General features: G+C 35.6%; 1 protein-coding gene, 2 long non-coding RNA genes and 1 pseudogene across 3 annotated transcripts; all 4 read left to right on the top strand.

The window, feature by feature from the left end:
- Positions 1-30,306: 30,306 nt before the first annotated feature.
- Positions 30,307-110,585, top strand: LOC123544213 (kinesin-like protein KIF13A; annotated as a pseudogene).
- On the top strand, positions 72,173-72,852 carry LOC128558534 (uncharacterized). Its single transcript, XR_008371690.1, has 2 exons — positions 72,173-72,464; positions 72,608-72,852. It is a non-coding gene; the product is annotated as an uncharacterized LOC128558534 (long non-coding RNA).
- Positions 110,586-127,193: 16,608 nt separating the features above from the next.
- On the top strand, positions 127,194-154,851 carry LOC123554408 (uncharacterized). Its single transcript, XM_053547116.1, has 15 exons — positions 127,194-127,242; positions 128,946-129,037; positions 129,603-129,740; positions 130,560-130,717; positions 132,858-132,957; positions 133,706-133,781; positions 134,247-134,320; positions 135,007-135,129; positions 142,411-142,501; positions 147,008-147,132; positions 147,952-148,126; positions 148,968-149,080; positions 151,696-151,781; positions 152,686-152,902; positions 153,515-154,851. The coding sequence occupies exons 1-15, from the start codon at positions 127,194-127,196 to the stop codon at positions 153,617-153,619; spliced, it is 1,722 nt and encodes a 573-aa protein (XP_053403091.1). The 3' UTR covers positions 153,620-154,851.
- A 65,304-nt stretch (positions 154,852-220,155) lies between these two features.
- On the top strand, positions 220,156-233,939 carry LOC123555485 (uncharacterized). Its single transcript, XR_008371691.1, has 4 exons — positions 220,156-220,370; positions 220,855-221,146; positions 227,014-227,252; positions 233,157-233,939. It is a non-coding gene; the product is annotated as an uncharacterized LOC123555485 (long non-coding RNA).
- The last annotated feature ends 23,610 nt before the right edge of the window (positions 233,940-257,549 follow it).

The raw sequence follows: 257,549 nt of genomic DNA on the forward strand, positions 1-257,549 counted from the left end.
TCTACAGTCAGAACATTCTCTTTTGTTTAGGTGTCAAGACTTAAAAGGTAAAGGGTCACTGACCTTGAGATGGAAATGATTTAGGAAATGTATAGCAGGGGAAAAATGACATATGGTCAGCAAATGTCTATGGTCAGTAGATGACCCATATTGTTTTGGGGTCATTCAGTCAATGGTCAGATTACAGCATACTTGAGAGTAAGAATTACAAACACATTTCCCTTCAACAGGTCATGGGGAACATATCACAAAGAGGGAACATTTATGTCCTACTGAGACCTAGAATGATCTATAATAAAGCAGCTTGAGGCTGTATGGTTAGAAAAAAGCACTATTAGAAATATCACTGTGTAAGTGCAAATTGCTTTCCAATATGTCTAAGATCTACATAACAAGAGCTGTCGGAGGACAGCAACGCTCGACTATTCAACAGCCTTGTCAATTGAATGAATACAAAAGTTGAAAAAGGGGCATAACTTTGTAAAATGCAAAGTAGAGGTATTGAACCTCTGTACTGCATGTCATATCATGACAGTGAACAAGTGTGTGAAGTTTCAATCCTTTCCAATTTGTGGATACTGAGATCCCAGCTTACATACAAAAACTTAACAAAAAACTGCTAAGTCAAAGGGGCATAATTTTGTAAAAATGCCAAGTAGAGTTATGGGACTTCACAGTGCATGTTAGATCATGACAGTGAACAAGTTTTGTGAAGTTTCAATCCATTCCAATTAGTGGATACTGAGATATCAGATTACATACAAAAATTAACCAAAAACTGCTAAGTCGAAAAAGGGGCATAATTTTGAAAAAAAAGAGAGTAGAGTTAGGGGACTTGCTTGTGCATGTCAGATCATGATAGTGAACAAGTATGTGAAGTTTCAATCCATTCCATTAGTAAGTACTGAGATACCAGCTTACATAAAAAACCCTTTAAACCCAAAAAATTTCAAATTCGAAAAAGGGGCATAATTTTTTTAAAAAGCAAAATAGAGTTATGGAACCTGTGCAATGTAGATCAGTTCATCACAGTGAATAGTGTGTGAAGTTTCAATCCATTCCCACAAGTGGTTACTGAGTTACCAGCTTACATACAAACCTTAACCAAAAAATTTTTCTAAGTCGAAAAAGGGGCATAATTTTGTAAAAAAGCAAAATAGAGTTAGGGAACCTGTGCAATGTAAGTCAGTTTGTCACAGTGAATAAGTGTGTGAAGTTTCAATCCATTCCCCAAGTGGTTACTGAGATACCAGCTTACATACAAAACCTTAACCAAAATCGGGACGCGGACGCAGACCCGACGCCGACGCATGGGCGAGTGCAATAGCTCACTATTTCATGAATAGTCGAGCTAAAATGATTAAAAAATTTGAAAAAAAGGAAAATGAAGCTATTATATTATGTATAACAATCCACGAAATAAGCCCCCCACGAATATTAATAATTTCACAGTAAATGTGTTTTTTTTTTTTTTGCTTTAGCCCTCAGGCTTCCCTTTCCCCCACAAACGTCGTCAAATATTCAGGCAAGAATTCTTCCCACCAATGAGAAAAAGTCAGTTAAATGTTTTTTTTTTCTGTTTTAGCCCTGGCTCCCCTTTCCCCACAAATGCAGTAAAGTATTCCAGCATGTTTTCTTCTCACCAAAACGTGTGAAGATCCACAAATCAATACATGAGAAATAGTAAGTTAAACGTTTTTTTCTGCTTTTACCCCTCGTTTCCCCCCATAAATGCAGTAAAGTAAACCATTTCAAAAAGCATAAGAAAGGGGTCTAAGATGCTACAAACCACAAGTTCCATCAAATGTTTCATGCAGAAATGCTTTTACATGTTTTTGTACATTAAATTCTAGCGGCCATTAAGTGCAATGAAGCATAAGCATCTGAACAAACTTGAGACAGGTCCGTCAAGATGCTTCTGATCAGGTTTAATGAAAATTTACCCCAAGTATTCCAGGAGAAAAAAAAAATCGTTTGAAGGTTTTCCTTTTTTAACTCTTGCAGTCCCTAGATGTAGTTAAGCACATCCTTTTGAACAGATTTGATTAAGTTCCACACAATCATGCTTTAAAACAAGTTTTGTGAACATCCATAGGCCTATAGGCCTATAGCTGTTCACAAACTGTTTTTCTTTTTTTCTAACTCAAAGTGAACTTAAGCAGAACTATACAAACAAACATTAGCACTGAGACAAGAGTACACAAGATGCTTTGACCAAGTTTGGTGGAGATCAATACAGATTTTATGAGGAGGTTATGCAGGTTCTTTTCTGTTTTGCTCTGGCAGCCCCAAATGATGTTTAAAGTGGATATTTGAATGATTTGAAAAAAGTCCATGAAAAAAAGAAGGTAAATATGGATGCTTTTTAAGTTCGTCAACATCCACCAAGCTGTTTATGGCAAGTTGTTTAAATATTTTCTGAACAAACTCTGAGAATATCCATCAAGGGGTTTATGAGAAGAATGCTTTCAGAAGTCTTTACCTGTTCATATCTCTAGCATCCTTAAGTGCTGCTCACAATGAAAGAAATGTGAAAATTGCTCAATCCCCATATATATTACAGTCTTAACTGATGACAGCACGATCTGCTACAACCTGCTTTTTTTAAATATCATTGTTGAAGTTTTAATTATAACTAAGCAGGCAGTAAAACACTGCTCTAAAAGTTCATACCTATTCTAAAACTGAGCAGATGTTTACTGTTACATGTGAAGTTGCAGGAGTGAAGTTCTTTTATTTTTAAAATGACTATTTATTGAAGTACACACTCCTTCCAAAGTTTTAAATGTTGAGCAATGTAACTTTTGTCACATAAAGGTACCTGGTTGTAAAATGCTTTTCTGATAAGAAGTATTCAGGGTATTAAGTAGCATTGTTTGAAGTATAATTTTTTGTAATGTAGATCTAGTGTGTGACACTAATGGTAAGGTGTTCAATCATTACCAGTATTGTAGATAGGAACTTTTTAACTTTCTGAAATCCCCGGTATCAAATGTAAACTGCTTTGAAAATTTTATTGAAATAAAAGCTGTGAAGCGTCACAGTGTTTAGTTACTCTATAGATGTTATTAAGTGCTTCTTTAATCTGCAAAGATATACCTACACGAAACTACAGTGCTGATTCCTAGTACACAAGCTGCAACTGCCCCATAGATTTCTGAATGTCATATAAAATTTTTAAATGTCACAAAACTAAATTTGTGTATGATGGGCCATTGTCCAATAGACATAAATTCTTTCCCAGTCACTGAAAAGGAGGTGAAAGTTTTACAGCTTAATACCAGAAAGGGGTTTTCTGCCCTGGCTTTGAGCGGAAGGAGGTGAAAGTTCAGCTAAAATATGCAGAAAATGTTGAGGTGAAATAATGCTGAAATATGATATATTTTTTGCCCATCAATGAGCATGACTGTGGTGGAGGTACTGTACATAAAAAATATGCATGACTTTTCTTGGTGGATGCCCCTAAACACATGAAAGGGGGGTTTAGGATCCATTTCCATACTCTTTGTCAGTGCATATACCCCATCAATCTACAAAACGTCCCTGACACTATGACAGAAAGCTTGTCAGTCAAAACAGTAGAGGGGAAAAATTTAAATGCTTATATAATTATAGCATCTTGTAACCAGACATTATATTCACCTTCAGGGATCCCTGTAAAATTTCCTTACTGTTATTTTTCTGGGAAGATTATCCTTTAAATGTGGAAGATCCCCATCTGAACAATATTTTATGACATTTTCAGTTATCACATATTCTGTTGTAGATTTATTCAAGGAACAAAACGACCCATGAAATTACATAGAGTTAGATCCATACTCAAAATGTATATTTCATGAAAGTTTGTAATTTTCTTCACCGTTTATATAATGTATCTAAAAGGGGTCTTTTTCCCTTTAAATTTTCAATACAATTTCTAGTTTTACATTTGTATTTGATAAATACAGGAATTTTTTCAATTTACCTAAAACAAATGGCAAGAATTTAAAACAGCATGTAGTTTGGGGATTCAGCTATTTTAAATCTTATCTTGGTTGTGCAACTAATATAGGAAAAGGAAGGCAAAAAAAATCATATAAACTTGCAATTCTAATGAATTTTAGCAAACAAGATTCTTTTTGATTAAATCTTTGACAAATTTAAAATTTTGGGTACTTATTTCATATATCTTTTCCCTAAGGCAAAATATATATTTATTAAATTTATACTTATGCTAAAATAATATTATCTTGGTTGGGCAACCACTGGATAGGAAAATCAAATTTTAACAAGAGCACCGCCTTGCGGGTGCTGACGCTCATCTGATTTTTTTGTAGAAATATTGTCATACCCATGATTTTCTAAGTCTAAAAGGGCCATCATTCTTGCAAAAGCAGGATAGAGTTATGTTTCTTGAAGTACGCATCAGCTTATGATGGTGAAAAACTGTTGCAAGTTTTAAAGCAATAGCTTTGGTAGTTTATGAGAAAAGCTGACTTGAACATAATACTCAACCAAGAAAACTGATTTTCTAAGTCCAAAAGGGGCAATAATTATTACCAAAAACAGGATGGAGTTATGTGTCTTGATGTACAGGGTCAGCTTATGATGATGAACAAGTTTTAGCAAGTTTCAAAGCAATAGCTTTGATAGTTTAAAAGAAAAAGTTGACCTAACATAAAAACTTAAACCCAAAAAATCTGATATTTTCTAAGTAAAAGGGGCCATAAATCTTGCAAAAAGCAGGATGGAGTTATGTTTCTTGATGTACAGGGTCAGCTTATGATGGTGAACAAGTGTTGCAAGTTTTAAAGCAATAGCTTTGATAGTTTAGGAGAAAAGCTGACCTAAACATAAAACTTAACCAAGAAATCTGATTTTCTAAGTCCCCAAAAAGGGGGAACAATTCTTGAAAAAGCAGGATTGGGGTTCAATTCTTTTATGTACAGGGTCAGCTATGACGGTGAACAAGTGTTGAAAGTTTCAAAGCAATACCTTTGATTTGTTTAGGGGGAAAAGTTGACCTAAAAAATAAAACTTAACAAAAGAAATCTGATATTTTCTAAGTCCAAAAGGGGTCATAATTCTTGCAAAATGCAGGATGGAGTTTGTATCTAGCTGTACAGGGTCGCTATTGATGGTGAACAAGTGTTCCAAGTTTCAAAGCAATACCTTTGATAGTTTAGGAGAAAAGCTGACCTAAACATAAAATGTAACCAGGCAACGCTGACGCCGACACCGACACCGATCAAGTGATGACAATAACTCATTTTTTTTTCAAAAAATCAAATAGCTAACAAGAGCTTGTAGAACACGACATGCCCCCCTTTTATACATTCAGTAATTGTCACGAAATAGAACTATTTGGTCACTGTACACAAGTTCTACTGGGTTTGGGGTAATTGTGACCTTTACCCTTTTACCTACTGACCTTAAATCAATAGCGGTCATCTGCTGGTCATGGGCCAAACTCCCTATCAACTTTCTTTATCCCAGGCCCAAGCATTCTCAAGTAATTGTCTGGGAAAACCCTTTAACAGTTCCAGGTCAGTGTGACCCTTTATCTTTGACCTTACTGACCTTAAAATCAATAGGGGTCAAACTGCTAGTCATGACCAACCTCCATATTAACTTCTGATCCTAGCACAAGTGTTCTTGAGTATCATCCCGAAACGGATTGGTCTATACAGAACCGACCCACATCTGCAAAACAATATACCCTCCTTCTTCAAAGGAGGGCATAAAATACCTCCAGTGAAAATTTAATACCTATTGAGAATTCAGTGAACACAAGTAAAAGTAAATGATTAATTATTTTAAATTTAAAGCAAATCCATAAGTTAAACAAAGTTTGATTAATACCTTTAAACTGTATGAGATTCATTAAATTTATAAATGGGTAGAATCATACAGCATGGCTTAGACAACTTTTGGGGACAGGTACCCATACCCTCAGGAAAGGGGAATTTTTCGTCATTTTAAGCAAAAAGGGAAGTTTTTTAGCCATATAAATGATATGTTACTATATTCACACTTATAAATACAGTTTTCATTTCAGTTTTAACAAATTAACTATATTGCAGCGTAACCTTCCTTAGAGGGACTATAATAACTTGAAAGGAGTTCATAATCTAGTTGTGTCAAACAACCTATTCAGGGGAAATTTCTTCTGAGAAAGGGGGAAAAAACATTATTTTATGAAGGGGATGGGGCCCCTATTCGGCCCAAAAAATGGCGAAACTAGTGCCCTGCTGGGAAATACGTTCCCTTAAAAGTCAATTGCAAAAAGTTTTTATTGTATTGGTGGGGCCTTTTTTATGGCTCCCCGTCACCAATAAAAAAAATCATGACCCTATGACCCAAAAATTTATGAAGAACTCTTTTAAAAACCCTCCTGTACTTATTAGGCAATAATGCACTTTCTCAATATCTTGTTCTGCAAAACAAAGTTTGACAGTAATCTGCTAAAGCATTCTCCCCTTATTGATCAGAAATTGTTTTCATTGGACTTTGACCTTTGCCCCACTGACCAAAACAGCAGGGGTCATCTAGTGACTATAAGTATTATAATAAATACTGGACTTTTCCAAATTGGCAGCAAGATTTTAATGTTTTATCAGAAACAAAGCCTTTTCACCCAAAAAACAGCCTCTAAAAAAATGTCATTATTATATTATTTTGGTCACTTCTGTCTTTATGGAAAAGCACAAAGGTTAATGAGATTAGTTCATCACTGGCAAGGTTTTAAAAAGTGAATGGGATTGATATGGTTTCATTCTTTATAAGTAAAGCACTGTTTTGCTATAATGTGAAAATGTTTCAAAAACATTTTGTGAATAAAAAAATGAATAGGTCACACAAATGGCAGAAATGCAACGAGTACTAAAATTACTTTGAGGCAATAAAACTAAATTGATCAGTGGTGTCCTCACCAATATCATCAGATGTATAAAATTTGAATGTCATCTCAAAAAATAACCCTACACAAGTTGCTTAGATGTATTTTATGCTCAGAAATGAAATCCCCTTTTTGAAGGGTACCTTCTTTTCCAAAATAAAGATTTACAAGTCATTTTTCCCTATATACCATTACCAGAAAAAACAATAACAATACAAATCTATACGCCTCTAACTCTAGTTTTTGTGTCAATTTTGTAGTTGCAAATTTTTAATATGTATTTAAAAGTTGTAACCTTTCAGATACTGGTCTGAGTTTTCCTTGCTCTGTACAAAAAAGGGCCTTAGCAGACTTTTTGAGATGACTGATCTTTTCAAATTTATTTATGACCTCTGCATGGAATTCCAGTCAATGATTTTCACTGTAACAACATATAAGAATCTTTTACTGGCTAAAGGTGCTGATGGAAATATCTTGCTTGAGGGTAACCCTTTAGTCAGTAACAAGGCTCTGCCCAGTTACCTCGAAAGAGCCGAGTTACCATGAAACACTTACTGAAAACCAGAATATTTCTATCCCCCCCTTCAACTAGTAATAGATTCTTTTTTTGCATGCCATACTCTTCAATTAATAGAACAAATAAATGAATGTTTTTCTTTTTGATGCAAAATCTTACTAAAGTAATAAATTACAGCAACGAGACAATTACATCTTTGGGGGTAAGAAAGGTTTTAATACTAAAGAAAAAACAATGGAAAAATCCTGTTAGGATTAGGCATGCAAAAAGGTTACCTTATCTTTTCTAAACATTTGAGTGCATGTTTCATGAAATCCTTCAAGGTTTAGGAGATACAGAGCAGACAAAAAAAAGGGGGCTCAAAAACCCTTGACCTTGAGTTGTGACCTTGACCTTGAGACAACATGGCTGACTCACAAGCTCTACACATCGTTTTTGATGAGGTGATCATTGACCCGGTTTTATGAAAATCCTTCAAGGGTTAAGGAGAAACAGAGCGGACACAAAATGAAAGACTCAAACCTTTGACCTTGAGTTATGACCTTGGGCCTTGAACCAACATGGCTGACACATTGTCTTGTTGAGGTGATCATTTGACCCAAGTTTCATGAAAAACCTTTAAGTGGTTGGACGGAAGGATGGCGGATTGAGGCCCTCTTTATAACCGCCCCCCACTCTTTACGGGAATTTAATATTAGCCACTCCAAGTCTCATCCCAAGCTCTTGGCAAATATTGCCCCCACTGGGAGGTTATTCCCTACCCTCCAATTGATGTTCATGTTTTAAGAAGCCAAGTTATTTTGGGCATGATAGCAATTTCTCTGCCTGACTGTCTGTCTGTCCATCAATCTGTCCGTCTGTCGTCAGTCTGGTTACTGACTTATGACTGGCATTTATAAGTGCAATATCTTCAATTTTGTTGGAGAAAGTTCCAGGATGTCAACTTAGAACACTATCATAACTACTGTCAGTAAGCTTGTTAAGTCTGTCTTATATGTTGATGCTAACTACTCTTTGATAAAATTGAAAGTTATTTTTCTGACATGTTAGAATTTTGTTCCCACAGTAGATGTGTACATTATTGATTTAAAAGCAAAATAGCTTCTGTAGCTCATCATTCATTTATGATAAGGTAAATTTTGAATTTATTCCCAGTAAGTTGCTGGTACCCTTACAGCTAAGTGGACTGCAATCATGAAAAGTGCTTGCCTAAGGTTACACTGCAATGGGAGTAGCAAGGAATCACACCTGGAGCCTTCGCTCCAAATGAAAGCGACCTACTCTCTTTTACCAATGCATTGTGTTTGTCATGCACATGTCAATGGTCATTTATGAATAACTTAACATCAAAAGCACAGTCAAACTCTTCAGCAAGACAGACTTTTGAACAACTCAAATTGGAAGCTGTTTAAAACCCTTTTAGCAAGACAGGCTTACAAAACTGAGTCAGACAGTGACCAGAATGAAAACCATCCTGTTCTCACACTTTAACTGCTTCTAATGGGCATGTTTATGCCTCCCAACTCTTATGTGAGCTACAAAATGACAATTTGCTTTATAAATCATAAATTTAACACATCACCCGTGGATTATAAACTGTATTATAAATATTCAAAAATGCTTTAGTATCATTATGAACATGGAGCAGTTAGCATCAAAACATAACAGGTTTTTGGCAATTTAAGTTTTCTGCACCTTTATAAGCAGGAATTAGTGAAGATATATTTGGAAATCACAAATAGTTGATTATACAACCCGAAAAAGCCTAAATTTATCATTAAATATTGAATGCTTCAGAAAAAAAATAATATCAAAGGGAACCAAAAAATTTGATTCTTCTGAAAAGTCAAGTACTGGTGGGTCTGTCATTGTCACCATGCATAACTATGTGCTGAATAACAGTAACTTTTTCACAGATATGAAACCTTGTAACTCTATGTAATAGTACATATATAAACTTTTATGAAATTTTTACCCTACCCTTCATCAACCTCAATTTTTGACCAATCAACATGGCTTCAGAAACCCTGAAAAATCTGTGTAAATATTAGAACAAGATGATTTTTATGTTCTGTCTTTTCATGTCCAAGTTTATTAAAAGAAAAAGTTACATGTGAATTCAGTTAAATCATTCTTAGCAGAGGATCACCCAAGGAAATGCAGCATCAGGATCTTTTTCATCATTTTGGGAATCATACAGTCACCAAAACAAATAGCATTGGGAAAGCAGCATTGTAAATTATTTGAATTTGGAAAACATGATTTTAACACATAATCTAACAAGAGGGCCATGATGGCCCTATATCGCTCACCTGTTATCATTGCACTTAAGGACAAATCTTCAAGGGCAAAAGATCATAATAGAAATCAATCAAAAGAATTATGAGAAAATATAGTTGAAATTTTTTTTAAGTAACTTTAAAAAAAAAGATTTGAAAACTTTTTGTGAGGTCCACTAGGCAATGCTACATGTTCAAAAATCTAAGCTCTTCTGGTTTTATTTTTAGAAAATTTTGAAGATTTTTTTTATGTACAATCAGTAACCCATGGGGCAGGGTCAATTTGACCCCCGGGGTCATGATTTGAATAAACTTTGTAAAAGTCTAATAGGCAATGCTACTGTCAAATTCTAAGATCTAGGCCTTCTGGGGTTTTTTTTTAGAATTTTTTTTTAAGATTTTCCTAAAGTAAAATCAAGTGACCCCTAGGGCGGAGTCATTTTGACCCGGGGGACAAGGTTTGAACAAATTTTGTAGAGGGTCCACTAGGCAATGCTACATGTCAAATATCTAGTCTTAGCCTTCTAGTTTATTTTTAGAAAATTTTTGAAGATTTTCCTATGTAAAATCAAGTGACCTCTGGGGCGGGGTCAATTTTGACCCAGGGGGTCATGATATGAACAAAATTTTTAGGGTCCACTAGGTAATGCTACATGTGAAATATCTAAGCTCTAGGCCTTCTGGTTTGTTTTTAGAAACTTTTGAAGATTTTCCGTTTTTATAGTCAAGTGACCCTAGGGCGGGGTCAATTTTGACCCCGGGTCTAATTTGAACAACTTTAGTAGAGGTCAACTAGGCAATGCTACATGTCAATATCTAAGCTCTAGGGCTTCTGGTTTTTGAGAAGAGATTTTTAAATATTTTCTTATTTTAAAATCAAGTGACCCCTGGGGCGGGGTCAATTTTGACCCGGGGGCCATGATTTGAACAAATTTTGTTTGAGGTTTCCCCTAGGCAATGTACATGTGAAAAATCTAGCTTTAGGCCTTCTGGTTTATTTTAGAAATTTTTTTGAAGATTTTCTATGTAAAATCAAGTGCCCCCCGGGGGAGAGTCAAAATTTTGGGCCCCGGGGTCATGATTTGAACAATTTTAGTAGAGGTCCACTAGGCAATGCTACATGTCAAATATCTAAGCTCTAAGGCTTCTGGTTTTTTAGAAGAAGATTTTTTAAGATTTTCTTATGTAAAATCAAGTGACCCCTGGGGCGGGGTCAATTTTGACCCCGGGGTCATGATTTGAACAAATTTGGTAGAGGTCCACTAGGCAATGCTTCACACCAAATATCTAAGCTCTAGGTCTTCTGGTTTCTGAGAAGAAGATTTTTAAAGTTTTTCCTTTCGGTTGCCATGGCAACCAGTGTTCTGCATAGAATTCAATTCTTTGAACAATTTTGAAAGGGGGCCATCCAAGGAACATCCCTGTGAAGTTTCATCAAAATTGGCCTGTTGGTTTAGGAGGAGATGTTGTTTAAAGGAAAGTGTGGACGGACGACGGACGGACGGACAGACGGACGGACGGACGGACGGACGGACGGACGCCGGACGGTGAGCGATCACAATACCTCACCCTGAGCACTTTGTGCTCAGGTGAGCTAAAAACATTAACTTTTCTTTTTAAAGCATTTTCAGTGCAAACATAAATCTATACAGACATTAAATTATATCCACTTAAAGACCCTGCCAGTGTGTAAGAAATTAAATCCATGCCACACTGAGTCCACTTAAAAACCTTGCCACTGTCATGTGTCGGTGTGACGTTAAATCCAACAAAATAAATAATAAATAAATAAATTGCCACTGTGTGTTAGAAAATAAATCTGTGTTTTGAAACCCATTTAACTGAACAATGCCAGACTGTTTTACAATATAACTGAATTAAGTGTCCATCCATTGCATTAAAAAAAAAAACAATTTCATTAAGATACATTTTAAAATTTTATATTCATTCACGCACTGTGTTTTATAAACATTGATTCACTTTTTACAAAATAATTCATTCAACATTCATTCACTGTGTTTTACAGAATAATTCATTTTAATACAATCATTCATTGTGTTTTACATAGACTTCATTGAACACCTCTGGGTTATACAAGATAATTTAATCAATCTAGTGAAATCTTTTCATTTAAAAAGAGAAAAAATCAGTTAAAATTTATCTCAGAATAAAACTTTAGACATAAATCTCAAATTCATATTTTCAATTATATCAAAAATATTCAATAGCTGATCTTTATTCTCTGTATCATCCTTTTTTCTTGAAATTCATCCAAAAATACATGCATAGGGACATCCTTATTTTTTTACTTTCTGTACTCGAAATTCTTTTATGGCAAAGTAACTTTTCCTTAAATGCTTTTTCTTCTTTCTGTTCTAACCAAACACAGGTAAATCCAGTTTCTAGGCATTTTTCACACATTTGGCTCCCTGGCATTTGACTTGCCATGGGATAATTTTGATGGGCTGGTCAGAGCACAGAAAATATACTGCAATTTAAAGCATTATTTGATCTTTGGCTCCAGTAAACTTACAATCGGAACAAATTTGAAAAAGATCCACACAAGGAGTGCTACAGACCAAGTTTGGTTAATATCCATCAGGTAGGGCAAGCAAAGAAGTTTTTCTATTTTTAGCTCAAGTGGTCACTGTAACCATTTAAAGAATTTTGAAAGAGGACTATACAAGAACACTACAGACCAAGTTCTTTGAAGATCCATCAAGTGGTTTGCTGTTTTTAAAGGTGGTTAATCTGACCTAGGTCAACTAATGGATTTGTTCAAAACTTAACCAACTAATAATTTACTCCTATTTATGTTCACTGAGTTCTTCATACATGTCAGATTTTCACTGGAAATGATTTTAGAATTTGAATCTCCTATCCTGGTTACCAAGATAGCTTTATTTTAGCGTAAGTATAAATTCAATAAATAAAGTCTGCCTATGGAATAATACAAATATAAGAACTAGAAAATGCTTTTGTAAAAATGCGCATGTCTCCCCCAATGCAAAGTCCTATAGGCAAGAAGTCAATAGGGGTCAGGAGCGAAAGTCAAAGAGACACTGATGGTTGGCTGCAATAGGGATCATCTACTTGGCATGTCCAGTCATCCTGCTAAATTTCAACACTCTTGGCCTAGTGGTTCTCAAGTCACTGTTCAGGCTCCTGTGACCTTGACCTTTGATCAAGTGACCTCAAAATAAATAGGGGTCATCTACTCTGCATGTCCAATCATCCTATTAAGTTTCAACATTGTAGGTCAAGTGGTTCTCAAGTTATTTCCAAAAAATGATTTTACATGAACAGGCCACTGTGACCTTGACCTTTAATTGACTGACCCCAAAATCAATAGGAGTCATCTACTCTGCATGTTCAATCATCCTATGAAGTTTCAACATTCTGGGTCAAGTGGTTCTCAAGTTACTGATCGGAACTGGTAATCAATGTTCAGGCCTCTGTGACCTTCACCTTTAACAGAGTGACCCCAAAAACAATAGGGGTCATTTACTCTGCATGAACAATCATCCTATGAAGTTTCAACATTCTGGGTCAAGAGGTTCTCAAGTTATTGATTGGAAATGGTTTTCCATGTTCAGGCCCCTGTGGCCTTGACCTTTAACAGAGTGACCCCAAAATCGTTAGGGGTCATCTACTCTGCATGACCAATCATCCTATTAAGTTTCAACATTCTGGGTCAAGTGGTTCTCAAGTTACTGACCGGAAATGGTTTTCAATGTTCAGGCCCCTGTGACCTTGACCTTTAATGGAGTGACCCCAAAATCTATAGGGGTCATGTACTTTGCATGTACAATCATCCTATGAAGTTTCAACATTCTGGGTCAAGTGGTTCTCTAGTTATTGATCGGAAATGGTTTTCCATGTTCAGGCCCCTGTGACCTTGACCTTTGATGCAGTGACCCCAAAATCAATAGGGGTCATCTACTCTTTATGACCAATCATCCTATGAAGTTTCTGGGTCAAGTGGTTCTCTAGTTATTGATCGGAAATGGTTTTCAATGTTCAGGCCCCTGTGACCTTGACCTTTGACGAAGTGACCCCAAAATCAAAAGGGGTCATCTACTCTTCATGACCAATCATCTTATGAAGTTTCATCATTCTGGGTCAAGTGGTTCTCTAGTTATTGATCGGAAATGGTTTTCAATGTTCAGGCCCCTGTGACCTTGACCTTTGACGGAGTGACCCCAAAATCAATAGGGGTCATCTACTCTTCATGACCAATCATCCTATGAAGTTTCATCATTCTGGGTCAAGTGGTTCTCTAGTTATTGATCGGAAATGGTTTTCAATGTTCAGGCCCCTGTGACCTTGACCTTTGACAGTGACCCCAAAAACAATAGGGGTCGTCTACTCCAGCAGCCCTACAACCCTATAAAGTTTGAAGGTTCTAGGTCAAATGGTTCTCCAGTTATTGCTCGGAAATGAAGTGTGACGGACGGACGGACAGGGCAAAAACAATATGTCTCCTGGGGAAGACATAATTATTGCATTAAAGTAGTCAAAAATATGCACTGACAAGTACATCTTTTGCCAAAATTAATTATAAATGCAAATTTATAAAATTATTATTACTTCCCTTTGTCTATCTTGGTTGTGCTTCCAAGATAAGATTGAAAATAGATGAATGCTGAAGCTAAACGCTGTTTTAAAACTTATCTTTTGTTTCAAGAATTTGAAATATCCCAATATTTATCAAATGCAAATGTAAAATAAGAAATGATATTTAAATCAAAACAAACAGTCCCTTTCTTAAATACTTTTATATTAAAGGAAGGCAAAACACAAAATTTCATAAAAAGTAGTAAGATATACTTGTTAAATAAATCTCAGAATACATGTAAAACTGAAAAATGTCACGAACTGTTGCTCAAATATGACTGACCACCTTTAGTATGATGATCTACTGACTTCTAAAATCTTGACCAGAGTGCACTATTTGAAATCAATATTTGTGTGTTTGTTCTTTTTTTTTTGGTGGTAGGGGGGGGGGGGGGGGGGGGGGGGGGATGGAGGGGAAAGGCCCTCACATACTTTTATCACCTAGAAGAGGATATCAGCTCCCACACTGCCCATCCCCCCTGCAACATGTGTTATACCCTTTAAAAAAACATTCAGAAGTGCTTTTTAAACTCCAGATTTAATGTGCTAAGTGATAACAATGATGAAAGTGATGATAGTGTCAATGCTGAGGCAAGTGAGCCTGAGATCAGCATCAGCGGCTCACTTGTTGAACAGGACGACACCTGCCCTCTGTCTGTGCACATAAAGACACGGCAACTCTTTGACTGCAATTTCATGGATTCACTCAAAATTGACAGTGATTTCACGATATGTGATACGGACATGAGCAAATGGGTCAAAACTGCACAAGAAATTCTTGAGGATGACACTGAGGATGTCAGTGACAGTGAAGAGGTTCAGGAACCGATCTGTGTGCCTATTAGCCTCATTGAGGCCATTGACTGTATGCCAGGTTAAAAGAATTTGCTATTGAAAAGGGACAGCAAGAAATGTAAAGACTGTGTAATGAACTACGAAGGCATTCACTGGTTTTCGGCTTCAGACTGGTGTAAAACAGAACAAAATCAGTAATTTCTTTTGGTCGACTGAACCTGTGTTGAAAACATGAATGACACTGTGTTGAGATGTGAACAGTTTATCAATACAAAATGTACATTTATAGATGTGACACTACTGTTGTACCATGAAGTCTATAAAAATACAACACATTTATACAATATACATAAAAGATAAACCTGTTTGTATTGTTAATTCCTTATTAATTTATTTGATTGCTTAAATTACATGCACACTTGTACTGAACTTGACTGCATTGTAACCAATTGTTTTGCATACATGTATACTTCACTGCCTGCATGGGAATCTTAATACTTTACAGCATTTGAATCAAATGTATTGGACACATACATTTAAATGTACAGGCATCTTATGGTATGCATTGGATTAATGTACTTGACTGCACTGGAATTGAAAGTATCAGATAAATATACTTGAATGCATTAGAATCTTTAGCACTGGATACCTTTTCTCGACATCTGAATCTAATGTACCTGACTGCATTAAAGCTTCAGTATTGGTGACACAAACTTGACCATGCTGAAATTCTAAGTACTGGCTACATATATACTTGACTGTATTCACAACTAATGTATATTACCGGTATGATACTTGACTACACCTGAATCTAATGAATTTGGTACCTGACTACATTTGAATCTAATGTATTTGGTACCTGACTACATTTGAATCTAATTTATTTGGCACCTGACTACATTTGAATCTAATGTATTTGGTACCTGACTACAATTGATTCTAATGTATCTGACACATCTGAATCTACTGTATTTGGTACCTGACTGCATTTGAATCTCATGTATTTGGTACCTGACTACATTTGAATCTAATGTATTTGGTTCCTGACTGCATTTGAATCTAATGTATTTGGTACCTGACTGCATTTGAATCTCATGTATTTGGTACCTGACAGCATTTGAATCTCATGTATTTGGTACCCGACTACATTTGAATCTAATGTATTTGGTTCCTGACTGCATTTGGATCTAATGCATTGAGTACCAGACTGCATTTGAACCTAATGGATATTGGATATTTGCTTTGCAATGTTCAAAGCTTATTTAAATAATGCCCTAGTCTGCTTCCTTTAGAAAATCAGAAATGATTCACTGATAAGTGATGCAATGGTGCCCTGTCATGATCCCAATAGCTTTAGAATCTACCAACTTGCACTTCATTTTGAATGCAATAACTAAAGCAAAACTACCGTGTTTTTTTTTTCATTTAAGATTCCATTTAAACATGATGAAATCACTCAGTTGCATATAAGATAATAACTTTCAATTCCTTTTCATTACTTCATAGTTTATTACTTCAATGTATATCTTAGATGTATTGGAATGCACTGTGCACTTCCTAATAAAAAAACCCATAAGCTGCAATATCATAGACCATTCTAAAGATGTCTTTTCAGGACAAAAATGTTTCCTCTTTGTGATACACTCTCCATGATGGCCTGTTGGAGGGAAATGTATTTGCAATTCCCATCCTCAAGCATACTGTGACCTTCACCTTTGACTGAATGACAAAAAAACAGTAATGGGTCATCTACTTACCACATGGACATCTGTTGATCATATGACTGTGTTTCCAAGCTATACGTCTTGAATCATTTTTCATCTCGACGTCATTGTGACCTTGACACTTTGGCCTCCCAACACCAAAACAATAGAGGTTATGTTCTGACCATAGACAATCAATGGCTGAACCATTCTCCAGCTATTGATAAGAAACCATGGATAGTCCCGATGTCACTGTGACCTTTACCCTTGCCCTACTGACCCTCAAAACAGAAGGGTTATCTACTTACCATTTGCAGTAACCATTTGAAGATTATTAATGCTAAGCTTACGCTTTCTCCAGTTTTTGACAGTAAATCATTTTCAGTTCGAAGGTCACTGACTTTAACCATCACTTCCAGATCACCCAGATCAACAGGGGTCATCTACTGACATCAGGTAATCACTCTAAAAAATCTCATGGATGTAAGCAAAAGCATTCCCTGGTTATAAAAATAAAATTTTCAGTCTTGTGGTTCACTGTGACACAGACCTTTTACCTACTGACTTAAAGGGTCCTATGGTAACCACATTCAATCATCTTACTAAGTCTGATATCTGCAGGCCTAGCCATTCTCCAGTTATGGATACAAATTTAAATTGTGTAGTCTCAATATCACTCTGATGTTTGACCTTCTCTCAAAACAAGAGGGGGCATCAACTGACCACATACAACTACCCTTTGTACTTTTGACCAATGAAGTGTAATTTTCTGCAGTTTTCATTCAAAATGAATTTTGACTGTCAAAGTTACCCGATGAGCGTATCAGAAAAGGAAAGAGCACCTGTCATATGACGTCATATAAATTACCTAAGAAGAATTATTCTAGAACATTATGGGTTTTTCCACACGGATATTAATTCAAGGTGTCGAATATACACGACTGTCGAATTTATCCGAAGTTACTCTAGTCTAAATAATGAGACCTCGAGTAGGCCGATTTTACATTTTGATATTTTACGTTGTCTACCTCGGAGGTGGATATCGACAAGTCAAAAAAATATGAACGATATTCAACTCTCGAGTACAGTGCTTTAGGGTATAGCGGATAGCTAACTAATTTTTCCTACATTCCAATTCAAAGAAATGAAAATAGGTTTTTCTTTCAGTATATCAGGCAGAAAACATCTATTCTTCTTAAAACATTCAGCTTTTCATAGAAATACATGTGTTTTTTCTCTCCAAGCCATTGTTTACATATGAGCTGATTTAGGGTGTACAGGATAGTTTTGGTCATTTTTTCCATTATTAGCTTAAAATCCACATCTTATTCTTAACAAACTTTCCAAGATTCTTTACTATAGATCAGAATAATAATTAAATGTATTCTCGCTTCAAAAACATTCAGCTTTTTAAATTACTATTAAATACTTTTCATTCACCGACGTTTTTTACACATACACTGATTTAGTCTATAGGGGATAGCTTTATTTTACATTTGATGACATATGAAAAATAACACAACAAGCAAATATTTAAAATGTATGTCAGAATGTCTGTTTGCATGCCAGTAAAAGAATGATATGAAAATTTATACAATAATTCAAGTCTAAATATAAAATTTATCAATCTATCCTCTATACCCTAAAATCCGCTATACCCTAAAGCACTGTACAATTATTTGGACTACATTTCATACCTGAATTTCAAAATTTTCCAGGGGGGAGAGCCCCCTGACCACCCAATCAAGATGGGAGTAACTTATCCCTAACAGATCTATACTTAAAAATTTAGACCTATAAATGCACCAGACTGTCCAGAGGCCACCATTTTTGCAATATTCTATCAATGCTCCATAAAAATGTTCAAAAAAATCTCCACCTAGCACGTGCTAAGCTGTCTAAATTAAAATGGTATATATATACATATTTACTAACCTGGCGCTTCGAATCATCTCCAGCTAAACCTTTGTACATTTTATTTTCTCTTTCTTTTTTTTTCAACAACAACAAACTCGCTATTATGGCGGCAACAGGGTGAACACATCTCTCAATGTCACGTGATCATGTATATGTCTAAATATGGGCCACACTCGTTAACCGGTTGCGAGCTAAAAACAGTTCGTGGCGGGCAAAACAGTTCTCCGATTTTTTTGCTGGCATCTATATTTGGGTAAGTAGATCTATTTCGATCCAAAAGAAGCATTAACAAAGAACACGTCTGTGTTTCCCGTTTAAAAGTAATGTATATTCAATAAGTTATGGTGAGTTAAAAGTGTCATTTTGTTGAAAAAATGCGAAAACAAAAGTCACTTTTCAACTTAGGGCTATAGTAACAACATCAATCTTTAAAATAATATTTGCTCTGAATATTATCCAACTTTTAATCGACAAAGCGCAATATTCAAATTTCAAATAGATCTAAATTCAGTCTATCTGAAAATATGCCATGTAGATCTATCAATTGTTGCTGGCGCTTTCTACACCTAGATGCAGTTACTGAAAAAGTGATTGCGAAAAAAAAATGCAAAAAACTACCATGATATGGTCTCGAGATCATAATATTATTGCAGAACAAATGTTGGTGTATTGTTTTTCTTTCCCTTTTTTTCAGTAGATGTATCTTGGGCAAATTTGCGTCTGGTCCGATGATGGCTCCAAAGTTCGAAACTTGACTTCGATACCATTCGGGTGGTGTCTCAGTTTTAGCCATACAACGTACAGTCAAGCTTGTCGGAGACACCACGTATACGAACAGACCACTTGCATGAAGAGACCACTTTTTTCAGTTCTTTTTCTGTTTGTTATGAAAGAATACAGGGACTCATCAGTGTTAATGGAATCTCTTACGTAATTGTTTAACAGTCGATGTTGGCATTGGAAAGAAAATACCATTTGATGGGAACAGGCAAAGATCGTACGTCTGCCGAAGTATTGCTGCATGTTTTAAAGTCTCTGGTTTGTTGCATAAAATCTAGCTGTACATACTGGAACAATTTTTTTCTGGAATTTCAAGTAATTTGTGCTTCTACATTCAACATTGAATTAATGCGCGGATGGAATAATTCTACCCTGATGTCTTCAAGTAAATGTGATGTGCATATTCATAAAACAAAGAGCCACAGAGAGCATTTATTAATTCTTTCGCTTTTAAAGTAGTGGACTTCAGCCTCTCTGGAATCAATTCAATGCTGGGAATCTGCAGAGCATTTAGACACCAACTTAATATGCCATGGGTAAAGAAATGACAAGAAGGGTGAAAATCTACGGTACGGTACCTGGTGGAGGCTGCAAAGTCCGCAGGCAGTCAGTTATAGCGGGATCTTTCAGTGCATAAAATACGTACTATGGTGGCTGACTTCTGCCATTTCGTTATAGTGTGTTGGCGCGTTTGTGGAGCGCCAGCACGCCAGGACAACCTTTGCGAAACTAAACTTGTCGTATCGATGGGCATATTTGTCGTTCTGGTGTGTAATGTGCCAGCGCCAAATTCCAAATTTTATTTTGGCACCCGCATACTCGTATCTGCGCACTAAATCAATCATTTTGGCGTATTGACGCTTTCGGAGGGGGGGCGGAAACAGCATGCCGCATGCCAGAACGAGAATAAGCACGCCGATCTGGAAAAAAATGGGTTACAAACCAAAACACCAAAACGAAATGGTTCAAGTCAACCACCACAGTAGTGGTTCTGGACTGGAGAAGCTTCATTATAATTGATATGATACGAGGTACACGATTGAACCAATTTATACTAAACACTCCTCATTGTATACATGAATATTTCAACACAACTGTTTTTAGACAATATTGTGTGAAAATTTGTCATCTGTACAGGGACGTGTCGTACTTAGAACAAAGTTTTAATTTAGGAATAAGGTGTTTCATGAACATTGTTACATTCTTAGAATATTTTATTTTAAACCAAACAAGAATAAGATAGATTTGTGCTTAAATTGAATTAAGGATACTTTTTAAAAAGATACAAGACGTATGAAATTAATGTGTTTTAAGATAGAACTAAATAAGGGGAAACAACACGTACAATTCAAATACTTGGAATCACATAGAATTACCCCCCTTATACAGTGTAGCTGAGAAATTTTGTTGCCTGTTTAGTTGTTTTGCTCGAACAAGCTAAATATTTGTTAGCGATGAAGTTTAATATGATTATGAACTTCGCCTGTGTACTTTGAAATATTCGTAATAAACAAGTTATTGGGTCATAAACAATTTGTTATATTAAGATCAAATTATTATATCTGTTGTTGTTGTTTCAAAGTTGTATAGCTAAATTATGTGTCTGTATGAAAAATCAAACTAATTCCACTGAAACTGTGTACATTATGGTTCATGTATATACATACATACCATTACGCATGCATGTGGTTTTGCAAGGTAAGCAGGGGATATTCTCTGACCCTGTCTTTGCCGGAGACAATAACTGAATGGGGTTACGCCAGTAAGGGGGTCTGAAACAAAATAACGCCTTAAATTATCATATGCATTATATAGATTGTATCATGACAAGGCACTTCTAAAGGCCTTGCTATTGAGTTAGCTTTTCACGCGAGTGGTAAAACTGTCTGGAACAGCTTGCAAGCTTAAGCGTTCGAGCCTGGATGGTGTCCCGGAGACGTCGAAGCTCCTGAAAATATCACAGCATGCAAACAATAAATTTTAGATGGAATGCAAAGTTCACAAATGAAAACCTGCCAGTACCATACTTGGGGTTATCTCTATAAACAGGCATAAAATACACAAAAAATGTGAAGAATGTAGTAATCTCGTACCTTTATGCACACCTTGTCGCTGAGCTGAAAAATACATGTACTTAGTTGACCATTTTGCTTTTGCTTGCTACTTTATTAATACAATGTACACGTTTTCATTCTTCTATTGTTTGTTGGATTATTTATTTGCAGATACTGTACAGTGCTGAACTGTCTTATTTCTGAAGCAATAAAATGTGATTCAACTATTTAACAATGAAACGGACTGAGTGGAGGCGTTGTGCACATTTCAATATCTTTCATGAACAGACTCAGCCAAACTAACTTTGTTCATATTTTTTCCATATTTTGCTTGGTTGTATTCAACGCTTCTAAAAAAAGAAGAAAACTTCTTATAGACTGATTATACGAAGGACATCTCAAAATTAAAGTTCTGTTTGAAAAGTTGTGCACAATCAAAATTTGCATATTTTTTTTTTTTATACTTTTCAATCAAACTTTCCATTTGATTATTTTCAGTATCTTATTTCAGAATATCCCGTCTCGCTTGTCAGAGTTACTTTAACAACTAAAAAATACAAAAAGTGGGATGGCAAAGTTGCCAGTACTGGTAAAAACTCCAAAGGCTGTGTGACCCAAACACCAAATACGATTTTAAGAAATTAATTCCCATTGTAGTCTTCAGTAGAATTCTAGCTTTGGCTAAACCGATATAAGAAAATGTACAAGTTGACAGTTATTCTTATTACCTGACAAACTTACACACTAATACTTTCCAGGAGTCTTTGATTAAAGATATCTTATACCCAACTTTCACTTAAATATTTCATCTTTTGATATTTACTTCAGATAACGAGATGTTGAAAATCCCTATCCAATGTGTTAAATTTTTCTACGTTTGTAAAATATTATAAGGAGCTTCATTCATAATTAAATATCATGCAATATCAATCGATTATAAAAAAAAAGACTTCCAGTTTTTTAGTAGCAGTACACAGACATAATCACTTGCTGCCAGCAGGCTAAAGGCTCAGTATGTTTTTGTTTAAAATGTGGCTGCCACACTTTCCATTAAGAACATAAAATACATTAATTTCTTGTTAAATCTTATTTCCAATAATATTTTGCCCTAAAATTTGTCAAAGTTTGAAGTTGAATCTATTGATTTTTATTACCTCCCTTTATGGCTGTAATTGCAAAGGTTCATGTGCAGCATCAAAAATAGCGCCTTTCTACCCATGTAATTATGCATAACATCTATTTCGGTAGCTGTTTCATCTGTTTTTAAAGGTGGTCAATCACATTTAATCAACATTTAATGACATTTTTTACTTTTTATATATTCTGGTAGAGAATTATTTAAGGAACAAAAAGACCGATTACATAGAGTTAGATTCCTATTTGAAATGTATCTTTTATCATTTTTATAAAATTTTGTAATTACTCCCCTTTAATATGAAAGTATATAAAAAGCTGGGTATTTCTTTTTATTTCGATACAATGTCTAGTTTTACATTTGCATTTGATAGACATATCAACTGTTGAACAATCTGAACCAAAATGCAAGTTTTAAAGCTGTGTGTAGCTTCTAAATTCATTTATTTCCAATCTATCTTGGTTGAGCAACCAAAATAGGCAAAGGGAGGTAATAATAATTTTTCAAACTTGCGTTTCTAATAAATTCCATCTAAATACATAATTTTTAATGCAAATATTTTACAAATATTTTACAATATGTCTAATATTTATACATTTACTTAGGCAAAGTATGTTTATCAAATTTATACTTATGATAAAATAACTCTTATCTTGGTTGGGCAACTAGGATAGGAAAATGAAATTTTAAAAATACCTCCAGTGAAAATCTAATTTGTATTAAGTGTTAAGTGAACATAAATGAGTGTAAATGATCAGATGCTAAAGTTTCGAACAAATCCGTTATATGGCCAAAATCTGATTATCCACCTTTAACATAAAACTTAAAAAAAAAAACTAATTAAAACATGCATCTGCTATAAAATAATTGGTTCTTCCAGTCTTGTATGTAAAATACTAGATCAAAATATCCTACACCTTTAACGGTATAATTTTTTGGTTTCTCTATAATTTAAGCAGGTAGATTGGACATCATCAATAGCTCGATTTATTTAAAACAATTACAATTATCATATTAGAATTTTGATTTAATAAACCATGGTTTAGGTCTGTAATATATATCAGTATCAATTCACAACAGTGCCAACATTTAATATAAACTTATTAAATAATTAGTGTACCTTCAGCATGAAAATGTCTATGACCTATAAAAATGAAAACAACAAAATAAAGGACATTTTTTATTTCAAACAAACAATCACACTGAGGTACATGATATATATTTGAGGAAAAAGATAACAGTCACTTGATGGAAAGCAAATTAAAACAATCTAATAATAGTACATACACAACTGACATAAACTTTAAATTTTATTATACATTTCCACAAGAAATAGTTACCAAAATACACCAGAAGATCTACTGCAAACACGGGTTAGTTTTGATACATTGTAGGAACCCAATGGATACTAACATTTTTTGTCCATCTGAACCCCTTGCAGAGTCATAGACAGATGGTATGTCAAACTGATAAGGATGAGAAGAAAAAGAGAATATATAATTATATACATATATATACAGGTAAAAAGAAGAAAACAGGTAGGTTGATAAAAGTAAAAATGGCCCATTATATTTCTGAAGAAAGGTACATCAGAGTTACGGTTCTTGACCTTCATATTAACCTAATGATGATAAACAAGTCTGCAAAGTTTCAAAGCTATTGCTCCTAAAGTATTAAGGTAAAGTGGACATAAAAGTCTAATTATAAAAAGGACCATAATTCTGATAAAATGCATGTGCAAGTTATGGTTCTTGACAAAGGTACTCAACTTATGATTATAAAAATGTTTGCAAAGTTTCAAAGCTATCTTCTCTTGCAGTTTTTGAGAAGAAGTGGATCCAAGCAAAATTTTAACAAAGAAATTCATATTATCTAAGTACAAATAGGGCAATATTTCTGACAACTGCAAGTTAGCATTCTTGGCCTACTTATAAACCTATTTAAAGAATGATAAAAAGGTGTACAAAGTTTCAAAACTATAGCTCTCTTAGTTTGTGAAAAAAGGTAGGTGTGTGTGTGTGTGTGTGTGTGTGTGTGCGTGCGTGCGTGCGTGTTCGGGTTTAACGTCATTTTCAACAATTTTTCAGTGAAAAAAGGTAGTCCTAAAGAAAAATCTTAACTAACATGGATGCTGCAAATCAACTGATGATAATATTATGTAGTTTTTTTTCTCTCTGCAAAATCCGATATGCCAAAAGAGAAAAGCATTCATATTATTCTTTTTCACAAGGCAAATTACAACATTTGAAAAAGCAATAAATATATAGAGGATATTTGTTTGTTTCAATGTAATATTGAAATATCAGTCACAAGTGTGTGCCAGATGCAATATTTTCACAAGTGGCATAGACACAATTTCAGGGGTGTAAAATTCCACTCGCCCGCTCGCATTTGCGAGTTTAAGTCTGGATAGGACGAGTGGATCTCGCTGTGTACTCGACCGATCGGGCGAGTGGTTTTTACGTCGTAGCTTTAATGAATCTTGAAAAACGTTAACAAACTTTGAGATAGTTCAGTTGCTACTTTGATTGACTGGAATTTACCCGCGAATCGTAAAGATATCAAAACGTCATGCCGGTAATTTTCCATTCTGAGAGCACGTGCGACTTATCGTAATATCAAATTTACATCTCCGTTACTTTTGTTTATCGACACGTACACAAAAAACGCGCGTAATGCATTTATTTTTTTAAATTATCGCTTCAGTTTTTCAGCATCGCTTGAGAAGTAATACAATTTGAATTCTACTAAGATTTCAATAAAATATCGACGGAAATGTAAGCATATTTGTATGAAAACGGTCGAGTTTTCATATAATCATCTGTTAAATTTCAAACAGCGCGATCTTAATTACTGATTTCTTTCTAAGAGAAAATAAGTGAAACATACTATGGGCATAAAATTCGGACTTTTGACCAGAAAGAACAGAAAACAGAATTAAAAAATCTTAAATAATGAAAAAGCGGCACTAATTTAAATACATTGAGTAAAACGATTTTTTTTTGTAAAAAGGTTTCTGTTAGTGCTGCGGAATAGGGTACGTGACCTCGTGCACGTAAATAGAAATGTGATTTAAAATAAAACAAAATGATGTTGTTGTGGTTTTTAATAAATTATAAGTTTTAAATGAATCTTTGTACATGTATTTTTTTATATAAAATTCTTCTCAAACGATAATGTAAATTCCTTGAGGACAAATAGGTCACATGGCGCGAAAACTGTAATATGACGTAATGCCATGACAATCTCGTGCAACAATACCGCGTTGATCTCCACTTCAGATGTGATGATACCGACACACTTCTTTTAGCTCGTTGAGAGGATGTTAATTGATATTGAAAACAGGCCAGTTACTAGGTTTATCAACAGAATAATTATCGATGATCGTCGATCAACTTTTTTTTTTCGTTTTCAAGACGGGTAGGTGGATGATGATTATTGTGTCCATATTTTTAGGACACTTTTCAAAATAATTATTTTTCGGGAAATAAGTCTTGAGAAAATGAAAATAACTGATGTTTAATACTTTCCCGACACTTTGGGAAACTAAGGTAGGGGTTAGACTGTGATTATTTTTACTATCGATGCAGTTATTATGGAGAGCAACTTGATGGTGGAGATGACAAAATTAGTGAAAGAAAAATGTCTGGTGTGAAAAGGAAATTTAAGAGTAACAAAAATGAATAATCAAAAAGGAAACGTAGTGTACGAGTTATGTATTATGTTTGAAATTTGCTTGTTGTACATCATACTAGGAAACGTAGTGTACGAGCTATGTGTCATGTTTGAAATTTGCTTTTTGTACATAATACTCCTTCCATAAAACGTGACAGTATTAAAAATGCCAATTATTAGGGCGAGTGACTGTCCACTAAGGGCGAGTAGATTTTATTAGCTACTAGTCCTGCAGGGCGAGTGGTGTGAAAAAGAATTTTACACCCCTGTCACAAATGGAAACGTAAAAATATGGTGTTCATGAGTGAAAAACTGTTTAATCTTACACATAAAACAAACAAATTTTCTTTTAATTTTCATGTTTTGACTAAATTTATCTATTTTGTAGTTTCTTACCACTGAAAAATATATATACTTTCACTGTGAAAATACCAGATATATTTCATTCTAAAATTTCAATAATTCACTGAAAAACGTCATAAAAAGCTGTTCCTGTTCATCAGTCTTTAACAGCTTAAGCCATGAAAATTCAATGAGAAATCCAGAAATTTGTGAAAAACACGATTTGCATTACACTGCACATGTGAACAGAAAAAGAAATTTTTATATGAATATATAAAGCACCATGATGTGAATTTATGAAGCACCACAATATGTTTGTTTTGGTGTTAACACTGCCTTTTTAACAGTATTTCAGTTATGTAATGGCTGGCAGTTAACCTAACCAGTGTTCCTAGATTTTGTACCAGAACAAACCTGTTCTCTGCAATTAACTGCCAACTTTCCCGCACGAATCTGAGGTGGAGGATGAAAAATTTCAGACACAATGTCTTCTATCAAATTGTCATGGAGAACATACGGCACATCCGATGATCGAACTCACGACCCCGCGATCCATAGATCAGTGCTCTCCCTATTAAGCTAAGTGGGCGGGTCTACACCACAATATGATCAAATTTATAAAGCAACAAGACTAACAAAGAGTCTGCTAATAAACATGTAAAATGTCCAGATATTTTGCATGATATTCAAAAACGTTGTATGTCTTGGCGAAGAATTGTTCTTACTTACTTATATACCTGGCAAATAGCAATATTACTTCATCAAATAATCTAGAAATGTGTCACAGACACAGATGCCCCTGCAACATGAGAAAGGTCACAGGCATGTTACTGCTCACAAATGAAAAGAAGGACCCTTGGCCTTATTTATTTACAACAAGAGTGCCAGAATGTCACAATATACGCCCGTCATAGCAAATACACACTAGCACCTGTATTTGCAAATGGAATTTTAATTCTGTGGTTGTGTAGTAATTATTATAATTTTTTTGCTAAAATTTTAAGTCCGCAAGAAAAACTCCTTACCAGGTAAAGATACCTTAAAATACACCAAAAATTTGAAAGTAACATCTATGTTGTACCACAAACAAGAGGGCCAAGACATGATGGCTGTACAACCGAGCCAAGTTACATCAAAATCCCTCCATGCATGAAGAAGAAATGCTCAGGATAAAGTCATTCTTGTATGTGACCTTTGGCCTCTAAGTGTGACCTTGACCTTAAACCAAAGGATCTGGTTTTGTGCATGACACATCGTCTATCCATGCTTATTATTTGTGTCAAATTATTTAGAAATCGGACAATGCAAGTCAATGTTATGGACTGGACACAAAGACCACATTATCAGTATATATGTAAAGTTCAACCAAGGACTGTGACCTTGACCTTTGAGCTAGTGAAATGGTTATTGCCCACGACACATTGTCTATCCATGCTTATAATTTGTGTGAAATTATTCTGAAATCGGAACATGCATGTCAAAGTTATGGCCCGGACATGAACACCACCCTTTCTCGATCACACAAACACACACACACACACAGGAGTAACACTATATGCCCCCGCCCCCATTTTATGGCGCGGGGGCATAAAAATTATATTGAATCTATTACTAAATGAACACCTAAATGAACATATCGTATTGCAGATAGATGTATCATGTTTAGTTAGCACTTACGAGATGTGGGTTTGAGTCTTACAACTGGCACATTTAAAGGAGAAGGTATTTCTCCATAACCAGACAAGGGAACAAACAAGTGTCACGTTTAGCAGAACGTTTTAAAGGTTGATTTACTGAAAGAAATGTTCTTATATGTTTTCAAAGTAAATCTCTGTAAATCAAAGTAGAGAATGTTGACCAAAAAATCTTTAAACTATCTGAGATCTAAACAAACATGACTTACTGTCAGCATATCCAAAAAGTTTCAGCACTAAACAGAAAAACAAGAGGGCCATGATGGCCCTATATATTGCTCACCAGAGTTGATCTCGCCTACTTACCTAGCTTTTGACCCAACATGACCAAGAGTCGAACTTGACCTAAAGATCATCAAGACAAAAGTACTGACTAAATTTCATGAAGATTTGGTTACAACTGTGGCCTCTAGTGTTCACAAGCTTTTCCTTTGGTTTGACCGGGTGACCTAGTTTCTGACCCCACATCACCCAGATTCGAACTTGACCTATAGATTGTCAAAACAAACATTCTGACTAATTCTCATGAGTTTCAAACTTAACTTATGGTCTCTACAGTGTTGAAAAGATTTTCCTTTGATCTGGCCTAGTGACCTGGTTTTTGACCCTACATGACCCAGTTTCTAACTTGACCTAGAAATGATTAGGACAAACATTCTGAACCAGTTTCATAAAGACTGAGTTACAACTGTGGCCTCTAAAGTGTTCACAAGCTTTTCCTTTGATTTGACCAGGTGACCTAGTTTTTGACCCCACATAACCCAGATTCTAACTTGACCTAAAAATCATCAAGACAAGCATTCTGACTAAGTTTTATAAATATCGGGTCACAACTGTGGCCTCGGGATTGTTCACAAGCTTTTCCTTTGATTTGACCAGATGACCTAGTTTTTGACCCAACATGACCCAGTTTCGAACTTGTCCTAGAGATCATCAAGACTAACATTCTGACCAAGTTTCATAAAGATTGGGTCACAAATGTGGCCTTTAGAGTGTTCACAAGCTCTTCCATTGATCTGACCTACTGACCTAGTTTTTGACCCAACATGACCCAGATTCAAACTTGACCTAGAGATCATCAAGACTAACATTCTGACCAAGTTTCATAAAAATTGGGTCACAAATCCTGTCTCTAGAGTGTTCACAAGCTTTTCCTTTGATCTGACCTAGTTTTTGACCCAACATGACCCAGATTCAAACTTGATCTAGAAATTCAAACTTGATCTAGAAATCATTAAGAGTTACATTCTGACCAGTTTTATAAAGATTGGATCACAAATGTTGTCTCTAAAGTGTTCACAAGCTTTTCCATTGATCTGACCTACTGACCTAGTTTTTGACCCAACTTGACCTAGAGATCATCAAGACTAACAGTCTGACCAAGTTTCATTAAGACTGAGTCACAAATGTGGCCTCTAGAGTGTTCACAAGGCAAATGTTGACGGACGATGCACGACAGACAATGACTGGTCACAATAGCTCACCTTGAGCACTTCGTGCTCTGGTGAGCTAAAAACCAACAGCAAACAAAATGTGAATTAATAGTCATAAAATAATGTTACAAAAGAATTAAAATGAGAATAAAAAAATATGGAACTGAACCAGTCCTACGGTTACATGTATGGGAGTCAAATAAAATTATCGCACTACATTACACCAGTGTAAAACTCATTGGTTGACTTTGTTGCTAAATTTAGTTAGTAGAAATATTTTTGATACTTTTTTCATACAAGATTACAAAACTGCTTGACAACTAATGAGTGTTTAGTAAATTATTCTTACCTTATTCATTGGTTATCAGCTTAGCATAAAAAAATATGCTGTGAATTCTGCAGCTGAAATACTGCACAATTTTAGGAGCACAATAATAATTATTGACGCCTCTTATAATGATAATATTTATAATTTCACAGGGTATAAGATGGAAAGAAAAGATAGGAACAAATTTGGAGGGGGGCTTATTACCTATATTAGGGATGATCTTCCATTTAGAAGGATGAAAGACTATGAATGTGAACAAATTGAGTCCATGTGCTTTGAACTGTCAATGGAAAAACGTAAATGGGGTATTCTAGGTGTATATAAACCGCCAAATACAAAAGATAATGTTTTTATGGAGAATATTGCTTCTTCATTAGATAAATTGTTTTTAACCTATGATCATATCATATCATTAGGAGATTTTAATTTTGATTTTAGCAAGCCAGATAAATGCAAACCACTTGTTCAAATATGTGATACTTATAACCTGACAAATGTTGTTAAAGGCCCGACATGTCACATGAAAAATCATGACCCTTCAAATTTGGATGTAATTCTCACGAACAGCACCAGCTTAATTTGTAACACTGTAAATTTTGACTGTGGCTAGAGTGATTGTCATAATTTTATTGCCACTACAATCAGGGAACAGTGTATTACGGCTGAACCTAAATATGTAAATTTCAGATCCTACAAAAATTTCGACCAACAAGTTTTTAATAAAGATTTATCATAATGTACCTTTTCATGTCTCCCATGTTTTTGATGATGTTGATGATATTTATTGCGCAAACAACATGTTATTACAAGAAGTAGTTATTGAGCATGCCCCAGTAAAGCAGACCAAACTCAAGAAGAAATCCCCTCCTTTTATGAACGGAGAACTTAGACGTGCAATATATATTAAAAGAGAGCTTAGGAACTCCTTTTTTAAGTAAAACCAAGGGAAATTGGGAGAAAGTTAGAAAACAAAGAAATTTTGTAACAAAATTAAAAGAACATCAATGCAGATATATTTTTCAGAAAGATGTGGCGGGGGGCCAAAATCCCAAGCATTTCTGGCCGACTATTAAACCTTTTCTGTCAAGTAAAAGTACTTCTAAAAGTGACGCACATATTATACTTAATGAAAATGATAAACTTCTTACAGATCAGAAAACAGTTTGTAATGTTTTAAATGATTTCTATGTTAATATTGCAAAAATATTGGAATATATATTAGTTAATAATAGTCATCCTAGTGTACAAGCAATTTCTACCAATAATCAAAACATCGAAACATTTGAATTTAAACCAGTATCTGTCGTGGATGTGCATAGGCTCCTAAAGGATGTAGATGGAAAGAAGGCCACTGGCATTGATAACATACCACCAAAAATAATTAAAGCCGGAGCAGAATCACTTGCAGAACCCATTAAATGTATTATTAGTAAGTGTTTTGAAAAAAGTAAATTCCCTAATGTTCTGAAATTAGCCCAAGTTTCACCTACTATCTTTAAACAAGAGGGCCAAGATGGCCCTAGATCGCTCACCTGAGAAACACACCATAACACACCATAACAGTGTAAACATGTTTGACCTAGTGATTTCATGGAAAAAAATATTCTGACCAATTATCATTAAAATTGGAGCAAAAATCTTGGGTATAAATAAGTATTTTCTTTGATTTGACCTAGTGACCTAGTTTTTGACCCCAGATGACCCATATTCGAATTTGACCTAGATTTCATCAAGGCTATCATTATGACCAAATTTCATGAAGATCAGTTAAAAACTACAGCCTGTATCGCATACACAAGGTTTTTCTTTGATTTGACCTAGTGACCTACTTTTTGACCCTAGAAGACCCATATTCAAATCTGACCTGGATTTTATCAAGGCAAATCATTCTGACTTAATTTCAGGAAGATCAACTGGAAAATACAGCCTCTATTGCATACACAATGTTTTTCTCTGATTTGACCTAGTGACCTAATTTTTGACCCAAAATGATCCATTTTCAAACTCGGCCTAGATTTCATTAAGGTTATCATTTTGACTTAATTTCAGGAAGATCAATTGAAAAATACAGCCTCTATCGCATATACAAGCTTTTCCTTTGATTTGACCTAGTGACCTACTTTTTGACCCCAGATGACCTATATTCCAACTTGACCTAGATTTATTCAAGGCAATCGTTCTGACCAAAATTCATGAAGATTAATTGAAAAATACAGCCTCTATCACATACACAAAGTCTTTCTTTGATTTAACCTAGTGACCTAGTTTTTGACCCCAGATGACCCGTTTTCGAATTTGGCCTAGATTTCATCAAGATAATCATTCTGACCAAAATTCATGAAAATTAATTGAAAAATACAGCCTCTATCGCATACACAAGGTTTTTCTTTGATTTGACCTAGTGATCTAGTTTTTGACCCCAGATCACCCATTTTCAAACTCGGGCCTAGATTTCATCAAGATAATCATTCTGACCAAAATTCATGAAGATCAATTGAAAAATACAGCCTCTATCGCATACACAAGATTTTTCTTTGAATTGACCTAGTGACCTAGTTTTTGATCCCAGATGACCTGTTTTCAAACTCGGCCTAGATTTCATCAATATAATTATTCTGACCAAAATTCATGAAGATCGATTGAAAAATACAGCCTCTATCGCATACACAAGGTTTTTCTTTGATTTGACCTAGTGACCTAGTTTTTGACCCCAGATAAACCATTTTCAAACTCGGCCTAGATTTCGTCAAGGTTATCATTCTGACCAAATTACATGAAGATCAGTTGAAAAATACAGCCTCTATCGCATATACAAGCTAAATGTTGACAGACGACAGACTGACAGACATCGAGTGATAAGAAAAACTCACCTGAGCATTGCTCAGGTGAGCTAAAAAGAAGACCTTTTCCAGAAGAAAAACTATAGGCCTGTAAGTATTCTGCCAACACTCTCCAAAATCTTTGAACAGTCTATAAATCAACAACTTGTTGTTCATTTTGACACAATTTTTCATAATTTTTTGGCAGCATTTAGATCAAATTTTGGTTGTCAAACTACTCTCTTAAGACTTATTGAAGACTGGAAGAGTGCCTTGGACAGGGGTGAGTATGTAGCAGCCATACTCATGGACCTGTCCAAGGCATTCGACTGCCTTCCTCATGACTTGATTGTGTTAAAACTCAAGGCCTATGGCCTGTCAGATGCAGCTGCGGAGCTGATGCACAACCACTTGACAGACCGCAAACAAAGAGTTAAACTCGGAAAAGCTTGTAGCGATTGGGTGACTATAAATAACGGTGTTCCTCAAGGGTCAATACTAGGTCCTCTTATTTTCAATATTTTTGTAAATGATATATTCTACTTTATTAAGAATGCAACAGTTTACAACTATACTGATGACAATACTCTCTCTCATTGTGATTCGAATGTCTCAACTTTGAAAACTGTACTAGAAAATGAAAGTGGTATTTTAATCAACTGGTTTAAAAACAATTTAATGCAGGCTAATCCTGACAAGTTTCAGGCGGTTTGTGCTGGTAAGTGGACAGCAGACTTAGTAACCTCTTTCAAAATAAATGAAACAGAGATAACCTGTGAAGAAAATGTAAAACTATTAGGAGTTGAAATTGATTCCCTCTTAAATTTTGATTTGCATGTCTCAAACATCTGTAGGAAAACTGCAAGACAAATTAATATTCTAGCAAGATTAAGTAAATTCTTAAGCCAAAGTACTAACTTTTTGATTTATAGAAGTTTTGTTCGTTCAAATTTTAACTACTGTCCACTAGTATGGCATTTTTGTAGCAAACAGAACACTGAAAAGTTAGAAAAATTACAATATAAAGCACTGAAAATTGTTTATGGAGACTACAACTCATCATATGAAATCCTGTTAAATAAAGCAAACATGCCAACACTCCATATAAACAGATTAAGGCAATTAGCGATTGAGGTCTTCAAATGTTTACAAACATTTTCACCCATATATGTACAGGAACTTGTATCTGTAAACTAGTCTTATTATTCTTTCAGGAATGTAAATACGATAGAAGTACCAAGGGTTAGAAGTGAAACATACGGTAAGAAAAGCTTTCGGTTTGAAGCGGCCATGGTCTGGAATAGTCTGCCGAACGAGCTGAGAACAACAATTGATTTTGGTGAGTTCAGACGATTGATTCAGACCTGGAGCGGCTTCAAATGCAAATGTTCAATGTGCTTCTAGTTATTTTTGTAGATCTTTTTTTGCTTGTTTATAGTGGATTTTTTCCCCATGTTTCAGTTGCTTTTTTCCCCTTTTGTGTTGCTGCTTCATGTTTTTTCTGATTTTTCTGATTTCGCTTTTGTTGCTGGAAACTAGCTTGTTATAGCTAATATTTACATGCTTGTGAAAACCGACCAAATAAAGATTATCTTATCTTATTATTTTGTTAAGGAATGAGTGCATATTTCTCAATAAAAATCTTACAGTCTTTTCATTACATACATATCTACACATATATATAGAGATGGTACCTACCCAAATAAATCAAAGGGGGACAACTCTGAATTGATCAATAAACTGAAGCCAACATTAAACATTGATCAAAAGTGAAAGAAAAATCAGACAGGTTCTTTTTCAAACAACTTATCAGGCAGACAAAATGACCTACATTTGTTTAGATCTCTTTGTATTCAATATACAATATGCACGCTTTTCTCATGACTTACACTGACAGTTATTTTGTAAGTTGTAGTGAGGCCCTGATAGAAAGTTTAGTACTACATGAAGGTTATATAGAATAATGCATACATTCCTTTGAAGAAAATTAACGACATTAAGAAACGTTATTAAGTTTTGATCTTTTAACCAAAGTTGTTTATTTATTGTTCTCAATGGTGATACATTGGTTTACATAACATTTATTTATCAAAATGTAAAATGTATATATCCAACAATGAGAAATAACAAAAAAAAAGTTAAATTGGTGTAGCAGTGTGTATATAATGTATATAATTAGTCTACGATATCGATTGTCCGATCAGCTCAGTTGGTAGAGCATCTGACTTGCAAGCAGAAGGTCGCAGATTCGAGTCCTGTATCGGGCTGCACATTTTCCGCTCCTATTACATTGGTGCCGTGAGTGTGGTGACTAGCCTTGGGATCCTAGAGCTAGGGGGAAGCAATGGCTGGGTTAGTCAAAAGAATCTGAGTTTGTCTTTTAAAAAAAGGAGGGAGGAATGTAGCAGTGTGTATATAATGTATATAATTAGTCTACGATATCGATTGTCCGATTAGCTCAGTTGGTAGAGCATCTGACTTGCAAGCAGAAGGTCGCAGGTTCGAGTCCTGTATCGGGCTGCACATTTTCCGCTCCTATTACATTGGTGCCGTGAGTGTGGTGACTGGCCTTGGAATCCTAGAGCTAGGGGGAAGCAATGGCTGGGTTAGTCAAAAGAATCTGAGTTTGTCTTTTAAAAAAAGGAGGGAGGAATGTAGCAGTGTGTATATAATGTACAAGCAGAAGGTCGCAGGTTCGAGTCCTGTATCGGCCTGCACATTTTCCGCTCCTATTACATTGGTAACACAAAAATTTATTGTCATCAAATATAATTACAATGTTTTACGGTAGTGGTTGTAATTACTACATTTTAAGGCAGTTGATAGGTAATGACTCTATGTAATGTATTTTAAGTAATTCTCAGTTTAACCATTCTCTGGAGGGAACTAGCATGATCATTTGCTTTCCTTGAAAAACGAATAAATGCTGAAAAAGCATATGGAGGTTACTTTATTTGATAATTTTCGTTACAGGTCAACTACCCTAAACAAATTAAAAGGTGTTTTATTTATTGTTGAAAACAAAGTAATCGGATAATTTCAGATATCAACATTAATTTAAAACTTATACTGTTTACACAACTTGAAAAAAGGTTTTTATTTGGGCCTCTCATTTACAAATATATCAATAATTATCACCTGAATTGAGTGCATTCAAGAGTGGAAAATATTGATGGTAAAATGGTGTAGGGGTTTGTTTACAATATAAAATCTTTAATAACTTCTTTAAGGTACATTTTTGGTATGGTTTTGGTAAGCTTATAATAAAGAGCATGTCATTCTTTTTCACTCAGAATTTTTTCGAGCGTTTTAGACTCTTGGCTAGTCTTTGAATTTGACTTAATTAAAAGACAAAAGAAAGTTCAGTATAGGCTCTTTCAAAATGTTGAAAGTAGAGTAAACTTACCGTATACTCTATTGAATTTATTTAGCTGTGGGAGCTTTTGATATAGACTATAACTGGGGAAGTCCTAAAATCTTTGAAGAACGGTCAATACAAGAGTTGTCCATTTTGCTTCAGATATTTTGAAAAAGTCATTTTTTAGATATCAAACATTTCTATTTTTGACAAGGAGAAGAGAGAAAGCCATAGATATATTTAGAAAATTGGTGCACTTAGCTATCAATTCACTCTGAAAAAAAACCTATAAAGATGAATTTGAATTTTTTAGATACCATCTCTAATATATACATCAAAGACATATTACAAATCTGTTCTATACCCAGAATAACAAGAGGACCATGATGGTCCTGAATCGCTCACCTGTCCCCACATGACCCAGTTTTAAACCGAGTATGATGTCGTTTTTCTCTATTATTTGACATTGTGACCTAGTTTTTGAGCTCATGTGACCCAGTGTTGAATCTGACCTAGATATCATCAAGATAAAAATTCTAACCAATTTTCATGAAGATCCACTGAAAAATATGGCCTCTAGAGAGGTCACAATATTTTTTATTATTTGACCTACTGACCTAGTTTTTGAAGGCAAGTGACCCAGTTTCGAAACTGACCTAGATATCATCAAGGTGAACATTCTGACCAATTTTCATGAAGATCCATTCAAAAGTATGGCCTCTAGAGGGGTAACACGGTTTTTCTATTTTTAGACCTACTGACCTAGTTTTTGACTGCAGTTGACCCAGTTTCAAACCTGACCTAGATATCATCAAGATGAAAATTCAGACCAATTTTCATATCAATCCCATGAAAAATATAGCCTCTAGAGAGGTCACAAGGTTTATTTGTTATTTGATCTACTGACCTAGTTATTAAAAACACGTGGCCAAGTTTCGAACAAGACCTAGATATCATCAAGGTAAACATTCTGACTTACTTTCATGAAGATCCATTGAAAAGTATGGCCTCTAGAGAGGTCACAAGGTTTTTCTATTTTTAGACCTACTGACCTAGTTTTTGACCGCAGCTGAACCAGTTTCGAACTTGACCTAGATATCATCAAGATAAAAATTCTGACCAATTTTCATATAGATTCCATGAAAAATATGGCCTCTTAAAGAGAGGTCACAAGGTTTATTTGTTATTTGACCTACTGACCTAGTTATTGGTGGCATGTGACCCAGTTTCGAACTTGATCTAGATGTCATCAAGGTAAACATTCTGACCAATTTTCATGAAGATCCATTCAAAAGTATGGCCTCTAGATGGGTAACACGGCTTTCCTATTTTTAGACCTACTGACCTAGTTTTTGACTGCAGTTGACCCAGTTTCAAACCTGACCTAGATATTATCAAGATGAACATTCAGACCAATTTTCATATAAATCCCATGAAAAATATAGCCTCTAGAGAGGTCACAAGGTTTTTTTTGTTATTTGATCTACTGACCTAGTTATTAAAAACACGTGACCAAGTTTCGAACAAGACCTAGATATCATCAAGGTGAACATTCTGACTTACTTTCATGAAGATCCATTGAAAAGTATGGCCTCTAGAGAGGTCACAAGGTTTTTCTATTTTTAGACCTACTGACCTAGTTTTTGACCGCAGCTGAACCAGTTTCGAACTTGACCTAGATATCATCAAGATAAAAATTCTGACCAATTTTCATATAGATCCCATGAAAAATATGGCCTCTTAAAGAGAGGTCATAAGGTTTTTTTGTTATTTGAATTACTGACCTAGTTATTGATGGCATGTGACCAAGTTTCGAACTTGATCTAGATATCATCAAGGTGAACATTCTGACCAATTTTCATGAAGATCCATTCATAAGTATGGCCTCTAGAGAGGTCACAACGTTTTTCTATTTTTAGACCTACTGACCTAGTTTTTGACTGCAGTTGACCCAGTTTCGAACTTGATCTAGATATTATCAAGGTGAACATTCTGACCAATATTCATACAGATCGCATGAAAAATATGGCCTCTAGAGAGGTCACAAGGTTTTTTTCATTATTTGACCTACTGACCTAGTTTTTGATGGCATGTGACCCAGTTTCAAATTTGACCTAGATATCATGAAGGTGAACATTCTGAATAATTTCATGAAGATCCATTGAAAGGTATGGCCTCTAGAGAGGTCACAAGGTTTTTCTATTTTTAGACCTACTGACCTAGTTTTTGACCGCAGCTGAACCAGTTTCGAACTTGACCTAGATATCATCAAGATAAAAATTCTGACCAATTTTCATATAGATCCCATGAAAAATATGGCCTCTTAAAGAGAGGTCATAAGGTTTTTTTGTTATTTGAATTACTGACCTAGTTATTGATGGCATGTGACCAAGTTTCGAACTTGATCTAGATATCATCAAGGTGAACATTCTGACCAATTTTCATGAAGATCCATTCATAAGTATGGCCTCTAGAGAGGTCACAACGTTTTTCTATTTTTAGACCTACTGACCTAGTTTTTGACTGCAGTTGACCCAGTTTCGAACTTGACCTAGATATTATCAAGGTGAACATTCTGACCAATATTCATACAGATCGCATGAAAAATATGGCCTCTAGAGAGGTCACAAGGTTTTTTTCATTATTTGACCTACTGACCTAGTTTTTGATGGCATGTGACCCAGTTTCAAATTTGACCTAGATATCATGAAGGTGAACATTCTGAATAACTTTCATGAAGATCCATTGAAAGGTATGGCCTCTAGAGAGGTCACAAGGTTTTTCTATTTTTAGACCTACTGACCTAGTTTTTGATCGCAGTTGACCCAGTTTCGAACTAGACCTAGATATCATCAAGATAAACGTTCTGACCAACTTTCATAAAGATCCCATGAAAAATGTGACCTCTAGAGTGGTCACAAGTAAAAGTTTACGGACGCACGTACGCACGGACGGACGACGGACGCTGCGTGATCACAAAAGCTCACATTGTCACTTTGTGACATGTGAGCTAAAAATGACAGTACTTATATAAATTAACATGAAAACATGCATTAAAATGACATAATTTCACCCACCTGACATAAAAGTTAGAATATCAGAATGTAACTATTGACATAAAATTCTGACAACAAAATCATTGACATTTCCGGTTCCATGGTAACTTAATGGCAAATAAAAACAAGTATGTGATAAGTACAATTTACACTTATTAAAACTAACTTCTGTTTTTGTTTTGCATATTTTGAGGTATAACAGCAATTGTTAAGCAATAAAGCCTTTTTTAAATTCACTTTTACTATAAAACATAAGCAGGTTTGTTGACATGATGATGTATGGGACAATTACAACACAGTGACTCAACACAAGATTCCAGATATTACTGTAATTTGAAGCATTGTCTGTCTGTCTGTCTGTCAAATAATTTGCTTAATATCAAAATATTTTCGTAAAAGCAAGAAATTGTTCATATTTATTTGTCAATGGCCGCAACTAATTAGCTCATTTCTACGTAACAAACGTTTCTCAAACAGATTGATACTATTTATTATTTGTTATCGTCAGACCCAGGCTAGAGTTTTTTTTATCGTCATTCAAGCTCTGAGATGAAAAATACATTCAGTACAGTATCTAACCTAAGGCCACCTATTTCCTTCAATTTCTAGAAAGGAAATTACATATTTAACATTGATTAGCTATGCTCTTGTCAAATACGTTTATCCCAAATTGGGAAAAGATGTCATCCCGAGGGAATTTATTGTTGTTTTTCTGCAGTATGATAATATTTTCTGCTCCATTTTAAAAGTGCTCTGGTTTTCTTGTGTGATCTGATTTCCAGGACTTAACAGCATTAGGAATCTTGGAATGCAAAATAAGATTCAAAGCATTAAGAATTTAATCAGTCTTTGGAGAAAGGCTGGATCAAATTAATTGGTATTTTGAACAAATCCTAAAAAAAGACATGGCATTTTGTTCTGTTCTTATTATGTCTCCCCCAGGAGACATATTGTTTTTGCCCTGTCCGTTTGTCCGTACGTCACACTTCATTTCCGAGCAATAACTGGAGAACCATTTGACCTAGAACCTTCAAACTTCATAGGGTTGTAGGGCTGCTGGAGTAGACGACCCCTATTGTTTTTGGGGTCACTCTATCAAAGGTCAAGGTCACAGAGGCCTGAACATTGAAAACCATTTCTGATCAATAACTAGAGAACCACTTGACCCAGAATGTTAAAACTTCATAGGGTGATTCGTCATGAAGAGTAGATGAAACCTATTGATTTTGGGGTCACTCCGTCAAAGGTCAAGGTCACAGGGGCCTGAACATTGAAAACCATTTCCGACCAATAAGCTAGAGAACCACTTGACCCAGAATGTTGAAACTTCATAGGATGATTCGTCATGAAGAGTAGATGACTCCTATTGATTTTGGGGTCACTCCGTCAAAGGTTAAGGTCACAGGGGTCTGAACATTGAAAACCATTTCCAATCAATAACTAGAGAACCACCTGACCCAGAATGTTGAAACTTGATAGGATGATTGGTCATAAAGAGTAGATGACCCCTATTGATTATGGGATCAGTCCGTCAAAGGTCAAGGTCACAGGGGCCTGAACATCGAAAACCATTTCTGATCAATAACTAGAGAACCACTTGACCCAGAAAGTTGAAACTTCATAGGATGATTGTACATGCAAAGTAGATGACCCCTATTGATTTTGGGGTCACTCCATTAAAGGTCAAGGTCACAGGGACCTGAACATTGAAAACCATTTCCGGTCAGTAACTTGAGAACCACTTGACCCAGAATGTTGAAACTTAATAGGATGATTGGTCATAAAGAGTGGATGACCCCTAACGATTTTGGGGGCACTCTGTGAAAGGTCAGGGTCACAGAGGCCCAAACATTGAAAACCATTTCCGGTCAGTAACTTGAGAACCACTTGACCCAGAATGATGAAACTTCGTAGGATGATTGGTCATGCAAAGTAGATGAACCCTAAAGATTTTAGGGTCACTCTGTTAAAGGTCAAGGCCATAGGGGCCTGAACATGGAAAACCATTTAAAATCAATAACTTGAGAACCTCTCAACCCAGAATGTTGAAACTTCAAAGGATGATTGTTCATGCAGAGTAAATGACCCCTATTGTTTTTGGGGTCACTCCGTTAAAGGTCAAGGTCACAGGGGCCTGAACATTGATAACCAGTTCCGATCAATAACTTGAGAACTACTTGACCCAGAATGTTGAAACTTCATAGGATGATTGAACATGCAGAGTAGATGACCCCTATTGATTTTGGGGTCAGTCTTTTAAAGGTCAAGGTCACAGTGGCCTGTTTATGTTAATTTTTTTTGGAAATAACTTGAGAACCACTTGACCTACAATGTTGAAACTTAATAGGATGATTGGACATGCAGAGTAGATGACCCCTATTTATTTTGAGGTCACTTGATCAAAGGTCAAGGTCACAGGAGCCTGAACAGTGACTTGAGAACTACTAGGCCACGAGTGTTGAAATTTAGATGGATGACTGGACATGCCAAGTAGATGATCCCTATTGCAGCCAACCATCAGTGTCTGTTTGACTTTCGCTCCTGACCCCTATTGACTTCTTGCCTATAGGACTTTGCATTTGGGGAGACATGCGCTTTTTTACAAAAGCATTTTCTAGTTTCCTGTTTCTGTACATTGACTTGAAGTATGTGACAAGTAAATTTGAAATTCTGTTTGTATTGCTCAGACACTGGTTAGTCATGAAAGGTCCTTTATGTCAATGAAGTATGCACATGGAGAAAAAATTAAGTTCGTGTGAAGAAACTTTTCAGTAGATGTTGGCAAAAACATAGGCAGATGCAGACAAGTAACCAGTCGCCATTCAATGGCATTGTCAATCAAGAAATCAGTAGACCAATAATAGGATTATATTTTGTATATAAATAATTGCTCCTGATTTCATCTGAACACTTTGCTACAAAACCTTGGAAAACCAAAGGTGGAGGATGCCTGCATTGGTGACTTGTCAGTTGGTAGGTAGGGGTGCATTAAGTTGGAATTAGTGATTGGGTAAGTGGGTATAGATAGAATGCTTTAAAGGAATAGAGATTATATATAAGGTTGGCCTTGTAATAAATTTTTGAAGTAGGTATGATGTGGGTAAGTAAAATTTATTGGGTAGGCATAGAGATATTTTTAGAGAAGAATGACCCATTTAGAAGACTTGGAAATACATATTGACAGGTTAGACCCATTTAAAAGACAAAGTTGACAAGATTGACCCATGAAGCAGACATGGAGATATATATCAAGTATATAAGGATGATCTTTTGTGTAGGCATAGATATACTTATTAGGTGGACACCCTTACAGAAGCAAGCCTCTGTGGCGTACATGTTGCATATTTGCTGTGTATATGCCGCGAACACAGTAGTACACCAGAGGAGTACATTTTACATACACCGCATGCCGCGTACATGCTGCGTACTGTTTCGAGGAGTACACAGCATGTACGCAGGAGGTCACTAGTACACTTCAAGTACGCAGCACAGACTCTGAAAATTTAAGAAGTACACTGCATGTACGCAGGAGGGACTTGTACAAGAAAATAGTACACTGCATGTACACCGCAGATACTTTGAAATTTGCGCAGTACACTTCATATACGCGGGAAAGACTTGTACAATTTCTTTTTGCATTTATACTTAGTTTTTTTTTTATAAGTTAAAGTCTGAAGTAAACTTCATATATGCGGGAGGGACTTGTTCATTTTCTTTTGGTGTTGTTAGGATTTGTACATTTTTTTTTTGGAAGCAAGAACTTGATTTCCGAGTAACTTTTATCTTAATAGCATAGAATAGCAGATTACCGGTTAGAATAGTTCAGATTACCGGTATTCTGAACAATGAAAATTTGCCAAACTATTTGCAATGTTCATTTGTGAAGCTTACATCTTAGTGATTTCTGAGCTGCACCTTGCATGCAGTGTAAAAATATATTCTTTTTCATTTTGAATTAATCCTGGGCTTTCTAACTTGGTATTAAAGCTTATTTGAACTTCATTGCATTAATTGTGTATACATGAAATTATTTTAAGATAAGCCTAACAGCACCGAACTTTAAAATAGTCTCACTGTTATTTGAATACTCTTATACAAAACACCATTTATCATGTTTTAAAGGCTTATGCTTATTATGTTACTCATTAGGCCTCATCAAATTAAAAAGTTGTTCATCAATTTGCCGCTCGTATTTTTCGGTTAGATCAGTTAGCACGACATAATAGTGAATTTGGGTAAAATAAAGAGTTTACAGGATTCTAGGCTATCTCATAGGTTTCTTAGGAATACGGAACTTTCCGTAATTCTTAGAACCGGAGTAGGATTTGGTACGTAACGTAGCCATTTGCTAATTGCGTCCATTGGATAAAAATCAATCAAAATTTTTTGGTGCGCTACTTTTTAGGACAGTAAAAGTGTAATGTGCTTATAAATGTAAAATTGGGGTTAATTCTTCAGATGGATTTTATCAAAAGTCTACTACGACATGTCTATAAAATATACACTTATATTTAGTGCATTAAAGTTGTTTCCCCTTGATGCAGTTACGCCATTTTCTTCAAATGGTTACCAAATTACATGCTACAAAAATTGATTTATTTCATTGAAAAGTGGATGAAGAAAAGCATACTAATTTATTTGATAACATCAATCTACATTATTTTGGTAAGGGTAAATACTTATTGATGCATGTCACTTATCTTTTTTCTGTTTTTTTCTGTCCAAATGATCAGCATTTGCATACGAAAGTTGGTGGGGTAAGGAATTTACATTATGATTATCCAGCAGTTTCGCCACAAGAGTACACAGCATGTACAGTGCTTTAGGGTATAGCGGATTTTAGGGTATAGAGGATAGATTGATAAATTTTATATTTAGACTTGAATTATTGTATAAATTTTCATATCTTCTTTTACTGGCATGCAAACAGACATTCTGACATACATTTTAATAAATATTTGCTTATTGTGTTATTTTTCATATGTCATCAAATGTAAAATAAAGCTATCCCCTATAGACTAAATCAGGGTCTATGTAAAAAACGTCAGTGAATGAAAAGTGTTTGATAGATATTTAAAAAGCTGAATGTTTTTGAAAAGAGAATACATTATTATTCTGATTTACAGTAAAGAAATCTTGGAAAATTTGTTAAGATGTGGATTTTAAACTAATAATGGTAAAAATGACCAAAGCTATCCTGTACACCCTAAATCAGCACATATGTAAACAATGGCTTGGAGAGAAAAAACACATGAATTTCTACTAAAAGCTGAATGTTTTAAGAAGAATAGATGATTTCTGTCTGATATACTGAAAAAAAACTACTATTTTCATTTCTTTGAATTGGAATGCAGGAAAAATTAGTTAGCTATCCGCTATACCCTAAAGCACTGTATGCAGCAGGAGTACACAGCATGTACGCCGCAGGACTCGGGCCGGGAGTACACAGCATGTACGCCACAGGAGTACACAGCATGTACGCCGCAGGGGTAGTACACCGCAGGCTCATTTGCATGTGAAAAGTGTATGTGCCGCGTACATGCTGCATACTATTTCCCGCATACTAAATTTCTCCAGCGTACATCCTGTGTACTATGCAGTCCACAGCATGTACGCAGCAAGTAGTACGCGGCAGAGCTCATTTGCATGTCAAAAGTGTACTACAAACGTACTATCGGTGTATGTGCAGTGTATATCCTGCGTACTGTTTAAAGCCCTTGATTTCAGTACACATCATGTACGCATCATATACGCTGTATGTACACAGCAAGAGTACACAGCAGGCCTTTTTCTTCTGTAAGGGCAAAGATGACACATTGTTTAGGCATAGATAAACTTATTAGGTGGACAAAGATGACACAGTGTATAGTTATAGAGATACTTATTAGGTGGACAAAGATGACACATTGTGTGGGCATAGAGATACTTATTAGGTGGACAAAGATGACACATTGTATAGGTATAGAGATACTTATTAGGTGGATAAAGATGACACATTGTGTGGGCATAGAGATACTTATTAGATGGACAAAGATGACACATTGTATAGGCATAGAGATACTTATTAAGTGGACAAAGAAAAAGATTGTGTAAGCATAGAAATATATATTAGGTAGACAAAAATTACACATTTTGTAGACATGGAAATACATATTAGGTAGATAAGAATTACACGTTGTGAAGCAATGGAGGGATGTCCATATTTTTCTGACACGAGTTGGTTCTGTAATGAAAAAAAATGTCAAAAATGATACAAATGTACTGCTGTCAAAATGTACCAGAAGAATGTTAAATTAAATATTAAAGAGACCATTTTAGGAAAGGACATATTCTGTAATTTCAGAGGCTCTAGAACAACAGAGGCAGATGTACGAGTGCCGGATGCAGCAGTTACGGTACCAGCTTATGTCGCCCGGAACACCATCAATGCCCTTCCCACCTGTAATGACCCCCAACAGGAGTTCAAAGTGGAATTCAGCGGAAATATCAACAGTGGGCCCAGGAAAGGTAACTGACATGGACTCTTCAGTCTTGAAATATATATCAAGAAAGCATTTCTTTACATTATAGTGTTTCCAAGATTGTGTTGCAGATAAAAAGATTCTGAAAGGGGTTGTTTACTGTATAGCAATGCTTTCTTCTGGGCTGAATATTGATTAGTGCATTAGGGAAAAATGTTTGAAAATTTCCATATGTAATGCTCGTAAGAATTTTTTGCGAAAGTACATTGGCGCCAAAAGGCTAATTGATGACCTATTAGTATTGTTGGCTACATTGTTGTTCAATGTTCAGTAATTATGTTCAATGGTTTTGCTGTGCTACAAGCATTGTCCATCAGAGTTGAAAATGAAAAATAACAATTGGCACCATAGCATCATCAATTGTATTTAGCAAAACCCAAATTAACACACACAAAAAAGAAAGTAAACTATGTTGTTTAATATAAAATTAATTTTAGGCTTTTAAATATTCTACAGCAAAACAAGCTATTCAAGACATAACAAAAAGGAGAGACATTTTAATGCCATAATATTTTACAAAACTAAGACAGCGATTATCTGAGAACATTTCAGCATTATTGAACTAGAAATATATTGATAGCAACAAAATTTATTATGATTGCTTTATCTGATGTATCTATTAAAGTGAAGGAGAATTTAACTGATTTTGAGCATTCTCTCTTACAATGTTTGTTATGGTTCCCTTCAATGATAGGAAGGATATGATTAAGGTTTCGATGGAGGCCTTGAGAAACAAAAATCAAACAACACCAAATCATAGAAAGAAAGAGTTGTTTGACATGAAAATTGAACAGCATGTAAAACATGTATATTACTTTACGAAACAAGTGTCAGTATACTGATATAAACATTGAATTCCGGAAAAGGGCTGCCTAAAGGGGCTCCACTTCCGGACAGTTAAACGCCTTTAAAAACTCACCATTTTCAAAGAACTGTTACACATGTTTGTTTTGATGCATTTGCAATAGCGTGCGAGTGGTGAAATTTCACGTAACAAGGTGGAACATAGTTTTCAGCAATTGTTGATCTTTTTTTCTTTACAAATGGCATTCATTTTCAAAGGGAGACAACTTTTTCTCAAAGATTACTTAAAATAATCGGAAAAAGTTGTTTCCCTTTGAAAATGAATGCCATTTGTACTTAAAATAATCGGGAACAGTTGTCTCCCTTTGAAAATGAATGCCATTTGTAAAGAAATAAAGATAAACAATTGCTAAAAACTGTGTTCCACCTTGTTATGCGAAATTTCACCACTCGCACGCTATTGCAAATGCATCAAAACGAACATGTGTAACTGTTCTTTGAAAATGGTGAGTTTTTAAAGGCGTTTAACTGTCCGGAAGTGGAGCCCCTTTAGGCAGCCCTTTTCCGGAATTCAATGTTTATATCATTATACTGACACTTGTTTCGTAAAGTAATATACATGTTTTACATGCTGTTCAATTTTCATGTCAAACAACTCTTTCTTTCTTTGATTTGGTGTTGTTTGATTTTTGTTTCTCAAGGCCTCCATCGAAACCTTAATTAGGAAAGATGAACCACATTATTTTGAGAGTTTTATTGTCTCAAAAGGTCAAGGTCATAATGACCTAGAATTTCCTGTAAATAGCTTGACAATGCACAGGTCAGTGGGTGTGAACTGTGTAGGATAATTATTTTTTCAAGAAGATTATGTCTTTTGTTTTTGGTGTCTGAAGGTTGAAGGTCATGGTCACCTTCAGACTGAAAGTAGTTCAAATCAGGAAAGGTTCTAACAGTTGTGACCAATGACTACAGAAGGCTTAAGTCTGAGGCCAACAAACTAAATTTTGATATGTTATTAATATGCATTCTAATATGACTAACAATGCTTTAATCATCACAACGATATTATGTTGACGTCACGTCAACGTGATACTTAGCGCCATGTACGCATCAAGAAATAACGCTTTCAAATTTCATGAAATTTCTTACTTAATAACGTGTTTTAACGAAATGTCACATAGCACAAATGTGTTGATTAATTTACAAACACACTGAGTTAGTTATTCGCTTTGCTGAATAATTTGCAATAATTTTCGCCCGAACTGAATTCTGCCGCAAGACGTATTACCATTTCTGGTCCTGGCATGTATAAACAAAGACCTACTATTGGCGCCATGCTTGCGCTAAGAAACAGTTCCATCATATTTGATATAAATTTTACAATAAAGAACATATTAGAATCGAAATAATTTATAGCAAAACAGTGCTTTATCACTATTTATACACTTGGGTGGTTATACGTCGTCTGAAATAATTTCACTCGGGCTGTGCCCTCTGAAATTATTACACCTGACGTATAACCGCCCATCGTGTATAAATAGTGATAAAGCACTGTTTTGCTATAAATTATTTATTAATTTAGGCATATCTAGGTCAAAGATCAATGTCACAGTGACTTTTTGGTTCTACACAATTTCTAATCTATATAGTTGAATAACACTTGGATCTTCAAATTTATAGACCTGTTTTAGATCCCTATTGTTTGAAGTCATTAGGTCAGAGGTCATGGTCACAGCTTTATTGAAACTAAACATTACTCATGACTAAAACAGGCTACCATGCGGGCATGCATGTTTTCCAAACATTTCATGCTTGTCAGTGGAATCTGTTTTAAAACAAGCTTACTAGAAAGCTTGGTGACTTTATCTGTCTTGATCAAATATTGATGTACCACTGAAATTTTGAGACATTATTCAATTGCCTGTGATTTAAAAGCCCAGGAGGAACCCCATAAAAGCACATCATGTTGCTTGAAGAAAGTATTAAATTGAATTTATGTTTCCCATTCATGCACTTAAGGAGGTAGGTTACCTTGTTACCAGGGTAAATTCAAATTAGTTGAACCGCAGCGATTTTTTGTACTTCGTGTAATTTAATGTTTTAACTGCTACAATCTCAGTACCGTTTATCTCTGTCCCTTCAAGTACAATTTTTATCCAGGTTTGAAGTACATGACCCTCTTCAGGTATTTTATATTGAAAGAAGAAGGAAAATACGGATATTTAACGCTTTTCAGTGTATTTTGGTTTCATTGTTATCCGTAGAAGTCTACATAATTAATAGTTTTATTAGTATCCGCATTAGCTTTCTAATAAAAGTTTAAAATGTATATGTCGCGGGGCTCGTGTTTCCATGGTAACGCATTTTCTCTCATTTTTTCAACAATTATGTATGAAAACGGGTTTTTTGACGGCTTCAGTACCATTCTGTTATTGACCAACATGGAATATTTGGGTAATATGATTAGCAAAATACCAAGACCTTTACATGGTACTATGTTTTTCTTAAAGTTTAGAGTAACCATGGCAACAGAGATGTTTAAAATAGCTTACATGTTGCTTTTAAGCGTAATTTCTTAAAAAAAAATATTATATAAATTTATCTTTCTTGTTAAGGTAGCTTTAAAACATCTTTTTTCTTACGTAAGTAATATTTTCGTTTGAATTGCTTTTATTTAAACAAATTTCACAGCTTAAAATACTTACAGCAGTGCCCGTCGTCTGACATTTTTATTGAAAAATTGTTCTACATGCTGCTATTATTCTCATGGATATTGTTGAAATGAAAATAAAAAGCTGAAGCTGTGTTCCTTAAATAGATCAGTGTCAACGCTTTTGAATTTTACCATTAGACATATAGGTCACGGGCTTCGTTTCCATGGTAACATCAATTCAATTCAAGAAACCACAATTTTCTACTGAAATTTGAACAATTTTAGATCTTAGTTTTAGTATATAAGTAACAAATTATTAACGGAACCTGAAAAATAGGTATTACAAATCAAACTGCTAGATTTTTTTTTTGAAAATGGCCGTAACAAGTAACCTTTCACTCAGCTATATTCCAAATAACATTGGTTATCATCATCCGTTTTCTTACATTCCGCATAGCATTTCAATATAACTACATAAAAGAAGCAAACTATTGATTATTGTTCAGAGCAAAAGACTCATAAAAAATATTTCAGCAAATAATGGTTATTTGAAAATAGTTAAAATAAAGAAAATGCACAGAATTACGTACTTTCAAGATAAAAGCTATTAATTTTGCGCGGTAACTGACACGTAACGTCATGACGTCAATGACGTCATTTTAAGGCAACATTGTTTTGAAGCGTTTCTGCGGCAATTTATTCATTATATCTGCATTATTAAACCATAAAGCATCAGATCGAAGGCAGGTTCATGATTTGTTTTCAGAAGAATGAATATATAAACACATTTAGTTTTGTCGTAAACGTCGTCGTAAATCGTCACGTTAGCTTCCGGTTGGACATGCGCACATACAAATATCAAGGTAACCTACCTCCTTAAAGAATGATTGATTCTGCATAAAATTGAGCAGTATGACATTACTTGTCATTGATGCACTGTTACATAAATTCTTAAATTTCTATATTTCTACCTCTGTGGCTACAACATCATGTTGCTTTCATGGTGATTCTGCCTCTATGTCTGCAACATCATGTTGCTTTCATAGTGCATTCTTATATAGGTTGTGACTTTTTCTAACATTTCCCAATTTATTTTCCTGTTTAAGAAAGAAGAATGAAACTTTTGTGTTATTATACGACAAAAATACTGTAAATAAGTCACATTTATATGTCATTGCATGTAATATCATAGCAGCAGAAGTGGAAAAAAAGTAAAACTTTAGGAAAAGAGTTAAAATATAAATTTCTTGTGTGTTATTTTTTTTTCAGAGATAAAATGTTTAAACATAGCCTGTCTTTGCTACGTGAAGAGGTTGTTAAAGCTAACTCCCTGGTTCGTGAAGCCAATTTTCTGGCCGAGGAGATGGGCAAACAAACAGAATTCCATGTCACTTTGCAAATACCAGCGTCAAATCTAAGTCCTAACAGAAGGGTTAGTAAAATATGACTTTTCTCATGAAATGTTATGAAAGATGGTATAATCACATTACGTGTAATTTTCGGTAGTTATTCTATTGTTTCAGTTCTAAAGAATATATGTATCAACTAGGAATAAACTAGATTTTAATCTTTTAACCCTTAGCCTGCTAAATTTCAAAAATGTAATGGTCCATCATTCAATTTGGACAGTACCATTTATTATTCGAAGGGTGTTCAATGAATATTTGCTGACTGAATAGCGAACAGTGCAGACCATGATCAGACTGCATGGATGTGTAGGCTGATCCTGGTCTGCATTGGTCACAAAAACAGAAATCGCTTGCTGCAAGAAGGCTAAAAATAAAGGAAAGTCAATCCTTTTAACAAACAAAACTGTGACACGCTTTTCACAGATGAATGTGAAGGAATAGGTTATAGTGGCAGTCTATCTTACAACTGAAACCAAATAGAACTGTTCTTAATGCATTTGCATTGGTCTTACTTTGGGGCCAGTTTTAATGGAGACTTAAGTCACAATGGTATTACAGTGCCAGTTTTCTTAGAGCTAACACCATTGGGAATGCTTAAAGGTGTTTGTTGTAAAGAACTTGTAGCTCTGTAGCTTGTTGATATATAAAATATTCTTCTCTAATCAGAATAAAAAATATGGGCTTGTGTATAGAGATGTTTTAACAGGTGTTGCTAACAGAGGTTATTGTAAATATTTTTTTCTTCAGAGAGGAGCTTTTGTCTGTGAACCAGCGTTACTGGTGCGTAGAAAACATCGCGGGAGTCAGGTTTGGTCGATGGAAAAGTTTGAAAACAAGATAATTGACATGCGGGACATGTACGAGGACAGGAAGTCACAAGGAATCCCACTGAGGGTAGATGATTCTGATGAGTCCGAGTCGGTTTGTGTTGTCACGCTTAGCATGACAATTTTTTCTTTTTATTATGTCTCCCACCACACAGTGGTGTGGGAGACATATTGATTTACTCCTGTCTATGTGTCTGTCTGTCACAAATCTTGTCCGCACTCTAAGTCGAATATTTCTCATCTGATCTTCACAAGACTTGTACAAAATGTGTTTGACCATAAGTCCTTGGCCAAGTTCAATAACTAGCGAAATAGGCCCAGGCACTTCGGAATTATGGCCCTTGAATTACCGAAAATCGGCCTTTTTGCTCTTGTCTGCACTCTAAGTCGAACATTTCTCATCTGATCTTCACCAGACTTTAACAACATGTGTTTGACCATAAGTCCTCAGCCAAGTTCGATAACTAGCAAAATCGGCCCAGGTACTTCGGAATTATTGCCCTTGAATTACCGAAAATCGCCTTTTAATCTTGTCCGCACTCAAGGTTGAACATTTCTCTTCGGATCTTCACCAAACTTGAACAAAATGTGTTTGACCATGAGTCCTCAGCCAAGTTCGATAACTAACCAAATCGCCTGAGGCACTTCAGAATTATTGCCCTTGAATTACCCAAAATCAGAGGTATATTTATATTGAGTAATCAGTATATAAAGACTGACTTACTATTTAGATGATTAGGCAGTTGTGGGAGACATGTGCTTTTCTCTAAAGCAGTTCTAGTTTACTTTCTGTTTTTGCAGCTAAAGAACTTGAAAAGAGGGAAAAAATATGACATAAATATTTATTCACATATTTTCCACTATGTTAACCCAAGATGCAATTTTTTCAAAAGTTGGGTAGCTGTGAGTGAAAATGTAAGATCTTGTGTTTATGAGTGAAAGGTATTTTGATCCCATGTGCAAAGCAAACAGGTTATCTTATTATTTCATGTATTCCAAATTTTGTCCATTCTGTAGTGTCCATGCTAGTGAAAAATGTATTTGGCAGTTTTTAATCAGTGAAAAAAATGAATGTTTTCACTAGGAAGTTACATAATTATGTTTTTTCATATACACCATTACTTTGGGTAAACTTACTTGCCTTGAGCCCGCCTGCTGAGCTCAATAGAGAGAGAGCAGATCTACGGATCTCGGGGTTGTGAGTTCGAGCCCTGGGTGAGGCGTATGTTCTCCATGACGATTTGAGAAAAGACATTGTGTCTGAAATCATTCATCCTCCACCTCTGCTTAATGTGGGGAAGTTGGCAGTTACTTGCGGAGAACAGGTTTGTATTTGTACAGAATCCAGGAACACTGGTTAGGTTAACTGCCTGCCGTTGCTTAACTGAAATACTGTTGAAAAGCGGTGTTAAACCCAAAACAAACAAGCTTACCTGCCTTCGGAACAGAAGGTCAAAGGTTCGGCCCCACTGGAAGCAGTTGCTGCTGTTACCTATTAATAAGTTCCCAGCTAATGAAAAAATGAGTTACTGACTCCATTCATGCCTGTTCACTAACTTTCAAGGAAAGGTTCAGGAGGTATTATACATGCTAATGATAAAAGGTTGAAAAACATAATAATAAAGACATTTTTCCAAACATTTTTGTAATTAGAAGGTCTGTTCATACTATTTCCCGTTTTTGAATTTCAGTTACGTATATAAAAAGAAAATAGTTTGTTTAAACTTTAGAAATATCAAGAAAGAAAATGATTCTGGAGAGAAGTTTTTGAACCCAGGCAAAACATTTCTTTGGAATTTCATTAATTAATGAACTTCCTTGTCATACTGTTTTGAAGTCTTTTAGCTGCACTATTACAGCTTGTGATTAATTTAGTTTTTGTTTAGCATTGTTCAACTGTGATGTATTAAGTGAAATGACTTAGAATAGTTTCTTAAATTGCATAGCTTTTTGAATCAGAAATAGATTAAGATTGCTCTTGAGGAAATCTTTATTGCAGTTTTAATTATACGAGTGCACAAGATTGCAGGATTATTCAGTATTGAATTGTTAAAATTCCACATATCACATTTATATAATGATCTTAGCGTCTTCTGATTTCCATAAAGAAAGGGTTGTTTTAAGATACTATTTATGGACATACAGCCTTCTGTAAAGTTGTACTAAACTGCGTATTTAAGGCATTAGTTAGGTAGAATCTTTTTCAAAACCTGGTTATCAAATTGGGAAATACCTTTGGTTAGAAATGTCAGTTTTTCATGTAATTTCTATCTTCTTATAATAGTAATGAGTTTGAGTTGCTGAGTTGTGTTAAAGTGCATGCTAGGTATATTAGCAGTTTTAAGACTTTGTTCCTGAGGCAGATTGACAGGTCCAAGGCCCTTGTTGGACCTCTAGTGCCTAATGGTTAAGATGACTAACTATGAAACTCTTGCCCCTTAGTGCTTCAGGTGTGTGCACTGATTGGGAAGTAGAATTCTTTCATTTGAGGAAGTCACCCAGCTGGGTTCTAGAACGTTCCTTGGTTTCTAGGCTTATCCTTCCAGCAGTCTGGGTTGTTGTCGTATTACCTTACACCAGTTATAGGCAAATGTTTGCTTCAGTGAAAGTTTTCGGTTATTAACAATATCTTTATAACAGAACGACCGGGACTATTTAAAAAGGACTCAAAATTATTCTAGTGTTATGAAATTTTGCATGTCTTTAGCATATTTTTATCAATTATTAAAAGCAGCTGTGCATCGAGAGAAACAGTCAAGGTGAAATGTACAAGAAACTTAATTTCTCCTCAGACATGTTAAATATTTTATCTCTTTCAGGATGACGGACCACCTCAGAAAGGAGATCCATTCTATGAATTGTATGAAAACCACAATCTGATCGGGGTAGCTAATGCGTTTCTGGACTGTCTTTTTTATGATGTTAAACTGGACTATCAAGTACCAATCATCAGTCAGCAGGGAGAGGTAGGCTGTTTTATATTATAATACTCTATTTATTTATTTTTTAAAGTCCGGCAATGGAGTGTCAGATTCAGTGGCTGAAAGTCTGATTTAAAGCCATTAAGGAGCTTAATTGAATTACAGTTTATACTTGATGAATGCACTTTAAGTCAATACAAATGCCTGTTTGAAAATTCAAGAAGGAGTAATGGACCAGGTGTTGATTCTGTTGAAAGCTCGTATGTTTTTGCCTTCCACCACAGTACTCAGCGTTACGTATTTTAAAAAAACACACAACAAAAAATAGGCTGCCTTTGGCTAAATAATGGAGGAAGAAAGTTCTTAGTTCAGAATGCACACATACATGAATATATTTAACATAGTGTGTAAAGGATACCGACATAAAATATAATTGGTAGACCTTAAATACAACCAATTAGTAACGTAAATGTCATTAAAAGTCATATATATATATATATATATATATATATATATATACAGGTTGCCGGCAAACTACATAGAGATATCTAAGCTGGGCAGCGGGATCATGGATCGTTATGCAGACATAAATGATGATAGTGACGATGAGAAAGGCAATGAAGATGATACTGATCAATCAATGTCAGTAGGAGCACCGCTTATAATCAGAGTAAGATAAATGCTTTTTTCTTTTTTGCCAAATTTTTAATAATCTGTGCTAAGTGGTGTGTCATTGAGGTGAAGCAACAGTTTAAACAGCAACAGAACATTTTAATACTCGAAAAGCTATTGTGATTAATTTCAATTTATACACAGAAAGTAATATGATTGATATTTGTCAAACATTTTCTAAGTTTAACTGTTAATGTTTGTTTTAATCTGTCCTATATAGGTAAAGATTTGTGAAGCAAAAGGCCTGCCAAAGGATCTATCAAATTTTGTGTTCTGCCAGTACTCTTTCTGGGGTCATGATGACCCCATCTCTGTCCCACCAGAGATACACCCAGACACTTGTAAAAAGAACACCAAATATATCAAGTTTAACCATGAAAGGGTAAGGACATAGAATGTTTTAAGTTAGCAATGTTAGTGCAAAACGACTGGTCACTAATATATCAAGAACAATCTTTGGGCTAGGGCATTACTGATATTATTGTAGAACCCCACTAAATTGTACCATCTGCAATTGAGATATATCATAAGATTTTCCATTTTTAGCTCGACTATTCGAAGAATAGTCTAGCTATTCTACTCACCCTGGCGTCGGCGTCGGCGTCGGCGTCACACCTTGGTTAAGTTTTTGCATGCAAGTACATACAGCTATCATTTAAAGGCATATAGCTTTGAAACTTATTTATTCTTTTTCTAGGTCAATTACCAACCTCTCTGGGTCAAGTCCCATAACTCTGACATGTATTTTGAGCAAATTATGCCCCCTTTTGGACTTAGAAAATTTTGGTTAAAGTTTTACATGCAAGTTACTATCTCCAAAACTAATGCAGATATTGAATTGAAACTTCACATGTGTCTTTGGGGTTATAAAACTAGTTGATAGCACCAAGTCCCATAACTCTGACCTTCATTTTGGCCAAATTATGCCCCCTTTTGGACTTAGAAAATTCTGGTTAAAGTTTTGCGTGCAATCACATACAGCTATTACTAAAAGGCATATAGATTTGAAACTTATTTTTTCTTTTTCTAGATCAATTACCTACCTCACTGGGTCAAGTCTCATAACTCTGACAAGTATTTTGAGCAAATTATGCCCCCTTTTGGACTTAGAAAATTCTGGTTAAAGTTTTACATGCAAGTACATACAGCTATTACTAAAAGGCATATAGATTTGAAACTTATTTTTTCTTTGTCTAGGTCAATTACCTACCTCACTGGGTCAAGTCCTATAACTCTGACACATATTTTGGGCAAATTATACCCCCTTTTGGACTTAGAAAATTCTGGTTAAAGTTTTACATGCAAGTAACTATCTCCAAAACTACTACAGATATTAAATTGAAACTTCACATGTGTCTTCTGGCTTATAAAACTAGTTGATAGCACCAAGTCCCATAACTCTGACATGTATTTTGGGCAAATTATGCCCCCTTTTGGACTTAGAAAATCCTGGTTAAAGTTTTGCGTGCAAGTACATACAGCTATTACCAAAAGGCATATAGCTTTGAAACTTATTTATTCTTTTTCAAGGTCAATTACCAACCTTACTGGGTCAAGTAACATAACTCTTAACATGTATTTTGAGCAAATTATGCCCCCTTTTGGACTTAGAAAATTCTGGTTAAAGTTTAACATGCAAGTTACTATCCCCAAAACTAATGCAGATATTGAATTGAAACTTAACATGTTTCTTCGGGGTTATAAAACTAGTTGATAACATCAAGTCCCATAATTCTGATATGTATTTTGGTCAAATTATGTCCCCTTTCGAACTTAAAACTCTTTTGATATTTAACATTTTGGGTAATAATTTCCTGCTTCTGTGACAATATTTCGAATAGTCGAGCTTGGCTGTCTTACAGACAGCTCTTGTAAATTTACAACTGCGAAATCATGCATGGAATCCTTGCATATAAATATCAGATATTTTATCATGAAAGTGTAGTTTTCTATTGTAGTTCTACTTTCAACATATTTGCAAAAAATATTCTGAAAATCTAAGACAATTTTTTGCTTTAAAAAAAATATGCTCAAACTTCTTTTGCAGGATTTTAAAGTGTACATGCCAGAAGAGTTCATTGAGCATGCCCAGGAAGGGGCATTATCTATCGAGGTCTGGGGACATAAAGTTGTTGGGTTTGGTCAGCAGAACTCCCAGGCAGACAGTGTGGCTAGATCCAACTCTCTTGTTGACAGGTATAATGATAATAAATACCTTGCTTAAATCACTTACTCATCACTGCCCTGAGTGCACCACTCATCACTGCCCTGAGTGCACCACAAGGATGTTCAGTTATTTCATGTAAGGAATTCCTCCAGCTAGCACACTGATAATTGGTGGTTTTAACAAAGTTCCCACCCATATCTGGAATGATGCTCGTAGGGGAGGGGTCTTCCTCCACCGTTGAAAGCTAAGAGTTGCAGTATGTCATAAATTACACAATCTTACCAATTAAAGTACTTCATACATCATTCTAAAATTGAAAATTTGATGTACTGAAGTGAATAACTACTGCATTAATGATTATATATGACAAGATTTTACCTATTATTTATGCCTTTAAGTTATTACAATATGCATAGATGAAAAAATTAAGCCAGGTATACATGATGTTGCAAGCATGGTGAGTCAATAAACATCTTATAGAACCTGCAAGATACCATTATAAGAAACTCTGACTAATAACTGTAAATAATACCTTAACCCGAGCATGGGAATTCAAATTTGAAAATGGCTGACAATTACTGACAGATACATCTGATGAAAGCATGTTTAGCTTTCAGATGGCATGAAGTAACCAGGAAAATAGAACTGTGGATTGAGATACATGAAGTTAATGACTAAGGTGAATATGCCCCTGTAGAGGTCAAACCTCAGGCTGACGTCCCAGCTGCATAAATATCTGGACAGCCAAATACAGAGTCTTATGAATAAAACTGGTGAGATATGATAGCTTAAACTCAGTGTTTTTGCATAAATATCAGATTTTTTTTATAATTACTGGCTGAAATATAGTTGCTTAAGTGCATAAGTTATGCTTGAAGACACTTACATTTCAAGGGCTAAGTGCAAAACTTCTGTATCTTTTTATGCCCCCAAAGGGAGGCATATTAGTTTTAAACTGTCTGTCCCTTAGTTTGTTCGTTTGTCACAACGTTAACTTTTTGCATGAAGGCACTTTACTCGTGAACCACTGCACCCAGGACCTTCAAACTTCACTTGCTGATAGTACTTATTGAGTACACGACCCCTATTGACTTTGGGGTCACCAGGTCAAAGGTCAAGGTGCTGCGGGGGGCATTTGTCACCATTAGTGACAGCTCTTGTTTCTTTATTTATATACAGTTCAGTTTTGTGCTCAGCCCTCAATTTAAAAGTGTTTATTATCATTTTGGGTTTCATAAGTATAGGTTATAGTTTATCTTGTGAGTGAACAAAGCTTAAAGTTTGTATGCATCATTTTAGAGTCAAAGTCCTTGAAGAAAAAAGCCCTGATATTTGATAAGAGTGGTTATTGTTGTAACATGGGAGTCTGGAAACTGAATTATTATCATATGCAGTTGAAATCCCTTCATAATTGTTGAAATATGATTTTCATCCTTGATAGCAGTCTATTGTCCATATGTGCTTGACTGGTTTTCTGATTACTAAATAGGTTTTTCAGTCTGGCTTTAACTTTTTTTGACTGGTTCACTGATTTATGACCTGGAAAAAACTATGATAGAGAATGTGCGTGCCTGGTATTCAGATTAAATTCTGTTTTGAACTGGTTTATAATTATTCTAGACTAGTTCACTGATTTATACATTTTCAGATAAAACTGAAGCAGACTGTGATAGAGAAAGCGCATTAATAGACCAGTGGGTATCACTGACTGAGGAAAGAAATGCTGTGATGGTTCCCGTAGCAGGCAGTGAAATTCCAGGGGCACCAGCAGACTGGTAATGATTTTTGAGTTAATATCGTAGTGTGAGAAAAGAAGGCTGCTAGTCTAAAGGTCCTGTTTATCCATAGCCAGATAAAATCCTCTAGGGCTGTCACCCCAGATTTTTCCTCTTTGACAGTATCACAGAAAGCAGTACACCTGTAGTCATTTTTTCTTCCTCTCTGATTTATTTTGGGAGGCTTTCTGACAAAATTTGTGCTCTAATTGAACTTTTATTTCTGGTCCTTTTGGGAAAATGGGGTTTCACTATAATGGAGTTACCTCCCATTTACATGTTAACAAAGTGTGCTATCACTTTGCTTGGTTGTGTTTATATCTTCTTACAGAAGAAGCTTGTGTTCAGAATTGTGCAGGAGGTTCACCCTTAAGCCCTCTACAGACGGTAGGTTTTTGTTGTACAACACTAATTTTCTCAAAGATGTACAATTTTGAAATTGTACATTTTTCACATACAGACAGTATTCCATTCCAATATAAATCACAGACATTTACCTAGTAAACATAGTGCATCAGGTACTAAAAAAAATGTAACCATTAATAATAAAAAAATTGATATTCACCTTTTTATGTCCCATGAATTTGATTAGCATGACACAGTTACATAAGCCACACCATGAGAAAACCAACATTGTGGCTTTGCGACCAGCATGGATGCAGACCAGCCTGTGCATCCGCGCAGTCTGGTCAGGATCAATGATGTTTGATTTCAAAGTCTATTGCAATTAGAGAAACTGTTAGCGAACAGCATGGATCAGACTGCGCGGATGCTGGTCGGAAACGCACTATGTTGGTTTTCTCATGGCGCGGCTCAAATCATTTAACTTTTCAGTGTCATCTGTTTTCCATTATGCATTAGAAGCCATTTTATATTCAGATTTGTGTTTATTTTTTGGGCAATTGTTTCTGGAATTTCATTCACTTGCCTCTTATCAACTAATTATTTACCAATTTGTTGCTTGTCAACGTGGGTGGTACGTAAGGCAAAACTTACAAAATAGAATATGTCCTAATCTGTAAGTCAAGACTTAAGATTTACGAAATTAAGGAATAGCATCATACACACGATAATATTCGGCTGTACATCTTGAATTTAATTGGTGTTGTACAACAAAATCCTACCGTCTGTAGAGGGCTTTACCCTGCTAAATTTCTATACGTATATGAACTTGTTGTCTTTCAATTTGGACAGTACCATTAACTGTTTAAAGGGGTGCTTATCAAAACAAAAAGATTTTGACTGAATAGCAAACAGGGCAGATCATGATCAGACTGCACGGATGGGCAGGCGATCGTGATCTACACTGGTCGCAAAGGCCAAGTCAATCGTGTCCATCATGTTAAGTGTTAATTAGGTTTAAGCAGCAATTGAAGCAGAACTGAAATGCTTTTGTGTAACCCCTGTATTAAAAAAAAAAAGATTTTTTTGGGGGGGAAAAATTGATGCTTTTTTTCTGGAGAAATTGGGCTGCATAACAATTAATTGTTAAAGAATACCAATTATTATTATGGAGCTATAATTTCCATTCTATGGCATATCCTCTGATAAGTGATGCACATTCCAAAAAAATAAATCGCCACAAATGAAATTGGTTCCATCAGTTTTGCCTCTCAATTTTCTGCTTTCCTTTATTCAGATAAACCTAGTTGTCCTTAAAATTTGTTCACTGTTTTGTTTTTTATTGCCAGCTAACAGAAATCTTTCCTTTAGATTCAGTCTTGATGTGATGATGCTGTATTTGCAGCGGCCCAGACTCTAGGGACTTGTTCTTACCAGAGCAATATCTGTGTCATTTTCTTTTCTCTGGTTATAATTTCCCTGAACAACGCCAGGAACTATTTTTGTGGCGACCCATTATTGAATTATACATCTAGGATAGGAAGAAATTAAAATCTTCATTTAACAAGAATAAAGTTACATGACACTGAAAGAGTAGATATCTTTTGTGTCACATTCTTGAGATATTTTTATTGGTAAGAATTTGTATATTGAGCAACATACACTCCTTCACAGCTGTTTTAATTGGTTGAGTTTTGCTTGTTGCAGTTATTGGGGAAAATGGATTTTTTTGTAAATATTGGTCAATATATTCAAATTTTAATTTACAGAGTGCTTTGTCAGCTTTTTTAGGGTTGCTGTCTGACTATGAATCTAAGGATTGAATTTTATCTCAGGCATGAGTTATTGAATAAATAACACTCTCCATCTAAATCATTTCTCACCCTCTGTCTAATGTTGAGAAGTTGATCAGGAAAATGAGAGTTTACTTCCTTAGTAGAATTGCTGATAATGGCTAGATCACCTTAGCTTCACATACCTGATATATTATTGGAACTCAGTGTTCAGAAACAACCCAAACAAATGGGTTTTAATATGTGAAATCTGTCATTAGCGCTTTGCAACCTGTAAGGATCCAGACCAGATACAAAATGCATAGATGCGAGGATAAATAAATGAACAGTATGAATGTGTGGATAAACAAACAGTATGGATGTGTGGAAAAATAAGAGTATGGATGTGTGGATAAATGAACAGTATTGATGTGTGGCTAAACAAACAGTATGGATGTGGGGATAAACAAATAGTATGGATGTGTGGATAAACAAACAGTATGGATGTGGGGATAAACAAACAGTATGGATGTGGGGATAAACAAACAGTATGGATGTGTGGATAAATAAACAGTATGGATGTGTGGATAAACAAACAGTATGGATGTGGGGATAAACAAACAGTATGGATGTGTGGATAAACAAACAGTATGGATGTGGGGATAAACAAACAGTATGGATGTGTGGATAAACAAACAGTATGGATGTGGGGATAAACAAACAGTATGGATGTGTGGATAAACAGACAGTATGGATGTGTGGATAAACAAACAGTATGGATGTGTGGATAAATGAACAGTATGGATGTGGGGATAAACAAACAGTATGGATGTGGGGATAAACAAATAGTATGGATGTGTGGGTAAACAAACAGTATGGATGTGTGGGTAAACAAACAGTATGGATATAGGGATAAAAAAACATGTGCACTTAACAAATCCTTGCTGGTCACTAAGCCCTTACATTGGTTTTCACACAGTGGAGCTGAAATTTATACTTTATTTTTCAGGGAAGCTCCGCCTGACATGGAACAACATCGACCAGTGCTCTTTCTGGATTTAAATTGTACGTATTGTCTGATTCAATCTTACAATTTTAATATTTTTCTTTCAACATTATTTTTAAGATTTCAAGGTAATTGTTACTCAGTTCCTATGAGGAGCCAACTAGTTCAATGACATCAGGATCTTGAAAGAAAATTTTAATGGAATCGATAGGCAGAGAAATGTAATATCTAATAAAGCCCTGCATGCTTTGAACTAAAATCCTTATAATCTGTTAAAGCTCTATTTTAATGAGAGCTTAAAGGACCTAGCGTTGGGATTAGTGTCAGAAAATTTTAAGAACATGAAAATCAAGTTGACAGTTATGTAGGACATAGAAAATAAAAAAAAGTGGATAATAATTATCTAGCAAGTCCAAAACCAGTCATTTTAATTAATACACCATTCAATTTACCCAGTGTGTTACGTGTTGTCACCTTGTCTTCCATTGGTTCTGTTTTAGTAGCAGTTTATTTGTTATGGCTTTAAATATGACCATTTTGCATAAAATGTTTTGCTGAAAGGTAACGCTCAATTTTTTGCAACATCAGCTTCTGCAGCTTTTTTGTTTTCTTTACTCCATCTCAAATAAGATTAATGTAGTCATAAAAAGAAAATGCCCTAAAATCTCAGTTATAAACCAGATTTAAAAATAATCTGGTCTCGGAAATATGCCAATGATTCCTGCAGTATTGGTAAAGAAGTCTCCAACATTCAACATGCTCTATAGACAGAATACAAGTGTGTTGGCCTGAAAAAAAAAACAGATGACGTGTGGTCAGTATTATTGTAAAATTTTGTCAAGGTCTGAAATGAAATAGAAAAATAGGGAAACTGCAAAGGTGGCTCTCAACAAAAGTGAAAATGTTGCAGGCTCCTTTTGACTGAGCTTGTTCATGGATGGTTGTGGAAATGCATATGCTACCGTTCATGCCATCAAGCCCCAGGTTGAGCAGAACTTGGTGTTTAAGATCACGTTTTGTCTTCTCTTCAGTGGCTGAAGCTTAAAAGTGGCTGTGACCAAGAATATTTTTCCAAAACCTTTTATCTTGATAAATAACTTACACTAAGCTGATTTTGTTTCCTTATACTGATAATAGTACATCAAAGTAAGCCGACAAATCCTTGTAAAAAGTTGAAATAGGCCACACTTACCAGGATTCTGTGGTATGATAAAATATCTGAATTTAGGAATATGTAACCAGATGATCCCTTTTAGCTTGAGGACACAGATACTGCAATGTCATTTAACTTGGTGTATATTAAAATGTGAGGTTTTGGCAGATGTGGCTATTTTATTTGGACATGACATTTATGGGTCTTAAATGTTAAAAAACACATAAATGGGGAATTTATTTGTTAATTTAGGTTACATTTTGTGGGAAGGCCATTTTTCAGGACAGGTCCTGATTTTAGGCTTTTGACTGCCAGAATTTCCCTTTATAGCTCTATTGAAAAAGAAGATATCAGGGTTGTTTATTTATTTATTTATTTATTTATTTATTTATTTATTTATTTCATTGAGACCTGCATAGGCTGATAGCAAAATCCCAAAAAGTAGTCCCTCACAAATATTAATGATTTCACAGTACGACTTGAATCACTTGAGTTTCTTGTAGTTTGATTCATTTTGTTGTGTCTAGAAAATTAAAGAGTCTGTTAGATGAAAAATTGCTTATGGTTAGATAAATTTGTTTTCTTGTCCAGTAATTCCTCATGTCTTATAAATGTCATTGTATTATCTGCTTAGAGGCAAAACAGATATAAAAGTAGGCCTTTGGTGTCAATAAAATCATGGAAATGGCCTCTAAATCTTTTGTCAGTAAATAAAATGTCAGGTTTTTCAGAAATGATAACACTTTATAAAGAAGTGTCAGTCATGTTGTTCAAACTAATGAAGTCTAAATCAGGATCCCCTTACAGAAGAAAAAGGCCTGCTGCGTACTCTTGCTGTGTACATACAGCGTATATGATGCGTACATGATGTGTACTGAAATCAAGGGCTTTAAATAGTACGCAGGATATACACCGCACATACACCGATAGTACGTTTGTAGTACACTTTTGACATGCAAATGAGCTCTGCCGCGTACTACTTGCTGCGTACATGCTGTGGACTACATAGTACACAGGATGTACGCTGGAGGAATTAAGTATGCGGGAAATAGTACGCAGCATATACGCGGCACATACACTTTTCACATGCAAATGAGCCTGCGGTGTACTACCCCTGCGGCGTACATGCTGTGTACTCCTGCGGCGTACATGCTGTGTACTCCTGCGGCGTACATTCTGTGTACTCCTGGCCCGAGTCCTGCGGCGTACATGCTGTGTACTCCTGCTGCATACATGCTGTGTACTCTTGTGGCGAAACTGCTGTGATAATGTAAATTCCTTACCCCACCAACTTTCTTATGCAAATGCTGATCATTTGGACAGAAAAAAACTGAAAAAAGATAAGTGACATGCATCAATAAGTATTTACCCTTACCAAAATAATGTAGACTGATGTTATCAAATAAATTAGTATGCTTTTCTTCATCCACTTTTCAATGAAATAAATCAATTTTTGTAGCATGTAATTTGGTAAACATCTGAAGAAAATGGCGTAACTGCATCAAGGGGAAACAACTTTAATGCAACTAAATATAAGTGTTATAAATTTCGAAGTATCTGCGGTGTACATGCAGTGTACTATTTTCTTGTACAAGTCCCTCCTGCGTACATGCAGTGTACTCCTTAAATTTTCAGAGTCTGTGCTGCGTACTTGAAGTGTACTAGTGACCTCCTGCGTACATGCTGTGTACTCGTCGAAATAGTACGCGGCATGTACGCGGCATGCGGTGTATGTAAAATGTACTCCTCTGGCGTACTACTGTGTTCGGGGCATATACACGGCAAATACGCAGCATGTACGCCACAGAGGCTTGCTTCTGTAAGGGCGATTTAATTATGTCTGGCTTAGAGATTTATAAAATATTTTTATTCAAGAAAGTTGTTGGAGAAATACACCTGAACAAATTGAGTTGTCTATGTAGCCCAGGAATTCCATTACTTCTGTCTGATTTTGTGATAAGTACAAAAGTTATTGTGTTTTATTTGAGTTATATGCTGTCTTGCAGTCATAAGTACATATTTTTACGTAAGCACCACAAAGGTCAAGGTCACTTATTACAAAGAGTTTTAAAGTGTAACTATGAAGCCTAGCCAGGTCATATTAAATCGTCATAAAGTCCAGAAGGCTACACAACCAGGTTTCTGGAGTTTGATTCTGTTTCCAACTGAAATTATTTCTAGCCTATGTGATGTAAAATGCTATTGAGAATCATACAGCTGTTTCAAGGTCAAGGTCAGTTTGAATCAAGATTATGATGATTAATTGAGCTGTGTAGATCAAAATGTTCATCTGCTATGTACTTGAATATACACATGGTATTCCTATCAATGGTATTTATAGCACGAGTGTTGCCCTTAATCCAGAACCTTCACATAGTAATCAACTGTTTGTAGTGTTCATTTCTTAGCTTAGTCCCTTTGATGACAGCTGTAAAAAGGTTAGACTGTCCTTCCTGCTAAACTTACTAAGATATCATGCATGTCTTTGATTGATAAAAATTGGCAGAAAACCTGATGTGTATACAACTATATATAAAAAAACAACTTTGTATTAATTTCAGGTGTGTGCCATTGCATCTTGGGATTCTTCAATCCATGACTCGGCGAACCTGAATCGTATAACTGGAGCAGATAATCGTGTGTATTTGATACTTAAGGTGGTGTTGCGACTAAGTCACCCTGCTTACATGGAAGTTGTGCTGCGTAAACGTATCTGTGTGAATGTAAAACATCGTAACATGAGTCTGACAGACAAACTGAAGAAAAAGATGTGGTATGGCGGGGTAAGTCTATGATATGTTTAATATCTTAAAAGTTTTTGTGATTATAGGCTGAACACCACTAAATACAACTGTTCTTTATTTCATATAAAATCCACTTACTAAGTAACATTTTTTGGACATTTTCTAGTATATCAGATGTTAGAGACTTGTATTCCAGTAAAGAACTATATCCCAACTGTAGATAAAGAAAAGGGGTGTTAATTTTATATAAGAAAGCTACAATTTGTTAAATACAACTCACTGGATTTGCTCCTTCCCATTTCTTTCAATGTCTCTTTCTTAGACTTAAGTTCCTATGCTGCCATTTTTTATCTAGCATGCAGTAGGAACATTCCAAGTTTGATAGCATGCTACAAATACATGCTGAAACACAGTTACTATTGAGGACGGGCACAAGGAAAGGAAGAAAGATTAGGACTATTTATTTTTGGCCTACTTGTGACCAGCATAGGCTTACATTTGATTTGGTAGCAATCAGCCTATAATGGAGGTTTATATACATACATATATTCATAAACCTGAAAGATATATTTCAGAATGGTAACACCAGTAATGACTATATTTAAATGTAGTCAGACATGTATATTAATTAAGACCAGACTTTAGATAGTAAAAAACTGATAATGACAAAGTTGTCTTTGTTTACCAAGAATCTTCTTGATGTAGGTTATAGAACTATTTTAAATTAGACCTTTAAAAAGTACTAGTAATGTAAACTGTCATAATATTGATCATAATCTTTAATTATACATTGATGCATTGGCTTGATGATTGTTCTTGTTTCTTCCAGGAAAGCCTACATGGGAGTGGTGTCACATTTGATGTTGTCTCAAACATTCCAAAGGTAATCTTATACTGGCAGAACTTTACTTAGCTCCAGCACTATCTCATTTATTGATAAGCTGGTGGGTTTTGTCTATCATCATAGTCTGTTTGGAGGAAACAATATTTTTAGTGTAATGGCTGTTGAAATATACAGTAAGTCATTAGAGCTATTTCTAAATCCATCTTTAAAATGGGAAGTTTGAAACCAATTTTGTACTAGATACAGTCAGACTTCATTCGCTCAAACTAAACAGGGCCAGCAGAATTTTTGGTACGAGCCATCAAACAAAAGTACATTGTATAGGGATTTGGACAGGACCAGACAATGAATTTAAGAAAAGGGTGGTGTTGCTATAAATTTAGTTCAAATGAACAAAATTTGACAAGTAAGTTGATTGGCAGTACTTAATAATAGGTATATTTGAATCAAACTGTTGATAGAATACTGCGAATTGTTAAACTAAATTTGCATGCAAATTATTTCCAGGCATCTGAAGACTTAGAGCACATGGAAAGTCTTGCACAGATGGCCGCATCACAGAATGAAGTGAGTGCCACTGACGGGGAGACGTATATAGAGAAGTACATCAAGGGCGTGTCTGCAGTAGAGAGTATACTCACTCTGGATAGGCTGAGACAGGTCAGTAATCTTCAGGATTGAGTCAAAGGTCGTAAAACTTTTGACCTTAATGATTGGGTCGAAGGTCATAAAAATTTTATGCCAGTGAAACAAAGGGGGAATTCAAACATTATAAGATTCTTTCACAAGTTGAATTTCCTGGCCTCGAGGTCAACTGTCCAGGCAGTAACGAGGCTCTGCCTAGTTACCACATAAACAAGATATTCCCGTCTGCAGCTAATTCGGTAATAGAATCTTTTTCTTGCATACCACATTCAAGAAATAGTAATAATAATAATAAAATCAATCGAATAGCTTTCTTTTTAGAACTGTCCTAAATTCTTGTCTGGTATGCAAGAATGTATATTCTGCTTTAAACAACAGATGATGCATGTACCAGTGAGAGAACATTATGATATCAGTTAAGATGTCAGAGAGCCGTATAATTATTTCAGTTCATTACTACTCAGATGAATGAAGTTTAGCGTTATGTTGACATACGATAAGTTCCGCAATAATTAAGCTTATTTCTTACTTTGACATCGTGCGTACACAATTTTTATGAGTTTACTTACCTAACTTATATATGTCGGGTTAGGATACACCAGAAAGTTAAATACCATATTCAACCACCTCGGTAGCCTAGTGGTAGTGCACCCGCTTCGAGTGCGGGAGGCGTGGGTTCGATCCCCGGCTGCGTCGTACCAGAGACGTAAAAAAATGGTACTAGCAGCTTCCTCGCTTGGTGCTCAGCATTAAGGGGATAGTGTTAGGACTGGTCAGCCCAGTGTCAGTATAATGTGACTGGGTGGGGTATCATGCCATGTGTCTACGGCGTGATATTCTAGTGAGGAAGCACTATAAAGTTGGGCATTGTGCTCACTGCTATAAGTAGACACCGTCATTTATATGACTGAAAAATTGTTGAAAAAGACGTTAAACCCGAACACACAAAATACCATATTCTACTTCTTTTTTTTCAACTTTGTATATTTTATCACACACAGAGTGAAATAATATGAGTTTGGTGGTCAGATTCTTGACTGGATGTTTTGTCACATGTTGTCGCCACTTCACCTATGCAGTCAAGACAGTTATATGTGACCTTTAGCTGGAACTTTGAAAAAAGTTTGGAACATTGAAAAAAGTTCACGTATGTCACAGACTCTTGAAAGACAGTCTCAAAATATGAATAGCTTCACATTTATATAAAGCATACCTGCATATTTTATATGTAGAATGTTAAACCATGATAAAAAAAGAACAACTGATAATTTTTTTAATTTTTATAAAGTTAATATTTTGAAATGATATATGAAAATAATCAATATCCTCTGATTGCTGTCAACTGTGAAGGTGCCAAGTACAAAAAAGGGGACAAAGACATTAATATATATTGTTCTGTAATGTCAGCAAGAGGTGACATATGTTATTACAGACTGGTAATAAATATCAGTATAGATATTTAGTTATCGGGGAATGCTTTGATCAAGCTTCTCTTTGTACTGAATATACGCTTGCAGAGATATAACAATCATTCCCATATTGTCCCCATCATATTTATCGAAAAACAGCTAGCAAGAAATATGATGATAGTCAAACTTAGTTATTTCCCTTAACAAAAGGATCTTCAGAACAATATTATATGGCGAAGGGACTGGCTCAAAAGTCATTCAATACCGACAGACAGTATTACTTCCAGACAGGAAAAGTACAATAACTTTCCAGGGCTCTCGTTTGGCAAAATTTAGGGCCGAATATATTGGCCCCATTCCCCCCTCAAAATGGTATGTTTTTTTCCCCCCATTTCAAAAAAATTCCCCCCCTCAAGTCCAAGAACATCAGTGCTAAGCGTTTTGCAGCTGATTTGTTGGCCTTAAAATTTTATTGTTTCCAAAAATTCAGTGGCTCAGAGAAAAAATACGAAGTGTGATGTCTAAATAAGGTTGTTTATATTTGGCAGAATTCATACAGCAGAGTTTATAATTAGTAAAGGCCATTTATGAAAAAAGGGGAAAAAACTCGCAAAGAATTGATTTTTGGTGAAGGCATTATACAATATGTATGTAACAGCATACTAAAAGTATAGAATGTTATCATGGTGCAAAATGCATTTATTGGGGTAAAAAGTTTAAAAATATAATTGAAACTGTGAATTTCTGGAATCGGCCCATAATGATGTCAATATTTTTATTAAGAAATCGAAATTTTGCATGGTAGTAGGCAGTTATAACACAAAAAAAATAAGCTCATGACTACTTTAAAAAAAATCCAAGATGGCCACCAAAATCCAAGATGACGGCCATTAAATTCTCATTACACAGGAAACCCGTTTAAGTATTTCACAAAGTTCAAATAGTGTGGAAAATGACCAGCATCATAGAAGATACACACATTTTATTTCAAAACACACAAACTTCAGTCTTAAACAAATTCAAGATGGCTTCTCAATTCCAAAATGGCCGCCATAGGGTCATTTAGACAATACAGACCCCGAATAAGAAAATGGCGCTAAAAATGGTTTGATTGAAAATATTTTTCTTGCATCAAACATGACCCCCATTTTTTCTGATTTTTATTCAGCAGTGACAAAATTCGTCAAGAGAATGTAAGATACAGACATTTAAAGTAGGTCCCGATGTGTGCTGCAGTCATTGGAAATATGACAATTTTATATAGAATAACGAAGAACAGCTATTTAGTGTGCTGTAACATACAAGGGTACATTGGTAAAAATTGAAATCTGGCCAGATGAGGATGGGAAAGGTTTACTTTGGCTAGAATTTGGTAGAAGATGACAAATTTATTGCAATTTTGCTTTAAATATTGATAAACACAAAAAGGCCACATTTTCAATGTATTTGTGTGTATGCACAGTATTTTTTCTCAAAATTGCACTTTGGTATCCTAACGATTGCTAATTTATAGTAGTTAGAGGTACAGTTGAACATATTTCACAGTTTAAATGTGTAATTTGCCCTGACAGTGTAGCAGATCACAGTAGAAAATGACAAAACAGGGCAAAAGTAGGCTACAGTTATGATAACTGATTGAAAATTATGTTGTGACAGCTATTTTGCCAAAATTTGACGAGTTGTCACATGTTACTGAAATTGCCATAAAACCTTAGAAATTGTTGGTATAAACTAAAAGCTTGTATTTAAGTTGTTTGTACATTTCAAATGAAACTGGCACAATCTTAGAAAAAAAGTTTTTCTTATAGCATACAGACACTTGATAGGAAAATGGTCAAAAATCGTAGTCGCATAATGGCGGATTCACATAGTCATCATTTTTTGCTCTTTAAGAACTATTTTCCTTACTTTATTTGCAAAATTTGCTGAAATCAAATGATAGATCTATGCTTGACATGTAGGTAGAATTTTCATAATAAAATAATAACACTACAGAATGTGTCATGTTGACTTAGATCATACACTACCACTATAAGGATCTCATTGTTTAGCTAATTTTGCAGTTTGTGTGTTTGACTGAAAATATTTTTTCTGCATCAAGCATGACCCCTGCTTTCCTTTTTCATTTTATTCAGTATTGACAATATTCTGCAAGAAAATATAAGTTACAGACATTTAAAATAGGTCCTGATGTGCGCTGCAGTCATTGGGAATATGTGAATTTTATAAAGAATAAAAAAAGAACAGCTATTAAGTGTGTCATAACCTTTAACAAAACATTAACTGAATACATTTTACTAAAGTACGATTCACAATAGCATAGAAATCTACCGGTATATCATAACAACACTTCCACATACCATATGTAAATATCAGGATTCGAGTTATATTACACATGAAAATGCTTACGCCTTTAGAATCTTGAACAAGTAACGGGCCTAATGGCTATGGTGGCTGTTCTATGTTGTAACGTAGAGCTGGTGAGACCATATACAGTACCTTATAAATATTTTTTCTCTGGCTACCTCACCTAAATGATTCATGACTGTAATGATTTCAGGGATCAGGCGAATCACTCAATGTTTCAAACTAATAATCTTCAACTAATGATAATCAGCTCAAACTCCTATAGGCTGGCAATACTGTGTTTGACTTTTTTTTGAAGTTCCTGTCAGCCAATGTCTTTGAATCGACTACATATGAGTGTCCTTTCGCATAGATGTTCAGCCGGTGTTCTCTTACATGAAGCTGCAACTCAGTATAATTGCCCTAACTCCTTGATGCTCAGCACTTATATGCTATAAAATATAGCATTAAAATGACCCTAAGGCCTCGGCTGTACTTCCCCGATAACGTTTAATCTCGTTCTCTTACTGACTCAGAAGATTACCAAGCCAAACGTCTCCGTCTCAGATTTCTGATGATCAGCCTGTATTTGCTATCATCTATCCCGTAAAGGTTTAATTTCTATGCGCTGGCCTTTACGCTCGAAACTTAGTTACAATACTGCAACTATTCTTTAGTCTCAAACGTCTATTTTTAACCAGGTTTTCACCGGAAACCTGAGTTATTAGATTGGGGTAGATGTTGGTTGGGTGGGCGGGCGGCGGCAGCGGTGGCGTTAAACTGGTGTTTCCGGTCAATAACTTTTGTTTCGGTAAAGATATTTGAATAAAACTTGGTATGTATGTAGCTTATATCAAGACAAAGGCTGGGATTGATTTTGGGGTTTCTGGGGTCAAGGTCAAGGTCACTGTTACTTTAAATAGAAAAAGGGTTTCCAGTCAATAACTTTTGTTTCGGTAAAGATATTTGAATAAAACTTGGTATGTATGTAGCTTATATCAAGACAAAGGCTGGGATTGATTTTGGGGTTTCTGGGGTCAAGGTCAAGGTCACTGTTACTTTAAATAGAAAAAGGGTTTCCAGTCAATAACTTTTGTTTCGGTAAAGATATTTGAATAAAACTTGGTATGTATGTAGCTTATATCAAGACAAAGGCTGGGATTGATTTTGGGGTTTCTGGGTCAAGGTCAAGGTCACTGTTACTTAAAATAGAAAAAGGTTTCCGGTCAATAACTTAACTTAGGAATGAGCTATCATGATGAAACTTGGTGTATAGAAAACTTATATAAAGTTGTAGCTTGGGATTGATTTTGGGGTTTCTGGGATCAAGGTCAAGGTCATTGTTACTAAAAATAGGGTTAGGGTTAGGGTTAGCATATCTTCTACATGCATGGAGGGATTTTGATGAAAGTTGGCACAATTGTTCACCATCATGAGACGGAGTGTCATGCGCAAGAACCAGGTCCCTAGGTCTAAGGTCAAGGTCACACTTAGAGGTCAAAGGATACAAGAATGAAAACTTTGTCCGGAGCATATCTTCTTCATGCATAGAGGGATTTTGATGTAACTTGGCACAATTATACACCATCATGAGACGAAGTGTCTTGCGCAGTTCCCTTCTTTAGAATTACTTCCCTTTGTTGTTACTATAAATAGCTTATATTGTAACTTTTTCATTACTAGACGTAGGGAAAAATCGAGACCACTTTTCTGTAGTACAACATGCATGTTACATCCAATTTTGAGGTGTATTTTGACCAATCTCTACCTGGTAAGGATTTCTGTGTGGACTTTTTTTTATTTTAAGATTAACTTCCCTTAGTTGTTACTATAAATAACTTTAATTGTAACTTTTTTTATAATTGACCGTAGGGAAAAACCAAGACCACTTTTCTGTGGTACAACATAGTTGTTACTTTCTAATTTTAGGTGTATTTTAAGGTATCTCTACCTGGTAAGGAGTTTTTTTGTGGACTTAGAAAAACAAAAGAATTACAATGATTTCTAAACTACCACAAAATTAAAATTACATCTGCAAATACAGGTGCTAGAGTAAGAAATTTGCTGTGACGGGCGTATATTGTGACATTCTGGCACTCTTGTTTATTCTTATGAAAAGTGTTGAAAACCTGGTTTCGTGGCATTGCCGCGTTTCTTGCATATAATTTATCTGCCCTGAAAGTGTAGCTGCAACAACTCTTTTTTCAAGCTACCGAGATAAATTATAAGTTGATTCTTTGATGTGTGGATACAAAACGACTTCATTGTAATTCATCTTCTTATCTATACCCTAGCACAGGTGTGCTTTGACTGGTGCTATTAATGGAACCTGTTTCTGGTTGGTCCAAATTCGAACATATTTTACATTGAATACACGAGTACTTGATCTAACAAATATTTGGTTCTCTTTTACTATATGATTGTATTTAACATAATGTGTGATGCTGAGATCAAGCTATGACTGTTATTAACCCAAGTCGTTCAAAGGTTATAACAAACTAAATAGCTGTTCGTCTTTATACTATGCAAAATTGACATATTTCCAATGGCTGCAGCACACATCAGGAAGAATTTAGAATGTCTGTAACTTACATTTTCTTGAAGAATATTATCAGTGCGGAATAAATATCAAAAGAAAAGTGGGGGTTATGTTTGATGCAAGAAAAATATTTTTAGTCAAACATACAAATTGCAAAATCAGCTGAAAATGAGACCCCAGATTGCAGTGGTGGTGTATGATATAAGTTTCCATGGCAAATTCTGTCATGTCATTATTTCTTTGTGAAAATGCTACCTACATGTCAAGCATAGATCTTTCATGTCATTTCAGAAAAATAAATGCAAAATCTAAGGAAAATAGCTCTACAGAGCCAAAAAAAAAGGGGGGCAGAAAAAGGCTGAGGACTTTTTGAATCTACCATATTTTTCGTGCCCCATTTTCCTTTTTAATGAAAAAGAAAATTAACTGAAAACACCTTTTCCTCAAAACCATGATTATCAGATTGGAAATGATCTTACTAAGAAAGAAAAGTACCCATCCTCATATATTTTGTTAATAAATAAGGAAGTTATCGCTGCTTTACGACAATTTCTACTGCCAAATGACTCGGCAGTTTTATCTGTATACTTCACTATTGCCCCGTATTGAATCTGCTGGCAGTATGTTATTCATCTTAGGTCAACTGCATACTGTTACTAACAATAACTAGCTTATTATATGTAAAAGCAATGATATGAGACAATTTGACATAAAATCGACGACAATTCTGGTTTAAATGTCGTTTTATGGCGGCCATATTGAATTTAGGACACCATTTTGTTTTCTTCTAAATTTCTAATTAGTTTACATTTTGCACAATATAGTATTATAATGTAGTGCCAAAGTTGGACCTCCTTAGATGCATAAATCTGTTGTTATGAGCCGATTCCAGAAATCCACAGTTTCATTAATATTTTAAACATTTTAACCCCAAAAATAGACATTTTACATCATGATACTTTTCTATACTTTTTATATGTTGTTTCATGCATCTTGTATAATACTTACACAAAAAATCAATTCTTTGCGAGTTTTTTCCTTTATTTGGCATTTTGGTCATAAATGGCCTTTACTAAATTAACAGAATTCAGGTTTGGGTCAGTTAAGTTGAAAAGAATGTTTATATTTGTTTGCATTTCTTTTCGCGTTTGAAATTCCCCCTCAAAAGAATTTTTTTGAAAAATCATGCGAAATTCCCCCCTTGCATGGACCCTGGCCCAAGTCCCAAAAAGCGAACGAGAGCCCTGCTTTCTGTGTCAGACGTGGAGTCATTTAATTCAAGATATTTTTTATAGGAAATTGCTTTGGCTGTAATGAATCATGGTTGTTTAAGTCTGAGAGTCTTTTTATATCTGAGGGAGTGGGGTGGAGGGTGTCACCCATATGGCCTAGTCTGTAATCACAAATTCAAGGGGTTAGAGGGGTCACTCGTACGGTCTAGTCTGTAATCATATAGTGTTATTTTAGCTAAATTTAATTAAAAAAAAACAACCTCTTTCTGTTTTCTTAAGTTCAAAATAATGTAAATACATCATGGATCTGTCTAATCGAAAAAATCTGAATATCTCCTTAAACTATTTTCATTCAGACATATTGTTGGATGAAGAAAACATTTTAGGTAGTTTGTAAAAACATTTTTGTCGAGCCCACTTGCGGTGGGCTCGATATAGTCGTCACTTTTGGCGGGTTGGTGTATGTGTGTCTGTGCGTCCGTCGGATTTTGTCCAGACCATAACTTTGACCAATCTTGTTTATATTTGGCATGAATGTACCTCAATGAGAAGGCGTGTTGTGTGCTAACCCCATGTTCCTACTTCAAAGGTCAAGGTCACAGTTGGAGGTTAAAGGTCAAATTGAAGTTTGTCCGGACCATAACTTTGACATGCATAGGCCAATCTTGTTTATATTTGGCATGAATTTTAACCTCAATGGGAAGGAGTGTCGTGCACAAACTCCATGTTCCTATCTCAAAGGTCAGGGTCACAGTTGGAGGTCAAAGGTCATATTGAAGTTTGTCCGGCCATTTCTTCTTCATGCATGGTTGGATTTTGATGTAACTTGGCATGAAGATTCACTATTATGAAATGAGAGTGTCATGCACAAGAACCAGGTCCCTAGGTCTAAGGTCAAGGTCACATTTAGAGGCCGAAGGTGCTGGCGGGCTCCACATTCTGCCCTTGGGCTCGCAGAATGTATTTCTAGTAGAAAAAAGTAGACAAGAAGCTTTGTGTTGAAAAAAACTGACATAATTCTTTCTTCAATGCAAATTGAAAGCAAGTGTAGAAAGCAACAAATAACTATTCCAAAGTGTGGCATGCATACCCCGCTACTTAATAAATTTGATCATCTTTCATTTTTCAGGAGGTAGCTGTGAAAGAATTAATGGCCAAGCAAGGGCAGTCACTCTGTAAAACCACAAGTGTTCCAAATATACACCAGGTATAAAATTTGTGAAAAGCTGTTTTGGGTGTAATATTTAAAAAATAAACAAAAAGTTAAAATCTGAATATGCAGCTTATCTTAGGAGAAAGAAGGGAGGGAAACTTAGACTTTTAGGGCTTTCTCTAGGTTGTCGAAAAAAATATATGAGCGGCGCCATGAGAAAACCAACATAGTAGCTTGGATCAAGACCAGCCTGCACAGGATCCATGCTGTTCGCTAACAGTTTCTTTAATTCCAATAGGCTTTGAAAGCTTACAGCATGGATCCTGACCAGACTGCTGATTCCATGCTGGTCGCAAAGGCACTATGTTGGTTTTCTCATGGTGCGGCTCAAATACCTTTTTACTGAAGCAGTATTTCAGAAATTAAAAATTGAGACCAATTGTCTGCATTCATAAAGTTGCTTCTTTACAGTATATGACACAGGATCTCTGATAGAGCTGTCAGTTGAAACAACATATGAGCCATGCCATGAGAAAACCAACATAATGCATTTGCGACCAGCGCATCCACGCAATCTGGTCAGGATCCTTGCTGTTTGCTTTCAAAACCTATTGGAATTAGAGAATCCGTTAGCGAACAGCGTGGATCCATGCTGGTCGCAAATGCATTTTGTTGATTTTCTCATGGCACGGCTCAAATGTGCTTGTTAGTGTACTAAATGTTAGTAAAATGTTACTTGATGGGGGCTTTTTCCGCTTGAATGCTTTATAAGCTAAGTGTAGGAGAAAAACCCTTTTCTACTCATTGTGATATAGGTAGACAAAATCACCTTTTTGAATTTTGTATTTCGTGCAAAATAACTTATTTTATAGTTCACCAGTTGTTAACTTAATAATTTATTGAACTTTGAAATTTCATGATATTTGTAAAACCATAATGAGGTGATTTTGTCCACTAATGTTATAATGAACAGAGAAGGGTATATAGTGGACAGGGGATTTAATTGTACTTCACTCAGAAATCATTCATATAAAGTGAATGTTACAAAACACAAAAGTATGGATTGTCTTATTCAGTATCCATGGTTACGAAAAACAGAGGTAAGATTTCTCAATGTATTAATTGAGGCTAGTCTTCTTGTGAGAAGTGCTGTGAAAAGTTAGCTCACTTAAATTGATCATAATACAGTCACAAATATGTATAATCAGTCACAGTTTGAAAATGAAGTGTGAAAAATTAACTTTTGGTTTGAAGTGTGATTTTAAAATCTTGAATTTCACTGTGATGTGCTAATACAGAAAATTACTATCACACTATGCAGTCAGGTATTTCTACCTGTTTGTATTTTCTTCATGCTTTTTAGAATGCTATTGGTGATTTTCTCATTGTAAAAAGTACCATGTTCGAGAAATAGCATTTCATCTTCAGTAATTCATGAATCCCAATGCACCCTGTTGTTTTTGAGCTTGCTTTGAAAAAAGTTGTTTTAAATGGTAGAGAGTCAGTGAGCCCTTTATATTCGCTCAGATAATGTACATGTATATACAATAACTTTAGAGAAAGGGATTTTCACAAACTATTATTAGGTCAGGTTAATATAGATTTAATAATTTTTAATTCACTGCTTTTTGCTGCTAAAGTAGTAAACTTAATGATTAAAATAGTAAAAGAAGTCAAATGAAAAATTTGTTTTGGACCAGTGAAAAATATCAAGTTGATGGTAGATTTTACTGTGGCAGGTCTCGTTTAATTTTCACTTTTGTGACTTCAGGCTACAGAATGTTTACTGCTTTCATCTTTTGCTTCTCAATCTAAGTTTGTGAATAAACATATAGCTTCTTATTTAAAATGTTCTGAAAGACTCTCCACCTACTATTATACTTAATAAGGCACTCATTGAAAAGTGATTGGACCAGACTAAATTTGAGACGCGCCATGAGAAAACCAACATAGTGGCTTTGCGACCAGCATGGATCCAGACCAGCCTGCGCATCCGTGCAGTCTGGTCAGGATCCATGCTGTTCGCTAATGGTTTCTCTAATTGCAATAGGCTTTGAAAGCAGACAGCATGGATCCTGACCAGACTGCACAGATGCGCAGATCCATGCTGGTTTCAGATGCACTATATTGGTTTTCTCATGATTGTGTTTTCTATGGTAAACTTGCGACTGCTCAGAAAGTATATTTGAAATTGCCTATTTTTAGCTAAACTTCTCAAAGAATAAAGAGGGTTATTTTACTTGCTCCAACATCAGTGATCTTCCGGTTGAGGTTTTATGGCAAGTTTGTCATTTTCACTATATCTTCTTAACTACTGCCCTATTATCCTTAAATCTCGCGTAAGGATTGGTGTTTGCAAGGGACAGACATCATTTGGTGTTTGGTACCCCAAAAGTCAAGGTCACTGGGGTCAGATTTTGTAACAGTGCTGGACAGTTTTGTGTCACACATTATAAATTTCTCTGTATCTAAAACAGTAGTACAGTAATTCTATTGCATTTTCTTTTATCTCTCATTTTCACTTGAAGTCTCTCTTTGCAAACTTTTTCGATTAGTCAAGCAAACTGTCCTTCTGGCAGCTCTTTCTGTTTTATCTAATTACTAATTTTTGCAAGTACTTTTAGGAAATTTTAAAATGTCTCAAATTTCTTTTGCTTTAAAGTCTACTTTCTTCCAACCTTCTGAAAACTTCAGCTCCTCCTTTTTCTAAGAAGTGCAGTTGAAAACCAGACGGACAAACTCCATATCTCTTAACGTGAATTTGTGTCATGAAAGTTCCTGCTTTATTGTGCAGTTTGCATATGAGCCGTGCCATGAGAAAACCAACGCGCAAGACCCAGATCCGTAGCTCAAAGGTCAAGGTCACACTTAGACATTAAAGGTCATATTTCATGATAGTGCATTGATGGGCGTGTCCGGTCCATATCTTTGTCATTCATGCATGGATTCTAAAATTATTGGGCATGAATGTGTACCACAGTAAGACGACTTGTCGCGAGCAAGACCAAGGTCCGTAGCTCAAAAGTCAAGGTCACACTTAGACGTTAAAGGTCATATTTCAGGATAGTGCAATGATGGGCATGTCCGGTCCATATCTTTGTCATTCATGCATGGATTTTAAAATAACTACGCATGAATGTGTGGCACAGTAAAACGACGTGTCGCGCGCAAGACCCAGGTCCGTAGGTCAAAGGTCCTAAACTCTAACATCAGCCATAACTATTCATTCAAAGTGCCATCGGGGGCATGTGTCATCCTATGGAGACAGCTCTTGTTGTATATATAGATTTCCTTGCAAAAATACACCAGTAATTAAAACTGTGTGCATGGTAGAAGCACACAAGATACTATTCTATGAAATCATGATTTTAAAAAAAAAATTCTTATTGTGTGAAGTGGTAAAAATACTTTTTGATAAATTAAGCTTGATGCTTTATAATCTCTACTACTACAAATTGAACCTGCCTGCTTAGCTCAGTAGGTAAGAGCGTTGGTCTACGGATCCCGGGGTTGTGAGTTTGATCCTCGGGCGGGGCGTATGTTCTCCGTGACTATTTGAGAAACGACATTGTGTCGGAAATCATTAGTCCTCCACCTCTGATTCATGTGGGGAAGTTGGCAGTTACTTGCGGAGAACAGGTTTGTACTGGTACAGAATCCAGGAACACTGGTTAGATTAACTGTCCACTGTTACATGACTGAAATACTGTTGAAAAACGGCGTTAAACCCAAAACAAACAAACAAACAAACTACTGCAAATTAGTCATGACCGGGCAAATTTGGTTAAATTTCCATGGTACTTTACAAGATGTCATGTTTAAGGTCACAGTAACCTTGAGACTGAAAACAGTTTCTGTTCAATAACTAAATAAAGCTTTTGCCCAAAAAAAAGCATTTATAGGATGATTGACCGTGGTCTGTAGATGACCCCTATTGTTTTGGGATATAATAGGTCAGAGTTCAAGGACACAGTGACCTTGAGACTGAACACATTTTCCTCTTAGTAAGTAAAGAACACTTGGGTCATAGTTGTCAGACTTCATCAGTTGATTACATTTTATCAGTAGATGACTTATTTTGTTTTGGGGGTCTGTAGGTCAAAGGTCAAGGTAATGATAACCCCGAGACTGAAAACAGTTTCCGCTCAATAACTGAAAACACTTTGGCCAACAGTGTCAACCTGCATAGATGGGATGATAACCTGTGTACAGTAGATGACTCTATTGCTTTGGAGAGTAGTAGATCAAAGGTCAAGGTCACAATGTCCTTGAGTCTTAGAACAGTTACAGCTCAAAAACTATTTCATAGGATGATGGCTGTGGTCAGTGAATGACCCATGTTGTATTTGGGGTCAGTAAGTTAAAGAGTAGTTAAATGTTTTACACAGTGTAGTAGTATATGCCTTAGCACACTTCTAACTTCATTGTACCCATTACATACACATCCTTAACACATGATAACCACATTTTTGGTAGGCAGTATATTCAACAATGGAATTAAAGATATTACTTTTTTTCAGAAAAGTACTTGATTGGCAAGAGTTATTGAAAATGTTTATGAACAGTTTTAGGGAACACAATATTATCATGAACAAAATGTTGATATAATTTCATTTTCTGATAAGGAATACAGAAATTTAATCAAAGTGCTGGTATATATGGCCATTGAATAACTTGTAGCAATAAGTTAAATGATTGTTTAAAATAAAAATAGTTATCAGTTCAAACATACTTACTAGTGGTCATTACTTTCTAATGGTTTCTCGTGATTTTACAGCTCGTCCAAGCTTTCTAGATTTGAAACTGCCCTCCCTCAATGGTAAACAAGCCTGTGCCTTCACCCTTTCTACTATGCTTTATGTGCAGGTTTTAGCTCACCTGTCACATAGTGACAAGGTGAGCTTTTGTGATCACGCAGCATCCGTCGTCCGTTCGTGCTTTCGTCTGTAAACTTTTGCTTGTGACCACTCTAGAGGTCACATTTTTCGTTGGATCTTCATGAGAATTGGTCAGAATGTTCATCTTGATGATATCTAGGTCAGGTTCGAAACTGGGTCACGTGCCTTTAAAAACTAGGTCAGTAGGTCTAAAAATAGAAAAACCTTGTGACCTCTCTAGAGGCCATATATTTCATAAGATCTTCATGAAAATTGGTCAGAACGTTCACCTTCATGATATCTAGGTCAAGTTTGAAACTGGGTCACGTGCCGTTAAAAACTAGGTCAGTAGGTCTAAAAATAGAAAAACCTTGTGACCTCTCTAGAGGCCATATATTTCACAAGATCTTCATGAAAATTGGTCAGAACGTTCATCTTGATGATATCTAGGTTTGGTTCGAAACTGGGTCACGTGCCTTCAAAAACTAGGTCAGTAGGTCAAATAATAGAAAAACCTTGTGACCTCTCTAGAGGCCATATTTTTCATGGGATCTGTATGAAAGTTGGTCTGAATGTTCATCTTGATAATATCTAGTTCAGGTTTGAAACTGGGTCATGTATGGTCAAAAACTAGGTCAGTAGATCTAAAAATAGAAATACCTTGTGACCTCTCTAGAGGCCATATATTTCATGAAATCTTCATGAAAATTGGTCAGAATGATCACCTTGATGATATCTAGGTCAAGTTCGAAAGTGGGTCATGTGCCTTCAAAAACTAGGTCAGTAGGTCAAATAATAGAAAAACCTTGTGACCTCTCTAGAGGCCATATTTTTCATGGGATCTGTATGAAAGTTGGTCTGAATGTTCATCTTGATGATATCTAGATAAAATTTGAAAGTGGGTCATGTGCCATCAAAAACTAGGTCAGTAGGTCAAATTATAGAAAAACCTTGTGACCTCTCTAAAGGCCATATTTTTCATGGGATCTGTATGAAAATTGGTCTGAATGTTCATCTTGATGATATCTAGGTCAAGTTCAAAACAGGGTCATGTGCGGTCAAAAACTAGGTCAGTAGGTCTAAAAATAGAAAAACCTTGTGACCTCTCTAGAGGCCATACTTGTGAATGGATCTCCATAAAAATTGGTCAGAATGTTCACCTTGATGATTTCTAGGTCAAGTTTGAAACTGGGTCACGTGTCTTAAAAAACTATGTCAGTAGGTCAAATAATAAAAAAACCTTGTGACCTCTCTAGAGGCCATACTTTTCATGGGATCTGTATGAAAGTTGGTCTGAGTGTTCATCTTGATGATATCTAGGTCAGGTTTGAAACTGGGTCAACTGCGATCAAAAACTAGGTCAGTAGGTCTAAAATTATTAAAATCTTTTGACCTCTCTAGAGGCCATATTTTTCAATGGATCTTCATGAAAATTGATCTGAATGTTCACCTTGATGATATCTAGGTCAGTTTCGAAACTGGGTCATGTGCAGTCAAAAACTAGGCCAGTAGGTACAAAAATAGAAAAACCTTGTGACCTGTCTAGAGGCCATATTTTTCATGAGATCTTCATGAAAATTAGTGAGAATGTTCATCTTGATGGTATCTAGGTAAAGTTCAAAACAGGGTCACGTACCTTCGAAAACTAGGTCAGTAGGTCAAATAATAGAAAAAACCTTGTGACCTCTCTAGAGACCATATTTTTCAATGGATCTTCATGAAAATTGGTCAGAATTTTTATCTTGATAATATCTAGGTCAAGTTCAAAATTGGGTCACATGAGCTCAAAAACTAGGTCACTATGTCAAATAATAGAAAAAACGACGTCATACTCAAAACTGGGTCATGTGGGAAGAGGTGAGCGATTCAGGACCATCATGGTCCTCTTGTTAGTTTTGTCAAGGATCGTTTTAAAGAGACACTTTTATAATTTTCTGTTTTACTATAATTTTTTCATTTGTTTTGCAGAAATTTGTGTATGTGTTGCTGTGCTAGATAGATATTTTGAAACTTACTGTCAAACCTGTGTTATAATGTATAACACTTCAGTTGTGAAATATTAACTATGAACTCTTGGTCTGAAAGTTTCGCTCCACATTTTCGATTCAATAATGTTAAAAAAAGTATGTAGTTTCCTGTTAAAAATGTTGAAAGTATCCTTTCCATGTCTTCCATTCAGAAATACATGGAAATTCTTGTCTCTAATTCTCAGGAGGAAACATGAGACCTGTTTTCTCTCTCCAACCATTTTCATCCAATAAACTTTGCTCTCCTTGTGAAAGACAGCATAATGTGTGATAAAAAAGAAGCCTTTCTAACAATAGTGTGACTGTATTATGTTAAACACAGGTTTGACCCATGTTATTAAAAGAAATGTTAGCTTTAATGTGGAAAGACTCATTGTAAGATAGAGCAAAAATGTATTGTAAATTGTAGGAAGTTGTAAGTGTGTCAGGGAGTGTGTAAATACTCACTTTGCATCTTGAAATTTAGGTTGGGGGTGGAGGCAGGTGTTCCTTTATGTACAATTTTACCTGCCTAAACAGTAACCTGTATTAAGCAACAACTTGCCTTGAACAGTCAGTCAGCTAACTTCCCAGGTTGACTTTTTGTTGTAATTGTACCCCCCGACAACAAAGTTGTAAAGGGGGGTATACTGGTTTCAGGTTGTCTGTCTGTCTGTCTGTCCGTCTGTCTGTCTGTCCGTCCGTCCGTCTGTCCGTAGACGCAATCTTGTGCGCTCCATCTCTCCTTATCCCCTTGACAGAATTTAATGAAACTTCACACAAGTGATCAGTACCAAGAGTAGTTGTGCATGGGGCATGTTAGGTTCTTTTAGAAAAAAATTTGCAGAGTTATGGGACTTTGTTTTTTTGTTACTATACTATATACAGAGGCACAATCTTGTGCACACCATCTCTCCTCATCCCCTTGACACAATTTAATGAAACTTCACACAAGTGATCAGTACCAACAGTAGTTGTGCATGGGGCATGTTAGGTTCTTTTAGAAAAAAAAATTGCAGAGTTATGGGACTTTGTTAGCTCGACTATTCGAAGAATAGTCTAGCTATTCTACTCACCCTGGCGTCGGCGTCGGCGTCGGCGTCGGCGTCACACCTTGGTTAAGTTTTTGCATGCAAGTACATACAGCCATCAATTAAAGGCATATAGCTTTGAAACTTATTTTTTCTTTTTCTAGGTCAATTACCAAACCTCTCTGGTCAAGTCCATAACTCTGACATGTATTTTGAGCAAATTATGCCCCCTTTTGGACTTAGAAAATTTTGGTTAAAGTTTTACATGCAAGTTACTATCTCCAAAACTAATGCAGATATTGATTTGAAACTTCACATGTGTCTTCGGGGTTATAAAACTAGTTGATAGCAGCAAGTCCCATAACTCTGACTTTCATTTTGGCCAAATTATGCCCCCTTTTGGACTTAGAAAATTCTGGTTAAAGTTTTGCGTGCAAGTACATACAGCTATTTCTAAAAGGCATATAGATTTGAAACTTATTTTTTCTTTTTCTTGATCAATTTCCAACCTCTCTGGGTCAAGTCCCATAACTCTGACATGTATTTTGAGCAAATTATGCCCCTTTTAGACTTAGAATATTTTGGTTAAAGTTTTACATGCAAGTTATTATCTCCAAAACTAATGCAGATATTGATTTGAAACTTCACATGTGTCTTCGGGGTTATAAAACTAGTTGATAGCAGCAAGTCCCATAACTCTGACCTTCATTTTGGCCAAATTATGCCCCTTTTGGACTTAGAAAATTCTGGTTAAAATTTTGCGTGCAAGTACATACAGCTATTTCTAAAAGGCATATAGATTTGAAACATATTTTTTCTTTTTCTAGATCAATTACCAACCTCACTGGGTCAAGTTCCATAACTCTGACATGTTTTCTGAGCAAATTATGCCCCCTTTTAGACTTAGAAAATTTTGGTTGAAGTTTTACATGCAAGTTATTATCTCCAAAACTAATGCAGATATTGATTTGAAACTTCACATGTGTCTTCGGGGTTATAAAGCTAGTTGATAGCAGCAAGTCCCATAACTCTGACCTTCATTTTGGCCAAATTATGCCCCCTTTTGGACTTAGCAAATTCTGGTTAAAGTTTTGCGTGCAAGTACATACAGCTATTACTAAAAGGCGTATAGATTTGAAACTTATTTTTTCTTTTTCTAGATCAGTTACTAACCTCACTGGATCAAGTTCCATAACTCTGGCATGTATTTTGAGCAAATTATGCCCCCTTTTGGACTTTGAAAATTCTGGTTAAAGTTTTACATGCGAGTTTCTACTTCCAAAACTAATGCAGATATTGAATTGAAACTTCACATGTGCCTTAGGAGTTATAAAACTAGTTGATAGCAGCAAGTCCCATAACTGATATGCATTTTGGTCAAATTATTCCCCCTTTTGAACTTAAAACTCTTTTGATATTTAACCTTTTTAGGTAATATTTTCCTGCCTCTGGGACAATATTTCGAATAGTCGAGCTTGGCTGTCTTACGGACAGCTCTTGTTTTTTTGTTACTATACTATATACATAGACACAATCTTGTGAGCACCATCTCTCCTGATCCCCTTGACACAATTTAATGAAACTTCACACAAGTGATCAGTAACAACAGTAGTTGTGCATGGGGCATGTAAGGTTCTTTCAGAAAAAAAAACTTGCAGAGTTATGGGACTTTGTTTTTTTGTTACTGTACTATATACATAGACACAATCTTGTGCCCACCATCTCTCCTCATCCCCTTGACACAATTTAATGAAACTTCACACAAGTGATCAGTAACAACAGTAGTTGTGCATGGGGCATGTTAGGTTCTTTCAGCGAAAAAAATTGCAGAGTTATGGGACTTTGTTTCTTGTTAGCATACTATGTACATACAGTCTGCATATGCAATCTTGTGCATGCCTAATCTACCAAACCCTTACACACAATTTAATGAAACTTCACACAAGTGATCAGTACCAACCCTAGTTGTGCATGGTGCATGTTACATTCTTTTAGATAAATATTCTGCATAGTTATGGGACTTGGTTTTTTGTTACTTTACTGTATACATACGGTCTATATACATACAGTCCACGTAATTATGCAGTCTTGTGTGCGTCAAATTGCAATGTACTGTGTCAGTGCATGCGGGGGGTACATTCATCACCTTTAGTGATAGCTCTAGTTTCAACTTGTCTCAAGCAGTCACTTGCCTTAAGTAACTATGTTGTGTCACTGCCTTAGCTGGCTGCTTAACACAGGTTTTACTCTATGTTAAAATAGAGTTATTAAATTCTCGGACATGGTGAATGTTCCTCATGACTGGTTGACAGAGGACGTTATGTCTTAAGTCATTAGTCCTCCATCTCTGATGTGTTGGGGAAGTTGTCAGTTGCTTGTGGAGAACATGTTAAGACTGGTACATGTCTGTCATCGCTTAATCTAATTGTGACAAATAGCATTAATGCAAAATGGCCCCTCTTTCTCTGATTGACGTACCAGCAACTAAGTTGTAATAACACCAGCTGCAAATTAAGTAAAGTGAAATACAAAAATTCCATTTTACAATGAGTCAGACATTTTCTGTGTGCTTGAATGTATCTTGAAGTACAGATATGTTAGAAATAAATTCTGTTTCTAGATGAATTTCTACTCAGGAAGGGCATGTGCCAAGTTCACCTCCTACTTTCATAATATCTTTAAAGGCAGCAGTACAGTGTTCCAAAATGAATGTTACACTCGTTTTGTTTCAAGGACAAAAGTTATTAGATCAGTTGATAAACTTATTTACCCTTACTAACTTTTTACAGTGTAAAAAAATTCTCAGGCTAGAGAACATTGTAAAATGATGGACAGTGCTAGTTCTTTAGATAGAAAGCATGAGTTGTTATTTTTGACACTGGATTTTTCTGTGTATTGAACTCTTGTTTTCTTAGTGTTAGAAAGTGAAGTAGATCAGATTGTTTGACATAATTTACAGATACAGTAAAACACCGCTCGCTCGAGGTCGCAAGGGGATGAGCAAAATGCTCGAGTTATCCATGGTTTCGAGCGGCCCAAACATTGACCAACATACGAAGAAAACTAAAGTTTGTTTTACCAACTGTTATTGGGACCGTTTGCAGAGTAAACGGTGATGCGTACTAATAACATACTTGTGACATTTTTCAAAAACAAACGTATTACAAACGTTATCTATTGATAGACGTTTCAATATATAATTTGTAAATGGCACATGTGAAGAAACAACTAAGATTTTTTTTATTCATCAACAAGTGCATATCATAATTATCGTCTGAATTTTATGAAACGGCTATATTATTTCCTTCATTTGCATGCAAACAATTGCTGATTAAAATACTAAGATCTCATAACTATCTTCTCTATCCCGCAGACAAGATGCTTTAAGTAATCAGTAATTGATCGATATTTGATCAATAAAACTTTTCTTTAAGATTTTATCAATAATTATTCTCATCATAAGATCAACTATACCGACAAACAAACATTTAAGATAGTCTGGGAATAGACTACGCAATTTCAACGGTGTGTGAAAATGTTTAATTAACCGACAAATTCTGACCGCCGAAGGTGTGAAAAATTTTGACACCTCTGCTCGAGTTAGCCAGAAGTAACAAAGAGTAAATTAATACACAGGGACCAGGTGTCATGCTCGAGCGATCGAGTTATCGATGCTCGACCCAGCCATGGTAATATCACATAGAAAATAGAAGGAAATCGGCCGGGACCACATGAATTGCTCGAGCGAGCCCGGGTGCTCGAGTCATTGATGCTCGAGCGAGCGGTGTTTCACTGTACTGAAAATACTGGGCAGAAAAAGATATATATTTTATTAGTTAACAATATACAAATGAGATTTCACTATTTAATGCAATTAACATTAATTCCCTTTAACTATATCTATTATGTAGTCTTGTAAAGTTGTTACTTTCTGAAATGTATGAATACACAGCTAGTTAGAATTCTGTAATCACTAGCACAAAAAATATGTAACACATTTCTTTTGACACAGAAAATTCACTATTCCAATGAAGGAAAACAAAACTTTCAATTTTCAGTGACCCCCAAGTTAGCCCTAAGCCCTTTGACAGCAAAATTGAGTGGTGGCATGAAACCTTTACAGACACTCAGAAAGGAACATCAACGTGAACAAAAACCACTCCTGGACACTGACGAGGTAGGGTCTGTATTCAAAATGCTACTTTAGATGTGTATTAATAGACCCTGTAGGGTCTGTTTTCAAAAAGGCTACTTTAGTTGTGTATAAATAGATCTTGTAGAGTCTGTTTTCAGCAGTACTACTTTAGATGTGTATAAATAGATCTTGTAGAGTCTGTTTTCAGCAGTACTACTTTAGATGTGTATAAATAGATCTTGTAGAGTCTGTATTCAAAAAGGCTACTTTAGATGTGTATAGATAGACCCTGTCCCTTACAGAAGCAAGCCTCTGTGGCGTACATGCTGCGTATTTGCTGTGTATATGCCGCGAACACAGTAGTACGCCAGAGGAGTACATTTTACATACACCGCATGCCGCGTACATGCCGTGTACTATTTCGACGAGTACACAGCATGTACGCAGGAGGTCACTAGTACACTTCAAGTACGCAGCACAGACTCTGAAAATTTAATGAGTACACTGCATGTACGCAGGAGGGACTTGTACAAGAAAATAGTACACTGCATGTACACCGCAGATACTTTGAAATTTGTGCAGTACACTTCATATACGCGGGAAAGACTTGTATAATTTCTTTTGGCATTTATACTTAGTCTTTTTTTTATAAGTTAAAGTCTGAAGTAAACTTCATATACGCAGGAGGGACTTCATGCAGGAAGGATTTGTACATTTTTTTTTTTTTGGAAGCAAGAACTTGATTTCCGAGTAACTTTTATCTTAATAGCATAGAATAGTTCAGATTACCAGTATTCTGAACAATAAAAATTTGCCAAACTATTTGCAATGTTCATTTGTGAAGCTTACATCTTAGTGATTTCTGAGCTGCATCTTGCATGCAGTGTAAAAATATATTCTTTTTCATTTTGAATTAATCCTGGAGCTTTCTAACTTGGATAATTGAAAAGCCTTATTTGAACTTCGTTGCATTACATTTTGTAATACATGAAATAATTACCAAGATAATGCCTCAACAGCGCCCGAATGAGAAGAATTAATAGCTCTCACTGTTATTTGAATACTCTTAAGCAAAACACCACTCTATCATGTTTTATAAAGGCTTTAATGCTCATTATGTTAAAACTCATTAAGGCCTCACCAAATTAAAAAGTTGTTTATCGGATTTGCCGCTCTTATATTTTCAGAACGTTTTTGGCTAATTGCGCTTGCCCCATTGGAAAAAATCAATCCAAAATTTTTTGGTGCGCTACTTTTTACGGACGTAAAAGTGTATAAATGCTTATATAATTCCAGTCCTAGATTGTTCTCAGATGGATTTTAATCAAAATAAATACATACTATGCACACATCGTCTATAATAAATCATAACACTTATATTTAGTTGCATTAAAGTTGTTTCCCCTTGATGCAGTTACGCCATTTTCTTCAAATGTTTACCAAATTACATGCTACAAAAATTGATTTATTTCATTGAAAAGTGGATGGAGAAAAGCATACTAATTTATTTGATAACATCAATCTACATTATTTTGGTAAGGGTAAATACTTATTGATGCATGTCACTTATCTTTTTTCTGTTTTTTTCTGTCCAAATGATCAGCATTTGCATACGAAAGTTGGTGGGGAAAGGAATTTACATTATCACAGCAGTTTCGCCACAAGAGTACACAGCATGTATGCAGCAGGAGTACACAGCATGTACGCTGCAGGACTCGGGCCAGGAGTACACAGCATGTACGCTGCAGGAGTACACAGCATGTACGCCGCAAGAGAACACAGCATGTACGCCGCAAGGGTAGTACACCGCAGGCTCATTTGCATGTGAAAAGTGTATGTGCCGCATACATGCTGCGTACTATTTCTCGCATACTAAATTCTTCCAGCGTACATCCTGTGTACTATGTAGTCCACAGCATGTACGCAGCAAGTAGTACGCGGCAGAGCTCATTTGCATGTCAAAAGTGTACTACAAACGTACTATCGGTGTATGTGCGGTGTATATCCTGCGTACTATTGATTTCAGTACACATCATGTACGCATCATATACGCTGTATGTACACAGCAAGAGTACGCAGCAGGCCTTTTTCTTCTGTAAGGGGTAGGATCTGTATTCAAAAAGGCTACTTTAGATGTGTATAGATAGACCCTGTAGGATCTGTATTCAAAAAGGCTTCTTAGATGTGTATAAATTAGAGATGGCAACGAATAGCAATTTTGGTATTCGAATATTCGGTCAGCCTTCCGAACGAATATTCGAATATTCGGTCATCAAATGATCAACAAATCAACTCAAAATCTTATGAATTTATCGTACCCTTAGCAGCGATCTGCATAATTCTACTTTCGTTTACACCGGAAGTAATTTAGACATTGACGAATTAAGACTGACTTATCGTTCTCATCGCTTGTTCATCTTTTTGAATATAAAATATTTGTTATTTGCCCCCAGTTACATATAATCTATATAAGTTTTACTTATTTTTACATGTTTTTACGGGGGTGTGGCCCTCCCGTAAGTAAGGTTCTCTCCACACATATTACACGTAGCCGACTTCTTATCGGATGACCGCGTGAAATACTTTAAAAAGACAGGCGGCATTGCTTGCATTTTGACAGTAGGTTCACCTAATAGCATGAACAATATTTTCAATTAAACGGTGTGTAAAATTAAGACTGTAGGGGTGGGGGAGTCTTATAAAAGATATATTTTGTTTAACTTTACCCTTTGTCTGAATATTGAGTAGATTTTACTATTTTTTTCCATACGAAATGCATTTATTATCAAGAGGAATCCATTTTACATAAAAATAAAATTCGTCACATTTGACTTGTTTACAACACTTTTCGGCATTTTTCTTTACTGAAATACATCTTGAATCGACTTTGATTGAAATCCGAGTCATTAGTTCAAGTGCTTTCTGATGATTTTTAATTATATGCGGTTCGCACCTACAGAAAACAAGGCGATTTGTAACGGATTAACATCAATTGGGGACTAATAAAATTTCTAAAGGTAAGCAATTAGCAGTACTTACTACAGGTTACGATGTCATCACCATAGCGATGTACAGTATCCGCACGCTAATATACAAAGTGACACGTCGGACAGCGGCGGAAGCCATTTTCGCGCGTATTTACTATTAAAGCGAATTTTGGTAAATTAGATAAACGAACAGACTGGTTTTTGCTTTTGGTTTTTATTTATTTCTTATGATTTTATATTTTTTTCCGAATATTCGAATAGTGAAACAGTATTCGAATATTCGTGTCATGAACGAATATTCGGATATTTGAATATTCGTTGCCATCCCTAGTATAAATAGATCTTGTAGAGTCTGTATTCAACAATGCTACTTTAGATGTGTATAAATAGACACTTACAGAGTCTTTATTCAAAATGCTTCTTTAGCTGTGTATAAATAGATCTTGTAGAGTCTGTATTTAAAAATGCTACTTCAGATGTGTATAAATTGATCTTGTAGAGTCTGTATTCAACAATGCTACTTTAAATGTGTATAAATAGATAAATAGACACTTACAGGGTCTGTATTTAAAAATGCTACTTCAGATGTGTATACATAGATCTTGTAGGACCTGTATTAAAATGCTACTTTAGATATATATAGATAGACCCTGTAGGGTCTGTATTTAAAATGCTTCTTAAAATATGTATAAATGGGTCTTGTAGGATCAATATTTAATATGCTACTTAGATATGTATAAATGGACCTTGTGGTGTTTGTATTTAAAAGTGTAGACCTTGTAGGGTTTGTATTCAATAATGCTGCTTTAAATGTGTACATACAGACCTTGTAGGGTCTGAATCTAAATATGCTACTTTAGGTATGTATTAATTGACCATGTAGGGTCTATATTCTAAATGTTACTTTAGGTGTGTAGATATTGACCATGTAGGATCTGTATTCCTAGTGCTACTTTAGCTGTGTATAAACAGAACCTGGTTGGTCTACTTTAGATGTGAATAAATAATAGATCCAGTAGTGTCTACTTTAGATGTGTGTAAATAGACCTTGTAGGATCTGTATTCAAAATCTTACTTTAGTGGTGTATCGATAGATTCCATAGGGTCTGTATTCAGAATGCAACTTTAGATGTGTTAAAATAGATTTTCTATGGTTGAATTAAAAGTGCTACTACAGGGTTATTGATGGACACTGTTGGTTCTACATTAAAAATGCTACTTTAGATGTGTATAAATAGATTCTCTAAGGTTTGTATTAAAGATGCTACTTTATGGGTCTATATCTCTAATGTTTATTGATTAACATTTTCATTTTTCTATGAAAAATGCTACTTTATTCATATGAACAATTTAAAAGACCGTGACTTTGTAAGGTCAAGATGTTTACATATAAATAATCTTACTGGTGTTGTATTAAAACATCTACCTAAGATGTTAACAACACTGCTTTAGATGGGTATGACTGATGTAACTTAATGTACATGTACATTGACATTTTAATACTAATTAAAATTTCCATTTGAACCACGAAAATTAAGCTCCCGTAAGATCATTTCAAGAAATGTCATTTATTTTACATTGATTGAATTCCAGGTTTAGAGCAATTCCTTTAATTAGCTGCTTTCAGAGAAATTAACTAATCTCAATTTAGATTGAATTTTAAAACTTCAGCATGATGTTTGAAAAAATAGCTTGAAATCAAATGAATTTTGTTTCCTTTAAGGAAGATGAAGACAGCCCTGTGAAAACCAGACCAAAACAACCTGATTTTAATTGTTCAGAGCAAAATCTAAACGACTCCAAAACCTCCTTAAGTAACAGTGCTTCAAAACAAGAACTTCTTGAAAATAAACAAGATTTGCTTAGTTTGAAAGAAGAATTGAAAAAATTGAAGAAAAGTTTAATAGAACCTGACCCAGCAAGTGCATCATCAGATGATTTTCAAGATTTTGAATCTTACGAGAGTCAACAAAGTTCAAAACAAGTAGATTGTTGTAACCAGTCAGAAGGTGTTGATGGTGAGAACATAGGCGAGGGTGGAAAGGTATCATTAATTTCTCATTCTGGAACTTGTGATAGCATTGCTGAGAGTCATGGAAAAGGTTACACACCAAGCATGACCTCCAGTGGTTATGGGTCACAAGCTGTTTCAACCTTGACCTTGTCGTCAGAGGATTCGTTGAGTTTAAGGAGTAATGAGGATTCAGATTTGCATAGAATGTCAAAACGTCCTGGAATTGAGCATTGCAGTAGCGGCGACAGTGATGGAGATGATTCAGCTCAAGGTCACTCTAGTGCAATAAGGTCAGAGGTCATAGAGGAGGTTGAAGGACAAGTTTATGGCTTGAATGAATGTTCAAGTAATGAAACTTTAGAAAGTCTTAATGTAGACACTAATAGTGTTGAAGAGATTACTAACAGTATGAAAGATGAAAAGGTGGAGGAGATATCGAGTGTAAATGCTGCAGAAAATTTTGATAAAAGTTCACTGAAATCTGATCTCACAGAGGAAGAGGATGAGGACAAAGGATCTGTTCAACTTCACATAAGTGAAGAAGATCTGAGTGCTGCCAATAAAGGAGAACTTGCTGATGGAAATGCAACAAATCTAAGTCAAGATAATGTGCAATGTAAAAATGAAGTGCAAAATATAGATAAAGAGGGGAAAGTGGATGTTAAAGATGAAAAGAGTGGAAACTTGGTAGATAACTTTGATGGAGATAAATGTGATACATATGAAATAGAAAACCAAAACCAAGTTAGAAATAGTTCAAGATCAACCAAAGGCAGTGATAGTTCTTCCAATGCATCAAGAGGAGCTCTTTATTCTGATAGTGTAGATCCATATAGTCTTGAGGCAATGGAAGAACTGGAAAAGTTAGGTGATGAATTTGGCCCTGATAATTCAGAATTTGTCTCAATGAACGAAACAACTGACAGTATAAAAGAAAAAAGCAAAGAAAAGATAAGTCATTCTGATCAAGCTGGACCTAAAACAGGAAAGGGGTTAGATGAGAGCTTGATACTAAAAAGTGGTTTGAATATGAAGCCAGAAAATCAAAGTACATCAATTAAAAGGGAAGGGAGACTGTCTGGAATAAAGTCTGAGCCAAAACAAAGACCAGTGTCTTGCATTGTCATGTCCAATAATGATTTACTGGAAACAGCTCTACAGGAGAAGAGTAAAAGAAACAGTCTAGATTTCTCAGATGAGCATTTGTCAGGTAAGCTGTGCCAGTACGTTGATTGTGGTAATAAGTCATGGCTTTTACTTTGGCAAGGAAAGTAACTAACAACACTGGGTGGTTAATGCATTTAAGGACACTGGTATCCATGTTATAAAGTTTAAGTTTGACTTGCTGTGATAAACTTTTTTAGTATGCATCAGTCTTCTTTTGATAAGATACTATAGTCTATCTTATCCTGATTTAAATTTTGATTATACCGGTAGTATGAAATTGTGTTTTAAAGTAGTTGTAAAGATGAAATAAAGTGAAGGATACTAAATGCTTTTCCTCTTGCAAATTGATCTCTTTTCATTATGTTTTTCAAGTAACGGCAAAATTTATATTGGTTGTTCATGAATTATGATAAAAAGTGACAAAAAAGGAAGCATTACATGTTGCAGTGCAACTTGCATTACGAGATTACTCAAGAGGAAGGCGAAAGTGGTCTCCACACAAATGGTTTCTTAATACCATATAAATTTTTCTCTAACAACACAAAAAATAACCTCTTTATGCAAGTGTTGTCTCTTAAGAGATGCCATCTCTCAAGCATATTTAGTTATAATTTAAAATCATACAATTTTTTTGGCAGGGGCCTGTGCAGCTGATTGGGTAAAGTTGGTGGCTTCAAACCACTTGCCCCTCTCTTCTGGTTGATTGAAACCATGCTTTGTTGTAGAATTCTTCATTTGAGAAAGCCTGTGAAAGGTCGGTGGTTCTACAGAGGTGCCTACTTATGCCTGAAACAGTAGCTCGAGGGGCAGTCTTGGTTTATCATCAAAAGCTTGAAAAGTTGCCACACAGCTTAAAATTGTGTTGGTATGACAAAAACCAACTAAAAACAAAACAAACAAAAAATGTGAGGATGTAAATTTGTGGATTCTAAAGACTAAAAAGATAATCTAAAGGAAAGTTTTTGGACAAGATTTTGTGACTTGATCACAGAATCCACAAAAATTAGTTCCTCATAAATAATAAAGATTTCTTATGAGTTTCCATTATGATAAATTTTCTGAAAGTGTGTATCTGTTTATTGCAGAAGACTCTATGAGTGTGTGTTCATTTGGTTCCCGGGCAGATCTGGATAGATTATCAGAGGTACCAGTGCCATCTTGGATTCAAGCTGGTGAAAGTGTTATGGTGACAACATCAAAATCAGCCTCTAGGATGACTGGTGTGGTACAGTTTGTTGGAAATGTTGAATTCGCCAGTGGTCCTTGGGTTGGGGTTGAGCTGGATTTACCAGAAGGTTTGTAAATACATGTATTTGTTTGAACGTCTGTATAGCAAAATGAGCAATCAGTGAACACTATACCTTGTCACCTCACCCCTTCTGTCTGTCAATTAGTGACATAATCTGGGATCCTGTAATAAATTTTAAAGTACAAGATATTTTTACATGAAACTTGGCACAATGATAGATGGCAGTATGGAGAAAATGCATATCCTTTTATAAGCTCACCTGTCACATAGTGACAGGGTGAGCTTTTGTGGTCGTCCGTCCACAATTTCTTGTGAACACGATAAAGACCACATTTTGCCACAATTTTAATCAAACTTGCACACAACTTGTATTGGCGTAATATCTCGGTTCCCTTCGAAAACTGGCCAGATCTCATCATGGGTTCCAGAGTTATGGCCCATTAAAGAACCAAAATTTGCTATTTTTGGCTTATGAACATGATAGAGACCACATTTTGCAATCGAATTTAATCAAACTTGCACACAACTTGTATTGGCATAATATCTCGGTTCTTTCCGAAAACTGGCCAGATCCCGTTATTGGTTCCAGAGTTATGGCCCCTTAAAGTGCCAAAATTTGCTATACTGGCTTTTGCAGCCATATAGAGACTTCATTTATGGTTTGATTTAATACAAACTTGCAAAATATCTTCAACAACAATAAATCTTGGATTCCATGATGAATCAGTCAGATCCAATTATAGGTTTTGGTGTTACAGCCCCTGATTGACCCTGAAAGAGCCAAAATTTGTTAATTTTTACTTTGTGAGTACGAAAGAATTGACATTTTATATTTGATTTTAACCACACTTACACTAAAGTCACAATAAGATTTTGGTTCCTTTCGAAAACTGGCTGATGATTATCTTGATGATCTCTAGACCTGGATCGAAACTGGTTCATGTAGGGTCAAAAACTAGGTCATTAGGTTAAAACAAAGGAAAAGCTTGTTAACAGCTTATAGGTGACATTTATGACCCTGTCTTCATGAAACTTGGTCAGAATGTTTATCTTGATGATTTCTAGGCCAAGTTTGAAACTGTGTCATATGGGGTCAAAAACTAGGTCACCCCTTAAATCTAAGGAAAGGCTTGTTATCACTCTTGAGGCCACATTTATGATTCTATCTTCATGGAACTTGGTCAGAATGTTTATCTTAATGATTCCCAGGCCAAGTTCAAAACCGGTTTATATGGGGTCAAAAACTAGGTCACCCGGTCAAATCAAAGGAAAAGCTTCTTAAAACTCTTGTTGATTTGATGCATATGAAACTTGGTCAGAATATTTGTCTGCATGAAATATCAAATGAATTTTTATCTGGGTCATGTGGTTTTAAAAACTAGTTCACCTGGTCAAATCAAAGAATAAGTTTGTTCACACCCTAGGGGGCATTTTTGATTCTATCTTCATATAACTTGATCAGAATGTTTGTTATCATGAAGTCTTGGATGATTTCAAATCTAGGTCATGTTGGGTCAAAAATTAGGTCACTAGGTCAAATCATAGGAAAAGCTTGTATACACTCTAGAGGCCACATTTTTGCTCAAATCTTCCAGAAACTTTGTCAGAATGTTTGTTTTCATGAAATGTTGGACAAGTTCGAATCTGGGTCATGTGGAGTAAAAAAACTAGATCAAAGAAAATGCTTGTTTACACTCAAGAGGCCATGTTTCTTTGGTCCAGTCTTAATCAAAATTGGTCAGAATATTTGTCTCCATTAAATCACTAGGTAAAACATGTTTACAAAGTTATGGTGTGTTCTCAGTGAGCAAACTAGGGCCATCTTGCCCTTTTGTTTTATTTTGTGGCAAAAATGTGGTTGCAGTGGCAACTAATAGTAAAAAGTGTGACAAAAAGTGGATTCTGCAATAAGTTTAAAAGTACAAGATATTTTTTAAATGAGATTTAAAGTTAATGTTGAAAACACGCAATTTATTTCATTTTCTCCATTTGTTAATTAGTTTATCCACCTGTCTGTCCTTCAGTAATTCACAAATGGTGGATGTTGTCATAACTTAAAAACTACATGAGATTTTTTCGTAAAGTCTCGTAAGTAAGTAAAAGGCAGTATGTGGAATATACAGATCATTTTATTTTGTCCATTATTCTGTACATTTTTCCATCTGTCCGACAATCTGTCAGTCACAAAAGTTAGATCTTTGGTTAACTTTCAAAGTTCTAGAACTTCTGTGAAACCAGTCCTACAGATGGTAGGTTATCTGTCCTAGAGATGGTAGGTTATCTGACTGCAGATGGCAGGTTATTGGAGAATATGCAGGTTTTTCTGGTTAACTTAAAAATTGCCAAACTACGGTTTCTGGACAATAACTTATGAAAGGCTTGACATATTTAAATGATTTTTGGTACACAGGTGTAACATCATAAAATACAGGTCAAGTTCGACTTTGGCTACAAACCACCAATTGTTTGACGTAGTTGTGGCCCCTTTCCAACTTAAATTTTGCCATACTTCAGTGACATGGTCGTATTGTGGGGGTATTATACGTCACTCCTGTGACCTCAGAATGGACTTTGTCTTTATGCTTAATTTGACTTCCATTTCAGTTAATACAGTCAATGTTTAAAAGTTTTTACAAGTCTTTTCTTTTTATTTAGAGAATTATGCAGAAATATTTTTAGCTCGCTAAAAACATACTTCCTTTGTCAGAAAGTCTGTTAAATGCTGATACCTCTAATTTAGCACAATTTTGAAAAAAAAATGTTATGTTTTCTATAGTAAAGAGATTGATGAATCTGCAGTTTCTCCTTTTCCAGGGAAAAACAATGGATCTGTAAATGGAATACCTTATTTCCGCTGTAGGCCACGGCATGGACTGTTTGTTAGACACGATAAACTCATTATGGATAAGAAACGACGAGGGTCTAGAAAAAGTGCTGCTCATTTGATGAATCGTAAATCTGTTGGACATGGGTCAGGAAATAGTCCATCAACCAAAGGGAGTGCTTCATCCGCCAAGAGAAAATAGTTCCACCACTCAAATATTAATATAAGAGTAATAAGAGATTTATTTTATCAAAAGTAAAAGTAAAAACTATATAGTGATAGTTTAAAATGTTTCATCATCTTGCACCTCACCGAAAAGGGGATACTGCTTATACTTGGTATTTTCCTGTGACCTTGGATACCTGGTTGCAGGTTATTAAAATAGAATTGTTGTACAGGAACAGTTGAAAGACATGAAATTTTGAGGAATGAATAATTCATATCAAAGGCAATGGAATAAAGACAAAACTATGTTTTCTTAACGAGTGATAGTGACTTTCTAGCATTGCTAAAATACATTTTTTGTATTTACATCTTTTTGTTCTGATATATATATAACAAAGCATATTTCATCTATATGTACACAGTAGTATCAAAATCTTAAATAGATATCGATATTCACAGAAGGTCAAGAAATCAATCTTAAGTCTGAGTTTTCTTAGTTGAAGGTCAAGAAATCAATCTTAAGTCTGAGTTTTCTTAGTTGATAATTATTCCTTCTGCTTAACATCAAATTTTCAGTGCTTGGCTAACAATGTGATTGATAGTATTTATTTTATCTACTGTAAAGTAATTGATGTAAGGGGAAGGCTACTGTTCATTTATGTTGCAGTTACGTCAGTTCGTAAAAAAATGCAAGAGTAAGGGTTAAAATCATAGTTTGGATCACACTTTGATGCATGGTTCAATGAAATTCCCTTTCGTTTTATCTTTAGAAGTTGAAATAACGAAATTATGTACCACTAATTCATGTTTTTTTGTGTGCAAAAAACACAAAATTTCATGCCCACAGAGTAACTTCTGCTGTCTGTATTTTATGAAAAAAGCTATGTGACAATATTAGTCAAGCAGCAGACACAGTTTTTAGCTTATCTGCAGCTCTCTTACGATTTTGCTTCCATCTTCTTTGGCTGCTGTTGTCCCTAATAAAAAAAGTAAATAAAAGTAAACTTACAGCCATTATTGGGAAGGGCGGAATGTTTATGACAAATACATGCATAAAAGGTTGTGGACTCTTACCTCATGCTTTATCATTTTCGATTTTGAGACAAGAGTCAGACTGGATGGTAGAGAGGAATTTCATTTGGAACTTTCAGTATGGTCTGTTGAAACTTCTACTCAAATGAACACTGATGGTTAGCCCTTATCATGCTAAACACGACTGGTTCTGCCTTTGCGACCAGTGTAGATCATGATCAGCCTGCACATCCATGCAGTCTGATCATGTTCTGCACTGTTTGCCATTCAGTCAGTATTTTTTTGATAAGCACCCCTTTTAACAGTGAATGGTACTGTCCAAATTGAAAGATGGATGAGTTCATAATAGAAATTTAGCAGGGTAAGGGTTAAAATCATAGTGTGGATCACACTTTGATGCATGGTTCAGTCAAATCAACAATCAAAATGGAAATAGTTATATTTAGGCCAGAAGGAATTAAAAAAGAATAAGTAATTTGTAATCTGCAAAAGTACTATATAGAGCATTATATTTAAGATGATGGAAATAATTGTTTAGGACGAGAAAAGATAATTTTAAGTTTTTCATTGCAAGTAGAATAAAATAGCTTAATTAATAGAGTTAATACTAGACAAGTGGTACGTTAGATCAAAATGGACTGTGTACATATTAAACTAAAGAATACATATAGCTAGACTGAACTCAAGAATTCATAGCTAGATTATTTATGCTGAAATAAACTTTATTGTTTTAGGTTGTCTGAGGTTAAGTTGTCTCATATATATATATATACATACATGTGTGAACATTTATTTAACTTATTCTAGATAGAGCATTAAATATACATGTTAAAGTGCAAAAAGTGGTTAACTGTCAGTCACTTTTTACGCTGATTTGACGACTTTTGTGAACATTTATTTTTCACATTCTATGTAGAATGTGTCATAAACAGTAATAGGTTGTTGTGTCAGTGATGTTGTGTTGTAGTAAAACAAATGCATCACATGTAGAGTATCAGATTTGTATGTAGAGTTATTCCATATGAAAAGATTGAAATAACTATGTACCAAGGGCTCTGTTGAAATCATTTATGTGTACAAGATAGTTTTCTGTTAAAGGGACACACCACCAGATTTATGTCAACTTAAAAAGTTCTCTCTGTAACTGGTAATTAAAAAGCGAAAATAAAGTGGATCTATGATTTGTAGGCATAATTTATATAAAAACACATGTGTTTGGATGATTTCTAGGAATTATTTATATTTAAAACATGTTTTGATTAGTTCTTTGCATTATTTGTATATAAAACAGGAGTTGGGATGAGCTCTTGGCAGAATTTAAATATATAAAACTGAGTTTGGATGAGTTAGTTCTATGAAATATTGATATATTTAACAGGCGTTTTGACGAGTTCTAGGCAATATCTATGTATAAAACATGAGTTTAGATAAGTTTTAGGCAGTATTTTTATCTCGCCCTGAGCACTGCTTAATGAATTTTCGTCAAACTTGGTTTGTAGCATCATTGTTAGGTCCTCACCCAATTTTGTTCAAATGGGGATGCTTGGCCTGTTTTAGGGGCCACTAGACCTAAAATTAGAAATATCTTTAATCAACTTCTTTTCATGAACCGCTTGATAAACATTCATCAAATTTGGTCTGTAGCATCATTATAAGGTCCTCTTCCAGATTTGTTAAAAGGGGGAGGGGGTCAGTAGAAATACAGAAATACCTTTAACAAAGTCTCTTGAACCCATGGATGCAGATAAGTATTACATTATGTAAGTATTACATTATAAAGAGACCTTCCAAAACACCCTCAGTCTGCTCCAGTTCTGTGTGAATTTTTCCACCCAGTTTCAAAGACCTAAGAAGCATATTGTGTTTGAACTGTTTGTCATTTGTCACACTGATTTATGTGAGCCGCGCCATGAGAAAACCAACATAGTGGGTTTGCGACCAGCATGGATCCAGACCAGCCTGCGCATCCGCGCAGTCTGGTCAGGATCCATGCTGTTCGCTTTCAAAGCCTATTGGAATTGGAGAAACTGTTAGCGAACAGCATGGATCCTGACCAGACTGCGCGGATGCGCAGGCTGGTCTGGATCCATGCTGGTCGCAAAGCCACTATGTTGGTTTTCTCATGGCACGGCTCATGTAATCAACTTCTACTGCCTCTGGAACTTTCAACACCTACAGTATATTTTGGATGAGTTCAAGGCAATAGTTATGCAAAAAAACACAAGTTTAGTTAGAGGCAGTATACACTAAGTTGTAGGCGGTATATAAAACACAAGTTTGGAGGAGTCCTAGGCGGTATTCATAATATAAAACATGAATTTGGACTGTATAAAATATAGAAAAGCTCTTTCAAGCGTCAGTCACATAATAGAAATGTGATGTTTCATAACAGGATTTTAATTGAGTTTATATCTTACGATTCTGTTACGGTTTTATAACGAATATACTGATGTCTATTTTGTACATCTGGAGGTGTGCCCCTTTAAGCCCTTGTTTCATATTTTAAGTCACAATTTTTTTAAAAAAAATTTGTATTTGTTGCACATTAGCCTGTGTTTTAGATATTTACATACATAAAAAAATTGTTTATGCTAAAATTGTTTGTTAAAGGTACTGATAGTTGTGTAGTTGTAAAGGGGCTTATTTTTCAGCCATTGTGTACACGAGTGTTTACATAAATTATTATTATTATTTAGATGAACCAATTACATTTTGTGAACCAACATGTACATATGCTAATTATACGTAAGTATGTGTATGCTAAGCTTATTTCAACTTCATTGTATATACATTTGAGTTAAAAACATAAATACATACACAACCATATTGCATACACATTTTTCAGTATCCTTGTACGTGAAGAGTGGAGACATAATATTTCTATATATCAACATGTAAAGTTTCATACAAGTTGTCTACCATTAATGAATTAATTGTAAATGTGTAAGTATTGAAAAGGTTATTAGTTTTGTATCAAGAAATACACTCAAGGACTTAAAATATGCCCCATCTATGTATTTGGAAAAGTTGATCAAAGAATATTTCCGTAATGCATATGTTTATGAAACATTCATAGTAATAAGGATGTAAAGATGGTAATTTGTCTGTGCTAAATGAGGCATGTCTACTGCTCATGATGCTCATATTTGGGTAAGTTTAATTAGGATATATAGAGATTCGGTTCACGTTAGCTGATGAGAATATGAAATATCCATTTAAGTCTTTTACACTGTTAAAAGATAAACAAACAGATCAGTTTGTTCAATAATAAAAGGATACCAAATAGATTCCTACATTGCAACACTCCAAAGAAAGTGACATTGACGTAATTTAAAAAGTTCACATGGTGGTGTCAAATACAGAACTCTAGAGCTGCAGCCTGTCTAGTATAATTTTGGCGACTCTCCTATACCGATATAATTGGTTTGTGTTTGATATTTTCACTCTATAGCATTTAGATAAAAGATTTTGAGAAACTATCTAGAAGTCAATACTGACTTTTATAAAAAGATCTTTAATTTGATAAAGTTTGAGAATTTTTTATGAAAATGTTGTTCATGAGTTTGTAATGGACTTTCAAATGCAATAACATATAATTTTTAGCTCACCTGTCACATAGTGACAAGGTGAGCTTTTGTGATCATGCAGCGTCCGTCGTCCGTGCGTCCGTCCGTGCGTTCGTCCGTAAACTTTTGCTTGTGACCACTCTAGAGGTCACATTTTTTGTGGGATCTTTATGAAAGTTGGTCAGAATGTTCATCTTGATGATATCTAGGTCAAGTTCGAAACTGGGTCACGTGCCATCAAAAACTAGGTCAGTAGGTCTAAAAATAGAAAAACCTTGTGACCTCTCTAGAGGCCATATATTTCATAAGATCTTCATGAAAATTGGTCAGAACGTTCACCTTGATGATATCTAGGTCAAGTTCGAAACTGGGTCACATGGGGTCAAAAACTAGGTCAGTAGGTCTAAAAATAGAAAAACCTTGTGACCTCTCTAGAGGCCATATTTTTCATGAGATCTTCATGAATATTGGTCAGAATGTTCACCTTGATGATATCTAGGTCAAGTTTGAAACTGGGTCATGTGGGGTCAAAAACTAGGTCATTAGGTCTAAAAATAGAAAAACCTTGTGACCACTCTAGAGGCCATATTTCTCAATGGATCTTCATGAAAATTGGTCAGAATGTTCATCTTGATGATATCTAGGTCAAGTTTGAAACTGGGTCACGTGGGATATAAAACTAGGTCAGTAGATCTAAAAATAGAAAAACCTTGTGACTTCTCTAGAGGCCATATTTTTCATGAGATCTTCATGAATGTTGGTCACAATGTTCACCTTGATGATATCTAGGTCAAGTTCGAAACTGGGTCATGTGGGGTCAAAAACTAGGTCAGTAGGTCTAAAAATAGAAAAACCTAGTGACCTCTCTAGAGGCCATATTTTTCAATGGATCTTCATGAAAATTGGTCAGAATGTTCACCTTGATGATATCTAGGTCATGTTCAAAACTGGGTCACGTGCGGTCAAAAACTAGGTCAGTAGGTCTAAAAATAGAAAAACCTTGTGACCTCTCTAGAGGCCATATTTTTCATGAGATCTTCATGAACATTGGTCACAATGTTCACCTTGATGATATCTAGGTCAAGTTCGAAACTGGGTCACGTGGGGCCAAAACGTAGGTCAGTAGGTCTAAAAATAGAAAAACCTTGTGACCTCTCTAGAGGCCATATTTCCCTATGGATCTTCATGAAAATTGGTGAGAATGTTCAGCTTGATGATATCTAGATGAAGTTCGTAACTGGGTCATGTGCGGTCAAAAACTAGGTCAGTAGGTCGAAAAATAGAAAAATCTTGTGACCTCTGTAGAGGCCATATTTTTCACGAGATCTTCATGAAAATTGGTGAGAATGTTCACCTTGATGATATCTAGGTCAAGTTTAAAAGTGGGTCACGTGCCTTCAAAAACGAGGTCATTAGGTCAAATAATAGAAAAACCTTGTGACCTCTCTAGAGGCCATATTTTTGAATGGATTTTCATGAAAATTGGTCAGAATTTTTTATCTTGATGATATCTAGGTCACATGTGCTCAAAAACTAGGTCACTATGTCAAATAATAGAAATAACGACGTCATACTCAGTTCAGCACTGGGTTATGTGGGGATAGGTGAGCGATTCAGGACCATCATGGTCCTCTTGTTTTAATTGCCAGCTGGAAATTGCATCACACATGTATTACAGCATGAGCCACACATTCACAGGCGACCAACAGCCACTTTTTCAAGCATCACAAAAGAAACCACCTAAGCAGAGATCAGATTTAATGAAAAATGATCAATGAATATAAAAATACTCAGAATACATTTTGCTAGAATGAAATAATTGTCTTATAAGGATGAGGAGTTTTTGAGTGTATGCAATCTTGGAGTAATATTGCCCTCGTAAATTCACACAGTTATCTCCACTACAGAACTTGTGCACATTTCTCTCTAGAGGCCATATTTTTCACAAGATCTTCATGAAAGTTGGTCTGAATGTTCATCTTGATGATATCTAGGTCAAGTTCGAAACTGGGTCACGTGCCATCAAAAACTAGGTCAGTAGGTCAAATAATAGAAAATCCTTGTGACCTCTCTGGAGGTCATATTTTTCATGGGATCTGCATGAAAATTCGTCAGAATGTTCATCTTGATGATTTCTAGGTCAGGTTCGAAACTGGGTCACGTCCGGTCCAAAACTAGGTCAGTAGGTCAAATAATAGAAAAACCTTGTGACCTCTGTAGAGGCCGTATTTTTCATTGGATCTGTATGAAAATTGATCAGAATGTTCATCTTGATGATTTCTAGGTCAAGTTTGAAACTGGGTCAACTGCGGTCAAAAACTAGGTCAGTAGGTCAAATAATAGAAAATCCTTGTGACCTCTCGGTAATATTTTTCATGGGATCTGCATGAAAATTAGTCAGAATGTTCATCTTGATGATTTCTAGGTCAAGTTTGAAACTGCGTCACGTCCGATCCAAAACTAGGTCAGTAGGTCAAATAATAGAAAAACCTTGTGACCTCTGTAGAGGCCATATTTTTCATGGGATCTGCATGAAAATTGGTCAGAATGTTCATCTTGATGATATCTAGGTCAAGTTCGAAATTGGGTCAACTGCGGTCCAAAACTAGGTCAGCAGGTCTAAAAATAGAAAATTCTTGTGACCTCCCTAGAGGCCATATTTTTCATGGGATCTTCATGAAAATTGGTCAGAATATTAACCTTGATGATATCCAAGTCAAATTTGAAACTGGGTCACGTGCGGTCCAAAACTAGGTCATTAGGTCAAATAATAGAAAAACCTTGTGACCTCTCTGGAGGTCATATTTTTCATGGGATCTGTATGAAAATTAGTCAGAATGTTCATCTTGATGATATGTAGGTCAAGTTTGAAACTGGGTCATGTGCGGTCAAAAACTAGGTCAGTAGGTCAAATAATAGAAAAACCTTGTCACCTCTGTAGAGGCCATATTTTTCATGGGATCTGCATGAAAATTGGTCAGAATGTTCATCTTGATAATATCTAGGTCAAGTTGGAAACTGGGTCACATGCGGTCAAAAACTAGGTCAGTAGGTCAAATAATAGAAAAACCTTGTGACCACTCTAGAGGCCATAGTTTTCATGGGATCTGTATGAAAGTTGGTCTGAATGTTCATCTTGATGATATCTAGGTCAAGTTTGAAACCGGGTCAACTGCGGTCAAAAACTAGGTCACTAGGTCTCAACATAGAAAGACCTTTTGACCTCTCTAGAGGCCATATTTTTCAATGGATCTTCATGAAAATTGGTCAGAATTTTTATCTTGATGAAAACGACGTCATACTCAGTTCATGTGGGGGCAGGTGAGCGATTCAGGACCATGATGGTCCTCTTGTTTTTTTTTGAGTTATGCCCCTTTTTTGGACTAAGCCATACCAGAACTACAGTACCTTGTGCACTCAATTTACATATTTCAAATTACACATGGTTTACATCATCAACATGGAGTGGACATGGTGTAATAATAACTATATTATTTGGACTTTAGTTATGCCCCATTTTGGACATAGCCATGTAATAACTACATCTGTTCCTTGTGTACTTAATCCCTCTTACAGTTTCCATCTAATTGAAATGAAAGTTTGTATACATTGTCAGCAGTAAGTGGACATGCACATATTCTCTTAACCTACATGCTTAATTATTGTTTTGTGACTTATGCCCTTTTTTTTTGGACTTGGCCATATTATAACTGCATCTGTAGATTGTTTGTAATCATTTCCTTCATTCCAAAGCCAACTTATTTAAATGAAACTTGGTATACATCATCAGCATGAATAGACATGCTCATATTGTTGGGACTTCCATGTCCAAAATTCTTTTATTTGTGGGGGGCATGGTTACACCTCCTTTTTTATTTTATTTTTTTTATTTATCAATAACACAAATAGAGCAGCAGTACCTTGTGTATTTGACTTTTCCAACAGTTTCTATCCAATTTGAACATCAACAAGAAGTAGACAAGCACATATTATTTGGACTTTCATGTGAGGTATTTTTTGGAGTTCACCCTTTTCTTGACATAATATTTTATTCTATCAAACATTTTCAGGGTGCCTGTGTCATACACTATTGATGTTATTCTTTTGTTTCATTTTCTTTTTCTGTACATATCACATAGTCAGTCTTGTTGCAGTGATTACCTCCCCTAGCAGTACAGAAATCACTGCCATTACAAATATATCAACGATGAAAATTACATGACTGTTTCAATAAAATTCAGTTATTACATATACTCGTTTCTATTCCAAGTTGAGTTACAATGGTACCAAAAACATCAATATTTTTCCATACACTGATGCCTGAATTTCAAATTGGGTGCGTGACATAATCTAATGTGTGTCTTTCATTAAGGGGACGCATATTGCTACATTCACAGTTCATATAGCAATGCGAAAGGGGTGCATATTCAAGAAATCAATGGTGGGAAAATAAAAAACATATTCCTAAACTGATATAATACTGATGGATACTTGTAATATTCAGTATTTTGTAGAAAAGGATGTGGTACTATGAATGTAATAGGAAAACAGAGGTCTTTGTGAAAGTACATTCAACACAAAATATTAAGCTTTTGTATAAGGAAAAAACAGGTTTTTTACAATAACAAGTGTTCCAAATAATGTTGAAGGGATGAGATTTTCTTTCTAACACACCAGGTTTGCTTAAACATGTAAAAATTTAACGCCACGTCTGTTCATCTCGGGATGGACGCCATATTTGTCATTGATAAAAAATGTAAACAAAAAAATCAGAGTGGGATTAGCATTGCAAGGGCATAACATGACATTCTACACAATGAATACCTTAGAACAGATATCTAAGATGCTACACAGGTCAGGCGGGTTAAATGCATTATGTCGATCACTTGAAATTCATCTTGAAAAGGTGGTTAATTTTAGTTTGTTTACATGGTTTTTAATTTTCCCACGACTTCTCGGCTCCTAAAAAGGTTCTAAGCGCACTTCACCTCCATTGCACACAATTTGAATTAGCACAAATATATGCTGCTTGTGTGCCATTTTCATTTCTTGGAACGTTTCCATTAACTACAGCCAGCAAGTTTACCCAATAATCGACGCAATAAAAAAATTGACTCCATTGCGCACTTTACTTCCATTTCGCACCATTGCGCACTTTACTTCCATTTCGCACCATTGCGCACTTTACTTCCATTGCGCACTATAGGCGTACCGGCGATTCACTGCAAATGTATTACTGCGCCGGACGAAAGGTAACTCTAATAAACAACGGGAGACAACTTAGGTGTCAGCACGTGTACAATTTTTAAAAAAAACATGTCGATGATTATAATTTCTTATCAAATAATGAATCCTATTCAGATATTCGTCTTTAATATTAGAAAATTATTAATTTCTGTGGATATTTGTCAAATAATATTACTTACAGTGGACTACTTTGCGCATCAAACTGGTTTCCGCTTCAGTTGTGAGGCACTTCCGTTATACTTTTTGACAACAATAACAAAACACAAAATGAATCAATAAAGTCACTTATAAACCGACTGCTACTTAAATCAGTGTAAGTAAAGTTGTTGTTACAACATTATACATGTTCGTTACGTTATGATATAAAGTTTATCTTGAACTGCATAATCCATTAATTACGTTTAGATGATATTGCATTTACAACTTATTTGACCCCGTTTTTTTACGTGAATGACAGCATTCTCGTGCAACTCGTGCAAACAGAATTATGAAAAGTATGGTGGAGAATTCAAGGACAAATTATAAATGACATTAAAGTGAGGATAACTGTATATTCGTCCTTTTTTGATCATTGACATTCCTGCTGTTTATTAGTAACTTTTGTGAACAAGATTAGAATGTTGCTTTTGCACATATACACATTGATTGGACCTCTCAACCAAATTTCATACCTTATTTTTGGGATTTTTAAGACAATACAATTCAAAAGTTTGTTGAATGTGTTTTGATATTTAAGTGCATTGTAGTTCATGAATACCAAGTTAAAAATTAATAATGGCAACATTTCTAGGCCTTTATTGTAAGCCACTAGACTTCTGTAACGATAAATGTTTAATGTATTAAGGGGAATATACTCTTTTAGTTTTGTAATGTGGCATTCCTTGACCACCGTATCTTTTCTTATGCACTACTTTGTAAACAAACTAAATGTGTTTTAGCTCACATGTGCGAAATGAAAAGCAAGACAGTGAACTTATTTCACATTCTTTCTTTAAATTAGAATCTGTAGGACATTGATAAATGTTTGGACAAATTGAAGCACTATTATTTTCGCACCAAAAAGTCTTAATTGTTGACTTTGAATGTACACAAGAAGTCTTATGTAATTCAACAATAACTTTCTTGTTTCAGTTTTTCTCATTTTTATTTTAGTGAGCAATCCTTTGTGTACTTATAACAGTTGAAACAGTATTCATTTCATTTACCAAAACCTTGTACTTTTTTGCAGGTAATTTTTATAATACCCCACCCACTTTTTTCTAATTTCAAAGTATGCGTTCCCTTAACTCTTATTTAGTTCAGTATTGTCAATCTTATTCAGGCTATTGAACAAATTCATAATATTTACATTATATTTAGATACGTATGTAATAAAAAGTTTATTATCTTTGCAACGGGAAATAATGCACTCGTTTTTTAGCTGAAGAATATTGCGCTCCTAAAGTCAAGCAATATTTCCCTGAGACAAAGCTTATAATCTATAAGTATTATCTTTTTATTTAATGTCATTTTTCATGTTGTCACCTATATAAATATTACTTTCCTGGTAAAAAAACTGGGACGAATGTCAGTAACTGAAATCTTAAATCAAACTATGATTTCAAAATTCTTGACCTCCACCTCTGATGCATGTGGGGAAGTTGGCAGTTACTTGTGGAGAACATGTTTGTATTGGTACAGAATCCAGGGACACTGGTTAGGTTAACTGCCCGACGTTACATAACTGAAATACTGTTGAAAAACAGCGTTAAAGCCAAAACAAACAAACAAATCAAAATTCTGCTTAAATATTTGTGATGGTCGAGTTCTCTTTTCTGAAAGGGGAGAGCACTGCGAGGAGACTGATCACATAGTATGCTTGTAATTTCTTAAGATTGTTAAGAATGTTGTTGTTTTAAGATGATTTAAAAGTGCTTCAAATGTATGTGATTTCTGTCAGTTACAGAATAAAAGTTGGAAGGCGAATGTTAAGTTTTTAATGAAATCTTGAAAACCAATCACCATTATCCAGATTATATTTGAGAGAATAAAGATGGAGCCCAGAAATATGTCATCTAGTCGATTACAAAAAACAAAATGATGGAGGTGAAATTGGAAAGCCCACACCTGCATATAACCGTACAGCCCTACTTAACTAGAATATGACCAAGAGACAAGTGATTTTGTTTTCTGGTGTTCTGTGTATGATTTGACCCACTAACAAAACAGTTATGGTCCTTGAATCAATATTTTATTCACAATTCCGCTAACTTGATAGAATGGTGTTTTGGTTGGTATGTCTGTTGATAGACCATTTGGTTTCTGATCAATATCATCTACATATACTGTAGAGAATACTTTGGCCTACAACAGCTAAACTTCAAAAAGGTGATTGGCTATGGTCAACAGATTTTGTGAATTAATAAAAGGTGAAGGTCACAGTGACTTTCAGTGACTTTCAGACATGTAATGGTTTCCAGACGATAAGTGGAGACGGTTTTAGTCTACAGTTGTCAATTATTATATGATTGATTATTCCATTGTAGTGGTCAAAGGTGACATTACAAACCAAGATACCTCTTACATAAGAATTTATCAGTTTTTAGCTCGACTATTCAAAGGATTGGGGAGCTATCCTACTTGCTCCGGCGTGAGCATGAGCGTCGTACAAATGTACCACCCCAAATATTTTCAAAGTTCATTGAAATATTGCTTTGTAATTTTGCATACTTGTTTACCATCATGACCCCAGTCTGTTAAAACGAGGAGGCAAATCTATCAAACATTTTGACTGAATAATGGCCCCTTTTTGACTTAGAATATGCTTATTGTAATGTTAAAGTTTTACTCATAGCTTATATTATACTATCAAGCACTGAGAATAGTTGAGCACGCTGTCCACTGACAGCTCTTGTTCAAACCAAGTTGATAAGTCCATAGAGACCTGAAACTTCATGAAATGCTAAACAGCAAGTGAAGTTGTGCAGCTTTGGTTTTGATTGTGCGTTTGCTTGGTAACAACAGTAGTTTTTTTAGCACTTGAATAAGTAGCTTAATTTGATCATGCATTGTGCTTAAAAAAGAAAAAAGAATCAGTATGTGACATAGAAAATCAGCATGTGGAACGTTTTGCTATCACCAACAAACATATGCACCTTTAGATCTTCCAGATCTCTACTTTTTAGCTCACCTGTCACAAAGTGACAAGTTGAGCTATTGTGGCCGCTTAATGTCTGTCGTCCGTCGTGCATTGTGCGTAGTCCGTCATCCGTCAACAATTTCTAATTGTGATCTTGCATCTGTCAAACATCAGCCTGCCTCAATGTCAACATCTCTACTGGTCAGAATTACAGTAAAGTTATTGCATGGACATCTGAAATTTGTTCAAATGATTGATCTTAGTCCGTGTAGGGCCCTATAACTAAAAATTATTAATTTCAATATATTTCGCAGTTCTTCATCGGCACATAATGCACATGTTGCTTAATAGATTTTAAGTCGAGTTTATAGTTTCTGTTCAGATGACAGCAGTATCTATAAGCACCAAAACATGTTCCAATTTCATAACAATCTTGCTCATTGCGGACTTGGAGCGGTCTTCTGCGCATGTCTAGAAGTTATTATCAATTTCAGCGCACGGCAAAAATACGCAAATATTATTGCATCTCCGCACGCATTTAGTGTATAATATACTGACTAAAGGTTAGGGTTAGGATTACCATGGTTACAAAATATATACATTTAAGATACTTTTTATTCAAATTGTTTAAAGTCGATATATACTGGAGTCTGTAGTTTATACAGGCGCTCCAGGTCTGGAGTGAGTCACAGACTGAATGAGTCCTTCGTCGGCATACAGTGCAGAAATTGCTAAAGTTTACTCGATATTTTATCTCATTAAGACTAACGATTACCTCAGCTGACTAAATCTTTGCTCGAGTTTTTGCATCGTTTCGGTGCAGAATACAGCAGTATCTAAGCACAAAAACATACTCCAATTTCGTAGTGTGGCCTTATTTGGACGAATGACGTCGACATCCTAAATATCAGTCGGCACTTTAATATCTACTACTTTTTGGGCATACATACCAGCAATATATCCAAATTGCTCATAGCATCCTCGAGCCCTACTGAACCCTGTGAATTATAGCAGTATAATGCATTCGATCCCGTTTTCGGACGCCTGGAAATGTAATGTTCAAAATTACGTTTTTTTTTATCAGATTAACTGTTTTTCGTCTGCACGTGATGCAACAAAAAAGGCTAAAACGGATTTAATATTGTATCTTATATTGACTCCAACGATGACCTTAGGTGACCAAATCTTGACTCGTGTCCATCGTTTCGGTAAATAATACAACTTATCTAAGCAACAAAACATGTTCCAATTTTGTAATGTGGCCTTCTTTTGACGTATGACGTCGGCATCCTGTCGGCAAGGAAGTATGTACAAAAATGTACTATTTATTGAACAAACATACCGGCAATATATCGACATGGTTCAATGCATTCTCAAGCCTTCCAGAATGTTGTGAAGTACAGCAGTAAGGATTCGAGCCTCCTTTCTTTTAAATGAAAAATGACCAAAATTACAATTTTAAACGTTTTCAGACGTTTTATTTCCACTGCAGTTCATTGTTTCGGTGCAGAATACTGCAGTAACTAGGCATCAAAACATGTTCAATTTTCGTAATAAGGCCTTTTCTGAACGTATGCCGCCGGCGTCCACAAAATCCGTCGGCGTTGTAATATCTACTTTTTTTATAATTAGGGTCCGAGTACCGACGTATCCTTAGTCTTCTGTACAGAGTATTGTTATGACCAGAAAACTCTGTGAAGTTTCTGCATTTGTTCGAATACCCACTTTCAGTTTCAAATCATTATACAAACAACACCGACGAATCATAGTGTTCCGTTACATATCAAAACATTTCTCCTTTCCTTTAAATATCAAATCATAGTATATAGTGAACTTAAGATATTAAGAAATAGCTATTATTTTGTGTTTATCTTGTTCGGTGTTATGAACTCTCATGTAAACAAATTGTCTATACTTTCACGCCTACTGAATTGTTCGCTTCTGCACTGTCGCTGCGACAACTAGTCTTTCTCGTATATAAGCTCCTTCATCTCTATTCTTATCTTTTTATTTCTGATACAGTCCTTAAATTAATGAAGAAGTGTTTATTTTTGTCGAGGCTGGATCGCGGGGTCGTGAGTTCGATCTTTGGGCAGGGCGTATGTTCTCTGTACCAGTTTAATAAAGTACATCGTGTCTGAAATCATTCGTCCTCCGCTTTTGATTCATATGGGGAAGTTGGCAGTTACTTGCAGAGAACGGGTTTGTACTGGTACAGAATCCAGGAACACTGGTAAGATTAAATGCCCGACGTTACTTAACTGAAAAGCTGTTGAAAACGGCGTTAAACCCAAAACAAACAAAAACACTTTGTTTCTACAGTTTAAGATTGTTATATATCTTTGTCTTTAAAATTATACTGAAAAGGGATTGATTGTTCATTAATCCAGGATGGGCCTAAATTGTCCACCATCTTGTAGTACAGCTGTAATATTCCTGTATTATCAGAGTAGGAACGGGGTGGGGCGGAAGTAGGACAATACGTTGTGACGGGTCTTCAAACTATATAAAGAAAATCAACATGCTTAAAGCATTCGTTGCCACTGCAAACGAGATACATGTAGTTTTGGAAATAAATCATAATCAATACAGTGTATACCAGCAAAAATAGCCCTATTTCGGGTTCTTCGTAGATCTATTATTATAGAGAAATTAGTCCAAAAGCTGACTCGATGACATAAATTCAAATTCCGTAAGAGGAATGGATTAGGCACTGTCGGAAACCACTCATTTATCACAGACGTCGTGGTATTGAACCGATTATCAATGTATATAAGGAACAGTGTCTCTGAAGTGCTAGATATATAGTGAATTGTGTGACAGTTCGCCGTTCAGGTGATGTGACAAATTTGCGACTTCAGTAATCGTCCAGAAGACAGTTTCGAAAATCCCCAAAATAAATTTTCAGCTTCCAATCTGTATTCATCAGCAATCAGATAATAACCTACAAAATAAAAATTTTAAAAAAAAAAACATTCAAAACAAAGATCAGAATTTTGGGAAAACAAATATATTGGAAACTGACAATTTTCTCAATGTGGGGAAGCAAAATGACTCGAACAGCTATTGAATAAGACTGAAAATAGTTTTTCTGATGGCAACCATGCAACCATACTGAGAAATTTTCCTCACTTATCAGGGGAAGGAAGTGTGCAAATACTACGATTAAGTCAATTTCGCTATAAGCGTTTTCTCCCCTTGTGAGCAAAAAGCGATAGCGTATGGCACGCGGAATGCACAATAAATCCAAAAACCTATGTTCTCAGGTGAGAACCTAGGTTCTCACTTCAGATCACAAGTTTTTCAGAGAAACTAGGTTCTCAGAATATTTGTGCAAATGGCCAAAACCTGTTTTCAGTCGGGATCATAGGTTTTAATTTCAGCCTCAGATCATAAGTTTTTGATTAACCGACGTTCTGGCGCTGTTGTAATTAAACCGAGCGCATAGGTTTTTATTGGCTGATAGGGCGTGACGCGTTCTCGGTGCCCTGGTTTCAATTGGCTAATTTTTATGAGAGACGGAGTTTAGATTAGCTGACCAAGTATCGATTTATTGAATGATGGGAGTTATATGATTTGTCCGGAAGTGTAATAAAGACACATCGGTGGCGACGGGGGTGGGGGTGTGGAGAGAGTTTTTGTTGGAAGTTTAATTATTTAAAATAAAATGTGGAATTATGCTAAAATAAAGCTGACAATATTTCCGATTGACTGGTATTCTTTTCAGTTTTCTATAATTATCAGTTTTGCAGCTGTAAATCTTCAAACATGACCACTAATGTCATTTTTCAGCAAAGCGCAAAATGATGTACCTGACAGGTTTTTAAGATTTTTTATATACAACAAAAATACGGCAAAAATTCTTTGTTTTCAAGTTTGTATCAAAATGATCTCTCCAATGATATATAATTTGTCAAGTTTATTTCGACGTCACATCGGAGGCAAACGATTTATGAACGCAAAACACGCAAAACTGACGACGAGCTTCGCCCAAACGTTTGCGTAAAGACGCCCATATTTAAGAAACTGCCAGATAGTTTTTCTAATAAATTTGAACAAGCGTGCAAAATTTCAATCGCTATCGATTCCGTAAAAGAAAAATTGGGGTCGCCGTTTTAGATTTCGCTCTATTTACCGTGGCGCTTACCCTACCCCCAGTTAAAATGACAATGTTTTTATATTTATTTCGTAAACATCCATTAATTTAAATTCAGTTTCTGTTTATATTTGTGGCTATAATAATATTGAATCCAATAATGATAAAACGTAGATATTATTTCATGAAATTCTTGAAATAAATGAATGATTTCGAGAAAATGCTCTCCTATACATGACATAGAAAAACAAACAGTCCTTTTATTGAAACAGGAAACGCGTTCCGGGGTACAGTGCATTATAGCCAAAAGTCGTATTCACCTGGCTTACGCTGATTTTGTATTTGTAGTTACAGCTTCAATTCTTAAACATCGGAAATATCGTCAGCTTTAATTTAGCAAAATTTCATAACAGTCCTTTATGAAAATCGTTAGGTGGCGCATAGTACCTTAAATATGATGTAATATTTTTGAAGTTTCCGTGTGATATTTTAAAGCACAATATTGGTTTATTTTAACAAGTTTTGTGACAATCCTACATTTCACTTTAAAGACCCCTTGAAGTGACCAAGTGCCTCATTTAAACAAAGAGGACCTTATTTTGATACTACAGTCCAAATGTGATGAAAATCCGGCATCAAGCGATTCATGAAGAGAAGTTATTTAAAGATATTTATATTTTAGCTCTTGCTGCCCGTAAAAGGGACCGATGCCACTATTTAAATAAAATTAGGAGAGAACCTTTTTATAATGTTACATGCCAAGTTTGATGAAGATCCATGAAGCGGATCATGAGAAGAAGTCGTTTAAAGCAGTTTCTATGTTAGGTCTAGCAGCCCTTAAAGGGGGGCCAAGCATTTTAAACAAATTTGGACAAGGGCCAAACTATGACGCTACAGACCGAGACTGATCCATTTAGCGGTTCATAAGAAGAAGTCGTTTAATGCTAAGCTCCCTCAGTTGTATAAATATTAGAGAGGACCTGATAATAATGCTACAGATCAAACCTGAAGAAGTTTTTTCTAAATTTATTTCCATCTGTAGCTATAGCGGCCCCTAAAATTGGCCAAGCACCCACTTTTGAAACAAGGATCGGACAGGATCTTATTAAAATGGAACAGACAAAGTTTGATGAAAATTCATCAAGCGGCTCATGAGAAGATGTTTAATGGTATTTCCATTTTAAGCTCTAATTGCACATAAAAGTGTCCTAACTTGATTTAAATCGAGAGAAGACCTTACAGTAAAGCTACATACAAAGTTTGATTAAGCTCCATGAAGATGTTAATGAAGAGAGTTTGTTTAAATATATAAAACTTTCTATCTTTAGGTCTAGCGGCCCCATACAAGGGACCTAGTACCCGCCTCCCCCACCCCCCCACACACATTTGAAAACAAATTGGAAAGGATCTTATATTGATGCTACAGATCAAATTTAATGAAGATCCATCAAGGGGTTCTTGAGAAGAAGTAGTTTAAACGTATTTCTATGATCTTAAAAATCTAGCGGCTCCTAAAAGAAGTTAAGCATTTGAAAAACATTGGGAGAGGACCTTATGCTAATGCTAGCGATCACAACTGAAGAATTCATTTCTATCTTAAGCTCTAGCGGCCCCTAAAAGGTGCAACGCATCCCCCATTTGAAACAAAAAATGGAGAGAGCCTGATGATAATGCTATAGAAAATAAAACTTGATTATCCATCAAGTGGTTCATGAGAAAAGTCCTTTTATCTAGTATTTTGTTCAAAAGATAGGAATTTCCGGCAATGAAAATACCCACATCATGGCTTCTTTGAGCAGTATTGTTGCTAAGATAATTGAGCCGCGTCAAGCATAACGCCAAATGTCAGTTAAAGGGACATTTTCATTTTAAGAATTGAATGAAAATCAACTTGTGTTTTCTCGAATTTTATTGAAACAAACTGAAGAAATAACCCTTGAACGTTAATAAAACACATGTGGGGGCCCTGTCTGTGCAATCACTAACTCATGACTGTTACTGGAACAAACATATATAGTTCCCATTGTAAGATACGTTAAATATTCTATAAATCATCTTAAAGGTATAACAAAGATTTTCATTTTTAAACACATTATTAAATTTAGTTCATATCATACATGGTAACATTTCCATGGTATGTGATTCCATATGACTTTTGATTTAAATTTTTGTCAGACTCTTAAAATTGATGAATAAATAAAAGAAATAAGAATATAATTCTTTGTTGTCTGTCGTTTATTATCTACTCACAAAAAATTAAGTTTATTCAAAGTTAACAACGACTTTACATCAATTAACTATTTTTCCATTCACAAAGTGAAAATCGACTGTTGCTTTATGTGCCAGATAGTTTATATTTTTCCTTAAGATAAAATATACGCTCTTTAACGTATCTTACCAAGGACTATGACATAGGGTAAGGAAATATTTCATGCCAAAAGAACACATGAAATGAGTGATTCATCACAACGTGACTTTGCCACGGCAAATCAAAATTCTAGAAGTCTAATAAATGATACACAATAAGCCATGAAAAGAACTTGTTAACGTATCTTACACATCATTTCAGAATTAACAAAACATTGATATATCTCATAGAACCACATTAATCGTTAAGTACATTATTTCTACACCAAGTTATGGCTCAGGTATTGTTAAAAGTCCAGCATTGAACTTCGTACAGAACAATGTATTACAATGTTCCGAGCTCAACTTATGTTAACGTATCTTACGCAATAACCACCATCTTAATTTTTAAAGAATATTTTGTTGTAAAATGAATACAAGTGTATTTCAAAGTAAATGACCAATTTATTACCATATATTGATAGTATGAGTAGTATTTTATCATGAAACTTGAACTGTCTCTTCCTCTTGTCTTGCGGTGCATGGTATTTTATATACTGCGAACAATTTATGCAAAATCGACTTCTGGTTTAAGCGGCCATTTAAATAATTTAAATTTATATTTATGCTTACATCCCTCTATAAAGATACCTTCGCACCCTCTTTATTTTCTGGTTCTTTTATTCTCATCCTGTTCTCCTAAAATTGAACTGTTCAACGTTGGAATTTCGCTCAGGGACATAATTATTTTGCATTAAAGTATCATCGGTCTGTTTATTGTTCTTCTTCTAACTAACTATATTAATTGGGACATCGTTCATTTCATCTGCCTTCCTTTCCCATTGTGGTCTCCGTGTTCATCAAGCTAATTCCTCTTTTTTGTTGGCACTTTGGTCATGTTCAAGACCAGCTTTGTAACTTTGTAACTGTAACTTGATTATGAGTCGCGATGTACTCCGTTGTGCTTTTCTCAAACATTATACTTCCTCAGTGTGACAATATATGTACTTGCTCTTCTTTGAAAAACTATAGGTTCTCTTCATGGACAGTTTTCTTTTTTTCTAACTTCAGATTTCTTTTTTTCATATGCTGCCAATCTCAGCATTTCAGGTTATTTCTAAGGCTGTCCCTTCTGCAAAGTTCTGATAAAAGTAAGATACGTTAACACAATTGTAAGATACGTTAAGGTATACCAGCAATAATTCCCTCTTTTATAACCAACGAAACTATCTTCATTTAATTTAATGTATGAATTTAATCCTTTAGAGATTTAATAAACATGCATTTACTTATCAACCTAGCTAAATATTCTAAAAATTATGTAATACATATTGGATACCATGTGTAATATACGTTAAATTTAAGCAAGATACGTTAAACTTGTTTCTTCACATTTTCTTCACCAAAACTCATGCCTGATTTTAAAAATGCAATTGTGAATAAGATATAAGGTACATACTGCCATGAAATGCAAAAAGAATAAGTCTAACATGATAACTTACCGTTGTACCTGTGTGTTTATTGCCTCCATAAAATACCGAAATTTAAATGCTCCCGCTTGTAAAACTTTGAAGATCACACGTCAGCGCATACTTCTGTTGGATGTAATAACACTCTTTAAGGGTATAAGCAGTGATGGAAGCCAAATATTGGATTTTACCGCAAATGAAAACGAATTCTCAACAAATATATTAACGTATCTTACTTTAACGTATCTTACTAACAATTCGGTTTTCAATGAAAATATAACGTCCATGCATTCTTATTTAATCGTACAAGTTTATATCTTTTTAAAATAACACATACTATGAAGAAACACTGTTCTGAATTATGCTATATATGCTATTCTTTTGTATCCAGCTGCTTCAATGTTAACGTATCTTACGTAAAATGAACGCAACAATTGAACTTTTGAAATTGTTGACTTCTCACTGTCCTGATTGAAAAAGAATTACTCCTTTAACTATTGTGGACATTCAAAATCACCAAAGCAAATGTCATATACGTATAATCCATGTTTAAATGACATTACTTTATACGAGACTCACGGGCACAAAATATGTTAACGTATCTTACGTGAGATTCAGGGATACCCAAGTATTACATATGAAAATCAAATTATCACAATTACAGTCTATACAAGAATATTAGTATGTTTTCCAAACATTATTTCTTTAATCTTAGGATAAAACGGTGTCATAAATAACCAATTTATACTCAGTTGACCTCGTACTTACAATAGCCCCACAGCCAGGACACTGAAAATGTCACATTTTTTGAAATACTTTTTGTTAAATATTTCATAAAAATCAGTTTTTAATTTGGTAAAAACGATATATACTGATAAACTTGGTCTTATTCTGCAATTAAATGCTCAAGCTGACACCATGTGTAGCATACTTTTAAAAATAAAGGCTTGGGACAGCAAAAATATGAAAATGCTCTTTTAACTGACATTGGGCGATAAACAGCCGTTATCGTTAAAATAATTGTTCCGAGTAATATGACGTCAAATGTTAGAAATGACGTAACAAAATGGCGGCGCCCGTATTTTCACATGACAGTTTGTAAACAGAAGAAAATTTCAAGAAATGGATACGTTCGAGGTAATATTTTATAGAATTATTTGTAATGATGACAGAGAAAGTATTTTCAAATTGATTTACCCACATAACTTTTCAAAATATCAAGAGATCTACGTCTATATTAATCATACAATATTCAAGCAAAGTCGAAGGTCAGGACCGGTCAAAATGCTTAGTTTGTACACAGGAGCCTGAAATTCTATCTGTAATGCTCCAAAATGGCTAAATATAAAAATGACCCCTCCTATATATATAAAAATAGCCAATCAGAATGGTTTTGTAATCTAGAACGGAACTTCACCAGGGAGGTTCAAGCAAGTATTTTGTGTAACGTTGAAATAACTATAAACTATACGTTGTTTTCTAAGATAAGATGTATTGAAGAAAATAATATTATACAAACGGTACAGCGGTTTGCATATTTGTTAAAGTTCTATTATGAATAAAAAGTACACAAAAACCTATTATTGACCTTTTTGTATTATATAAACTTATCTTCATATATATCGTTCAGAAAACGATTTAGCACCCTTTTACCCCGGCGTTGTTTTTATGACGTTAACGTCAGAACGCGTTGACTTTCCGGTTACCTTGGACCATAATGATTATGGCGCGTGACTTTTATTGCGTCAACGGCGACCGTAATGATTGTTTTCAACGGCTTTTTTGTTACTTTTGATAGTAAGATGTATAATAATAAGAGAATGTTCACTGGTTGGAGGTGCGGATTGTAATATCTGGCTTGAGGGTAACTGTTCAGGCTGTAACGAGGCTCTGACGAGTTACCGCAAAACAGTTACTCTCGAACCAGATATTGCCATCCGCACCTTCAACTAGTGACATATTATTTTTCTTGTATACCGAATTCTTCAATTGCTGGAAGAAATAAGATAAAACAGATGTTTTTCTTGAAAGCACTATTTTACTTTAGTAGCGTATGGAGTTTTTTTCAGCACCTGCAAAATCACAGGAAAATCCTGTCAGGCTTTGGTTGTGTCTTCTTGTCGTAATGACACACTCAGTGTCATAACTGCCCGAGTTTTAACGACCGTTTTTACGGGTTATTTTGTTCAACAGTAATTTAGGGTAAGGTATTTATGCGAAAATCAAGCCAAAAGCTTTCTACAAAACTGTTGTTCTATAGATTTCTTTAAATAAAATCTTAAATTATCCTATAAATTTATTTTACTGCAAAATGAACGAAAAAATTCGGTATTGTCTTAAATTTCCCTTGTTTTCACGCGCAGATTTTGTGCACCAAAATTTCACAAACAACTGTTTGTATTTTAGGGAAAAATAAGTTAATCACAAAAAAAGTTTTCAACAACATTAATTTCATTCTAGGCGTATTCTAATTTTGTATTGCATGTTACACACAAAAAAGCGTAATGAAAAAAAGATACTTCTTATCAAGCATTTGACTGCTCGTTCTGTCCTCATAGATTTTTGTTTTAAAAGTCTGAAAATGTTATATTTTTGAATAAAATAAGATATAAAATTCCTTGACTACCGGGTGCTATGAAAATTGGGAAGTTTAAGCACAGTTAAAATGTACGTCTTCTTCCAGTGTTTTTCAACCAAGTTCACATTGTCTGTTTGTAGGATTTATTTGAAGCATTTATTCAAAAGTGTGTTGCGTTATTGCCCATTTCAACTGTTTCGTGAAAAATTAAATACACTTTTCCCGGAATCCGGAGATGTCAGTTCCAGCCCGACTAGCTACACAGCGCTCCATGAAGTGGGAAAGTTGTCAATATCTTGCGGAGAGTACCTTCTGGTTAGAATCTATATAGACAGGTTGTGTAAGCAGACCCAATTGTTTTGTTGTTTTTTTTTCCTGTGTTAAAAAGATATGGTTGTATTTTTTTTTTAATTTGTTTAGCTGGAAACAAAACCAGGTGATATGAATTAACTGGAGTATGAAATATGAAAGATCGGTGCCGTTTCCAAATTCCAAATAGCTCTAGCACAAAAGTTTAGATTCCGGGTCCCCCGAAACATGACCGCCCAGAGTCTGTTTTAAAAAAAACTTTAATTAATAATAATAATAATAATAATAATACATATATTGATAAAAACGGTAGAAGTTTTATCTGAGTGTTAAATATGAATACGGTCAAATGCTGACAAAATCTTAGCCATATTTTACTAGGCTATACATAAATAGATTTTGTTTGGCTTCGAGGTTTGATGGAAAAGAATATATCAGAAAATACGTAGTAGTTATTGCCACTCCTTTTATGAACTACAAGTTGATGTTTAATTGTTTGAATATCAAAAAAAAAAATACTCATCGCGTTTTTACCATCGTGCAATCGCGTTTTCACCATCGTGCCATCGCGTTTTCATCATCGTACCATCGCGGTTTCACCATCGTGCCATCGCGTTATCATCATCGTACCATCGCGGTTTCACCATCGTGCCATCGCGTTTTCACCATCGTGCCATCGCGTTATCATCATCGTATCATCGCGGTTTCACCATCGTGCCATCGCGTTTTCACCATCGTGCCATCGCGTTATCATCGTACCATCGCGTTTTCACTATCGTACCATCGCATTTTCACCATCGTGCCATCGCGTTATCATCATCGTACCATCGCGGTTTTACCATCGGGGTTTTACCATCGTGCCGTCGCGTTTACACTATCGTACCATCGCGTTTTCACCATCGTGCAAGCGCGTTATCACCATCGTACCATCGTGGTTTCACCAACGTGCCATCGCGTTTTCACCATCGTACCATCGCGTTCTCACCATCTTACCATCGCCTTCCGGATAGAAATGCGTAGTCTCGTACAGTTGTATTTTTGTCAACAATAGATGAATGTATCTTAATGTATTTTGTTAGACGTAATTTACCAGTTAGATTCTGCTGTTTTGCAAAATGTTTTACAAAATGTTCCGTGCTTAGTTCATTAAAACTGTAAAATCGTCAAGGCCACGTCCTTTGTATTTTATGTATGCATGAAAGTAAATAAAAAGCTGGGTGTAATAGTCACATGGTATTGTTCAAACTCAGCTTATTCTTGTTAGGATGTAGAAGGTACATAGTGCAATGTGAAAATGAGATTGTATCAGGCCTGTATTTTACTGACACATATACTGTACCACTGCGCATGACCACCGGAAGGTGATGGTACGATGGTGAAAATGCGTTGGTACGATGATGAAAACGCGATGACACGATGGTGAAAACGCGATTGTATGATGATGAAAATGCGATTGTACGATGATGAAAATGCGATTGTACGATGATGAAAACGCGATATTACATCGACATTTCACAATCGTACCATCGCACGATCGCGATTTCATCATCGTACCATCACGTTTTCACCAGAGACAATCATAATTATTATTAGAATGTTTTTTTTTATGATACGTTTAAAGGGTATAAAACGTTTACGTTTTGACACAGAATTAGGTTTCAACAGCGCGAAATTTCCTTGTTATTAAATTTACATCAAAATTCAATGATAGAAATAATTTGGCTGAATGTTTACATCTGGACCACTGTATTGCTTATAGCTTGGTATTCTCGACCCAACTTCCCCCACCCCAATCCAATAAATGAAAATGCAACGGATTTACATCGATCTAAATGCTTAACCTTAATTGGAACCTTCAAATCGGGATTTCCAGTTTCATCCGAATTTCTTTCATCACTGAAGGATGAAAATGCTACCAAAATGTCCAGCAAAGCCTTGTAATATGATTTCAGTAAGTGGAATGCAAAATAGTATGGTAACTATTTGAATCTGCCATTATACGACGCGCCATTTTCATATTTAGTGTCTACATATCTTTATTGCAAAGGCCAACATATTAAGATGCAGATTTTGTTAATTTGTAAAAAAAGACTAAAAGCCCCTCCTCCAACAACTCTGATAATCCATCGATTAAAACAATTTTATACAATATTCTTATGTAACTGTCATACTGTTGTTTTTACAAATACGAGTTCTTGTACGACTTTCTCAAGATATCAATTTCAGTTTACAATACTTAAAAATACTACTGTTTGCAGATCAAATTGCCCTTTCCTCCTTTTGAAATCGATAGAGTTACTCTTTTACGTCACAAAAACCGTGAAGCTGAAGCTATTTTTGGAGCAATGCTGACAGGTTAACCCCGCCTCATTCATTCACTTTGCGGTGAATCTTTTTTCTTTATCTTGACGTCACACAAAGCGCGCGCTCTGACTCTATCTTTGAAGTATCGCCGTACTTGCATACATAACGGTGGCGATACCCTGGGTATGCAGGGGTGCAAAATGGCGGCGGAATCTCTCGATTCAGGTAACATTTTTCATTATTACTGTCTTAATACTTAACCAATTTTAGGGCTCCCGAGTGTCGTAGTTTTTGTGAAAAGTGCAACGGCGCATTCTGACGGAAAAAATGCAACTGCTATGTAGGGGGGCATTTTTCTGAAAATGACTAAATCAGCTATCCCCGTGTGTTTCAAAAAACGGCATGTGGGGCGGAACCGGGCTTGACATGTTCCAAAGCTGTTGTAGAACTTGAGCGAGTGAAATCGCCAGTTTTCGGCAATTCCAGGCGATTGAAAGGAAATGCTATGTAGGGGAGGTGTTTTCATTATGCACCTGTCAATATTTTGCCCGTCCTGGGGGCGGCGGGCTGACCCAGGGGAATTTGACATTTCAAAAAAATTGTTGTCTAAATCCCCACCCTAGAGACAACCTTTTTTGTCTAAATCCCACCCTAGAGCCTTGTTGGTACATCAAATGTTTGTCTAATTCCCGCCTGTCGGGAATTGCCTTCTGTCTAAAGTCCCGTGTATGCCCGCCGCTCCCCCGGGCGGGCAAAATATTGACAGGTGCATTATGTTATGTGGGGGTGCTTTTGACATGTGGGGGTGAACTGCTTTGTGAGCGGTTTTATAACAGTATACATTTCAGTCATCTGAAGTTGGTATTTCATATTCATTTTAGCTGTACGTTTACGACGCCGGCTGTTGGCATTTAACGTTACATTTGATGAGCGCTTACTCTTCATCTTTTTTTCTATGCTGTACCTGAAACATAAACCATTAATTCATCCAATTACTATAAGCTGCCTATTCTATTTTCGTGAGGCGTTTTTTTTTTTTTTTTTGCATAGTGAAGCTTCAATATATAGATCTACTGCAGATTTTATAGCTAATTTTTACAAAATAACCTTTAATTTCTAAATTCTCGAAATTCGCAAACCTCTAGTTTTTTAAAGTCATGAAAAGAGAGGAAGGTTTAACTAGATATATTTATGTTTAATTTCTTCGTATTTTTTCCATCATACTAAATCGTTAAAAGGATTTGTACATTTTATAACCATGCAACCCCGAGTTTTACGTGCAATATAATTTGATTTTGATGAACGATCGGGCAGTTTGTCACGGGCATAAAAAATTATAAATCAACTTTGCAGAGTTTCTCGCAGAGAAATAATTTTCATTTACTTACTCTTTCATTTTTGTACGCACGATATATTATTGTTTCATGGTTATGGTTATCATGCATCCTCATAATAGCAAGTGCATCCTATACTGCTATTATACGACAAAGATTGTCTTCATTTAACGAAGAAAACTCTGTACGATCTCCTTTACCACCGGTGCAAATGTCATGTGAGAATAGTAAAGTTTAATTTGAAATTCAAAAGCTGTTTCAATAAGACTAACCCCGACGTATATTACTAAAAACATATTATATCTACGTTGCCGGTGTTGGATTTTTTGCGAATTTTGCGGCCGGGGTTTATATCAGTTGATCGGCTGCATCTCCACAACCAGGAACAGCGATGCTGACATTCATAAAAACTGTTTTAAAGAAATTGAAAAAAATATTAAAGGTGGCATTAGAAGTTGCATTGTACTGATATATAGTCATGGCAGTTGAAACATAAAATATTCTATGGTTCTAAGTGGTAAAGCAGTCGTCTAAATAACGATTTTAAACATTTTCAATATCACTATCTTCCTCCTTATTTTAAAAAGAAACTGCACGTCAAACATAAAATTATTGAATAGAACCTTTCAATTATTTTTTTTTTCAATTGCAAGAACCATGTTGGCCCGTTTAAATTTACTGCTAGTACGAACAATATTTTGATGGGTCAAACTCTTTCACATACACAGGCTAAATTTCTGTCCGGAACAATTTACAACAATTCGGTTTGAAATATCATGCTATGATTTTGGCTTTCACTATATATTTCTGTTTACGCTATAATTAATAAATATACCAAGACGTTCTTCTTCATTTTTTCCAAAGTTAAAACGGTTAATCAGAAAATTAGATAAGGAAACATTGCTGCTACGGCAATCGTAGCACCGAAAACAAAATAAAATATTTGGTAGGTGGGGCATGGAGTACGCTAACTGGCTATAAGTATATGAGAAAAGTAAGGAAAACAAGATGTGTTTTTGAAGCACAATGCCCCCGTTGAAATATGAGGCTGGAAAAAGAGCTATGTGCTTGACGTGTAAATATGGCAAAACGAAGACCAAGGTCAAATGTTTATTTACCAATGTAATGGGCATGTACAATGAATGGGATGTGTGAATATGGAAGGATTTCATAAAGAAATTTGCTAAATGTTTGGCCTCGAAAAAGTTATCTTGAATGCCGAGTTCATATTTTAAAGAGAGAGAGAGAGAGAGAGAGAGAGAGAGAGAGAGAGAAAGAGAGAGAGAGAGAGGCCAACAAAGATATTGTCCCGGATTTAACGGATACGGGGATAAAAACAGGGAATATTATCAAAATACAAGTACAAATCTGAGCGGACGGAGTTGACAATCTGTTCCACATATATGTACCCTAATGTGTCCGTAGAAGGCATTTATATGTTTACTTCATATCCACCCTCAAAATAAAAAATCCTTGAAAAGGTTTTTTTCCACTGAGATAATTTCTATCCATATTATATATACTTTATGTATCAAATGATCATATCACTGTGTGCCTGTAGCAGCCTAGCAGCCAGTTAAGTCAACCCCACATATCAAAAGCTCCCCCACACAACATAATGTTAACACCTCCCCTACATAGCATTTCCTTTCAATCGCCTGGAATTGCCGAAAACTGGCGATTTCACTCGCTAAAGTTCTACAACAGCTTTGGAAAATGTCAAGCCCGGTTCCGCCCCACAAGCCGTGTTTCGAAACACACAGGGATAGCTGATTTAGTCATTTTCAGAAAAATGCCCCCCTACATAGCAGTTGCATTTTTTCCGTCAGAATGCGCCTTTGCACTTTTCACAAAAACTACGAAACCCAGGAGCCCTAGCTTTATAGCCGAGGATGTAGTATTCTTATGAGCGGGCACTCGTCTTTATTTCGTTAAAATTGGTTAAGTATTAAGACAGTAATAATGAAAAATGTTACCTGAATCGAGAGATTCCGCCGCCATTTTGCTCCCCTGCATACCCAGGGTATCGCCACCGTGATACATATAGGCATGAAGGGGGCAATTAGCCGGATATGCCTCCGTGGTCCACTCGAATGTAGTCCATATCAATATATAGTGCAATTTTCCCGCCTAGTAAAGGCCATTTTCATGCCAGATATAAGCTTTATTGATGCTTGATTGTAAAAAGGAATGTCCGCAGATGATTTTAAGCTACGTTATATGCTTCAAAAGTTGATCTGAAGCTGCCTTGTAAAATGAAAGTGAAAGTAGGTATTTCCTGATGTCTACCTACGCAATATTAGCGTTTTCATCACGTGTCTCAGTCACGTGACCATGGTTTCACTGCATTATGGTTAACCCCATATTTTTTGGGTATATTTTGATTGCCTAAAGACAGACCTTCAAGACAAGGGTAGTCTCGCAGGAAGTGAAAGGCTAGAAATCTTGATAAAAATATGTTATAAGTTGTTAATTTTATATAGAAATGATAGATGAATAATTACCAATAAACAATGGTAAAAATCAAGCAGTTTTTACCTCTTTTATTTCAATATATTATTTTTACCAATTCTTAATCTTTTTTCAATATCTCAGTGATCATATTTCATAGTATATGTGCTGTTTGGCATAAACTTGAGCTTGTCTTAAATTTTGTGATTAATCATTACCGGCCATTAGCAAAAATCGCAAACATTTCTGTGTCACAGTTTGAATGTCTTGTACTGTATAGATTACAGAATGAATACAGACCTATAATGTATGATTATATATGAACAGGTGCTCTAGCAGAAGAAGCAGCACAAGATGATGTAGGGCTGGCCCCTGAGAAAGCTGCATTTTTCCCTTCCATCTCATTCCTTGGTACTCAGGTATGTACTGTGTGGAAGTGAGCTTATTTATAGTCAACAGCAGTAACCCGTTACTATGCCTATGTCACAATTTTCAGAACCTGAACAAATTATGAGTATAGTATGTATAATTTCTTTGATAAAGAACTTTCCTTTAGCATTGAAGAGTGTAAAATTTCAAATAATGTGAAGTCATTTAATTTTGTGTGGACAAAAGTCTCATTGTATTTGGTCAACATGGCTATTTCTTGATGATATGAAATCATAGATTTCAACTTTTGAACATAAAATGAATAGTAATATTACTTGTTCATTTGGGTTGAATTTTGTAGATTGACACAGCAATGAAATCCATGAAAATTAGTCCCCAACAAGTATAAACAATTCAAAATACAATTGAATTTCATTTGCTTGAACTCAGTGGGTCCGGAATAATTTGTTCGAGTAATTGATGGTTTGAGCCAGTGAAACAATATACAACATAGGGATTTTGGCGAGACCTGACAATGTGTTTGAGCAAAGGGCAGTGTTTGAATCATCTAAGTTTGAGCTTGACTGAAATCATAAATTCTTACGATAATTTCAGAATGATATGATTGTAAGCCTGGAGAATGGAGACCTTCTCAAATGTAACATACAGAATGCCTTGAAACCTGCAAATGTTGATGAAGAGGATAGTCCAACAGACGTGCCAAGAATATATAAACCTTCTCTCATTATAGAGGTATAGTATGATAGTGTAAAAGTATTTAGCAGTTCGATGTCACTTGAAGTATACTAGAATATATTATTTTTCCTGATCAAATGAGTTATTGTAAGGTCGTATAAAATGTATGCTTAATATATGAAAGAAGAATCAACAAATTTTGTAAAGCCTGGAAAATTTCAATGTATGGTGAACTCTTTCATGCTTAGCACAAATGCAAAATGTTGCCATTGGTTACATTCTATCAAGTGATATCAAGATGCCAACAGTTGTAAAGTTATTCCTGCTTCCTCGAGACACTAGTTTGAACTGTCTTCGGACACGATTAAATAACTATATACTTGATCAACAGTACTTCATTTATTCATTAGCAATGGAACAGAATATATTTTGAAAAGTTCACACATTTGACACACTTCACAACTGGAGTTGAACCTGCCTAAACGTCAACCTGTATCAAGCAGCCACTTGCCTTAAGCAGCCAGTCAACTAAATTCCCAGATTGACTGTTTTAATTTTAACTTGACTTAAACAGCCACCTGCCTTAAACAGACACTGTGTGTAACTCCCTTGGCTAGCTGATTAACCCTTAGACTGCTGGTGGCAAGTGATTTTGCCTATGCGACCAGTGCAGACCAAGATCGGCCTGCACATCTGTGCAGGCTGATCATAGTCTGCACTGTTTGCTATTCAGTCAGTAAATTTTCAGTGAACACCCCTTCGAATAATAAATGGTATTGTCCAAATTGAATGACGGACCAGTCCATTATAGAAATATAGCAGGATAATGGTTAATACAAGTTTGACTGTATAGTTTCACATTTTGTATATCTGCAGGAGGAGGCAGCAAATATAAACACCATTGGTAAAAACGTGGAGGCGGAGCTTCTACGAGGACACAAGAAGAACATTATATATATAGGATTTGTACAGTACCTCAATGCATTAATTACAGTGGACCAGAAAGGATTTATTAACAAATGGAAATACACCAGGTAAAAATACTGATATTGAACAAGTTCTGCCTACCCTGTGATTGTCTACATTATGTTTCACTGTAACCGTCAACTGTTTGTAGATTGGCTGGTTTTCTATACTGTACACTTGCAAAACAAACGTATTATGATTACTGAAAAATTTCATTTTATCATGATGTGACCAATGAACTGGCTGAATGAAGTGATCAGTGAGATGATGTATTTGATACGAGAACTACACTCAGTCCAAAATCTTCCACCATCTGGTCACTGTTAATATGATTTTTGAGAACAATGAGTAAAAAATTTTGAAAGGCCATTAATAGAACATTGAAACATTCTATTACATGTTTTTAGTGAATTGTATGTTTGCAGTGTGAAATATATTTTTTTTGTGGTAAGAAACTGTAAAATGGGTGAAATTTAGTTTAAATATACATCAGTTGAAAATTTGTTTATCTTACATTTAAGGTAGTAGATCACTTATAGAGAACCTCCTTTTTGAAGAGTATTCAATTCCTACCATAAACCTACTTTTACTGTAATTCTTAGGGGGGCGTAGGTTCAAACCCTACTGGGACCAAATTTTTTTTTTCTTATTTTCCTTTTTTTCTAGTAAGTTTTTACTTCTTTCAAGACTTATTATTGATTTCTTGTACAAAAATGGAAAAAGATGAATCTTATAAGCGATTTCTTGGTGTTCAAAGTGAATTTACTACTTAAATAGAAGGGGTAGAGTTACACATCTTTAAAAATATTGAGTTACATGCGGTGAAAGATCTCTATATTTTGTTTTCACTCTTAGATTATATATTGTGAAAGAAATTTAGGTAGGTTTTACGTCTGCCCTAAGGTTATTTTTAAATGGAGTAAGCAAAATTCAAAACAGAAACACAGCATTCGGCCTTATTTTTTCAATGTTGATGTATGAATTTTGTCTCATTAAATCCGTTTACCTGAGGCACCATAGAAAAAATGATATTGACATTTTTATTTTGTGTTTTATAATTGTTTACCAATAGTTTGATGTTTCTTTTATTAAAATTAATGGTAAAATGAGTTCTCTGCAAACGTTTTGGATAGTGGCTATCACTTTGAAATTTATCTCTACATGAGCTTGAGGAGATACCATAGGTTATACAAAATTTATAAAAAAACAGCACGGTAAGAGTTGTTTAAAAATTGCAAAATAGTGCAAAACACGGTTACCTTTCAGAATATACCAGGCAAAGGCCGTTTTGTAAACATTTCTATTAGTGATCTAATACCTTAAGGCAAAAATATCTATCATGAACACCATATCTTACATTTTTAGCTTGACTATTCAAAGAATAGTCTAGCTATTCTACTCACCCTGGCGTCGGCGTCACACCTTGGTTAAGTTTTTGCATGCAAGTACATACAGCTATCACTTAAAGGCATATAACTTTGAAACTTATTTATTCTTTTTCTAGGTCAGTTACCAACCTCACTGGGTCAATTTCAATAACTCTAACATGTATTTTGAGCAAATTATGCCCCCTTTTGGACTTAGAAAATTCTGGTTAAAGTTTTACATGCAAGTTACTATCTCCAAAACTAATGCAGATATTGAATTGAAACTTCACATGTGTCTTCGGGGTTATAAAACTAGTTGATAGCGCCAAGTCCCATAACTCTGACCTTCATTTTGGCCAAATTATGCCCCCTTTTGGACTTAGAAAATTCTGGTTAAGTTTTGCATGCAAGTATATACAGCTATTACTAAAAGGCATATAGATTTGAAACTTATTTTTACTTTTTCTAGATCAATTACCTACCTCACTGGGTCAAGTCCCATAACTCTGACATGTATTTTGGCCAAATTATGCCCCCTTTTTGTTCACTCATTGGAAGATATTTTGATTATACACTGAAACAAATAAAGATATTGTCTGAAATTTACATTCCTTGAAATCATTCAGTTATGTTGGCATAATTATTTTCGGTTTAAATTTTAAAACATGTCATGGAGACAAAAATTTAATGTGGTAGATATAAAAAAGAAATTACAGATAAAAAATAAATGGATTTTCCTTGGATTGATGAAACCACAATATCCAAAATAATTTGTCTCCCTTTGGCTTCATGTATTTGTACATTTGCAATTAAGTCAGGTGATATTGCTTTTGTCTTTCAGCAAATACAAATCCTCGTTTGGCTGGTTTACTCCTTCAAGAAAATATAAGATAGAAACATCCAAAATCATGTACAAAGTTTCTGGAAATGATAAACCAAAGGTAATGCACTTCTTTTTGTGATTACCAGCTTATTGTCAGCATCAAATGTTATTTCTCTAAAGGGTAAGTAATAATTTGGTAAAGATTTGCAGCAAATTGTGCTGCAGATGAACGATATTTTGCTTTGCCAAAACCCAAGTTTTATTTATCACTTTAAGGTGGCAGACTACACCTTAATAAGAATTGGATATTTCCCTTCAGCTACTATTTTCCTTGTGTGATTTTTGCATTGTTCAGCAAGAATGGAGAACCATCTGTTCATATGAGCTTATATGAATATGTGAAGAATGCTGAGACCTAATATCACAACGTAACTGGACAGAAATTACCAATTATCATACATGTCCACTACCTTAAGACAAACACATAAAATTGAAAAAATAACTCTGACTTTTAAATAATTTAATGCAGTGTTGATATTTGGATTTAATTTTATGGTGGTACCATAACAGTTATTACACATTTCTCTTGTAAGTATGAACTTGTCAAATGATGTAAGTTCCATAAAAATGTAAAAGATATACATGTATTGCAACCAGGTAATAAATGCCTTGATATCCTGTATTTTAACCATTACTAGAAGTTTGTTCAGACATTTAAGTGAAATATTCAGTATTACTCAATGGAAAAAAATGCTGGAATATCCTAGGCTAAAATCATGTGCAGTTGTGAAAGAGCAGATTGACCATAATTTTCCGAAATATACAGATAATTACGATTGCTTTGAGTTGATGTCTATTTTTGGCAGGTTGTGTTCACAGATCAGACTGCAGAAGGCAAGAAGCCGAGAACCAGACAGGAGATAGCTGCTCAAAGAAGAAGAGGTAAATTCTATATATCTACTTTCATATGTCTGTCCCTCAGTTGATAGCTTCATGTATGCTATTTTCATGCTATTGTTTTCACCTAGGACAATATTTCCACCCTCTCGTGGTAACCACATCATTATCTAAATCGCTCAAGATCATTAAGTTTTGATGGAACCAGATACATCAGTATTTCACAAAATTAAATACCAACAAATAAGAAATGTTCCATTATTTTAACTTAAAAAAAAAAGAATTCCACAAGTTCATGTCCTATAGAATTGATCGCTTTTTGTAAAAGCCACAAAGAGATTTATGCCTACAAAAGTAAACAGTTTCACAATATATCTTAGCACTATTTTCCTAAATCTAAAATTAACAGTTTTCTTTCGGACAGGTCACCAATATTGCTAACTGATGGTGACTATAAATGAAACTGAGATACACATTTTGAGAAACTTAAAGTGATGTTCTATATTTCAGTTCAGAACACACTAGACAACATGCAGCTTGGAGATCCCTGGCATGAAGAATATATAGATGAAGATGAAGTCAATGTAGGATTATTGTTCATTGTTATTACTGGCTAAGATAAATGAGCCGTGCCATGAGAAAACCAACATAGTGGGTTTGCGACCATCATGGATCCAGACCAGCCTGCGCATCCGCGCAGTCTGGTCAGGCTCCATGCTGTTCCCTTTTAAAGCCTATTGGAATTGGAGAAACTGTTAGCGAACAGCATGGATCCTGACCAGACTGCGCGGATGCGAAGGCTGGTCTGGATCCATGCTGGTCGCACACCCACTATGTTGGTTTTCTCATGGCACGGCTCAAATTATGTAGCTAATGTAAATAGAGGTTTTGTGAAAGTTGTGATTTTAACCAGATAAAATAAGATCTGAAATTTTCATAAGAACATCAAGCAATATTTCTTTGGTTTTGCATGCTGTAGGTTATATTTAAAGATTTTTAGTTGTGCAAATTGTTTGATTTCTTTGATTTTTAAGAAATTGTTTATTTAAGCAAAGCCATAATGCAGACTTTCAAATTTAGTTTATTAGACAGTATATCTTGCAAAAGTAATAAATGTAAACTGGTAAAGAGTTTTTTGTTGCTGAATAAATTTAATAGGATTTGCAAGTCTGTGATTTTGATTTAACTGGCAGGGATTTAGTTCCTTAAACTATACACATGCTATGTATGGTTGTTAGATAAAGTAAAATTGTTGTATTTTATTTTTCAGCTACAAATATTTGCCCCCAGAGGGGTTATAGCAGAGACAGGAGCTATGTTTCATCTGGTATATAAGCATGAAGAAACAGATCAGTTGTCAACTTATATCACAAGATTATACAAACCTGTCAAAGTAAGTTGTGTTTGTTACTGTAATCTACATACACTCACTGCCATAACTCAAGAATTTCTATACCCCAACATACAAAGTAAGCATTCACAAGCATAACACATGACTGGTCACTAGGTTCAGGAACACGTGAAGGCCAAAGATCAAATAGCTTTATTTTGTTTTCCCTCCATATCTTCTAAACTGCTGGAATTTTTTTTATAAAAACTAGCATCAATTAACCTCTTCAAGGTTATGATCAGAGAGCATGATCCAGGTCAAGGTCTAAAGTCAAGGTCACTTTTGGAGGGCAGGTGTCATATGGCTTTGTTTCATTTCTACTCCATATCTTCTTAATTGCTTGAAAAAATTCCATAAAACCTAGCGTCAGTTGTTTACCTCATTTAGATGATGATCAGAGTACACTCGAAACCCTTTATAACGCTATTCAATATACCGTGGTATTAGGTATAGTGCTGTACGCTCTTGGCTCCTGAATTTTCCAAGACCAAAACAAAAAAATCCAAATTTTTTTTTCCAAAAAAAATCGGTGCTCGCGGACGTAATTTATTTTGATCATAACCAGCGATAAAACTACCTGTGTACCTTAACAGCTTTACCATGACAAGTGTGACAAAAATCAATAATCATCTGCTAGCTTACCAGGGCGTCAAGTTACCTATATTTACCTATATTTTCCTATATTTTAGCCCTCTACCTATAATAACCTATAAAATCCTATATTTTGCCAAAATACCTATAACCTGGAAATTTTGTGGTAAGCAAGGAATACAAAGGTCATTCAAACCATTAAAAAAGAAGTAATTCTATGATAATTGAGTTTATAAATATGCTGTTACCTTTTAGGCATTGAAATTTGTATTCCTTTCAGGTGTAGCAACCCTGCCCAGCCCAGCTTTAGGAAAGCTTTAAGTAATGGAAGTTCTTTTTTCAACTGGAATATTTTCCATTTCTTAAAGCTTTCATGTATAAAAATGTGAATAGGAAATGCACATGTTTTTATTTTGTTTTCAGAATAAACAAGCCTTAATGTTTCATAATTAAGCCTCATAATGCCTGCTAATAAGAGTCAGTTTCGAGATAGGTGGCAATGGACATGAACTGAAATTATGGTGTGTCAAGGGGAAGAGTGACTCTTATGGTCACTGTACATTGTGCAAAACTGACATAAAGTGTGATAATGCTGGACTGAGACAAATTCTTCAACATTTTATACTTGTATTAACAATGTACTGATATATGTTGTTAGCAATATGGCTTGGTTTGCCTAATTCCCTGTTAAACTGATTTGAGTACCAGTATTGGTAAAGTTTTGTCTGTTGGTGAATTAATAGTTTATTATGAAAGTAAGATATATGTTAAAATGTTATTTGTTTAAAATCATAAAAGTAGCCACTTTTTCTGTTCCTTTGTATTTTATGTTTAATAAAAGAGAGTGCTGGTAGGTGGTGGAGGAGGATAAAACACTTGTCTGACTTGTTTTCTTCATTATAAGCAACCTATATAATCCTATATTTCTGGCCCCCAAATACCTATATTTCAGGATCCTACCTATATTTTTGACTCCCAAAAGCACTTGACGCCCTGGCTTACTTGTTTGCATAACACCTTTGTTAAACATGTAGGCATGTGACATTTAGGCAGTCAGGACCGTGTTAAAATTAGATTGTTTGCATAACAATTGGTCAGTCAACTATCAAACCGTTATAGTTTGCACCAATTAAGCGGGTGACATGAAAATTTGAGTGGATAAAAAATCAGAAAGCATGCCCATTTTTAGCTCACCTGTCACAAAGTGACAAGGTGAGCTTTTGTGATCGCGCGGTGTCCGTCGTCCGTCGTCCGTGCGTCAGTGCGTCCGTGCGTCCGTGCGTCCGTAAACTTTTGCTTGTGACCACTCTAGAGGTCACATTTTTCATGGGATCTTTATGAAAGTTGGTCAGAATGTTCATCTTGATGATATCTAGGTCAAGTTCGAAACTGGGTCACGTGCCATCAAAAACTAGGTCAGTAGGTCTAAAAATAGAAAAACCTTGTGACCTCTCTAGAGGCCATATATTTCACAAGATCTTCATGAAAATTGGTCAGAACGTTCACCTTGATGATATCTAGGTCAAGTTCGAAACTGGGTCACGTGCCGTCAAAAACTAGGTCAGTAGGTCTAAAAATAGAAAACCTTGTGACCTCTCTAGAGGTCATATATTTCACAAGATCTTCATGAAAATTGGTCAGAATGTTCACCTTGATGATATCTAGGTCAAGTTCGAAACTGGGTCACGTGCCATCAAAAACTAGGTCAGTAGGTCTAAAAATAGAAAAACCTTGTGACCTCTCTAGAGGCCATATATTTCACAAGATCTTCATGAAAATTGGTCAGAACGTTCACCTTGATGATATCTAGGTCAAGTTCGAAACTGGGTCACGTGCCGTCAAAAACTAGGTCAGTAGGTCTAAAAATAGAAAAACCTTGTGACCTCTCTAGAGGCCATATATTTCACAAGATCTTCATGAAAATTGGTCAGAACGTTCACCTTGATGATATTTAGGTCAAGTTCGAAACTGGGTCACGTGCCTTAAAAAACTAGGTCAGTAGGTCAAATAATAGAAAAACCTTGTGACCTCTCTAAAGGCCATGTTTTTCATGGGATCTGTATGAAAATTGGTCTGAATGTTCGTCTTGATGATATCTAGGTCAAGTTCGAAACTGGGTCACGTGCGGTCAAAAACTAGGTCAGTAGGTCTAAAAATAGAAAAACCTTGTGACCTCTCTAGAGGCCATATATTTCATGAGATCTTCATGAAAATTGGTCAGAATGTTCACCTTGATGATATCTAGGTCAAGTTCGAAAGTGGGTCACATGCCTTCAAAAACTAGGTCAGTAGGTCAAATAACAGAAAAACCTTGTGACCTCTCTAGAGGCCATATTTTTCATGGGATCTGTATGAAAGTTGGTCTGAATGTTCATCTTGATGATATCTAGGTCAAGTTCGAAAGTGGGTCACGTGCCATCAAAAACTAGGTCAGTAGGTCAAATAATAGAAAAACCTTGTGACCTCTCTAAAGGCCATATTTTTCATGGGATCTGTATGAAAGTTGGTCTGAATGTTCATCTTGATGATATATAGGTCAAGTTTGAAACAGGGTCATGTGCGGTCAAAAACTAGGTCAGTAGGTCTAAAAATAGAAAAACCTTGTGACCTCTCTAGAGGCCATACTTTTGAATGGATCTCCATAAAAATTGGTCAGAATGTTCACCTTGATGATATCTAGATCAAATTTGAAACTGGGTCACATGCCGTAAAAAACTAGGTCAGTAGGTCAAATAATAAAAAAACCTTGTGACCTCTCTAGAGGCCATACTTTTCATGGGATCTGTATGAAAATTGGTCTGAATGTTCATCTTGATGATATCTAGGTCAGATTTGAAACTGGGTCAACTGCGGTCAAAAACTAGGTCAGTAGGTCTAAAATTATTAAAATCTTTTGACCTCTCTAGAGGCCATATTTTTCAATGGATCTTCATGAAAATTGATCTGAATGTTCACCTTGATGATATCTAGGTCAATTTCGAAACTGGGTCATGTGCGATCAAAAGCTAGGCCAGTAGGTATAAAAATAGAAAAACCTTGTGACCTCTCTAGAGGCCATATTTTTCATGAGATTTTCATGAAAATTAGTGAGAATGTTCACCTTGAAGTTCAAAACAGGGTCACGTACCTTCGAAAACTAGATCAATAGGTCAAATAATAGAAAAACCTTGTGACCTCTCTAGAGACCATATTTTTCAATGGATCTTCATGAAAATTGGTCAGAATTTTTATCTTGATAATATCTAGGTAAAGTTCAAAACTGGGTCACATGAGCTCAAAAACTAGGTCACTATGTCAGATAATAGAAAAAACGACGTCATACTCAAAACTGGGTCATGTGGGAAGAGGTGAGCGATTCAGGACCATCATGGTCCTCTTGTTGTAATAAAATGCAGCCATTTTTTGTAATCATCCCATTCTCACATTTTAGATAACACTGTTTTATTTTAACAGTTTTCTGTTTTATTTTATCCATATTCTATTTTTACAAATTTTAAATTTTTCTCTCTTAATACTTTTATTATTCCATGTGTTTAAAAACTTCTTCAGCTAAGCTACTGCATTGTAATTTTCATGACGCATGTTTCTCACATAGTTTACATGTTTATTTCCGGGATACACAGTTTCAACTTTCTTTTAGAATCTCGACGAAATGGGAAGCTGACACAGCGTTATGATCTTTTTTTAGCTCACCTGTCACGAAGTGACAAGGTGAGCTTTTGTGATCGCGCAGCATCCGTCGTCCGTCCGTGCGTAAACTTTTCCTTGTGACAACTCTAGAGGTCACAGTTTTCATGGGATCTTTATGAAAATGGGTCAGAATGTTCATCTTGGTAAATTCTAGGTCAAGTTCGAAACTGGGTCATGTGCGGCCAAGAACTAGGTCAGTAGGTCTAAAAATAGAAAAACTTTGTGACCACTCTAGAGGCCATAATTTTCAATGGATCTTCATGAAAATTGGTCAGAATGTTCACCCTGATGATATCTAGGTCAAGTTTGAATCTGGGTCACGTGCGGCCAATAACTAGGTCAGTAGGTCTAAAAATAGAAAAACCTTGTGACCACTCTAGAGGCCATAATTTTCAATGGATCTTCATGAAAGTTGGTCAGAATGTTCACCTTGATGATATCTAGGTTAAGTTCGAAACTGGGTCACGTTCGGCCAAAAACTAGGTCAGTAGGTCTAAAAATAGAAAAACCTTGTGACCTCTCTAAAGGCCATATTTTTCATGGGATCTGTATGAAAGTTGGTGTGAATGTTCATCTTGATGATGTCTAGGTCAAGTTTGAAACTGGGTCACGTGCGATCAAAAACTAGGTCAGTAGGTCTAAAAATAGAAATACCTTGTGACCTCTCTAGAGGCCATATATTTCATGAGATCTTCATGAAAATTGGTCAGAATGTTCACCTTGATGATATCTAGGTCAAGTTCGAAAATGGGCCACGTGCCGTCAAAAACTAGGTCAGTAGGTCAAATAATAGAAAAACCTTGTGACCTCTCTAGAGGCCATATTTTTCATGGGATCTGTATGAATGTTGGTCTGAATGTTCACCTTGATGATTTCTAGGTCAAGTTTGAAACTGGGTCACGTGCCCTCAAAAACTAGGTCAGTAGGTCTAAAAATAGAAAAACCTTGTGACCACTCTAGAGGTCATAATTTTCAATGGATCTTCATGAAAGTTGGTCAGAATGTTCACCTTGATGATATCTAGGTTAAGTTTGAATCTGGGTCACGTGCGGCCAATAACTAGGTCAGTAGGTCTAAAAATAGAAAAACCTTGTGACCACTCTAGAGGCCATAATTTTCAATGGATCTCCATAAAAATTGGTCAGAATATTCACCTTGGTGATATCTAGGTTAAGTTTGAAACTGGGTCACTTGCCATAAAAGATTAGGTCAGCAGGTCAAATAATAAAAAAACCTTGTGACCTCTCTAGAGGCCATACTTTTCATGGGATCTGTATGAAAGTTGATCTGAATGTTCATCTTGATGATATCTAGGTCAAGTTTGAAACTGGGTCAACTGCGGTCAAAAACTAGGTCAGTAGGTCTAAAATTATTAAAATCTTTCGACCTCTGTAGAGGCTATATTTTTCAATGGATCTTCATGAAAATTGATCTGAATGTTCACCTTGATGATATCTAGGTCAGTTTTGAAACTGGGTCACGTGCGGTCAAAAACTAGGCCAGTAGGTATAAAAATAGAAAAACCTTGTGACCTCTCTAGAGGCCATATTTTTCTTGAGATCTTCATGAAAATTAGTGAAAATGTTCACCTTGATGATATCTAAATAAAGTTCAAAACAGGGTCACATACCTTCGAAAACTAGGTCAATAGGTCAAATAATAGAAAAACCTTGTGACCTCTCTAGAGACCATATTTTTCAATGGATCTTCATGAAAATTGGTCAGAATTTTTATCTTGATAATATCTAGGTCAAGTTCAAAACTTGGTCACATGAGCTCAAAAACTAGGTCACTATGTCAAATAATAGAAAAAATGACGTCATACTCAAAACTGGGTCATGTGGGAAGAGGTGAGCGATTCAGGACCATCATGGTCCTCTTGTTTCATATTCTCCAGTAGCATATAAGGTAAATAAATGTCCCGTTGATATGCATAGAATTTTTCATACAACATGAAGCAGCGTTCAAAATACTTCTAATGCATTACGGGTGGGTGGGGTATTGCATATACGGCCAACCCGCGTTATAAATTTAACCCCGTTAGATCCGCGGGTCTTGGACTCCATTGACAGCGTTATAAAGGGGTTCCAGTGTACTTGAGTCATTAAGTTCAAAGTGAAGCTCATGTTTGGAGGTCACAGGTCATACAGCTTTATTTCATGTCCCCTCCATATCTTCTGAACTGGTGGAAGGATTTTCATAAAACTAGCATAAATTATTTACCTTATCAGAATGAAATGAACAGTGTAAGATCCAGGTCAATAGATCAAACCCTCTTTTCAGTATGAAAGCAATCTCAAGAGTTTTAATCACATTCAGTGCTAGCTCTAGTTTGATTTCCAGAAGGCACAAAAAATACTCTAATGTAAATGCACTCTTAAGAAAAGCACATGCCTTGTAAAGGTGTGCAACGCTCAACCTTGAGGTAGCAAATTCAGTTATTCAAATTAGCTGAACTCTTTCCAATCTAATAATAAAAAATCATAAACTACACAAAATTTCAGTTATATATATGCTGGGCACGATTGATTTTGCCTTTGCGACCAGTGTAGATCATGATCAGCCTGCACATCCATGCAGTCTGATCATGATCTGCTCTGTTCACCATTTAGTCAGTATCTTTTGGTGAGCACCCCTTTTAACAGTTAATGGTACTATCCATATTGAAAGATGGAAAGGTTTATTATAGAAATTTAAGGGTAAGGGTTAACCAGGACTATTGACTAATGCTCTCTTTGTTCTGCAAATAGCTGAATAATTTGATTCATGAATTGGAAGTGGTCCACAAAATGACTTAATATCTAACATCTTCAGTCAAATTGTCATGCTAACATTGTGTGAATCTTGATCTCTAGCTGTTTTTGTCTTGTGCTTTTCAGATGAGTTAACCAGGTGGTCTTTAATATCAAAATAAATTGTCAATTTGGATCAAATAAAGTGTGCTTTTTATTCTCAGAAGTCATACCCAGATGTTAAAAAGAAAAAAACAACTTTTGATTGCAGGTGAGATGCACAAGAATTGTATGTATTGCAGGGTCTCCAACAAGCACAGAACTAATTGTAATGTTATTGTTTGGACCTTACCCTCCTAAAGGTATGACATTAACAGTATTGTGTGTATTTTTGTTGAAATTGAACGATATTAATCTTGTTTGTTGACAGTAATATTTCTCTTACTCTGTACTTTGGCATGTACTTACCACAGTTTAGCTGTGAGAATCATGTGATTATCATAACTGTTTCGATGTAGGTATATTTCAGCTTTACTGACGAATAGTTAAAAAAAGGTTCTTTGATCAATACTTAAATGGTCGATAGTTTTTTGCATTATATGAAAGCTACTATGCAATTACAAATATACTTAAAAATCTTTCTTTTTGCATTAGCAAAAGATAATTATGAGTTCTTAATTTGGAGTGGAAAATTGCAAGTTTAAGTATGTGTTGAAAATTGAGCACATGTTTTATTTTCTTTTTTTTAGCTCACCTGTCACAAAGTGACAAGGTGAGCTTTTGTGATCGCGCGGTGTCCGTCGTCCGTCGTCCGTCCGTGCGTCCGTCCGTGCGTGCGTCCGTAAACTTTTGCTTGTGACCACTCTAGAGGTCACATTTTTCATGGGATCTTTATGAAAGTTGGTCAGAATGTTCATCTTGATGATATCTAGGTCAAGTTCGAAACTGGGTCACGTGCCATCAAAACTAGGTCAGTAGGTCTAAAAATAGAAAAACCTTGTGACCTCTCTAGAGGCCATATATTTCACAAGATCTTCATGAAAATTGGTTAGAATGTTCACCTTGATGATATCTAGGTCAAGTTCGAAACTGGGTCACGTGGGGTCAAACACTTGGTCAGTAGGTCTAAAAATAGAAAAACCTTGTGACCTCTCTAGAGGCCATATTTTTCATGAGATCTTCATGAATATTGGTCAGAATGTTCACCTTGATGATATCTAGGTCAAGTTCGAAACTGGGTCACGTAGGGTCAAAAACTAGGTCATAAGGTCTAAAAATAGAAAAACCTTGTGACCTCTCTAGAGGCCATATTTCTCAATGCATCTTCATGAAAATTGGTCAGAATGTTCATCTTGATGATATCTAGGTCAAGTTCGAAACTGGGTCACGTGGGGTTAAAAACTAGGTCAGTAGATCTAAAAATAGAAAAACCTTGTGACCTCTCTAGAGGCCATATTTTTCATGAGATCTTCATGAATATTGGTCAGAATGTTCACCTTGATGATATCTAGGTCAGGTTCGAAACTGGTCATGTGGGGTCAAAAACTAGGTCAGTAGATCTAAAAATAGAAAAACCTTGTGACCTCTCTAGTGGCCATATTTTCCAATGGATCTTCATGAAAATTAGTCAGAATGTTCACCTTGATGATATCTAGGTCAGGTTCGAAACTGGGTCATGTGCGGTCAAAAACTAGGTCAGTAGGTCTAAAAATAGGAAAACCTTGTGACCTCTCTAGAGGCGATATTTTTCAATGGATCTTCATGAAAATTGGTCAGAATGTTTACCTTGAAGATATCTAGGTCAAGTTCGAAACTGGGTCACGTGGGGTTAAAAACTAGGTCAGTAGATGTAAAAATAGAAAAACCTTGTGACCTCTCTAGAGGCCATAATTTTCATGAGATCTTCATGAATATTGGTCAGAATGTTCACCTTGATGATATCTAGGTCAAGTTCGAAACTGGGTCACGTAGGGTCAAAAACTAGGTCATAAGGTCTAGAAATAGAAAAACCTTGTGACCTCTCTAGAGGCCATATTTCTCAATGCATCTTCATGAAAATTGGTCAGAATGTTCATCTTGATGATATCTAGGTCAAGTTCGAAACTGGGTCATGTGGGGTCAAAAACTAGGTCAGTAGATCTAAAAATAGAAAAACCTTGTTACCTCTCTAGTGGCCATATTTCTCAATGGATCTTCATGAAAATTAGTCAGAATATTCACCTTGATGATATCTAGGTCAGGTTCGAAACTGGGTCATGTGCGGTCAAAAACTAGGTCAGTAGGTCTAAAAATAGGAAAACCTTGTGACCTCTCTAGAGGCCATATTTTTCATGAGATCTTCATGAATATTGGTCAGAATGTTCACCTTGATGATATCTAGGTCACGTTCGAAACTGGGTCATGTGGGGTCAAAAACTAGGTCAGTAGATCTTAAAATAGAAAAACCTTGTTACCTCTCTAGTGGCCATATTTCTCAATGGATCTTCATGAAAATTAGTCAGAATATTCACCTTGATGATATCTAGGTCAGGTTCGAAACTGGGTCATGTGCGGTCAAAAACTAGGTCAGTAGGTCTAAAAATAGGAAAACCTTGTCGTGCGTCCGTCCGTGCGTGCGTCCGTAAACTTTTGCTTGTGACCACTCTAGAGGTCACATTTTTCATGGGATCTTTATGAAAGTTGGTCAGAATGTTCATCTTGATGATATCTAGGTCAAGTTCGAAACTGGGTCACGTGCCATCAAAAACTAGGTCAGTAGGTCTAAAAATAGAAAAACCTTGTGACCTCTCTAGAGGCCATATATTTCACAAGATCTTCATGAAATTGGTTAGAATGTTCACCTTGATGATATCTAGGTCAAGTTCGAAACTGGGTCACGTGGGGTCAAACACTAGGTCAGTAGGTCTAAAAATAGAAAAACCTTGTGACCTCTCTAGAGGCTATATTTTTCATGAGATCTTCATGAATATTGGTCAGAATGTTCACCTTGATGATATCTAGGTCAAGTTCGAAACTGGGTCACGTAGGGTCAAAACTAGGTCATAAGGTCTAAAAATAGAAAAACCTTGTGACCTCTCTAGAGGCCATATTTCTCAATGCATCTTCATGAAAATTGGTCAGAATGTTCATCTTGATGATATCTAGTTCAAGTTCGAAACTGGGTCACGTGGGGTTAAAAACTAGGTCAGTAGATCTAAAAATAGAAAAACCTTGTGACCTCTCTAGAGGCAATATTTTTCATGAGATCTTCATGAATATTGGTCAGAATGTTCACCTTGATGATATCTAGGTCAAGTTCGAAACTGGGTCATGTGGGATCAAAAACTAGGTCAGTAGATCTAAAAATAGAAAAAACCTTGTTACCTCTCTAGTGGCCATATTTCTCAATGGATCTTCATGAAAATTAGTCAGAATGTTCACCTTGATGATATCTAGGTCAAGTTCGAAACTGGGTCACGTGGGATTAAAAACTAGGTCAGTAGATCTAAAAATAGAAAAACTGTGACCTCTCTAGAGGCCATATTTTTCATGAGATCTTCATGAAAATTGGTCAGAATGTTCACCTTGATGATATCTAGGTCAAGTTTCGAAACTGGTCACGTAGGTCAAAAACTAGGTCATAAGGTCTAAAAATAGAAAAACCTTGTGACCTCTCTAGAGGCCATATTTCTCAATGCATCTTCATGAAAATTGGTCAAATGTTCATCTTGATGATATCTAGGTCAAGTTCGAAACTGGGTCACGTGGGGTTAAAAACTAGGTCAGTAGATCTAAAAATAGAAAAACCTTGTGACCTCTCTAGAGGCCATATTTTTCATGAGATCTTCATGAATATTGGTCAGAATGTTCACCTTGATGATATCTAGGTCAAGTTCAAAACTGGGTCATGTGGGGTCAAAAACTAGGTCAGTAGATCTAAAAATAGAACAACCTTGTTACCTCTCTAGAGGCCATATTTCTCAATGGATCTTCATGAAAATTAGTCAGAATATTCACCCTTGATGATATCTAGGTCAGGTTCGAAACGGGGTCATGTGCGGTCAAAAACTAGGTCAGTAGGTCTAAAAATAGGAAAACCTTGTGACCTCTCTAGAGGCGATATTTTTCAATGGATCTTCATGAAAATTGGTCAGAATGTTTACCTTGAAGATATCTAGGTCAAGTTCGAAACTGGGTCACGTGGGTTAAAAACTAGGTCAGTAGATGTAAAAATAGAAAAAACTTGTGACCTCTCTAGGGCCAATATTTTTCATGAGATCTTCATGAATATTGGTCAGAATGTTCATCTTGATGATATCTAGGTCAAGTTCGAAATTTGGGTCACGTGGGGTCAAAAACTAGGTCAGTAGGTCTAAAAAATAGAAAAACCTTGTGACCTCTCTAGAGGCCATATTTCTCAAATGCATCTTCATGAAAATTGGTGAGAATGTTCAGCTTGATGATATCTAGGTCAGGTTCGTAATTGGTCATGTGCGGTCAAAAACTAGGTCATAGGTCGAAAAATAGAAAAACCTTGTGACCTCTCTAGAGGCCATATTTTTCACGAGATCTTCATGAAAATTGGTGAGAATGTTCACCTTGAGATATCTAGGTCAAGTTTAAAAGTGGGTCACGTGCCTTCAAAAACTAGGTCATTAGGTTGAATAATAGAAAAACTTGTGACCTCTCTAGAGGCCATATTTTTCAATGGATCTTCATGAAAATTGGTCAGAATTTTTTATCTTGATGATATCTAGGTCACATGTGCTCAAAAACTAGGTCACTATGTCAAATAATAGAAATAACGATGTCATACTCAGTTGAACACTGGGTCATGTGGAGATAGGTGAGCGATTCAGGACCATCATGGTCCTCTTGTTCATTTTCAGGACCACACATCACAATTTTCATCATTGACCTTGTCAAGATGGAGTTACAAGATTTCCGTAAAGATATTGAACTTGCCATGTCTGAATATACTTTGATGACTACCAAAACTATCATATCCCTCGATGTAAGTTTTTGTTAGCTGACTATTCAAAAAAATAGGTAGAGCTATTGCACTCAAATTTTGTTTGAGTCATTATTTACCTTTTGTTTCTTTTGATTTGTTGCATTTAAAATGGAAGATGCCTCAAGATTAACTTCAAAATTTCCAAAAATTTAGAACAGATACAAGTTTATATTAAACATTATAAGTGATAAACCAGTGCTGTTTACATAGATATGTTAATGTGCCTGATACAGATTATGGCTGTTGTACATATTGTGTAGAGTAAAAGTGTGTTAATATAGATAAAAAGTTCCTGTATCCATGGAATCACTTTAAAATTTCCTTTTGTCAAAAATAACGAAAGAAAACCTGTTCTAAATGTCATTTAATTTGACGTAAATCTTCTGCCCGGCAGTTTAAAAGTTGAATAATAAATTTCAAACTTTATGTTGGCTGAAAAGCCCAATATCCTGTCTAGACATTGTTTTAGACATACATAGGCATCTTGGCAGAAACTTTGATCTGTAAGCTAGTTGAAAGACCTCTTTATCTGTATACTGTGAAATCAGTTAGTTTCATTGCGCAAAACTTCTTGGTTTCGGCCAAAACGTTATTTTTTGTGGGAATATGAAGTTGTGGATTTCAAATTTTGAACATAAAATAAACAGAAATTTTACTTGTTCATTGGGATTTAAGTTTGTTGATTGACTCAACCTTAAAATTCATGAAAATAACTCGTCCATGAATATTTATATATATTTAAAAAAAACACATTTAAATGTTTACCAATATTTTTGAAAATGTGTCTTAAAAAATATATATATTTTTATTTATTTGCAGATTACAAGAACTTTTGGACCAACAGGTTCAGAGTACATGTTCATCATTTTCAACGGGATTCTTCGTTGCTTATCCTTAACAACTGGACAACCTGTTGTAAAAGTAGGTCAAAAGAAAGTCTACTTTGTACAGGATGATGATGATGATGAAGAAGATGATGATGATGAGGATAAAGGTGATAGTCAAGAATTTTTATACCCTATCCATCTAGTATCCCATAGTGGTTGAATTTTCTAAAAGGGAATGTTAAGTATGGCTGATATATAATTGCTTTCTCCATCATTGAGTTCCTATTGAAATGGTCGTAGGCCACCAATCTGCTTACAGTGAGCAGTGAGTGATTAAGGTTAGGCTTCAGACCATTGATACTGATTGGTTTGTTGATTTGATAAACCCAGAATGTTAAAATTTATCCAAATTTTTACCTTCTCTCATTCACATGCAGTACAGGACAATAAATTCAGACAGAGTTGTCTGCCTTTACGTGCACTGAAAGTAAGTTAAGTATTTCATAAGGCTACATGTTTGGTTTCCCAGTCGAAAGAGTGGTACACTATACCATTCTACCATGATGTCATGTGGACTGGGTCCCGGTGATCACTGGACAAGTCAGCTTAAATTGTAATGTTTTTTTTTTTTTAATTAAAGGAAACACTAGAACAGTACTTTTTAGGCATTACTAAAACACAGAAATATGAATAATTCAGGTAAATTTTCACTTTCACCCACATTCAGCTTTCTGTGGATTGGCCACTTTTCAGTTTTATTTCGCTATATATTATTGAATAGCCTAATCTTTAAGAATTTGTGACTGTGACTTATAATTGGTTGAGTTTTTTTTAACATAATACTACAAAATATTAGTACATGTTTTAAATTTGAAAGTTGCACTGTTCTGGGATTTAGCATGGGAAGACAGTACTGACTCTACCTAGTCTTCTGTAAAACACAAAATGGTGTAGCAATTTTTGAACAAATAAGTAGATTGAAATCTCTGCCTTTGTAATATATTTCAGACGATGTGTTCAAAGGTTGTATAGTGGATGAGAATCTACTCCAAGCTCCTCCTGACTCGGAGTGTACTGTCGTCTGCTTTGAAGGAAGAATCCATTGTGTGGTATTCGCTAGGGTGAGTTTATCAGTTGTATATAAATACAACAAGGGCTTATTTTTGTCACATAGAACTGTGTATTTAACTGTCTTTAACTGTGCATTTCATAATATTATATTAAGAAATTATTGGATTTCATGAGGTGAGCAAGATCCGGGATGTGCCATATGTTTTCTATGAGGATTTGTCAGAAGACGGTGTGTTTGAAGTAATTTGTCTTCAACCTCTGTGTTGTGTGAAGCAGTTGTAATTTACTTGTGAAGGAAAAAAAACAGTACAGACACAGATGGTTAGGTCAAATGATAGCTGTTGCAGAGCGGAAATACTACAGTCAAACAATCAAATAAACCGTTTACCTTCTTTATGTGGGGAAGTAGTCTGACTGTTAAAACGAGTGTACTTGCAAAATAAGCTAGGGACTTATAATGTCCATAACTTAAAAAATTTAATCTGAATCATGAATATTTCCCTTTCCTCAAATTCTCTATTTTCCAACAAATATAAGGTGAGAGGTGTATTCTATTGCCAATGCCCAGTTCTGAATATATGTAAGTACTAGGGATGGGAACGAATACTGAAATCAATATTCAAATATTCGGTTTGCCATATTCGAATATATTCGAATATTCGGTTTGCTTTAATGGAAGCTTTCAATTCTTATTAAGTGATTGGCATAAACACAACGTATTCATTTGTTTACAGCGTGGATCATCGTACGTAATAAGGCCAAAAAATGTTTGCTTCGGGTAACCCGATCCTACTTAGCAAAACCCGCCGATCCTAGCATTTTATTTCACGATTCTGTCAATATAATCATGAACATATTTAACTAATTCAGTGTTTTAGCTTCTAAATAATACAAAAAATCAAAACGATTATAATTTAGACCGTCGCAATTTTATCTAAAAATAGCAGGTCGCCCCATTTAAACACGTGACGCGCTGTTGTATTACCGCCGCCATTTGAAAAATTTAAAACGTCGTGTAAAAAGCAAGTAAGGCAAACTTAAACCTCCTTCAACATCAACTTATGCATCAGTCATGTTATCTTGATTTTATTATAAAAGTTAATTCGAATACGGCCGATTGCGGATGAAAACCGATTCTGCGGATGGTCTGAAACGTCGTACAAAATATTGTTAAAAGATCGGCAATATCTACAAGTTTGGTATTGTTTTCGAAAAAAAAAATTCTACAACTTGTTACATAAAACAGGCGCCAGTAAAAATGAACAAAACGATATAAATATATCACATTTACGCCTAATACAAACTGTTAATCCGTAGCGATGACCCCAGGTAATTATGTATTGCAATTTTCTTGTTAATTGGACATCTTTTGACATGCATCTGACACAATGACGCCTGTTGCAAACTGTTAATCCGTAACGATGGCCCCTGCCAATTATGCATTGCTATTTTCTTGTTAATTGGACATCTTTTGATACTCGTTAAACAAACATGACATGGTTTTATTCTGTAGAATTAGCATGCTCATATTGCCCAAAATCAATGATACTTATTTTGAACAAAAATATACAATAATTTACGAATATTCGAATTTGATTTTCATATTCGAATATTCGACCGATTTCCGAATATTCGAATATTCGAATATTCGTTCCCATCCCTAGTAAGTACAGTAGAATTCCTCTATTAAGACCACCCATGGTTCTTTGTAAAATTGGTCTTATTAGCGGTCTGGTCCGATTAGTGGACAAGGCTATACGGGGAAGGTCTGGCAGATAATAACACATTGGAATACAATCAAGACGCAATAATGGCAAACACAGTGTTCAGTTTATATGTAGCTTTATTTTCTTTAATTTCTTTAGCCTTAAATACTTGATCACTGTGTTAATCAAAGAATTACGGATCAAACTGTGTATTAATTAAGGACTCACTTAACTGATAATGATTTGAATTTTGTTCTATTAAAGACAATAACAACAATATCAAACCTTTTCAAACTTCATTCTCCGCTGAAATCCCAAACGTATTTACATTAATGATAACAAACAATCACCGTTTAGATCTAATTAAATCTGTTTTAATCCAGTCAATTCGATCAGCGGGCATTCGTCTAATTACAAACAAATTAATTATTTCAACAATTTCTTACGTTAAAATAGCGATGTAAAACACCAAACATCTTTAAATAACAATGTCAGACAATCAAACAATTTGATACGTTGTTTTGATAACGTTTAAAAGACTTGTTTGTTAATGGATAAATACACAATGTATTCGCTTAGCATGTTAACACGATGTCGCACGTGTTATTCCCGCGGAGATTTGCGGTAACATACAGAAAAATTTGAGTGGTCGTAATTGCGGTGATTAATTAAGTGTGAAAAAATCAAACAGTTCTGAAATTGGTGGTCGCATTAGTGGATTAGCGGTCTGGTCGCATTTTCGGACAAACGACCACTGGTTTTAAGAAGGAGATATTCCGTTCTTTGCAAAATCGGTCGTATTAGCGGTGTGGTCGTAATTTCGGCGTGGTCGTAAGTAGGAATTTTACTGTAGTTTGATCGCCTCAAATGGGAGGTGTGGCTGTAAACTGTAGATGATGGCTACAAAATAATGATGAAAATTCTCCATGAAGAACTAAAAAGAAGAACTTTGTTTTCAGAAATTGGGCAAGATGTTCATTGTATCATTTCAAGATAAGAATGTGTATGAAGACCGGCGAGCCATGTGGAAGACTTATACAACTTTGTAAGTAAACTAAACTAAGTTTTGCTGTATGGTAATAACATGCAAATTGATCATAACAGTGACTAATTATGAATAAATGGTTCATGGTATGATCTTCATTTAATATCTGGGCAAAAAGAGGGATGGCCTGGAAATGTACATGTACCAAAATAAGCTAAATCTGCTATTTGAACACGGAGGGATAGCCATCCGTTCATCCACAAAACTGGATTCTGCAATAACTTGTAAAGTATACAAGCTAGGTTTTCATAAAACTTGGTATGTGAATAGAAGGCAATATGTAGATTATGCATATACATGAGTTATACTTGTAGGTCATAGGTCAAGGTCACTATTGAAAGGTCAAATAAAAATTGATTCTGCTCCATAACGTTTTTGTGCATTGATGGATTATCTTAGTGCTGCACAGAAATGTTATTGAAAGTTTTCCACTGGTAGGAGACTTTTGTATTGCCACTGCAATACTCAGTCACTTGTTAGAAACTGTGATTTTGTCCGATTTTTACAATGGGAAAAATACAATTATGGACATACAGCTGATAATATTCAAGATATTTTGTGAATTCAAGGAGACTACCATCTGAGACCTTTGAAAGATGTAATTGTATGTTTAAATCTTGCAGAATAAAACCTAAAATTTATAAAAAAAAATGTACAGGATATGCTTGATTAAACAGTAGTGTTACCGTTATATTGTCACAATTACTAATTTTATTAATGTGTAAGTAAAGTTGCTTATGTATAAGATAGGTTGCAAAAAATTTGTTTTTCATGAGCTCTTTGTTCCAAAGATGTAAAATAGTGGAGTAACTTAGTCATAAGTAAGTTTTGTAGGAAAAAACTGCTTTCTCTGTGTTTTAGTGGCTATTTCTTCTTTTTTCACATTGTGCAATATTGTTTTCAGACCTGGTCACAAACTGGTACCAGCTGAACTGCGCATTAATACGCACAACTGGAAACTCGATGATGTTCAACATCCAGCAGTGAATGCTCGAAAGATACTGCTCAGAAAGATAGATGCAGAAATGAGGAAGGCGGGGCTTATCAGGGATCATCCAAAGATCATACGTAGAATAGCTCTCTCTGACAAAGTAGAAAATTACAAAAGTGTTGATAAAGCCGTAAGTATGAAAGTAAAAGATATTAAAGGATTGAATGTTATTTCTTGTTTGTTTATACTGGTATTGACAACATTGAGACTTCTGAAAACTTCATGAATCGTACTAGTGATTCTTGGTATTATTTTTGGGAAGTCTCAATGTGGTTGATATGTCTTAAAACACACTTTTAGAGTAGCTAACAACAGAAATATGAGGTACTTTTCCATAAATATAAGAAAATCTTGTGTAGTCATGTTGATTCAGTTCTGCTCTTAACTGTCTTTACTGTGTGGAAAAGGAAATTTAGTTTTAAATGAATGTACCTTACCGATTTTACAAGATTGTTTTTAACGATTGTGTTTTGATTATGTTTTACTCTGCAACCCTCATCCTTTGTATCTGTGATAATAAAATGCATCAAAACCTACCAGACTGTCTATTTTCTTCTGATAATTTTGCTTAAAATGTTGTAAATTGAACCCATTTTGGCAACAGGTCAAAACAAAATGCTTTAATTAACTGTTTCCTTGGATGACAGTGACAAATGACATATTAGACACAGCCGATCATTTCACTTGTAAAAATTTGGTTTAAATCTTTGTAAGTCTGAAATAAATCCTCTTCCATTTGTAGGTGACAGAAAGTAATTTACTCGAGAAGGAAGGAATTATGCAGAAGAGAGCAGCAAGTAGGTTGTCAATGGCAACTCCGGAGCCGACAGACGATGATAAATTCTAATTTCATTGATATACCCCCAATAAATTTTTCTGAGAAATAGTGAGATAGGGGAAAGATGATGTCTGATTTTTGAGATACCTAATGAACTTTTGAATTGGAAGTTTAAAGTAGTTCTTGAATAAGCAAAGTATTTTGAAGTCGAAATGCAGCACTGTATGAACAGGTGTGAAACCTTTAACAGAATGGACATTATAAATCTGACATTACAAACGTGTTTGACAGTCCTCAGCAGCAACAGCTTGCAAGCACAAGTGTTAATGTTACATGGCAAATAATTTATTGAAATTCTGTGAGGATTTGCAAATTGGGCCAATTATTTAATATAAACAAAATAACCCAAAGTACAGCATATTATTTTTCTTGATGCAGAAATACTCGGGGATTTTATGAATCATTAATAGTGATACTAAATCTAATACTAAGGTAGAGGGTGATAAATTATGACACAGGTATACTTCAAAAACTTTCTAATACTTTAATTTTCATTTCTAATATCACTTGATTTGTTTGTCAGTTTAACAAACAAGGATGTCACAACATTGTATATTGAACAATGGTTGATGTGGGTACCTGTGAGAGAACATTATGATGTCAATTGCCACATGATGTCCAGTTTTACTCAGATGAAGTTCAGCATATTTTTTATCGTTATATTCAGTGGGCATGGAAGGACGAAAATAAACAAGGCCTTCCTGTGGTTTATTGTCAAATTTACCAAGGTTCATTGTTCATTCAGTTTGGATATTTAGCCATTAGAGTTACTGGCCTGGTTGTTAAATTCAGTCTTAAAATGTAAAAAATCCTCATCAAATGAATTTAACTTTACTTAAGATATAAACTGATTGTTTGTAAAGCTACATTCACAATTAGATATAAGGTATAATAGTCTTTTTGTTAAAACAAACTTCCAGTTTTATTAGTGGTAGAACACATTTATACTGTTCTTTGCTATACATGTAGTAGGTTCGTACTATTTTAGAAGTAAAACACAGTACTGTTTATACACACAAGCATGACATTTTTACATTGATAGTATGGAGTAATTGTTCATATTTTCAAAAATGGAATTGAGTCATGTCAGGTCGTAAGTAAAGCATTCAATGTCTCTGGTACCTTAGTCTTCCAAAGAAAAATCATAAATGATTACAATCATTCTTCCCCAAACTATAAGGTGCTGCACAGAGAAAATATTTATAGTCGTCAATCATTCATCTGTATATAAAACATTACAACATTACCGACTCATCATAATACACAATTGCAGAATGTCCATCCATATACTTTGAATACTGTGATATACAGAGTGCTCAAATTTTTATGAGAATTTTCCAGTGTTTTGTTCATTGTTTTGATGTAGATTAGTTTATTTCAGGTACATCTAAGTCTTCTTGATCAAATTAGGATATGTACACAAATTGTTTTGCAATATTTTTATTTTATTTATTGTTTTTGTATTTATTGTTTTGATTTTGCTATGCCATCTTGTTACATATCATGTGTAACAAAAGGTGAGTTACACAGTTGTTGTATTGATTAACTATATAGGAGAGATCGTGTTTGTATACAAATCCGGTGTATTTGCTATTTTTAGAACTGATAAAACAGCGATCGGGTGGGCAGAAGCCGATCGTCCATGTTTTTTGTAAACGGTGATGTTTTTCTAACGGTCTACACTTTATTAAAACACAAATTACATCAATAATTTTTTGATCAATGCAAAGGTTATAAAACAAGCAATTTATTGATTACTTTTACTTGTTATTTCGAAATAAAATGGATTAATTATGAACGTTTAACTTACACTGTTTTTCTAAAAGTTTTGAAAATCACTACGCCGCTTTAAAAATTGTATGTCATTTAAAACGGTTGTTCATTGAAAAAAAGTCTTAAGATATTTGGATACAAAAATATGAAAATTGTAAGTATTTCAAATCTTTTTGAATTTTGAAAATCCATAAATGAGCAAAAAAGTTATTAAAAATTAAAAATTCTGATTCCATACGCAAACGGTGTAAAAACATTTGTTTTGCCAACCACCAGATAAACAGATGTTAGCGCGTGACGTCACGGTGATCACTCCTGCATAAAGTGTTCCTTTTATGGTTTCAGTGAAACTGTCTTTTCAAAATATAAAATTAGATTAATTTTCAAACAAACGAAAGAGGAGAAGTATGTGGAATAAATTAGACATTGTGTGTTTAAGTGTATTATATATAATGCATGTAAAAAGAACATACTTTGATGGATAAAAATATATACCAAATATACTGTTATTATATGATATTACATTTTTAATGAGATATTCTTGAAACTGTCAAAACATTTTTATGCTGATAATAAATCTTAAAAGGGATAATGTTTCTTCCATTGTTTCTTTATTGTTTATTTTAGCCTGGTTAGTTTTTAGCTCATCTGATTTTTGGAAAAAAAATGATGAGTTATTGTCATCACTTGACCGGCGTCGGTGTCTGTATCGGCGTTGCCTGGTTAAGTTTTATGTTTAGGTCAGCTTTTCTCCTAAACTATCAAAGCTATTGCTTTAAAACTTGCAACATTTGTTCACCATCATTAGCTGCCACTGTACAGCATGAAACATAACTCCATCCTGCTTTTTGCAAGAATTATGGCCCCTTTTGGACTTAGAAAATATCAGATTTCTTGGTTAAGTTTTATGTTTAGGTCAACTTTTCTCCTAAACTATTAAAGCTATTGCTTTGAAACTTGCAACACTTGTTTACCATCAAAAGCTGACTCTGTACAGAAAGGAACATAACTCCATCTAGCTTTTTGCAAGGATTATGGCCCCTTTTGGACTTAGAAAATCAGATTCCTTGGTTAAGTTTTATGTTTAGGTAAACTTTTCTCCTAAACTACCAAAGCTATTGAGTTAAAAGTTGCAACACTATTTCACCATCGAAAGCTGACACTGTACAGCAAGAAACGTAACTCCATCCTGCTTTTTGCAAGAATTATGGCCCCTTTTGGACTTAGAAAATATCAGATTTCTTGGTTAAGTTTTGCGTTTAGGTCAACTTTTCTCCTGTATGGTCAAAGCTATTGCTTTAAAACTTGGAATGGTTATCGGCCATTTAAAGCTGACACTGCACAGCAAGTACCGTAGCTCTGCATTGCTTTTTGCAAGAAATATGGCCCTTTTTGGACTTAGAAAATCATGGGTAGGTCAATATTTCTGTTATACAGAAACAAAAAAATCAGATGAGTGTCTGCACCCGCAAGGCGGTACCACTTACATGTGCCAACACTTGTTTGTAAATGCTTGATATTTGGAAACATACAGGACAGAATGATGGTTCTTGGTGATGATAAAGAAGTGAACAAAGTTTCAAGGCTAATGCTCTTCCAATATTTAAGAAAAGTGAATCTAAACACAAATTTAACCCTTATCATGCTGGACATGATCAATTCTGCCTTTGTGACAAGTGTAGATCTGATCATGATCTGCACTGTTCGCCATTCAGTCAGTATCTATTTGGCAAGCACCCTCTTAAACAGATAATGGTACTGTCCAAATTGAAAAATGGACAATTTAGCAGGGTAAGGGTTAAACCCAGAAATACAATGAAGTACAAGAAGGGCTATTTATTGTTTAACTCGGGTTAGTCAGCAGGTCTGTCTGCCAGTTGGTAGACCATTTGTGTTTTCCAGTCAGTAACACCAGTCCGACAATGATCAGACTTATAGGATAATTGTCAGCAGTCAGTAGGTGACCTCTCATTATAGGGGTCATTAAGACAAAGGTCAGCTTTACAATGGCTGGCAATGGCTTCCAATCAATAGCTACAGAATGTTTGGCCTTATAGTGTTTAAATTTCATATAATGATTGCATATTGTTTTGAAGGACAGAGGCTAAGGTCAAAGTAACTTAGAGACTGAAAACTATTTGATTAGTGTGCTTGGACAAACATGTTCAAATGACTTAAGGTGACTGTTTGCAGTCAGTTGGTGAATTCTGTTCTTTTGGAGGTAAGAATTTTAAGGTGCTATGTCCTTGATACTTACAATATTTTTTGATAGACACTAGTCCTGGAGAATATATATGTAACTGAATATAATGTGAGACTGGATGTTCTTGTAATTAGTTGGTGAAAGTCTTTTTTTATCACTGAAGGAAAATTGTAAAGGTAAGCTTCATTTAACATTGCATAAGATCAACAGACAACACGAGTTGCACATAACATGGTAGACTTACCATAACTGTTGAGATCAAGTAATTATGGGAGACATATTGTTTTTGCCCTGTCCGTCCGTCCGTCTGTAAGTTGCACTTCATTTCCGATCAATAACTGGAGAAAAGCCTAGGCCTTGCAGTTTCAGACAAGAACTTCTTTTGTTTTTCCCTATATAAGTCTTTCTAAAACTTTGGACCCCCGGGGCAGGGCCTATTTTCACTCCATGGCATAATTTGAACAATCTTAGTAGAGAACCACAAGGCAATACTACATACCAAACATCAACGTCCTAGGTTTTGTGGTTTCAGACAAGAAGATTTTTTTTTTTTTCCTATTTAAGTCTATGTAAAACTTGAGACCCCCGGAGTGGGGCCTCTTTTCATCCCAGGGGCATAATTTAAATAGTTTTGGTAGGAAACCAAAAGGCGATGCTACAAATTAAATACAAGAGGGCCATGATGGCCCTATATCGCTCACCTGTTATCATTGCACTTAAGGACAAGTCTTCAAGGTCAAAAGATCATAATAGAAATCAATCAAAAGAATTATGAGAAAATATAGTTGAAATTTTCTTTAAGTAACTTTAAAAACAAGATTTGAAAACTTTTTGTAGAGGTCCACTAGGCAATGCTACATGTCAAATATCTAAGCTCTTCTGGTTTATTTTTAGAAAATTTTGAAGATTTTTCTATGTACAATCAAGTAACCCAATGGGGCAGGGTCAATTTGACCCCAGGGTTCATGATTTGAATAAACTTTGTAAAAGTCTAATAGGCAATGCTACATGTCAAATATCTAAGATCTAGGCCTTCTGGTTTATTTTTAGAACTTTTTTTTAAGATTTTCCTATGTAAAATCAAGTGACCCCTAGGGCGGAGTCAATTTTTACCCCAGGGGACAAGGTTTGAACAAATTTTGTAGAGGTCCACTAGGCAATGCTACATGTCAAATATCTAGTCTCTAGGCCTTCTAGTTTATTTTTAGAAAATTTTTGAAGATTTTCCTATGTAAAATCAAGTGACCCCTGGGGCCGGGTCAATTTTGACCCAGGGGATCATGATATGAACAAATTTTGTAGAGGTCCACTAGGTAATGCTACATGTGAAATATCTAAGCTCTAGGCCTTCTGGTTTATTTTTAGAAATTTTTTAAATATTTTCCTATGTAAAATCAAGTGACCCCTGGAGCGGGGTCATGATTTGAACAACTTTAGTAGAGGTCCACTAGGCAATGCTACATGTCAAATATCTAAGCTCTAAGTCTTCTGGTTTTTGAGAAGAAGATTTTTTAAGATTTTCTTATGTAAAATCAAGTGACACCTGGGGCAGGGTCAATTTTGACCCCGGGGTCATGATTTGAACAAACTTGGTAGAGGTCCACTAGGCAATGCTTCACACCAAATATCTAAGCTCTAGGGCTTCTGGTTTTTGAGAAGAAGATTTTTAAAGTTTTTCCTTTCGGTTGCCATGGCAACCAGTGTTCTGCATGGAATTCAATTCTTTGAACAATTTTGAAAGGGGGCCATCCAAGGAACATCCCTGTGAAGTTTCATCAAAATTGGCCTGTTGGTTTAGGAGGAGATGTTGTTTAAAGGAAAGTGTGGACGGACGACGGACGGTGAGCGATCACAATACCTCACCCTGAGCACAAAGTGAGCTAATAAAAGGCCTAGGTCTTTTTGTTTCAGACAAGAATTTTTTTCAAAGTTTTTTCCTATTTAAGTCTATGTAAAACTTGGGCTCCACTGGGCTGGGCCTCTTTTCACCCCAGGGGCATAATTTGAACAATCATTATAGAGGACCATTAGATGATGTCACATGTCAAATATTGAGGTTCTATGCCTTGTGGTTTTCTCTATATAAGTCTATGTAAACGATATGACCCTTAGGGCGGGGCCATAATTGACCCTAGGGGAATAGTTTGAACAACCTTGGTAGAGGACCATTAGATGATGCTAAATACCAAATATAAAAGCCCTATGACTTGTGGTTTTGGACAAGAAGATTTTTAAAGTTTTATCTTTTGGTTGCTATAGCAACCAGAGTTCTATATGGAATTCAATTCTTTGAATAATTTTTAAAGAAGACCATCTAAGGAACATCTCTGTGAAGTGTCACCAAAATTTGCCTGATGGTTTAGGAGGAGATGCTGTTTAAAGGAAAGTGCGGATGGACGGATGCCAGATGGACGACCGGACGCCAGACGATGAGCAATCACAATAGCTCACCCTGAGCCTTTGGCTCAGGTGAGCTAAAAATACATGACTTTCTCTCAGCATACCCAAATATTTTCTATAAACAAAATGTGAATTGATTGACAAAAATAATGTTACAACAAAGTTTAAACTACAACAGTCACAACAAAAACAAAAAGATGATACAAATTGAACCTTGGTTGATACTTTAGTACAATATTTATAGGTTTTTGTATTGAGAAAACTGCCGGAGTTCTGCAATGGATAAATTGCACGAATATAGGAGCACTATATTATTCCACTAATGAGAGCATATTTCTGAATACAAAGCAAACAACAATCCATTCATTACATATATATCTACACATATTAATACCATATTAGTACATGTATAATGAATTTGTTTAATACCGAGAAAAAACCTGCAAAATAGACATAAACAAGAGGGTCATGATGACCCTATATCGCTCATCTTTTAAAATAAGCCTTGGAATCATCCAGATAAACATTCTGACCAAGTTTCAAGAAGAAAGGGTCATAAATGTGGCCTCTAGAGTGTTCACAAGCTTTTCCTTTGATCCGAGTGGTGTAGTTTTTGATCCTACATGACCCAGTTTGCCAAGTTTCATAAAGATCGGGTCATAAATATAGCTTCTAAGGTGATAACAAGGTTTTCCTTTGATTTGAGCAGGTGACCTAGTTTTTTACCCCATATGACCCAGTTTGAAACCTGGCCTAGGAGTCATCAAGATAAACATTCTGCCCAAGTTTCATGAAGATCGGGCCATAAATGTGGCTTCTAAGGTGATAACAAGGTTTTCCTTTAATATGACCTGGTGACATAGTTTTTGACCCAACATGACCCAGTTTCTAACCTGGCCTAGAGATCATCAGGATAAACATTTACATGTGCATTCTGCGCAAGTTTGTATCAAATCAAAGCATAAATGAAACCTCTATACGGCTGAAAGACCCAAAACAGAAAATTTTGTCCCTTTCAGGGACAGTAACTCTAGAACCCATTACGGAATCAATCCGCTTTTCGAAAGGAACCAAGATCTTATTGTGACTTAAGTTGTAAGTCTGGTTAAAAATCAAATGTAAAATGTCATTTCTATCGCATTCACAAGGTAAAAATTAACAAATTTTGGCTCTTTCAGGGCTCAATCAAGAGCCACAACTCCAGAACCTATAACTGGATTTGACGGATTTATCATGAAATCCAAGAATTATTGCTGCTGAAGATATTTTGCAAGTTAGTATCAAGTCAAACTATAAATGAAGTCTCTATATGGCTGCAAAAGCCAAAATAGCAAATTTTGACCCTTTAATGGGCCATAACTCTGGAATCCATCATAGGATCTGGCCAGTTTTCGAAAGGAACCAAGATATTACGCCAATACAACTTGTGCGCAGATTTGATTAAAATCAATTGCAAAATGTGGTCTCTATCGTGTTCGCACGGATTTGTGGACAGACACCAACTGACAACAGGCGATCACAAAATCTCACCTTGTCACTACATTACAGAAGAGCTAATAAACAAATTAATGTGAAAACACACATTAAAACAAGAGCACCGCCTTGCGGGTGCTGACGCTCATCTGATTTTTTTTGTGTAATAGAAATATTGTCCTACCCATGATTTTCTAAGTCTAAAAAGGGCCATCATTCTTGCAAAAAGCAGGATAGAGTTATGTTTCTTGATGTACAGTGTCCACTTATGATGGTGAAAAACTGTTGCAGTTTTAAAGCAATAGCTTTGATAGTTTATGAGAAAAGTTGACTTAAACATAATACTCAACCAAGAAAATGATTTTCTAAGTCCAAAAGGGGCAATAATTATTGCAAAAAGCAGGATGGAGTTATGTTGCTTGCTGTACAGGGTCAGCTTATGATGGTGAACAAGTGTTGCAAGTTTCAAAGCAATAGCTTGATAGTTTAAGAGAAAAAGTTGACCTAAACATAAAACTTAACCAAGAAATCTGATATTTCTAAGTCCAAAAGGGCCATAAATCTTGCAAAAGCAGGACAGAGTTATGTTTCTTGCTGTACAGGGTCAACTTATGATGGTGAACAAGTGTTGCAATTTTTTTAAAGCAATAGCTTTGATAGTTTAGGATACAAAGCTGACCTAAACATAAACTTAACCAAGAAAACTGATTTTCTAAGTCCAAAAGGGGCAATAAAATTGCAAAAAGCAAGATGGAGTTATGTTTCTTGATGTACAGGGTCAGCTTATGATGGTGAACAAGTATTCCAAGTTTCAAAGCAATAGCTTTGATAGTTTAGGAGAAAAGTTGAACCAAACATAAAACTTAACCAAGAAATCTGATATTTTCTAAGTACAAAAGGGGCCAAAAATCTTGCAAAAAGCAAGATGGAGTTATGTTTCTTGCTATAAAGGGTCAGCTTATGATGGTGAACAAGTATTCCAAGTTTCAAAGCAATAGCTTTGATAGTTTAGGAGAAAAGCTGACCTAAACATAAAACTTAACTAGGCAACGCCGACGCAGACGCCGACGCCGACGCCGACGCCCGCTCAAGTGATGACAATAACTCATCATTTTTTTTCAAAAAATCAGATGAGCTAATGACATATATCATGCTCCTCAACATAAAATTCAGACGTCAACATGTAATTTAACAAAATATTGATGGTTCCACTGTAACTTAACAAAGAACAAGAAATGTCCGTAAGACAGCCAAGCTCGCCTATTTGAAATATTGTCCCAGAAGCAGGAAAATATTACCCAAAATGTTAAAATATCAAGAAAGTTTAAAAGGAGACATAATTTGACCAAAATGCAGGTCAGAGTTATAGGACTTGATGCTATCAACTAGTTTTATAAACCCGAAGACACGTGAAGTTTCAGTTCAATATCTACATTAGTTTTGGAGATAGTAACTTGCATGTAAAACTTTAACCAGAATTTTCTAAGTCCAGAAGGGGGCATAATTTGCCCAAAATACATGTCAGAGTTATAGCACTTGACCCAGTGAGGTTGGTAATTGATCTAGAAAATGAAAAAATAAGTTTCAAATCTTTTTGCCTTTTAGTAATAGCTGTAAGTACTTGCACGCAAAACTTTAACCAGGATTTTCTCAGTCCAAAGAGGGAATAATTTGGCCAAAATGCAGGTCAGAGCTATGGGACTTGATGCTATCAACTAGTTTTGTAACCCCGAAGACACATATGAAGTTTCAGTTCAATATCGACATTAGTTTTGGAGATAGTAACTTGTATGTAAAATTTTAACCAGAATTTCAAGTCCAGAAGGGGGCATAATTTGATCAAAATACATGTCAGAGTTATAGGACTTGACCCAGTGAGGCTGCTAATTGATCTAGAAAAAGAAACAAGAGGGCCATAATGGCCCTATATCGCTCACCTGTTATCACTGCACTTAAGGACAAGAAGGTCAAAAAATCATAACCAAGATCAATCAAAAGAATTATGAGAAAATATAGCTGAAATTTTCTTAAAGTTACTTCAAATAAAATTATTTTCAAATCAGGCCAGTAACCAAAAACAAAAAAAATTCTTACAAGGTACTGATATGTCAAAATATACCTAAAAATTGGAGGTACCATCCATGTTGTACCACAGGAAGGTGGTCTCTGTTTTTCCCTATGGCCAATAATAAACAAGAGGGCCATGAAGGCCATGTATCGCTCACCTGACCTATTGACCTAAAGATCATCAAGATAGTTTCATTAAGATATGGTCATAAATGTGGCCTCTAAAGTGTTAACTAACTTTCTTTGATTTGACACAGTGACCTAGTTTTTGACCCCACATGACCCAGATTCGCACTTGACCTAAAGATCATCATGATTAACATTCTGACCAAGTTTCATTAAGATATGGTCATAAATGTGGCCTCTAGAGTGTTAACAAGCTTTTTCTTTGATTTGACCTGGTGACCTAGTTTTTGATTCCACCTGACCCAGATTTGAACTTGACCTATAGATCATCAAGAATAACATTCTGACCAAGTTTCATTAAGATACGGTGTGTTAACTAGATTTTCCTTTGATTTGACCTGGTGACCTAGTTTTTGACCTTACATGAACCAGATTCAAGCTGGACCTTAAGATCATCATGATTAACATTCTGACCAAGTTTCATGAAGATACAGTCATAAATGTGGCCTCTACAGTGTTAACAAGCTTTTCCCTTGATTTGACCTGGTGACCTAGTTTTTAACCCCAGATGACCCAATATCTAACTTTTCTAAGATTTTATTGAGAGTAATATTCTGACCAAGTTTCAAGAAGATACAGTCATAAATGTGGCCTCTACAGTGTTGACAAGCTTTTCCTTTGATATAACCCGGTGACCTAGTTTTTGACCCCAGATAACCCGATATCGCAATCATCCAAGATTTTATTTAGGGCAACATTCTGGCCAAGTTTCATTAAGATTGGGCCAAAATTGTGACCTCTAGAGTGTTAACAAGCTTTTCCTTTGATTTGACCTGGTGACCTAGTTTTTGACCCCAGATGACACAATATCAAACTCGTCCAAGATTTCATTGAGGGTAACATTCTGACCAAGTTTCATTAAGATTGGGTCAAAATTGTGACCTCTAGAGTGTTAGCAGTCAAATTGTTGACGACGGACATAGGATGGACGACGGACGACTGACGACGACAGACACAGGGCGATCACAAAAGCTCACCTTGAGCACTTTGTGCTCAGGTGAGATAAACAGTTACTAAATAAGCTATTTATAGTAAGATAAAAGGGAAGTAATTAAAAAAAATATTGTAAGTGAACAAAAGAAGGATCTGCCAAATAAAAACAAAAGCACTGCAATGCAACGCAAATGCAGAGCAATATACACACAAAACAAAGTCATATGACCTTTGACCCCTAAGTGTGACCTTGACCTTGAAGTGAGCCAACCGAAACATGTGTTCTGCAGGTCGTTTCGATGAGGTGAACATTTGTGTCAGGTTTCTTTGAAATCCTTCAAGGGGTTCAAGAGTTACAGAGCAAAAGGGAAATTGCTAACCAACAGACAGACAGACGGACACCATGACTATAATATAATACGGCCCTTAGAGCGTATAAAAAAGAATCGAGATCTTATGGTGATGCAAGTTGTGTGCATGTTTGGTTAAAATCAAATCATAAATGAAGGTGCTATTGTGCAGACAAGGTCAAAATAGCTTATTTTGGCCCTTTCAGGGGCCATAACTCTGGAACCCTTAAATGGGATCTGGCCAGTTTAAAAAAGGAACCAAGATCTTATGGTGACACAAGTTTTGTGAAAGTGTGATTAAATTCTAATCATAAATGAAGCTGCTATCGCGCAGACAATGTCAAAATAGCTAATGCTGATCCTATCAGAGGCCATAACTCTGGAACCCATAACGGAATCTGGCCAGTTCAAGAAAGGAACCCTGATCTTGTGGTGATACAAGTTGTGTGCAAGTTTGGTTAAAATCAAATCATAAATGAAGGTGCTATTGTGCAGACAAGGTCAAAATAGCTAATTCTGACCCTTTCAGGGGCCGTAACTCTGGAACCCATTACGGATCTGGCCAGTTCAAGAAAGGAACCAAGATCTTATGGTGACATAAGTTTTGTGCAAGTCTGATTAATTTCAAATCATAAATGAAGCTGCTATTGTGCAGACAAGATCAAAATAGCTAATTCTGGCCCTTTCAGGGGCCATCACTGGAACCCATAAAGAAATCTGGCCAGTTCAAGAAAGGAACCAAGATCTTATGGTGATACAAGTTGTGTGCATGTTTGGTTAAAATCAAATCATAAATGAAGGTGCTATTGTGCAGACAAGGTCAAAATAGCTAATTCTGGTCCTTTCAGGGGGCCATAACTCTGGAACCCATAATGAAATCTGGCCAGTTCAAAAAAGGAACCATGATCTTATGGTGATACAAGTTGTGTGCATGTTTGGTAAAAATCAAATCATAAATAAAGCTGCTATTGTGCAGACAAGGTCAAAATAGCTAGTTTTGGCCCTTTCAGGGGCCTTAACTCTGGAACCCATAATGGGATCTGGCCACTTCAAAAAAAGAACCAAGATCTTATAGTGATACAAGTTGTGTGCAAATTTGATTAAATTAAAAATATAAATAAAGCTGCTATTGTGCAGACAAGGTCAAAATAGCTAATTTTGGCCCTTTCAGGGGCCATAACTCTGGAACCCATAATGGGATCTGGCCAGTTCGAGAAAGGAACCAAGATCTTATGGTGATACAAGTTGTGTGCAAGTTTGGTTTAAATAAAATCCTAAATGAAACCACTATCAGGCAGAAAAGAAATTGTTGATGCACGCACGCACATTCTGGCCCTTTAAGGGGCAATAACTTTAGAACACAAGACGGGATCTGGCCAGTTTTTGAAAAGAACCAAGATATCATGTCAGTACAAGTTTGATCAAAATTGCTTGCAACATGTGGTCTCTATCGTGTTCACAAGAAATTGTGAACGGATGGACGGACGAAGGGCGATCACAAAAGCTCACCCTGTCACTATGTGACAGGTGAGCTAAAAATAAGTTTCAAAGCTATATGCCTTTAAATGATAGCTGTATGCACTTGCATGCAAAACTTTAACCAAGGTGTGACGCCGACGCCGACGCCAGGGTGAGTAGAAGAGCTAGACTAGTTGAGCTAATAAAAATGAGTATGTTATAAGTAAGATTTATACTAAACTTGATTCTATATTTGTTTTGCATATTGTGACATGAAATAATCATTGATATGCTCTCCAATTTCGAGCCACTTAAAAGAAAATTCCTAGAGGATAGTTGTTTCAGTGTAAGCTAGAAATATATTTCACAGAGTGAAAACCGTATGCAATATTTTCACGAGAGGCACAGCTGCAAGTGAAATATTTAACATAAATTATGGTGTTCACAAGTGAAATATATTTCGAGTTTACATGTGAAACAAACAAATTATCTTTTTTTTATATGATTTAAATGGTTTTAACTAAAATATTCCCATTTTACCGTCACAAAGGCTCGTGCATTTCATCATAAAGTCAGAATGTCATTACGTCAAGACATCTACCTTAAAAAATCATCAAATAGTTCTATGAAGTTTCCACATTTCATTTACATTTATTATGGTTGGGCGTACATCTTTATGTTTGTGTAGGTATTTATATATATCTTAACTTTATTGAAGTATGTTTTGCATAATATTTCAGATTATTTATTCACATTCAAGTATAGTTACATACCAGTGAAAAACAAAAAAGATATTTTTACTGTTTCAAACAGTGAAAATATTGATTTTATTTCACTGATATATTCCAGTTTTCACATAAAAGCACGTCAAATAAAATGTTATATTCATATTTGTTAATTATTACTCTCCTAACATCAATCATGGGTATTTATGATACACAAGCCCAATGATTTGCATAGAAGACAATGTACAAGACTATGATAGAGAAGTTCAATCCTTGCCACAGTTATGTTCTTTATTCCCTGCTGTGCAAAATGTGTCATATATATTCATATAAATATGACAAGTTTTCAGGCAACACAGAAAAGAATTTTGAAAAACGAGAAAAGAATTTTTTTTTTAATCATAAATTTTCCTGAGGGACTCATTTTTGCGGGGCTGAGTTTATCCACAAAATTAAAACTCGGTGGATATTAAATAAAATTCCCATTCACTTCATGTTCAAAATTTAAATCCCCAAATTAATGTCCTCACGAAAATAGCTGTTTTAGCCCAAAAGCATAGGACTTTGTGCCCCTAAAAATGTTTGGCCTGATGGTGGCAAGTAGTTCTGCCTTTGCTATAGTCACTTGATACATATTTATTCTAAAAACACATCAACAAAAAAATCTAATTTTCTTTATTTTTTTGATAAAAAACTCATCTCCAGTATTATTATTTTCCAGAACTTGATATGTAGAATAAAATACAAATACCGAGAAAAGCCTTTGACTGAAAAGTATATACTGTGAAATCATTTTTATTCGCGTAGGGCTAATTTTCGCGCAAGAACCGATGCGCGAATTTAAGACCGCGCTAATATTATTTTTTAATTTTATTTTTTCATTTATAAATTGAATATGCGTGAATTAAAGCCCGCGCGAAACAGTCTTTTTTCACGTTTGCGCGAAATTTCATGCCAGCGAATTTAGATGATTTCACAGTAGTATTACATGAAGTCATTTTAAATCTAAGCAAAATCGGTCTATAGTCTACTTGGCAGTTATGCTTTATTGTGTCTGAAAGGGCGGATGGACCGTAATTTAACACTGACTGACTGAACTTATATCTAAAAATGTCTAAGATTTGCCAATGATATCTCCAGACTTGAACTTTGGCACACTTCGCTTGAATTTATAATCTTGCCAACTTGTCTGGTCATTTGGGTCCTTTGAGTGGCTACTGGTTTCTTGGTTGCTGACAGCTACTGCAAATCTGTAACCAGGGTATATCTGAAAAAATAAATCGTTATTGATTTGAAATACTGTAACATCATAAAATATTGTCACTGTAAGATTTCGTGTATTTTGCTGTTCTCTGATAGGAAGAATTTCACAGCTGATATCTATCAGTGTAATCAGAGTTATCTTTCTCTCAAAATGAAATATAAGCTGTTTATTTGTCTGACAATAATAGCTTAAATTGCCAAAAAACTGCAAAAAAGACCCCTGATTAAAATTTTCTAATCTGAGAGTCCCATACAGTCATACACATAAATTGTCTCATTGGTGATAGGCAGAGAATAAACAGAATTACCTAAATATGTTTTAAGGGTAGACTGAACAAGATGTCACTAGTAAAGGACAAACACCGATGAAGTGAAGTGACCTTGGCTGTGACCTTAACCTTGGAGATATAAACCCCAATTCTTGTGCATGGCACAACTTCTCAACATGATTAAAATCTGTCTGAAGTATTGATGGAATTCCTTAAAATTGTTTAAAATAACTTGGACATTAAGTTCTTAGAACTTACGACTTAACTAACATAATGGACACAGTAATCATATGTGGTTATAAAACATCTTTCAGGCCTTTACTTCCTTTTGTAATGGAGAAATACCTGCAACAAAGATTCCAACAAAATGTAAACTCATTCTATGTAACTGTCTTATGCACAAACTCTGCAACTGGTCACACTACATCATCACCATAAAATGTAATCTCTGGTTTCAGTGGGCCTGAAAATATTGTATTTAAAATACTTGATCAATATGTGAAAACTTATAGCATGAAAGTGGGAGAAACATCATAATTTTTTATATTTTTTTTAAAGATCAGGCATGGAATATAACATTAATACAGTGTTATACAACTGGGTCATGATGACCCTGGATCGCTCACCTGAGTAATATGAGCTACATGTTTCAAATGTCAAACTGATGACAAAATATTAAGAAAGTCAGTAGGTCACATTCATGGTCAATGAAATTCAGTTTTACGATTTGTGTGCAAAACTGTGTATGTCATCAAAATTTCAAGGCTGTATCTTAAAAAACAAGAAAGTACGTCAGTAGGTCAAGGTCACAGTCAAGTGACATCATATAACTTGGGGTCATCAGGTAATTATAATTAAACAGTTTTGAAAATAGGATTAGATGATTTTTTAAGTATTTTTCCTATATAACTCACATAATAACTAAGTGACCCCAGGGTGGGGCCTCTTTTAAACCCTGGGGCATAATTTGAACAATTTTAGTATAGGACTACTAGACAATGCATCACAGGCACGTGTCCAGGTGGGGGGCAGGGGGCCCGGGCCCCCCCCCCCCCAAACTGGCTGGCTAGTTACGATTTTTATTACTATGGGCCCCTCAGTTAACAAATTTATACACCAGCGCAACTGGCTTGATTTGACAGCAATACACAGGCTAAAGAGCCATAAAACCGTGTCCGGTAGTGGAAATTAGCCCCAGGCATGTCACAGATAAAAGTTTATCGGTGCATGCTTCATTGATCGCTTGATCGGTACTCGATTGGGTAGTGGAGAAACTATTATGTTTTTTACTCTTTGGAAGTGTTATAAAATGATCATTACATTGTTGGTTTTGTTAAGTAAATCATAAAATGAATCTGAAAATTGAAACATTATGATGGTTGTATTTTGTTTTTACATTAAGGCACATTCCCCAAATTTATTAAATTGATAGATATTTATCTTATCTTTTTATTTTACAACAATTATGAATTTGAAACTACTGTATCAGTTTTACTCTTTTGGGTCCAATAACCTTTCTTAAAAACTCTCATAGTTTTAAAAGTAGTTTCTCAGTAAATCTTACAAAACGCATCTAAAACTCGTTACTTATATGAGGGCTTTTATACATAAAAATATCATTTAATATGTGCTGTGATGTTATAGTTTGTACAGTCAAAGAAGTATAAAATACACATCTATTTATTTTTATAGATCTTTGGTACAGTTAAGAGTTCATTGTCATTTGAAATCTGTGATGTAAATAGTAATTGTCATAATACTTTGTTTGTTTTGTTGGAAATCTAAAAACATTTGGCCATTTTGCAAATAGGATACCCTTAATAATTAGACTAGCCACTAGACTGATAATTACGATACTTCTATGATTTTTTTTCTTTTTTATGTTCATAGAGACAAAAGCCAGTCTATTCTAGAGATTTTCTAAGAGGACTGATGTTAAAATTGTAATATTGGACATAGTATATAGACTGGCTCAGTTCACTACATGAAATCATAACTGTGGGGAAAAAATCATCATAGTCTAGGAGCTAGTCTACTTCATAATCATCTTAAAACTTCAACATTTTTTTCAACTGGGTATCATACAGAAAAATAAGTCCATGCACTGTGACTGTACAATCATACATACATTGAAAAGGCTTGATGAAATTATTAAAAAGTAGACTTTTCCTTAAATATATAATACATTCATGCATCCTTAAAGGTGTTTCAGATAGCAGGAAAATGCATCTATTCATGTGCCATATTAAAAAAAATTCACAATAGGGAGGGGATACCCCTCCCGAACCCACCCCAGGTTGGGCCCCCCCAGCAAACAAATCCTGCATGCAGACCTGCATCATACCAAATATCAAAAGCCTAGGTTGTATGGTTTCAGACAAGAAGATGTTTAAAGCTTTTTCCTATGTAAGTCTATATAAAACTTGGGACCCCCAGGGCAGGGCCTCTTTTCACCCAAGGGGTACAATTTGAACAATTTTGGTTGAGGACCATAACACAATGCTACAAACCAAAGATCAAACATCTAAATGTTGTGGTTTCAGTCAAGAAGATTTTTAAACTTTTTTTCCTATATAAGTCTATGTAAAACTTGGAACCCCCGGGGTAGAGCCACATTTGATCCTAGGGAGATAATTTGAATAATCTTGTTAGAGGACCACTAGATGATGCTACATACCAAATATCAAAGCCCTAGGCCATGTGGTTTTGTACAAGATTTCAAAGTTTTCCCTATATTAAGTCTATATAAACCAATGGATGAAATTGGGCATTAAATGGCTTATGACGTGATGTTGTTTAAAGTAAGTTTACGGACGGACGCCGGACATCAAGCGGTCACAATAGCTCACCTGGTCACTCTGTGACAGGTGAGCTAATAAATTGATATTTTAACACACACAGTACAGCTTAATTCTATTTACATCAAGTTACAATTATGAGAGTGTCCAAACATTCAGAGAGCTTTACTACATAGCATCAGTTTTATTTTCCAAAAAATCAAAGCTTTAAGAAACCTGATGGGGCGGAGCAATTGTTTTGCTATGGTTATGCAGGTGTAATTATATTTTTAAATATTATATTCATGAATTTTGTGTAAACTGACTTGAACATCTGCTTGTCTGTTTTCATTCTACAAACATTCCTAATAGTTTTTTTTTTTCTAAACACAAATTTATTGTTGATTTATGGTTTATTGTCGTTTCAGAAAACAGCTTTCTGAAAGACTGAAATATATCATTGTCCTGTGGATAGAAATCACTATCACCTTTTACGAAATTGAAATCTATGGCCTGGCTCGGCCAGATAAAAAATTGGACACATCGGGCCCGGCCACGCCAAACCAGGCCAGGCCAGATTTTAGAACATGCCTTTTTAGTGTAGAATGAATGGATAATATAGTTCTGCCTAAACCATTGCTAAGGGACGCGATGTGTGTGTACATTTCATGACCTCTCACGAACAGACTCAGTCAAACCGAGTCTGCTATTATGGTTGACTGGTTGTGTTCTTTGCTTCCAAAAAATTTTCATATAGATTTCATTCTTTGCATTTTATTGTTTAGCATGTCTATACTTGAAAATATGACAGTATTTTAATCACGAAATGGTTGCATTATAAATTTTGCTACAGAAAACTTACGTCATACACCATCTCAACAATTTCGGTGTCTCTTATTTAGCAGATTTTATTAGGAGTTTGACTGAAAATATTCTTGCATCACGCAAGGCTCCCATTCTTCTTTTGATTTTTATCCAGCATTTATAGTTTCGTTAAAATGCAATTTACAAGATACCTAAAAAGGGTCACTGTATGTGTGCTGTAGCCATTGGCAGTTTTCCAGTATTTTTGCAGAATAAAGAAGGCCAGCTATTTTAAGGGTGTTTTTGGCTAAGAAAGTTCTTCTTTTCGGTCTGTGTCAGCATAAATTTGCGGTGGATTTTCTATATGTTCTTTGTAAAAAAATTAAATAAATAAAGAAAATTTAAAAAGCCCAAAAAGGGAAAAATTGCCCGACCTGTCAGCTGCCCAAAAAATGCGTTGCAATGACACTCTATCCATTGAGGCAAACTTTTATCCAAAAAAAAAAAAAGTTCCCCAAAAGTTAAAATTTTAAGTTATTTGTGGGTAACAAAAAAGGGGAAAATTTAAATTTTAAAAAAAAACAAGAGCTGTTCCGTAGGATGACACATCCCCCTGATGGCACTTTGTTGAATGTTTAGTTATGGCCAATGTTAAAAGTTTAGGACCCCCTTTTACCAGGGAGCTGGGGCTTGTGCGCGACAAAATCGCTTACTGTGGGCACACATTCATGCTTTTGTTATTTTAAAATCCATGCATAAATTCAAAGATAAGGACCGGACTCCCATAAAATGCCCTTCATAAAAATGCTTTAACTCTAAGTGTCCCCTTGACCTTTGAGCTAGGGACCTGGGGTCTTCACACTGCACGGTCTCTTACGTGGAAACCTTTTCATCCCAAGTTTTTTGAAAATCCATCCATCGTGAAAAAGTTGGGGGCCGGACACGCCTATAAATGCCTTTCCTTTAAATTCAAGTGTACCTTGACCTTTGAGCTCGGACCGGGGGTCTTCGCACGCACGTCGTCTTACTGTACCATTCATCCCCAATTTATTTAAAAATCCACCATCGTGACAAGAAATGGACCGGACACAAAATTGGGGACAAACCGACAGCCTGCAACCGCAGACAACAAGGTTAAAAAAACATATCCTCCCTTCGGGGCAAAAAATTCTAATCCCACAAAAATCCTTACCATAGAATGGAAAAAATACACCTCAAATTGGATTAAAAAGCCTTTGTACACATAAAAGTGGTCTTGATTTTTCCCACGCCATAATAAACAGAGGGGCCCAAAATGGCCCTAGGTCCCTCACCTAAAAACACACCAAACGTGTAAAAAATGTTTGACCCGTATTTTTATGAACAAAAATTTTGACCAATTTTCATTAAGACGGACCAAAAAATTGTCTCTTGAATTAAAAAGCATTTTTCTTTGATATGCCTATGAAACCCAGTTTTTTACCCCCGAGGACCCCTGTTTCAAAATCAAAACCCAGTTTTATCAAGGCAACATTCGACCAAAATTCTGAAGATCAATTGAAAAATACAGGGGCCCAGGCATACACAAGGTTTTTTCTTTTATTTTACATAATTACCAGTTTTTTTATCCTAAAACCCCCTATTTGAAAACGACCTGACTTTACCAGGCAATCTTCTGACTAAAATTTTTCAGAAGATCAATTGAAAAATTTTCAGCCCCTATCACATACACAAGTTTTTTCTTTTTATTTTACCTAGTGACCTAGTTTTTGATCCAAATACCCACATTTTAAAATTGCCTAATTTTACAAGCAAATTTTTCGACTAAAATTTCATGAAATCAAATTTAAAAAATTTCAGCCTCATCGCATACACAAAGGTTTTTCTTTTATTTGACCTAGGGCCCAGTTTTTGACCCCAAGGGGACCCCTTTCAAATTTTCCCTAGATTTCACAAAGGGTTTTTAATCTGACAAAATTTTTGAAGACATTGAAAAATCAGCCTCTATCGGGGTCCCAAGTTTTTCTTTTTTTAACCTAGGACCTAGTTTTTTTAACCCCCCCGAAACACATTTTTAAACTTGGCCTAGATTTTATCGGGAAAATATCTACAAAATTTCATAAGATCAGTTGAAAAAACAGCGTCTATCGCTACAAACTAATGTTGACGGACAGACGACAAACAGACAGACGACGACGCCAACATCGGCGCACAAAAAACCCCTAGCTAAAAAAAAAAAGTTTAGGTTTTTTTCTTTACTGTGCCATTTACAAATTAACTCTTATGTATTGCATGGGTCGTTTTGTTCCTTGAATAAATCTACAACAGAATATGTGATAACTGAAAAATGTCATAAAATATTGTTCAGATGTGATCTTCCACATTTAAAGGATAATCTTCCCAGAAAAAATAACAGTAAGAAATTGTACAGGTATCCCTGAAGGTGAATATAATGTCTGGTTACAAGATGCTATAATTATATAAGCATTAATTTCTCTCTACTGTTTTTGACTGACAAGCTTTCTGTCATAGTGTCAGGGACGTTCGTAGATTGATGGGGTATATGCACTGACAAAGAGTATGGAAATGGATCCTACCCCTCTTTCATGTGTTTAGGGGGCATCCACCGAGAAAAGTTCATGCATATTTTTTATGTACAGTACCTCCACCTCAGTATCATGCTCATTGCAAGGGCAAAAAATATATGCATATTTCAGCAGTTATTTCACCTCAACATTTTCTGCATATTTTAGCTGAACTTTCACCTCCTTCCGCTCAAAGCCAGGGCAGAAAACCCCTTTTCTGTGTATTAAGCTGTATACTTTCACCTCCTTTTCAGTGACTGGGAAAGAATTTATGTCTATTGGACAATGGCCCATCATACACAAATTTAGTTTTGTGACATTTAAAAATTTTATATGACATTCAGAAATTTCTATGGGACAGTTGCAGCTTGTGTACTAGGAATCAGCACTGTAGTTTCGTGTAGGTATATCTTTGCAGATTAAAGAAGCACTTAATAACATCTATATAGTAACTAAACACTGTGACAGCTTCACAGCTTTTATTTCAATAAAATTTTCAAAGCAGTTTACATTTGATACCGGGTATTTCAGAATGTTAAACATTCCTATCTACTATACTGGTAGATGATTGAACACCTTACCATTAGTGTCACACACTAGATCTACATGTAACAAAAAATTATACTTCAAAACAATGCTACCTTAATACCCTGAATACTTCTTATCAGAAAAGCATTTTACAACCAGGTACCTTTATGTGACAAAAGTAACATTGCTCAACATTTAAAACTTTGGAAGGAGTGTGTACTTCAATAAATAGTCATTTAAGAAATAAAAGAACCAACTTCACATGTAACAGTAAACATCTGCTCAGTTTTAGAATAGGTATGACACTTTTAGAGCAGTGTTTTACTGCCTGCTTAGTTATAATTAAAACTTCAACAATACTATTTAAAAAAAGCAGGGTTGTAGCAGATCAGTGCTGTCATCAGTTAAGACTGTAATATATATGGTGATTGAGCAATTTTCACATTTCTTTCATTGTGAGCAGCACTTAAGGATGCTAGAGATATGAACAGGTAAAGACTTCTGAAAGCATTCTTCTCATAAACCCCTTGATGGATATTCTCAGAGTTTGTTCAGAAAATATTTAAACAACTTGCCATAAACAGCTTGATGGATGTTGATCGAACTTAAAAAGCATCCATATTTACCTCTTTTTGCATGGACTTTTTTCAAATTCATTCATAAATATCCACTTAATCATCATTTTGGGGCTGCCAGAGCAAAACAGAAAAAAAGCTCTGCATAACCTCCTCATAAAATCTGTATTGATCTCCACCAAACTTGGTCAAAAGCATCTTTGTGTACTCTTGTCTCAGTGCTAATGTTTGTTTGTATAGTTCTGCTTAAGTTCACTTCGAGTTAGAAAAAAAGAAAAACAGTTTGTGAACAGCTATAGGCCTATGGATGTTCACAAAACTTGTTTTAAAGCATGATTGTGTGGAACGTAATCAAATCTGTTCAAAAGGATGTGCTTAACTACATCTAGGGACTGCAAGAGTTAAAAAAGGAAAACCTTCAAACAATTTTTTTTTCTCCTGGAATACTTGGTAAATTTTCATTAAACCTGATCAGAAGCATCTTGACGGACCTGTCTCAAGTTTGTTCAGATGCTTATGCTTCATTGCACTTAATGGCCGCTAGAATTTAATGTACAAAAACATGTAAAAGCATTTCTGCATGAAACATTTGATGGAACTTGTGGTTTGTAGCATCTTAGACCCTCTTTCTAATGCTTGTTGAAATGGTTTTACTTGACTGCATTTATGGGGGAAGCGAGGGCTAAAAGCAGAAAAATACGTTTAACTTACTATTTCTCATGTATTGATTTGTGGATCTTCACACGTTTTGGTGAGAAGAATTCATGCTGGAATACTTGACTGCATTTGTGGGGGAAGGGCAGCCAGGGCTAAAAGCAGAAAAAAACATTTAACTGACTTTTTCTCATTGGTGGGAAGAATTCTTGCCTGAATATTTGACGACGTTTGTGGGGAAAGGGAAGCCTGAGGGCTAAAAGCAGAAAAAAAAACACATTTACTGTGAAATTATTAATATTCGTGGGGGACTTATTTTCGTGGATTGTTATACATAATATAATAGCTTCATTTCCTTTTCTTCATTGTTTATCATTTTTATGTAGATCTTAGACATATTGGAAAGCAATTTGCACTTACACAGTGATATTTCTAATAGTGCTTTTTTCTAACCATACAGCCTCAAGCTGCTTTATTATAGATCATTCTAGGTCTCAGTAGGACATAAATGTTCCCTCTTTGTGATATGTTCCCCATGACCTGTTGAAGGGAAATGTGTTTGTAATTCTTACTCTCAAGTATGCTGTGATCTTGACCATTGACTGAATGACCCCAAAACAATATGGGTCATCTACTGACCATAGACATTTGCTGACCATATGTCAGTGTTCCCCTGCTATACATCCTAAATCATTTTCCATCTCAAGGTCAGTGACCTTGACCTTTGAAGTCTTGACACCTAAACAATAGAGAATGTTCTGACTGTAGACAGTCAAATGGCTAAATCATTCTCCAGTTATTGATAAGAAACCATGTTTAGTCTCTATGTCACTATGACCTTGAACCTTGACCTACTTACCATCAAAACAAAAAAGATTATCTACTGACTACAGCAAAACACCTTTGAAGTTATTAATGCTAGGCTTCAGCATTCTCCAGGTTTTGACAGTAAATTATTTTCAGTCTAGAGGTCACTGACTTTGACCTCGACCTCTTGATCCACCAAATCAACAGGGGTCATCTGCTGACAGTGGGCAATCATTGTTATCTTCTCATGATAGCCGGGGGGCACCCGATTAGCTCAGTAGGGAGGGCACAGATCTATGGATCATGGGGTCAGGAGTTCGATCCTTAGGCTAGGCTTATGTTCTTTATGATGATTTGGTAAAGGACATTGTGTCTGAAATATTTATCCGTCACCTTAGATTCATGTGAGGAGGTTGGTAGTGATGCACCTGTCAATATTTTGCCCCTCGGGGGGGGGGGGGGGGGCAGGCTGACCCAGGGGAATTTGACATTTCAAAAATTTTGTTGTGTAAATCCCCACCCTAGAGACAACCTTTTTTGTCTAAATCCCACCCTAGAGCCTGGTTGGTACTTCAAATGTTTGTCAAATTCCAGCTGTCGGGAATGGTCTTCTGTCTAAAGTCCCGTGTATGCCCGTCGCTCCCCCGGGCGGGCAAAATATTGACAGGTGCATGACTAGTGAAGAAAAGGTTTGTACTTATACAAAATCCAGGATCACTTAACTGAAATACTGTTGAAAATGCTGTTAAACACAAAACAAACAAAACAAAAACTCCTTATGATAGTCTATTATGGTCTAGCAGATTTGCTGTATAAACTTGGTTAGAAAAATGCCAAAAAGTGAAGGTCATTCACTGACTTAGGTCTTTTGTGAACCTTTCTTGAATTTCTTCAGAAGGTACCCATTGACTTCATTTCAGGTCCCCCAATAGCTAAAAAAGAAACAAACTTTTAAACTTAAAAGTCTGCCTGATGAACCACTAGAGGGATGTTTCTAGCACATCAAGCTTTTTGACTGAATTATGGCCCCTTTTCGACTTAGAATATGCTTATTTTAATGTTAAAGTTTTACTCGTAGCTTATACAGTGTAACTTCCAAAAACTGAACGACCTCCGGTTTTTGGAATTTTCCGGAATTCAAAAGTTTAAAAGTTTGTAGGCAAAGTGGACGTGGTGCACAAGAGTTATGTTTTCTTACATGTAGGATGAAGGAGATTATTATCCTTTTTTATTTTACAATTTCATATAAAAAAGTTAATTAATTGATTGATTAATTAATTAACTACAAACAATAAGGATAATAAATACATAAATATCAAATATAAAAAGAAACAACATATCTTTAGTAATAGCATTTACGCAAACATTTTCCACTTACATTTATGTTGATAATGCATAGTTTAGTCGATGTAACTAAATCAATTAAAACACCTATCTTTCTTTCGTTCAAACATTAAGAAACTTTTTAACACGTAAGATGTTTAATTCATCACGTTTTCAAAAATTGAATACAAATGAAGTTATCACTGATTACTTCCTTACTTTTGCATCATATGATCATTGTGATTATAGTGTGTCAAAATAAATGCGCGCCGCTAATAGATAAACAAAAGAACATGATGACAGCATTTCTAGATTATCAGGTGACACTTTTAATCCAGCAAATATTTTGCTGTTCGGTTTTCGGAGTCAATTTTAGTGTTAAAATATAAACGGTGCTTCAAATATCGTCCGGTTTTCAGAATTCACAAGTTCCGGTTTTCAGAAGTTAAAAATATATAGAAATAAGAACAGAAAAAACGGGACCTTGAGTTTCGTGCAGTTTTCAAAGGTTTCCGGTTTTCAGAAGATCCGGTTTTCGGAAGTTACACTGTATTATACTATCAAGCACTGAGAATAGTGGAGCCGGCTGTCAACTGACAGCTCTTGTTACTAACAATATACCTGTCTAATAAACCATGTTTTACCTTACTGTTCTGTACAATTGGATACTTGAAATATTCTCAAAAGTTGTCCCCCTTTATAAAAGAATGCCATTTGTAAAGAAATAAAAGTAAACAATTGTTCAAATTGATGTTTAACCTAGTTACGTGAAGTTTAAGCAATGGGACATTATTGCAATTGCATCAAAATAAAGACATGTAACAGTTCTTTAGAAATGATGAATGTTAAAAGGCATTGAACTGTCCAGAAGTATTATATGGTCCCTTCATGCAGTCACTTTCCAGAATTCAATACATATGTAAGCGAATTGATGATGCTTTTGTAGACTTATATATATGTTTCATATGCTGTTTAATTTTCATGTAAAACAACTTTTTCTTTCTATGATTTGGTGATGTTCGATTATTTTTTTTTTCCTCCAAAACCTGGACCTGACTTAAGAATTATTTTAGTCCTACACTACAGGAGCTGTATAGTTTTAAAGTGTAGTAAATAGGCCAAGGACTGTAACTGACAATTGCAAGGCATTTTATTAGCTCACATGAGCCAAAGGCTCAGGGTGAGTTATTGTGATCACTCACCTTCCGGCGTCTGTCCGTAAACTTTTACTTTAAACCACAAAAGTTGTTCAAAGAATTGAATTCCATGAAGAACGCTGGTTGCCATGGCAACCGAAAGGGAAAACTTTAAAAATCTTCTTCTCAAAAACCAGAAGTCCTAGAGCTTAGATATTTGGTGTGAAGCATTACCTAGTGGACCTCTACCAATTTTATTCAAATCATGACCCCCGGGGTCAAAATTGACCCCGCCCCAGGTGTCACTTGATTTTACATAGGAAAATCTTCAAAAAATTTCTAAAAATAAACCAGAAGGCCTAGATCTTAGATATTTAACATATAGCATTGCCTATTAGATTTATACAAAATTTGTTCAAATCATGACCCCCGGGTCAAATTGACCCCGCCCCATGGGGTTACTTGATTGTACATAGAAAAATCTTCAAATTTTCTTATAATAAACCAGAAGGCCTAGAGCTTAGATATTTGACATGTAGCATTGCCTAGTGGACCTCTACAAAATTTGTTCAAATCTTGACCCCCAGGATCAAATTGACCCAGCCCCAGGGGTTACTTGATTGTACATCGGGAAATCTTCACAAATTTGCTAAAAATAAACCAGAAGGCCTAGATCTTAGATATTTGATATGTAACATTGCCTAGTAGACTTCTACAAACTTTGTTGAAATCATGACCCCCGGGTTAAAATTGGCCCCGCCCCAGGGGTTACTTGATTGTACATCGAAAAATCTTCCAAAAAAATTCTAAAAATCATCAGTTTGACATCTGAAATATGTAGCACTTGAAGCTTTGTGAGCGCTTTAGGGTCAATGACCCTCTTGTTATGGAACCAAAGGTTTTGTAACTTAGTCCTAATGATGGAAGAATTAAACAATTTAAGGTAATTGATGAAGAAATGTGAATAGGCAAGATAAAACTTCAGTGAAATTGTAACTATTTAAAATATTTTATAGAAAAGTTTTTAAACTAATGGTATTTTGTTAACACGTATCAGTCAGTCTTATTTCAGGAAAATGGGAGAATTTTTATACTAATATTAAAAATGCAATCAGTTGTGATTTTATAGAATTTCAGTACATAATAAGGTTTTTGACCTCTTGTCATGGAATATCTGTATTTTCTCCATGTTTTGCACTTCACAACTTCATTGCACTTATCACAGCACTGTTACCTAACTTTAACCTTCAAGACCTTTTCCCGCTTGAACAACTCGAGTCGAAACCTCACAATTCAGTTTGTTCAGTGATCTCTTTACTAAGAGTTAACCATTGAAAAAAACATTTCTGAACTAGTTTTCATTTTCATTAGTCAGAATATTAAATTATCAATATTATTAGTCAGTAGTAATTGACAGTATTATATTCAGCTGAGTTGTCAAAAAATATTCAAGTATCAGTATTATTAAGTGACTAAGACTTTGACTTCAGTCTAATCCTGAGATAATGCAAACTTTTAACTTTGAAAAAATTATAACAAATGTAAGGTGTTGTTTTTGACTCCTTATTGTTGAGCACACTTGCAGAAGCGGAGACATAGTTGTCCAAATGGCAGTTTGGTGTATGTGCATGCATCAATGCGTGCATCAGTGCATGCATGCATCCACAAATGCTTCCGTCCGTCCCAATTTGTTTGTCCAGACCATAACTTTGATGTGCATGGAGTAATCTTGTTTATATTTGGCATGAATGTTAACCTTAGTGAGACGAAGTGTCTTGCACAAACCCAAGGTTCCCATCTCTAAGGTCAAGGTCACAGTTGGAGGTCATGTCAGATCTTGTCCGGCCCATAACTTTGACATACATTGAGGAATCTTGTTTATATTTGGCATTCATGTTTAACTCTTTGAGACTATTATAAAGTATCTTGTGCAAGCCTCAGGTTCCTATCTTAAAGGTCAAGGTCACAGGTAGAAGTCAAAGGTCATTTTAGAGTTTGTCCAGGCCATAACTTTGATAAGTGTGGAGCAGTCTTTTTTTTCTTTGGCATAAATATTCACCTGTATGAGACAGAGTGTTGTGGGCAAACCTCAGGTCCCTATCTCAAAGGTCAAGGTCACACTTTGGAGTAAAAGGTCATTTTAGAGCTTGTTCTGGCTGTAACTTTGCTATGCATAAAGCAATCGTTTTTTATTTGGCATAAATGTTTGCCTCAATGAGACAGTGTCATGTGCAACTCCCAGACCCCTACCTCAAAGGTCAAGGTCATACTTAGAACTTGGTACTGTTAGTCCTTCTGACAACTGTTGGGCTCGACATGTTGCCCGTGAGCATCTAGTATAACTAACAAGTCTATATTTCATGCAGTATGACAGAATTGTATACAACACATGTTTACAAGGCTAATAATTCAAAAACTTAGTAGTATAAAGCAGGAAAAAATTAATTTCTGACTCATGGTATAAAACGCTTATTGAATGGCTTGCTATTCAATAGTCAGAACTTCTGACCGTCGATCCTTTGGACCTTGGGCAATAGTTTTGGCTATTGACAGGCAAGTTATTCAACAGGTTTATAGAACAGATAGAAGTTTGTAAGGAATATATATATTCCTTTAAATATTACAAACAAATAAAAAAAAAAGGAAAAAAAAATCAGATATGCATTTTTTTCAATATTAAATTTGAATTAGATTTTTATTCAAAATTTGACTTTTATTTTGTGAGTAAATAACAGATTAGTATGTAACTGCTGTAATATTAAACTGTCCCATTCTGTTACATATTGAATAATATGCTGGTATTAAACTCTGTTTTAGCAATTGATGACTTAAGAATCGTTTAATATGTAAATAAAGCTGAAAATTGCCCTTAAATCTGTTCAAGTTCACAACAAAGTAGGTAATTGTTGGTTTTGTCTGCAGAGGCATGTTGCTTAAATTCCAGTAAGGATTTAAAAATTGTTTATTCATTTATTTATTTTTTGAACTAGGATAATTGTGTATTCTTACAGCTTCAAATATGTTTTTTCTTCTTATGGAGGATAATAAGGAGTCTATGTTCATTTTAAGAAGAAGAAATATTTCAACTTTGTACTCACACTGAGTTGTATAATTTCATTAAGTTTTGTAATGATATAATGCTGTATAATTACAAAAACTTTTATAATTATATTGTTAACTTGTATAAGTTTATGAAGGGTATTAATTACTACAGAATGCTTGGACCTACAGCCTTCTGACATTGCCTGTGGTCAGTATATGACTTAATTATGTCTCCCCAGGAGACATATTGTTTTTAGCTCACCTGTCACATAGTGACAAGGTGAGCTTTTGTGATCACCCTTCGTCCGTCGTGTGTTCGTGCGTCCGTGCGTCCGTCCGTCCGTCCGTCCGTCAACAATTTCTTGTCTGCACGATAGTGGTTTCATTTATGATTTTATTTTAACCAAACTTGCACACAACTTGTATCACCATAAGATCACGGTTCCTTTCTTGAACTGGCCAGATCCCATTATGGGTTCCAGAGTTATGGCCCCTGAAAGGGCCAAAATTAGCTATTTTGACCTTGTCTGCACAATAGCAGCTTTATTTATGATTTGATTTTTACCAAACTGGCACACAACTTGTATCACCATAAGATCTTAGTTCCTTTCTTGAACTGGCCAGATTCCATTATGGGTTCCAGAGTTATGGCCCCTGAAATGGCCAAAATTAGCTATTTTGACCTTGTCTGCACAATAGCAGCTTCATTTATGATTTTATTTTAACCAGACTTGCACACAACTTGTATCACCATAAGATCTCGGTTCCTTTCTTGAACTGGCGAGAATCCGTTATGGGTTCCAGAGTGATGGCCCCTGAAAGGGCCAGAATTAGCTATTTTGACCTTGTCTGCACAATAGCAGCTTCATTTATGATTTGAATTTAATCAAACTTGCACAAAACTTGTGTCACCATAAGATCTCGGTTCCTTTTTTGAACCGGCCAGATCCCATAATGGGTTCCAGAGTTATGGCCCCTGAAAGGGCCAAAATTAGCTATTTTGACCTTGTCTGCACAATAGCAGCTTCATTTATGATTTGATTTTAACCAAACTTGCACACAACTTGTACCACCACAAGATCTTGCTTCCTTTCTTCAACTGGCCAGATTCCATCATGGGTTCCAGAGTTATGGCCCCTTGAAGGTCCAAAATTGGCTATTTTGGCTTTTGCAGCCATATAGAGACTTCATTTATGGTTTTATTTGATACAAACTTCCAAAATACCTTCAACAACAAGAAATCTTGGATTCCATGACAAATCAGATCCAATCATAGGTTCCAGAGTTATTTTATATCTGATTACCTCCCCTGATTGTAATCAAAATGGATTTATATAAGTAAGTACTTACAGGACTTATTTGAAATTTCATTATTGTTATTAGTTGGACTGAGACAATCAGGGTAGATAACTATGGACTGATTTTATGTCAAATTACCTCCCTTTATTTCAAATTAAAATTGTTATATCTCCATAACTAATGAAGATACTGATCTGAAATTTCATTTATGTCAACCGATTTATTTGGCAGATCCTTCTTTTGTTCACTTACAATAATTTTTTTTTAATTACTTCCCTTTTACGTTAATATAAATAGCTTATTTTTAGTAACTTTTTTATTATTGGCCGTAGGGAAAAACCGAGACCACTTTTCTGTGGTACAACATGGATGGTACCTCCAATTTTTAGGTGTATTTTGATATATCTGTACCTTGTAAGAATTTTTTTTTCTTTTTGGTTAAATTTCTTTCCTTTGTTGTTCCTGTCCTTTGGACTTAGATATTTTTTCTGAGGACCTTCTTGTCCTCAAGTGCAATGATAACAGGTGAGCGATATAGGGCCATCATGGCCCTCTTGTTGCCCTGTCCGTCCATACGTCACACTTCATTTCCGAGCAATAACTGGAGAACCATTTGACCTAGAACCTTCAAACTTCATAGGGTTGTAGGGCTGCTGGAGTAGACGACCCCTATTGTTTTTTGGGTCACTCCGTCAAAGGTCAAGGTCACAGGGGCCTGAACATTGAAAACCATTTCCGATCAATAACTAGAGAACCACTTGACCCAGAATGTTGAAACTTCATAGGATGATTGGTCATGAAGAGTAGATGACCCCTATTGATTTTGGGGTTGCTCCATCAAAGGTCAAGGTCACAGGGGCCTGAACATGGAAAACCATTTCCGATCAATAACTAGAGAATCACTTGACCCAGAATGTTGAAACTTGATAGGATGATTGGTCATAAAGAGTAGATGACCCCTATTGATTTTGGGGTCACTCCATCAAAGGTCAAGGTCACAGGGGCCTGAACATGGAAAACCATTTCCGATCAATAACTAGAGAACCACTTGACCCAGAATGTTGAAACTTCATAGGATGATTGTAAATGCAAAGTAGATGATATATGTTTTTGCCCTGTCCGTCCGTACATCACACTTCATTTCCGAGCAATAACTGGAGAACCATTTGACCTAGAACCTTCAAACTTCATAGGGTTGTAGGGCTGCTGGAGTAGACAACCCCTATTGTTTTTGGGGTCACTCCGTCAAAGGTCAAGGTCACAGGGGCCAGAACATTGAAAACCATTTCCGATCAATAACTAGAGAATCACTTGACCCAGAATGTTGAAACTTCATAGGATGATTGGTCATAAAGTGTAGATGACCCCTATTGATTTTGGGGTCACTCCGTCAGAGGTCAAGGTCACAGGGGCCTGAACATGGAAAACCATTTCCGATCAATAACTAGAGAACCACTTGACCCAGAATGTTGAAACTTCTTAGGATGATTGTACATGCAAAGTAAATGACCCCTATCGATTTTGGGGTCACTCCATTAAAGGTCAAGGTCACAGGGGCCTGAACATTGAAAACCATTTCCGGTCAGTAACTTGAGAACCACTTGACCCAGAATGTTGAAACTTAATAGGATGATTGGTCATGCAGAGTAGATGATCCCTAACGATTTTGGTGTCACTATGTGAAAGGTCAAGGTCACAGGGGCCTGAACATTGAAAACCATTTCCGGTCAGTAACTTGAGAACCACTTGACCCAGAATGATGAATTTTCATAGGATGATTGGTCATGCAGAGTAGATGACCCCTAACGATTTTAGGGTCACTCTGTTAAAGGTCAAGGCCACAGGGGCCTGAACATGGAAAACCATTTCCAATCAATAACTTGAGAACCTCTCGACCCAGAATGTTGAAACTTCATAGGATGATTGTTCATGCAGAGTAAATGACCCCTTTTGTTTTTGGGGTCACTCCGTTAAAGGTCAAGGTCACAGGGGCCTGGACATTGATAACCAGATTCCAATCAATAACTTGAGAACCACTTGACCAGAATGTTGAAACTTCATAGGATGATTGAACATGCAGAGTAGATGACCCCTATTGATTTTGGGGTCAGTCTATTAAAGGTCAAGGTCACAGTGGCCTGTTCATGTAAAACATTTTTTGGAAATAACTTGAGAACCACTTGACCTACAATGTTGAAACTTAATAGGATGATTGGACATGCAGAGTAGATGACCCCTATTTATTTTGAGGTCACTTGATCAAAGGTCAAGGTCACAGGAGCCTGAACAGTGACTTGAGAACCACTAGGCCAAGAGTGTTGAAATTTAGCGGGATGACTGGACATGCCAAGTAGATGATCCCTATTGCAGCCAACCATCAGTGTCTCTTTGACTTTTGCTCCTGACCCCTATTGACTTCTTGCCTATAGGACTTTGCATTGGGGGAGACATGCGCTTTTTTACAAAAGCATTTTCTAGTTTGTTCTTGGGGTCATAAGGCTCAACATGAAGATGAAAAACTGAAAACATGCTTCCTGTTGTCAGTTAATAACTTCTACATATTTTGTTGAGTCATTTGATCACCCTCCCACTTCCACATTGACTGGGAACTTGATTATTAACTGGGAACTTTAAAAAATTCTTCTCGGAAATTGTTGCCCAATTTTAAGCTCACATTTGTATTAAACATGGTTGTTGGCATTCATGATTCAGTTTGTCATATATGTGCTAAAGGTCAAATAGACAAGTTCAGGTGGGTGACTTAGAGCTACTGTTGCCTTCGTGTTTGTAACTTTTTATAGGCCCATTTGAAAGATAGGACGTATTATGGGAACGCCCTTGTTGGGAGGGCAGGCCGGCAGCATCCACAAACTGTCTGGAGCATTTCTTTTTCATGCATGGAGGGATTTTAATGTAACTTGGCACAACTTTTCACCACCATTAGAAGGAGTGTTGTGCACTAGAACCAGGTCCCTAGGTCTAAGGTCAAGGTCACACTTAGAGGTCAAATGTCAAATATAAAAATGAAATTTTCTTGGATGGCCTTTTAGTGGGTTGATGAATGCTCCTGCCTGTTGTTACCAAACTTACCATATGCAGGTCATCCATGACATTCATTTTAGGTCAATAGGTCAGATGTCAAGGTCACTGTGAATTATTTTATCAAAATGCATATGAAAGGTAAATGATTTCATTTATGTCCTAGGCCAGTCTACAATTGTCTCATACAAAATTCCTCTGTATGTAAGGCCCTGTTCAGTCTACACTGATTTTTCTCTCCCACAAAAGTACCTCTTTACTTATGTCCCAGGCAAGTCTATACAATTGACACCCACAAAATGTCAGTTTACATATTATGTCTCTGGCTAGTCTACAATAGCCTCCTGTAAAACCCTTCTGTCCCCATCAAGTCTTCAAGTCCCTGGCAGTTATATACAATACACATCCAGAAAAGACCAGTTCACTTAGCCCCTGGCCATTATACAGTACTCTCCCACAAAAGAATAAATTATGCCCATAAATTATGCCCTTGGCAGGTCTACAATACACATATACCAAATTCCTTTTCAAGTCCCTGGAAAGTGAAGTCTATACAATACACTTACACAAAATCACTTATGTCCCTGGCCAGTCTATAATACTCCTATACAATATTCATCTTCAAATAAGTCCCTGTTAAGTCTACAATACTCTCCAACAAAAGTATCACTTAACCTATGACCCTGGCAAGTGTTCAGGTCCCTGAAAAGTCTATACAATGTACTTCCACTAAATGATTATTTACTGAATATGTCCCTGGCAAGTCTGCATTTACCTCATTCAAAATGCCTCTTCCTGTATTAAAGTATCCCATAAAAGTACCACTTTCCATAATTATGTCTCTGGCAAGTCTTCAAAACCCTGTCAAGTCTATACAATTAACACTGACAAAATACCACTTCACTTATGTCCCTGACCAGTCAACAATACTCTGATACAAAATTCCTCATCTTTCCAGTTCAACAATGTCCCAAACAGTCTTCTCATCCCTGACAAGTCTGTACAATACACTACAACAAAACACAAGTTCACTTATATCCCAGGCCAGTGTACAATAACCTTCTACAAAATGCCTGTTTATTTAAGTCCTTGTTAAGTCCTTGTTACAATACTCTCCCACAAAAATACCTCTTCACTTTTCTCACTTGCAAGTCTGTTCAATACAATGCCAAAAAATAACTTCATTTATGTCCCTGGCCAGTCTACAATAACCTCCTTCAAAATTCCTCTTCCCATAAGACTTCATTAAATCTGCAATACACACCAAATGAAGTACAACTTCTGTCCCTTGCAAGTCCCTGTAGACTTCCAAAAAATGCAAGTTTACTTATTCCTTGATAAGTCTACAATACTCTGATACAAAATTCCTCTTCATGTAAACCCTTGTAAAGTCCTCCCACAAAGTACCACTTCACTTATGTCCCTTGGAAGTCTTCAAGTCCCTGGCAAGTCTATATGATACACTCCCACAAAAATACGAGTGCACTTGTGTCCCTGGCCAGTCTACAGTACTTTCCTTCAGTATTCTCTTCATGTAAGTCCCTGTTAAGTTTACAGTACTCCACTTTACATATGTCCCTGGCAAGTCTATATAAGGCCAACATTTTTTTATTTTCTGGTTTACGGGAGATTTCTAAAAAAAATTGGGTCGGAGGGGACAAATAAAAATAAAAATAAAAGTTCCAATTTTAAGCAGTCGACCAAATAAATAAAAATAAAACGTCAAAAAGTATACAATTTTTTTATTTTTTGTAAACCACAGAAAACAAGCTTGCAAGCTTAAATTGCATACACACTCACAAATGAACTATTCTGAACTGGTTTATATCTCATCATCTCAGTATACTGTTGTTTTCTTTTTGTGTAGCTTGTATGACACTGAATAATGCCATTTTCAAAGTCATCAAGGATACCACTATTTGTGTTTTTGTATGTATCTATTTTGTAGTAAAATAGACATATGGAAACATTTTTCATAATAAAATATACATATACCACAGTAACGTTGACATAGTCATATCATAAGAACACTGCATAATGTTTATTATATAAACATGAATAAAAACTGCTATTAAAATGGGGATATACAATGACTACTTTAGGTCTGCATTCTGCATACATGCATATTACTTCGCTGGAGATGCAATCTTAAAAGACAGGCACTGTCATACTAGAAATGAAAAGTTACAAATTGATAAATATTATGCACATTGACTTTAAAATTAAATCGCTTTGGTAAAGTTTCAGTGGCTTGAATATTGTTTTATATTTTACCGACTGTCAGTGCCACCTATATTGTACGACAAGCCAAAACAATCTGAATTTTGATTCAGTTAAAATGTGTACAAAATAACAACCACTGGACTGATGTTCAAACAACATTATCTGCGATTTATAAGACTCTTCACTGAGATGGGACTTGGAATTACTAAGTTATGAGTCCGAAAAAACATTTATTACTGGATATGTCATTATGTGTTCCTCAGTGTCAAAAGCACATGTGGCATATAGTGTCTGAATGTTCATCCCATACTTACTTTCAAAGGGTCTTCTTACAGATTTTATTGATATACTTAAGTGAACATGAGAATATTGCTAGGAGTTTCATGTTTGATAATTATCTTTTGAGTTACAGTAGCTGGCTAGAACTTTAGTCAAACTAATTTTACACAGTTCTAGGAAATATTGAGAGAATCTTTTTCATATGGCCATTAGTTCTACTCAGATTAGATTGCCCATCACAAATATTAAACAACCGTTAGTCTGACTGTCCAATTATTTTGACTAGTTTGAATCTTTTATCACATTTATCATTGCCAAGCAATTGCAGGTACATGTGTCATTTTACATTGAAATTGCACTTTATATAGAACAGAACTACTGAAAATTGTGGCATTAGTTTTTTTTTTTTCTTCTCTATCCCTCAAGACTTCAAAGTAAAAAAAAAAGTGTTTAGCAAGTTGACTCACTTTTGCTCTTCCATCTTGCCATTTCTTTGGTTTCTTTCCTTTTTAGCTCGACTATTCGAAGAATAAGTAGAGCTATCCTACTCACCACGGCGTCGGCGTCGGCGTCACACCTTGGTTAAGTTTTTCGTACCAGTCCACATTTTGACAAAGTCTTTTGAGATAAAGCTTTGAAACTTTCAACACTTGTTTACCATCATCATGGCCAGTTATAGGCAAGAGCACATAACTCCATCAAGGATTTTGGCTGAATTATGGCCCTTTTTGACTTAGACATCATGGTTAAGTTTTTCGTACCAGTTCATATTTTGACAAAGTCTTTTAAGATAAAGCTTTGAAACTTTCAACACTTGTTTACCATCACCATGGCCAGTTATAGGCAAGAGTACATAACTCCATCAGGGATTTTGGCTGAATTATGGCCCCTTTCGACTTAGAAATCTTGGTTACGTTTTTCGTACCAGTTCATATTTAGACAAAGTCTTTTAAGATAAAGCTTTGAAACTTTCAACACTTGTTTACCATCACCATGGCCAGCTATAGGCAAGAGTATGTAACTCCATCAGGAATTTTGGCTGAATTATGGCCCCTTTCGACTTAGAAATCTTGGTTAAGTTTTTCGTACCAGTTCATATTTAGACAAAGTCTTTTGAGATAAAGCTTTGAAACTTTCAACACTTGTTAACCATCACTATGTCCAGTTATAGGCAAGAGCACATAACTCCATCAAGGATTTTGGCTGAATTATGGCCCTTTTTGACTTAGAAATCTGGGTTAATATTTCGTACCAGTTCATATTTTGACAAAGTCTTCTGAGATAAAGCTTTGAAACTTTCAACACCTGTTTACCATCACCATGTCCAGTTATAGGCAAGAGTACATAACTCCATCAAAGATTTTGGCTGAATTATGGCCCCTTTTGACTTAGAAATCTTGGTTAAGTTTTTCGTATCAGTTCATATTTTTTGTAAAGTGTTTGACATAATTATGGCTTTTAAACTTTTATCACTTGTTTAGTATAAAAGTCTCTATCTGTAGGAAAGAGAACATAACTCTGTCATCTATTTTGGCTGAATTATAGCCCATTTTTGGACTTTGAAATTGGTTCTGTTTTCATACAAGTCCATGTTTTGTCAAAACTATTTGACATATGGCTTTTAAATTTTGAACACTTGTTTATCTTTTGATTTCCGTCGTAGGCCCTTTTGACTTTAAATTGCTCAAATTTTGCCATTTAGTGAAAACTTATCGAAATCAAAGTAAACGGGAACATTGTTTGTCTAATCATTATTTTTTTTGTCTAATATCCGGGAAATATTTTAAACCCCTTTCTTCAATCAATTTTTTCGAAAGTTGGGGCGCGCTGTCAACAGACACTCTTTTTTTTCAATTTGGGGTATTTTTTTTGACTTTCCCACATAATATGATCGTTGCCCAAATTTAAATAACAGACAACAAATCTCGTACAGGATACGCCAGATTTTCAACATCTGACACGTTGACGGTGAAGGTCTTTTTTCTAGATGTTTCCCCAAAAAGTCACTTAGATGTTGATTTTCTACTCAACCCAATTTGTTTTACTTTTTTTCCTCCAATTACCCAAAAGTTTTGTCTGTAAACTTTATATTTTTCCTTTTTAATTTCACCAATGACATTCATGGGGGCCGCCTTTTTTTCATCGTCTACTGACCAGTTTTAAAAACCTCTACCATACATAAACTTTTATTTTTGGCAGCAGCAAAACGGACGGCCGGGGTAAATGAAAAAAAAAATACTGAAAATGACTTTTTTTTATTTGTTTTGCAAAAATAGGGTCCGCTCCCGTAAAAAACAAAAATTAAAAAATGCTGGCCTAAAACTCCCACAACATACCAAAGTCATTTATTCCCTGGTCACCTCAATTTTCCCAAACCCCAAGAAAGCTTAAAAATAAAAATTAAATAATACACAAAACCCATTCAAAAACCCTTCCTGAATCCGTTTAGCTAAAATTTTCCCCACAAAAGTTCCTGGCAAGTCTATACAATAAACCTGATAAAACCGTTGATTTGTCCCTGATAAGTCACGATAGTGGCAATACGGGTGCTACAAATTCTCTTCATGCAAGCCCAACGTTTCAATACTCACCCCCCCAAAATTTACGACAATTACATTTTTCCATGACCATGTACAAAAAAAACATACAAAACCTTCTTTAAAGAAAATTCCTATAGTTTTTTTCCTTTCAAGAATTTTTTAAATTCACATATATTAGGAAAATTTTTGCGAAAAAGAACAAAAAAAAACAATGGGTCACCGGGCTTGTTTTAGGTTTTTTGAAAAACACCCCTGTTGCTGAAACTCCCAAACATTTTTCAACTTTTTTCAAAATTATCTTTTTTTTATAAAACCAAACCCAAAAATATACTCCGGGCAGCACAATACTTTTTTCTTTTTACAGATTTTTTTATGTACTTTTTGTACATAGCAATTTGTAAACTAAAATCCTTACAATAAAGGGTAAAATGAAAAAAAATATTGTTTAAAATATTTATTTTTTGGCCCTTTTTTCAAAAAAAATCCCCATAGTGAATAATATTTTTTTTTTAATTTTGAAAAAACTCTTCATAAATTTTTTTTCTTTTTTTTCCTGTTTATAATAATGTTTTGTGGCATAAAAATCAAAAAAATGTAGGGGTCCCCAGCAATTTTATTTAAGACCGCAAAAACAACCCCTGTTCGAAGGGAAATGGCGCGAACCGGGCCAAAAGATTACATGATTTTTTGCTAAAATTAAAAAAAAGTTTTAAAAATTCCCCCAATTCTTTCTATAATTGAATACTAAATAACTGAAAGGTAATTTGCCCCTTATCAGTACTAATCAAATATCTTCATTAAAACAACACTGTCTTTGTACAAAATGCGAGTGAAAACACAACCACAAAAATAGCAAGAACCGTCACATAACTTTCAAACAACAAAACCATATAAACATTTTATTACGATAAACTTATCAAAAACGTTTTTTTCATTCAAAATTCCCTCATATTTAAGATTGTCTGTAACATGTTTCAAAAAATTACTTCATTCTTTTTCCATAGAAATGGGGCGCCAGAAAATGCCAAAAAAACTAAAATTCCCCTTTAAATAAGTTTACAATACACCCCCCAAAAAATCCAGACTTTATGTCCCGGGAAATCTTCAAACCCCTAAAGTCTATAAAACACTCCGACAAAATACCAGTTCACTTACTCCGGGCAAATGCATTCCCTCCTACATTATCTCCTTTTTTAAATTTTACAATACTTTTCCCAAAAAGACACTTATTTAAAGTCCCCGCAATTTTTATAGTTTTTTCTTCAAAAAATTTTTCCAGTTAACTTCAGTTAAGGACAGTACTATCCCACAAAATAAAAATTTTTTTCCGGGAAAGGGCTTCGGGTTTCTTTACTTCCACAAAACTCCATTCCTTATGCCCCTTGCCACTACATAACCCTTAAAAATCCTTTTCCCTGTAAGTCCTTGTTAAGCACAAACTTATGATCCTGGTAAGTTTTTCAGGTACCAGCTCCCCCCATGTTCACAAAACATTTTAGGGTCTCCTGTTTTGAGTTTAAAATTTTAAATAAAATTTTTGCTAAAACTCGGGGTTAATTCCAACTGAGACTGACCACCAACACGAAAACCATTTGCAATAGTTGTTAATTTAAAATTTTTTAGTTTTATACACCCATTTTCTATCAAACTCACTGAATAAAAATGTTTTGTGCACGGGGCCGGGCAAGTCTAAAACAAACACCCCACTAAATATAAAAGAAATTCTTTATTTTCTGACCATCACAATCCTTAACAAAATTCCTTTTTATGAAAGCCCTTTCAGTTTACTTTTCTCCCCATAAAGTTCCACTTTATTTAAGTCCCTAAATTGACACCCACAAATATCATTTTTGCTTTTATCCGGTCAGTATACAAAACCTTTTAAAAAACCCCCACCTTATCCAGCTCAATCCCCCCCTCAGGGAAGTACAAGTTCTTGTATACCCCTGCCATCTAAAAAAACCCCCTCCATATCCAACTACAATACCCCTCACCCCAATGGAAGTACAATTTCTTGTATATTTCTGGTCATTTTACAAAACCCCCTCCATAATCCAACTACAACCCCCAACAAACAAAAGACCATTCTCGAATACCCCGGGGCCATCTACAAAACCCTACAAAAACTCCCTCCTACCATAAACAGCACCCCCCAAATAGTACAATTCTCATATATCCCTACCATCTACAAAAACCTCTCCAATCAAACACAATACCCCCCAAAGAAACCATCCTCTTATACCCTGGCCATCAAAATACCCTTCCAAAAATACAATTCCGTATACCCTGGCCACTATAAAAACCGCTAAAAAAAAAAACCTCACTCTAACTACAATACCCTCCCAGAAAACAAGTTTTTGTAACCAGGCCACCCCAAAAAAAAAACCCACAAAACCCCTTTCATATCCCCCAAAAATAAAATTTCTGAATATCCTGCCATTCTACAAAAACCCCCTAAAAAAAAACCCCATACCAAACCAAAACCCCCCAAAAAGTACAAGTTTGTTAATCCCTGGCCGGGCCCAGTCTACTAAAACCCCCTTTTCCCAAAAAAACCTCCAAATCCCATAATCCCACCATCACAAAAACCCTTTCCAATTCACTACAATACCCTCCCATGAAGTACCAGTTCTTTTATATACCTGGCCAGCTACAATACCCTCCCACAAAATTTCAAGTTTCAAATATCTCGCAAGTCTAAAAAAAGACCTCTTAAAAAAAACCCCCAACCCAAACTAAACTAACCCCAAGAAAGAATAAGTTCTTTTTAAATTCCTGGCCTCTACAATAACCCCCTAAAAAAAAAACCCTCCAACTATCTAACACAGTCCCCTCCCATGGAATACAATTTCTAGTTACTCGAATTTTTCGAAGAAAAGTAAGCATCCACCACCACGGCGGGGCTTTGGCTCACAAACCCTGTTTAGTTTTCGTACAAGCCAATTTTGACAAAGTCTTTTGAATAAAGTTTTGAAACTTTAAACACTTGTTTACCACCCCAAAGTGTTATACAAAATACAAAACCTGCAAGTTTTTGACTGAATTAGGCCCCTTTTTGACTTAAAATTTTTTTTTAATTTTTTCGTACCGTTAAATTTTTTTGACAAAGCTTTTGAGAAAAATTTAAAAAAAACTTTAACACTTGTTTACCATCACTATGTCCAGTTGGGGCAAAGAACATAACTCCAACAAGCATTTTGTTAATTTATGGCCCCTTTTGACTAGAAATCTTGGTTAATTTTTTCGTACCATCGCATTTTGACAAATCTTTTGAGATAAAGTTTAAACTTCACACGTTTACCATCCCAAATTTTTTAGTTGAGGCAAAGAACATAACTCCACAAGCTTTTGGCTGAAAAGGGCCCCTTTTGACTTAAAAATTTTGGTTAATTTTTTGTACCTTTTTAAATTTTTGTAAAGTTTTTTGACAATGGCTTCAAAACTTTTACTTGTTCATATATACTCTATAAAAGGGCAAGAGTACATAACCTGTCATCTTTTTTGACTAATTAGGCCCTTTTTAAAAATTCTTCTTTTTTTGTATATTCCTGTTTTGTCAAGACATTTGCTAGGTTTTTAAAAACTTTAAACACTTTTTTACATTAGATTTCCATCTGTAGGCAAGAGTACATAACTCTGACAACTTTTTTGGGCTGAATTAGGGCCTTTTTTGGACTTGGAAATTAGTTAAATTTTTCATACAAGTCCAAAATTTGCCAAACAAAATTTAAAAATTTTTCCCAAACAGGGTCCACAATTGCCTTTATGCAAGACTAATCAAAATCCCAAATACGGAACATTTTTTGTTAATCCATTTTTTTTTTTGTCTAAACTAGGGAAATATTTTGACCCCCTTTCTTCAACAGTTCTTCAATAGTCGAGCGCGCTGTCTCCGACACCTTGTATATCCCTGGCCAGTCTACAATCCCCCTTCCCCAAAAACCCCCTACCAAAACATACCCTCCTGGGAAAGTTTTCATATATTACGGCCAGTCCTACAATGTCCTCCTACAAAACCCGTCCATTGAAACTACTATCCTCCCAAAAAGTACAATTCTCTAATCCCTCCCCAGCAAAAATAACCCCCCAAAAAATTTCCCCCCTCAATAAAAAATTTACAACACCCCCCAGGAAAAACCATACTCTTATATCCCTGGCCGTCTACAATCCCCTCCCACAAAAATCAATTTCTCATATATCTCGGGCAAGTCTTTAATAACCTGCTAAAAAAAACCACTCCACCTCCTAAAACAAAAAAAAAACACCCACATCCAATTACTGTATCTTCAAAATAGTACGATTCTCCTACACCCTAAAGCAGTCACAAAAACCCCCTTTCCCATACCTATTCAGTACCCTCCCATGCAGACAAGTTCTTTAATACATGGCCATCAATTACCCTTTCCCACAAAAAAAACTTTTCTTGTATACTCTGGAAAGTCAAATAACCTCCAAAAAAAAAAACCCCCATACCAAACTAAACTCGCCAAAAAAGAATAATTCATTTTCCCTGGCCAGTCTACAATAACCCCTAAAAAAAAAACACCCCCCATACCAATTACTGACCATTCTACCTATAAAAACCAAAAAAAATTTATCCCTGCCAGCTACAATAAACCCTTTCCCCATATCCTAACTCACCCCCCCTGTCAGACATTCTCATACCCCTGGCCAGTCTACATTACTCTCCTACAAAAATACAAGTTCGTATATCTCTGGCAATTTTCAAAAACCCCCCTAAAAAACCCCCATACGAACTAAACTATCCTCCAATGAAAAATAAGTTCCATTTGCCGGCCATCCCCCCTAACCTCCTACAAAAACACCCCCAACCAAGTACAGTACCCCCCCAGGGAAGTACAAGTTCTTTATATCCCGGGCCATACACAATAACCCCTTCCTAAAACGCCCCCCATACCCAACACAGTACCCTCTCACGGAAGACAAGTTCTAGCAAATCCCTTGCCATCTAAAAACCCCCTTCCCAAAAAAACTCCATATCCAAAACAATACTTCAAAAAGTCAATTTTGGCATTTACGGGCCCAGTCAACAATAACCAAAAAAAACCCCGATACCAACACCCCAATGAAGTACAGTATTCAATCCGGGCAGTCTACAATACCCCCCCACAAAAACCAAATTTTCATAAAACCCTCGGGGCAAGTCTATACAATAACCCCCCTAAAAAAAAAACCCCTCCTATTCAATTATGACCCTTCACAATGACAATAACTTCCAACAAAAAGCCCTCCATACAACACAGTACCCTCCCACAAAGACAATTCCCGTATATCCTGGCCGTTTACAATAACCCCTTCAAGAAAAAAATCAAACCCAACTACAGTACCCTCCCATGAAAGACAAGTTTCGAATCCCGGGCCATCAACTTTAACCCCCCCACAAAAATACAAGTTTTTGATATCCGGCATTCCTACAATAACCCCCTAAAAAAAGCCCCCTACCAACAAAACAAATCCTCCATGAAAATATTCTCTTTACCCCTGGCCAGTCTACCATTCCCCTCCTACAAAAACCCTCCAATCCAATTACTGTACCCTCTACAATATATTTTTTCCGCTTTAACTTGGCCATCTACAAAAAACCCCTTTCCCATACATACTGCAATACCCCCCATTCTTTAACATTTTTTTTTTTATCCTGGCACTACATTCCCTCCCACAAAAAATACTTTTTTCTTTATATCTTGGCAATCCCCAGTAACCCCCTAAAAAACCCCATATCCAACAAAAAAACCCCCAAATGAAAGAATAATTCCATTTGCCCTTGGGGGCCAGCTAACATAACCTCCAAAAAAAAAAAAACCCTCCATATCCAACTACATACCCCCCACGGAAGTCAAGTTCTCGATACCCGGGCCTCTACAATAAACCCTTTTCCCAAAAAACCACCATTCCAAAACAGAACTCCTACAAAAGAAAAAAACCCTCAAATCCATCACAATAACCCCTTTCCCAAAAAACCCCTCCTATCCAAAAAAGTATAAAAATAAAGTATAAAGAATAAGTTCCATTTGCCCCTTGGGCCAGTCTACAAAAACCTCCAAAAAACCCCTTCCCTACCAACTACAACCCCAATGGAAGTCAAGTTCAGTATACCCCCCTTCCCATCTACAAAAAACCCCTTTTCCCAGAACACCCCCATATCCAAAAACATACCTCTTAAGAAATTTTTCGTATTTACGGCCCGTCTACAATACCTCCACAAAGTACAAGTTCTTGTTTACCTTGCCAGTAAAACAAAAACCCCTACAAAAACCCCTCCATACCCAGTTACAGACCCCCCACAGTAGAAAATTTTCTTAAACCCCTGCCAGTCTACAAAAAAAACCTTCCATATCTACAAAATTCCCCTCCCAGGATAACATTCTCTTATATCCCTGGCCATCACAAAACCCCCCCAAAAATACAAGTTCTCATATATCTCTGGAAATTTTAGGGGAAATCTAAAAACCTCGTAAAAAAAAACCCCCCATATCCACTAACTAACCTCCAATAAAGAATAAGTTTTTTTGTTTATCCCGGGAAATTTACAATAACCCCTAAAAAAAAAAAAACCTCCATATAAAACCTACAGAAACCCCCCATGAAGTACGATTTCAGTAACCCCGGCCACTACAAAAACCCCTTCCCAAAACACCCCCATACCAAAACAGTCCCACCCAACAAATTTTTTTTGTATATTACTGGCCAGTCTACAATGTCCTAACAAAATCCCGTCCATAGCAACTCAGTACCCCCCAAAGAAATCAATTTCTTTTATATCTCTGGCCCCCACAATAACCTCCTACAAAAACCCCCTCAATATCCAATTACAACACCCCCCCAGGGAAGTACCAGTACTTTTAAAATTCCCAGTTTTCTAAAATAACCCCCAAAAAAGATAATTGTCATAATCCTGCAAGTCTACAATGCCTGCTCCCAAAACCCACTCCACCTCCTACAACAAAGAAAAACCTCCCACACCCAAATTTACTGTACCCTTACAATAGTACAAGTTCTCATATACCCTTCCCATCTAAAATAAACCCTTCCATATCCAAACTACCCCCTCCCATAAAAGTAACAGTCCTCTTATACCCCTCCTCTACATACCCCCACAAAAAACATTCTTGAATACCTGGGGGAATTTAAAATAACCCCCAAAAACCCTCTATATCCAGCTAAAGTATCCTCCAATGAAAGAAAAATTCTCATTTGCCCTTTGGCCATCAAAACCATAACCCCTACAAAAAAAAACCCCCATATTCACTACAGTACCCTCCCAAGGGAAACAAGTTCTAAAAATATCCCTGGCCATCTACAAAAAACCCTTTTCCCAAAAAAAAAAATCCATATCCAAAACAGTAACTCCTAAAAGAAAGTTTTAGCATATTTCTGGCCAGTCTACAAAAACCCTAAAAAAAAAAAAAAAACCCCAAAATACCAAAATACCCTCCCTGGAAGATCATCTCAACCCGGGCCTGTCTACAATACCACCCACAAAAAAAATTTTTCATTTATCTCGGCAAGTCTACAATAACCCCACAAAAACCCCACCCCATATCCAACTACACACCCCCAAACAAATACAATTTCTCTTTTTCCCCTGTCCACACAATAACCTCCTACAAAAAGCCTTCAATCCAACACAGTACCCCCCCATCAAGTACAATTTTTTAAAATCCCGGCCAGTTTACAAAAACCTTCTTCAACCCAAATCTAAGCCAACACATACCCCCCAGAAATACAAGTTCTCATATATTCCTGGCCATTCAATAACGTCCTAAAAAAAATTTTTTTTTCCCCATATCCCACTACATAACCCCCGCAGAAAACAAGTTTTGTATACCCTGCCGTAGTCGTGTTCACCTTTCAGCCCGTTGTTTGTCCAAGGGATAACTCCTGAGGCTATTCAAATTTTTTAAAATTATGTCCCTTTTCTCTCAAACATTGATAACAAGCCAAGACGATGAAGTCGGAAAAATTTAAAAAATTTTTTTCTAAAAAAAAAAAAAGATATTAGTCGTAGCCAGACACCCTACCAGAAAAATAACTTCCACAAAAACCCCCTCCATATCCAATTTCAATAACCCCCCCATAGAAGAACAAGTTTTCGTATATCTTTGGCCATTTACAATACCTCCTATAAAAAAAAACCTCCATAAACCATTACAAAAACCCCCATAGAAGTACAAGTTATTGTATATCTTTGGCAAGTCACATAACCTTCACAAAAACCCCCGTACCAACAAAAATACTTTTCCAAAAATACCTGTATATCCCTGGCCATCTACAATAACCTACAAAAAATTCACCATACCAAAAAAAATACCCCTTTTAAAGAAAGTACAATTCTTGGAAAACCGGCAAGTCTGCAATAACCTCCACAAAAATCCCCTCCAAACCAAAAAACAGTAAAAGCCCACAAAATGCAAATTTTCTTATATCCTGGGAAATTTTCAAAATAACCCTAAACCAAAAAAAAAAAAAAAAACCCATATCCGGTACAATAACTTCACACGAAATACCAGTACTTTAATCCCGGCCAGTCACAAAAACTCCCTCCATATTCAACTACATAACCCAAACCCCAAAAAACAATTTTTTTCGTATATCTCTGGCCAGCTACAATAACCCCCAAAAAAAAAAATACATTTAATTACCTCATCAAAATTCTCCTTTATATAATTATTATACAATACCCCCCACAAAAGTACCAATTCACTTATCCCAAAGCAATCTTCAATCTCTGGGCCCTCTAAAAAAGTAAATTGATAAAGGGGGGAAAATTTAAAAAGAATACTTTTTTTTTACATGCGTTTCCCCTAACTTTTTTTATTTTTTTTAACCAAAAGGGGCGTATTAGTTGTGACGCCCTGTCCATCCGTCTGGCCCATCTGTCTGCGTTAGCATTTTGTGTCCCCCGAAACTTGAAACTATATAGGTTTTTTAAGAAACTTGACAAAATGTTCACCACTTTGAGACGAAAATGCAAATTTCATGTTTTGGGTACTTTGCTTCAAGGTCAAGGTCCACTTAAAGGTCAAGATCATAAAACTTTGTTTTGTATCTGCTTTAACTTTGAACCTCTTTAATGATTTTGAAAAAACTGCCACAAATGTTTTTCCAAATCGAGACAAAGTCGAGTGCATTTTCAATGGGTTGCTTTAAGGTCAAGGCAAGGGGGGAAAGGTCTACCTTCGGCGATATTCTTTGCATTGCAGTTTGATTTTATTCGACTTAACGGTCAGAAATGGAATTTGAAAAGGGAGATAATTCAAAAAGTAGCAAGGGAATTTAAGGATTTCGTTTAAAAGTCCTCTGTCCCTTTGAATGAATTAAGTTTTTTTTTGACAAAATTGTTTTAGAAAATTTGATAGGCTTTTAAAAGGAACAAAGTAGGGTCGTTCTGGGTTTTTTAAACTGCACTTTCCCTTTAAAATTTTTTAAGTGTTATGTAGTTTAACAAACCCCTCCAGAAATTTGATTTCTCGGACAAAGTTTTGCTTTAACCCCATCTACATACTTTAAGAAAACTTGTAGGGGGATAAATCCTAAATAATTTATCTCTTATACAAGCCATTTGTGCTTTGCAAAATTTCTTGAACTTGGAAGACCCATTAAAATTTTTAAAAGGGGGGAAATCATGAAGTAAATAAAAAAGAGGCCGAAATGATACAAATGCTCATAAAGATCAGATATTTGGGCATTTTAAAAAAGAATCATCAGTAAAACCTGATTTAAAAAAAAATCTAGTTTAAGGAAAACATATCCCCTTGAAGAACAAACTACTTAAAAGATATTTTTTCAGGAAAAGTAAAAAATCAAATTTTTTTTAAATGTGACCTTGTGAGAAAAATCTTGATAATGTGAAAATATTTTTTAAACACAGAACTTGCTGAAGTTTCTTTCTTCCATCAAAGTACTAGAAAAAATTTATTTTTGAAAAAACAACACTTGGGTTTTTAGCATGTCTTCAATTAAAACACCCTTTTTTCTGCGCCACACGCCATGTTTTTTTCTTAAATTATCAAAGCCCATATACAAGATGGGTTTTTTTTTAAAATCCAAACCCATTTAATAAAAAAAAAAACAAATACTTACTGGGGAGGCCCCATCGAAAAAAACCCCTTTATCAACATTGTATCATAGCTAGTGTTTTTTCTTTTAAAAAATTTGGGCAGGAAATTTTAAACTCTGGTACGGGCGGAACAAAAGTTGCAGGATTTAAACCCGCACGCTAGTTTCCCCCCCTGTTGGAAAAAAAAGATGCCAGCGTGTCTGAACAGTAACAAACGAAGTGTAAATTTTTTGATTTTCTGCTCAAGCATTGGTTTTTTTTACCTGGGGTTTTAACATTTTAAAACAAGGATTTTAAGTACCACTGAACGCTGTATATGGCAAAGTGGAACGCTTACAACACCATAAGGAGGCATGATACAAAACGGAAAAAACATTAAAACTCCGGGTAAAGATTAAAACCCCGGGGCTTTGCCCCCTCTACAAAAACATTTACCCCGATTTCAATGCTCTTTCTATTACTTTGTCACCAACCATCCAAGAAAAATAGGATAGTTCAAAGGCTACAAAATCTTTTAGCCGAAATTATCTGGAAGCTGCCACTCAAAAGAAATAATTGGGACACAATTACGCACACTAAACAATTGCTTGATTTATCCCTTTTTGCAAGTTTTTTTGAATAATTAATAGCCTAAAGGGGGGAATTTAAAAAAATGACAAGGAAAGTTTTTGGTTATTGTAGACTTCATATTCTCTTAATGTCCCTTTTCTCCAGACAGAGGATACTCAAATGTAAGACAGGGTGAATAGGGGATTTGTAACTTTCCATCTGTTAGATTTAAAAAAAAAATTTCCCATCTATTTTAAAAAAAAAAGCCCATTTCAAAAACTCTTTTCCTATTTCGTGGCCCCTTTTCATATCTACTCAACAGGCTTAAGCAGAGGGGTTAAGAGTTGTAAATTTTCAAGAAATGCTATCAAAAAGGTGTTTTTGGCCAAGTGCTTTACATTTAAAAAACCTAACAAAATGCCCGCTAGGGGATTTTTCCAAAAGGATAGTCAAAAACAGTTTAAAAAACATTTTTCCACAAAATGCAGCTTTTTTTTAACCATCTGGACATTTGAATACCCTCCTACAAATAAGTCTTGGAGGAAGGCCCTTCCAATTAAAAAACCCCAAATATTTTGTGTTTTCATTTTTAGCCAGGGGAGTCCGAAAACTCCCCGCAAAATACATATAACGTAAAAAATATAAGTCATATTCTGTCCAAAAAGGGGCATTCTCTTTATGGAATACCATTTTTCATATAACCGAGTTTTTTTAAAATTTAAAAAATTTTCCTACAAAATGCCATTTCATAAAAAGATTTTGCCGGGATAAAAAAAATTTAATGCTTTTTTTGTAAAAAACGATACAAAAACCCGATAATTTAGCACAACACCTTTTTTAAAAAAACATTTTACAAAGACCTTCAGTAGTGTAAAAACAATAAATGCAATATAAGCCAGGAGGGCCATCTTTGGGACCTGAAAAAAAAATTAAAGAAACCGCCCAATTTATTTTGGGAGCTTTAAAAAAATCTTAAGAACAAAAGACACAATTGTTCAGTTTTAATAAAAAATCCTACAATAAACACTCTTTGGAAATTTGTATCCAAGTTCACTATGCTGGGTAAAGGAAGAAAATTTAATATTTTGGAAACCCAAATTTATGCACACATTGCAAAAAAAAGCTCAAAAACAATTTTCTACATTTTCATTTTTGGGGGCATAAACAAATGGCCAGACCTAAAAGGCCCTTGCAGAATCAGCATGTTTCCGGGACTAATAAATACTGGGAGTCTTTTAAAAATTTGGGCACCTGAATGGCACCTATACCCTCCCAAAATTTTTCTTTATAGAAATTTTTTTTTTGTCGTGGGGCAAATGCAAACATGAGATATTTTGTTACCCGACAACCAGTATTGCGCATGTTTTTTTAAACACTTCTATTTTGGATACTGAAAAGCACATTTTTTGCATGGCGAAATTCGCGATTTTGGAATTTTGACTATGTTTGCGAGTTAAATATTCGCAAAATTGTAACAATGGAACCACTTTTAATTAGCATTATGCTAAGGTAAAATTTTTGCAAGAAAAATTTTCGCAATGTAGGCCCGCAAAAAGCAAAATTTAAACCCTCGCGAAAATTTCTGTTTCTCAATAATGCCTGTTTCCAATCCATTTCAAAAAGTCTCCCTGACACTCTTGTTGTGCTGAACACATCCTGTAAATTTCAATCATGTTATCAAATAATTTATTTCCGTTGGGAGAGCAATTTTCCCGGCTTTAAATTTTTTGTAATGAAAAAAAAAGGGATAAAAAGGGGGAAAAACCCTTTTTAATTTTTAAAGATATAGTTATAACTTCCAGTTACACATCCCTCTTATCACCTTTTTTTTTGCAAAGAAAATTTTTACAAAAATCATGAGCAAGCTCTGACAATCTCTAATATTCTTTCAAAATATCACTATAAAAAAATTTAAGATAATGCCCGTTAGACAAAATTTGGGGAATGTTGAGAGACTGTTTTGGGGGAAAGCTGAAACTTCTCCCCTTACTTTTGGGGGGGTTTTGGGAAAATGCCAAACTTCCTGGGGGCAAAGGGTTTTGCAACGAGAAACCTTAGAGCTGTTTTTAAGTAATTGCAGCAAAGCAACAACAAAAAAATAACATAGAGTCTTTATTTCCTCCATAAAAGGTAAATCTTTTTTAAAATTTCAAATTGCATCTGTTTTTCTTTAAAAGGCAATTTGAAAAAAAAAAAAATGAAGATAATATCAAGAATTTTCTGCATTCAAGAATATTTTTTGATGTATGAAAGTAAAATATTTTTAAAACCAATAGGGGCCCCAACAAAATCAATTATTTACTGGTGGAACAAAATTTGGTGGGGGTTAACTTTTATAGTTCAATTTTAAAAAAAGATACTTTTTTTATAAATACTGCCACAAATACTTTAAGGGGAAATCTAAGGTTAGCAAGAGCTACAAGTCCACCAGGATTACATCTGACATACACAAGTTTTTTCAAGGGGGTATACCCCACAGTTAAGGGCCTACAAAGATGCAAAGGTTTTAAAACTGTACAAGGTGCAAGTCTACCCAAAAACTTTTTGCCATACAAACATTACAAAGTAATAAAATGCTAAAGCCTTTTTAAAATTTGTTTTTTTACATAGAATAAAAAAGTTAATTTTTGGCCATGCCCAAAATTTTAAAATGTTCAATGAACCACCCATCTGGGAAAAAAAAACTGCACGGCTGGCATGTACAAAACAAATCTCAGAATTATTTTACTCGACTATCGAAAATAAATAGAGCTATCCTACTCACCACGGGGTCGGGGTCGGGGTCACACCCTTTGGTTTTAATTTCGTACCGGGGCCACATTTTTTACAAATCTTTAAAAAAAGCTTTAAACTTTTAACACTTTTTTCCATCACCAGACCATTATAGGGAAACACAAAACTCCATCAAGGATTTTTGGGGGGAAATAAGGCCCCTTTTGACTTAGAATCATGGTGAATTTTTCGTACCCGTTTATATTTTGACAAAGTCTTTTGAATAAAATTTGAAAATTTCAACACTTGTTTACCACACCCTGTCCAGTTATAGGGAAGAGTACATAATCCATCAAGGATTTTGGGTGATTATGGCCCCCTTTTGACTTAAAAATCTCAGTTAAGTTTTTTGTACCAGTTCATTATGTTCCCCCCAACAGGGTTGGGGGACATACTGATTTCTCCAGTGTTGTCTGTCCAAAGTTCGTCTGCACTCTAAGTCGAAAATTTCTCATCTGATTTCACCAAACTTGAACAAAATCTTTTACCCTAAGACCCGGGGAAGTTCAAATCTAGCCAAATCGGTCCCGGCATCTTGGGGTTAGGCCCTTTAAATTTTCCAAAAAAGTCTTTTACTCTTGTCGCACCTATTTGAATATTCTCATCCAATCTTCACCAAACTTTAAAAAAAAATGTTTTTTTTTTTTTTTTTTTTTTTTTTTTTTACCATGAGACCTTGGGCCCAAATTTGTAACCAGCCAAATCCCTCCCCGGCATTTTTGGGGTTACGGCCCCTTTAATTTCGAAAAATTGGGTTTTTTTCTCAGCCGCACCTTTAAACAAACATTTCCTCCGATCTTTTACCAAACTTGAACAAAAGGTTTTTACCAGAGACCTCGGCCCGGTTTTTTAACTGCCAAACGGTCCCGGCATTTGGAGTTACGGCCCTTGAATACCGAAAAAATCGGCCTTTTTACTCTGTCCTCACTAAGCAAACATTTCTCATCCGATCTTCACCAAACTTGAACAAAATGTGTTTGACCATGAGACCTCGGCCAAGTTCGATAACAAGCCAAATCGGTCCAGGCATTTTAGAGTTATGTGGGAGACATATTGATTTACTCCAGTCTGTGTGTGTGTCTGTCACAAAGCTTGTCCGCACTCTAAGTCGAACATTTCACATCCGATCTTCACCAAACTTGAACAAAATGTGTTTGGCCATAAGACCTTACCCAAGTTCGATAACTAGCCAAATCCGCCCAGGCACTTTTGATATATGGCCCTTTAATTACTGATTGGATCCACTCATCCAGACCATCTAATTGGATCCGCTCGTCTAAAACATCTAGAGAAACTAACATTTTTCATAGGGGCAGTTGTGGGAGACATGCGCTTTTCTCAAAAGCATCTCTAGTATTTTGACAGTCTTTTTAGCTCACCAGAGCCAAAGGCTCAGGGTGAGCTATTAGGATCAGTCACCGTCCAGCGTCCGGCATCCGTAAACTTTTACTTTAAATGACATCTCCTCATAAACCGCTAGGCCAATTTCATCCAAACTTCACAGGAATGTTCCTTGGGTGAAGCTCTACAAAAATTGTTCAAAGAATTGAATTCCATGCAGAACTCTGGTTGCCATGGCAACAGAAAGGAAAAACTTTAAAAATCTTCTTCTCAAAAACCAGAAGCCTTAGAGCTTAAGATATTTGGTGTGAAGCATTGCCTAGTGGACCTCTACCAAGTTTGTTCAAATCGTGACCCCGTCCCAGGGATCACTTGATTTTACATAGGAAAATCTTAAAAAAATCTTCTTCTCAAAAACCAAAGGCCTAGAGCTTAGATATTTGACATGTAGCATTGCCTAGTGGACCTCTACTAAAGTTGTTCAAATCATGACCCCGTGGTCAAAACTGACCCCGCCCCAGGGGTCACTTGGTTTTACATAGGAAAATCTTCAAAAAAATTCTAAAAATAAACCAGAAGGCCTAGAGCTTAGATATTTCACATGTAGCATTGCCTAGTGGACCTCCACAAAATTTATTCAAATCATGACACCCGGGGTCAAAATTGACCCCACCCCAGGGGTCACTTGATTTTACATAGGAAAATCTTCAAAAATTTTCTAAAAATAAACCAGAAGGCCTAGATCTTAGATATTTGACATGTAGCATTGCCTAGTAGACTTCTACAGACTTTATTCAAATCATGACCCCCAGGGTAAAATTGGCCCCGCCCCAGGGGTTACTTGATTGTACATCAGAAAATCTTCCAAAAACTTTCTTAAAATCATCAGTCTGACATTTGAAACATGTAGCGATCTGGTGAGCGATCCAGGGTCATCATGACCCTCTTGTTAGATAAAGCTTTGAAACTTTCAACACTTGTTTACCATCACCATGCCCAGTTATAGGCAAGAGAACATAACTCCATCAAGGATTTTGGCTGAATTATGGCCCTTTTTGACTTAGAAATCTTGGTTAACTTCCTATCTGTCCGTCCTTCCATACGTCACACTTCATTTCCGGTCAATAACTGGAGAACCATTTGACCTAGAAACATTAAACTTCATACGGTGGCAGGGCTTATGGAGTAGATGATCCCTATTGCTGTCAACCATCAGTGTCTCTTTGTCATTGACTTTTGCTCTTGTCTCCTATTGACTTCTTGCATATATGACTATGCATGGGGGAGACATGGGTTTTTTTACCAAAGAATCTTTTAGTTTATAATTGAAGTTTGGTCATATTATAATCATTAGAATATGACTTTTGTGACCGCTCAATGTCAATCATCCGTAGTCCATCTGGGGTAGTGGGTCTTGCGTCCGTCAACAATTCCTAAAAAAAACTTCTTCTTGAAAACCATTGAGCAGAATGACACCAAACCTCACAGGAATGATCCTTTTGTGGCCCCCTTTCAAAATTGTTCAAAGAATTGAATTCCATTTAGAACTCTTGTTGCCATGGCAACCGAAAGGAAACACTTTAAAAATCTTCTTGTCCAAAACTGCAAGGCATAGAGTCTTGATATTTGGCATGTGACATCATCTAATGGTCCTCTATGAAGGTTGTTCAAATTATGCCCCTGGGATGAAAAGAGGCCCTGCCCCGGGGGTCCCAAGTTTTACATAGATTTATATAGGAAAAAACTTTTAAAATCTTCTTGTCTAAAACCACAAGACCTAGGCCTTTGATATTTGGCATGTAGCATTGCTTTGTGGTCCTCTACCAAAAATGTTCAAATTATAATCCTGGGGTGAAAAGAGGCCCAGCCCTGGGGGATCTCAAGTTTTACATAGCCTTATATAGGAAATTTTTTTAAAAATCTTCTTGTCCAAAACTGCAAGGTGTAGAGGCTTGATATTTGGCTTGTGACATCATCTTATGTCCTATGAAGATTGTTCAGATTGTGCCCCTGGGGTGAAAAGAGGCCCCTCCACGGGGTCCCAAGTTTTACATAGACTTAATAGGAAAAAACTTTAAACACTTCTTGCATTAAGCCTAGGCTTTTGATATTTGGTATGTAGCATTGCCTTGTGGTCCTCTGCCAAAATTGTTCAAATTAAGCCCCTGGGATGAAAAGAGGCCCAGCCCTGGGGATCCCAAATTTAACATACACATAGAGGGAGAAAAAAAATCTTCTTGTCTGAAAGTTCAAGGCCTAGGCCTTTGATATTTGATATGTAGCATTGCCTAGTGGATTTCTAACAAGATTGTTCAAATTATGCCCCTGAGGTGAAAAGAGGCCCCACCCTGGGGGTCACTTGTTATATGAGTAATAAAGGAATAAATACTTAAAATATTATGAAATCGTATTTCCTAGACTGTTTTATTATAATTACCTGATGACCACAAGCGATTAGGGGTCACTTGACTGTTACCTTGACCTACTGACCTACTTTCTTGTTTTTTAAGTTACAGCCTTGAAATATGTATGACATGTACAGTTTTGCACATCTATCTTAAAACTGACTTTCAGTGACCATGAATGTGACCTACTTTCTAATATTTTAGCATCAGTGTGCCATTTTAAACATGGCTTATATTACTCAGGTGAGCGATTCAGGGTCATCATGACCCTCTTGTTTCTAAAGTAGCTTAAAAAAAATCAAGAAAAAAAATGTCTGAGTTGGGCATGTACACACTAGCATATAGTTCCAACTTTTGCTATACGATCCATGCTTTAAACTAGACAGTTCTACTTTCACTTTCATTTCAGTAGGTCACATCACCATTATTTAAATCTAAGTTTTGTTGATGGAAACTAAATGTTACTGGGAAGGGGGAAAATGATTTTATAGATATTCATACTATTAAGTGGAGGGTGTGTACATGCTCAGCATCCAGCTTTACTCCAATAATGTCCCTCATCACAAAATGCCTGGATGAGGGCACATTATTTTCTGTTAAGCCTTCGGCTTTGCATGTAAACACTAGCATCTTTAAAGGACACAACAAAACTGCCTACATGTTATGAATAATCAGCAAAAGACCCTAGTTCTTATTTAGAGTGAAACAACACATGTACACTATCAACACAAACTTTTACGCATTATAAATATGTAAATGAAGTTATTATCAGAACTTCCACTGTTTTGTATAATATCATTATACACTGTCCTGTAAATCTGTTTAGTGTATCACTCTGTAATTAGATAGTTATACAGTCATAACACCATGCATTATCCAACTAATATATATACAAATTCCAGCCTTTATTACCACACTGTTACTTTTGACGGAGAGCCCGCCCGCTTAGCTCAGTAGGTAAGAGCGTTGGTCTACGGATCGCGGGGTCGCGAGTTCGATCCTCGGGCGGAGTGTATGTTCTCCGTGACTATTTAATAAACGGCATTGTGTCTGAAATCATTAGTCCTCCACCTCTGATAATTCATGTGAAGAACAGGTTTGTACTGGTACAGAATCCAGGAACACTGGTTAGGTTAACTGCCCGCCGTTACATGACTGAAATACTGTTGAAAAACGGCGTTAAACCCAAAACAAACAAACAAAACTTTTGACGGAGGACTGCCTGTGAAAAATTAATATTAGTATTACTTTTCCTATGTTATATACCTTAGAAAAGTATTTTTGTCATTTTTCCAATCAGCTGTCTTCAATATCTTATCAAGAGAACAACCTCCATCATATGCTGCTGAAGTAGCAGCTGATCGGAAAGAATGAGCTTTAAAAACTGTAGTCTATACCAGATATTGTTACATAGATTTTAGCCATCTAGTATTGTGCTTAAATTGTTTACAAAATCTATCAAAAATTTCCTTCTTCAACATCCACTCAGTTGAGTTGGAAACATTTCTTGAATAAAAATCTGCTTTAATATTTGTTTTTCCCGGTACATGCACAGTAGATACATAGAAATTTCTAGGAAGGCACCATTTTCAAATCTGTTTCGCTAACCTATCCATTTCTAAAGAGGATGTATACGTTAGTCATTTTCCTCCTCAGCATTTTCAAGCCACCATGTCACTTCTTCTATGCTATCCTGACTTAAACACACTTCATTTTCGAAATCTTATCTGTTGCCTTATAACTTTGTCCCTTTCAAGACTTCTTATTTAAAACATAGGTGCCTCTAGTACTGCAAAAAAGTCCAATAAATGAGGCAACAACTCTTACTCAGTAACATTGTATTATTTCCAAATATTACTTCTTAGGCCTAAAAAAAATATTTTTAGCTCGACTATACGAAGTATAAGGAGAGCTATCCTACTCGCCCCGGCGTCGGCATCGGCGTCTTTACGTGTCCCCACCTTGGTTAAAGTTTTGGTGCACTTTCTCTTTTTTCAACTTATCTCTGTAATTACTTGATGGATTTGATTCAAACTAGAAATACTTATTCCTCATCATCATCCACATCATCTGACATAAGGGCCATAACTCTGACACCAATATTTCATGAATTATCCCCCCTTTTCACTTAGATTTTCAGGTTCAAGTTTTGATGCACTTTCACTCTATCTCTGTTATTACTGAATGGATTTGATTCGAACTTAAAATAGTTGTTCAACATCATCACCCACATCATATGACACAAGGTGCATAACTCTGGCACCATTTTTTCATGAATTATTCCCCCTTTTTACTTAGAATTTCAGGTTAAAGTTTTGGTGCACTTTCACTCTACCTCTGTTATTACTGAATGGATTTGATTCAAACTTGAAATAGTTGTTCAGCATCATCACCCACATCATATGACACAAGATGCATAACTCTGGCACAATTTTTCATGAATTATTCCCCTTTTTACTTATAATTTCAGGTTAAAGTTTTATGCACTTTCACTCTATCTCTGTTATTACTGAATGGATCTGATTCAGACTTCAACAATTGTTCAGCATCATTACCCTTATCATATGACACAAGGTGCATAACTCTGGGACCAATTTTTCCTGAATTATTTCCCCTTTTTACTTAGAATTTTAGGTTAAAGTTTTGATGCACTTTCACTCTATCTCTGTTATTACTGAATGGATTTGACTCAAACTTAAAATAGTTGTTCAACATCATCACCCACACCATATGACGCAAGGTGCATAACTCTGGCGCCAATTTTTCATTATTATTCCCCCTTTTTACTTAGAATTTTAGGTTAAAGTTTTGATGCACTTTCACTCTGTCTCTGTTATTACTGAATGGATTTGATTCAAACTTGAAATAGTTGTTCAGCATCATCAGCATCATCACCCACACTATATGACACAAGCTGCATAACTCTGGCACCAATATTTAATGAATTATGCCCCTTTTTGCTTAGGATATACTTATATAGTGTTTTGATACATTTTATCTTTACCTCTCTTATTACTTTAAGTTGATATTTTTGACCTAGACACAGGCTATTTTACAATATCTTCATCCATAATTGGAGTCATTAAACACTCCAGTGACAGCTCTAGGTTCCTCAGATGTGACCAGTTTCACTATCCAGCATCGAAATAGTCAAGCGCGCTGTCTCCTGTGACAGCTCTTGTTTCCGGTAGCATGCTCCAAAAAATTAGGGTAGGTAGGTTGGAAAATTTTCTGTTTTGGGATTTTTTTTAGCTCACCTGAGCACGAAGTGCTCAAGGTGAGCTTTTGTGATTGCCCGTTGTCCGTCGTTCATCCGTCGTCGTCAACCACTTGACTGTTTTTTTTTAACACTCTAGAGGTCACAATTTTGGCCCAATCTTAATGAAACTTGGTCAGAATGTTACCCTTAATAAAATCTTGGATGAGTTTAATATTGGGTCATCTGGGGTCAAAAACTAGGTCACCAGGTCAAATCAAAGGAAAAGCGTGTTAATGCTCTAGAGGCCACATTTTTGGCCCAGTCTTAATGAAACCTGGTCAGAATGTTACCCTAAATAAAATATTGGACGAATTTGATATTTGGTCATCTGAGGTCAAAAACTAGGTCACAAGGTCAAATCAAAGGAAAAACTTGTTAACACTGTAGAGGTGACATTTATGACTGTATCTTTATGAAACTTGGTCAAAATGTTAATCTTGATGATATTTAGGGCAAGTTTGAATCTGGGTCATCTGGGATCAAAAACTAGGTCACCAGGTTAAATCAAAGGAAAAGTTAGTTATAACTCAAAGAGGCCACATTTATGACCTTATATTATTGAAACTTTTTCAGAATATTAATCTTGATTATATTTAGTTAGAGTTTAAATCTGGGTCACCTAGGGTCAAAAACTAGGTCAACAGGTCAGATCAAAGGAAAAGCTAATTTACACTCCGTAAGCCACATTTATGACTGTATCTTAATGAAACTTGGTCAGAATGTTAATCTTGATCTAAAGATCAAGTTTAAATCTGGGTCAGGTGTGGTCAAAAACTAGGTCACCAGGTCAAATCAAAGGAAAAGCTTGTTAACAGTCTAGAGGCCACATTTATGAAACTTGGTCAGGATTTTAACCTTTATAATCTTTAGGTCAAGTTCGAATCTGGGTCAGGTTGGGTCAAAAACTAGGTCACCAGGTCAAATCAAGGGAAAAGCTAGTTAACACTCTGTAAGTCACATTTATGAACATATCTTAATAAAACTTGGTCAGAATGTCAATCTTGATGATCTTGGTCAGGTGGGGTCAAAAACTTGTTCACCAGGTCAAATCAAAGGAAAAGCTTAACACTCTAGAGGCCACATTTATGACTGTGTCTTTATGAAACTTTGTCAGAATGTTAATCTTGATAATCTTTAGGTTAAGTTTGAATCTGGGTCATGTTGTTTCAAAAGCTAGGTCAACAGGTCAAATCAAAGGAAAAGCTAGTTAACACTCTAGAGGCCACATTTATGACCATATCTTAATGGAACTTTGTCAGAATGTTTATCTTGAAGATCTTTAGGTCAAGTTTCAGTCTGGGTCAGGTGGGGTCAAAAACTAGGTCACCAGGCCAAATCAAAGGTAAAGCTTGTAAACACTCTGGAGACCTAATTATGTCTCCCACCACACAGTGGTGTGGGAGACATATTGATTTACTCCAGTCTGTGTGTGTGTGTGTCTGTCTGTCACAAAGCTTGTCCGCACTCTAAGTCGAACATTTCTCATCTGATCTTCACCAAACTTGTACAAAATGTGTTTGACCATAAGACCTCGGCTAAGTTCGATAACTAGCCAAATCCGCCCAGGCACTTTTGAATTATGGCCCTTGAATTACTGATTGGATCCATTTGTCTAGACCATCCAGAGAAACTAGTCATTTTTCAATGGGCAGTTGTGGGAGACATGCGCTTTTCTCAAAAGCATCTGTAGTTTTAAGTTTGAAAAGCATGAATGTTTGTCTGGATGACCTTTAGGTCAAGTTCAGATCTGGGTCATGTAGGGTCAAAAAATAGGTCACCAGGTCAAATCGAAAGTAAAGCTTGTCAACAATCTAGAGGTCAAATTTATGACTGTATCTTCATGAAACTTGGTCAGAATGTTAATTTTGATGATCTTTAGGTCAAGTTTGAATCTGGGTCATGTGGGGTCAAAAACTAAAACACTAGGTCAAATTAAAGGAAAAACTAGTTAACACTGTAGAGGCCACATTTTTGACCATATCTTAATAAAACTTGGTCAGAATGTTAATCTTGATGATCTTTAGGTCAGTAGGTCAGGTGACCGATACAGGACCATCATGGCCCTCTTGTTTTATTTAGAGACTTTTTGGAAATTATTTTTGTGTAAAAAATGAATACAGGTAAGAGGATTATGCCTTTAGAGCATCATTAAGTTGATTTCTGACATCACTGACCATGTTTAAAGCATAAAAAAAGCAGTTCCGCAACTTTTTGTTAAAAAGTTGGGGAAAAAAAATCTCCAAGGCCATAAAAACATTTAGGGTTGAGCCAAAAATTTAGGGTAGGTCGGGATTCCAGAAAAAAAATTTTTTATGCCTTAAATGTATAATACAGTATATAGAGATGGTACCTAAAAATTCAAATTGCATCTGATATTTACACTTTCTGTTGAAAACTTTATACCAGAATACCTCAATTATATAATAGTTTAATTTTCATACTTATTTTTCATGCTGAAAGGAAATATTTAATCTGAAAAATTTGGTCGTATTTGGAAAAATGAAGGTAGTGACAGATAACTCTTCTAAGACTATTTTAATAGTTATTTGAACAAAGTATACATAGATTCGGATGTGTTCCCCAAAAATATAGTTTACTTCAAGATTATGAAAAACAAACAAAAAGTTGAGCACTATCTTTCAATTTTAAACGAACTAATTCAAAGATAATTTTATTTATTTATTTATTGTAACTGCCAATAATTTACAGGTATGGATCATAGGAAAAAAAACATTATTCTTGAGAAAAGAAATAAACAGACTATATGAATATTACCACATCGAATCCCTCAACATTTTACAAAATTTGTTTTCCAAGAATAATGAAGGCCTCAAAATGTACGAGTTAAAAATAGAGTGATATAAAAATGTATATTCTATCTGATGGTCACATCAAAACCATACTAAAAGCTGTTCCGAAAGGAGTTATTTCACTTTTTATGACACACACCTTGTTGTGCCCCCCATGAGTGGTTGGGGGCATATAGATTTGGTCTTGTCCGTCCGTCCATCCGAAGTTCGTGACGCGCCTAGCTCAAAAAGTATTTGATATAAATTGATGAAACCTTGCATGAGTCTTTATCATGATATGAACTTGCGCACCTATTTTTCGTCTGGCTCTGCCCCCTATTTTTATTAGCTCACCTGTCACATAGTGACAAGGTGAGCTTTTGTGATCACCCTTCGTCCATCCTCTGTGCGTCCGTCCGTGCGTCAACAATTTCTTGTCTGCACGATAGTGGTTTCATTTATGATTTTATTTTAACCAAACTTGCACACAACTTGTATCACCATAAGATCTCGGTTCCTTTCTTGAACTGGCCAGATCCCATTATGGGTTCCAGAGTTATGGCCCCTGAAAGGGCCAAAATTAGCTATTTTGACCTTGTCTGCACAATAGCAGCTTTATTTATATTTTGATTTTTACCAAACTGGCACACAACTTGAATCACCATAAGATCTTGGATCCTTTCTTGAACTGGCCAGATTCCAGTATGGGTTCCAGAGTTATGGCCCCTGAAAGGGCCAGAATTAGCTATTTTGACCTTGTCTGCACAATAGCGGCTTCATTTATGATTTTATTTTAACCAAACTTGCACACAACTTGTATCACCATAAGGTCTTGGTTCCTTTCTTCAACTGGCGAAATTCCAGTATGGGTTCCAGAGTTATGGCACCTGAAAGGGCCAGAATTAGCTATTTTGACCTTGTCTGCACAATAGCAGCTTCATTTATGATTTGAATTTAATCAAACTTGCACAAAACTTGTGTCACCATAAGATCTCAGTTTCTTTTTTAAACCGGCTAGATCCCTTAATGGGTTCCAGAGTTATGGCCCCTGAAAGAGCCAAAATTAGTTATTTTGACCTTGTCTGCACAATAGCAGCTTCATTTATGATTTGATTTTAACCAAACTTGCACACAACTTGTATTACCACAAGATCTTGGTTCCTTTCTTGAACTGGCCAGATTCCATCATAGGTTCCAGAGTTATGGCCCCTTAAAAGTTCAAAATTGGCTATTTTGGCTTTTGCAGCCATATATATACTTCATGTATGTTTTATTTGATACAAACTTCCAAAATATCTTCAACAACAATAAATCTTGGATTCCATGACAAATCAGATCCAATTGTAGGTTCCAGTTATTTTATATCTGATTACCTCCCCTGATTGTAATCAAAATGGATTTATATCAGTAAGTACTTATAGGACTTATTTGAAATTTCATTATTGTCATTAGTTGGACTGAGCCAATGAGGGTAGATAACTGTGGACTGATTTTATGTCAAATTACCTCCCTTTATTTCAAATTAAAATGGGTATATCTCCGTAACTAATGAAGATACTGATCTGAAATTTCATTTATGTCAACAGATTTATTTGGCAGATCCTTCTTTTGTTCACTTACAATAAATTTTTTTTTTAATTACTTCCCTTTTACGTTACTGTAAATAGCTTATTTTTAGTAACTTTTTTATTATTGGCCGTAGGGAAAAACTGAGACCACTTTTCTTTGGTACAACATGGATGGTACCTCCAATTTTTAGGTGTATTTTGACATATCTGTACCTTGTAAGAATTTTTTTTCTATTTAGTAAAATTTCTTCCCTTTGTTGTTCCTGTTCTTTGGACTTAGATATTTTTTCTGAGCACCTTCTTGGCCTCAAGTGCAATGATAACAGGTGAGAGTTATGGCCCCTGAAATAGTAAAAAATGCACATTTTCACCTTGTGACATGCCTAGCTCAAAAAGTATTTGATATGGATTCATGAAACCTTGCATGAGTCTATATCATGATGTAAACTTGCGCACCTATTTTTCGTCTGGCCCCCCCCCCCCCCCCCCCCCCAATTTTAGAGTTATGGCCCCTGAAAATGCACATTTTCACCTTGGGACGTGCCTAGCTCAAAACGTATGTCATATAAATTGATAAAACCTTGCATGAGTCTTTTTCATGATATGAACTTGCGCACTTCCTATTTTTCGTCTAAGTCTGCCCCTTATTTTCAGAGTTATGGCCCCTGAAATAGTCAAAAACGCACATTTTCACCTTGTGACACACCTAGCTCAAAAAGCATTTAATATAAATGGTTGAAAACTTGCATAAGTCTTTATCATGAAATAAACTTGCATCTCTCTTACTTTCTTGGCTGGCTGTACTTCCTATTTTTAAAGTTATGGCCACTGAAATTGTAAAAAATGCACATTTTTACCTAATTATGTGCTCAGCTAAAAAAATATTTGATGTAAATTCATGAAACCTTGCTCGAGTCTTTATCATGATGTGACCTTGCACACTTGGCATTCTTATTGAGAAGCTTGGTGCTAATTACAGAGTTATAGCCCATGAAATAGCCAAAATAGTGGATTTTTTGTTTGTGATGCTCATAGCTCAAAAAGTATATGGCCTAGAATAACAAATCCTTTTCATAAAATGTTTGTTGAGGCTATACCCCATTAAGACTGCAAACATTTGAATTATTGCCCCTTATTTGTGGCAAATATACCAGTGGGGGGCACACCCTGTGTCCTACAGACACATTCTAGTGTTTACAAATGTACCTAATTTGCATATTGACCAAGGCATGCGGAATCGAATTTACCTTGTGAAATCTGCCGTTACAGAAACTTCTGTTAATATAATGCAGACGATCTTTAGTATAGATAAAATGGTTGTGTTAGTCAAAAAGAAGTGACAATCACCTTTCTTTAGCTAATCCACCAAAACCACGAAGCGGATGTCGCTGTCAAAAGTTCCAGTATTTACTGCATGGTGCTATGTTAAAAGATTGTTAGTGTGAGTAAAGCAATATGCGCTTCAGTTTTGCACCTGGTTTGTTGTTGTTGTCATTGAATACTTAACATTAAGTACCATCTCTACAGTATACAAGTTTAACAAAGTTACCTCATAAAAAGATAGAAAAGTGCTTAAGGAGTGATCACTATATTTTACTGGCTACTATATTACGAACGACATAAAATATAATAGATATTTGTGAATTATATCTTATTATTAATAAATAAATGGATCAGGAATGCAACCTCACAAATCTGTAATTATCTATATTGAAGCAGGTCGGAGACTTCACCTGGATTGAGAGACAGTCTCTAGATCTAAACACTGTCTCTAGTTTGAAAGACAAAATGTCTTTCAATCGAAAGACAGCATTTAGCTTAAGTGTTGAAAAAAACATGAAATCATTATTAAAACAATCATTTCATTACAGTCGCATTATTTATTCATTGAAACAACTTGTTATTTCAGGTAAACTTTACAAGAAACACATTGTCATAGAAGTTTGCTTAAGCATTATAGCACTTAAATAAAATTCCCAAAATAATTTTGATTTTGAAAATTTGATAAAAGAAAGATAATTTTCTATATTTGAAATAAATTTGCGCATTCTAAAAAGAGAGTTTTAATTACTCTTTCAATGATTTTCATTGCTTAAGCTAATTTGAGTCTTTCAATCGAAAGACATTTTGTCTTTCGAACGAGAGACAATGTTTAGATCGAGAGAATGTCTCTCAATCCAGGGGATGACTCTCCGACCTGATAAGTTAAAGAATCACGAGCACACGGAACAAATGAATTCAACATCAACAGGTGCATCAACACAGTGTTTATGGTACCAGTGTGAACATTTGTCACATTGAACTTGATCACCCAAGCAAAGGGGTAAATTACAAATACAATATTTTTTTACAGAAATGAATTTTTGGTGCTTCTATATTACATTATAAATATGGTTGGACATCATCCTGAGCTGGCAGTATCAATAAAATGTGGGTAATTCTTACCATACAACTGTCTTTCAGCATGCCGTAACTAAGAATGGTGATAGTGGGGGTAACACGTTATTATAGTAGAGGTCACGTGACCTGCTGAAATGAAAGTGAAAGTAGAACCGAAAGTGAGGATCGTATAGAAATAGTCGGAAGTATATTATGCTAGTGTGTACATGCGAAGCCAAAGGCTTTATGTTAAAAAACAGCATTTTTATTTAGAAAACATTTTTTGCACCATATTTCAATAATAATAGTGAAGACTGTACAAATTGCCTGGACTGTTACCCTTAATAAAATCTTGGACGAATTTGATATTGGGTCATCTGGGGTCAAAAACTAGGTCACCAGGTCAAAACAAAGGAAAAGCTTGTTAACACTCTAGAGGTCACAATTTTGGCCCAATCTTAATGAAACTTGGTCAGAATGTTTCCCTCAATAAAGTCTTGGACAAGTTTGATATTGGGTCATCTGGGATCAAAAACTAGGTCACCAGGTCAAATCAAAGGAAAAGCTTGAATGAAACTTGGTCAGAATGTTATTCTTGATGATCTTTAGGTCAATAGGTCAGGTGAGCGATACAGGGCCTTCATGGCCCTCTTGTTTACTTTAGTATCCTAAATGTAGGTTAAAATGTTTGTTTCTGTCATTCAAAATTTACTACTTGTGTTTTTCAGGGACAGAAATATCGAGTGGAACCAGTGTTTTGGCTATGGGTCAGACAATGTATGATGGTGGGTCACAACAACTTGGTGCTGTCTAGAATCAAAGAGAAGTGACCAGATGTCTATGACATGGGCTGCTGTGCCATATTGCCAATACCTGTGTACAGTAGGGGTTGAAAAAGGCCAGCTTTGCTTTTCACTTCCATCATAGGTATGTATATATTCACAAGTTGAAGAGGAACATGATTAATAAAATTCTTTCCTGACTTGAAATCACTTGCCCCTCATCGATGTGTGTTCAACCTCACTCTCATTCTTCATGTCAGGAAGCCATCCAGCTGGCTTGCTGAAGGTCAGTGGCTCTACCCAGTTGCCTGAACATGATGAACTTGGGGTCTTCCTCCACCATCAAAGCTGGAAAGTCGCCATATGACCTATAACTGTGTCGATGCTACGTTAAACCCAACAAAAAAAGGAAAAATTGAATGCTTTCCAGTAACATTGTAACAAAGTTTGAAAACCATTTTGCTATAGAATTAAAATATCATGCTTCAAGTAAAAAGTTTATGACACTGATCAGTCTCGAGAGGGCCAGCATAACAAGAACACAAAATAATAATATAGTAATAAGTTACAGGTGAAATACAAGATATAATAAAATGTTATTCCACAGGTTGCGTTATAATATTTTGCAGTTTCAAGAGCAAAGAGATACATGGAGAATTCCTGTCTTTCACCTATACTGAGCCCTCGAAGATTTTCAAACATTGTTCAGCACGCTGGCTATCCCTTGAGAAATGTTCGCGGCGGTTTCTTCAGCACTGCCCTGCCTTGAAGTCTTACTTGAACAGTCATGATGACAGTGAAATGTCTGGGAACAGGGTTCAAAGATGTGCTACCAGACTCCCTGAATTGTTGTTCAGCCTGAGTTACCACTTACTTGAATTCATTATGGGTCCTCTGAATGAATTCAGTAGCATATTTCAGGTATGATACATTATAAAGCAGTTACAGTGTAAAACAGAATTAACCTTAAGACTGCTTGTAGCAAGTGTTTTGCCTTTGTGACCAGTGCAGTCCAAGACCGGCCTTCACATCTGTGCAGGCACTGTTTGCTTTCAGTCAATAAATTTTCAGTAAACACCCCTGCAAATAATAAATGGCACTGCCCAAATTGTATCATAGCCCAGTCCATTGTAGGAATTTAGAACTGGTAAAGATTAAGGAAACAAGTTATACATTTTGATGATGAAAGGATTACAAAAAAATCACAACTGAAGTACACAATTTCACCAATTTAATTACCTTTTAAACAGACTCGGTCAAACCAAGTTTGCTGTTATGTTGCTTGGTTGTGTACTTTATTTCCAGAGGATCTTGACACTGAATTCATTATTGCTTTATCTACATCAATTTGAACAAATTGTTTTAGCTTGACTATACAAAGTATATGAAGAACTATCCTACTCATCCTGGTGTCAGCGTCGGTGTCCTGCATCTACACCTTTGTTAAAGTTTTGATGCACTTCATCTTTATTCATTCCGCCCACTCTTAATCCACTGCCACGATTGGTCTCCATCCGTCCATCTGTCCATAACATTTTGTTTCCGCACTGTATCTCCTAAACCCTTTGAAAGATTTTTAGCTCATCTGATTTTTGGGGGGAAAAAATGATGAGTTATTGTCATCACTTGATCGGTGTCGGCGTTGGCGTTGCCTGGTTAAGTTTTATGTTTAGGTCAGCTTTTCTCCTAAACTATCAAAGCAATTGCTTTGAAACTTGGAACACTTGTCCACCATCATAAGCTGACCCTGTACAGCAAGAAACATAACTGCATCCTGCTTTTTGCAAGATTTCTGGCCCCTTTTGTACTTAGAAAATATCAGATTTCTTGGTTAAGTTTTATGTTTAGGTCAACTTTTCTCTCAAATCATTCGTCCTCCACCTCTGATACTTCATGTGGGGAAGTTGGCAGTTACATTTGGAGAACAGGTTTGTTCTGGTACAGAATCCAGGAACACTGCTTAGGTTAACTGCCCGCTGTTACATGACTGAAATACTGTTGAAAAACGGAGTTAAACCCAAAACAAACAAACAAACAAAAGAACTCATGAGTCAACCATGTTGGCTCAAGGTCAAGGTCAAAACTCAAGGTCAAAGGTTTGAGCCTTCCATTTTATGTCTGCACTGCATCTCCTAAACCCCTTGAGGGATTTTAATATGACTTGGCTGTAATAACAATAATTTCCCCTTATCAAGAAAATGTGCAGATTTCAATATTCACCCATGCCAGCTTAACATCAAGGTCACAACTTGAATGTTTCATGGTTCCACCCAATACCATCAACCCTTTCACTATACATAACTGTTGTGGGGGATATAGCTGTCTTTCTGACTGCCTTGTCTCTATACAGTAAACCTCGCTTATAAGGAACAGCTTGGGACCTCTAAAAATTGTTCCTTATAACCGAGGTTCCTTATATCCGTATAGCGAACTAGTTCCTTGTAACCGAGGATTGTATAACAAACACAATTTGTATTGCGAACACTATTTGACTAAGGGCTATGTGTTCACACCCTGGGCCGACCTTGAAGCTTTATGTGAGAAAGTTGCGTTTCTAGTACAGTCCTTTCCTGGAGAGATAGAAAAGTAAACTGTCTGCATGATTGTGACTGAACTAGTGTTGAAACGCGGCGTTAGACCCAAAACAAGCCAAAATGTTCGTCGGTAAGAATGACCGTAATTTATGTTTATTTTTTTCGGTAATTTCTATCTTCTTTTTAGAAAGCGCTATATGATGACTATCAGATATGTTGCAGTTACTCCCCTTACCTTGCTTGACTGCATGTTATGTGAATAGACATCAATACTAATATAAAACAAAAGTTAATTTTTTATTACAAAAATGTTTAATAAGACTACCCATTAAAATCTAAAAGTAGGATGTTTATAACATAGAGTGTATTACGACTAGACGGCGCCATACATACGGATTAAAGTGTAAATTATACTTATACTTTTGCTATTGTCCATTTTAGCACCTGCTTAATTTTTATAATTGGAAATTTGGTAAACGGAACTGTGTGATTAACACATTTATTTAGGATAGTATGACCGTGACTGATTTTCTTTTACTATTGTTAACATGAAATACCTAATACATGTAGCTCTCGAACATAATCTTGAGTAAATATAAGTCTACTATCGTCTAGTATTTGGTAATTTGATGATATTATATATTTTCGTTTTATCGTATCCGTGAATTAACAAACTTAAGATCATAGAAATGAAATAAGTTGTGTTTATTCATGTGCATGAAAGCGCATTAAAGTGCCGATTCTCCTGTTTATGTCCGGTTTTCAATAATTTTTATTCTCTATGTCTGTTCGCTATAACCGAGGGGTTTGCCATTGAGTTTCGTACTTTGGGACTGGAAAAAGTGTTCCTTATAAACGGAGTGTTCCTTATAACCGAGTTCCCTATAACCGAGGATTTTTACATTGAATAAAGAAGGAATTAGTTTGGGGAATTGAAAACTGTTCCTTATAACCGAGTGTTCCTTATATCCGAGTTCCTTATAAGTGAGATTTACTGTAGTAACTTGATGGATTTGCTTCAAACTTAAAAAAGTTATTTCTCCTCCTCATCCACATCATATGGCACAAGTGTCATAACTCTAACAACCACTTTTGTGACCTCTCGATATTCGTCGTACGTCCGTAAACACTTTCTAAAAAAAATCTTCTTCTTTAAAACCACTGGGCAGATTTACCCCAAACCTCACAGAAATGTTCCTTTGATGGCCCCCTTTCAAAATGTTTCAAAGAATTGAATTCCACACAGAACTCTGGTTGCCATGGCAGACTAAGGAAAAACTTAAAAAATATTCTAGTCCAAAACCGCAAAGCATAGAGCCTCAATATTTCGCTAAATGTGACATCATCTAATGGTCCTTTCAATTATGGCCTGGGTGTCCCAAGTATTACATAGACTTATATAGGAAAAAACTTTCAAATCTTCTTGTCTGAAACCACAAGACCTAGGCCTTTAATATTTGGTATGTAGCATTGCCTTGTGGTCCTCTACTGTGCCCCCCCCCCCACCCCCTCTCCCAACCACGAGGTGAAAAGAGGCCCCATCAAGGGGGTCCTATGTTTTACATAGACTTATATCGGAAAAAAAATTTAAAAATCTTGCCTGCAACTAACAAGATTGTTTCAATTATGCCCCTTCGGTGAAAAGAGGCCCCGTCCTGTGTGTGGGGTCACTTGTTATATAAGTTATATAGGAAAAAAATACTTCAAAAATTATCTGATCTTACTCCCTAGACTGTTAAATTATAATTACCTGATGACCATAAGTGATTAGGGGTCAATTGACTGTGAACTTGACCTACTGACCTACTTTCTTTTTTTTTTAAGATACAGCCTTGAAATTTGTATGATACATACAGTTTTGCACATCAATCTTAACAGTGACTTTCAGTGACCATAAATTTGACCTAATGATCTACTTCCTTAATATTTTAGCATCAGTTTGACATTTGAAACATGTAGCTCATATTACTCAGGTGAGCGATCCAGGGTCATTTTGACCCTCTTGTTTACTTAATATTTCAGGTTTAAGTTTGAATGCACTTTCACTCTGTCTCTGTTATTATCAAACAATTCGATTCAAACTTAAAATTGTTGATTCACATCATCACCCACATCATATGACACAAGATCCATAATGTTGGCCCCAATATGTTATGAGTTATACCTAGGATTTCAGGTTGAGGCTGTGATGCACTTTTGCTATTTCTCAGTTATACCAATATATAAATTTTGATTTTTCAAACTTAAAATAATTGTTCCACATTATTAGCCACATAATATGACACATGGTGCATTACTTTTGCAGAAATTTTTCCTGAATTATGTCTCTTTTATACTTACCGTATTTTTCCGAATTAAGGCCCCCCCCTCTAATTAACGCCCCCCACCCATTTTGGAGGGGAAAAAAAGTCAACAAGAACGGGAAAAAATCACCTACCTCATTTTTATAAGTCCACATAATAAGTAATTTACAGTACTAAAGTCCAATGTATTAAAAATTAAACACACTTTTAAACAGTCCATGTACCGTAAGTCCAAAACATTTGCACTAAGTACGGTACGTAACAGAAAATTAAACGGTAAATACATTTTTGATTTGTTTTTACACCACTCGCGCACACGCTTCCTGCCGACTTTAAACAAACTTGCAGCAATGTGTTTACGATATACCCTTTTCTTCGGCAGTTTTAAGAACTTTTAATTTAAAAGCAGGCACAGCAGCGTGTCAAACCATTGACATTGTGTATTGTGCTATTAGCTACCCGCATGTACTAAGGAAAATGTTATCGGAGTACACAGCTGTTTGGGTCATGACGTAATGTGTAGTGTCGCGAGCGTGTCAAAAAGCCAGACATGGAATACATGAGGTACCGTATTTAAATGCATAAAAGACACACTGCATTAAATTGGATGCCAAATAATTACGTTTTAGGGGGATTAAACAACACAGAAACACTTTACAGCTAGTTTGAACGATGTTTTTAAGTTTTGTAAAAAAAATTATTTTTTTTTTTTTTACCTCAAATAAACGCCCCCTCTTTGGAAATTGTAACGCCCCCGGGGGCGTTAATACGGGAAAATACGGTATTTAATGTTTTGATAAACTTTATCTCTGTCTCTGTTATATATTTGACACAAACTTAAGCTTTTGTCCAATATCTTCATCCACATTCAACTTCCTCAGATGTGCCAAATTTCACTATCCATTAATGAAATAGTCTAGCGCGCTGTCTCCTGTGACAGCTTTTATTTACAACTTCTTTTATCAAAATGTTACATCTTTTTTAGCTCGACTATTCATAGAATAGTAGAGCTATTGGACTCACCCATGCGTCGGCGTCTGCGTCGGCGTCCCGATTTGGTTAAGGTTTTGTATGTAAGCTGGTATCTCAGTAACCACTTGTGGGAATGGATTGAAACTTCACACACTTATTCACTGTGATAAACTGACCTACACTGCACAGGTTCCATAACTCTATTTTGCTTTTTTACAAAATTATGCCCCTTTTTCAACTTAGAAATTCTTGGTTAAGGTTTTGTATGTAAGCTGGTATCTCAGTAACCACTAGCAGGAACGGATTGAAACTTCACACACTTATTCACTGTGATAAACTGACCTACATTGCACAGGTTCCATAACTCTATTTTGCTTTTTTACAAAATTATGTCCCTTTTTCGACTTAGAAATTCTTGGTTAAGGTTTTGTATGTAAGCTGGTATCTCAGTAACGACTTTTGGGAATGGATTGAAACTTCACACACTTACTCACTGTGATAAACTGACCTACATTGCACAAGTTCCATAACTCTGTTTTGCTTTTTTATGAAATTATGCCCCCTTTTTGACTTAGAAATTCTTGGTTAAGGTTTTGTATGTAAGCTGTTATCTCAGTACACACTAATGGGAATGGATTGAAACTTCACACATTTGTTCACTGTCATGATCTGACATGCACTCAGTATCGGTCCCATAACTCTGCTTTGCAATTTTTTCAAAATTATGCCCCTTTTTCGACTTAGAAGTTTTTGGTTAAGTTTTTGTATGTAAGCTGGTATTTCATTATCCACTTATGGGAAAGGATTGAAACTTCACGCACTTGTTCACTTTATGAGCTGATAAGCACTGTGAAGGTTCCATAACCCTTTTTCCCATTTTTACAAAATTATGCCCCTTTTTCGACTTGTATTCATTCAGTTGACAAGGCTGTTGAATAGTCGAACGATGCTGTCCTCCGACAGCTCTTGTTTTTTTCAGGCTAGTGAGTCAATGATTGGTTATCTCCATCCAGAAATGGAACAACTAGTGCGGAAGTTTTTAGGGACATTTGTATAGACCAAGGTTATGACATCTGCCAGAACCATCACTGAAGTCCATGCCGAGGAGAGGGAAAACCAACATCCAGACGAGGACCTGGCTGTGGGTATGGGTACACTCCCTACATATCTTCATGACAACCCGGATATTCCAGCAGAAACCATCAGAAAGCTTTTCAGGTAAGAAGAAATCTAAAACATATTACAGTTCTTATGTGGTTGTAACAGGTCATTTACATCTCGTGAGCAGACTAGGTTATGCCATTACTTCAGTCGTTTACATTGCTTTCAAGAAATGTTTTAAGCTCATCTGAGTTCATTGTGATCATGCTGTGTCTGTCTTCCGTCATGCGTCAAGTCGTCCGCCATTAACATTTGTGTTTAAAAGACATCGCCTCCAAAACCTCTGAATGGATTTAGATGAAACTTTGTGTGAATGTTCCTTGGATGGTCCTCTACCAAAACTGTTCAGACAGTTCGGCTTGGTTGCACATAGAGGCCGCCTTAGCTAAAAAACAAAAAAATCTTCAAACAACATGTCCTCCTAAACTGATGGTCTGATTAAAGAAATAATATATAGAATAACCATGTTTTAATGTTATTATTACAAGGAAAGAGGTTATATGTCAGTGGAATAATTTCACAAGGGCATAGCCCGAGTGAATTATTCTGACTACGTATAACCGATTTTGAGTGTATTAATTTTACACAAAATGTGTGACCCTTCACCAAGATTGTTCAAATTGTACCGATTTATCAAAAAACACGGCCCCCAGGGAGTGTGGTTGCTTTTCCCTATTTGTATATAGCGGAAATTTAAAAAATCTTCTCGCGTTAAACTGCTAGCCCGATTTTAAAATAATTTTACACAAATGGTCCTTGTGTGACCCTCTACCAAGGGACCTCCATGGCCGAATGGTTAAGGTTGCTGACTTCAAATCACTTACCCCTCACCTATGTGGGTTCGAGTCTTAACTGGGGCATTGAATTCTTCATGTGAAGAAGCTATCCAGCTGGCTTACGGAAGGTCAGTGGTTCTACCAAGGTACCTGCTCATGATGAAATAATGCACAGAGGGGCACCTGGGGTCTTCCTCCACCATCAAAGCTAGAAAGTCGCCATATGACCTATAACTGTATCAGTGCCTAGGTGACGTTAAACCCAACAAAACAAGATCTACCAAGATTATTCAAATTATTCCTATTCGTCAAAAGGGGCGTGGTCACTTAGAAAATCTTCTTTTAGAAAACTGTTAGCCCAATTTTAAAATAATATCACACAAATGGTCATTGTGTGAACTTCTGCAAATGCCGTTCAATTTTTTTAGCTCACCTGTCACATAGTGACAGGGTGAGCTTTTGTGATCGCCCTTTGTCCGACCATTCAAAATTTCCTTGTGAACACAATAGAGACCACATTTTGTATTTGATTTTAATCAAACTTGCACACAACTTGTATGGGTATAATATCTCGGTTCCTTTGGAAAACTGGTCAGATCCCATTATGGGTTCAAGAGTTATGGCCCCTTAAAGGGCCAAAAGTTGCCATTTTTGGCTTGTGAACATGATAGAGACCACGTTTTGCAATCAACTTTAATAAAACTTGCACACAACTTGTATTGGCATATCTCGGTTCCTTTCGAAAACTGGCCTGATCCCATCATGGGTTCCAGAGTTAAAGGGCCATAATTATGTCTCCCCCCACTCTGGGGGAGACATATTGTTTTTGCCCTGTCCGTCCGTCCGTACGTATGTACGTCACACTTCATTTCCGAGCAGCTGCCCAGATCTCCTCATGGGTTCCACATGGGCGTAGGAGCGAGTTTGACTTTGGGGGGGCCAAACCTTTTCGACCGGCGGTTTGTGGGGAGGTGGGGGGGGCGGGGTAGCGGCAAGGTATCCTCGGTGCATTATTCGTGACAAAGACTCAAGGCCTTGTACAGGGATTAATTGGGCCATAGGCCCCTCAAACCTTTATGTTTTAGCAATCATTGAGTTATTCTGATGATACACATACGACTAGGCACTGAACTGTCTTAATCAGTCATATTATGTATTGTTCTAATTAAGTGTGCCATTTTTTTACATTCTTCTGTTGAAGCCCTGGACATACAATCAGTTAGCACTGATTTGTCTAATTGTGGTATAAAGTTGTGGAAATATCATTTCCTTTTAATGGACAATGAAAAACAAAAAAATAAAAAATACACAACGTTTACATGTGTAAACAGGCTTAATAGTTAGGCCTATATTGATTTTGCAGACGCTCAAACCGGAACTGTAGTGACTGCGCTCAATGATATATTATTTTTATAAAATGTAAACAATTCTTGGCGTGGCGCGTACAGATTTCAGTACTCACACTATGGAAAGAGACATTTTTAGTCAGAATACAAGGGAAGGCCAAATGCAAATCAGAAATCAGATTGAAAAGAATTATATGATGCTAAGTAAATGTTATATTAGACTGTAATTTATATCTCTTTTCCAAAATATTTGGGGGTCCAAACTATACTTTGGCCCCCCCTTCTCCTAGCTTTGGGGGGGCCTGGCCCCCGCTGGCCCCCCCTGCTCCTACGCCTATGTTCCAGAGTTATGGCCCCTTAAAGGGCCAAACTTTGCTATTTTTGGCTTGTGAACACGATAGAGACAACATTTTGCAGTCAACTTTATTCAAACTTGCACACAACTTGTATCGGCATAATATCTCGGTTCCTGTCGAAAACAAGTGATCTCTGGGTAGCCCTCTATTAAAGTTGTTCAGATGGTTCTGATTCACTGAATAATGGGGTTTTTTTTATTAGAAATAGGTTTTCAGTTATCAGACTTCAAAATCTATTTTCTAGAGCTGTGATATTTGACATGTGATATAAGGGTGTGACTAAGGTCAAAAATGGTCTCGCCCCTGTTTGTGACATGTACTTACTATAGGCTTATATATAAGGCCAGAGTTTTTGTGCCCCCCCATGAGTGGTGGGGGCATATAGATTTGGTCTTGTCCGTGCGTCCGTCCGTCTGTGCGTCCGTCCGTCCATCCGTACGTCCGTCCGAAGTTCGTGACACGCCTAGCCCGAAAAGTATTTGATATAAATTGATGAAACCTTGCATGAGTCTTTATCATGATATGAACTTGCGCACCTCCTATTTTTCATCTGGCTCCGCCCTCTATTTTCAGAGTAATGGCCCCTGAAATAGTCAGAAATGCACATTTTGACCTTGTGACATGCCTAGCTCAAAAAGTATTTGATATAGATTCATGAAACCTTGCATGAGTCTTAATCATGATATGAACTTGCGCACATCCTATTTTTCATCTGGCTCCGCCCCCTATTTTCAGAGTTATGGCCCCTGAAATAGTCAAAAATGCCCATTTTCACCCTGTGAGACGCCTAGCTCAAAAAGTATTTGATATAGATTCATGAAACCTTGCATGAGTCTTAATCATGATATGAACTTGGGCACCTTCTATTTTTCATTTGGGTCTGGCCCCAATTTTCAGAGTTATGGCCCCTGAAGTAGTCAAAAATGCACATTTTCACCTCCTGACATGCCTAGCTTAAAAAGTATTTGATATAGATTCATGAAACCTTGCATGAGTCTTAATCATGATATGAACTTGTGCAACTCCTATTTTTCATTTGGGTCCGCCCCCTATTTTTAGAGTTATGGCCCCTGAAATAGTCAAAAATGTACATTTTCACCTTGTGACACACCTAGCTCAAAAAATATTAAATATAAATGGTTGAAAACTCGCATAAGTCTTTATCATGATATAAACTTGCACACCTCTAATTTTTTGGCTGGCTCCACCCCTTTTTTTTTTTTAAAGTTATGGCCCCTGAAATAGTAAAAAAATGCACCTTTTCACCTAATTATATACCTAGCTCAAAAAGTATTTGATGTAAATTCAGGAAACCTTGCTGGAGTCTTTATCGTGATGTGACCTTGCACACTTGGCATTCTTCTTGAGAATCTTAGCTTTTATTACAGAGTTATGGCCCTTGAAATAGCCAAAATAGTGGATTTTTTGTTTGTGATGCTCATAGCTCAAAAAGTATAGCGCCTAGAATAGTGAATCCTTTTCATAAAATGTTTGTTGAGGCTATACCCCATTAAGACTGCAAACATTTGAATTTTTGCCACTTATTTGTGACAAATGTACCAGTGGGGGGCACACCCTGTGTCCTACAGACACATTCTAGTTTTATTTTTTGTTACTCGGATTTTGGGCAGAAAAATGTTGACAGGAGGAGGGAAAAAAATAAAAATGAAAAGGCAGTAAAATTTACTAAAACAACAGACGATAAGTGATCACTTCAAATGTGTTGCCTGAAAGGATTTTAACACTACTTTAATACGCATTTAACATGTAATACAAAGAAAATTACCATTCTGTGTTTAACTTTTTTATTATCTTGAACATAAAATTGATGATTTCAAAAACTTTAACAAAATCACTCTTTGGGCATGGGTACTATTTGCCCTTGGTCATAACATCTCCGGCAAGTATTAAATTGATGATTGAATAGCAATTTTCAATGGTCTGATCGGCTGGTTTCATTTTTCGCATGTGCATACTTTTATTTTTAATTCATAAACTTTTCTGACCAAGATCTTTATTTAATACATTTTAATATTTATTTGTTGTGTTATAAGTCACACTGACACAATTTTATAGGTCATATGGTGACTTTCCAGACTTTAATGGTGCAGGAAGACCCCAGGTACTCCTCGGGGCATCATCTCAGGCAAGAATTGGCATCTGGGTAGAATGGCCTACCTTCCGTCAGCCAGCTGGATATCTTTTTCACATGATGGCCTGAGTGGGGCTCGATCCCACAGTGGTTAGGGGCAAGTGATTCAAAGTCGGGCCACTCTTTATTCTATATTCGATGGCCAGAAAATGACTGAAAGCATAAGTAGCTAGATAGGTCCCTGAAAAGGATTTGTATGCAATGGAATATATAGATAAATACCTCCAATCAGGCAACTTGTAATATATATATATGTCTTCATAAGCATATCACAGGGTTTTATCCCCCTTCATAATAGGGTCCTTCCCTCAGAAAATATCTTTTAAATTATGCAGCTTTCCTCAAAAACTGACTTTACATCAGGTTTTTTATTCCCCTTTGCCCAAACACCGAGCTGTTTTTGCTCCAAATCACAGGCCTGGGCCCCTTTCCCTCCTGGTAAAAAAAACAACCCAAAATCTGAAACGGATGACTCCTTTGTTTGGCAGCACTTTGTTGCTCCTATACCTCATCCTCATGTAATATATAACTGCCAAAGGCATGTCAAATTCACATTTAATATTGCCGTTGTTATTTACGTCGGGTAAATCTATGTTTTTCTAACATTTTGAACATCGTAACCGTTACAGAACTTGTTTTTCGTTGTTTTATTGTCTATATACTAGATCACAAACCAAATATTCCGCTTTTCCATAGTGCATAAATCGTTCAAAGACAATCTTAAATTTCACTCAAGTTTTTGTTTACGTACGGGAGACGCTTACATTTGAGCGGAAATTGCGCCTATATGACCCTGACGGATAATGCCCTGGCGAATATCGACGTTGTCGTCGTCGTCAGAATGCAGCAAAACATCGATCGTCGCCCGAAAATAATTTTGAAATTTCAATTTTTATTTTTTTCGAAAATGACGGAAAATAGGGTCGGCGGGTCTGAGTAACGAAAAATCAAAGAAATCTGGCCTAAGGACTTTGAAAATTTCCTTCTCTGAATCAATAATAGCTAGAGCCTTGATATTTGGCATATGATATCTGAGTTGTACTGTCTACCATAATTGTTCAGTTATAGCCCTAGGTTCAAACGTGTGTGACATGTATATAATATAGGCTAACATAAAAGAATCCTACCTTTATACTTGTACCATAACGTTACACAAACACAACTGAAGCCTTGTACACAGGTGAGCACTTTAGGGTCAATGACCCTCTTGTTTTGTTTGTTTTAGGAAGAATAACATGCACAACAGCAATCTTAAAATTCTTTGTGATAGGCATGAAGATAACATTTTCAGTTTTTTGGTTACAAATTGAAGAATGCATTTAACTTTTCAGTTCTGTGAGAGACTTTAACCTTGGGGGACCAGTATGATTGTGAAGAAGTTATCCATTGGTGACACTACCTAGCACAACCCAATCTTCTCCAGGATTAAAACCTACAGCGTTCTAATAAAGATCTTGTGTTGGACCTGTTGAGCTTACAGGCAGAGCTGGCTTGGTGGAAACGACATCAAAAGGTTGTTGCATCATCTGTAGACTAGCAATAAATTAGGTGATAAAAAATGTGTCAAACAGAATCAGACTTTTAAAAAATTTAATGTACAGTGAAACACCACTCGCTCGAGGTCACAAGGGGATGAGCAAAATGCTCAAGTTATCCATGGTTTCGAGCGACCCAAACATTGACAAACATATAAAGAAAAATTAAGTTTGTTTTACCAATTGTCATAGGGATTATTTGCAGAGGAAACTGTGATGCGTAATAATAACACACTCGTGACATTTTCAAAAAAACGTATTACAAACGTTATCTATGATAGTCGTTTCAATATGTAATTTGTAAATGGCACATGTGAAGAAACAACTAAGACTTTTTATTTTTAGCTCACCTGAGCATGAAGTGCTCAAAGGTGAACTTTTGTGAGCGCCCTGTGTCCGTCATCTGTCGTCGTCAATAATTTGACTGTTAACACTAGAGGTCACAATTTTGGCCCAATCTTAATGAAACTTGGTCAGAATGTTACTCTCAATTAAATCTTGGATGAGTTCGATATTGGGTCATCTGGGGTCAAAAACTAGGTCACCAGGTCAAATCAAAGGAAAAGCTTGTTAACACTCAAGAGGTCCAATTTTTGCCCAATCTTAATGAAACTTGGTCAGAATGTTACTCTCAATTAAATCTTGGATGAGTTCGATATTGGGTCATCTGGGATCAAAAACTAGGTCACCAGGTCAAATCAAAGGAAAAGCTTGTAAACACTATAGAGGTCCAATTTTTGCCCAATCTTAATGAAACTTGATCAGAATGTTACCCTCAATAAAATCTTGGACGAGTTTGATATTGGGTCATCTGGGGTCAAAAACTAGGACACCAGGTCAAATCAAAGGAAAAGCTTGTTAACACTCTAAGAGGTCACAATTTTGGCCCAATTTTTAGCTCACCTGAGCACAATGTGCTCAAAGGTGAGCTTTTGTGATCGCCCTGTGTCCGTCGTCTGTCCGTCCGTCGTCAACAATTTGACTGTTAACACTCTAGAGGTCACAATTTTAGCCCAAACTTAATGAAACTTGGTCAGAATGTTACCCTCAATAAAATCTTGGACGAGTTCAATATTGGGTCTTCTGGAATCAGAAACTACGTCACTAGGTCAAATCAAAGGAAAAGCTTGTTAACATTCTAGAGGTCACAATTTTAGCCCAATCTTAATGAAACTTGGTCAGAATGCTACCCTCAAAAAAATCTTGGACAAGTTCGATATTGGGTCATCTCGGGTCAAAAACTAGGTCATCAGGTCAAATCAAAGGAAAAGCTTGTTAACACTCTAGAGGTCACAATTTTGGCCCAATCTTAATGAAACTTGGTCAGAATGTTATCTGGGGTCAAAAACTAGGTCACCAGGTCAAATCAAAGGAAAAGCTTGTTAACACTCTAGAGGTCACAATTTTGGCCCAATCTTAATGAAACTTGGTCAGAATGTTATCCTCAATAAAGTCATGGACGAGTTCAGTATTGGGTTATCTGGGGTCAAAACTAGGTCACTAGGTCAAATGAAAGGCAAAGCTTGTTAACATTGTAGAGGCCACATTTATGACTATATCTTCATGAAACCTGGTCAGAATGTTAATCTTGATGGTCTCAAGGTCCAGTTTGAATCTAATTCATGTAGGATCAAAAACTAGGTCACCAGGTCAAATCAAAGGAAAAGCTAGTTAACACTGTAGAGGCCACATTTATGACCTTATCTTAATGAAACTTGGTCAGAATGTTGATCTTGATGATCTATAGGTGAAGTTCAAATCTGGGTCATGTGGGGTCAAAAACTAGGGCACCGGTTCAAATCAAAGGAAAAGCTTGTTAACACTCTAGAGGTCACAATTTTGGACCAATCTTAATGAAACTTGGTCAGAGTATTACTCTGAATAAAGTCTTGGATGAATTCGATATTGGGTCATCTGGGATCAAAAACTAGGTCACCAGGTCAAATCAAAGGAAAAGCTTGTTAACACTCTAGAGGTCACTATTTTGGCCCAATCTTAATGAAACTTGGTCAGAATGTTATCCTCAATAAAATCTTGGACGAGTTCAGTATTGGGTTATCTGGGGTCAAAACTAGGTCACCAGGTCAAATCAAAGGCAAAGCTTGTTATCATTGTAGAGGCCACATTTATGACTATATCTTCATGAAACCTGGTCAGAATGTTAATCTTGATGATCTCAAGGTCTAGTTTGAATCTGGATCATGTCAAAAACTAGGTCACCAGGTCAAATCAAAGGAAAAGCTAGTTAACACTGTAGAGGCCACATATATGACCTTATCTTAACCCTTTCCCCCATACATACTCATTTTAACACATCTATCCATTACCCCATAGATACTCGTTTTAACACATCTATCCATTACCTCATACAGTAAACCTCACTTATAAGGAACAGCTTGGGACCTCTAAAAATTGTTCCTTATAACCGAGGTTCCTTATATCTGTATAGCGAACTAGTTTCTTGTAACCGAGGTTTGTATAACGAACACAATTTGTATAGCGAACACTATTTAACTGACGTTTATTAAGGGCTATGTGTTCACACCCTGGGCCGACCTTGAATCTTTATGTGAGAAAATTGCGTTTCTAGTACAGTCCTTTCCTGGAGAGATGGAAAGGTAAACTGCCTGCATGATTATGACTGAAAAAGTGTTGAAACGCGGTATTAGACCCAAAACAAGCCAAAATGTTTGTCGGTAAGAATAACCGTAATTTATGTTTATTTTTGTTGGTAATTTCTATCTTTTTAGAGAGCGCTACATGATGACTATCAGATATGTTGCAGTTATTTCCCTTACTTGCTTGACTGTATGTCATGTGAATCAATACTAATATAAAACAAAAGTTATTTTTATTACAAAAATGTTTAATTAGACTACCCATTAAAATCTAAAAGTAGGCTGTTTATAACATACAGTGTATTACGACTAGACAACGGCACCATACATACGGATTAAAATGTAAATTTTACTTATACTATTGCTGTTGTCCATTTTATTTATTTTAGCACCTGCTATAATTTTATAATTGGAAATTTGGTAAACCGAACTGTTTGCCATTGTTAATCACGTGTAATTAACACATTTATTTAGGATAGTATGACCGTGACTGATTTTCTTTAACTATTGTTAACATGAAATACCTAATACATGTAGCTCTCGAACATAATCTTGAGTAAATATAAGTCTAATATCGTCTAGTATTTGGTAATTTGATATTATATATTTTCGTTTTATCGTATCTGTGAATTAACGAATTTAAGATCATAGAAATGAAATAATTTGTGTTTATTCATGTACATGAAAGCACGTGAAAGTGCCGATTCTCCTGTTTATGTCCGGGTTTCAATATTTTTATTTTCATTGTCTGTTCGCTATAACCGAGGGGTTTTCCATTGAATTTCCTACTTTGGGACCTGAAAAAGTGTTCCTTATAACCGAGTGTTCCTTATAACCGAGTTCCCTATAACCGAGGATTTTTACATTGATAAAGAAGGAATAAGATTGGGGAATTGAAAACTGTTCCTTATAACCGAGTGTTCCTTATATCCGAGTTCCTTATAAGTGAGGTTTACTGTATATACTCGTTATAACACACTTATATACACTGATAGTTTAAATGCAAAATACCAATAAAATATATCAGCAGTGAAGCCAACAAAAGTATATTTGTGAAGTTTAAACTATTAATAGAAGTTAAATTTCAGAAAAACTTGTGGTTATAAAAAATTAGAATTTATTGGTAATTTTCAGTTTAAATTCAGGTGGCATTTTTGGAAAATCACATGACATTATATATAATAAGGGAGACAATCAAAATCCCCTTGATCAAAATCCCCTTCACTGAAAAATGACATGGTGTTACAAAATCCCCTTCATACTTTTGCAGGGGGTATCATAATCCCCTCTGTGATTTTTACTTATTTCATCAAGTTCAAATACAACCTATACACAATTTAAAAGTCTATTGCATAAAGCACGTAAATACAATGCCTTTAGCAAACATAATATAATTTGGAGCACTGATATCTATATATCTATAATGTTAATCACAGAGGGGATTATGATAACCCCTGCAAATGTGTGAAGGGGATTTTGTAACACCCAGTCATTTTTCAGTGGAGGGGATTTTGATATACACTCATATAATAAGGGGGCTAGTACACAGGTGACCAAAAAGCATGTTATTGTTTGCATTCTAGTTAACATTCAATTGTGGCAAATTATGTAAAACTGAGACATTAGATTGGAGTTTAGGTCAGTGTAATATAAATGTTAAAAACATTTTAGGTCAGTGTAATATAAATGTTAAAAACATTGCACTAATTAAGAAATTATAACACTGTTATGAGCACTTTTATTAGTCAGTAATAGGGTATTATTTACCTTAACACCTGAAAGTAATTAAAATATTTATCAAATTATTATCAATAAAACACTTTTTTTTTTTACTAAAAATTGCCTTTTAGAGTAATTTTGATAATAAAACAACCAAAAATACAGTTATATATACTGGCATATAGGACAAAAATATTGGGGGGGCAAATGTCCATTCCAAAAATAAGCAATGGGGGGGGGGGGGGGGGGGGGGGGCGCAAATGTCCTATCCGGCATTTCAACTGGGGGGCAAATGTCCAGCAGTTCATTTTTTCAATGGGGGGCAAATGTCCTACAATCTAAAAAACTAGGTCACTAGGTGAAATGAAAGGAAAAGCTTGTGAACACTCTAGAGGCCACATTTATGACTGTATCTTAACGAAACTAGTTCAGAATGTTAATCTTGATGATCTTTAGGTCAGTCGGTTAGGTGAGCGATACAGGGCCTTCATGGCCCTCTTGTTTATTTTTATTTATCAACAAGTGCATATAACTCTGACATGTATTTTGGGCAAATTATGCCCCTTTTGAACTTGGAAAATCCTGGTTAAAGTTTTACATGGAAGTTACTATCTCCAACAATAATGCAGATATTGAATTGAAACTTTACATGTGTCATCGGGGTTATAAAACTAGTTGATAGCATCAAGTCCCATAACTCTGACTGCATTTTAGCCAAATTATGCCCCCTTTTGGACTTAGAAAATCCTGGTTAAAGTTTTTCGTGCAAGTACATACAGCTATTACCAAAAGGCATATAGATTTGTAACTTATTTTTTCTTTTTCAAGATCAGTTACCAACCTCACTGGGTCAAGTCCCATAACTCTGACATGTATTTTGGTCAAATTATGTCCCCTTTTGAACTTAAAACTCTTGATATTTTACATTTTGGGTAATATTTTCCTACTTCTGGGACAATATTTCGAATAGTCGAGCTTGGCTGTCTTATGGACAGCTCTTGTTGTATTTTTATGCCCCCAGCATCTACTGATGCGGGAGGCATATAGTGATGTCCTGTCCGTCCTTCTGTTTGTCCGTCCGTACGAGGTTAGAATGACTTGATACTAATGCAGATGTAACCTGTGACCATTAGTAAAGGCCATTTATGAAAATAGGGGAAAAAATTCGCAAAGAATTGATTTTTGGTGAAAGCATTATACAAGATGTATGTAACGACATACTAAAAGTATAGAAAAGTATCCTGGTGCAAAATGCATTTTTTTGGGGTAAAAAGTTTTAAAATATAATTGAAACTGCGAATTTTTGGAATCGATCCATAATAATGTCAATATTTTTATTAAGAACGCGAAATTTTGCATGGTAGTAGAGAATTATAACACATAAAAAATAAGCTGATAAATTCCCCCCAAAAAAATTCAAGATGGCTGCCAAAATTCAAGATGGCCGCCATTAAAATCCTCATTATACAGGAAAACCGTTTAAGTATTTCACAAAGTTCAAATAGTGTGAAGTGACCATCATCATAGAAGATACACACATTATATTTCAAAACACACAAACTTCAGTCCAATTCAAGATGGATTCCCAATTCAAAAATGGCCGCCACAATGTCAATTAGACATACAGACACTGAATAGGAAAATGGCGCTTAAATTGTTTGATTGAAAATACTTTTCCGGCATCAAAATGACCCTCATTTTTTTCTGATATTTATTTAGTCTTCATAATATTCTTCAAAAAAAAGTAAGTTACAGACATTTAAAGTAGGCAATGGTGTGTGTTGTAGCTATTGGAAATATGACAATTTTATATAGAATAAATAACAGCTTTTTAGTGGAACATTGGTAAAAATCGAAATCTGGCCAGATGAAGATGGGAAAGGTCTACTTTAATTGGAATGTGATAGAAAATGACACATTCATTGCAATTTTGCATTAAATATTGATAAAACACACAAAATACAAATGTATCACATTTACAATGTTTTCGAGTGTACAGTATTTTTTTCTCTCAAAAATTGCATACTGGTAGCCTAAAGATTGCTAACTTCTGGTAGTTAGAGATAACAATACTTAACAGTTTAAATGTATAAATTGTATGCAGATCAGAGTAGAAAATGACAAAACAGGGCAAAAGTAAGCTACAGTTATGGCAACTGATTGGAAATTATGTCATAACATCTATTTTTTGCCAAAATTTGACGAGTTGTCATACGTTACTGAAATTGCCATAAACCCTTAGAAACTGATGGTATGATACTATCAAACTAAAACCTAGTATATTTTTCATACATTTTGGTTGTTTGTACATTTCAAACGAAACTGACACAATCTTAGAGAAAACAGAAAACAGAGAGGCAAACAGACACTAAATATGAAAATGGTTTAAAATGGTAGTCGCATAATGGTGGTTTCACATAGTCCTTTCTTGCTCTGTAGAGCTATTTTCCTTATTTTTTTCTCAAGTTTTGCTGAAATCACATGACAGAACTATGCTTGAAATGTAGGTAGCATTTTCATAACGAAATAATAACACTACATAATTTCTCATGTATATTTAGATCATACCCCACCACTACAATTTGGGGTCTCATTGTTTAGCTAACAGTTTGTGTGTTTGACTGAATACATTTTTTTTCTGCATCAAACATGACCCATGCTTTTCTTTTTTATTCAATATTAGCAATATTCTTCAAGAAAATGTAAGCTACATGCAGATATTTAAAATAGATCCTAATGTGTGCTGCAGTCATTGGAAATATAGATAAAGATAAGTGTGTCAAAACCTTTAACAAGAACAATAATTGAATATATTTTACTAAAATACCATTCACAATAGCATATAAATCTATATCATAACAACACTTCCACATAGCATATGTATATCAATATTATGTATGAGAAGATATGAGTTATATGACCCGGGAAAGTGCTTACGCCTTCAGTATCTTGAACAATGCAATGGGTCTAATTGCTAAGTGACTATGTCTTGGACTAGCTGACAAACTATGTAGAATGTTCTTTATTAAAACGTAAAGCTGGCGAGACCATATACAGTAACACACATATTATTTTTTTCTCTGGCTACCTCGCACTAATGCTTCATGTACCAATGTTTCAAAAATGATTTCAATAATAGCTAGATAATTTCAGGGATCAGGTGAAAAAACTAATAACCTTCAGCTAATGATAATCAGCTCAAACTTGTGTAGAACGGGGATAGTATATTTGATTGATCTTCTTGTTGAAATTTCCGTCAGACAATGTCTTTGAATCGACAACATACAAGTCCTTTCGCATAGATGTTCAGCCTATGTTCTCTGACATGAAGCTGCAACTCAATATAATTGCTCTGACTCCAGGATGCTCACACCTATATGCTAAAATATATAGCATTAAACTACCTTATAGGTATGACCCCAATGCCTTGGCTGTACTTGCTAATACCGTTGAACCTTGTCTGTAAACTGACTAACTGACTCAGAAAGATTACCAAACCAAAAGTCTCTGTCTCAGTTTTCCGATGCTCAGCCTGTTCTTGCTATTGTCTATCCCGTAAAGGTTTAATTTCTATGCGTTGGCCCAAAAGCTCGAAACCTAGTTAAACTACTGCAACTCTTCTATAATCTCAAGCATATTCTCTTATATAATTTATCTGCCCTGACAGTGTAGCTGCAACAGCTCATTTATGAAGGTACTTGGATAAATTATAAGTTGAATCCTCAATGTGTTTACATCAATCGCTGGATACAGAATGACTCCGTTGTCATCCGTCTACTTATAATACTTATTACACCCTAGCAGAGATGTTATATTATTGGTGCTTTTTATGGAACTTGTTTCTGACTGGTCCAAATTTGAATATATTTTACGAGTACACGAGTACTTGCTCTAACAAAAAGTTGGTTTCCTTTTACTAATATGTGATGCTGAGATCCAGCTATCGCTGAACATTATTAACCCAAGTCATCCATAAGGTTACAACACACTAAATAGCTGTTCTTCTTTATTATCCCCCGACGAAAGTCGGAGGGATATAGTTTTGGCGTCGTCCGTCCGTCCGGAGCCATATCTAGGAAATGGTTGGGAATATTTATTTAAAACTTCATATACATGTTCACCACAATGAGTTCTTGCGGCCCGTCAAGTTTCAGTCAGATTGCCCAAGTAACACCAGAGTTATGGCCCTTAGAAGTTTCTAGTGTTAACTATATAGGGTACTATAAATATGGCAATTTCTGCATCATAACTTTTGATATATTTGACCTAGAACTATGAAACTTAACAGAATTTAGATCACCATAATGTGGTTGTGTACACACAATTTCATTTGGATTTATTTGTAAATTAAGAGTTATTGCCCTTTAATTGTATAAAAATCCACATATTTGTACATAACAAACTTACCATTTGGTACAATTTCATTAAATTTCTTTCATTCTTTTCCATGAACATTTATTGTAAACATGTGAAGTTGTGTACCCACACCTGGTCACCCCCCTACCTTGATCACACACCTCCCCCCTTATCCCCTGACCCCCCCCCACCCACCAAAAAAAAAAAAAAAAAAAAAATCATTCCTTATTTTAGATTTTTTTCAAACAAACTTCATGTACATGTTCACCACTATGAGGTTATGGGGCCCATCAAGTTTCAGACAGATTGCCCAAGTAACACCAGAGTTATGGCCCTTAGAAGTTTCTAGTGTTAACTATATAGGGTACTATAGATCTATAGATATGCCAATTTCTGCATCATAACTTTTGACATATTTGACCTAGAACTATGAAACTATAACAGAATTTAGAGCACTATAATGTGGTTATGCACAGACAATTTTGTAAGGATTTCTTTTTGTAACTTCAGAGTTATTGCCCTTTAATTGTCTAAAAATCCACATATTTGTACATTACAAACTTACCATTTGGCAGAATTTCATTAAATTTCTTTCATTCTTTTCTGTGAACATTTATTATAAACATGTGAAGTTGCGCACCCACACCTGGTCACCCACTTGCCTTGGTCACACCCCCTCACCCTCCCAACGCCCCTCCCCCAATTTTTTTTTTTTTTTTTCATTTCTTATTTTAGATTTTTTTCAAACCTTCCAAGTTGTACCATTCCCCCACCTCACTTCCCCATCCAGTCATGCCCACCACTGATCATGCATCCTCTGCCCCCCCCCCCCCCCCCCCCCCCCCCCCCCCTCCAACTTCACCCTTTTACCTTTTTTTTTTTTTTTTTTCATTTTTAATTTTCAATCAATATTTATAATCAACATGTGAAATTTTGTTTCCTCTCCATTCCCCTGCACCCCCACCCCCTAAAAAAATAAATATATACATATAATTATATATAGATATATATATTTCCATTCCTTTTTTTTTTTTTTTTTTAAATGTTCAAACCTTCAACATGTTAAGTTGTGACTGCACAAACCTTGCCCTCAGCTGTTTCAAGATATCTTACCTGTGTTCTCTTAAGGACATCTGATCTTTTAAGTTCAAATGTACATGTAAAACAGCAACACCATGTGCCAAACCACTCAAAGACAATATTTCATTCCAGTTAAACTTCAAGCTCACATTTCAATTAACTGCATTTAATTTTAAAAGCTAAGCTTATTACAGTAAGCATATCCCATTCAAAATAAATTCTTAAGTCAGGATCAAAGTATCATACATTTATTATGTACTCTTTAATTAAACATTTGTTTTCTGTTAAATTGATTTTGACTAATGAAATTATTTGCTTCTTATTAACATCCTTAACTTTTTGCCGGATATATCTTTTTGCCATTCCTCACCACAAACCCTTTCGGCGGGGGATACCAATTCATCGAATTTGCTTGTTTTATATAAAAAATGACAAATTTCCAATGGCTGCAGCACACATCCAGACCAATTTAAAATATCTTTAACTTACATTTCCCCGAAGAATATTATCAGAGCTGAATAAAAATTAAAAGAAAAGTGGTGGTCTTGTTTGATGCAAGAAAATATTTTCAGTCAAACACACAAACTGCAAGATCAGCTAAAAACGAGACCCCAAATTGTAGTGTAGCAATAACTGAGTACTATTTGAAAATACCATTTTTTTGCGCCGTTTTCCTGTTTACTGGAAAAGAAATAAAACTGAAAACACCTTTAATGTAATTTTGCCTCAAAACCATGATTATCAGATGGAAAATGATCATAACTAAGAAAAAATGTACTCATACACATATGTTTTGTTAATAAATAAGGAAGTTATCGTTTCTTTACGACAGTTTCTACTACTGAATGACTCGGCAATTTTGTCTGTATACTTCAATATTGCCACATATTGAATTGTTTTTAGCTCACATGTCACAAAGTGACAATGTGAGCTTTTGTGATCACGCAGCGTCCGTCGTCCGTCGTCCGTGCGTGCGTGCGTCCGTGCGTGCGTCCGTGCGTGCGTAAACTTTTGCTTGTGACCACTCTAGAGGTCACATTTTTCATGGGATCTTTATGAAAATTGGTCAGAATGTTTATCTTGATGATATCTAGGTCAAGTTCGAAACTGGGTCAACTGCGATCAAAAACTAGGTCAGTAGGTCAAATAATAAAAAAACCTTGTGACCTCTCTAGAGGCCATATTTTTTATGGGATCTGTATGAAAGTTGGTCAGAATGTTTATCTTGATGATATCTAGGTCAAGTTCGAAACTGGGTCAACTGCGATCAAAAACTAGGTCAGTAGGTCAAATAATAAAAAAACCTTGTGACCTCTCTAGAGGCCATATTTTTCATGGGATCTGTATGAAAGTTGGTCAGAATGTTCATCTTGATGATATCTAGGTCAAGTTCGAAACTGGGTCAACTGCGCACAAAAAGTAGGTCAGAAGGTCAAATAATAAAAAAACCTTGTGACCTCTCTAGAGGCCATATTTTTCATGGGATCTTCACGAAAGTTGGTCAGAATGTTCATCTTGATGATATCTAGGTCAAGTTCGAAACTGGGTCACGTGCCGTCAAAAACTAGGTCAGTAGGTCAAATAATAAAAAAACATTGTGACCTCTCTAGAGGCCATATTTTTCATGGGATCTGTATGAAAGTTGGTCAGAATGTTCATCTTGATGATATCTAGGTCAAGTTCGAAACTGGGTCAACTGCGGACAAAAGTAGGTCAGTAGGTAAAATAATAAAAAAAACCTTGTGACCTCTCTAGAGGCCATATTTTTCATGGGATCTTCACGAAAGTTATTCAGAATGTTCATCTTGATGATATCTAGGTCAAGTTCGAAACTGGGTCACGTGCCGTCAAAAACTAGGTCAGTAGGTCAAATAATAAAAAAACATTGTGACCTCTCTAGAGGCCATATTTTTCATGGGATCTGTATGAAAGTTGGTCAGAATGTTCATCTTGATGATATCTAGGTCAAGTTCGAAACTGGGTCAACTGCGGTCAAAAACTAGGTCAGTAGGTCTAAAAATAGAAAAACCTTGTGACCTCTCTAGAGGCCATACTTGTGAATGGATCTTCATGAAAATTGGTCAGAATGTTCACCTTGATGATATCTAGGTCAGTTTCGAAACTGGGTCACGTGCCTTCAATAACTAGGTCAGTAGGTCAAATAACAAAAAAACCTTGTGACCTTTCTAGAGGCCATATTTTTCATGGGATCTGTATGAAAATTGGTCAGAATTTTTATCTTGATGATATCTAGGTCAAGTTCGAAACTTGTTCAACTGCGGTCAAAAACTAGGTCAGTAGGTCTAAAAATAGAAAACCTTGTGACCTCTCTAGAGGCCATACTTTTCAACGGATCTTCATGAAAATAAGTCAGAATGTTCACCTTGATGATATCTAGGTCTTGTTCGAAACTTGGTCACGTGTTTTTAATAACTAGGTCAGTAGGTCAAAATAACTAAAAAGCCTTGTGACCTCTCTAGAGGCCATATTTTTCATGGGAACTATATGAAAATTGGTCTGAATGTTCATCTTGATGATATCTAGGTCAGGTTTGAAACTGGGTCAACTGCGGTCAAAAACTAGGTCAGTAGGTCTAAAAATAGAAAAACCTTGTGCCCTCTCTAGAGGCCATACTTTTGAATGGATCTTCATGAAAATTGGTCAGAATGTTCACCTTGATGATATCTAGGTCTTGTTCGAAACTGGGTCACGTGCCTTCAATAACTAAGTCAGTAGGTCAAATAATAAAAAATCTTGTGACCTCTCTAGAGGCCATATTTTTCAGTGGATCTTCATGAAAATTGGTTAGAATTTTTATCTTGATGATATCTAGATCAGATTCAACACTGGGTCACATGAGCTCAAAAACTAGGTCACAATATCAAATAATAGAAAAAAACGACATCATACTCGGTTTAAAACTGGGTCATGTGGGGACAGGTGAGCGATTCAGGACCATCATGGTCCTCTTGTTCATCTTAGGTAAACTGCATACTTTTACTTACAATAACCAGCTTATTATATGTAAAAGCAATGATATCAGACAGTTTGACAGAAAATCGATGATAATTCTGGTTTAAATGTCGTTTTATGGTGGCCATATTGGATTTAGGACGCCATTTTGTTTCTTTCTAAATTTATAATTAGTTTACATTTTGCACAATATAGTAATTTAATGTTATGCCAAATTTGGATCTCTTTAGATGCATAATTCTGTTGTTATGGGTTGATCCCAGAAATCCGCAGTTTCATTCATATTTTTAACATTTTACCCCAAAAATAGACATTTTACATCATGATACTTTTCTATACTTTTTATATGTTGTTACATACATCTTGTATAATACTTACACAAAAAAATCAATTCTTTGCGAGTTTTTTCTTTTATTTGGCATTTTGGCCATAAATGGCCTCTACTACATTCCTCATCTTCAAACATCACCTGACCTCAGTTTCACCTTGACCTTGACCTCGTTTTAGACTTAGGTTGCTTTGTATGGGCCATCTCTTGGTTAACCAAATGGGACCGTTTCGTCTAGCATCAATCCCCCTTTTCAAGAATGACTTGATACTAATGCAGATGTAACCTGTGACCATTCCTCATCTTCAGACATCACCTGACCTCAGTTTGACCTTGAACTTGACCTTGTTTTGGACTTAGGTTGCTTTGTATCGACAAGGATGCTACCGGGGGCATCAAGCGTTTATTGAACGCAGCTTCTTGTTTTATCTCAGATTGTTCAAAGACATCTTGGTCAAATTTCTCTACTGTAATTAAAAGATCGAGAACACTGAATACTAACTAGTATATTTCTTTACAAACTTCAGCTGGATCTTGCATTTTTAGCTCACCTGTCACAAAGTGACAAGGTGAGCTTTTGTGATCACGCAGCATCCGTCGTCTGTCCGTCTGTAAACTTTTGCTTGTGACCACTCTAGAGGTCACATTTTTCATGGGATCTTTATGAAAGTTGATCAGAATGTTCATCTTGATATCTAGGTCAAGTTCGAAACTGGGTCACTTGCGGTCCAAAACTAGGTCAGTAGGTGTAAAAATAGAATAACCTTGTGACCTCTCTAGAGGCCATATTTTTCATGAGATCTTCATGAAAATTGGTGAGAATGTTCACCTTGATGATATCTAGGTCAAGTTCAAAACTGGGTTACATGCCTTCAAAAACTAAGTTATTAGGCCATTACTCTTGTTAATGTTATTGGAAAAAATTTTCAATGCTACTTAGAAATCGTATTAACAAATGGTGCGAGGCTGAACATACTTACAATGATTTTCAATATGGTTTTCACAATGGCCGTTCTACGGCTGTTGCTGTTTTCATGTTACATGCTATTATTCAGAAACTGTTCAGAAAGTTTTGTCCAAAAAGTCCATTTCATTTTTTACTTTTGCGCTATTTTCAATTATTTACAAAAACAACTAATATCACAATGATAAGAATCTCTTGCATCTGGTATACTATGATCAACTTCCTGTGATGTGTTAAAGCTACTCTTTCACATATGGAGCAGAAATGTTCATGCTTGTCTTCACAATAACAGTCTTCTTTAACATAATGAATTTACTGAAGAATTAAAAACAGACAAATGTTTTTACTTTCTTAATGCATGACAAATGTAAAGTAGACAAAAGAGTATTATATACTTAAATAGGTTTGTGAAGTATATGTAGAATTAAGCACTTGTATATTAGCTTTGCTTTCATGATCAGAAACACTGCGGTTAGTTTAGACCTTTACACACAAGAGTAATGTCCGTCTTTATACAGTCGCAATCCTCTTTGCACACATCTAGTCAACAGTTCAGGAATAAACACTTTTTTGTAGAATTTCAATAATTTGGGTAACCACATACTATGCCATGATGACTCATCAAACATTATTCTTTCAATGTGAACCCCCATTTAAGCCCTGTTACATACATCTGTCCCTGAACCTGGTAATAATAATCATGATTTTTAGCTCACCTGTCACATAGTGACAAGGTGAGCTTTTGTGATCACGCAGTGTCCGTCGTCTGTGCGTCCGTCCGTGCGTAAACTTTTCCTTGTGACATCTCTAGAGGTCACATTTTTTGTGGGATCTTTATGAAAGTTGGTCAGAATGTTTATCTTGATGATATCTAGGTCACTTGCCATCAAAAACTAGGTCAGTAGGTCTAAAAATAGAAAAACCATGTGACCTCTCTAGAGGCCATATATTTCAAAAGATCTTCATGAAAATTGGTCAGAATGTTCACCTTGATGATATCTAGGTCAAGTTCGAAACTGGGTCACGTGGGGTCAAAAACTAGGTCATTAGGTCTAAAAATAGAAAAACCTTGTGACCTCTCTAGAGGCCATATTTCTCAATGGATCTTCATGAAAAATGGTCAGAATGTTCACCTTGATGATATCTAGGTCAAGTTCGAAACAGAATCACGTTCTGTCAAAAACTAGGTCAGTAGTTCTAAAAATAGAAAAACCTTGTGACCTCTCTAGAGGCCATATTTTTCAATGGATCTTCATGAAAATTGGTCAATGTTTATCTTGATGATATCTAGTTCAAGTTCGAAACTGGGTCACGTGGGTTTAAAAACTAGGTCATTAGATCTAAAAATAGAAAAACCTTGTGACCTCTCTAGAGGCCATATTTTTCATGAGATCTTCATGAATATTGGTCAGAATGTTCATCTTGATGATATCTAGGTCAAGTTCGAAACTGGATCATGTGGGGTCAAAAACTAGGTCAGTAGGTCTAAAAATAGAAAAACCTTGTGACCTCTCTAGAGGCCATATTTCTCAATGGATCAAAATCGAGATTGTTTCCACAACGCTACCCTGCAATCCAGAGCTCTGTGAAATTTCAGCAACAAAGGGTAAAAACTTTCCAAGAAAACTCGAATTGTTCATTCCATAATTGTTTTGTTTACATTCTGCACATGGGGGATTTCACGTGCAACTAATGCGCATGCGCAAAGAATAACTCCGTAATCCCAAATTAAGTTGAAAGTTCCTCCTTTTGGCAGTCGAAACCAAATGATTTACCAAACATACATAATAAAGATAAAAATGAGTCATTTTTGTGCATCGGCAATATTTTTTTTCACAATTTAGAAAGCAAAAACCAATATGAAATACAGATGATTAGGTTACCCCTGCCAGATTTTCTTATCCAAGGGGGGTAACTGGTCACATACTATGTGCTATACAAAGTGACGGTTGTATCCCTTACGTAGTATATGTGTATATAAGATATATAAATTGTAGCTACGATGCTAACTGGCCGATTAGCTCAATCGGTAGTACATCTGCTTATCAAACATAAAATCGCGAGTTCGAGTCTCAGGTTTTGCTTTTTTTTTACCTCCTATTTTCAACAAGCATAATTTAACACCTGAACCTTCAAACTTCTTGAAATTGTATTAATTAATTTCACCAGAAAGATTAAATAAAACACGGATGGTGCTTTTCTAGTCGTATTCACTGTAAAAATGTACATAAATAATTAAAATATTAAAACAAAAATTGATGACGGAAACTGCTTCTGTAGTCAACCGATTCAGCTCTATTTATTCACCCCTTTTGGAGCCCCTCTATGTGTTATCAGGTACGCTAGACACTATTGATATTTATGTTTTCGTAAAGCAGAACAGCTAAAGTGTTCTCTTTGGGAGCATTTTATGGAACTGAAACGTTCAAGAAAAAAGATATTTTAAAGACCTTCATTTTATGACGGAAAATGCTTTGAAACCAGTACTGTCCAAATTGAATGATGGACCTACTGGTCCATTTTAGAAACTTAGCAGGGTATTAATATACATCATTCTAAAGAACTCAGAGGGCAGTAATGGGTTCTTTTTACATTCCAAAATACCTTGAATATTAGTTTTTAATTTATTGTCAAAAAAGAGCGGCGAACTGTCACAAAATATACCCGTCACAGCAAATTACATTTGAAATTTTAAATATTCTTCTTATTGAGCAGACAGTTATCACACCCTATAACGTGATAGTGCGACACCACCAGATAACATGACACCAGATCGGATAACGCGACACTCTGCGGAGTTTGTTGTCGATTAGAAGTAAGTATTTTCAATTTTTTCTTTACACAATGTGAATCAATGAAAAGCAGACTCTTACCAGGTTTCGAGGATAGAAAGAGGCATCTAAAGGAATGTTTTCTGAATTAAAAAGACCACCAAATAATCATACAGATGGCTAATCCACGGCCAGATTTTCATTGTTTTGGATATTGAACCGAGGATTTTTTCTCATTTCTGAAGCAACAAGCTTGGCATTACCCTCAATAGAAAGCCAAACATTCTCTCTCTTTGTCTGCCAAATATCCCGGCGAAATCTCCATTACTTTCGAAAATACGAGGTGTTAAAGTCGGATTGGTAGACCAAAAATGTTCTGTCTGACACCACATAATTCCCAGGGAAGGTTCTTACTGACACCAACTTTTGAAGATTAGATGTTCTGTCTGACACCAGCATTTGATCATACTTTTTTTTGCCTTTATTTCGCTCGGTTTGCAGTATTTTATCGAATTTACGCATGTTTTCGGGTATAACGGGTCGTTAAATTCATTTTTCTAATAAGGGTTTAGGTTATAGTGTACAAATTCACCGCATTTCATTCGAAAATGTGCCTTCGTGGTGTTGTTGAAAGTAGTATACATAAAAAATACTTACCTTTTTTATTTTTGGCACTTTTGCGTGTAAAATGGGGGCTTATTTCATTCGCAGAATGTATTTTCAGTAAAATAAGACGCGTTTCAGGTTAAATATCGCGTGTATATGGCAAATGATGAGAGAAAACGAAAGATGGGTTGTTTACTGCGCGACGCCGTCGACAACGCGATTCGAGAAAGGGTCAGTGGCTTCAATCTGGCGGCGTTCCACCACAAATCTGTCTACACCACCTTTTCTTTTCATAGTTTGACGGCTGATTATTTGTAGTTTACTATATATATATGGGTTTCTATGGGTTGAAGTTCTAGAAAGTATAGTACATGGATCTAAACTATGGCGAATTTACACTAGAACCCTGGTATAAAACCTTTACTGTTCAAGACGACATTCAGCACGATTTTAGGTGTCATGACAATAAATGTGTAGAGAAAGTAAAATCCCGAATTATTTAACGGTTGTGCACCTCGGAGTGGGGTAGGAGGAGTCATATTTTGATAGGATTGTCAGAGTCAATATTCAACAAGCTCTGAAAGACCTATTCATATTCTGTCAATGTTTTAGTATCTAGATATATATGATATCATTATGAGCACCATGAGAAAACCAACATAGTGACTTTACGACCAGCATGGATCCAGACCAGCCTGCGCATCCGCGCAGTCTTGTCAGGATCCATGCTGTTCGCTAACAGTTTCTCTAATTGCAATAGGCTTTGAAAGCGAACAACATGGATCCTGACAAGACTGCGCATGCTGGTCTGGATCCATGCTGGTCGCAAAGCCACTTATAATGTTTGTTTTCTCATGGAGCGGCTCATATAGAAGTAGAACATATATTTTGAGGGGGTCTCAGGCGTCATTTTGATTCATTGTGCTGTTGGTGGAATCCAGACATTTGAATTGAAAAGACTGGCTAGCAGATAGGTTGTTATTTACAGTAATGGAGACCCATTATTAAAAAAATCTTATAGTCCAAAGGTCGTGCACAGAAAATTTAAAGACATTCTCTCCTCAAGAACTTACTCTTTGGTACGCTTTCAAAAAATCGAAAATGAATGTACTATCGTATTGCATACATACCCTTGATACATTAAAACAACTTGCTTGAATTGAAGCTGGCAATATTCATATAGACACCTTAGTTAAAATGTTAAGTTTTTGCCAATTTTCAATATTACAAATCATCTGCAGGCCCGTCGGAAGTATTGTAAAGTTGCGGGTGCTAATTATATAGCGGTCGATAGTTATAGCGGCTAATACAACCGTTTTCGTATAATTTCTGTATATATCTATATATTCCACACATTAATAGCAATTAATATTTCAGGTTAATGGAAGAATAGTGGACAACAGATGGAAGTACAGGTGTTATTACTTTGATGTATTCAAAGTTACAATAGATCATTTAGTGCATCACCCATCATCAAACTGTATCAGATATCGAGAAATTGAACTGAATCCTGAAAATTGTTGAAATTAAAAGGTTTTATACCAGTATAAATTGAAACCACTGACCCCTTCTCGAATCGCGTTGTTGACGGCGTCGCGCAGTAAACGACCCTACTTTCGTTTTCTCTCATCATTTGCCATATACACGCGATATTTAACCTGAAACGCGTCTTATTTTACTGAAAATACATTCTGCGAATGAAATAAGCCCCCATTTTACACGCAAAAAGTGCCAAACATAAAAAAGTAAGTATTTTTTTATGTATACTACTTTCAACAGCACCACGAAGGCACATTTTTGACCGAAATACGGTGCATTTCTACACTATAACCTAAACCCTTATTAGAAAAATGAATTTAACGACCCGTTATACCCGAAAACATGCGTAAATTCGATAAAATACTGCAAACCGAGCGAAATAAAGGCAAAGAAAAGTATGATCAAATGCTGGTGTCAGACAGAACATCTTATCTTCAAAAGTTGGTGTCAGTAAGAACCTTCCCTGGGAATTAAATGGTGTCAGACAGAACATTTTTGGTCTACCCATCCGACTTTAACACCTCGTATTTTCAAAAGTAATGGAGATTTCGCCGGGATATTTGGCAGACAAAGAGAGAGAATGTTTGGCTTTCTATTGAGGGTAATGCCAAGCTTGTTGCTTCAGAAATGAGAAAAAATCCTCGGTTCAATATCCAAAACAATGAAAATCTGGCCGTGGATTAGCCATCTGTATGATTATTTGGTGGTCTTTTTAATTCAGAAAACATTCCTTTAGATGCCTCTTTCTATCCTCGAAACCTGGTAAGAGTCTGCTTTTCATTGATTCACATTGTGTAAAGAAAATATTGAAAATACTTACTTCTAATCGACAACAAACTCCGCAGAGTGTCGCGTTATCCGATCTGGTGTCATGTTATCTGGTGGTGTCGCGCTATCACGTTATAGGGTGTGGTAATCAGTATTCTCAATTTCAATTAATTCAAGGGCTGTTACTCAAGATAGACAAAGACCATCTGGCTGGTCATAAAACTTGGTGAAGATATTATGCCAATAAACATTCTAAGTTTGGTGAACTTTGATAAGACCCTGGGACTACACAAAATTTTTAAATGGCCTCAAAAGTTTTTTTTCTTGATGTTCTTGAATCTGGATTTCAGTCATTTAGTGGTATGTCTTGATTTGCACAGAATATAGAATAGATGTTTAAATGCTCCCTTCTGCTGAATGGGCAGTCAGGGATGACAAGCATATCTGATACAGAATTTCTCATGCACCTCGTATTGTATTTTGAAGTTGCCTTCAGCCCCCTTCATGAATTTATTGCATGTATTGCACTGCCTGAGATTATTAATGAATTTAGCAAATGCATCATCTGGTAATGTGAACATCCTTTTCTTTCGTTATATTTAACTACTTTTAGTATTAGTATATTAAGTTTAATCCTTGCATGCTCTGGTTTTAAAATTTGCTATTATTGTTTCGTAAATAGATTTTTGGGACCATGGAGTCAATTCAATATCTCAGTATAGAAGTTGCGATCTGCTAAAGCTGATGCTAGGGTGTGTGAAAGGTGTTGCGCTAAATTCTATCACCATTCATGGACTGTTGAGACTCAGTCAAACCGAGTCCAGACTCTGATATCATTTTGCATAAGTAATACTACTGTTTGCAGATCAAATTGCCCCTTCAACATTTTTCAACTTGATAGAGTTGCACCTTTACGTTACAAAGACGGTGAAGCTGAAGCTATTTTTGGAGTAACCCTGACAGGTTAACCCTGCCTCATCTGCAATAAATTATTCATTCACCTTGTCGTGAAACATTTTTTCTTTATCTTGACGTCACACAAAGCGCGCGTTTTGACTCTTTTGAAGTATCGCCGTACTTGCATACATTTTAATGTGCAATAAGGTGATAATGGATATGTTTTAAAAGTAGAATAGAGAATATTTCAACTACGTTCAAATGAAAACAGCATTTTTTGTTTGTTATAACAATTATTATCGACGAAATTTCCAACCACGCAAGGTATATAACGTTTTATAGATAGGTATCATTGAACTTTCAACCTACACAACACTTGTAGATCTAATTGTCATGTCCACTTATAGACTCACATAAGTCAAAATAATTCGATGTTGAGTTTGTTTTATATTTGTGACAGTCACTCTGAAAGGACCAAACTAATTGAGGATAAATAACAGCACACCGTCATGTAAAGTTGGTTTTATCGCTTGCATTTTATGTGTAACGTTAATCGTGTTAAAGGGAATTATGATAACTTCTACATAAATTAATGAGGAATTGAATCCCCCTTTTGATTAGTCTTAATAATTAATGAGACCACGGGAAGACCGATTTAACATTTTGATATTTTACGTTGTCTACCTAAAGGGAATATCGACAAGTCAAAAAATGAACGATATTCAACTCTTGAGTACAATTATTTGGACTACCTTTTGATACATGTAAGTTTTATTTGAAATTATCTCATAATCGCAACAAAAATCGATCAGCATTTAAACCCAAATCTAGCGATGACAATTTCTTTTGAGTGGAGAAAATAACTCGTAACTGTTTCCTAGGATCGCATCAAATTAGTTTGACTAAGATTCACATAAGAAACTGCCGACTTTTTTCAACTGAAGAGGCATGGTCGGTTCCAGGATTCGAACTTTTGACCTTCAGTCAATGATGAGCGAATCCAATCAGGGTTGGCATTAAAGCGGGAAATACTCATATTTCCCAGGACGGTGGGAAATTCAGGGAATTCCCGGGAAATACTGGTAATTCCCGGGCAATACTGGGAAATATGATTCAGACCAATATATTTTATTCTTTAGATATCTAGAATATTTTCATAATCCCTTTATACCAATCCATTTGTCTTAACATTAAGGTGAGAAGTCAATGACAATACACTCATTTGTTGATAGGGGTCAGTGACAATAATACATTTTGCCTCCGTTACTGGTGTTGACCGTATCATATGTTACAAACAACTTAATAGCACCTGTTTGTATTATTTCAGTAAATCATTACAAAATTCAATTTATTTCTCTGAACTTTTAACTAGCTATGATAAATGTCCTATAATGTGTACCTGCTTGTTTTTTTCATTCTTTACAACCGGGCAATCATTGTTGACATCTATATATTTCATTATCATTTTGAATACAAGTAATGTGTCTGAAGATTTGTGCCACCTGCTACTATAACTCATTATTCTTACACTTATTCTCTTTTACAGCTTATCATACTTTTTATGTTGATGTTGTTTTCTATTGTTTTCATGGTCAGTTGTAAACATAGTTTTGCTGACTCAAAGTAAATACTTCAGTCTTATGGTCTGACATTGTAACTGAAAGATGAAATCCAAGAAAACATGATATTCATCCCTTCAAATACACAGTTTTTACTCAGACATAATTTTATAATCATAGTGAAGGTTCTGTATGAATGTTTTTAGATGTCACTAAGTCTTAAATTATGATGGTTGAGCTGTTTAAGTCTTACGATGGTTGAACCATGTAAAATTGAAAGTACATTTCTCAACAGTGAGCTACATTATATGTATACATGTGCTTAGTACTGTTATGTATTTTTCTCATGCAAGTGTTCATTTAAATATTAATTATCACTTATTTTTTTTATTTTTTGTCACAAAAAAGCAGAAGTTTCTTTGAGTTTGGAGTCATTTTTGCAGTATTTCCCACTTTTTCCCAGTATTTCCCACTTATTACAATTTTTGGACTAATTTCCAGTACGGGAATTCCCGGTAAATACCGCTGGGAATTCCTGCCCCCGGGAAATTCCGGCCAACCCTGAATCCAACAACTCGAGTCAGGAACGTTTTATAATTATAATAAAAACTAAACACGAGATACATTATTTAAAAGAAACTTCTGCAGCAAAAGGTAATGAAATTTAGGCAGAAAAAGGCCTGCAATGTATAAGAGGGTGTCTTTTTTCACACCCATGCTACCTAAATGTAGTGTGCATTGTGGCAAGATTCATTTGAATTCTAAATGAAGATTAGATCTGGTACATCTGTTAAATCTGGTTAAACACCCGTTCCAACACTGTTGGACCAACAGTATTTATGAGTATTTAAATCATCATTTCTCGGTGATGCAGCCAATGTAAACAAGTTCATTCAGTACTTTTTTTACTCGTATCGGAAAGGCGGAGTTACCTGTATGGACGAGATCCAAAAATAGCTTTAGCATCGCTGCTTTTGTGACGTAAAGGTACAAGTCTATCAATTTAAGAAAAGGCAAAAGGGCAATTTGATCTGCAAACAGTAGTAGATGGTATCTTCTGTGTCCTGGCCTTCATCTACATCTACATCGTTACAACCAACAATCGATTTCCAATTATGACTGGCCTTGATGTTGAACACCCACCAAGACTGGATCGATCTCATTATCCTTGGTCAAGGAAATTGTGTTCAAACACTATAAGTAAGTTTACTTTACTTCTTTATATAATTATTGCATTGATATTTTAATTTAAAACATGCTGGATTTAAAATGAAATATATTTAATGATTGACACAAATGAGTTTGATTTAAACAGTTGACATTTCGTAGAGGCGGGAAGGGCTGGGTGCAGGGGAACATTGCTTGAAAGTGTCTGTGGATTTATCAGTAAATTCAGTTGTCGCTACATCATCTTCAGTAATCGCCTCACTAATTTTACATTTAATGGTCTTGAAATTATCTCTAAATCATAAGCATTAACACATTTGGAAGCAGGCATTTAAATCTGGTATAAAAACGTAAAATTTCGACACCATACGGAAAGGTCAGAAACTGTAACAACGCGAAATATACGTTTGTTTACATTTTGCATCATCCCATGTCAAAATTTAGCAACATATTTTTAGAAACCTAAATGCAATTTATTCTAAAAAATTGTGGTTAAGGATGTTGGAAAAATGTTTTTCAAAGATTCTTACAAAATTCAGCTATGAAATGTGTCACAGCATAGTTTTCTTCACACCAGTCTAACGTGGACGTAGGGGATCCCCAATATCCAGGCGCCATATTTGTTTACTGTTCGGCGTGAATGTTTAGTTGTTATAGAAACTCGGCGAATAATATTCTATTCAGATGCACCCGCTCAGTCGTGACGGGTATCATGATGTTGATTTTTACAACATGATGAACATGTAACTCACATAATTAGACAAAGCTGTTTTGATATGTAATTAAAGGGTTTTGTTTCTTTTCAGCACATTTGATGTAAAGGCTGAATGTTGCTTTACTGTAG

Source organism: Mercenaria mercenaria, chromosome 7, assembly GCF_021730395.1.
Source record: "Mercenaria mercenaria strain notata chromosome 7, MADL_Memer_1, whole genome shotgun sequence".
NCBI lineage: Eukaryota > Metazoa > Mollusca > Bivalvia > Venerida > Veneridae > Mercenaria > Mercenaria mercenaria.

Bases quoted from the DNA above. Each gene is read 5' to 3' on its own strand.
- LOC123554408 (XM_053547116.1), top strand. From the start codon at position 127,194: ATGCCCCCGTTGAAATATGAGGCTGGAAAAAGAGCTATGTGCTTGACG. The intron at 130,718-132,857 runs GTAAAAATACTG...TTTGTCTTTCAG, and splicing joins AACAAATGGAAATACACCAG to CAAATACAAATCCTCGTTTG. The intron at 151,782-152,685 runs GTAAGTAAACTA...TATTGTTTTCAG, and splicing joins TGGAAGACTTATACAACTTT to ACCTGGTCACAAACTGGTAC.